This window comes from Dryobates pubescens, chromosome 29 (genome assembly GCF_014839835.1).
Source record: "Dryobates pubescens isolate bDryPub1 chromosome 29, bDryPub1.pri, whole genome shotgun sequence".
NCBI classification, from domain to species: Eukaryota; Metazoa; Chordata; class Aves; order Piciformes; family Picidae; genus Dryobates; species Dryobates pubescens.
The window spans coordinates 5,779,451-5,998,709 of NC_071640.1; the positions used below are offsets into that span (position 1 = coordinate 5,779,451).

The 219,259-nt window shown below is 47.4% G+C and overlaps 6 protein-coding genes across 8 annotated transcripts; 3 read left to right on the forward strand and 3 right to left on the reverse strand.

Moving 5' to 3' along the window:
• Positions 1-6,078: 6,078 nt before the first annotated feature.
• On the forward strand, positions 6,079-35,555 carry ADGRD2 (adhesion G protein-coupled receptor D2). Its single transcript, XM_054174357.1, has 26 exons — positions 6,079-6,279; positions 7,688-7,765; positions 7,853-7,916; positions 8,628-8,858; positions 9,035-9,688; positions 10,584-10,682; positions 11,106-11,191; positions 11,576-11,857; positions 13,123-13,234; positions 13,322-13,456; positions 13,717-13,837; positions 15,106-15,211; positions 15,454-15,509; positions 16,642-16,768; positions 16,881-16,984; positions 17,637-17,739; positions 18,325-18,478; positions 19,361-19,494; positions 20,073-20,188; positions 21,794-21,914; positions 27,222-27,263; positions 27,474-27,527; positions 27,885-28,029; positions 28,583-28,641; positions 31,063-31,093; positions 34,721-35,555. Exons 2-26 carry the CDS (start codon positions 7,718-7,720, stop codon positions 34,726-34,728), a joined length of 3,192 nt encoding a protein of 1,063 aa, XP_054030332.1. The 5' UTR covers positions 6,079-6,279; positions 7,688-7,717; the 3' UTR covers positions 34,729-35,555.
• Positions 35,556-37,827: 2,272 nt separating this feature from the next.
• On the reverse strand, positions 37,828-59,133 carry NR5A1 (nuclear receptor subfamily 5 group A member 1). The gene is made up of 7 exons (XM_009907476.2): positions 59,036-59,133; positions 56,562-56,680; positions 55,769-55,910; positions 51,529-52,169; positions 43,270-43,389; positions 42,583-42,730; positions 37,828-38,398 (listed from the first exon to the last, which is right to left on the reverse strand). The coding sequence occupies exons 2-7, from the start codon at positions 56,661-56,663 to the stop codon at positions 38,151-38,153; spliced, it is 1,401 nt and encodes a 466-aa protein (XP_009905778.1). The 5' UTR covers positions 56,664-56,680; positions 59,036-59,133; the 3' UTR covers positions 37,828-38,150.
• Positions 59,134-70,645: 11,512 nt separating this feature from the next.
• On the reverse strand, positions 70,646-155,200 carry NR6A1 (nuclear receptor subfamily 6 group A member 1). Of its 3 annotated transcripts, XM_054174193.1 has the most exons (11): positions 155,031-155,200; positions 143,289-143,330; positions 136,527-136,583; positions 87,355-87,585; positions 82,735-82,790; positions 80,607-80,764; positions 79,565-79,789; positions 78,585-78,839; positions 74,926-75,047; positions 72,505-72,657; positions 70,646-71,500 (listed from the first exon to the last, which is right to left on the reverse strand). In XM_054174193.1, exons 1-11 carry the CDS (start codon positions 155,095-155,097, stop codon positions 71,412-71,414), a joined length of 1,455 nt encoding a protein of 484 aa, XP_054030168.1. In that variant the 5' UTR covers positions 155,098-155,200; the 3' UTR covers positions 70,646-71,411. The 3 variants fall into 3 exon arrangements, with proteins under 3 accessions (XP_054030168.1, XP_054030169.1, XP_054030170.1); XM_054174194.1 differs by lacking the exon at positions 143,289-143,330 and having other exon boundaries at positions 79,565-79,792; XM_054174195.1 differs by lacking the exons at positions 136,527-136,583; positions 143,289-143,330; positions 155,031-155,200 and adding an exon at positions 93,781-93,879 and having other exon boundaries at positions 79,565-79,792.
• Positions 155,201-155,597: 397 nt separating this feature from the next.
• On the forward strand, positions 155,598-164,060 carry OLFML2A (olfactomedin like 2A). Its single transcript, XM_054174441.1, has 8 exons — positions 155,598-155,959; positions 160,265-160,528; positions 160,741-160,848; positions 160,965-161,150; positions 161,389-161,650; positions 161,763-161,996; positions 162,148-162,333; positions 162,571-164,060. The coding sequence occupies exons 1-8, from the start codon at positions 155,606-155,608 to the stop codon at positions 163,170-163,172; spliced, it is 2,196 nt and encodes a 731-aa protein (XP_054030416.1). The 5' UTR covers positions 155,598-155,605; the 3' UTR covers positions 163,173-164,060.
• Positions 164,061-171,351: 7,291 nt separating this feature from the next.
• Positions 171,352-173,156, reverse strand: RPL35 (ribosomal protein L35). The gene is made up of 4 exons (XM_054174400.1): positions 173,079-173,156; positions 172,693-172,829; positions 172,206-172,287; positions 171,352-171,571 (listed from the first exon to the last, which is right to left on the reverse strand). Exons 1-4 carry the CDS (start codon positions 173,079-173,081, stop codon positions 171,422-171,424), a joined length of 372 nt encoding a protein of 123 aa, XP_054030375.1. The 5' UTR covers positions 173,082-173,156; the 3' UTR covers positions 171,352-171,421.
• Positions 173,157-182,881: 9,725 nt separating this feature from the next.
• SCAI (suppressor of cancer cell invasion) lies at positions 182,882-212,679 on the forward strand (the record flags this gene model as incomplete). Its single annotated transcript, XM_054174180.1, has 16 exons — positions 182,882-182,931; positions 186,186-186,287; positions 187,930-188,061; positions 195,286-195,381; positions 196,011-196,097; positions 196,650-196,748; positions 198,222-198,318; positions 199,735-199,833; positions 200,893-201,045; positions 201,871-201,972; positions 202,653-202,754; positions 203,516-203,594; positions 205,699-205,798; positions 206,273-206,354; positions 211,642-211,714; positions 212,456-212,679. Coding segments are annotated over 16 exons (1,677 nt in total), but the record flags the coding sequence as incomplete, so codon positions are not given.
• Positions 212,680-219,259: the final 6,580 nt, after the last annotated feature.

Below are 219,259 nucleotides of genomic sequence, written 5' to 3' on the forward strand. Positions count from 1 at the left end.
TAAATGCTGTGGGCTACAAACTTAAGAGAGCTCACTGCTGTTCTTAGGTTGTTTTCTAGCATTATGATACTCAGATCGTTATGCTACTGTCTATCACTTGTCAATACAGTTTAAGAGAAGTGCCTGAATTTCTGGTGTTCTGTTGACAATTGCAAAAGTCCTTCTGTTAGTAGTGTTGGAATCAAGTCTTCAGCTTTATTTAGGTTCTGGCAGAAAAAGCTGGGAAAGCTATGCAATTCGGAAGAGGAGGAAGAGAGGTTCAGGTATGAAGAAGTCTCTGTGCTGCTCTCCAATACATTATGGGATGCACATATTGATGTTGCACAGCGTGGGAGAGTGCAGAAATAAGAAAACCTCCTTGCAGATGCCTGTGCTAGTCTGACTGAAACACTGCTCCAAAACTGCAGAGGCACCCAGGGCTCAGCCAGATACCACACACTTCCTCTTTCTCGACAGCTGTATTCCTGCAGGTTGGTGTGGAGCTGCTTACACTGGTTGTTTGTAGACACCCTCCTGTCTTGTGACTGACGTGATTAAATCCAGTAAAGAGATGGTTTCTCTATTGCCAGGTTCCTGCAGCGAAAACTTGGGCCATCTGCTTAATGGTCTGTTGCGTTTCTGGTCGCATGGTGCTGCAGTACTGGCTGGAGCTCTGCTGTTGTGCGACAGTCACGTATGGAAAGCTTTACTCTTTAATGTGAAAAACGGGAAAGACAGATGCAATCTGGGTCTAATATTATTCTTGTACTTTTTCCTCTCATCCTTCAGGGCCTGTCTTGCTGCTGCCTTTCCTCACTAAGTCTGAGCACCAGAGCCCCTCTTCTTGCCTGGCAAAGCAGGCACAGTCACTGTCCCCCAAAGTGAGCTTTCTGCCTCAGGGCTGTTCCTCAGGATCTCCAGAGGATATAAACCATCTCTCCATAACGTTTGTCAGTCTGAGACCATGCATATTGACTAGCCCCACTGCTTCAAAATGAACCTTACAGGAATAGCAGTTTGAAAACTTTTTTGGTAGCTGAGACTGCAAATTAAAGTAGATGTGCAGTGGGTGCCTGGTTGAAACAGCAGAACACCTTTGTCAGAATACTATGGGAAAAAGGGTATCAGGGAGATTTAGTGTTTCAAAGAGGATCAGAACCAAATGCCCTGTCTTGCCCTTGTAGGAGGATGGGAGATTTAGGAGTGGTTAGCAGCCTGAGAAAAAACCCCAAAGGTCCTATTTTTTTCTGTTAAAAGTTTCTAGGCTACACAGATTTGTTATAAATGATGGCACTAAATAACCAGCCATGGCCAAGCTCCCCTGAAAGGCTCTCTAATATCAGCAGCTGATGCCCTCCTGTGCAAGGACACAATCGGGTCTGTTCCTCCAGACAATACACCTGTCAGTGGGAAACAGAGAGCTGGCAATTAGCAGAGGAGGCTCTGTGTTGTGCTTTCATCCTGGACAATAAGAAGGGCCTGGAAGAGTGAGATTAAGGTTGGCACGTCCATAAGAGATTGTTGAAACAAACCACACCATGACTTGGGGGCATTTAAGAAGCAAAAACAACAACATAAAACCCTGGTTAAATCTAACTCTACAAACAAGTCTAGAAAGCAAAATGTCATTGGAATAAGACCATTTGCCTTTAAAATCTAAACCAGGGTTGTGGAGGAAGGATTTTCTTCTCAGCTGAGATTTCTTGTAGTAGTCAGCACTGTATCATAGGAAATAAATACAAAGTGGGGTACTGTGCACCAAAACTGCAGTGAGAGTCCTGCATTGCTTACCCAGGACTAAGACTAAGAACCAGCACCCACAGAACAGATTTTTTTATCCAACTAATGCAAGTACTAAGCCCTAGGTAATACTCCATACTCTATATTCTGAATGTTTAAAAGTCTCCCAAATTACTTAACTCAACAATGGCCCTGAAAGCAGTGCACCAACACAAGGAGCCTCAGCTGCTTCTTGTGACCAATGCTGAAACTGGAAGGAGAGCAGATGATCCCCTCAGCCATGTGGAGAGAACTATTAGAATAAACTAACATACTCAGAAAGTCTCAAACCGTTTTCTGCTGGTGCAGGATTTTTTCCCAACATATAGGCATCAGAAAAGCCACAGAAGTAAACTAGGAAAATATTTTCCTTGCTTACAGTTCCATCAGCCCAGGCACAGAAGTTATGATTGCCATATGCCACAAAGTAATGTCTGCAGCAGGCCTTCAGTGCTCAATTCCACACTGTATTTTCAGCAGCGCACACATCAGGGAGAGGAGACACAGGTACTCACTGCAGAGCTCTGGCACATCCTCCTACTTGCAAGTCTTGTAGGTGACTTGTGCTGAAGGCAGGGCGTGCTGCTATTGACAGGGGCATGGCTGGGTGAGGACTGCAGGGTGAATTGTGCATTTTGCTGTGCAAGGAGGTGACCTGGTACAGACAGGCTCTTGAGATCTACATGCATGGGTCTCTGTCCCCTTGGGGATGTATTGCTCTTCCTGCCTGCGAACTTGTGCCCTCTCCCCTCAGCTTCCTAGAAGACATATCCCTAGCATACCAGACTCTTGATGTGAAGCCTGTAGCATCAGGAAGTTTGGTCAACCCTGATGTGACAGACTTGAAAGGAGAGGGGGAGAGGAAGTTGAGAGAACTAGACAAATAATGGCATTGCCAAACATGCAGGTGTCTGGCCATAAAAGCACATCAGCTTCATGTGCAGAATAAGGATGCTTGTTTGGAAGCCTGAAGAATTAGCGTGAACACATGTCCCCTGTGTCTCTCGCCTGAAGAGCTGTGAATGTGAAATTGCATCCATGATCCAAAGTCCAAAGAGCAAATTGTGCTGCTACCTGGCTGGGCTGGGCTGTGGTTGTCATGTAGCTAAAGACCAGTCTTCCAGTTGATGTGTGCATGGAGGCTTGGAGGTCACTTTGTCCAGAGGAAGTGGAAGATTTGTCTAGGGTTTTCCAGGCACTGCTGCTACTAATAGCTTGATCCATGTGAAAGTGATAACTTTTGTTAACAGCTTGCTTGGAGTGACAGACATGGGACATCCTGGGCTGATGTGTGTCTTTGTCAGCTGGAACAGCAGGAAGTAGTGCCATGACCAGATCACTGCAATGCAGTGTTAATTGCTTCCTGAATACTGATGAATCTTCTTTTAGGAGCGCTGGGGAGGTTCTGCAGGAGGAGAAGCCAGCAGCCTTTTGGCCAGCTAGAAGTCATGAGACAGCAAGCTCTCATTTCTCTTCACATGTGCGAATCTCAGGAGTGTGGGAAGGAAAAGGAGAGGAGCTTTAGCATGGAAGTGTCTGTTCCAGGGCTGTGTAAAATATACAGGCTGTTTCTCAGTATTAAGCCTGCCCCAGACTTACTTGTGGAAGTTACAAACCACTCATTTGCATAAGCAGGACTGGATGGTATTCAATGGAAGGCTTTCTTGGTGCAACTGGAAAGCAGAAGTGTTTTGGTCCTGCAGAAGCACCTTGGAGTTTTAGTTTCTGCATGTGAGAGGCATCTGCGTCTGTCTGCATTCATAAAGAAAGTGCCTGAATTAGAGGCCCCTTTTGAAGTACTTGGCATTAGCCAAGAGAGAAGCAACAACTGCTTCACTCTTCTTTCTGAATAATAAGTAGTTGGACAGTGAAAAATCGTTTATTAGAATGGAGACTGTGCTCTCTTGCTTCCAAATGCTACAACGGAACTGTCCCCTGCAGAAGCAAAGAGAAACATCCACATACAAATAAATAAGGGTACCAGAGAAGCTTTGAACTGCAGAGGCAGTGCTGGTCAGTGTAAGGCATCAGCACCAAACAGCAGCTTGTGAAATTGTAAAATATTTGAGATATGGCAGGCATGGGACATACTTTCACAGCTCCAGTACTAATGGAGGGAGGTAAATCTGAATTACTTCTACCAATGTCTCCTAATTCAAGACTTCACAAGCTGTGCCTCAGCTCAGAACCCAATCTAATTCAGAGAAAGTTCAGATGACATTAAACTTCATGAGCAGGAACTAGGTCATAGAGAGGGTCAGCTTTCCACAGTAGAAAGTAGGAAAAAGCAAATGCTGGTGTGAAATAACATCTACAGCTGGACTAGGGAAATGTTATTTTGAAGGATAACTCTGCAAGGGACAGGCTTGCAACACAACCTAGTGATCTCTGACATGCAGAGCACTTTGTTCCATTTTTCAATGCATCTTGCTTAGACACATGGCTTTCTACTCCACTTGGCAAATATTTGATTTATAAAGATTAACATGTTGCTAGCCCATGTGCTGGGAAGCTCTTCCAAGGGTTGTGTGAAAGATGTGCCTCGAGGGTGGCAGATCAGGGTTTACTGCCTGGTACGGATAAGGCTTCTTAAAATGCACCTGAGCTGATTTTTTAAATTGACTGCATGTAAACAGAATTGCAACCCATTTAAAAACAAGCTAACCCAGAGTGACAGCGTCACCCAAACTGAGCAACACAATTTGCCCTTTGCTCAGCTGCTTATTAGAGAGATTTACAAGCATTACAAGTACATTGGGATTTTACCATCTAGCTGTCCCAAGGTCATATGTCCACTCGCCAAGGTCTTCTTGCACTGGATGGACACCTCTTAACTCTAAGAACTCTGTTATTTCTAATTTATTTGGAGATGTTTGAATGGAGGCTGACTTCAGGAACTGCACTTGCCCTAAGGAGACAGCTGACTGCCTGGAATATTTGCTTTGTGGGAATGAGTGCTGATGAGCTACCATCACTGGTGGCGACAACTGTGCTGCATGGCAAGAAGCAAACAGATGCTAGAGCTGAGAGGTCCAAAAGAAGCATCTAGCAAGGCCAGGCACTGGACCCCACTTTCCGGACTTGCTCAGCAGCCCAGAAGCCTTTTCTGTCTGGGGCCTTTGAGGTGTTATTTTTGAGTGAAAAGATAATGAGTTGCCAATTATTAGTTTCCACTTACTGGCAGTGACCTTTCCTTTAAAACACCAACAAAGCCCTCTCACCAGTACCTCTAGAGCCAACCTTGATGCCAGCCAAAACATCAGGTCTTATTCAAAAGTCCAGCATGTAATTATGGAAGTTAGTTCAAATTTAAATCCAAAGAACTTGTGTAGGTGAGGTTAGAAACCCAGGTGTCATTCCATGAACATGAGGACCTTTTCTTCCCCTCTCTGCATGTGCATAGAGGATGGTTTATTTGTACAGTTATAGAAAAAAGGAGGGGCGCTGGAGCCCGTGGGCTGGATTCTGTTTCTAATGCTACCACTAAACTACATTTAGTGCTGTTGTAAAAGGTGTTTAATTCTGTCTAAGACAGAGGAAATAGTTTACTATCTGCTGGGGAGCCCTAACTCTGACAAACCTAATCCAGCCATAAGTTTGGAGAACACTTTGCACTTTTCCTTCAAAGATTTGTGGTGGAAACTAGGGCTCTGCCTCATGCCCCGTCCTCCCTCCATCACTGAGAGAAGGAGGATGAAGATTTGGCCAAACTGCAGCAAGCAGCAGAGACTCTCCTTGTGCTGCCACACTGCTTCATGAGCCTTTGGCACTCCATACAGTGCTGTCCATGAGTGCCAGGCTGCTTTCCGACTGGCAGTGGTCACTAAGCAGCCTAAAGCAGCTGCCTCCAAGGCCCATTCTTCTGTGAGAGATTTATTGCAGCAAGCAGAGGGGCTGGGATGTGATAATTGCCTTCGTTCCCAGACGAAGACCCTGAAGAACAAAAGCCAGTTGCCTGTGAATCCATGGTGTGATTCAAGCATTCTCTTAGAGGGGACGAGTGGGAACTGTGTGCCTGTTGCAGTAGCAAAAGTGAATGGGCATTGCCCAAAAGAGCATCTCTGTGAGCACTGCTGGCCCATGGAGGTGTCCTGGGCCTTCCAGACTCTACATAGTCCCCCGGGCACCTGCGAGCCAGGGCTTGAGGAAATGCCAGAATGCTGAAGCCACTCTGTGAGGAAATTGCACCAGGGATGTGCTGGGGGTGTCCTGAAGAGTTTCTGCTGGCTTGACTCTGCTTTCCAGCCCTGCCCCTGTTCATTGTATCTGCCTACGTCTGTCGTTTTTTGTCCCCCTAGACGTCTTCTCCAGAACTGACCTTCCTCACCTGCTCTCCTGAATACGCTGTGTTAGATTCCTGCTACTGTGAACATCTCCGGGAAATCCCCCACTGCTTGTTTTTTTTTTTCTGCCAAACCCATGTGCCAGATTTCCTGGGAAGATTTATCGGGGACTCCCATGGAGAAGTGATTGTCTGGGAAGAAGATCCCCCACGCTGCTAACACTGGAGTGGGGACGATTGTGAGTGTTGGGGCGAGGGACGGGAGGAGCTGTCCCGGGTATGGAGTAGGGGGTGCGGTGTGAGGGTACGGAGTCAGGGTGCGGGGAGAAGCACGGGATGGAGGTGCGGAAGGAAATGGCATAGCCTGGACCCCGCGGGGCTGCTGCCCGTCTCCGTACCCTGCCTAGAGGAGTGGCCATGCGGGCATGGTTCGGGGAACGGCAGTTCGCAAGGCCCGGCACAGTGGGGGCTGCGAGGGGCTGCGAGGGGCAAGGCGCCCGGCACCGAGGGGCCGCAGAGCGGTGCGCGATGTGCGGTGCACAGAGCAGAGTGCAGAGAGGAGGGCAGGGTGGGGAGCGGTGCCGCCGCGGGAGCTCGGTGTCCGTCGTCGCCACTCCTGGAGCTGCGCGGTGCAGCCCCGCCAGCGTCCGCTACCAGCCCGGTGCTCGGGCTCGTCCCGCCGGCGGCTGTGCTGGAGGAACCTCCTCCCATGGGCTTCCCGGCGCCTCATTGCTGCTGGCTGGGTTACTGGAAAGACACAAGCTGGGTCATCGGGAAGTCCCCGAGTCTCTATTTTTCCTGCCAAGACCGTGCTCCAGATTTTCTGTGGTAACATCTCCAGGGTCCTTCATGGAGGAGGGAGGACCTGGGGCTGTAGGCACAGGCTGAGGAACAGAAGGCTGGCAGCGCTTGTCATCGGTCAGATGAGCACAGAGCCAAACGTCCTTCTTCCGAGGACTTGGGTCTGTGTTCAGCGTGTATAGCCACTGATAAACTTTGGAAGGCTGATTGTGAACGTATTTAGAGTCTAAGGTCTCCTCAGTCCCTTAGCAGCAAAGTGCTTCAATGTGTGTTTTTACTGTAGGAGAGCCCCATCAAGAGCAAAGAGATTACTCACGGCTGGCAGTGTCAGTGCCCAGAGACAGCTTTAGGACTTGTTTGCGTTGGAGGGCACGTTGCCAGTTTCCATGTTTGCATCTTTACATACCGTGATCTACAACTGCGCTGGGCTTTATAGAGCTCCACACTTCAGCCTTCCCTTCACCGGCACAGAGGTGCTGCGGCGGGGGGCTCACGGCAAAGTTCTGGTGTTGGGACAGCTCCATGTTACTGAGCTGTGTGTCAGAGCACTGCTCATGGATTTACTGGTTCTGTTCTGGATTGAGAAAAGCTGCCAGGGATGCAACACTGTTTAACAGTGCAGTTTATGGCTTTTTTTATTTAGTTAACACAGAGAAAGAGGCTCTGCTCACTTGGCTGTACTAATATCACACATCTGTATATGTTTTATGATGAATTATTCTGTATCCTGGAAACAAACGTTAAAATGATACCTTGAGCTCTTCAAGATCAACTGAGAATTATTTTGGTAGTATTCTACTCAGGATGGTCTGCAATGCACCTCTAGCAATATTTTGTTTATTCTAGCAAAGGGTGAAAGCATTCCAGCTGGTCAGCATGTTTAGGAGAGACTTGAGACCTGATTCTTGGTTCTTCAGCTTTCTGGTGAGTTTTACAGTAATTTTTATAATTTGAGCATTTGAGATAATATTAATGCTTAATGTGAATGTTACAACACCTCCTCTCCAACAGGTCAGTAGTCTGTCCAGGAGTCTCTTTACCTATGCAGCCCTTGCCAAGAATCAGACTTTTAAAGGTTAGTGTTTCCATCAGCACTTCTGTATGTTTTTACAAGCAATATTCAGTGCAGAGAAACAAGGCATTAAAAAAAAAATGTCAAGAGGCAGAAGTAGAGGTAAAGAAACTCTTTCTGGTATCCTATTTTGTGCTTGAAATTATATTTTTATAGCTAAGTATTTGCTTAGCTGACTATGAAATGACTGTCTGAAATCAGGTAAGTGCTGCTCAGCTACTGGTCTTTGTGCTGCTGCAGCTGCAAACAAAACAGATTATTTTGTGCCTGCAAATTGGATCTGCAAATGCAGAGGCTGGTAGAACCTGGGAAGTGGGGATCAATGAGAAAATTTGCTTTCTGTAACTGCTTTGGACAAGCTGTTACCACCCTGAGGGCAATTGCTGGGCATACCACAGCAAGCCTTTCCTTTGGTCAAGCTCACCATGGTTTTGCATATCCCACAGAAGTGTTCGCAGCTCCAGCCCTGGACCAGTGATTCAGTTTGTGAGCACATTCACAGATGTCCAGTGTAGGTCCAAAATAGTCTGGACTTTTCTGTCACCCTGTGTCCACTGAACATCCCAAGGGGTCCTACCCTCAACTCCTCCAATGTGCACCAGGCAGTATGTGTAAATGCTTGAGGGTGCTGCGGGAGTCTGACCCTGAAGTGCATGTGACACAGCAGTGGGCTGGGGTGGATTTCTGTTCTTCACACTGTGTGTGTCTTTCCAGGTTTTGCTCCTGTCACAATTGAGACCTCAAGACATGTGTATGAATATGTGGCCACTGCTTTGGACTGGTGGCACGCAGACAGGTACTGTGAACAACGCTTTGCTCAGTTGTTTTCTGAACCCCAGGACAGTGAGCAAGCTTCCTTCAGTGCACTGCTGCAGTCCTACCACATCAGAGGTTCTGTCTGGCTAAGAGAAAGGGATGGTGTCCTGCACAAGTCAAAATGGAGACGTGAGTATGAGTGGGCTTGGACTACTTGGGGATAGGTTCACTTCTGGATCTTTTTCACTCTGGAAAAAAAAAATTGACTGAAAAAGTTGCCACTTGTCTTTTATTGTCACTGTGGTAACCCCATGGGCTTAGGCTCATGCTTCTTCCTTTATACTGGCTGAAATTTCTTTTTCTAGGGAATCACATTGTGCCAGTATTGGTATTTGGAGACAAAACAGACACAAAATATGCAAAGGTGCTCTCTGACTTCCCAGCACTGCCTGCTGTCACAGCCTGTGCCCACCTCCAATGGGACACCAGGACCCAGGAGATTGCTACCATCTTCTCCTATGCTGTACCAGCTTTCATTAATGAGTTCCAGCTCCGTGGATTTGTTGATGAGGAAGGCTTTGTTCGATTTGCTCTCATAGTCCACGAGCACCATTCCCCATACCTGCCTGTGTTCCGTGCTGATGGAGAGTGGCATCACTTCTGCGTGACCTGGCAGCAGGAAAATGGGACCTGGGCCATCTATGCCGATGGTAAAAGGAGGGCATCTGCCAGTGGTTTGTGTGCTATGGAGCCCTCTGCCCCCCAGGCCATCTATGGCCAGGGGACATTCATAATTGGCCAAGATCAAGATTCCCTGGGGGGCACCTTCAGAGAGAAAGAGTCCTTCAGTGGGAACATCACTGACTTGCACATCTGGCAGAAAGTCCTCAGTGCAGAGCAGATTGAGAAGGTTCGGTCATGCTGGGTGGTAGAGCAAGACCTTGTATTTGAGTGGAGCTCAAACGCTTTGGAGGTTGAAAGTTCCATTCAGGAAGTGACAGCACAGTTTCTCTGCCCAGGTAAGTGTCTGTCCTTGTTGCCCCAGCTCCCTTCTGCAGTGGCAGGTCAGCACACAGGTACAGTGTGGGAAGCCAGTTCCATCTGTAGAGGAACTTTGGTGCAGTTTGAGGAATGATGCTTCTCCTTGGGGAAGCAAAGCAGAAGCACATTCAAGGCTGAGCTGAGCAGTTTATAATTTTACTTAAAGGCCTACTCATCACTGAGTAGGTCTGGTCATTGAAGACCTCTGCCATGACAGGCTCTTCTCAGTTGCACCCTGTGATAGGACAAGGGACAATGGATGTAAACTACAACACAGGAAGTTCCACCTCAACATGAGGAGGAACTTCTTCACTGTGAGGGTCACAGAGCACTGGAACAGGCTCCCCAGAGAGGTTGTGGAGTCTCCTTTTCTGGAGACTTTCAAGACCCTGTGTGATCTGTGCTGGATTCTATGGTCCTGCTCTGGCAGGGAGGTTGGACTTGATGATCTCCGGAGTTCCAACCCCTAACATCCTGTGATCCTGTGAGGACCCCAGCAAAGAGCTGCTCAGATGTCTCTCTTCTACTGAGAGATGTGGTTTACTTGTTGGCAGTGCTGCTCCCCAGGGTTTGCACACCTGGTCCTTCAGTGCTCTGCTCTCAGCCAGACTGCCATGACATTGCCAGTAAATCATGAACTTAGGACTTGGCACTGCCACCTCTTCCAGGTTCCTTCAGGGAAGAATTTACCATGCAGGTCAGGAGCAGTTTCTGAGTTCAATTCCTGTTCTGCTCTGTCTCTAAGGCTGCTCAAGGAGCAGTCCATAACTTCTCCCTTCACAGGGCTTGCAGGTTGCTTGCAGGAGGCATGATACCTGCTGGGGATGTTGTATCTCTGGGGTACCTGGACCTGCTCTTTGTGTGTTTCCACAGGACCTGTTGAGGAATGCCAAGTTTTTGAAGTTGGCAGCAGTGGATTCAGTTACATGTCTTGCTTGCAGTCTTTGCCTTTTATCTGTGGCTACAGAAAGGGTACAGCATCTGTTATTTATTTATTCATTACTCCCACAGCATTCACTCCTGGAGGTCCTGGCTGGGATTATGGCCAGCGATAAGGAGACCTCATGTATGCTCTGAAGAGACCACATGCAAAGCTTGCTGTAGCTGTGACTTTGCTTCAGTCTCATGCACTCTCGTGGGCTGTTTTCCAGTTACGCAGTGTTAGGTAGCTTCTGGATGCAGTGTTGTAGAGTGCCTTCCTACCCAGACTGGTTGGCCAGGGGCACATGATGATGAGGTATAAGAGAAGTGTTAGACAGTTTCTCCAGATGGGATCTTGTAATAGAAATGAAGTACAGCACAGCTGTGAGGTCTCCTTGTCCTGAGTGTATTACAAACCTACCCACCAAGCTGCTAGACACCACAGCAATGGTTGTGATTTTGTTTCATTCTCAGATGCGTACTGGCAATTGCAAAAAGCTCAGCTGGAATCCAGTCACTCACTTGTTGGCCATGTGAACATGCTTGCAGAGAGGACTATGGTGAGTCCTGCAGACCCAGCAGCAGCAGCTAACGCCAGAAGCAGGCAGGAGGTGTTGGGGTGAACTTGTAGCACCTACTGGTGTTTGCGTTCACTTTGCCAGCAGTTATGCCTGTGGCCTTTTTGGAGCTGCTGTTGAGGAATCTGACCAATAGAGCTGTAACTTGTTCTGTGATCAAACAGGCAAAGTGTCTCTTGCTGAGGTTGAGAGACTGGGCAAGAGAATGCAAAATGTCAGGGCATATCTCCCGCTGCTAAGACATGCTTGACTGGCCAGGCAGGTGTCCTCAGACCGGTGAGGGCATGCAGGACACTGCCAAGGCAGAACTGATGATCAAGCAGAATCAGGGCTCTGCACTGAACTCAAATATCTTTTCCACGGCAGATTCCTGAGAATGTTTTCACAAGTGATGTCCAAGACATGAACCTCTCTGTTGCTCTTGGTGCTCTTGATGTATTGGCAACTGTTCTGAGGGAAGGACAGAGACCTGTGCTGGAGTCATCTGACCTCCTTGTGGTGCTTCAAATACTGAAGCAAGCTTCTGATGTGGAAGTCCAGGAGGGAGAGGAGCTGGAGATGTTGGAGCAGTTGGGTCATTATTACATGGAAGTGACTGAGTTAATCTTGGAAGAGCAGAATATTAAAATGTGGTCATCAGTTAGCCAGGTAATGATGTTGCCAGCAGCCTGGATGCCGTGTGCTGCATCTGCTCATCTTGATGTGTGTACATCTCCTGGGACCTGCTGTATAACCACAGGCTGGGGACCTGCAAGCATGGGCATGGGACTTCTTTGCCAGGTCAGATAAGGGCTGGCTGCCTTTACTCTTGCCTCATATGTTGGAGGCGAGAACTAATTCTTCTGCAAACAAGCGCTGCCAAGTGGTGCCTTCATTTGCAAAGCCCTCCAGTGGTTATGTCAGCCCTCATCATGCTTCCCCAGTTTGACAGCCTGGACTTATGGGCTTACCCACAGTTTGCAGATTCCCAGTGCTTTGTCGATTCTTTGCTCCCACATCCTGCTGTCTCTGGCAGGGCAATGCCCTTCACTTTATAGTTTGTTGTATTTTCCATGGGTGGGCTGCCAAGGAGCGATCTGTCATCAGCCCCCATGCTGTTCAAAACACCATCAGGCTTTGTGTGAGGCATTTCCATCATCCCAACCCCTTTACGATTTTCTCCATTAGCTTCTTCCCGTCTCACGTGGGTCTTTTGTGTCTGTTGTATGGCCTACACTCTCCACCTGTCGCTGGGAAATGTGTGACAGTGCCTGGCCTGGCCAGAGCTCCAGGAACCAAGCCAGAGACCCCCAGAGATGAAAGGATGCTGAATAGTTCAGAGTTTACCTCATCACTTAGAGTTGCTTAGGTCTCCATGGCCACAATTACTCATTGCTTCTTGATAGTGGCATAAAACCAGCTCTGGCCCAGCATAGCTGGTGCAGCTCTATCTGCTGAGGGAGAGAGGGTTTCAGTTTGTGTACTACAGGGATGGCACTTGTGCTGCCTGGCATATGCAGGACTTTAAGTAATGGAGCCAGTCACCTGCTACCCTTCCAGCAGTGGACTCTATTTCTGAGTGGAACCTTTTCCAGGAATAGAGGATGGTTGTTCTACAGCTTTGCAAAAATCAAAACTCAGGTCTAGAAGTCTACTTTCTTTCCAGAAGCTTATTTAGTTCTTTATTTCCATTCTGATTTAATGGGTTTATGTAGAGGCCAGCAAGTTCCCCTCATTGCCAGTCTTCTCTTCTTGCTAAAGAAAACAGGAATATCCTTTAGAGAAGAAATCAAAGCAAAGAAAATCAAAAGTCCTGAGTCCCAACTTCTCTTTTTCTCCAAAGGACTAAGTGTTTAAGAGAGCTTTTCTGAACTGTGGGGAGTTTGAGCTGGTGATGAAGGTGCTGATTTCCATTGCTCTCCCTGTGTTTGCAGGTTATTGGCGGGCCCATGGCTGTGGTTGAGCTCTGTGACAGAATGCTGTCACACTTAGCCCCGCTGCTGACTTCAGGGAGGACAAAGATCACAATCCAGCATGGGAATGTTGGTGAGTGGCACTGGCAGAGATGGGGGAGGGCACCTTACTGGGAAGGAGGCAGAACCCTGATTCAGTCCTGATTTTACCTCTCCACAGGGGTAGAGCTCAGGAAGCTAGAGCTGAACACAGAGGAGCTGAGCAGTGAGGCATACCTGGTCCAGAGCCCTGAGAAAGGAATGCATGATGTCATTGAAGTTCCTGCAGAAGAAATGCAAAGACTGAAAGCCAGAGGTAGATTGCTATACCCTGGGTCTCCCCTTGGCACTTCTGCAGCATCTTACTTAATGGCATGAACTCTTTACCCTGCATACATGCAGTCTGGAGAAGTGTGAGGATGAGATGTCTTTGGCAAAAATGAGATGGGCTGTGGGGGACCTCCAGAGGTCCACAGGCTCTCCACAGACACAGCTTAGAGCTGTAGGTGCCCTGGACCCCAAGTTTCACACCAACAGATTAGGGCAGTTATGCTGACATGGATTCTATGCCTCCAGGTCTCCAAAGAGTCATGGTGAAGAACATGTGGTTTGGCTACACCTCCCTGCAGCACTGCCTGTCCAGTGCTGGCATCAGTGCTGACTCCCAGGACATGGCTGCTTCTGACAGTGGACAGAAGTGAGTGAACCCCCCCCCCCCACACAGGTTTGCCCTCTTAGCACCACAGGAAAATTCATTCCCCTGTCTGTATTGAGTTTCTTAGTGCCTCTGTTTTGGGGTCACCTCCACCCTGCTCCATTTCATCCTGTTTGTCCCTGCTTTCTCTAACAGGCATCAAGGAGGTCCCAAGTTAATGTCAGAGCTGTGGCTGCCTGTGTGCCATGTGGCCAACAAGATTTGGGAAGTGAATGGCCCCCTGTACTTGACACTAATGAGTCCACACTTCAAACACTTTGTTCAGTTTTGAGCCCCTCATTACAGGAAGAACATTGAGGTGCTGGAGCGTGTCCAGAGGAGGACCACAGAGCTGGTGAAGGGTCTAGAGCACAAGTCTTCTGAAGATCAGCTGAGGGAACTGGGGTTGTTTAGCCAGGAGAAAAGGAGGCTGAGGGCTCTCTACAGCTCCCTGAAAGAAGGTTGGAGCAAGGTGGGGGGGCAGTCTCTTTTCTCAAGTAACAAGTGATAGGGCAAAAGAAAATGAGCACCAGGGGAGGTTTAGGTGGGATTCTAGAGAAAATTTCTTCCCCCAATGGGTTGTCAAGCCCAGGAACAGACCACCCAGGGAAGTGGAGTTCCTGTCCCTGGAGGGATTAAAAAAACATGTAGATGTGGTGCTGAGGGACATGATTTAGTGGTGGCCTGGCAGTGCTGGCTTGCATGTTGGTACTCGATCATCTGAAAGTACTTTTCCAACCTAAACAATTCTATGGTTCTGTGCACTGATGTGGCTCTTCTATGAGCCTCTGGTTCCCCTGAGGTTATCTGTTCTGCTGGGGTGGGCTGGGGCTGCTGCAGCTTCCCCTCCGGCTGGGACAGAAGCTGCTAGAACTGTATTGCCTCTGCAAATGGGGACTGGCGAGCAGGCAGGAGGCAGAGCCTCGCTGATCTCCCGGGAGGCTTCTGAACGCTAGGTGGGGATGGCAGCCCGCACATCCAGCCCCGCGAACGTGCTGCTCCTTCGCGGGACCCTTGCTTCAGCCTTTGCACAGCTCAGCTGCTTGGGATGTCTTAGTACCTTATCTATCTGGTCACCTCCTGCTGCTGCAGGGCGAGTGGTGGTGGTTTCTATTTGCCAAGTGATCTGAGATACTTTCTGCTCTGTGCCCACACCCTTTGCCGATGACACTGAAACACTGCAGAAGTGCCTCCATATCCCTCCAGCTATCTTCTATAAAGTGAGATCCTGTTTTCTCAGCACCTCTTGTCATTCCTGCCTTCCCTGACAGGTACCTGACCACCGCAGTGGGCACTGCTGTGATCTCATCCTCTCTGCTCAGTGACTACCAGGAGATCAGCACGTCTGTGCGCTACCACCTGGAGCACCGTGTCCAGGTACCCCAAGGAGGGGCTGTGCTTCCCAGCAACATTGCTGTGCCCAGCCTTGGATCAAGGCCCCCAGAGTTCTTTGGCTTAGGGAAGTCCTGTGCCCAAGTCTTTCACCTTGACTCTTGTTTCCCTGTGGAGGTGTTTATCCTGTGCTGATGGACCTTGTTGCAGCCTTATGAGTGAACTGTATTGGTCTGTGTACTGTACATGCAGAGCTGTGTAATCTCTTCTTCTCCCTCTGCCTGCAGGACCTGCCCAATAAGCTGCTGGGGCCCATCTGTGCCTTCTGGAACTTCAGCCTCAGGTGCCTTGACTCATTTCAGGTCCTCAGATTTATGAGCTTTTATTTTCACTGGAAAACCAAACATAGCACTAGGAATGTAATGGTAAGAGCAGGGATCTGTAACTCCTGCCCTGCTTTGCGTGCTGGCATCCTCTCTCTGATGGAGTAGAGCACTCTCTCCAGGGAAAATTTCCTTTGGAAAAGTCACTAACAAGCAAGTGACCTTTAATGAGGTATATACAACTAAAATAGAAAGCCCTAGTTAATTATGATTGCTGCCTGCAACAAAGAAGGGTTAATCCAAGATATATAGCCCAACAGACATGCAGAACTCCCAGCCTCATAAATACTGCTTGGCATTGAGATGTGTTTTTGCTGAATGTCACTGAGGTGAGAGCACTGAGGCTGTGATAAATTATGATTGGTAATTAAGTCATTCAAGTGCATCAAGTGCAAAAAGGCTCCTCAGGGGTGCCTGTTTTTAACAAACATGGACCAGTTTGGGGAGGGCAGAGGGATGGTGATTTTGGAAGCAGAAGATTGCTGCACAAACAGTTCACTAGCCCTGCTCTGAATTTGGTCTTCCCTTGGTGCAGGGGCAGGCTCAAAGGGACTGTGCTGCCCCTGAGGGCAGAGCTGCCCTCCTTAGCCTTGGTTTCTGCACAGGGAATTCAGATCTAGAGCTTTGCTGGCTCCAGACAGTGGAGAGCAACTGGCTGGAAACAGGCTGGCTTGTTCTGAAGACCAAGAGTCTGATGGAGCTGCACCACGTGCATGGCAGGCCAAGCTGACGCAAAGCGTTAGAGATGCCTGGTTCAGTTACGGTACCAGTGAATGTGCTCTTAGAGAAGTTCTACCCAGAGCCATGCAATTACTGAGTTCTGTTTAAAGCAGTGATGGCTGATCTGTGCTTTTTTAATGCACTCACTGATACTAGACCTGTTTCTTGTGTGTGCCTGATGCACACTAAGGCAAATCTGCTGAGACAGGATGAACCAAAGAGAAGTCCATACAGAGACTGATCTATGATGTATTTTTCCTCATTTCAACTCTTCCTCTTCTGGGATAATGAAATTCTCTTAATGCCTTGGCTTTCTGTTGAAATGGGTAATAATTTCCATGTGGTTTCTCTGGGTGTTTTGCTGCATGTTAGCCCAGATGCTGGTGGGATGTGGTCCACAGCTGGCTGCTCTATGGTGACATCTCTCCCAGACTCCACTGCCTGTTTTTGCAACCACACCACAAATTTTGCTGTCCTGCTGCAGGTGTATGAGATGCAGGTAAGTGAGAAGCCTTCCTCAGCTGCTCTGTGGGATGGACACCAGCACTCCAAGAATTCTGTGGTTAATTTGGGGAGATGTTGTTTCTTCATTTGTTTCATGGTTGGAGCAGAGGACTGCCAAGGAGGAGGTCACACTGCAGACTTTGACTTTTATTGGATGTGGAGTTTCCTTCTGTGCCTTGATAGTCACCTTCATTTTATTCTTGACAGTTGGGTAAGAAAATTCCAGACACTTGTAGCCTTCTCTGTGTTTGTTTGTTTGTTTGTTTGACATGTTGTTTCAGACCAAGTAGATAAACAAGGTGTCCTTTGTCAGAGTGGGATGCTGCAGGTGCACTGGGAGAGGCTGGGGAGGTGCCCTTAAGGTTGGTGACAGAGAGGAGGGAGGTCATTGGCTAGGGAGAGGGTGCACTTCTGGTTGTTCCGTGGAGATGCTTGTATGAGCTGAGCACACACACCTGAGTGTCCATGGAAAGATTGTTGTCAATAACAGTGTTTACTATAAAAGTTGCTCTACTAGAACTAATTTTTGTGAAGTAAATAGAGCAAAGACTATTTCTTCAACTGCCATCCATTCTGTGTCACTTGGCAAGCACAGAGGTCTCCCTTGTGAGCATGGTCCTGGCTCCCTCCATCTCCTCCTCACTGCCTGTTCCTTGGAGCACTGGCCAAGGTCAGAGCAGCTGTACCCAAGTGTGTCCCCAGCACCAAGTGCTTGCACAGCAGGGCAGTCAGTCACTGTTGCAGTGAGTAGCAGAGAGATCACAGGTCACCTAAGCAGGTCTGCACACCCCAGCAAGGACTAGTGAGAACATGTGCACTCTTTCAGTCACCTGCAGCTGAGGGCATTCTCTATCTTTCCTCAGTGTCCCCAAGAATGAACGAATCACTGTGCACAAGAACCTGATCTTTGCATTAGCTGCAGCAGAAGCTTTGCTCATGTTCAGTGAATTGGCCAAGACCAACCAGGTAAGCTCACGAGAAAGTGTCCTGTTCAGCCAGCAGGACCAGGCCTGCTCAAGTGTTAGTGTCAGAAACAGAAGTGTGATCCTTTTTATTAATTACCTGTGACTTGCATCTAGGAAAGAATTGTGTCTCTGTGTCTGGAAACATGCACATGTGCACTGTGCAGTCTGTCAGGAAATTCACCTCTTTTTTTCTGACAGTCTGTTTCTGACAAAAAAATCCTTCAAGAAATGTAAGTACTCACAAAACTGCAGCAGGCAGTTCAGTCCCTTTCTGTGTCCTTTTCCACATCCCAGGGCTGGATCAAGCAGCTCTGAGATGAGAGACCTGCAAGGAAAGTCCATGAAATGCAGAAAAAAATGCTGTCAGTTCACTTGTCTGTGGTTTGAGATGGTCACACAGATGAAATGAGTGTGAGCTGCAGCAGCTGTCTATTCATCTTAAGAACACCTGCTTGTGGATGCTTAAATACATTTCTGCAGGTTCTGCAGCACAATCTGCAGGTTGCTCTCTTCCTCCTGACCACGCACACTCAGAAGCTTCCAGAGGACAAATCCTCCTTAAACATGTGATTTCTCTTCTCTCCAGGTGATGTGTTTCATGGTCACTACTTTCCTTCATCTCTTCTTCATGGCAGCCTTTTCATGGATGCTGGTAGAGGGACTTCTCCTGTGGAGCAAAGTGGTAGCAGTTAACATGAGTGAAGATAGGAGAATGAAGTTCTACTATGCAACAGGCTGGGGTATCTACACACTCCCTGTGTCGGGCACTCAGAGAAATGTGTCACTTTTTCCTCTAGTAAATGTTTCAGTAGGAGAGATTCCAGGAGGTTTGGTTTGATTCAGTATGAGAGCCAGGTGGCACTGCTCTGCAGACACTTTATATGTCAAATTGCCAGTCTTAGAACACAAGTTAAAAGCAGCTTCTGTTGGGTTTTTTGGTTTGGTTGGGTTGGGTTGGGTTTGTTGTTGTTGGGATGTTGGTTGTTTTTTTTCCCTAAAATCAGAAGTTCGATAATTTGTTTACTTTTTTAAATAGAGAAGAAAGTTTATGGTAAGTTCTTGTTCTTGGTTTATGTAAGTTTATGTCTTGGTTTATGGTAAGTTCTTGTTCTCAGAGAGCATTACTGTTGCCTGAGAGTGTTCAAAATATAAATATGGGGCAGACTAAGCATCCTTTATTCTGAGTGAACTCTTTAGGGACGTAGAATTCATTTGAATAAGCTGAGGTGTATGTCTGAGAGGAGCCTCTTCAGGTCAGTGCTCCTTGCAAAACACACACCTGGACAACCAGGTCAAATTTTTTGGCTTGGTTTATGTCTTTGATTGTCCATTTTGTTAAAAAGGCAATCTGAGGAGTAAATTGCTTTGATCAGGACTCAGGACTTGAAATGCTTTATACCTAGGAGAGTGATGCTGACAGCATATAAATCTGATCTCACAGAGCTGGGACAGATTTCAGCTGCAGTAAATTGATGTTGCTCGTGGGGTTTCAGAGGCTAAGCTGGCTCCTGCTAGAGCATGTCTGGTCATGGTGGGGTTTGAAGCAATTGTCTAGATCACAGCTGACCTGCCTGGGTCATCCCTGCTTTTCCTGGCATTTAATTTGTGCTTTTTTGATGCAGGCCTTCCAGTTGTTATCGTGGGTGTGACTCTTGCAACTTCCTTTAACAAGTATGTGGCAGACAACCATTGCTGGCTGAATGTTCAGACCAACGTCATCTGGGCCTTTGTTGGTCCTGTGCTCTTCATCCTGGCCGTAAGTGCCAAAACCTGCTTCATGCCTGGGTTTAGGAAACCACAGTCAGGGGTCTCAGCACTTCCCTAAGGTGCTTACTCACAGGGCTCCTTGTGCCTGCCTCTTTCACTGAATTTTTGTTATGCTTTATATACACTTTCCCAACACAGATGCAAAAAAGGTGCTGTAAGGGAACTTTGCTGAACAGTTCTTGTACCAGCTGATAAATTTGGAATGTAGAAAAATGTGTAGGTTGAGTGTGACATTGCCTTAACTAAAGGTCTGCTTTTAATATGGAAACACCTATGTCCCTGAGATACTTAGGAGTATCATTATACTACAGCACAGTAGCAGAAAAGGGTACAGTGTTCAAGGGGGCTCTAGAGTAGACAAGAAACAGGGAAGCTGTTCTGCAGGAGGGGTTTTGAGATAAGTTTTCTAGATTTCACACTTGTGTGGACAGCTCTGTGAGGCACTTTAGTGACTGCCTTCTCAGGAGCCCAAGTTCTGATAGTTATTGAGTACCCAGCAGAAAAGTCTCACCCCACAGGAGCTGAGATTAGAGAAGGTTACTGGGACCAACAGTTTTTCTCTGACAGGTGAACACCTTCGTACTGTGCCGGGTGGTGATGGTGACTGTGTCCAGTGCTCGCAGGAGATCAAAGATGCTGACACCCAACAGCAGCCTGGAGAAACAGATTGGAGTACAGATATGGTGAGCAGGGAAGGGGCAGGTTTTCCCAGCTGTGGCTACTTTGGGTATGAAATGGAGGAATTACTGTTAAGCTGGGAGTCTTTGTCTTGGCAAAGTGAAAGGACATGAGCTGGAGGAGTCAGGGAAGAAAGGATTTTCTCCTCCAGAGTAACTGAGCATCACCCAAAGGCAGTCTGTCTGCTCTGAGAAGCCCAGGCAGTGCTTTCAGCTTGGGGAGCCTGGTGCTGGACTCCCATGTCTGCAACTCACAGTGCTAATTCTCAGCACACTGGGATGGGAGACCCTTGGCAGCATTTGCTGAAATCAAAGCTACCTGGACCCATTGGCATCAGCAGGAACAGCAGTTTGGGTCTGGGAATGGCTGGTGTGTGTATCCCTGTCATCTGTAGTGGTGACAGCATGGATCACACTACCAAGCTGTCTGCCCCTTCCCTAACATCACCCCACTATGATGGCAGGCATGCAGATGTCCTGTAAAACACCACCATGAGGAAGTGAGAAAGCAGTTTGGGAACAACTGGGTGCCCAGTTTCCATGGAATTGTATGGAGCTCTGACCTGCAGAAGCAGCTCCTCTCCACAGAACTTTGCTGTTTGAAGAGGTCATAACTGAATTTGCCCCACACCCATCCCATCCTTAGCACTTCTGTGTGCCCTACAGCAGGATGCCAGCTGTAGGGGGTGCAGGGGTTTGGGCTACTTGCCATTATAACAAGGATTTTCTAGCTGAGTTTGGGATTTGGTGGCTTGAAATTAGCACTGGTGGGGATTACATACATGGGAAAAGAGAGGTGGTGTGGACTTCTGTAATCAGTCAGTATAGAGAGACCTCTAAAAAACTGCTGCTTGAGTCATTACTTTATCATCCTCTGTGAATCTTTATTGTTGTTAGCTGGCGCCAGATACCCCTGCTAGACACGCATTGTTCCCCTGTATCATAAATAAATTTTCCCAAATTTACAGAAGCATGAAGATAGGGCATTGCTGCAGGGCAAGGTGACATCCATGCACTAATAAAACAAATACAGAAGCCCTCCTTGTAGCAGAAATTTGGGGGAAATAGCTGTTTTCTCATGGCTAATGATGTCAAAGAGCCCCCATCTTGCTAACTCAGTGATAAATAAAGAGCAGGGCTGGCACACTGGGGGCTGGGAGGTGAAATGTTGGCTTTTTGCCCTCTTAATTATTTTGTTTACAGAGGAATTTGTTCCATAGCTACCATCTTGGGTGCCTCTTGGTGGACACATTATCTGAAAGGCACTTGCAGGGGGAGGAGAGCTGTCTCCAAGCATGGAGGCAAGGAAAGTTTCTTCTAAACTGTAAGACACAGGCTAGGGTGCTACTAAACCTGTGAAGCTCTGTTCAGGACAGATCCATTCATGTGCTCTGTTACCCAATGCAGATGTCCCAGGCAGATCGTGATGAGACCCTGGGCAGAGTTTGCAGAGCCAGGAAGGACATTTGGCAGGCTGGAGGTCTTTGCCAGGTCACCCTGGGCTCAAGGCCATAGGGCAGGTGGAAGGCAGGTGGCTGGGAGGTGGGTGCCAGTGCACAGTGTTTCAGCTTTGAAATGCACCCAGGTAACACCGAGCTGTTCTTCCTGCAGGGCCACAGCCAAGCCTATCCTGGTGCTGCTGCCAGTGCTGGGGCTGACATGGGTGTGTGGGGTCCTTGTCCACCTCAGCATCTTTTGGGCCTATGTCTTCATCATGCTGAACTCTCTCCAGGTGAGTCCTGTACCAGATGGATCCCCACACCATAGCCAAGCAGGTACCTGCAGGTTCTTGTGCTTCAGTATACTCTACCTGTCCTCATCCTCAGGAACAGTTGTCAGCTCTGAAGGCTAGCCCATCTTTCCTAAGCTGCTGTGCTATTTTGTCTGAGGAAACTAGATTCACACTCCCAAGGTATGAAATACAGCCCTGGAGACCTTGTTTGTCTAATGGCCCTTCAGCATCAATCTTTGTAGGGTCCAATTGGTGCCACAGCTTTCCAGTTCAAATACTTTTTTCTCATGTTAAATTTTCCAACATTAGCATGGTTTCAAAATGACATTTCCAAACTGACATGCTTGTAGGGAACTTCATTAGAGGTTTGATTGGGTTATTTAATGGATAATTTAGATGGTAACTGTCCAGTTTAATGGGACAGACATCCTAGCTGCTATTGCAATCTCCTTCCTACAGGGAAGGGATGTGCTATGTGTGCCAGCATCACTGTCAGAACAGAGCTGTTTGTGGAGAGTGTCTCAAAGGGCACTTCCAGTCATAGTGTGCTTGATTGCTGCTTAGCTGGTGTGTGTTCTGAGATGAGTGTTTTTCATCTGATTCATACTGACAAACACTGTGAGGTTCTTAAACTGTACAGGCAGAACCACCTCTCCTTTGCCTGGAAGTCAACTTTATTGCAGGCAGATGAGAGAAGAATAATTAAGAATTGAGGACTGAAAATCTTTACCCCTGGAATCTGTATTGTCTGCAACAATGCAGCTGCTCCCCAGGGAGGCTCCTAGTACCTGGTGAGAGGTGCACTGGAATCTGATGCGAGGCAGAAGTGTTAGGTAGAACAGATTGTGGCATGGGCTGGTGATAAGAGCCTCACACAAGTAGACTGGGAGTGTGAGTACTGTTTCTAGCTCTGTCTTGCAAGACCTTGGATGAGTCATGTCACCTCTTTCAAACTCTTCCTTTTTAAAATCTGTTTGCTTCTTTTGGTGCCTTTTTGGGCTATGGCTGTGACTCCTGAATGCTACCACTCTTCAGAGCCATATTGTTAATACGTTGGTATTAACAGGGATCTCTACAGGACAGAGAGTAACCCTTCTGTGCACAGCCATACTCAGGATTTGCTTCTAAGTTTACTGGCTTCATTAAAAGATTTTAAAAATGTAACCAGCTTGTACACAGCTAGGAGAGCAAAGCAAATTGCATTAGTCACAGCAGCCAGGAGCACTTCGTTCTGCTCTGAGGTCGGACAGGACCTCAGGATATCTGAAACTCAGGGACACAGGGTGACAAAAAGTCCCGGAACACATGCTTGCCACCTGTGATTCACAGCATCGCCCCCCTTGTTGGCAGAAGCTTTCAAAACCTCGAGAGAAAGCAGCTGTAGATGGAGCTAGAGAAGCACTAACACAGCTTCTTCCGACATGGGCAGGAGAAAGTGGTCCCAAGGCGACGGTGGGATCACTGCGGGCAGCTGGTTACAGCTGTCAGGGAGCCAGCCAGGGAGTTCAGCCCCTGGGCTAAGCCTGTGCCAGCACAGATAGTGCTTGGGGACACCCCCCCCAGGCAGGCCTGTCCCTTTGCAGTGGATACTCACAGACATATTCTTCAGAGTCCCTTGGCCAGTTCTGAGGGGCAAATCTTACTCCAAATCAAGAGAGTGACTGGGTACTACCCTCCAAACCACTGGGATCCAAAGAGTTCTCCACCATCACCTCCCCTTTTCCTTTGGATTCAGCAGAAATTTGCTCCTTTTACTTAGGAGCAGCAGAGTTTGTGGTGCTTCCCTCTGGCATACTTGGCTGGTTTCAGTGTAGCATTGGCCTGGCTCTCCAAGGGTGCCCTGCAGGCATTATCACCACGTGCACTAGAGGGGTGGTTGCTCCAGGGATGTTCTGCCCGGGGCTGGCGCTGCTCCAGCAGCCGGGTGCTGCTCACGCACATCCGTTGGCTCTCAGATGGGGATCTTCCAAGGCCAGACAAGGGCCACCACTGTGTCTCACCACTATTAAGGATATCAGAAGGGTGGCAGGATGCCCTTTTTAAACTATAAATATGGCATCAGTTCTCCATGTCTCCTCATGACATGCTTAGGTTATTGAACAGAGGAGAACTTGCAGCTCAGTGCTGAGATGATGTGAACAGAGCTGCAAGCAGCACCAGCACCTCTTCATTCACAGAAAAAGACCTTTGAACTCCATCAAGAGCAGCCAAGAGGCAGACCAGAGCACAGCATCCCAGCACCATCCTGGCAGCCTTCCTGTGCCTTGCTTCAGTGTACATGCCGTGAAAACATGAGCACACCGGAGAGGTCCTGCTGAGGATCTCAGGTTTGGGCAGCCTTCAGGAGAGCAGCTTTTCAGTAGCACTTGGGGCTGCTCTTCCTTCTGTGATCCAGCACTGGCAAGGGAAATCCCACAAGTTTCCTGGTTCAGTGACTGCTAATACCCCTTGACTGTGACCTGACAACATCAGTGCCCAGCCTCCACCCTCCATGGCTCACTCAGCTGTTGAGTCATTGCTGATGCAGGCAGAGGGGCTGTGGGGTGCTGGCTGTTGTTACATGGGTGGTGGGCATATAAGTTTTTTAAGAGACAAAAATAACACCAGAAATGAATAAATGCATCCTCTGGATGACACATCCTCTGAGGCTCTCTCTCAAAACTCATGACACAGTCCACCGTGGCTGAGATGTTTGCTGCATCAGTATTGGCTTTGTTCCCTTTTGTTCTAAGTTACTGCTGCTTGTGTTTTTCTATCTCTTAAGGCTCAGTAGGAGCCATGGCTGTTGTGTGGGCAGACAGACGAGGGTTTGCCCATGAATATGCTTGTTTGCCTCTGTCCCTTCATCACCAAGTTCAGGTCAGTTTGTAGTTTTACCCCAGAAGAGAAATGCTGATAGAAAGCTATAAGGTGGAGAGAAAGCATGGCCAAAAGCCATCCCATTTCAGCCCCTCTGCTGACTGTCTTATAGATCACCTTGGAGTTTCCTTTAAGGCCAGCCTGCTGCTTCACATGTGAGCCTTGTGCAGGGAAGTTTTGCTGCTGTGGTTGTTTGTTTGTTTGGCTGCTTTCTGTTTATCTGCGGAAACCAAAGCCTGTCTTCAAGGTTACTCTGTGCGTCGACACCAAGCATGACAACTCTTTCTCCAGCCAGGCAGCACAGGAATTCAGCTGAGTGACTGAAAAGCAAGACAATGTGGTGCTGTGCCAGAGGTGGCTGACCCGTGGGTTGGCAAACAGGCAGCAGTGCCTTCCTTCCCTCTGGCCCCACAGGTTGATGAGCAGGCAGCTGTGCCCTCCTGTGCCTCCAGCCCCACAGGTTGGCAAGCAGGCAGCAGTGCCTTCCTTCCCTCCAGCCCCACAGGTTGGCAAGCAGGCAGCAGTGCCTTCCTTCCCTCCAGCCCCACAGGTTGGTGAGCAGGCAGCAGTGCTTTCCTTCCCTCCAGCCCCACAGGTTGGTGAACAGGCAGCAGTGCCTTCCTTCCCTCCAGCCCCACAGGTTGGTGAGCAGGCAGCAGTGCTTTCCTTCCCTCCAGCCCCACAGGTTGGTGAGCAGGCAGCAGTGCTTTCCTTCCCTCCAGCCCCACAGGTTGGTGAGCAGGCAGCAGTGCTTTCCTTCCCTCCAGCCCCACAGGTTGGTGAGCAGGCAGCAGTGCTTTCCTTCCCTCCAGCCCCACAGGTTGGTGAGCAGGCAGCAGTGCTTTCCTTCCCTCCAGCCCCACAATTTGGAGATAGCATCACCAACACCCTGCCAAGCACACAATGCTGGGTGAAGGTGCCTGCTGTTGAGAAGCAGTATAGGTAAAGCTTGCTGGCTCCGTTTGAACTTACAGAGCTGGAGTGATATTCCTGAGGCTGACTCAGGGTCATCACCAGGACTTTCAGAGCCACTCACCCATCTCCAGTGAGAGAGTAGCAGGAGATGCATTGCACCCATCTGAGTGTGTGAAGCACACACCGCAGGACAGAGCATCCATCTTGCTCTGTGGATCTCAGCACGTACCATGCTCTACCCTGCAGCTACCTAGTGCATGTCCCACTGTGAGCAGGGAGACATGGAGGCCAGGGCATTGGGGACCCTGCCAGCAGACAGCATGCATGCAGGGTCATGAGCAGGGATGGGCTATTGCAGAGCCATAGATCCGCTTCCGCCCGCTGCTGCAGCTGGGCCTCCTCTCCTTCCTTGCTCTCCTCCCAGCCGACCTCACCACTCCCCCCTCCCCAGGCTCATCCAGAATGATTATTTCAAGGAAGACCTGCCTTGGCAGCCCAACCAGAAATCTGGTCTGGGGGAGTGACCAGCATTGCTGGCTGAAGGACAGGTCATGGCACGGCGCCAGGGTACTGCTACCATTACGCCTGCCAAGAGCTCGCAGATGAAGAGCAAGGCTCATTGAAGACAAGATGGATTACTTTCCTTGCTGCAGCTGATTTATCTAGCTGCGATAACAAACACCCCACAGATATAACATAAATCTGGTGAGCCAGATAGGGCTGCTTTAAGGCCAAAACTGTTGGTCTGGGCTGTAATTAGCCCCAGGCTGTGGCCTCCAGGCAATGCTCACTCTGGCCCTGCCCTGGGCACTTTCCCCAAGCACATCCCACACTGGCCCTGGACATGTAGCTGTGGCCATGGCAGAGTGTGTCATTGCATGCTAGTCCTCATTGTGTGCACACAACAACACTGGTTTGGTGGCTGAGGCTGTGCTGGCAGAACTCCACTTGAAAGATCATCCATCCTGGGGCTAAGCAAAGCCTCTGGGTCGATGCCAAAATGGATTTGGGTCAGAGGGTCCTGTGGTCTGTCACTGCATGGACAAAGGAAATGTCCCTGGCATCATGATGCACTTGGTCTGCAGGAGGCTAGTAAAAGCCTCTCTGGGGTTGGTGCTGGGTGGGATGGGAGATCTGCTTCCCACACTTCAGTTCCCCTGGCAATTAATTCCTGGTGTTTTCTTCTGAGATCTGAAGGAGGTGTTTCCTGGAGGGTTTTGCATGCATGAGTGAATGGGAGTGTGGGAGAACTTCAGGCTGAGGAAGCTGAGTGCCCAGTGAGACAGCCTGCTCCCCCCAAATGAAATGAGGGGAGAAGAGAAGGAAGAAGGACTAAGACAGGCACTACCTCTCCTTTTGACCCTGTGAAAAGCCTAGTCTCGAGCAACATCTTAAGAAGGTCCTTCCTGCCCAGCTATCCCTGGCTGTGCTGTGCTCATGTCTGTGCCTCTTCCCCCTAGCTCAGTCCTCACCTGTTCTAGTGCCCATTAAACTCATTTCCAGCTGTCCATTTCTGTGCTCTCTCTTTTTCAGGGCCTGTACATATTCCTGGTCTATGCAGTCTGTAACAGTGAGGTAAGAGGTGCCCCTGGCTGAGCCTCAGTCACTCATCACAGAAACCATTTATTAGCAGTCAAGGAGGTAGCTGGGGTTTTAGTAGGTGCAATGGGCAGCATAGCTCTGACTGTACTTCTGGAACAGTGTACATGCTCCATGACTTGCTGGAGGATCTTTTGCTCTTTTAGAGTTGCTGTGGCCCTCTCTAATGCCCTTGCTCTGTCCCAGGTAAGGAATGCCATCCAGAGGATGAAGGACAAGAAGAAAGCACTCTCTTTCACAGTAAGTCACAAGGAAGCCCTGACACCCTCTTTGTTCATCATGTACCCACCAGAGGAGGGCCCTAGATGTGTTTGGACTCCTTTGAAGAGATGATGTTGGAAAGAATATTATATTTTTCAGACTTGTGTAGGGAACATGGCAGAGGCTGTCTCTCTTCTTTGCAGTCCTCTTGGACAATGCAGACCCAAAGATAATCTACACCGATTAAGCAGCAGCCTACTCTGCTAGGGTGGGATTGGGAGTCAAAGTCCCAGGGGCTTCACTGCAGATTAAATTGTTCTTTAAAGCTGGACCTGAATCTAGCAAAGACTTGTGATGCAATTTTCAGTGTCCTGTATCTCTCCCCTCTTATTACAGAACTGCTCACATCCCATCAACTACTTATCAAGTCCAAGAAACACAACCTCCTGGGAGACAGGGAAACTGAGGCCTTCTGCAGCTGAGAGTGCTTTGTCAAGCACTGTGCAGAAAGACCCTCCAGTGAAGAATATCACCAACAGAGGTAAAGAGAGTTGTCATTGCTGTTGGCCCAGGTGTGATGAGACCACAGTGAAATACTATTCTCAAAGCTTGAATTTTAGTTCATGGTCCCTTGGCACTGTGCTGACTCTTGCATGTTCTGCCTGTGTGGGCACTTGGGTCTGGTGCTGCAAATGAAGCATGGGATGAAGGATGTCCAGGGAATGCAGAAACCATGTGCTTGTGGATCTCAGAGGACTCAAATTCATGCCTGCAGGCTGGCTAAGCATGGGTATCTCATCACCATGTTATGCAGCTTTACATTCTCTTGAGGCAAGAATCCATGGATGTGTATTAAAATTAATTATCTGGGGAAGGAGAGGCAAAGGCAGCAGTGGGAGATGGGATTTGCTGCTTCTGGGAAAGAGGTGTTACATGCTCCAGCCAGTCTACGGATGGAATTATGCAGGTAACCTGGTTCATTCCTTGTGCTTCAGTGAGAGATACTTGGGGAACACTAAGCACCAAGTTTTTGGTAAAGCATGTGTGTTTCTACTCTCTGATCTCCACACTCACTGTGCTACTTCATTCCCTAGGAAACTTTGGAGGCAAAATTCCCATGGGGATTTCATCAATTATGTCACCCGAGAGACCGGTATGTAACGTCCTCTGTTCTTCCACCTTCACCCGAGCACAGAGCGTAGTAGTTACGTAGGAATGGTGTCTGGTGGTTCCAGCCAGGGGCTGGGACTCAGGACACCTGGTAGTGTTACCAGCCCTGGTTCAGACTCAGTGATTTTTGTTGAGCAAGCCCCAAAAGCTGCCTGACTCATCCACCCTCACACAAGTAGAGGGGCAATGCTGATCCCTTCTGTCCCAGGGTGTTACAGAAGTTGCTGACAGTCATTGAGCAGCATGTTAGCACAGCATCCTCCTGAGGAATCCAGGCACATAGCCTGTCTACCAAAATCAAGAAGGCTTTGAAACACATCCTGAAGACTCTTAGTTTATTAAAGCATGTGCTTGTTATTAGCAACATATAAATTTAAGTCATTTCAATCATTTGGGGCATGTAGGTTTATACCCATAGCGGCCACTCATGGTAATCAAGTCAGAAGCAACGGGATGTTTGCTGTCTTCTGTAGGAATATAGGATGGAGAGCAAGGTGGTCTGGCAGGCTCCTGGCCAATGAGCTGCCTGGGCTCTTCTGTGAGGACAGGACCTGGCTCAGGAGACAAATTCATGGCTCTGTAGGTAGGAGAGGAGGCAGCCCCAGAACAGCCACTCTCCAAGGCAAGAGCTCACCCCTGAGCCAATGTGGAAACAGGTTCACTGCCAGGCCAGGAAGATGATTGTAGCAGGGCCATGCATAAACTGAAGGATGAGTGAATTGAACCCAGTAAAGCACCAAGGAGAGCCTAGTATGGAGCAAGGCAGGAGACTTCCCCCAGGGACAGCAAATTAAAATTGGGCAGCAGGGGCTTGCTATCCCTGCACACCCTCACCTGCCAGGGAGGGCTGGCTGTGTCACGCTGCCAGCAAGAGTGAGACAGATGTAAAGCTCAGCAAGGCACAGCCTAGATCAGGGAAGAATTTAAATTTGACTACTCTGATACACTTCCAACTCCCACTATTGAAATGATCATCAGTCCTTGTGCACTTGACACACAAGTGCTGTAATTTCCTCAGAATAAAATCCAACACTACTTTCATATGAGTCTCTCACTGAAGGATCTCTCTCTCCCTCTCTAATATTTATCCTTTGAAAACCTGTGTCACATAGACAGCTCTTATTTATCCAATAGATAATACTTCTGTAGCTGGCATATGGTTTTGAAGCCACTCAATAAAATCCATATTTTCATCTCTCATGATTTATATTGTGGTTAATGCTGTTCCTCCCCTCCTGCTGGATGCTGACCAGGATTCATTCGCAGGTGATGCTTTTCTCAGCCAACCAGGTGCTGGCTGTGTAAACTGGGACCAGGGCTAAGCTCCTGGCACCAGATAGGAGGTATGGGCCACATAGATTAGTGCAGGGGCCTGAGTTTCCCAAGGCAGGGAGCATTAGGAGGCAGCAGATCTCCTAAATGCCAAGGCCTTGGCATTTCCTAGTAGTCAAAGACAGAATGCACTTTCCTCTGGGTGAGGGTCACCGAGGTCTTTGCTGCTTAAATGTTGCATTTTCAATTTCCTTTCTAACTAACATCAATGGAGAAAAACATGAGGTTGATGCTAGTGGTGAGGAGAGGGGGCACAGCCCCACTGCCCAGTGCTCCCTCAACATCACTGTGAGCCCACACTGCCAAGTCAGCCAAGGGGGTTTCCATTTGAGCCCCATCTTCACCCCAGAGCTGGTCAGCTCCCTTCCTCTGGGTAGGTGTTGCTTTCTGTGCTTGTTATGTAAGTCAGTGCTGTTTTTTTGCTCCCTGGCTAAATGAGTCATGGCACTCGCTGGAGGAGCTGAGAGTTAAGAATGTTGCTGGCAGATGCACAATGGTTTGGATGAAGAGAAAATGCTACTGAAAACGTTTGAAAACACTTAAACTGACAAAACACTGAGCGAGTGAGGATGCAAACACAGACGAGATGTTCTTTGTGTTTCAGCTTTTTAAAATGTTGTTTGGTGATATTTTCTACTGTTGGGTTGGGAGCAGGAATTTCACACCTCACAGAGCTTTAGCCATCACTTAAGCACAGGGTGCAGGCTTGTGTGTGCTCTCTCCACCACAGCACAGGGGGACAAAGTTCTCTCTCTCATCTTTCTCCTCGATTTTCCTGCGTTCTCCAGCATGGCATCTACCCCACTGGGTGGTTGTGAGGAGCTGGGTGGCAACTCAAGTGCCAGGCACTGCTGAGAGGTGCAGCTGTGTCCAGGGGCCTCTATGGGGTGTCCATCCCTCCAAAACCAGGGTGAAGGCTCCGGTTCCTGGCCTGTACAGTGGCTTGGTGGGAGGGAGAGTGTGGTGGCAGCTGGCTGGTGGGGAGCCCTTTCTGGCCCCAAGGAGTGTGGTGGGGGTTGCCAGCAGCAAAGCCATCAAACCCGCACCTAACAAATGTTCTCCCCTCTTTCAGGCTGTGGAGCTGACAGCATTCAAATCCTCAGGTAACATTTGCCTGCATCATTGTCTTTAATTTTTGTTACTGCTGATACTGGTTTCTGTGGTTGCATGGTGGAGCTGTGCAGAGGGCAGGTGGTTTTTGCTCAGTCTTCAGGGAGTTTTATTTCCAAACTGCTTGGGTGGATGCAGTCGTGGCCAAGCTTTTTGGGGATCCAGGTTTCCCTGAACAGCTGAGGGAGAGGCAAGGTGTGAAGCCCCAGCAGCTCTGCCAGTGTTGTCCCTGCTTCCTCTGGCTGCATCCATCTGGTTTCTCCCCATGTCTCCTCAGCTTTCTTGCTGCCCCTGGGCAGCTTCCTGGGCCCCTCCATGACAGCAAAGCTGCAGGTTGGAGGCAGTGGATACCCACAGGTATATGATGCTGAGGTTTCCAGCTGGGCACTCCAGCACAACTGATCCTGCATTCAGGGGTAGCAGCAGCTCTTTGCTGCCAAAGGGTATTTTGAACCAGCAGCTGCTGCAGAAAGCTCTGGCGGGTGTTAGAAGTGACTGGGAAGCTGGGGAAGGCGGGGTGTTCAGACAAGGCTGGATTTATGAGCTTTAAAGCAGCCATTTAGCTTCTCCTGTTTCAGGTTGTAGAAAGGCCAATGTCACCATGGAGGTGGGTAGAATTAAAACCAGAAATCCCTCCTAAGCCCCAGACCTCTGCTTGGCTGCAGTGATGGGGAGTTGGCCAGCTGCAGCGCCCTGCTGCCTCCCTGACTTCCCTGCCTGGCTTGGGGCAGGTCTCCAGCTCCCCGGTACAGGCCCAGCGTATTTACCTGTGTATTTTTTACCAGCCATCACCGAGTACGCCCAGGGCTCTCAGTGCAGCCTCTGGATGGGGTCACTCAAGCAGACAGTGCAGTGAATAAGCACCAGGGATGGACAGATACCATTTTTTCTGCATTGTTACATTTTCTTTTGTCAAAGGAAGCAGTGCATTAGCAGGTGTCTGATCTTGCTCCACATTAAGTGTCTAAGCAGGGCATGCTTAGACTCTTTTCCAGACGATGCCACCCAGGAGCATTGCAGCTTTCCTCCCCACAGTGGACACATGAGCAAGGCAGAAATGGTGGCATCTGGGACTAAAAGTGCTGCAGCGAGACCTACACCCAGCATGTGCATTTGTGCTCTGCCCCCCATGTTCTTACCCTCACCGGCTCCTGCATATTTGAATCTAGCCACGTGTCATTAAATTCCAGCTCTGTGAAGAGGGGGTTGTTTAGTTTGGTTTTGTTTGCTCAGATAAGCCTTTGGTGTGTTCCTGAAAGCCTGGCTCTGCCCAGAGTACAGTGAGGATAGGGGGTTAGATGCAGCACCTGCTGCTCACATGCTGGCTGGTGCACCACAGCCATGGGAGCAGCCAGTGGGTGCAGGGCAATGCTGTGCATGGCCACCCACTCTGCTAACACCCAGAGTGGCTCCTCACATGACCCAGGGCCAGGCAGCCCTTGGTTGGGCAGTCCTTCAGCCTGGGGTGAATGAGATCTCCTTGAACCACAAGAGCACTTGTGTAAGGGCAAGCCAGCGTTCGACACAGCGCTGGTGCTGGCTGCGCTGCACTGCTCCGAGGCGCCAGGCTGCAAGACAAGAGCTTCCAGCCATTAAAAATAATAGTAGAAAGCAGCAATGCCCAGTGTAGTAGTGCCTGGAAGACCCCAGGGCAGCTCAGCATTGCACAGGCTCCTGTCTTCACAGCTTGCTCAACAGAATAAACTGCTGCATAGCTCCTGGGGATAACAGCTGCCAGGGGAAGCAAACCATAAACCTGTGTGCTGGAGATGAGCAAGAGACAAATCATTTCAACACAGACACCACTTCCCCTTTGCTATTTGTTTTCTTCCAGATAGTGTAATGAAAACACATACTTTGCCCCAGGTACCTTCATTTGAAAATTTCCAGCCAGCTCTAATGAGCATTGTGCTGTACCAGCAGTGGGCTTGCAGGAGCTTGTGCAGAAAGCCAGGAAGAGCCCAACCTGCCCAGCAGCCCAGCAGGGAGAGCTGGTGGCAGGACGAGCATGGGTGGGAGACTCAGGACGTGGATGTCTCATTCACAGTCTCCCAAGAAGGCTGTGCTGGATCTTGTATGAGATCCACCTCTCCTCTGCTCCAGTGCCTCAGCTGTGCTTTTGTGGGTGCTGTGGCCATTGTGCTGGTTTCTAGTGCAGAGGCAGCCAGTGGGCCCAGGGGGGAGGTGGGATGAGCTCCCCATGGTGTGTCAACACCTGTGAGGATGAGGGTGAACAAAACCCAGGTAAATACCAGGTCAGTTTCACAACCACCAGAATGAGGAGTTTTGCAGCATGGCTATGACTGGGAGGCAGGTGTGGTCTCCCTTCCCACCTCCCCACCCCCAGTATTAGGGTTCTCCCTGCAAGGGCTCAATTCACTGGGAGAGGCCACACGTCTCTGCAGTAATGAGCTCCAGCCCAGCTGTACAAAGCTGCAGGCAGCAGCGAGCACACTGCCCGGATTCATTTCACCCTTTATGTAAGCAGGGGATGGCCGGGGGGGCGGGTTTCACATATTTGCACAAACAATAAGTACCGTCTTCCTTGTCTTGGCAAACAAGAGCTCCAAGAGGCCTCCACATCCTCCATCTCTTCAAGTGATGGCTGCTTTGTTTCCCCACGATAATTTCATTATTCTGTTTGAATACGTTTATATGTTGCTAAGCCACACATAGCAACATGGATCTTGTCTCCATGGTCCAGCCTTTCTCTGATCAATATTGAGTAATTCTGCAACTCTCACAGTACCACATTAAACAAGACTGGGTCTAAAATAAGAAGGAAATTATGAGTCTTTGGGATTCAAAGCCAGTAAAGCACCTGAGTGTCATGGGCACATTGAGAAACGCAGACACCCCACCGTGCTGACCCTGCCAGGCTGCCCTGTGGTGGGATTGACACTGTTGTCCATGTCACAGTCCTTCACGGTGGGTACCTTAAGCCCTGGCACAAGGAGGTGCAATCCATGTGGCATCAGTGCCACAGTAGAGCTGGTACTTCAGTAAACCCCGTTTAAACCTCATTCTTCAGCAGCCTCAGTGCACAGGGCACTAATTGCTGAGTAGAGGAAGAAGAGATTTCTCTTTACAGCCACTGCCCTCTGCACAGAGGATCCTTTGGCTCCCTCTCTAAGGATCATCTTTCAGAGACCCCTTCCACCCTTTAGGTGGAGGGGATGGCATGGAATTGCAGTCACACCAGTGATGGGCAGGGATGACTGTGCCAGACCAGCAGCTGCCTGGACAAGAGGAAATGGCCTCAAGTTGTGCTAGGAGAGGTTTAGGTTAGACATTAGGAAAAAATTCTTCCCCAAAGGGGTTGTCCAGCCCTGAAAGAGGCTGCCTGAAAAATGGTGGAGTCACCATCCCTGAAGAGATTTAAAAGCCATGCAGATGTGGTGATAAAGGACATGGTTTAATCGTGACCTGGCAGTGCTGGGTTAATGCTTGACTTGGCGATCTTAAATGTCTCTTCTAAGCAAAATGATCCCATGACTGCACCCACTGCTTTGTCCTACAGCAAATTTGGGCTGTGCTTTCTCCAAACATACCATGAATACTACACCCACTGCTCTCCCCTCCCTGTTGATGGACCTGAGGTTGTGTCTCTTTTGCTTTAGGTTTCTGAGATGTTTCTGGGTGATGGGCCCACAGTGCTGAGTCTTTGGCAACATCTGGGAGGACAACAGGTCAGAGGAGCTGGCTTCCACGCAGAGGGCTATCCCAGTCCAAGCAGAACTGTCTGCCCTGTGCTTCTTCCTAGCAGCATGTGAGGACAAAATCAAGGCAGGACTGGCATAGTATGGGTTTTACAGAAGCAGAAGCCTGCCTGGCTCCTCTCCAGGGCCAGGAAACCAACAGACAGGTACTCCTCATGACTTCTGCCCAGCCTGCATGCTGGCCCAGGGTTCCCAATGGCTCATGCAGCTGGGGCAGCCAAGCTTGGCCTGATGTGGCACTGCCACCAGCCACTCAAGGCACCACCAGCAGCATGCAGTGTGGTTGCTGCCAGTAAAGCTTGTTTGGCTTGGGGCACCTGGAGCAGGTAGCATGGAAGCGAGCCCAGCTCTGCCCATGGCAGCCATGCCCTTCTAAAGCAGCTGATTTTGATAGCATCTTCTTCTCTTTAGGACAAAATTTCTCCCTGTGCTGCTGCCATGGTCCTTTGCCAGCCAGGGTTGTGTTTTCTCTCTCTGTCCTTTGCATCCAATGGGATCTCCTTTTACCTTCCTAGAGTTTAGAGCACATAAACCATGTCAGTTCTTTTGCTGCTGATGACAGTAAATGCTGATTTTAAAGGCAACCTCCTCTCTTTGCTGCAGTGTATCCATGGGAATGGGCATATGTTCAGGCACAGCAGCTGCTGTGGCTTTATGTGGCTGAACATGGAGGGCATTTTGTCCATGGTGCAGAGGACCTGGGTACTGCTGTCTCCTGCACGGGGCTGAGTTCCCTGTTCTTGGCACAGCATGTGCTGGCCAGTGTATATTTATGTGCTGTTGGGAAATGCAGCACTGGAACAGCTCTGTGCTGGTTAAGAGAGTGAGATGTGGTGCAGACCATCACTCTGGTCAGCAGTCAGCCAAGTAGTATCTCCAGCTGGGGTCAGGGAGAGCCAGGGAGTGGGGCACTTCCTAGCACTGAAATACTCACAGATAGATCACCAAACCTATTGCAGAGCTCTGTGCTTTGCTGTGGGTTTGCTCCCTCACACAGTGCACTGCACACTGGGGACTCAGCCACAGTGATCATCAAGGGCTACACGAAACATCCCCAGTCTCAGCTAGTTGCCCACAAACGCTGACATTTGTGAGCTCACTTTCAAACACAGATTTCCTATGGCAATTCCCAGCAGCACCTCAAACCAGATCCTGAGTTGCCAATGCCTTGGATCCCACCATAGCAGCAAGGCCCCTCTGCGTGGTGTCCCAACTTCCCTGTTGTGCCATGGTCCTATCCAAAGCAGGCAGCACTCCAGGAGAGCTGCTCAAGGGCACCCAGTGAGTGCTGGGGCCAAAAATCGCTCTGCTGTGGGGACATCAGGCAGGACATCCCACCTCCCGTGGGGAGCCAGGAGCAGGGGCTGACCTCAACAAGAAGGGTTAGGAAGACAGTCAAAAAAGACAAAGCCTGCCTTTTTAAATGAACTGCAAAATTTATTATAGTGGTTTGCTCCTGACAACAAAGTTGGTAACCTCCTGCCAGGGAAAGAAGGGTGGGGAGTGGGGAAGAGGAGGGATGAGAGAGAAAAGGATGTAGGAGACAGAGAAAGAGAGAGACACTTAAGGACACTTTTCATTTTCTGAAAATAAAACATCTTTTACCTCCCAAACCATTTTCTCCAGTTCTTTAAGTTCACAAAAAGAAGGTGAAACTGAACCACAGATTTTAGGAGGAAAATGCACAAATGTTGAAAAGCAGAGACAAACATGCTCTTCTGCATCTAACAAGCTTCCACAAACCACATGGCTCCAGGCGCAGCGTTTGCAGCTCCTCAAGGCACCAACTCTGAGCAGAGCCATGGTGGTTGAGCCCCCCCTCGAAATGAGAAGCAAACACCCACCTGAACCAGCCCCAGCCATGCTGGAGGAGTCCAAGGGAGGTGGGGGGCCTGGCTGTGGTGGGGAGCTGGGCTGGGCTGCCCATCAGCAGGGCTGGAGGAGAGAAGAGCATGGCTGAGACCGAGAGAAAGCAGCCGCAGTGCTGCCCAGTTTTGTCTGTGAGCCCCTGTCCCGTGGTGGGAGGGGAACTTATGGCTCATTACTTGTGGTTTTGGCAGCACTTGCTGTCATGTGTGGACATATCAGAATATGATGGGATGTCTGGGGACTCAGCCAAGCCTGCCACAAAGAGCAGGACCCATGTGAATGCAGAAGGGGCTGCAAAGCCTCCCCAGCTGACCCAAGTCCCTGGGCACGTGCTGGCACAGAAGCAGCTCGGGGCTGTTTTCAGACTGGATCTGATGGACCCTACAAATCCTTCCTGCCCAGCCATTCTGCCACCATCACCTGTGGGTAGGAGTGTGTCAGGGTCTGTCCCCAGCCCTTGGCTGTTCTCCGGGCACTGTCTGGGCATGGATGACAGCTGGAGTAAGGCAGGACCTGTGCTACCCAAGGACACTGTCCTGTAGCCACCCTGTCCTTGCATTTCAGGAACCAGCTTGACTCATGGTGCCAATTTCTGCAAAGATTTCCAGCCTCAGGGCATGTTGTGCTGGCACTGAGGGCACAGCATCAGGACTATGCCCTAAAGTGTTCTGAAAACAACTCCTGGTACAGAATTTCTTAGAGCCTCTGCAGCAAAGTTTTGACACCCCAGAGATGTACTGGCCATGGATATTTGTGGGCTCTGGACGTGGCTGCTGCCTCCAGAACCAACATGTACTAAGAAGATTAATCTCAGCCAAAGGCTCAGCATCGCCTGTCCCTGCCTGCCCTCACTTGGCCAAGGCATGAGCAGCAGCACAGCTGGTTCCCTCTCCTGGCACTTTGGTGTCCCAGAATGACTGTGTGGGGTTGACCTCCCCAGCCCCAGTCCTGAAGTTCTGCAAGACTCCTGCAGAATCCCCTGCCTCCATGTCAGTGCCTGGGGACACCTCAACCACTGCAAACCCACAACCCAGGGTTTTCACATCTGCTCTCCCCTGCCCTGTGCATGAGAGGCCCTGAGACATGGGGGAGGGTTGAGGGGAAATGGCATCAGTGAAGAAACAGCTGGTAGGGGCAGAGGAGCATAAATAGGAGAAAAGCCAGGACAGGCTTTACCCTTCCTTCGCACTGCAGGTCTGGGTTGGGCAGGTGACAGGTTGGGCACCACATGTGCAGAGGAGCCAGGGGGCAGCTGAGCCCATGGCCCTGCAGCTGTCCACAATCCTTGCTGTGCATTAAAATAAACTATCTGGGACTTTTCCAATAGTACAGGTTAAATAGCATCACTGAGAAAGGCGGAGTGGAGAGGCGGCACCCGCTCGCCAGCCCCAGGCACACGTCCTGCCCTTGCTGCACTGCTGGCAGCACCGGGGCTCTGCCGGCTCCATGCTGGCAGCCACGCTCAAGTCCGCTTGGCGTGCAACATCTCGATGAGGAGGTTGTTGCAAGGCACCTCCCCGCTCAGGTGCTTGTGGTAGAGGTACTCCTCTGCCTGCATGCTCAGCGCCCGGACCTCGGTCAGCCGCAGCAGCAGCTGACGAAACTTGTCTGTGGAGTGTGGGTAGTGGCAGACTGTGTACTCCAGCAGCGCTGCATTGGCCTTCTCCTGAGCGTCCTTAGCCAGCATGTGGTTCTCCAGGTACTTCACATCTGCAGAGGAGGAGGACAATGGTGAAATGGTGCCAAACCCACACCTGCTATGCCATACAAGGTGTGCCAAGAGGGACCCACACTCCTGTGCCAAAACCCCTCGTGCACAAAAACACAGCAGGGGAGGGATCCTGTACCTCCATCCCTGCCTGGTCATGGGCTCCTCATCCCTGCCCTGCCTCCCAGATGCTGAGGTCAGACACCTAAACTCCTTGGCAGCAGAAACGTTGCTGCCCTCCTGCCCTCACTGCCTAGGAAGCTTCAAAGCCAAAACATGTTACCTCTGTGCCCACACAGGGAGCTGTTGCCATCAGCCCCCCTTAATTCCTGAAGGTCGAGGAAGCGGCTGAATTAATTCCCCAATAAACCTGGGCTTTCCAATGTGGCAACCAGGCTCACCAGCCTGGAAACCCTAATCCCCCATGCCTCACCAGGGTCGTGGCAGCTCCCCCCTAATCCCGTGTCAGCTCTGCTGCCTGTGGGGTTGGAAGTGGCATAGAAGGCAGCAGCGCCAATGGGCAGCCATAGTCTGGCAGCCAAGAGGCCACTGCAGCCCCCCATGACTTCACTTCAGGGGTTGGGGCATGCACAGCCTCAGCACAGAGATTGCCCTTGAGGATGCCTGGTCTGTGACTGCCCTGTGGCTGGAGACACGGCCCAAAGGTGACTGCAGAGACAGCTCATATTGATGAGCAGGGTTTCTCCAGGCTTTTGGGCTAGCCTGAGCTGGAGCCTGCCCTCGAAAGATGCTGGAGCTGTCATGGCTGGTCTGTGGAGGAAGCACTGATTTTCAATCTGTGCAACATGTTGTTGAACCAGCCCTGCATACAGGTTTTGGTGGCTTTAGGGAAGCTGTGCTGTGCACTGCCCTGTCAGCTAGCTACAGCTACACACAGCAATGAGACCTCAGTGCCCACCCACAGGAGACTTTACTGCAGGCACTGGCACTGAGCCCATGTGGGGCAAATGAAATTAATAGATTTAATGTACAGCACAGTGGGGCCCAGCAGTGCTGCACTCAGTGCTGGCTCTGCTGGCATTCAGTCTGCATTGGTAGCCTGGACACATCTTGCCGGTGGACTAGGAACGGAGAAATCTAGGCATGGAGTCTGGCCAAGGTAGTTGGGAGTTTGGTCTTTACTTCTGTGTTTTGTCCCCAAAAAGCAAGGAGCCAAACATGGTACCCACAGGAATGAGCAGCTATTGGGAGGGCAAAGTGCAATGCTGGTGGTGGAGGTGCCTGAGTAGGAGGAAGAAAATGGAACCACCCCTGCATAGGGGTGTCCATGGGAGACCCAGCCTCTGGCCATGCCCATGGTTGGGCTGTGTGGCTGGGGGCTGTATGGCACAGGCACGAAGAGCCACAGGTCATGCCCAGAGGCACTCTATCAGATCACCCTTCCCTTTTCACTCCTGCGGCACATTTGCTCCTATTGTGGCTGCCTCCCTTCTGCCTGGGTTGTTGTTATGAAATCTCTTTATCTGCATAAGGTTATTGTGCATGTCATTAAAAAAAAAGAAGTCATATTGATAAATGTCAAATCTATCCTCTGAGTTGGCTCAACAATAGCTAGTTCTACTCGATGAACTCACCTGGTTCTCTGAAAGACCCTATTCACTGTTTAATTGAATATTTGAATAATCTTTTCATTCCTGCAAGGAATAAAGAATGTTGTCCAAATAACATTGACTCACTTCATTTAGAGACACTGCAGCAGTTGCAAAGACTGTCCTGTGACAAAGCCTCCCATCACACATACAGATATGCCTGGGATTATTTCTATGCCCTCAAGTGTTCTTCCTATTCACAGCTCCTTTTGTTTGGGAGAAGCTGCTGATAAATTGCAAACGCTTAAGGGAATGTGGGCTATAAAAGCCTCTCTTCCTCCCCTCCCCAAGAGTAGCTGCTTCATGAATGTAAGTCATGAAATCGAATGATAGGTCAATCCATTAAGGCTCTATTAAGCCCTTCTGTAGAACAAAGCTAACCTGTGCTGTCCTCATAAATATTGCTATTTTGAGAAGCCCTAATTTTAATTAAATCTCTTTACCTGCTCAGGAGAGAAATCTATTTAGAACTCAAATGGCAGCTCTTGTGAGCGGGGCTTGGCTTTGACTGTGCTGTGGCAGAGTGGTAAATGTGGAAATTCTCTTGTTAAAGGCAATTACATCCTGCACATAATACACAATCCCATCCTCTACAGCTGAGCCTGCGAAGGGCAAATTACTCCAAGTGAGCTCTACAATATGGAGAGAAAAAGTTGGATTTGGGGCAACATGATGTATGGGAAAATACAGCTATTTGATTCCACACCCTCGCTGAAAGCCACCGCTCCGGGGAAGTGGAACCGCGGCTGGGATCAGCACGGCAGCCGCCGCTGCCGGGCCGGGCAGGACACTGCTCCTGCTCTCTGCGTCGAGTCATGCTGGGGGGTGGCAGGCGGATGTGGGGCAGCGTTGGGGCACCAGGTGCTGAGCCTGTGGGGCAGCAGCTGGGGAAGGTCCTTGCTTGGGGTACAAGCCTGGGCTTTGTCATTTGCCAGCCCAGGCACTGTTTGTGCCACATCTTATCACTGCTTGAACAGCAAACTATCGAGTCTAATTTTTCTGGATTGCAAAATAGTTCTAGAGGAAAAGAAAGCTGCTGGAGGAGCAGCTGCAGGTGTAGGATGGGATATCAGTGCAGCTCCTGCACCCCCAGACACCCACCCTGCCTGGGGCTCACAAGTGCCCATGACTGCAGGTCCTGGCTGCTCATGGGGACATGTTCACATCAAGACAGAGTCAAACCACTGGACCCTTCAGACCGTACTGGCCATGACCCTGGCCCCTGGGACAGGGTGTGAATTCCAACTGCCTGCAGCATGTCATTGCTCTGGCTTAACTCATTAACCCGGTGTTCCTGGAGCAGCAAGCTGGATCCTCAGCCCCAGTGGCATACAGTGATGCAGATTCTCCCTCAGCCAGAAACAACCAAAACATGTGGCAGTGTCCATATGGCACAGAGTGCAGCCCATGGCCTGCTGAGTTCGTGATGAGGCACGGGGACTCTGTCAGGAGACAGGGCTGCCCCAAGCTGTGCTGACCATCCCAGATGCTGCAGGGACCCAAGTACAAGTGTCCATGGGGAATGCCAGCTCCTGCCCCAACTGGGTGTGTGCAATTAGCAGTGGCCATGAAGGTGTGGGAAGCAAAGCAGCTGAGGTAGAAGAGGTGTGAACAGGGAGCACTACAACCAGCTGAGCACTCACAGCCCTGCCACCATCCTCAAGCTGGGAGGTGAGACCTCTCACTGGGCTGGGGCCAAGGAAAAGGTGTCAGCACCAGTAATGAAGGCAGGTGGGCACTCTGGGGTCCCCGTGGTGCTCAGCACCACCTACAGCTGCACCTCCCCATCAAGGGCTGAGATTGCTCCAGTGGAGCTCTGATGGGCATCCCTGCCTTCAGGCAATGTCTGTGGGGAAAGGAGGTGAATCCACAGCTGTTGTGGATGGGGAGATGCTCCCCACCGGGTTGGCAGCACGGCCAGGATTGAAGCAGGGCAAGATGAGGGCAGGATCAGAGCAGGATGAGGGCATGAGCAGGGTAGAGCTGCTGTGCAACTTCAGCAACATTGCAGGCTCCACCAGCAGCAGCCACAGCTCCCGCGTGTTTTGTCTAGGTGAGGCAGGACTGTGTGAACCTGCCGCCTCGGCCCAACCACAGGCTCTGAGTTGAGCCTAATCAGGAGCTGACACAGCCCTGCCCAGGCAGCAGCACAGGCCCTCTGACGCAAATCCCGGCAGATAGGGCTGCCAGCTCTATCAACAGCTCTGTTTAGTCACAGCCCTATCAGTCCGTTGTTTCCCTGCCCCATGCAATGGGCAAGTGACCAAAACAGGCTCTGCTTGGCCAAAGGGACAGCAACATCCCCCACAGCTGGAGGCAGAGCCCAGCCCCGCAGCAGGACACGTTTCGGACCCTTTGGCGAGGCGGGGGAGCTGGAAGGTCCCAGCCCTTGCTGCTGGCTCCTTATTAAAAGTCCCTTCATCGCCTATTGGCACAGAGCTGGCACAGCTGGACCCTGGGGCTTGTGTCTTCTCCCTTCAGCTGTGCTTCCACCCCCTCAAGACCCCGTGGTAGCCCAGCCATGACACCCAAGCATGACTGCCCCTTGTCTCAATGTCCCCTGCAGTGGCACTCACCAAGGCTGAAGAGGATGAGGAACTTAAGGCAGACAAATTCCTGCCGGTCCACTTGGAGCGAGTGCAAGTGCAGTACGAGCTCCTGTGCCCGCAGCACCAGTGTGTTCAGGATGGAGCCAGCCTGGGATGTGATGGTCGACATGTCCACCTGCAGGGACAGGAACAATGTCAGCCATGGTGGCCCCAGCACCCCCCAAAATCACTGCAGGGGACCCCACACAGGGCAGGAGCTGGGTACCAGTCAAGAGTGCTGATTGAGAGCTAGGGGCGTCAAAGCAAAGGCTGATGATGGGTGACACAGGAACCCCATTTCTCCAGTGCCACTTAAACCAGGGGGTCATTTGCAGGGTCCTGACATCAAAGGCACCTACATCTCCAGAAAGTGCCCCCAGGAAAGGAAAGGGCCTCTTCTTGTGTTCCACCTCTGCAAAGTCAGGAGTAGCTCTAGATCTTTCCTTGAGAAATATTTTTCTCCATGACCAGGAGCTAGATGGCATGGCATGGCATGGGACAGGATCTTCTGCACAAGTCATCTCATAGCACAGCAAAAACTACCCCTCCACTCTGCATGAGGCTGGCCACACTCAGCAAGGAAAAAATCACTAGCATGCCCCTCTCCAGCCCCACTGTCTGGCCCCATCACCCTTTCCACCACAGCCACCATGGTCTCTGTGGGCCAGCACTCACCTCCTGGCCGGTGACGAGCAGCACACTGTGCTCCTTGCCATGCTGCAGCTGCCGGTAGACGTGGTCAAACACCAGCAGCTCGCTCCAGCAGTTTTGCAGCAGCTTCATCTGGTCACCCACCTGAAACACAACCATATCAGCACCACTGACACCCCTCGTGCTGGGACACAGCGTGGAAACAATCGTGCCTCTGTCTGCATCAGGTGTTACAGATGGCAGCAGGGAGACAGCCTGCCCCAGTCTCTGCAGCAACCCCTGGGCCCCCAGCTCTGTGTTCGAGGGTCAGCCCCACACTCCAGCTCTGTGGCAGCAATGGCTCGAACTCGCACCAGCAGCCACTACAGCATGTTGCCACATTAGCAGTGGACCTGGACAGGACTTGCAGCCACCTGTCTCACCCTGAGCACAATAGAAAAAGGTTTTCTAGCAGACTGGTGTCAGTGTCAAAAACCCAACCCATTTTCACTGCTCAAGTACCCAGAAGCAGAGCAGCAAGTCCAGTCATCAGTGCTGTTACATAAAGCAAAGAATGGATGAGGCCTTCTGCAACCAGGATGAGCAAAGCCCTGGCATGGATACAGTGTCAGCATGATGTATTGGAGATGTGACAAACTTCCACTTCCCACTAAGGCCTCCAGGTGACCTGATCTATGGAGAGATGCCCAGCTTTGTGCACACGTTTACTTGCCAGCCCATCACAGAGGGTGCAGAGGGCATCATCTGCCTCTCTAGGAAATCCATCTTCTGCAGGTGGGATCAAGCTTTGTCCTTCAGGACTCTGTCCCTGACCCTTGTACCCTTGTAATGTGGCCAAAAAAAATTAAAAATTAAGAGCCCAAACCCCTCCTCATCCCTGCTGCCTGCAGAGCATTTCACATACACACATTTATACTTGGAAATTCAGCCTGACTGTGAACAAGCTCCTAACAAGGAGATTCTGCTTCTGATTAATGAAACACTAATTGCAAAGCTCTGGTCTGGCTGCTGGTCTACCCCTGCCATTGTGTAACTGGGCTGGACACCTCACTTCATCTGACTGACATTCTGTGACTTGTATACATCACCTCCAGCACACCCTTCGCGGCAGGTAGGAAAAGAGGACACCAAAACTGATGCCTACATAACAGGTTAGGCAACCACCAGTGCCCTGCAGCCAGGTCACACCTGCAGGCTCATACTCCACACATTCCTTGTACTGTGCTCACGCAGCACTGACCTTGTGCCTGGTGGGTGTTCTACAGGAGGCCAACCCAAAAGTGGAGTCTCCTTGGGTGGACAGGGACCTGGACCTGCACCACCATCAAAGGGAGACCTCAGGCTGGAGAGAGGGTATGGGTCAGGTGGCCATGCAACCATCTTTGAAACAGCTCAGCATGTTTCAGTGGTGCTTGCTGGCTCTTATCAGGATGGGTTTTCCCCCACCAGGCACAGCCTCCCCTAACTGTGCACAAATCTTTAACAAAATGACTGCTGGCCGCATCCCTGGCCAGGAGGGAACGTGCAGCTGCTGCACAAAGGCCCTGTGTCTCCAGCCAGCTTCTCTGGATACTTTAAAATGAAAGAAGACAGTGCCCATCTTCACATCCCTGCCTAGTATGGCAAATTGGGAGAGAGTGGGGACACAGAAGTGCCTCAGCACAGTACAGCTGTGGGGCATTGCTGTGTCCTGCAGCTACCAGGCTGGCCCCTGTCCACACAGCAACACCTGTGTGATCAGGGGCACATTTACAAGTGTTGGTGTGTACATGCAGGCACAGCTATAGTTGTCCATGCTTCCAAAGAAATGCCAGCAGTTGCCTCTGGTGACAAGCTCAAGCCAGGGCACAAACCACAAGGACCTCCAGAGGTCTTGCAGAAAAGCCAGTGAGCTGCTGGCAGTGCCAGCAATGAGCAGAGCCAGCTGCTGTGTTTGACAAAGCAAAGAGTCCTGCCAGGCCCTCATGCCTGGAGTCATGGTGGGACATAGAGCACACTGCTGCCCCAGTCTGAAAAGCAGGCAGGAGGCACAACACTCATCTGCCTCCCGTATCAAGAACCACCGCAGGTTACTGTCTTTGTCCCTTTGTCACTGCTTTCCACAGGACCCCAACTTCTTTCTGTGAAGAGCTGAACCCCCATCCCGCCCAGTGACCTACTCTCCTGTGTGACTGGTGTAGGGGAAGGGCTGGGGGTTATCACTAATACCTCCCTGCCGAGCAAATTCAGCAGCATCAGAAGAGCTTTGTAGTGCCATTGTGCGCGCCGCCTTTAATAGAAGGAAGACAGATGCAGTATCACAGGACTGGATAATACCCTCGTTTTGCTGAAGAGGCTGCAATAAACCAGTGCTGGGAGATTGCAAAAGGAATAGGAGTCAGATGAGAAAGAGCTTTATGGTCTCAGAGCCCAGCACTCCCCACGAGCCACTGGGATTTGTTCTCAAGTGCAGTGGGTGGTCATAGCCAGACGCACAGCAGCGCAGGGAGAGAAATGTGGCGCAGAAGGCAGCGATGGTGGCCAGGGCTGTGGCACCCGCTCCTGCCCGATGGCATGAAACCTGCCTGCAGCAAGGTGCAATGGGTGCAGTGGGGCTGCCAAGACCAGGCTAGCTGCAGCATCACCCAAACCAGTGAAGGAACCATGGTGCATGGCCCATCAGCACAGACCATGAGGTTTGTGTTTAGCTGCTGAACAAATAACTGGGGAAAAGCTCATTCTGCATCCAAACAAAATGGAGATTTCCTGCATTCGTGCTGACCTCTGCCTCACAGCAAGTGGCTGGCTGTAACCACAGGCAGCCCTCACAGGGCGCCGGGCTCCCAGCACAGCAGCACGCTGCCAACCCAACCACATGCTCCCGGCTGGTGCAGAGCTCCTCCACTCCAGCTGAGTCTCAGCATTGTTTTGGAAGCTCTTTCCTGTGCCTCATTCCTGAGCAGGATGAGCTCCGGAAGAGACAAACTCAAGATTTTGCCCTGAAAATGGTTTTTAAATACTCAACTTTTCTAAAAAGAAGCATTTCAACAATTTTAAAATCTTCTTTTCTTCCTTTAAAAATTACTAATTGGCTTCTCCCAAACTCTGTAGGTGAGTCCAGCTCGCTGCATCCCACCAACAGTACATTTCACCCTGCAAGGCCGCTGTACGGCTGCTCCCTGCCAGGGTGCTCTGGTGTGCCACAGCCTTTCCTGGGACTATGGGTGGGCACCAGATGCATGTGGCCATGGCGCTGGGGGGATGTGGTTGGGAGTGTCATAGGGAAGGCTGGCAACTCTGGGAACTGGGCTGGGTTTAGGGATATCTCCAGGGACCTGCCTGCACTCCAGCACCGAGAGGAGAATCCTTGCATTGTGGGCTGGGGCAGCAGTGGGATTCCCCCACAGCCCTGCTCCAGCAGTGCAGCTCCATTGCAGGGGGACTCCTGGCTGCAGCTCACCCCACTGCACCCAGCCTGGTCTCCCAGGAGGATAGGAGAGGGCTGCTAATGGATGGCCACTCAGAGTCAATCAATCCTCCCAGTGAGGCAGCGGCACGCACGCACTCTTGCCTTTAAAAGTTAAGCAAAGGATTTTCCTCTTTTAATGTCAAGGCTTTTCAGCAGAGTGCTTTATCAAGGACCTGATGCAAGCTGTCTTTAAGAGGTGAATCTTTTCTTTTAAAGCAAGCATTTAACCCAGGCACAAGACACAGCAGGGAGAGCACTACCCTGCTGCCAGGATGCTGAAAGAACCTCGTCACTGCAGCCCTGTGACCCACAGAAAAATGCATTTCCCTGCAGCAGATGGGCTGGAGAGGAAGCAGGGTGTGCAGAGGCATGGACTATGCTGCCTGAGTGCACAGCTGCAGGATCTGTATGAGGATGTAGTTTTAAACCTCCTGCAATCTTCCCTGTGGCTGTGTAGACACAAGGGGAGGAAGTCTGTAGGAGTTTTGAGGCACCCCAAAATGTGCCCAGGCCACACGAGTGTCTCAGCATCCTGAAGCCAAACCCCCACTGTCCTTATTGTTCCCTGGCTGGTGCCATGGCTGGTGCAGGGCATCAAACATCTCTGTGGTATCGCGAAGCAGAGTGACACGTTTTGCTCAAAAGCCCTGAGTGGGTCCCCAGACATTGATCCTCAGGTGCTTCCCACCCAGCTTCAGCTCACCACAGACACAAGGAATGATCCTGAACTGCCTGCACCCATTTCAGGGGTGTTCTCCAGGCCTTCTTCCACATTGCTGGTGCAGGATCTGCCCCAGCAGCTCCCATTCACGTGCACAATGCAGCCAGTGCCCTGAATTGCAGCCTGGGCAATTACCAATGCAAGCAGGAGCCATTACCTTGGCTACTAAGAAGTGCAGAAGTGGATTACTGTCCCCCAGCCACCTGCAATCAAAGCCCCACACAAGGCTAAAGTGTTAATGGTCAGTGCAGGTCCCCAGCCCCTGTGCAGACACCACTGTGATAGGCACTTTAAAACAAAACACCCACCAAGACCAGTGCATCAGGGCCAGGATCTCATCTGCCTGCTGGAAGAGTGTGCTGCCATGGCCCAGGCTACTGCTTTTTGCTGAGGCTCACAGGCAACCAACTGCAAGGCTACATGGGCATCATGGTTCTGCATGTGCCCAGAGAGTGAGGGCAGACCCGTGCCAGCCAGGATGCCAGCAGGCAGGGACAGCCGTCACATTTCCCCCAGTGCATAGGATACTAAACATTGCTGCAGCATCCATGACCAGAAGGAGATATTAAATCTGCCAAAAATGCTCTGGCTCTTGGCCAGGAGATGGGGTCAAGATGACCCACACATGCTAAAGGCAGAGAAGCAACTGCCTGCAAATCAGCTTTGTCATGGCTCTGAGGTCTCTAACAAGAAGCAAAGGAGAGCAGCAGACAGAGCCACGACACGCAGGAACCCCTTGGTCCATGAGAACAGTGATGCCCTCAGCATCTCCCCAAAACACCAAAGCTGGCCTGCGAATTTGAGGGTCCTGGTCTCATGGTGACGAGGAGTTGAGAAGGAGATCAGCAACACCCCAGTTCCCCACATCTATGTCATGCCCCTCCACCCACAGCAGAGTCTCGCTGCACACCCAGCCCAGCCTGGCCTTCAGGCTGAAACCCTGGCAATTTGTTTAACATTCCTGGCTGCTCATCCCAATCTAAAGGTCACTGCACCCCGCATGCACAATATTTGTATGTACATATAGCAGCAACACCTATATAAAACAGGCTGTGCGAGATATATAAACACAAGGCAAACCGAAGCCAGACACAAGGTGAGTGTGCAAGCGTGCCTGCGCGTGCAAACCTCTCTGTCGGTCTCTGTCCATATATATATTAAAAAATTACATCTGAAAGGACAAAGTTGCCTGAGACTCACGACCCAACAAAATATATTTCACCCCCAGCCCATATTTTTCTTCCTGAAGAGATGCTGCAAATCTTCCCTCAGTCCTGACACATCTCATCTAGACTCAGTTAAAGTTCGTATTTATGGGCGTCAGCGCTGACCTCTTCCACCTCTGCCCGCGCAGCCTCTCGCCGCGGCTGCCTGGCCGGCCCTCGATAAACAAGCCGGCCCCCAAATCCCCCTCAGCCGCGCCGCATTATTAGTCTTGCCTCCGAAGGCCAGCGCAGTCCGTAATTCTCTGCCTGGTGACACGAGATGAGCGCCGCCACATCAGTCTCCCCAGTGGATTGGCATGGGGACCCTCGTTTGTCAGTGGCAGACTGACAGAATTACTGGCCCTTAAATGAAACGATATATCTGGCAAGTTAAATCTGTTTTCAATCTGGCTGCCCCACGCTGGCGGGTGGACGTGGCGTGTGAGCCGATGTCAAGAGGCCATTAGCCCATCTCCCCCCCTCCTTCCCCAGGCTCAGTGGAAATAACCGGGGGGCTCTCCCTAACACCTTCCCACCCTGACCACTCTGCCAAGAGCAGATGGCAAAGCCCCTGGTCTGCCGCTGCCCCTTGCTGGGCTGCTAGTGTGGGAATGGGAATGAGAATGGCCATGGGAATTGTAACAGACCTGCCAGCTCCAGGGAAGACCTGCTCCCACTCTCTGTGGGCAGGGAGCAAAGGCTCGTCCTGGTCAGGCATGAGCCAGCAGGTCCTTGTGCCCCTGAGTTTTTGCTCCCTCCTCTCCAGACTCCTCTTGAGGCCTGAAGGAGAAGCCATCTGTCTGATAAACAGCCCTGCAACAGGAATATGTGGGTGCTTGGAACGGTCAGTCAGGGAACACCATGCATGGGGATATCTGCTTCCTCACCCACCTGCACCTTCTCCCCTCTTGGATCATCCCAGCCCTGAAGCAATGTCCCAGTATGATGGCTCTTCCAGCCTGGATACCCTCACAGCCTTTCCCTGACTGGGAATGGAGAACATCACCTTCACACAGAGGTTCCCAGGGGATGAGAGAGCTGCTGGCATCCCCTGCTTAGGGAGCCCTGAGCACCCTCTGGGGACCTGCTTGCATGACAGCTATTGATCTCCCAGGTCACGATTTTACTCCATACTAGCAGGCTTTAGGGTAAAGCCATAAACTGCGCTAGAAGGAGTTCATTTACCAGCAGCTGTTTGCTTTTACATGCCAGGTAGAAGCCGAAATGGGGTTTGAGGAGCTGCAGAACTACCCATGCTTCCCAATGGCTTACCTCCCCACGCCTAAAGGAAAAACATTGCCCTGTACCAGGAAGGATGTGCAGAGGGTAACCCTGTCACTGTTCCTGAGGAAGACATGCACAGAGGGGCCTGGGCACCACAGCCTCATGCCAGGGACTCAGACCTGCCCAGTTACACTTATTGCTGCCAAGACCGTGCACGGGAAGGAGCCAAGGCCAGAGACAACTGTGCTTTCTCACGCTCCCTCAGGAGTCAGGGCAGGACGTGGTGTCCTGTGGTCCCTGGCCCCTTGAGACACTAGAAGTCTTCCCCATGCTCACCCCATGGATGAGGGCACAGGCAAGAGCCTCCAGTGTGGCAGTGATGGATGGGGATGCCTAAATGTGCTCACATCCCAGGTACTGCACTGCATATCCTGGGCATGGTGAGGGATATGCCCCACTCCCAGCAGGACACTGGTAGCCCAGCCCAAGTGAGATCTCTGGCACTGCTGTCCCCTCCAGAGCCCAACGGGAGGAGGAGCACCCACTGATGTGGATTCACATGGAAACAGCTCATATTGGTGGTTCAATCAGGCTGACAATGGAGCTACAAGGCTACGCAGCAATGCAGCCAGGAGCTGAGTTTACACTGTTTACAATGTCTTCTGCAAAACAACAACCACCCTGTTCCCAAAATCCAGGGTGGACACTGATATGATTGAAACGATCCCGGCCCACCCCCACAATGCCATTTCCTGACACTGTTCTGGCAGCCAGGGACTATTTTGAGCTGTAAGGCTCTCCCTGGCACCCTGCAGGGTGGGCACAGGGAAGTCTGAACCCTGTCCTGGGACACAGCCCCCACAATACTGGGGGAGGAAGGTGATTTTGGCCAGAGCTGGGTAGCACAGCTTCACTCTGGGAGCATAGGAAGGCATACTTCCAGCTGACCTGGGATGCTGCTCTCTGGTTTTGGCCATGTTGGGAAATCTTCTCTCCCATTTTTGCACCAGTTTAGGTCAGCCCAGGAAAAATGGAAAAATGCCTGAAAGCTTGATAAAGTTTGCAGGATATCAGGGGCTGCCTCGACCCTGCTAATCCACCCCTTGGCCCTGGCAAGTATTTGGAGGGATTTGCTAGAGGGAATGGCATGGTGAGGCAGAAGTCAGCTCCATGTCCCTCAGACAGGCATGCTCATGGACTTCCAGCAGCAGAAGTGGCTCCAGAGCAGGCATGTGTCCTCTGCTCTGGCCAGCCCTTCCCCGGCTGCCTGGTGGTAATAGGCACCCACCTGACTGCATCAATTTCCCCCTGAAGGCAGGGGAGAGAATTGTCTCAAGCATAATTCCTCAGCATTACATTTTTCAATTATATCTTGAGCTTGACGCCGCAGTCACTCCGCCAGAGATTGCTTTCACACCTGTCCCAGCCATGAGGAATCTGAAATCATTAGCCCCGTGGTGACAGTGGGAGTCACTCTGGCACTGCAGCCAGGCCCTGGTGCCTCCAGTCCTTCCATATGGGCAGCTGGGAGCAGGACAGGGACACACCAGCAGAACTGCAGAGCTGGTGGTCCTAGGCTCATGCCCACAGACATTGACCTGTCCTCACAGCAATTTACTCCCAATTCTATCTGCCTCCCATTGCCCACTCTGTGCAGTATCCCTCCCTGCTGCCCAGGATCCTACCTCTAGTTCCTTGAAGAAGATGCAGCTTCGTGCCCACTCCACAATGGAAAAGAGGGTCTGGTCAGCCATCTTGCACATGAGGCCAAAGGTGCTGAGCTTCTCGTGACGGCCTTTGCCTTGCTCTTGCTGCAGGCAGGACAGTATCCGTGCCTTCACCTGGGCCTCATCAGGCTCCAGCTGCAGCAGCTTCAGGATGACCTCGGGGATGTCAGGAGGGGAGCTGCTGGGGTAGGTCTCTGGGTACACGTAGACAGGCATGGACTCGTGTGTGTTTGTGTAGTGGTCTGGGTACTCAGACTTGATGGTGCGGTTGGGGAAGGAGGAGTAGTGGTAGCCAGCCAGAGGTGCATGGCTGGGCACAGTCATTCCCAGGGAGGGGGTCCCATAGGGGCTGCGCTCATAGTCGATGGGCGTCAGGGCAGCAGGGTTGGGTGGCAAGGTCTTGGACATGGCATGGATGCTGTGGATGGAGGAGGACAGGCTGTAGTCATTCTGCACTGGGGACACAATCTGAGGCATGGTCTCAAGCTTGAAGCCATTGGCACGGATCAGAGCTTTCTTCTGCTGCTTTAAGGCACGGTCCCGCTTGTACATGGGTCCAAATTTGTTCCTCCCTCCACGCATCCGATCTGCACGAACAGCTGTGGGCAGAGAGAGGGCAGAGGCTGCAGTGAACTGCACAGAGGGAGACCAGTGCTCCACATGGCACAGAGAAAATGGTGGGGAGGGTTTGGTGCCCAAAAAGGGCTGGAGAGCATCAGAAAACTTCCCAGAAAGCCACCGGCAGGCTGTGCCACTCCCAGCCCAGCTGTGCACATCACAAACGTGACATAGCAGGTTCAGGTGCCCAGCCCTGGCTGTTACCCAGAGACTCTGGGAATTGCAGGAAAGGACATTTGGCTTCAACTACAAAATAATCTGGGAGATAAAGCAACTTGAATTCCTTGCAGGTTGAGGGGACTCTGAAACCCAGGCAGATAAAGCAGATCAATACCCACTTTCATTTTTATGACCCCTAACAGGGACCAGCCCTGGCATTTTCTTGTTTCTGCAGAGCCTATGACCCCACGGCCCTCTCAGGACCCTGGTTTGCCTGCATCCGGGCTGCACGGGCATCTTTTCTGCAAATCTCTGCCCCATTTGTGAGCAGCACAGCTGGCAGAGATGTGCCGGCTTCCATGCTGTATGTCCCTGCCAGGCATCAGCTGAAGCATCCCACTGGAGGATTTATTTTCACAGTCCCACCACAGTCTCCTGACTGTAGCAAAGCAAAGGTTTCTTCTGAACCCCAAAAGAAACCAAGAATGTGTCAGAGAGCAAGGGAGCAGGTGCTTCTCTGCAGCAGGGTCTCGTCCCTCCACACCACCCCGCTGAGCTCCCGGGGGATACTGCCCCGGTCCACCCTCGGAAGAGCCTCAGCTTGCTGGAAGCCGGGAGCTGGACGGCTTGAAGAGGGATGAAGGATAGTGAGCCAGTGAGCACATCCCACAGACTGAGCATCAAAGGGAGAAAACCCTTGGCTAGTTTGTGTCCCTGCTGACAGCAGCCGGGTCTTGCTTTTGTGTCTCAGCTGTTCCCTCTGCCTCTCTTTCTCTCTTTCGCCTACTTCTCCTGGAAGCTCGGCCAGCTCCCTCTCCGCCCTCCCCTCCCCCCGTCCCGGGCACCTCCCAAACTCTCCTCAGGCAGGCTGGAAACGCGAGAGCATCTCCGGGAACAGCAGTATTTCCAGGGCGAGCAGGAATGTGCTCCCAGGGGAGCCGCCCTGTGCTTCCTCCTTCATTCTTTATTCATGAAAACAGCATCTCGCTGGAAAGGGGGCAGCCAGAGGATCCTCCGAGGTGAGGGGTGCTGGCCCACCCCCTGCCCCTTGCTTCCAAAAGCCTGCATGCCTCTGGGCAACATCCAGCTGCTTTGAGGCAGTTCCTAACTTCAGGGACAGGATGGAATGGCTGCAGCCAGTGTGGGTGCCCCTGCCAGGATACTCTGTGGGCACAGCCTATCAAGCAGCCTGTGCTGGCATCCAGAGTTGTGGTGTCACTCGCCAACACCCCAGTGATGCCAGGGCACACCAAATGTCCAAATCTCCCACTCCCCCAAACTCATGTGTTCCCACTACTGTTTGAGACCAGGCATGGCAATGCCCAGGGATCACATCCCAGATGGACCCCAGTGACCATGGCAAGGGTGAACAGGCAGAGACCCACTGGTGTGGCCTGCACCTCACCCCAGTGAGAGGTGCTCACAGCCTACTCTCACAAACCCTCCACAGGCAACTGCTAGTCACCTTCTTCCCTCTCCCAGCAAGAACACAAAAAGAGAAGAAGCCCTTTTAATCCGCCCCTGCTTGTCTTTTCCTGCCATTTTGTGCCTCACTTGGGATTGGGAATAACTTGCCATTTGCAATGTCCCAGTTGGCTGCTGGGAAGCAATGAATGTGCCCTGATCTCCAGGGCAAAGGGCCCTGGTCCTGAGCAGAGCCTGCACCTCCAGCATCCCCTGCAAAAGACATCGGCAAGCAGTCCTGGAGCCACACACACGAGGTGTGGGCAGGCCCCCAGGACACCCCATGGCTCCCCTTCATACTCCCTTGCCCCACACAGAGCTCTGGCCAGTGCAAGCTTCCAGACAAGCTCTGCTTCCCTTTGCCAAATTCTCCTTGCCCAGGCAGGGGCCTGAAAGGTAGCTAGAGTGTGCCATGGGTTGCTAGCAGACTTAGACCAGATCTGTGCTTCTCTCTCTGGCCAGGTTTTGCTGTAGCATTGCCAACACACTGTCCCCAGAATCAATCATCTCAGGCTTGCTATGAAGCTGGCAGCTCACCTTCAAAGTATCACCTTAGAGTCCCTGCCCAAAAATACTGAGAACTGAGGAAAAGTGGGCTCTGTTTTTCACCACAAAAGAGACAGTCCAGAGGAGTATCCTGTAGGATATATCCCTACATTGAGTGATCCCCCTGGCTGCCCACCTGCAGGACTTTGCTAAGGAACAAACAGCAAGAAAATACATTTTTTTTTTCAAAAAAGGCTGTTTGAGAGCAGCAGCCTTTGATACCCAGCTTGCCACCCTCCTGGGCCATGGATCTGAGTAGCTCCCCTGCAAGTGAGACAAAAACTGCTGAAAAGGGGTAAACTGAGACCATGTGTGTCCCCTCTGCCCCCATCACTCCAAGTACTGCCCCTGCCTGCCTGCTCTAGGAGCTTCCAGCACCTAAATTCTTCTGCAGCGCTGGTCAGAACTGCCAGAGCATGCATACACTGTTTTAGAGCACCAGTAACTCCAGTCGAGGGAGGAGAGTGAAACTGGTATCTGTTTGGAGACAGGGCTGGAAGCCAGCCCACTCCGGGAGTTTGCAGGGGCTGATTCTGCAGGTCAATGTTGTGTCTTACTCCTGCGCCTCTGCTCGCAGGCTCTCATCCTGCTGCAGGCAGCGAGTGGCGAGCTCACTGCGTGGTACTTTCAGATCAACCACACTCTGCACAGCAAGCCTGGCCCACTGAGGGGGCTCAGCCCAGCCCCTGCATCTGACTGCTTTCATCCACTAAGAAATGTAAACGATTTCAGGGGAGAAGAGGTGGAGGGGGCAGCTGGGTCAGGGGTAGGGGGCTCCTTTCCCTGTCTGCTTTTGCTTTGCAGTCACTTGCCATCAATTGGTACCCCCAAACATGTTTTGTTGGTCCATACTAAGCGCTGCAGAAATCACAGCACACGACTTGGGAATGCTAGGGCCCGACTGATATCTTAGTCAGGATCGACTCCTCTGGCAGGAGCGAGGTGGTGGCTGGAGAGGGTTGTGATTGCATTCCCCGAGATTCAGATGATAAATGTTACAGTAAATACCACCAAGAGGAAAAATACAGTTGGTGGTCTTTCTGTAGCAGTTTTATGGCAAGCCCCATCGTTTTTAACGTTTTCCTTGCATATCAGCTTCTGGAATTATGTGCTTAAGGAAAACAATAATACCTATGCTGTTTCCCAACTGTTCTACCAACAAACAAAATCCTTGAAAGGCGAAGCCACAGCAGCCAAAAAAACCCGGGGAAACAAAACAAAAACACGAAAAGGGAAAGCAGGAGGCGACGCGAAAAACGAATTTTTTTTCTATTTGGAAGGGGAAAACGGAATCGAAGCAGCCGCGGGAATTACCGGCCCGGGGACGCGACGGCGGCAGCAAGGACGGCGCGCCCGGCAGCGGGGTAACTGCGCACCCCCTTCGCAGCCGTGGAGCCCGGCTGTGTCCTACCTTCCAGGCGCATCCCCACGGTCAGGCACTTCTGGAAGCGGCAATAAGGGCAGCGTTTGCGCTGGGTCTTGTCGATCTTGCAGTTCTGGCTCTCGGTGCAGGTGTAGTGCTTGTTGTTCTGCACCGTCCTCTTGAAGAAGCCCTGCGGTGGCGGGCGGCGGCGATGCGGCGGGCACCAGCACCGGCATCCCGGCATCCCGGCATCCCGGCCCCGGCTCACCGGCAACCCAGCATCCCATCCCCTTGCTCCGCTTCCGACGGAGGCTTCCGCCGCCCCCAGCAGCGGTCAGGGCTCCCGTCGCGGCTGCGCTCCCGTCCCGTCGCCGAGAGCGAATCCGCCGCTAACGAAAACGGGCGAGGAGTGGCCCGCGGCAGGTCCCGCTGCCCCGTTCCCTCCAGAGCTCCCTCTCCGCAACCCGCACAGCCCGGGTCCCCTTTCCCCTGTGCAGCGGTTCCTGCACAGCCCTGGCTATAGCTCCCGCATAGCTGCATTCCCCGCACAGACCCTGTTCATGCACAGCCCTTGTCCCCGCACAGCCCCAGACGCGTTTCTCCGGTCCCCGCAGGGCGCCGGTTCCCGCACAACCCCGGCTCCATTTCCCCAACCCATGCACAGTTCCCGTTCCCGCACAGCCCTCGTCCATGCACAACCGCGGTCCCGTTTCCTCGGCTATATCTCCCTCACAGCCCCGGTCCCGTTTCCCCGGCTCCGCACCGCCCCAGTCCCGTTTCCCTGGCTCCGCACGGCCCCGGCCGCGTTTCTGCCGTCCCGCACGTCCCAGCCGGTTCCTACCTTGCAGCTCTCGCAGGTGAGCAGCCCGTAGTGGTACCCGGAGACCTTGTCCCCGCAGACCGGACAGAGCTCGTCCAGGTCCTCATCATAGGAATAGTCCATCCCCTCCAGCGGCCCTGCTGTGGGACAAGCCAGCGGGTCAGCGGGACGGGGCTGGGACCCCCAGCCCCTGCGCTGGGTGTGGAGAGGGAGCGAGGCGCAGCACGACGGAGACCGAGCGGCAGGTGCCAGAGCCGGAGCCCTTTATAGCGCCTGGAAGAGCATCTCCATGTTGGTGCGGGCGAGCGGCCACCCCCCCGGGGGCTGGGGAACCTCCTCTGGGGAGAGCGGGCGGCTCACGGCGCCGGGGACGGGGCGGGGGCAGAGGGACCTGCTAGCCTGCAGACATGGGGACAGGAATATGGGGCTGCGCTCTGCCCCGGCTGGCAGCGGGCACGGCAGCCCAGGCCGGCAACTCCTGGCAACAGCCCCTGAGCTGGCACAGAGGGTAGAAGGGCAGCTGGGGCTGTAGGTCCCAGGGAAGAAGAAGCTCTCGAGGGCAATGCTGGGGCGGCAGCTCCCGACGATGGTCCTAGACTGGGGGAACTGCTCAGCCAGGCCTCAGTGGTGCTGGGCTCCAGCCCTCGGGACCCCAGGGACACCTTGCAGCCCCTCTGGGGCTGATGGAGATGCCCCATGTCATCTGCAGAGAACAAGGAGACTTCCCTGGGCATCTGGCCTGTGAGTGGCAAAGTTAACATGAAAACTGGCATTCCCTGGGGCTGGAGCACAATTAAACATGTCTGAGCAAGAGGAACACCCTGCAGCCTGCACCTCTCAGTGCCCCTGGACGCCCAGGTGCTGATAGAATTGCCCTTCTTATGCTGTACCAGGTGGTCTTGCAGCCAGCTGGCTGACAGGCTGAGCTGGGGAGAGCTGTATGAGGCACACCGGGAGGTGCAGCAGCTCCTGACACATCCTCTGGGTCCACTACTAATGAGGTGATGGTTTGTACCTAGCACTGGCCAACCCATGTGAAGCATCCACTGCCAACAGTGTCCTGTCAGACAGCGGTTGTTTGCTGCTGGGATTTAATTCGTTGCTTCACACTGAGAGATTCGTAATGAAATATTCCGTGACAGCAGCATACCAGCGTAGAAGCACCATGCTCCCAGGAAGGCCCAGGCACTTGGCCATAGGGAGCTTGAAGCTCTGGCTCTGAGATGGGCTTTGGAGCTGAACCCATCAGGGCTGACCTGTTTGGTCAGGAGACCCTTTGTGGCTGGTGCCTGTCCCAGTGTGGGCAGGACCTGCTGCCAGCAGAGACCCCTGAGAGGGAGCTCCCATTCAAGATGGTTTGATCTGAAGAAGCTGCAGGGAAGACCAGCAGTACAGAGGCTGTGAGGCAGCGGGTGACTGGAGCTGCCACACAGCTTGGGGTTGTGCTGTCAGCAGCACTGTGTGAAGAGATGTGACTGCTGGCCCCGCATGGCTCATCCCGCCCAGCTCATCCCATCAGGCTTGTCCTGCACGGCTCATCGCACACAGCTCGTCCCACACAGTCCATCACACAGGGCTCACCCCACAGGTTTCATCCTACACAGCTCGTCCCACCAGGCTCACCCCACAAGCTAGCTGCTGCCCACGGGTGTGGTGGGTAGGAAACGGCACTAGCAGGGAGAGCGGCAAACAGGATACAAGTTCGGCAGAGCATCGTTCCAGAGCCACCAGGAATCGAGCCCAGGCTAAGAATAGCAGCAGAGCAGCCCCTGGTGCAGCTCAGCTGCCGTTTGGCCAGGAAGGAGAGATCCCACCACCGGCAGAGCCCCTCAGCTACGGCCCCCACACTCCTGTGAGCTCCTGAGGGAGCTGCCAGGCAGCCATGGAGCAGGACCTGCCATCCGGGAAGAGGAGCCCAGGAGGGGCCACAGGTCAGGAGAAGAGCCTAGGAGGGGTTATGGATTGGGAAAAGAGCCAAGGAAACACCACAGAGAACAAAAGCAGCTTGGAGTTGTGGGCTGTGGTGCCTGCTAGCACAGGATGAAAAAGAGACACAGCCCTGGGTGCTGAGGGGTCCTGGCTACCTCCCATGTCTACTCCAGGGTGTGGGAGCTTCCCGTGCTCCCATGGGTAACACACAGTGATGGGATCAGCAGGTACCCCCAGACACAACTGGCTGGGCTCCGAGAGTCCGTTGACAGCTGGATCTGTTGTTTCTGGGCAGCAGCATGGCCAAGGGGCCAAGGCTACAGTGAGGCCTCACTCTGCAGCCCGTGGTGTGCAAAGCCTCCATCCCCACTCCCACTGATGGGGACAGGACGGGAAGCGGAGGCCTACGCCTGGCTCCCGCTTCCTCACCAAGTCCTGCCACGTCCCCAGCTCTGGCCTCAGCCGCCACTGTGCTGGGGAATGGCGGCAGTGGCTGGGGAACGGGTGGGATGAGGGGAATGGGTGGGATGAGGAGAATGGGGTTCTCCACACACACACGTACTCACTGTGAGGCAGCTGCACGTAGGGACGGCGTGGTAGGACGCTGGCTCACGTTGCTGGCCAGGAGATGTGACCCACGGAGCCTCTGTAGGGTGGTGGGCACTGACGCCCTCTCTAGAGTGGGTTGGGGGATTTGTGGGACCCGTATCCGCTGGGGAGGTGTCGGACCTCTGACTGCGCACACGCTGGCCTGGGCAGGACACCGGCCAATCTCCTCCCCGTGGGGGCCAGGCTCAGGCGGGATGGACCCACTTCGGTGCCTTATTGGCTTCTGAGGCCACGTGACCGTGCTGAAAAACATCATAATTAAGCTACAAAATGCTGCTCATAAACTAGCATTAGAAAATGACAGCAGAGATAAGTGGGACCCCTGCAGCAGATAACGTGCCACGAGATGGAGACCCTGTGAGGAGGTGGGGGGCACTGGCGGGCAGTGGTGAGAGAGTCAGCACCCACAACTATGCTGATTTACAGCCGAGGGCGGTAGGGAGCAGTCCATGAGTGCAGGGCAGGACACCTCTGGCACGAGTGTGAGCCCATTGCACTCACCCAGCACTGAGACCTGCAGCTGGGGCCTCCCCAGACCTGAGGGGTCTCCTCTGCAGGAGAGGGTGGGAGGAGGCTCCTCCACACATGGGGCCCCCGCGCCTGGGGTTTCTGTGAGCTCCTAGCACCCATGGCCTGAAGCTCTGCATGTACAGTAAGAACACTCAAAGAAAGCCAAGGTCCCTGGGCTGAGAAGGTGGTGGGGCAGCCAAGCCCCCTGCAGTGGAGGTGTGTTTGCTGGGTGTCTTCCCATGCTCCAGTACTGGGAATAGTCCTGAAACATGGGGAGCATGCTGGCCCAAGGGCTTAGGCTTCCACTGGCCCTCTGAAAACATAAGGGTGGCAAGGCCAGGTGCTCAGGTAAGGGGCCAGACACAAAACCCACTAGGGCAGGATTTGCTCTCACCACTGGCTCCACACTCCAGCCTTCCATCACTGTGGCATCGCCCTGCATGTATGTGCACAGGCTCCCGCTCTTTGCTTTGTCCTGTAGTGATGACAGCCCCAACAATGTGCTGGCCAGCATCATGCCAGCATAGCAAGGGCTGTGCCACAGCTCTGTCCCAGACAGGCAGTCATTGGCACCCAGGGCAGCACGGCAGGACCTGTGATCCTGGGCTCAGGTGTCAGGGGAAGGCTCGTCCTCCTGTGGTGCACCCACACCATGTGGAGGGAGCAGAGATCTCCCTGGAGCTGTGGCCGCCGGGAGAGGAGCGGGAGTAGCAAGCTGTGCAGCCTTGCTTGTTTTTTCCTCACTCTGCAGCTGAAGAGAGGAGAAAAACTAATGAAAACAGAGCTCTGGAAGAAGCGCCAGGCCCAGAGCAGCTTCCGCCCCGATCCCCAGCAATTATCAGCCACATGCCAGATGTTCCTATGCGATGCCAATGTCAGAGAAAATAAATCTGTGGCAGGTTCAAGGTCCCTGCCGGGCCGGCACGCAGCGGCTCACGGCTCAGCACCGTGCGAGGCAGGGACAAAGCTGTGGAGTGGCCGCGGCCGCTTCCTCCCACCGGGCATTGTTCCCCCGGGAAGCCCCAGCCTCATGCCGGCCACTTGCTATTTTTGCAGCAAGGTGCTTTCTGGGGTAAATACATCCCTGCTGGCCTTGGGCACTTTCCTTTGGACAGGCTCTTGCCAAGGCCATGGCCCAGCTTCTGCAGAGGGCAAGTGGCCCTGGGTCAGGGCCGATTCATGGGCTGCAGTGCAGCCTGGCAGGTCCCAGCAGGCGGCAGGAGGGAGGATTTGTGAAGGTGCTCTGGAGCAGCCGCACAGGGCCTGAGCAGAGCCAGTTCCTGGCAGAGCGGGTGTGTAGGGCTCTAGAATCAGGGATGCCGAGGCCCATTTGAGTGCAGTCATGAGTTTGATGCCAGCTCCAGCAATGGGATGGTGCAACAGCAGCACCAACATTTTGCTCATGCTCCTGCCCTCCTTCACTTTATACTGGGTTTGCACTAGGACATGGGACCAGCTGTGCCCAAGGAGACCCTGGATGTCCGTGACAGCGTGTGCCCATGCAGGCAGGAGCAGCCACCACATGTGGAGTCTGTGCTGAAGATTGTGTGCAGCCCCAGGGAGGACATGCAGACTGGGGTGACATTTTGATAGTCACATCACCCAGGAGGGAGGAATGGGGTAGCTCTGGACTCTGGGTATGTGCTGGGGAGGGGATGGCTGCTGCTTAGGGCCAGGGATGAGTCCTGACGTTACTGCCCTGCTTTAGCGTTATTGTGGCCAAGGGACCAGCACAGCCTCTGCTTCATGATCCTGATAGGCCCAAGGCATGCCTGTCACAGAAGTGCTGGCTTTTGGTTCATGTCCTCCCAGCTGGGCCGTGGGGCCAGCACAGCCGCAGCGCAGCTGGATTCCATACAGCCACACCACCCGCCACGGGCCGCAGCCGTGCTTTGGCTCCTTGCTGGTGCATAGCCTTGATGCTCAGCAAAGCATATCTCCTTCTGGGATTTTATCTCCATCCACTCAGCTTATCGGCGTCGGGGCAGCCCTCCTGCCTGCGCCACGTTCCTGGAGCGTGCCTGCAGCAGGTGTGGTCAGCACTACTGTTTGCCAGATCTTGCTGCCTGCGCTGCCGGCTGCCCGCAGTCCCTGACTTGGGAACCCGTGCCGATAATGTGTGCGGCGAGGCCTTTGGCAAGAGCATTCCCAATGACATTACCTTGTACCCCACATTCTTCTGATGCCACACACTCCTTCGCTCAGGGGCGCGGGTGGGCCCGGCACATGGCGTCGTATGCAGATGGTGCGCAGGCAGCGCTGGGAAGCACTGGTGGTCTCCTCCCGGGGGGACTCATTGACATATCAGTCACATAGTTCTGCATAATTGGGACTTGGATGCAGCCTCTCTTTATGTTTCCTCTTGGCAGTTGCCAACAACATGAAGCACTCCTGGGTCAAAATGACAGCCTTTTGTTTACTATTCCTGCTTATGTGCTTCATTTTCTTCAAGGATAAGAGCTCTTTATAGGAATCTTTATTGTGATGAGGTTAGCAGAGAGAAAGATTTCTCTTCAGCTTTCTCTCTCTTTCACAGCTGATTAGCAGGGTCAGTCCATAGGGACAGGGACATAGAGCTTGAATCCAGCACCTGCCTTGGGGTCTCCCTGGCTATGAGCTGTGACAGTCCTACCCCACCAGCCCCATGCAGTGTGCCCAGGTTGTCCTATGGCAAGCCTTCTCTGGCTTGCATTGGGCTCAGAGAGGGGACAGCCACCAGCCCAAGCAAAAGTACTGCACAACCCAACTGACTTCAGGAGCTTGGGCATGAGCTTACCAGAAGCACACAACTCTTGAGCACACTGTTACTGCCCCAGCTGTGGTGCCCCCATCCTTCATCTGCCTTCCACAGCAGTGATCAAGCCTATCAGAAATGTCAAGACCAATTCCTGCAACCACACTTGCAAACCAAGATGTGAGAGGCTTGTGATGGTCCAGTAAATGGTGACCTACCAGTTTACAACACACAATGGACTGTTTTTCAGGTTTGAACTCCAGAGGGATGATGACTGGGCAAGAGATGAGGAGAGATGTGAGAATGGTTGGTGACAAGATAGGGAGAAGCTCAGGGAATAGATATGGCCAGTGACGGACACCAATGGAAATCCTTCCCCAGTCCTGGAAGATGCCCCAGCAGATCCTACACCTATTGCTGGGCTGACACCATCACTGCAGTCATGATGACCAAGCCTGCCTGCACAGTCCTGGCCCCAGCCAGTGGCCACGGGTGACACTCCTGAGAACAGCAACTCTTTTTAAGAGAAAAGCAGCTTATCCTTGAAAGTTACTTTCCGAAGGTCAAGAGTGGGACTGTGACAGAGCAGCCTGACAAACGCATCTCCCAAAGTCCTTGGGCCCGATAATGTATGTCCCATGCAATGTTGACACTAGTGATCCACCAAAGATCAGGTTAACAAGTTTGACGTTAGTGACAGCGTGATTTGTTCAGCACTGGCTCTGAATTCATAGAGCGGCTGGCCTTCGGTGATAAACTATTGCACTGTGCGCACGAGGCTGTGGCAGTTGTCACCAGCCAGAGCACCGAGATGAAAAGGAAGCAGAGCTCTAATCAAAATACAGTGGTCAGTAGAGGTTGAGCTGAAAATTAAAATGTGCTGGTACTTTTCCCTCTCCAGCTTTGCTTTCCAGGGTGGGGATAGGGAAGAGGCTGCCTCATCATCTCTCTGCAGCTCCTCTTGCTTGGTTTGAAGGTAAGGACAAACCCATCACCCCACCTGTGTAAAGCATCCTCTGTCACCTTCCATGGAGCCTCGCCACTGCTGACCTTCAGGGCCTTTCCTTACAGGGAATAAATCCAGGGCAATGCAGTATCGAAGCTGCTCCAGCTGCACCACAGAGGAGAAGTGCTGTAAATAAGAAAAACTAACACAATGGAGAGGGCAGGAGCTGTGAGAGCACGGGCCAGAGGAGCCAGGCAGCGCTGGGACTGGAGCAAGGACACCATAAACCCTCTAGGAACAGGTGGGCAGGTGCTGTGTCACGGAGGGCAGCAGGGCCCCCATGAGCTGTGGGGGAGATGGTCAGCTCGTGGTGAACTGCCTGGCAGGGGCACACAAAAACTGCTTGTTGCAGCCCAGCAGCTCCCTGTTCAGACCCAGGAGCTGTCAATGACAAAATCCTTTAGCTCAGGAGAAATACATGGCAGGCTGCATCCCTGCCTGCTAGAAGGCACTAAACTGCTATTTCTTTGCTGCAGACTCTCCCATTATTAAAATCACAGGAAAAAGAAATTCTAAACACTCTTAAGCACAAGAGCTCCTAAACATTTAAAAGAAAGAATTTCCATTTTTATGAGTTTAGCAGCACAGGCAGTGCTGGTGGCCCCGTGGGAGGGAGCAGTGGAGTGCGGGGCCGGCTGCTCACTTGGAGCTGCCTTTGTAGCACACAGCATCCCTGAGTGGGCCTTAATGCACACTCTCTAATACACAGGGAAATGTAAATAGGAAAAGTGCTCCTTAGTCTTTTAACATGCACCCACCTCAGTGACACGTGGGATTGGTAAATGAGTTCTCCAGTTTCTCTCCGGAGAGTGCTGGTCAAGGATTTCTGGTGTGTTTGGATTATTCCTCCTGTTTGCAGCAGCTGTTGCTGCACAGGTCCCTTCCTGCTGTGGGTGCAAACCCTCCTCCCGCTGCACCCCTTGGGGATGGCAACCCATCCAAACCAGTGTGTGTTCTGGCCACCCACAGACCCTCCTGGGTGACAGCAGTGGAACAGCTGTGCCATGGTGGGTACCTCAGGCTGCAATGGTGCAATAACCAGAAGGACAAAACCTATTTGTCTGCCTTTTCCTCTGGGATGGGGAAGGAGACTATCACAGATACACTGCATGGCAGAAGATTGCAAACCTTCACTCTCAGATTGCCCCTGCTCCTGTCCTCCCCCAAAAGTACAAGACCTCCCTTAGCATGCCCTGTTCTTAGCAGAGGCTGCTGCCAGTCCACACTGCCAGCTCCCCAGGGCAGGGTTTGTGCACCCACCTGAAACTCAGTCACACCAACAGCACCAAGGCCTTCCTCAGACCCATGAATGATTCCAGTCCCAGCTGCTCCAACAGCAGACAGCAGCTACCACCTAGACCAGTGGTGGGCTACATCACCCTGATGATGCCTTCCCACTACCAAAGGAGAGCCACCGCTGAAGGGGAAAGGTGGAAGCAAGCAGCAGAGGCCATGAGTGCAGAACAATTCACATTTATTAGTTCATACAGCTAACACTTGCTAAACATGCGTTCAACACTTATTGGTCACATTTCCACAGGTAGTCAAGTCACAGAGCAGAGCAGCGGAGCAGGGGCAGGCCGGGCTGACACGGACCCACGCCGGATCTCCATGCAATGGGGACCGGCTGTGCCACGGCACGCCCGAGACGTGCCAGCAGAAACATTCATTTGGTCATAGTGTTAGTGACAGAAGGGCAGGTCCCAAGTGGTGCAGCATGGTGCCTGCTCCTCCTCGGGTGCTGTGGGGCGAGGGTGGCAGTGGCCACGCACGCTCTCCTGCCCCAGCCCCAGCTCCGAGTGTGCCAACGTTCACCGTGTGTCATGCCGAGGCAACATCCTGCTTCCCTGATTTATGCAAGGGATTGTGGGAAAAATGAAGTGTTTTACTGGGAAAAATCCATCACCTGGAATGTCAGGGAAAGGACCCAAAGACTAGAACCATCTTTAAAATCACTAACAAACCAGTGATGGCCTGACACAAGCACCAGGCAGCAAACTGGACCTGCTTCCTCTTGGAGCTGCCCAGCATGTTTACAGCCAGGACATGGGGATGAGGGCTCTGCAAGGTCGCAGGCTACAAATGCAGCCTCTGCACTGCATCTGCACCAGGGCAGAGCTGGAACCTAGCCCGTGGCTTGATGGGCATCAACAAAAACCAAACTGGCAAGAGCCACATCCTGCCTCACAGCTGCAGGGTGAGGATACAGGAGGGTTACCAGAGCTCAGCCCTGTCCTGCAGCCTCACTGACTTCTGCCTTGCTGTGCTGGGACACAAGGCCACAGCCACAAGATGCTGCCCATACAGTGAACAGGGCTTGGTGAAGCAGCAGCCACAGTGATTACAGCCATGGCACACAGGTGCTGAACCTGGTGCCTGCCCAGTGGGATGCAAAGCCAAAACCATCACCTGCAGGTCGAAATGCTGTGGCAATAACAGGAACCAATTGCAGGCAATAAACACTGGCAGTACTTTGTTTTTCACACAATCCCTTTGAGATGATAAACAGGATGTCACACGAGGTAGTTTTGTTATGGAAATTGAGTCAATAATGTTATCAACTATTACAAGACATTTTATAAATTGAAAGAAAACAACGAATCACAAAAGGCTCTGTAAGGTTGATCTCATCTGGTTTCAATTTCTGTTTCTTTTTGCCCTTGGGGGCACTTCATCCACTGAACCATGTAGCTTCTTTCATAGACTTGTTAAAAGTCAGCTGCACAGGAGCTCTTTCTGAATTATGATTTTTTTCAAGGGGAAGATACTGCCTGGATTGGCCTCACCAGATTTTGTAGGGCTGGTTTAAACTCAGGTTTGCAGACCCTCGCCAGTGAGGCTGCCAGTGAGGGGAGTTGGGGTCACTTCTGCACACTTTTGTTGACTCTTGCTCAGTGCTGGCACTGCCTGTGGCTGCATTGGGCTTGATGGAGCTGTTTGGATGCTCCTGGCAGCTGTAGCTGAATTCATATCACATATCAATACCTTCCTCAAGCAGTTTGAGTCCACACCCTTACTGACCCACAATGAAAAAGTTGTACTGACCAGAAAATAAGAATTCATAAGCAGCAAACCAAGTACAGAACTTTGGGACCAACTGTCAGGGACATACAGAGAAATTCCCATTTCCCCTTTTTCCAAGAACACTCTAAGACATTCAACACCGAAGGCAGAAGGATGAGGTAATAGGGAAATACAGCCCTAGGAGCTGATGTGCCTTCAGTGAAAGTGTGAAGTTACCAAAACCTCCACATCTCTCCACATGACAGCTGCCAGCCTCTGAGGGCAAAGTGAGCTGCAGCTCCTCTTGCCAACACCTTGCAGCAGCCTTGGGACACTTTTGCCATTAAACCACATCTAAGCCTTCAGTAGGCAAACTTCCCAGAAGCCAAATCAAAAGGTTTTCCCCAAAAAATCTCCATATGGGAGATTCAGCTTTGAATGGGTACTCCAAACAAGTCATGAAAGAAGCAATTGTTGCAACATCAAAACTGGGGTTTCTCTGGGTTACATTTTAAATACTTATCCCTGAGCTTCTGTGCATTGCAAACAACACACCATGAACCCAGAGAAACACCACAGCTTGATACTGGCATCCTATGTATTACCCTTGATTTACAGATCATCTACACATTAAAAATTAGTTTCATACTTAAACTAGTTCCCCAAGTTTCCCCCTTTCTCCTGCCTTTTATGTGGCAGGGATGATTGCCGCTTATTATCCTGAGAAATAACAACATTTTCACAGACACCAAGCTTCATAGCTTCAAATCAAATCCAAGAAAGAAGAAAGAATGAACGGGAAATAACACATTCACAGGACAATCTTTTGTTTGTTTGTCTGTTTTTAAAAATGTAGTAAAGATAAAAGAAATTCAAGTTTGCTTGTTTGTTTTAAAAAAAAAAAAAAAAAAAACAAAAAAAAAGGTTGGTTTGAAGGACAAGACTTCAGCTTCTTAACCTGAGGTGGCTATGGGTCTGTGCAGAAGCCTGAAGAGCAAGGGCCATGCCTTCCGTGCATGGCAGAGGAAGGGTCGAGCAGCAAGCGGCACTCAGCTGGAGCCGCTGATTGGGCAAGAGCAGGGTCAGAGCATGACCACCCAGGCCTCCTCCAGTGAATAAGAGCATGTCAAAATGCCCAGATGCTCCCTGCTAAAACACCACAATGCCCAGGAGCCAGGCTTGCTTGCCCATGCAGGCTCATTCAAAGCAACCCCACAGCCCTTGGGAAACGGGTGTTACTGGAGCAGCAGTAACGCTGTACTGGTTTTCCTGTCACTGGCAATCCAACTGACTGCTTTGTACTGTTGATCACCCTGCAAACACGGTCTTCTCCCTTTGGTCTTTGTGGGACAGGGAACAGCAAAAGCTCAAGATTTAAGTATTAAAGAAAAATCCAGAGCTGCAGCCTGGTAACACAAAGCTGTGTCTCTGCTCAGCTCAGTGGGCCAGCAGGCATGAGATGAGAGCCACCAATGCCATGGGCATTACTAATGATTAGAAAGCAGCTTCTATGTGTGCAGAACAGCTGGAGAGTTAGCTCCTGTTGCATCAATTCTGCTGTGCCCACAGCCCACCAGCTCCAAGGCACCTGGCACTCTGCACCTCCTGGTCATCCCTCCAGCACTCTTGAGGGGTCAGGCATGCCAAGGATGAGGACATGCTGCTGACATGTCGTGGGGTCAAGGCTCAGCTCACGGGACAGATGCCTGACCCAAAGGCAGGCAATGGAACAAACCCAGTCACTAACAAAAAGCTTTTGTTCAGGTCCTGGTGTCTTGCCCCTTGAGACCCATCTGCTGGCAGCAGTGATTTCTGCTTGGGGTGACAAGCTTCAAGCTGTAAGATAGCAACTAGAATACCTCAGCAGAGTCCCACTGAATGTGTGAGCCTGAGCGCTTCAAATTTATGTCCCAAATCTCTGTTCAGATTAAAAGTAACTCTTCAGCTTTCCATCTGCACAAATGCTATGAAGGAGAGGAGGGGGTCAGTCAGCCAATTTATCTTTCAAATCGGGGATAAAAATTGACTTGTCATGGCAGAAAATTCTACCAAAGACTATTATTGTTGATTGATTCCTCTATGACAGAAGGTCAGATAAGCAAGAGCAGATAGATACCAAAGATAATGAACTTCCCCCTACTAGCATTAAGCACAAATAAAATATGAGTCCCTGTAAACCGAATGTTACGTGAAGAATGGAACAAAAATTCCAACCTTTCCAGGGTGTCCTTCAAACCAAATTCACAAATACATCTAGTGACTGACCTAACGTCTCTACGTCTCTAGCTACATTCCTACCTTCTCATAATACCTGAGTTTGCAATGCAACACATTCACTTTACCCTGTTTAAAAAATACAAGTCATTAGAGGACTTGGTGCAGAAGATATTAAGAACAACTGTCCAGTGAGTTAGATTCTGGTTTAGTACACGAGCTTCTGCCTCACTTCTCACTTCAGCAAGGCTTTTCTACTCCCTACCACAAAAAGGTCATTTGCTAACAGATTCTGCTGCCAATCAACCTTTGTAAAATTTGCTTTGTACAACAGAAAGCAGCACATTCTTGTTCATTCATCACCACAAATGAATTTAGGTTTTCCTGTGGTTGGTACAGGATCAGTCTTGGGAGTCTATTTTGGATAAACACAGAAGATCGAATAGATTATTTTTGTTGGGTATTTGGCAATAAGATGACTGCTTTTATGTACACTAATTAAAAACAAACTCTTATTCATCAACAGATTATAATCATTCAGTAACTGTAGAATAAAATTACTCCTATGCAATTTTAACAATTCCTTGAGTGTATAAAACAGCGAGCCAGAGGATAACCCGTAATAAAAAGATCATATCAAGCTATTTGGAAATTAAACTTAAAAGCTGAGAAATACTTTCTAACTTACAAACAGACTAAAATCTTCCCATTTACACTTGAGGTATAGGCTGTATGCAGAAGGCTTTCCTGAGAAATACGTGCGTGTCTCATTTGACAGTCATAAAGTAAATGAGATTGACAGAACCACCTTTGGATGGTGAAGCTCTATCAAGCTGAACTGCTGCTGGGCCCAGCAGCTGTTACCCGTAACATCCTATTTAAATAATGAAAAATGAGCAGCTAGTGGACTTTTAGAGAAGGGAAACCGTCGAGCTGGATGATGCCCAAGCAGGACTGCAATGGTGGCAATGCCATCATGGGTCCACGGTCAGCCAGCAGCGAGGCTCCAAGGACAACTCTGACTGCAGTGGTCTGTGCCCAGGACACAGCCCAACTGCTGACCACCAAGAGAGGTGCCAAGCCAAGTCACAGCAATTCCTGGGCTGCAAATGAGGCAACGCCCATTGGGTGAAGTGAAAGGAAAGAAAACTTTGGTGAAAGACATTTTTCTCCTCATCACCATCACATTCATCTCACAGCAGTGTCACTACCCCTCCCTGAGCTGTATGCTTTGTGCCACACAGCTGTCATCAGGACAAGACAAAAAGGCAACACTAGTCCTTCCTACCTTGACAGAATTTGTTTCCCAAAATATTTTCAAAAGAGCATTCAAAAATTTGTTGATGAACCTTCTTCCTACAGAAACATCAGATTCACATCTAAGGACACAGGGAAGGAAATCCAGCCAGAGCAACACAGCTGCCTAGGACATGGATCAAGTCTTTGAATGTTAATTCTTTATGAAGGAGACGAGAATATAAGCATCTCTTCCAACCTCACCACCACCACCACAAGCAGGAAGCCATGAGGTTGCTCATAAGAATACCCAAATTCAAACAAACACTAGGCAATTACTCAACAGCTAACCTGTTATCATTAAACCACTTCTGCATGCAGTAGAATGGTGTGGAGGTTGCAAGATGGAAAACCCAAGCCTTGCAACACCTAGGACAGAACAGTTAAACAGATACTGTATTAATACTATTTTTTGTGACAGCAGCAAAACAGTCCTGGCAGGTTATGACTATAGATCATGCATTACCTGAGTCCAGCAGAGAAAGCCCTGCAAGATGACAATGGAGTCCCTTACCCCATTACAGAGGTCACATTTAACCACAAGGTAAGTTAACTGTTCCCAGAAATGGGTTGCTTGGGATTGCTGCAGTGCAGAAGCCTCCTCAGTAGTCAGATACCACCTTGGAGGTATACACTAAAAGGGGCAATCCTGACTGATCTCTAAGTACGTTTTCCTTGCTTTTGTAAACCTAAAATGGATGTTAAGGAAGTGATAAGAAATTACTTGCAGTTTTCTAGCAACAAAAGTACCTTTGTGTAACACCAGGAGCCTGCTATGAACTGCAGCAACATGCTGCAAATGGAAAGGTGTGCAATGATGGTGAGAGGGCAGCTGGGCAGACTGGGGGCAAAGCCCACTCTGCAGCTCCCAGGAGGGGCCGGGGCAATCAGCTGCCCGCTACAATGCCCTGGGACAGGACTCAGGAAAGCCATAGGAGCTACCAGCTGCAAGTGAAACCTGCCAGAAGAAGGGAAACCTATTGGGTAGACAGACCTTTCCTTCTTCTCCACTCCCTACCTTTTAAAATTGTAATTTAAGAAAAAAGCTTGGCACTTCTCTAACACCCACTTCTCCAAAACTGTCCATTTGGGGCACTAACAGCGCTGCCAATGCGATGAGGCTGTTTGTCCTCCACAACAAATGCTTTTGGATACAAATCACAGAAAGAGCAGTGCATGAACAGCATCTTCTCCTTGAGGTAGTCTTAAGTCATCTCAGTCCCCAGCCCCCAAAAACAAAAGAACTAACCCTAACAAACACTGTAACATTAAACATCTTCACATTCTGTAAACTGCTGGAGAATGCATCTGTTGCATTCAGACAGAACCATGTGCATTGTGTTGAAGATCATACATTCAACTCTGTCGTGAAATAAATATATAGGAAAAAGAGTTTAAAAAAAAAAAACAAACACCAAAACAAAAAACACCAAACAAAAAGGATTCTTGCTACAATGGCAGGGATGCCCACTGCCCCATCTCCTGCCTGGATCGTGCTTGCCCCTCTCCCGGGGTGAGCCAGCTCCCTGCCCGAGACACAGTGTAAGGCACCGGCCGGGGTGAGCTGGGCTCACTCTTTGCTCATGCTCGTCTTGCAGGAATGTAGAACGGCCTTAAAAAGGAGAGGCAGCTGCTCCAGAGGGACATTCACCATTTTTCCTGGAAAGAAAAAAGACAGAATTAGCATCCACTCCTGAATCAGATTTCAGAGACACCTAAGCCAGCAACACCGGAGATGTTTTTACCTTGAACCTCTCAGCAAAACAGTTAATCATCCCACTGCTACATTAGACATTTGATACTCATTTGGACACAACAGGATTTATTATTTACTGAATTGAAAGCAAAATAAATGGGTAAAACCTGATCAAAATTATTTCTCCACAATGAAGCAATATTTATAGAAACTGGGAAAGACTAAATCCTATCTCTCCTCAAACTCCTTGTTGATCTCAATGGGTAAATTATAAGAGCTACTCTGATTATTATCTAGTTCGTTACAGCAGAGCAGGATGAAGCACATGATCCTTGACATAAGGAGCCATGTATCTCCCTCTGCCATAACATTCAGGAATAAAGAATGTTTTAGTAACACCAGACCTTGCAGGTATACTGAGTGACACGACTGCATTTGAAAATTCACCTGCTGATTTCAGAGGTCTGGATGAGCTGAAAGCTGGGGGTTACACTGCAGAACTGCCTGCTGCCCTGCTCCTCATCTGCTCCTTAATTAAGTAATTCAGAGACCTCTATTGCTCATGAGGTAACAACTCATTCCAGGATTACACTCTTCTGACAAAAAAATGCCTCCAAGTCAGGATGGACAGGAAGAAAATAAAACAAGAACCTGACCAAAGCACTTAAAAGGGCAGCAGGTCAGAGCAAGGCACATCTTCCTGGGAGCAAGGGACTCTGCAGTGGGAAACAAGCCACATCCATCAGCATCACAGAGACAAAGTGCAAAGAGCCAGCCTGACTGGGTGAGCTGGGGGTGACATAAGATCAGTTTAGAGGTGGGGGAGCAGCTCTGATAGAAAAGGGTCCCACACAAACATCCTCCACTGAAGTCAACAAGAATCTCACGCTTATAAACTAATTCTTTTTTAAAAGCAAATTTCATAGCTTGCACATGGCCCCAGTGTGGGAAGAGGTCAGTAAGGTACCTGCAATGTATCGTATCTCTGGCAAACACATCATCAAATCCGGAAAACGGTTTGGCTGGTGCGGGTATTTGTACTCCGTGAAGTCCTGGCAGACGTACCAGTACCGCTTATTCAGCTGCTCCAGCTGGGAGGCGTTGGTCAGACCCCTGATGTCTGAAAGTGAATACAGTCAGAGTCATGAAAACATGTAAGAGCAGCAGACTCGCACTCATTGCCATTTATTCTGGAAAGACAAATTGGTTGCTAAAACTCTAAGCTGGGTCCCTGCTTCAGAGATTGGCTTCAGGTGCCCAATAGAACAAATACCAAAACTCTCATCTCCACTCCTGGTGTGCCCACATCATGGATGAGCCTTTACATATGTGTGCAAGTATAGGATTTCAGAATCACACAGAATCACAGAATCACCAAGGTTGGAAGAGACCTCAAAGATCATCAAGTCCAACCCGTCACCACAGACCTCATGACTAAACCATTTCCTTCCATAAAAGGCCAGGAGGAGAACAGCTAATGTCCTAAGCTGCTCAGCTGCAGAGCTCAGTGGATGCTCCTGGAGATAGCAGCTCCAGCGACCTCAAATCCCTGCCTGCCTGGTGTAAAGCAGCTCTGTGTCAAGGTTTAGTCCTCACCAGGGATTCAGCATAATGCTTCCTCAGCCAGAAACACGTTGATTTCAACTACATCATCTCAGGTGAGGAAAGCACTCGACTCTATAATTCAAGGTACCATCATATTTCTCCCCATCTGCTTATGACTTATGTCGTAGGAGCTTTATAAACTTGTCAACTATTTATTTTTAAATTTAACTTTGCCAAAGTCAGGCCACATACACAAATAAAAACCAGACATATCCAAGCTATCAAACTGGCAGGAGGGCCCACTGCCACCACTCAGCATGATCGATGGCATCGGCACGCTGCCGGGGTCCTGGGAAGGATCCAGCATGTGAAGCAAGGAAGCTGCAGGCCTGTGGTGCAGGCTCAGTGCTGTTAGACCATCTGACGGAAGAGGCATTTATCTACTGCCCCAAAGCTGACTTTTAAAAATAATCCTCAGGTATTTCACATAAAAAATTGCAAACTTCAACTAAAAATAAAAGAAGACAGGAAGTTAATGAAAATACATTTTGGAAAACAATGGAGACAGCTCGAGAAGTGCATTATCCAGTGTCAGGAAACTGCCCAGGGAAGCAAACCGGAACCTCAGCCCAGCACAGATTGAAGCGTCAGCACTATCTCCGCCTGGAAATGAGTGGGGGAGGACAGAGCCACAGCACATTTTCACAGACTGCAACTATCTTTCACAGTACAAAAGACGCTGGAGACATTTATTTCCAAAATTACAGCTGAACACTATCCACTCAGCATTTGCTTCTCAACAGTTTTCTTCATTTACAACATGAAGAAATGTCCTGGAGGCACCACAGACGCAGGGCCACAACAAATGAGCATCTACAAGCAGTGGATTGAGACAATGTACAGGAGTGGAGACAAGGACAAGCACGATGGAGGACAAACCCAAGCTATTCCAAAGTATTTCAGCCCACTACAGTTGTTAGGAAACAACCAGGATCTCCTTACATGTTGAAGAACTACTCTGCATGGACTTTGAAATACCCAGAGTCTGGCAGCCAGCTTCAATACACTGGATAATCTACAGGAGGAAACAGCCCCTTCTCAGGCAGAATTCATTGCCTGCATATAAATACTGAGTTTGTGATTACTTTTCACATTGAAGAGTTAGCATTAGGTATAAAATTGAAGATGTAGGAGCCAGCTAGGTGACCTAAGTATACATCCTGAAGTTAAATATTTGAAAGAGTCAGAAGAGCTCTACAAAAAGGGAGGGCTGGTTTTACAAATTCAACCTTTAAAGCAGAAAAATGAACAAATGCATTTTCTAGTTGGGGATCTCTGAAAGGTTGTTATGCAAATAGTCAATGTTTACTTAAAAAGAAAAAAAGGAATGCAAATTATCTGGTTTTAAAGTACTGTTTTGTTAATTGTCTAAAGAGTTACCTAAATCACTAATACTTTTAGATGACACATCTTTGTCTGTTGAAAGATTTCTTAGCAGCTGCTAAGTTACCGTTCACCCAAACCTTACCCAGAAAGGTTTTCACCAGCTTCTCTGCTCTGTTCTTACACTGGAATTGGCACCCTTGGTACATATGCAAAGTGACACACTTGATGCCTGTATTTAAAGGCAATAAAAATTATCTAAGCAAATATAGTATTTCCTCCAGTACCTCACCGCACAGCGTATGGTCTGCACGACGGCAAACGTACTGAGCGGTTTCAGAGCTCAAGGATCTTCATGGCTCTCTGTCCCCATTTCTCATCAGGGAAGCAAAGGCTGCTCAGACTTCTTGTTTCAGATAATTTCTCCAGCAAGGATGATAACTCCTCTTTGTTGACTCACCTTGATTTAGGAAGTTGATGGCTTTCATGCACGCGTACTCCTCGTTGCTGACCTTCAACTGGTTAAATTTGCGAAAGAGGTAGATCAGTCGCTCCATCACCTCCATCCCCTCTTCACTGAATCTGGAGGACAGAGATCACACATCAGCGTATAGAGGGCATATTCTACACAACAAAGACAAGAAGCTTATTAAATAACTTCAGAGATGAAAGCATCTTGCAAGAGAATTAAAAAGAATTGTCATCACAACTGCTTGCAGCCTGCTGGCACTATTAAAGCAGAAGAAGGAAAATGACTCAGTTACAAACTTGACTGCTACAGATACCTCAGCAAAACCCCTTTTTTTGGTGATTCGGTTCGTCACCAGCTCTGACAGAGGGAACAGCTTGATGCAGCCAGGAGCGTGCAAAACCTTCCTGTATATGGACACTGCTTTGGGTCTCTACACTTTTATCTCCTCAAATTTCAATGGGGATTTTATCTTCTACAGAATAAGATGAGATTTCCACTGATACTTGTCTTACAGGACATGAAAACATTCTGCAAGGTACCTGTTGTCCTGCCAGACACACAGGTCAGTCAGTTTCCCCCTTCTGCCTGGTGCATCTGTCTCTACATCTATCCACAACAGCAAGCAGCTCACAGCCACATTATACAGCACTGCACCTTAGTCCCGATGGATGTTTTTTGCACTATAAAAAAGCACCTCTAGCAACCCTTGGAGTACTTCCCCCCAGTTCAGACAAGCATGGACTGTAAGGGATCCTCTGTTGGGTTCCAGACCTGGCAGCGCTGGAGTATTCCACCAGGTATAGCCACCCTCACTGCTGGATCTGTGCTGTTCGCTGAAAACAAGCGGGTTATTTCTCCTGAGCACACACACTCGCCAAGGGAAGCCAGCGCCAGGACGGGCAGGAGAGGGCAATGCTGACGCACAGGGAATGTAAATCTCCCCAAAATGTTCTGGGAAACTGCCTGATAGAAATGTTGTGGGTGCAGAACAAGGTGCTCCTGCTGGGCTACGTATTCATGAGTGGTGCTCCATGTGTGCCCCATGGAAAAGGCAGGCAGAAGCAGAGCTGGAGCGCACAGAGCCTATGGGCATGCTCTGGGACCATCCCACACTTGACAACGGCCTCTCAGAACACCTCTCACAGCAATACCCCCGGTTTCAAAGAAACCTCATATTGCAAAAAAGCTCAGAAGTGGGACAGAAGTGTTTAGGGAAGCTTCAGCTGTGCTCTGGCATTGTACAGCACAAAGAATAAGAGCACAGTCAGAAAGCCATCTCTGAATAGAACAGAAATAGAACCTTTTTCACTGAATAGTACCTTATTTTGGCATATGTGTTTGTTTACTTCAAAGTTATTTGTAAAATGCATGGTGGAGTTTGACCTCAGATGAGTGAAAACAAGCTATCTGAACTCCAGGTCACTTCTTCAAGAAAGTAATATTGTAAGTGATGAAAGCCTTGTCAGCTAATCTAAAGTTGTACAAGTTTTCTTGCTCTCGAGTTGACATTAAAAATCTTGCAGGTGCAAGATTGCAAAGCTCAAGCAGTTAATGAGCACAAAGACCACTCAGTCGTCTGTTTGGTTTAATTGTTTTCAGAGCATGCACATTTTTACCAGCCACTCATCACTTCATAAATCCAGGAGAGCTCTTCTCTCATTCCTGAAGCTGAACTGTCTTACTTTTCTGTGCATACTTTCCTCCCCTTTTCAAACAAAGCTGTTCTGTTTTTCACAGCCCTATTTCTTCTCGAGGACTGACTCCTCCACACACTTTCCCTCACAGTTTACACCAGGCAAGTTTCTGGCTGGGAGTTATCGGGATCAGCTGGGGAGGAGGGGGAGGGAAGCGCTATCAGGAGTGCTGGGAGAGGTCAGGAATCTATTCATTTCATATTCATCGCCAGAAAAACAGCACAATAAAAGAAAACATTTGATCTAGCAGACAAACATAACATTTAGCCAGTGGTTAGAAGCAATTAAAACACAGGGGCTGGGGAGCTCATCCTGTGCCTTCACTCCTCACTTAGGCATTAGCATTGCTCTCATCATTTCTCTAAATAAGAACAGAAGTTAACCCCACAGCACCAGGCTATCACAGCTTAGTGAGATTTCTTCAACCAGCTGTGAGATCTAATGAGCTTTGGTTTGCAATCATTACTGGTCAATGCCAAAGGAAACCTGGGCTCTTTGAGGAAATCCACAAGCCAAACACCTCTCCAAAAGAGCCTCTCTCAAATCTGAAGGGACTACTACTTTTCCACAGGTGCATTGGACAGGGTGACCAACACTCATGAACTATTCCACTGCCACCTGCAGACAGTCGAGCTATGACTGAACTACCATAAAGGCAACTGGGAGGGAGCCATGGAGCCTGAGACCTCTCATCTGTGCAACTTCCCACTAAATGGCTTTTGGGGTGAGCATTTTCCCGTGTTACTAATGACAATTAATGATACTTGAAAAGCTAAATCAGGAGAAGAGACTACAGAAACACTCTGCTCCCAAGAAGACCTATTTTCATCAATCACAGATTTTCTCTGAAGGACTTTGGAGGCGACCAGCTCTGAATTGCTGGTTTCTGAAGGGCGAGGATTCCTCCTTTGTCTTGTTTTCTTACCTCTTGCTCCTATTTATTGCAACCCCAAAATGAAACAAACACTTCTCTTTTGAGGCTCTGACCAGGACAGCAGGAACAAAAGCATGGCTGAATGCAGAACAAGTGCTATTGCAGTTTTCTATGCTCCTCACAGGGAGCAGCACCAGATGCACGATGAATGGCCAGGCAGAGCAGCACCGCAGAGGAACCTGGCCCAGGAAATGAGACACCTGGGTCCAGCTCTCAGCTCCCCCACTCGCCTCCACCATGGTCTCAATCAGCCCCTCTGGTTGTCAAAAAGGACGCACAAAGGAACCTCAAGGAACCATTCCATGTTGCAATTGCCGAGCACCACAGCAGAATTTTACCTCTCTGCTCATCAGACACATCTTGTGGTGACTCCTGCAGAACTGCCCAGCCTAGTGCAGGCAGAGCACAAACAGGGTGGTGCTAGAAGGGAGGCCAAGCAGCACTTTCTGCAAATCCTACCTATTCTGCTATAGTGTTGTTGAGATTGTGAGTCTGCTACCACACAAAGGATCTGTCTGGCACCAAGACTACAAAACAAAACACCCAAACCTAAACACAACACCCTGACCAAGATGATAAATGAAAGGCAGGTTCCTCAGAGCATCAGATAGCATGTACTGCGGAAAAAACAAGAGCTAAGTTGCAACATCTTTAAATTTATGTAATCAAAACAATGAAATGGCAATTAATAATGAACACTTTGATAATACAGACAACCAGCTTTGTGAACAATTTTTCCACTGGCCCAAAGGGTTTTTAAATAAGACCTTCTGTCCTGTATCTCAGGGTTACCCAAAGTGTTGGTTTTACTCTCCTCATAAAAAAAGACAGTTTGCAGGGCTGTGCTGGAGGATGACAGCATTGCTACAAAAAATTCAAACAGCACCATGCACCTTCCTCCGCAAAAGGAACTTCTGAGCCAACGCCGACTACCCATGGTGTACTTCCTAAGATCTAGAGACGGAGAAGCCCTCAAGAAGGCTTATTTCCTTACCCACAGGCTCAGCTCAACATCTCACCTGTGCAGCTCATCATCAGAGGGAGAGTACTTGGAGGTGACATCTGCAAGGTCACCAAAGATCTGCTTGCTGTAAACAGTCAGCGAGGAGAGCAGGATCAGCTCCTGCCATGTAGAGCTGAGCAGGCAGGTATAGTCCTTGATGGAGAGTTCACAGAAGAACGGCAGCTTCTTGATCCAAGCAATCTGCCTGAAAAGCAATTCATCCGCCAGACGACACAACAACGCAAACAGCTCTGCCTGAGTCACTTTATACCTGCAGGCAGAGTTAATATGAAGGCATAAAAGCAATTAACAGCATTGAATGACATGATCTGACAAGGCACGTGAAAAGCAAGGCAAATGCCACAGGAATTTGTGTTCAAGTGCCCAACGTGCAGGTGCCCAGAGCGGCACCAGGCAGCAGGAGTCATGATGGCCAGCACCCAATGCCCAGCTAGCAGCTGTGAGGGAAGCCCCTCTGAAATGTGGGGTCACCCACCCAGTCAGCGCCCAGCCTGCTGGGCATGGGACAGCATGGCCTTAGAGACAGCCCTGAAGCTCTCACCAGTGTATAGACTACCCAGCTTTTACCCACCCTTGTTTATTTTCTCAGCTATTGTACATATTACTAGGCCTTTTTATACAGCTAAGGCAGTCTCAGGACTGAAACCTACTGAAACCACTCCTGCACAAGCTCAGCCTGGTCACATAGCCTGGAACCCCAAGGTCTGTGTGCACCAGCTGCAGCCCCAGGAAAGGGCATAAGCTACCCACAGGACAGTCTCTGGTTTGCTGCCTGCATGATGGCTTCACCTTCCCCAGGGCATATGGCTCTCCGTGCTGATCAGGCTGCGAATGCATACACCCAGCCGCCCCGCTGTCAGCAGCCCCTGCAGCACAAGCTGGAGCCCTGTGTGTGTGCAGGGACAGCCAGACCCAAAGGACAAAGAGGAAGAGGCAGCTCTGGGCAGCTTCAAGCACCACGCCAGGCACACTTACCCGTCCTCGATGAGCATTGGTGTGCCAAGTGGCTCCAGGTCCTCTGCTGACACTAACTGATTGATGAGGCTGTGTGACTGGGGGTCCAAGCTGCGTGCCTGGGGGGGCATCAGAGCCGAGTGAGCAGAGTAGCTAAAAAGGTGCGGGAGGTACTGATAGTGCGTGGACACCGGCGTCCCGATGTACTGATCCCTGAGTGCAGCGAAGCCATTCAGCTCCACGGACCTACTGGAAAAGGAAAAGCTTTTCAATATACCCACTTGACTCATCACAGTGTTGTAGCTAGCTCCATCAGAAATGTTAATAAAAACAGGGAAAGAAAACAGAATGGGCAATGCCTGTATTTAAACCCTACAATGGAAATAAAGGTGAGTGTGCAGAGCAGATACCTTACACCTGCCTCATGCTGAGACTGGCTCAGTGCAAATTCCATTTAACAGAGATCTGGGAACTACTGCTGAGCAGCCACTTGGGTGTAAAACAGAAATCCAACTATCCAGAGCATTTCTACCCCAACTTCCTTAAAGGGTCAGGATTTAAGACTGTAAATTCAGTATTTACACAGCCAGTGAACACAAATGTCTCCCAGCTTCAGATGCAAGTGAAGGCAAATGGAATGCAAATCTGAGATTCTCACCATGTTCACAATCAAAGGCTGCATCAGGAGACCAGCACTAACAGTAACTGACATTAATAAAACACCATCAATTAGCAACCTAATGGAGTCATTCATTTGCAAACAGTGAAAGGTAATCAAGTTCCCATAATCTGCAGAAAAAATATGAATATAAATTAAGAGACATAATTCAAATAGGTTTAACTCAACATTGCCTTCTTTTTCATTTCACCTTCCAGTTCAACTCTTTTGAATCCAGGGGATGTCTTTCTTAAGGCACCACTGAAAATGGAAGAATCTGCAGCCAGCTCAGTTTACACAAAGATGCACTCACAATACTTTCTTCCTGCATTGACGCAAAGTATCATCCAGGGAAAGACAGCCAAGATTACTGTACTACAAAGTTCTTCTAGCAGTCATTCCCACCTTGAAGATGGAGTAGAAACAGGTGAAGGCTGGTTGCTCTCAGACACTCCATTTCCAGGGGAACTATGGTCGCTGTCTCCATTGTTGCTCCATGACATGTTTGCCTCTCCCTCAAATTCTTGCCCAGACATAATTCTCTCAATCTCTTCCTCTGATATCTGTCAAATAGAGGATTGCAATGGTTACTTCAGCTGAGAATATAAATAAAGCAGAGCCTCTGTACCTGAACACCTTGACTGCACCACCACATCCAACAGAACTGAAAGCACCCTGCACCAGGAGAAACATGTTGCTGTTCCTGCAGGTATCACATCTTTCCTTTATGTTTAACAGCAGACCTGAAAAATTCTATTTACAGCTAATAGTGGTGACCTCCAGTGCCTGCAGTATAATTCAAGTGATGATAACACAGCAGACAGGAATGGACATGTGAAAAGATTATGTCAAATACACACAGCAATGAGCCATAAATCAGTGACTGTCACACAGTGAAAAACCTGGGAGTAACTGAGGCCAGTTCATCAGGAATATCACTCAGTACTCAGCAGAGGTAAAGGTGGGGTAGGCTCTAGTTTGATAAAGCAATTGAGAGAGACAAGGTGACACATATAAAATCAGTCAGGAAAACCTTCACAGAGAATCATTGTTCCCTATTTTTCCCCAGATAAGAACCAGATGTCACCCGAAGGAGTAAAAAGCGTCTAATACTTAAAACAAGTGTTGGAGAGTAATACATACATAAAGCTAAAATGGACTTTAAAAAAAATATTAAAAAATTAGTTCAGTGAAGTATGAAGTTTCAAAAAAGAGCTTCTGGAGAAATGTCACATTGGAGGGGAAAATGCAACACAGAAGTTTTGGGGCTTTAAAAAAAATTCTCTGTGTGTCCCTTGATAGGGCTGTGACAGAATATGGGAAGATTTTGAGTTAACATGATGTAAGAAAGTGCAGTGAACTCTGAACAACATTTTCAAGAGCCAAACATAGCTTAGACAGTTTATTCTAGTCTTGCAAAAGCGTCAGAAACACTCTAGATATGAATCTGAAGAGGGCAACAGTGAAATAATCTCACCCTAGGAAACCGAGTTGATGGCATAACCTATGTCCAGTACTGACCCTTCACCAAGTCTCAGCTGAGAAAGATTCACTCTGGCTTGCCAGGCTGCTGTTTAACCACAGCTACACTGCTCACAGAGCCAGTAAAAATTGCTATCTGGCCAGAAATTAAATGTTTGCTCTTCAATAGACCCACACAGGCTTTAAGATTCAGTAACTAATACTGTTATAAACATAATGTTTGCAAACAGCAGAAAATGTTCTATCAGTAGGTAAGAGATTTTTTTATTGCTTGAGCTAGGCTGGTGCTGACCACAGGCATGGCTGCACTGTCCAGTTCTTGCCTCCTCCTCAATTCATCATGGAGAAGCACATTGAGCAGGCAGAACCTTTCATGGCTTCTCATGGTTCAGTTTCAGACTGGGGTGAGCAGTCTCTTCACAGGCACACAGTCACAGAAAATGCTTTGTGTTATTCCTAGTTTATGAAAATAAATAGTAAACTTTTAAAAGACCTCTTCCCTAGAAGCAAACTGGAAATGGCCATCATTCCTCATGTGTGCAGGACAAGCTGTTGTGCTGAATTACCTCGTGCTTTACAAGACATCTCCAGACAAGCTGCGCCATCAATCAGGCAGACATTTACTGGGTGCCCTGCTTGCAACAACTGAAGGAATTGCAGCAGGCAGCCTGTGAGATTTACTGGGAGCTGCAAGGGATGGACGTCCTTGTGCTGCTCACAAAGGACAGAGTGTTATGATGGCCACAGACTGCCCATGTATTCATGCAGACACCCTAGGACTGCGCCATGTCCCCTCTGGGGACAAGCAAGCACCGAGCTTTATTTACAAATCTGCAGTTCGTGACACATGCCCAGCACTTGTGGAGAGTCAAAGCCCTGCTATGCCAGCAGAAGGCACAGGCAGGGCTGAGAAAGGCTCAGTAAGATGAACCCTGGCCCCATCTCACTCTGAGCTGCTGCTATGGTCAAAACAAACCACCTACAAGGTGTGTGCCAAGGCCAAGAGAACAAAACTTGAGGGAACCACAGAGAAAGAACTGGACATGCTCACCTGGACAGGTCCGATGCTTTTGTTTCTGCCTCCTGGCATGCCATCCTCTCTGATTGCTGAAAGAAACCAACCAAACCTTGGTGAGGAAGGCTACCATTGGGTATTCCAGAAACACAGAAGGTAAATCATAAATACATAAAGATAACACATCAGCATTTTGAAAACATATAGCTGTATTTTTCAAAATTCCTTTTGTTCATCAAAGCAGTTTACACAGACACCTCCTGTGCTTCCCAGGGCACCAGAGAGCTCGAGCAGTACACACCATGATCCTCACCCCAAAGGGCATAAACACATCAATGGAGCTACAAGCGTTACTCAAAGTTTAGTATTTCTTTGTGTGATCCTTGGATGAAGGCAATGAAGAAATAGCAATCCTTTATCACAATTCCAGGATAATTTCAGAGATGGCACACAGAAAGCAAAGCTACTTCACCTCTAGAAAAATACACAGTGAATACCCATGACTGCTTGGCAAGAGGTGCCAACACTAGTGTCTCTATCTCCATAGCCTGCAGCCCTGTGAACCACTGTGAGCCAGGCTCCACCTGGAGAGACACCGACCAGTGCTGCCACAGCACTGGTAACCACCAACAGCACTATCACTGCTGAAGGTCTGGTTTCCTACAGCTCTGAGAGATGTTTTATCCAGCTGGCTGCATCCAAAGCAGTTGTTTAAAATTTAAGCTACCAGAGCAAGCTGTGCAGTTTCATTGCAGAAGGGCAGCTGAGTGTCTCACTACAGCAGCTACATTTTTAAGGCTCTTTAAACAATTTCCAGAGAGCGTCAGTGAAGTCCAATAAAGGGCATTATCCTGGAGCTGCTTCTCTACCTTCCTCTTCCCTCTATTTTGCTCTTTATTGGCAGAGCAGCTCTACAGAAGCCAGCAGCAATTGAGGAGGTCCTCATGTGCCTCCCCTCCTGGGCTGGGTCCCTCTCTTTAACAGGTTCCAATCTCTTTCCCACTGTGACCTGGCTGGACTTGGCAGGAGGCTCTTCCCAGCTGCAGAGTGACCTTGCTGCTGCCGGCCAGCATCACCCTGCTGACACAGGGGCTCTTCTGAAGCAGAAAATGACACCAAATTTAAGGAAAAATTTCTGTACCAGGAAACTTTAGATATCCTCAGCTCAAATCATCCTCATCTGCTGCACTTGTAACTCAGGGTTTACTACACACGCTGGGTCAGCTACGGCTTCTGTGGCAAGGCAGAGCGACGCACACCCTGCATGTGGACCGAAACTGCACATCACTGAATCCCAGTCATTGAGTCGAGCAATGCAAATCACCACAGAGCAGTGTCTTGATGATTTACAGCTCCACCAGCCCATGACCTGCAGCACAGTGATGTCTGTGACACTATGTTACGAGGTCAGCAATACCATTCCAATCCTTCTAACACAAATTCCCTATCAGCTCCACAGAACAGCAAGGATTTTTGTTTAAAAAGATGGATAGCATTCCTTCAACCACACAGGAGAAGTCACAAATATGGGATATAAACCAGTTGTGGTAACCTTTTACATCACCAAATCTCTGCAGATATAGCAAGACAACATACTCATTTTAACAAACTATTTCCTATGAAAGCTCTTTCCAAAACTCAGCATTTTCTCATTTGAAAAATGAGACTGATGCAAAACTACAACACTGTGGTTGGCTCTCTCTTCATCCTTTTAGTTACCTCTAACTTCATGGAACTACAATGACAGTTTTCCTAGATAACTGCTAATGGTGATTTTAAAATCTTGTTAGCCATTATGTCCATTGCAAGCCATGGACTTGTCTTGGTCTTTTGAATTCAAACTGCAATTATAGCAGACATTAGATTGATCACAGGATGCTAGGGGTTGGAAGGGACCTCTGGAGATCTGTGTGTCCAACTTATGCCTCCGACATTTCACAGAACACCTTGTAAAGCCTGCCTCTGCAGAGTTCACAACTCTTAGCTAGAGACAATGCTGGTGTCCTCAGGCTGGTATTTGCTCTCTCATAGTCTTCTACCATGCACCATGAGCACAGCTGTAGCTTCTTTTTCTGGCTTCTGTCTTCTCAGGAGAGCTGCCCTCCCTGCTGAACTGGTTTGATGAGCTGCCTTTCAAATAGGCAACACTTTGCTGAGGGCAGTACTTTGGATGAACTCCTGCACTCTGAACTCCAACCTGTAAAACCTTTAAGCCCTGTGTGCTAAGAGGTGTCAGTAGTTTGGCTGTGCAGTGGGTGTCGAGCTCTACCCAAGCATTCCTACCTTAAATGGAAGAAGAAAACCCCACACTTGGGAAGTGCTCAGCACTGCCTCATGTCTGCTGCAATACCTGACTTGGGTATCAGCAGAGACAAGCAGATGTTCTTCTGCAAAGCCTGTGAACCAGCACTGTTCCCTGCTGTCCACAGCTTGATATCTGAACTCCTCCATCTCCCAGATCATTCACAGGTACACTCGAGACGCTTCTCCTAAATGGGACTTCTCAAATTCTTGCTAGCTGCATAACCTAGCCAAGATCTGCAAGAAAATGCAGTCATGTTTTTGCTGGTGTTCTATCAAAAAAGACTTCAAGAGACCAAATGGTTCCAAAACACAGATGCACCTTCCAGAACAGCGCAGGGCATCATGAGCCATAGAATCACAGACCATTTAGGTTGGCAATGACCTGTAAGATCATTGAATCCAACTGTTAAAAGCCACATCATTCTGCCCCCAAATGACAGATAGTCTCCTCTGAGCTGGTTTTAATTCACATGTCGAGCTCTGTGCCTCATCTGAATTGAAAAATAACGGCAACTTTACAACTCAACAACACAATCATGTGAGCACTATGGTAAGATGAACACGCTCCTTAACCCAGCGGAGGCTATTTGTTGAAGAAAGAAGGGCGGGCAGCGAGCGGGCAGTACAGGCAGGCAGGCGGGAGGGCAGCAGGCTGCGAGTCGGCCGGCAGGTGGCGCTCCGGCCCCGCGGGTGAGCCGCGAGTGCTGCCGGCACCAAACGGCGGGCAGCAGGAGGGAGGGCGGCGGGCAGGAGGGCAGCAAGCAGCAAGAGAGAGGGCATCAGGAGAGGCCAGCGGGTAGCACAGCTGTGTGCAGGTAACTAGTTGGTCACTCCAGACAGAATAGTATGTCCCTGGTTCTCTTGACCTGGAGAGCCCAGAACTGGACACAAGCTTCCAGATGTAACCTCACTAGGGCAGAGTAGAAGGGCAGAACCTTCCTCGACCTGCTGGCCACCCTTTCTTAATGCACCCTAGGACACCATTGGCCAGCCACAAGGGCACACTGCTGGCTCATGGGCCAGCAGCACTCCCAGGTCCTTCTCTACAGAGATGCTTTCTAGCAGGTCAACCCCTCACCTCTACTGGTTCCTCTCCACAGGCAAGACCCCACACTTGCTCACCACTCATAAAACACTGAGCAGCACACACTACAGATGCTTAAACGAACCTGGCCAGTACTTCTGGTCACCCAGAACCATGCTTCTCAGGTCAAACATTACCAGGAACTAGCCTGTCTTCCCCAGCAAATAAAACTCCCAAAGATAATTTGTAATCAAAGCAGTCAGGAGATAAGCTTTCCATCTCAGACCCAAGATACATCTTCTAAGGAAGATCCTGGTGGATTTGCAGTAAATTTATGGAAGTTTTAGTGCTTTTGACAGGCGGCTTTTGTATGAATGATGACACTAAAGGCAATAATAGCAACGTTTAAAACACAAGATGACACTTCTGTTTGGTGACTAGGGAGGATCTCCTTGCCATCCCACCTGCATGTCCAGGAGGGAGCACCAGAAGCCTCTGTGCTACAGCAGCACCCACTCCTCCTCAGACTTCTGTCTGTCATCTTTAAACCAAGAAGTCTCTGCTTTTAACAGACAACCACATTTTCAGAGACTAAAAAGGCAAATGACTGGAGTAAAGATTAGAGAGATATGATACTGAAATAAATCCCAGTCTATTTTTAATTATTCATTTCTGTGCTACTTGAGATTTCCCATTCTGAATATGATACTGTAGCATTTCATCATGCACACATCAGGACTAAGGAGTGGCTGTCCCTAACCCAGATGGCACGTCTCCTTAGTGACCTTGAAGCTAACAAAACCTTCTTTGGCATTCCCACGTCACTGTTGGTAGCTACATGTCATTAACCAGAAATGTGTTATGAGTGAAGACCCTCACACCTTATTACTGGGCAGCAACTGCAGGTCTAAACTCCCATGATGATGAGCAGGTAAAGTCTGACTTTGATCTCTTGGGACTTTAAAAGCCTATTTATTCATTTATGCCACATCAGTACATTGAAGCACAGAAATAGTGACCACCTTGCTCACAGTAAATGTGAGAATGGACCCACCAGGAAGGAGAGTAACATGCTTGCAAAAAGGGATCACAATGATCAACTCTCCAAATATTTGTATGAGTCTGCAATTCATACAGGTTCTCCTCCAATACAGTAAGAAAGTAGTTCAGGAAGAATCTTTAATCCTGCATAGTTTTGCTGAAGTTTCAGTTTTTCTTGCCAAGATTTGGAAAGAGAGAATTGCAATACAAAATGGCAGCAGCACACATTGCTAACACTGGTCCCAGTCTGCACCTCGACCAGCAACAAGCTGCCCAGCATTCTTTACCTTTCCGGTTCATCCCCATCTGGAGGCATTTGAGGAGCCGGCAGTACTGGCATCTGTTGCGCTGCTTGCGTGACATGACGCAGTTCTTGTCTCGACTGCATCTGTAAACCCGCTTGTTGCAGATGCTCCTTTTGAAGAACCCCTTGCAGCCCTCACAGGAGATGATCCCATAGTGCAGCCCCGTTGCCCTGTCCCCGCAGATCAGGCAGGTTCGCTGATCCACCCGCTCATCTGCAAGAGAAGAGGAAAGGCTTTCTGGTCAACACAACAGCTTCGCTGAGAGATCAGAAACTCTCCTGAGGGGACTGGAAAAGCCTTGGCATCCCATCTGCCTCCAGTGCCACAACTATGAATAGAATCATTTCAATTCAAAATATTCTTTAGATATTAAATTCTCAGCAGTGGCAGGAAAAATGAAAACAAGTAGGTCCCAAGCTCGCTTTAAAACTAGCCTCTTAGAAATGCCCTTTGTTACACCATTTACCAGAGATCGAGTTAGTTTGGGAAAGGAAGCACTGTGAGGAGTACACATTACAGCTGCAAGAGGCTACATGGCTGCAGTGACTGTCCCTGCCACAAAACAGGGTCTGCTTCTTCCATCACCAAATCACCCAGGGGGCCAAATGAGCCTCCAGGGCGCTTCCCTGGCACTACCTAATGTATTCCCTTAATAAAGAACAGAGCAAAGAAATAGATGATGTTTTTTCACCAGCATGGCACTAGCATGCTACACTACCCCAGAACTTTCTTTCATTCCAGATTTTATGTTGTTTTTTTCCTCCAGTGAATGCAGAACAGTGTCACACTGTGCATACTCCCAGGTGAAGGCATCTCCTCACAGGGGCTGGGCCATTGACTTACACAAGAGCTGGAGCAGGGCACAGCAGCTGCCTGCATCCACCATCCCACACAGGGTGCTGAGGAGAGAGCTCAGACTGGGAGACACACACAGACACTCAAATACACAAACTCACACCGTGCCTAGTGTGCCACCCACACCCTGCTGTTCTCCTTTTGTATCCCCTCGGTGAAATGATACAGACCTCCTGTTCTATTCTATTCTATTCTACTCTAAGCCCCAACCTTTGGGGGTCTTGTGAAGACGAGCTGGTTCAAATTCATTTCAGCATGACAACACCCAGCCTGGCCTTCTTTGCTTAGATTCAACCAGGGAGTTTTCAGAGATAAGGTGTTTTTATCTACAGGACCTTTCAGAGTGGTGGGAGGTAGAAGTAACAGTGAAGTCCTCTCCAACCTTGATGGCCTAAGCAATCTGACAAACCAGTGTGTGGCTTCTCACTACTGGAGAACATGTGAATGCAATAGAAATAAATGAGTCAAATATATGAAGATCAGAAATGAAACCACTTTTCAGTCACCCAAGCCAAGCCAAAATCTAAACCAGCTGCTCCTATTCTCAAGCTGCTTTTTCCACAGTTTAAGCCCAGCAGAAACCATAACCAATCTAATGTTAATCTTTAAAAGGTTTGCTAACGCACAGCACGCAAATTTGCACTTTCCTGTGAATTTCACTACCATTGTTACCAAACCTGAAAACAAAAGGATGAATGAAGGGAACACAAACTTTAACAGAAAAAATGTTCATGATGTCATCACCCCACTAAAACATTCCCAGTTATACAGGACAGACAGCCTCAGGTATGTGCTTAATGGAGACTGCAGAGGAATGCTGGTACAGATCAGGACTGGGGCTATCAGATCATCTCACTGAAAGAAGGCAGCTAAACATGACTTTGTAGTCACCAATTGCATAATCTCTACCCTCGGCTATCTGATCAGTGCCGGGAGGGGGCCAGGGATTAGCCCAGGACAGAAGAGTCCTCTATCTGTAGGGTTTAGCTCAGCCTCAGCTTAACTCCTGGCCCTCCCCCTACTCCCACCAGCAGTGCCATAAATCATGGGTGTCGGGGGATCCTAGGGTCAGCAGCACTGGCCGCTGGGCATGCCATGCCAGGGTCGGGCAGGAATTGGGGAACCATGAAACTACTGGCTTACACACACAGCAAAAGGCAGAGAGGACAGGGTGGGTTGCTGCAGCATTGCCCAAAAGGCAGAGCGGGGTGGGGGGGGATTGCTGCAGCACCACATCCCGTGGTGGATCACAGGGCTCCCTCCTCGACGAAGCAAGCCGACGGCTGTGGATGTAAGCGAGGACGCATTTCCCGGCACAGCTTTTTTGTTGTGGGAAGAATAGGGCTGTCGCCTGGTGAACATGGAAGATTAAAGCGAGGAGGATTCAGAATCCTTCCCTCCATCCCCATCTCACTGCTGGCAGGGTGACGGCGAGGTGGTGTGAATGGCCCCATCGCCACAATAACTGCAGAGGCCTCCCTGCAGAAACTGTTAATTGGGTGCGTTTCCAGATTAAAATTCACTGTAGAGCAGCAGCACACACGATGAACAAAGAGCAGACCTCCAGGGAATGGAGGGGTGCCCGTACACCCTGTAAACTGCTGCTCAAATGAAACTGATAGACAAAAAATAATTACCTACAGAAAGTCTTGGAGTTTCAGAGGTTTAGAAAAATCCTCTAGGAACCATAACCAGGCCCCAGACATTCCTGCCAGGCCCACGGGTTTGCCAGCCCCTGGCCTTTGCTATTTTCCACCCTGCTTAATGCAAGCGTCTTGTGTAGGTGAAGGGCTGGACAGTCAGGGCAAAACCCCAGCAAACTTCACAGAAATGGTCGAGCACGAGCAAATTTAAAGCAGTTTTGTGATGGGGGTGTCCTGAACTGCCTTAATCTTGAAATGTTACTAAAATATCAGAACACATGGTAAGCATGTCATTTTAAAGCAAGTAGCCTGCTCTCTCTCCTCCCTGGCTCGGTTACCTCTCATCTCACCCATTCCTGCAGTTTCAAAAGTCACACAAGACAACATAGATTAGGAAACAAAGCGATTGATAAGAAATCTTTTCAAATACCTTGCACATGTTTTATCTCAGGGCTGATGAAACTTCCTCCTCCCCCCTCAATTTTCTTGATGGGTCTTATATTTAACAAACTCATACACGGGATATTCTGGCTTTGTTCTCGCCACCCATTGTAGCAGGGGCCACTAAATCAAACAGTTGCTGCTACGACAAAAGCACTCACAAAAATCTCAACCTCATCTTGAACCCTGAAGATTTTTATGGCTACTCCCTCACTAACCCCTCCCCAAAGCCACATTAAAGGATGTATTGTTTTCAGAGGTCATGGTGGGTTTCATACCACATTTTAATACAATGTAAATTCTCTGAGAATATTATGATGTTACACAAGAGTCACAAAAGATGGAGTGAGAAAGAGAAGAAATCTCTCCTTGTCTATGTTTTATAAGCAATACTCTTTTTTAAAAGACTTGCTTTTCTTCTCAGCAAAATGAGCAATCTTCATAATTTTTAAAAGAAAATACTCTGGAATGCTGCAGAAGCACACAGCAAAGATGTGTACAGAAAACACTAAAGCACAGAAAAAGCACAGCAGATATACAGCAAATAAAATATTTGAACAAAGGTCCAGCCCTCAACGAGCCTCCATCACTGCTCCCACCTGTGAGCAAACACCCTGAACAGGTTCTGGGGAAGCTCCTTTTGTGCTCTAAGAGCACCTGGAAAGGACCGGGTGCTGGCTTCATCTCGGTAAGAAGAATCACACCCACCCATGCAGATGCACTTTAAATGCATACGGTCCCTACAGCTCCCTCCAAGAGATTCACCTTGGAAATATAACTGTGTGCCTGTGCAGCCAGCTTGTGTGATTTGTAACATCGGTGCTTTATAACAGATCAGAAACAAAAGACTATTTCCTAGAGTGAGGCCAGAAGTGAAGGCACAAACCCCCAAGGCAGACAGTGCTGGGATCTGGTCCTGCTGAAGAGCGAGAGGGGGGATGCAGAAAGCTGCAGTTTGCAAAACTTCCATTTATACTAAGAACATGAGTTACAGCTAGGAAAATCTTTCAAGGCTGAAAAAAAATGCTTACAGACCATGCTCAGCACTGCAGTTCCTTCATGTATTTAACATCTTTTCAACTGTGCATCATTTATTTGCTTCATGGTTAACTCGCCCTATCACACACAGCCTGCAGCAACCTTTAGCTGGATTTAAATATCAAACTGCTAAATGCCAGCTGTTTGGGGAGAGAGAGCAGGAAGGGGAGATCTCACACATGTGTTACTCAAATCCTAACAGAATCTCACTTGCCTCTTGCCTCTGATGATGCCTCAGACACAAACATACATCTTGGAGGTTTCTTTTTCTCTTCATCTTTCCTAACATTTTTTTTGTCATTGTCAATGTTTAGTTTCAAGAAAATCATGTTGCTAAATTCAAGAAACAGACTTGGGGCCATTCCCCCTTCACTGCAGAGTGTGGCATTGTCCAAACAAGTCCACCCCCAAAACCAGGCGCCTTCACTTAAGGGGCTTTTCTTTAACTTATAATCGATGAACACAGGGATTAAGTTTTCTGTTGGGCAGTCTCTCCTCGGGCCAGCAGCCACCTCGGTGGCTGAGCCCACAGCTAGGAACACAATGGGCTAGGGGTCCTATTCCTAACACCCCAATCGTCCCACAGATGGGGGTCCAAGCCCCATGATGGACGTGGGCAAAGGCACCAGCGTCCTGCCTGGCCGGGCCGGGCTCAAAGAGCAGATTGTGCTGCCTGGATCAGGCTGGCCATGGCGAGAGCCTGAATAGAATTAACCCTCTGTGAACTAAAACAAAAACATTTGTGTGCCCAGCTGGGATAAAGGTTAATTTAAATGGACAAGCTTCCTCACGTCCTTTAACAACAAAAAAGTGGAAAGAAAGAGGCTGCCTGCAACCTTACCCTCTGTACTGTAAAAAGATGTTCTGCTCACAGAGACATAGAGAGCAAGGCTGCATTTTAAAAAGAAAAAAGAAACGCTGAGGCAGAGAAATGGCCAACACATCTCAGCTCTGCTCTCCCTTCCCAGCAATTAGATCCCAAAGTCACACTCTTATTCCATGCTGATTTTGTTTTTGCCAAGGAAGTTCGGTCAAACGAAAACCCTCACACAAAACAGAAATTATCAGTGGCTCTGTTTCATGTAGGTATAAATCAAGAGTGTGCAACTAATGAAACCCATCAGCCTTGCCTTCTGCGGGCTGGGACGCAGCCATTTGCATATCAAAAACTCATCCGTGAAATGCAGCTTCTCCAGGGCAGGCTGAGAGCCCCTCTCCTGCTCACCCCAGCACCCAGCCCTATGCCTCACCGTACCCGTGTCCCCAGGATAGGCGGGAGCTGGCCAAGGGACGATGCTGCAAGACTGATGACTTGCTCTATTGTGCAGCACTGGGAGGACAAGCGACAGAGCCTGATCCTTCACTCCAGCCAGTTGTTGCACAAAGAGTTTGGAACAAAAGCCCCTCACACCCAAACGTGCCCGGTTAGCCAGAGCAGCTGTCTGCAGCCGCTGGACCTGGCATGAGGGTCTCCATCACAGTTTAACCGGCGCTTTCCCCAGGCACCAGCTTTCCGTAATCTAACTCCAGGGAAAAAAAGGGTTTTGTGCAGTCCACTGCCCTGTCCCCTACACAGCAACACACTCCTAATTCAAATCCGGTTTGGACTCTTAAAAATGGATACATTGCAAAGCGGTAACATTAGAAGCTGACTTGTCTGCCTAACCATAATTCCCTTGGATGCATTTAAACCGCCTAGATGTACAATGACTGGGAGCAATGCAGAGCTGAGAAAATCTATGATCGAAACAACCACCCCCAGCAGCAGTCCCTGCCTACAAGGAGGCAGGGCCTAGCCACAACCAAAAATAATGACTTTTCAAAATGTGACTCAAACACGCGATGTGCTTCCCTTGAATATTTCACCCTTATTCTGATGAAGAGCTTTGCCACTGCCTTCGCTCACAGGGAAACATCAACAAGAACAACAGCAAAAAAAGCTGTAAAATATCAGTGAACTCCTATTAGTCCCAGGAGAGATGGAGCTGCATTATCAAGTGCCTACATGACCCCGATACTATCAATAATTAACAATACTAAAAAAAGCTCTTCCAGATGGTCACAGGGATTAGGAAGTTTAAAATATAAACAAATTAAGCCTCAAAACAAACTAATACCCCCACTGCCCCCCCTTACCCTTTTTTTTTTTTAATTGCATAATCCAGCTGGCAGCTGAAGGCTGAGCACACCGCGGCTCGGGCCGGCTCCAGAAAGAGGAAAAAAGGGGAATAAAAGCCTTCTCGACTCGTTCACCGGAGCAGCCACTGCGCAGTCCCCGGCCCCAGCGCCGCTCAGCCCTGCCGGCCCCGGGCGCTGGGACGAGGCGGCCCCAGCTCCACCGCGGCGGAGGCTGTCGGGGGTGGAGGGAGGCGGCGTCCCGGGTCCGCGCACCCTCCCGTCCCCTTGAACAAAGGCCCGCGGCCCCGCTCACCTTCCATGCAGGTCGAGTCCCGCTTCATCCCCCCGGCGCGGCTCTCCTAGGGCCGCCTCATGGCGGCGGCGCGGCGGGGAGCGGAGCGGAGCGGAGCGGGGCAGCCCGGCTCGGCCACCGCCGCCGACCGCGGGCCGGGCCTATGCTAACGAGCCGTGATGTCAGCGCCGCCTCCGCCGGGCACCGGGGCGGGGGGGGCTGGGAAGGGGCCGCCGCGATCAGGGTCCCCGCCGAACGCCGGTCCTCGGGTGGGACCCAGTGCCAGGGCAGCGGTCCCAAATCATCACCGGTCCTGAGGGACCGAGGGCAGCCACGGCTTGGTGTTTTTCCACCGGCTTCCCAGCACGGCGAAGACAACCGTCTGTGAGGTGTTAGAATAACACACCCGCGAAAAAAGAACTGGAATTACCAGTATGAAAATTATTTCCTCAGACTGATAACAACTATTGGCCAAAACCACATGTTTAGTTTTAATTGTCACTGAAACACAAGCGCGGGGTGGATGGATGGATCCCACTTCACAGCTAAGCCAACACTGGCAGCCGCCAGCTCCACACGGGCTGCTGTGGGCAATGGAAGGCTCCTCAGCAGGCACCATCCCATGTCCACAGCACAGCCACAGTATGCTAGGAGCATGGTCTGGGAGACAGAGCATTCACATGTGGGTGGTGGGCACTACAGGCAGGAGACGGGAGTCCTCCTTGTGGGGTCTGCACAAGCCAGGTTGTGAGACAAGATGCAGCAGCTGGCATGAGCTTCATAATCTTCATTTACAGAAATGCAGTAGTAGCCTGTTCCAGTATCCCCCTTGGCCATGCCCAACACCACCACTCTGGAGGAAAGCCCAAGAAACTGCCACAGAACCCATTTTCTATCCTGTGAGGTTAGTACAGGCTTGGTTTAGAAAGGTGATTTCATCATCAGTTTGGTTTTGTCATCAGCCTCACAAAAGCTGACTTGATGATCAGCACCCAGACTGAGGCAGGGGAGAAAAAACAAACAAACAAATAGCTCTAGAAAACAATACACTTGGATGGCCACACTGGGAAATGGGGTGTCTCCCTTCTGCTGGCAGGTACATCCTGCACCTAGCTTTGAAGTACCATGGTGGCCTTTTAAAGTTTGGATGGAGTGGGGAAAGCACAAACCACTGCCTGAAAAACAGCAGCAGCTTAGGAAATAAAACTAATTGTGCTATTGGAGGGGACAAGAGCTTTCTGAGTCCCCATGAAAGCATGTCCCACAGCAGAGGTGGTATGGTCGATGCTGATGGGGATGAGGGAGCCATGCTGCCAATTCTGGTCACCTGAACCAAGCAGTGACCACGGGTCAGCAGATGTGCAAGGACAAAAAGGAACAGAGGACTGGTGTGCACGGTGATGGACAAGTGCAAAGGTCAGTCAAAAGTTCAGAACTTAACAGTATGATCCACACTGGCTTGTCAGTGAGCTGGCATTCCCTTTCCTAATGAAAATGGTTCCAGCAGTTGCTCAAATGGAGTTAAAATCACACTGGCCATAGCTCTAAACACAAAATCAGCACTATAATGAAAAACACTACATGAGATACTGAGTATTTTGTCTCTTGCAGTTTCTCTCACATAAGAAAACAGTCCATGCTGCTCTGTCACTAAACTTAGTGGCTCTGCAAACATTTATAACAATAAATCCCTGACTGACTTAGCTGCCGACCTCAAAACTGGTACTGCTGTGGCAGCCCTGGTAAAAGTGAGCTCTCCATCAGATATATCCACACATTTCCCTGCACCAGCTCTTCTGCTCCTTAATCCTCTTCTTGGGATGAACTCAGCCTTGAATGTTATACAGTTCATGTGTCCCTAGTGCTGCAGGCTGACATGCCTGATAACCTGTCTCAGAGGTCAGCTGGGTTTGACCAAGCCCAAACTAATGCTCACCACACCAAGGCATTGGAGGAAATGGCCAAAGACATTTCTGCCAGTGCCCAATTCAACCTGTCCTCCCAGTGTCTACACTGGCTCCATTCAAAAGCCATAGTCAGTTTCTGTTCCTGCTCCTGAGGACTGCATGGCTCAACAATGCACTGAGAAATGGCTGACTTAAAATAAACAAGGTTCAGAGGCAACAAAGGAGGTCATATTTCACTTGATCCCAAGCCTGAAATTTTATTGCTTTCTGGTGACATCCAGCAATCCAAATAACTCGATGTGCACACAAGAGCAGAGCTCTGCAATGTCCTTCTAGCAGCGTGAGCACTCTATTCCAGCTGATCATGTCTTGGGCAAGGGAATCCAATCACTGAGTTCCAGAGATCCCTACCAAGCCCAGGCCTTCTGTGATTCTGACTATTCATAATCCCTTTTTTAAGCCAGCATTTCCACAGGAGCAGGTGTGTACCACAGTAGCAAGCTGTCACAAACCAGTCCTGCACTGGGCCAGGTCTTGGGTTTGCTTATGCTGTAAATCTGTGAAGTTGCTGTGTCGGTTCTTGACATGCTCTTCAGGTTGACCTCTCTTTTTTGACTTTGGAGGTTACCAAAGCAGGGCTGTGCGAGGAGCCGGTGACACGGCCCTCGCAGCACATGGCCAAGGTAAGCCAGGCTCTGGCTGCACTGTTTACACAGCTGTTTGTGATTGTCCCTGCTCCCAAAGCTCCACATTCTTCATCCCGTGCGAGCACTCAGCTTGCTCCCAGCACCCCTCGGAGAGGTGTGACCAGAATGCAGAGGGCTGATTTTGTAACACTGCAGTGTGATGTGGACACAGCAATCTGGAACGGAGCAACTGTGTGATCACACAATTGCTGTTGGGATTCAAAACAGAGATACACCAAAAACCACCCCTGCTAATTTAGAAACAACTGCAAGCACAGACAAAACCCAGCTGGGAAAAAGAATAATTGGCCAAGGAACCCAAATCTTCCAAATTACCCAAAACTCACTTATATTAAATACACAGCTCACAGTTTGTCCATAACAAAACCTTAAGGGCAGAAAATAATTGCAGAGCTCTGGAATGGTTCTCTAAACTGAGAGGCCAAACCAGGAATGGGCAGAAGGCAGAAAAGAGCCCAGAAAGATTAATTCCATTGTCTGAACCAGACAGCCTTAAAGCAAATATGGTAAAAGGAAAAATAAAATTGCTGGTTCTTATTTCAGCCTGAATCAGCCAATTCCCACCCCAAACAGTAAAAGCTGGTGCTACTGTTACAGACATCAAAACTTTTAGAATATTTTTTGTTGTTGTTCATAAGAGCAAAAGCCAAAACACTCCCCAAAAACAGACAAGTGACACTGCTGCCTGCTATGGATTTATTATCTTGACACTATGGCCACAAGGGACGGGCCCAGGAAGCAAGAGGAGCACACAGGAAGATATCCAGGGTGTATTGAGCATTGGCTCATCCCAGTACCACCATGGCACCTTGCCTGCAAGCAAGGACAGGGAAAACGCTGTGTTTTGCTACAAGTTGGCTACAGTGGTGCCAGGCAAACCAGCCAGGAGATGGTGCAGAGAAGCTGACAGGCTATAAATGTGGCAGGAGAAAAGCAAAATATGCACAAGAGCTGTGCAGTGCTTTAAAAGGCATCCTGGACAAATGCAGGTGTGCTTTGAAGGCTTTTCCTTAAAAACATTTTCCCTGTTTCCTTTTGGGAGCATGAGGGCTTCACCCAGGCAGCATGCAGGAAGCAGCTCCATGAGGGAGCCGAGCAAGCAATGCCAGACACTGCTCTCTCTCAGTGCTTCCCAGATTGTGATTCCAGAGGGAAGGAATTCCCAAAAGATGTGACTTTTTCAGAAATGTGGAGCCTAACTGGAGTCATGAAGCAGCACTGAAATGGATCAGGCACTGACAGACCAGGACAGCCGAGGTGTTCCAGGATATGGTCTGTAGACGCCGTCACACGCTACAGCCAACCCCTAAAAACTTTCATGACAAATCCCAAATTTGGGCTGAGCAGGGCTGGCAGAACTGCATGACCCAATGCTGGGGGCAGCCCTTCCTCACCCTCCCACCCACAGCCCCTGTTTCATAATTCTCCGGGCTCCAGCGAGGCTTTGCCCATTTTCATGACAATCAGGGCTCTGTTGTGTCGACGCAGTTTGAGACATTGGTCCCTTTGTGACACGAACAAAGTCCAGGCTGTGGATAACAAAACCAAGCACATCTCAGCTCTGAAGGCAACTAAACCCAGAGCTGCCTCCACACAACCCAGGCTGCCACAGACCAAACTAAAATACTAAAGATTTGATTTTGAGTGAAAAATAGCATGTATGGAAAGACCAGACTCCTGGGCTTGGTTTTACTTTACCAACAAATGATGCAGTCCATGTGGTTTAGCCAGCACAGGAGCCTCAATCAAAGAATGACATCCAGCACCAAGCTGGTTTGCAAATGTAGCTGAATAAATGTTGTAAACTCAGATTAACACATCTCAGCAGCATCAGTACTGCCAGTGTTACACCTCCAGCCACTGCAGCCAAAGAACTGCTCCCAGGTAAACACAGCACATACTTTCCCCCAAAGTCTCTTCCCCTCTCTTCGTGTATACAGACATTTTAGAGAAAATAAAAAGATCAAAATAAAATTTAGAGAAGCTATGTAAGCAACTGCAAGAAATGATAATAAACATCTGCCTGGCTTCTGAGAAGTGCTGTGATAATGGTTTAATGGCAGACGTGGGTAATTCCTCCGCTCTCCAGTGTTAAACACACCGGGAACACAGTGCTAATAATTCTGGTGAAGACATTCACTTGGTGCACATAAAATTAAGCATTTTCCTCCTTCTTACTAGCTGAGTAGGTCATTGTGCAAAATGAATCCTTCTATTGACTTCCAGTTTTGTCTGCTTATTTGTATTTTTATTTGCTTGGCTACTGGATTTGCCACCCCAGTCTGCTGAATGGCTTGCAAGCAGTGTTTCATTGCATCTCGCTTGACGGGTGACAAACAGCGGAGACCAGCTCTGTATAACAGAGGAAAAAGCAGGGGGGAGGTTAAGGGCTCCTTAGAGAGGTCGCCTTCAGAGGAAAAAAGGAAAACAAATGGGATTGTCGGCATGAGAAGTATATGGTTTTACTGCCTTAGTGGGCAAGTACAAGAAAGGAGAATTGCAAAGGGAGAAGCTTTTACATTTCTATGAGGAGGCAATCGAGCTCCTTTCTAAACCTTCTGCAGAAAGCGCTTCCCTTCCTAGGGGATGACTCCATTTCATTCTGGGAGTGCATCTCCTGTAACTCCCAGTAACCCAAGTTGTGTCAGGCAGTGCCAGATCATTCTAGAAAAGACAGGGAAGTCCTTGAGCTGGGTCCCTGTCCCCAGCAATAGCCCCGCAGTGCCCTGAGCACCTGCCTGGCTGGGGTGAAAGCAAGCCCAGGGCTAGATCTGACCCTCACAATCTCCTTGTGTCCTTCCTCAGTCCATTGTTTCTCCCACAGGGCTAACACTCATGCAGAGAACCCACCAAGGGAATATGGGTGCAGCAGTGGAGTTTCATCCCAGCGTATCACACCTACAAAACCAGCACACCTCATCAATATCAGAAAAAATCTCATCACCCAAACCTGAAATGGGCCTGTGCCTGGGCAGAAAATGCAGGTGTTCAGTGGCACATAGGAACAGAGAAGAGGTATGTAGATCACAAGACAGAGGCAGGAAAAGTTTTGTGCATTCAAATGGTATTCTGAAATGCCAAAAAATTATTTTAGGCCTGACTTACAGAAACTGCAGTCATACCAACTACGCTGCTGCAGTTGATCGTATTTTTAATATTATTAACAACAACAGACCTACAGTTTCTTATTACAACTGTTGTTATCATTCTGACCATTATTTCCAAACAGGCAGCAACAACTGCTGATATTCCCAGGAAAAACAAACAAACAACTAAACAAAAAACATGAGAGGAGATTTCCTCAAATTTCATGTCAGACAGCAAAACAAAGAGGGAAGCAACTTCAGAGAAACAACTGCAGACTCTGTACCTGCATCAACCACACTGATCTGACTGCAAGTGCTAATTAGCTGGTTTAGATCATTAGGAGTAGGGGGCAAATCCTGTTTGTGAACTAATGGACTGATTCGTGCCCCTTGTACATCAGTGGGACTTGGCTGGGGGAACGGGAGAGGACACGTCACGGCAGAGAGGCTGAAGGCTAGCTAGGGTACCATGGAAGCAGAGCTGAGCAAAGGCAGCAGCATCACCTGCTGTGAGCAGGGCTATCTCCCACCAAAGGTAAGTGCAAATACACTGAAGAAAGAGAGAAAACATCAACAGCTGCCAATCCTTGGGATTGACAGCGAGTTAAAAAACTGCCCTCCCCTGCAGCAGCACTGTGCACTCCAGCGACATGGGATATCAGCACCCCGCAGGGCATGTTTCGAGGGGCTGAGCCTGCTCCCCGCCAGCCCTGCAGAACTGTCTAACACTGCTTCGGCACTTTAGGGCCAGGTTTTCCTGCCATAACTCGCCCCAAACGGGTGGCCTGAGCAGGGCTGAAGCTGGACAGGAGAGGGCAGCATCCGACAGACGGACGCAGCTGCCATGGGGGAGGGTACCCCAAGGCGTACAACCCCCCCATTTCGCAATCCAGAGAGAGATACAGCAAATACAGAACGTGCTGTGTGCCACCTTAATCACATCCCAAAGCTGAGCACTAAATAGATAATAAACCAAGATTTTAAAATCAGCTCTTACTGACCTAAGGAGCAGAAACACAGCAGCTCTGGTTCAGGCTGTCGTGGAAAGCCGCTGCTGTCACCAGACCAGGGCTCGGCGATGCTCTCACCTTTCCCAGATGCTCCAGAAGTGATCGAGACAGAAATGAGTCCAGCTCACAGGCTGGTTGGCCTTTTGATTTTATTTTCACTGCAACTAGCTTTTCTGTTATTAGGAGTAGTGATTTTAAATGCCTTTACAGATGAACAGAAATGCCCTTCCAGGATTTATAAGAATGGGAACAAAAGTATGGAGGAACTGTCTGTCATAGCCTGACAATACCCACAGGCTTTCCATTTTCCCCAAGTAACAGCCACTCAAAAACCAGCATATTCCAATGAAAAAAAGAACATCACCAGAACTCCCAGTTTCTGTAAGAACCTCTGCCAACACCTCCTCAGCTTGAAGATTGATTTACTACCTTTAACATACCTCACCTTAACCATCTATAAATTACTTCTTGAGATGATGTCAGGTTTAAATGAAATTGAAAAATGCCAATATCTGGGGAAAATATGTTTATTATAAATGCAAGAACAATTAAGGGAAGAGAAGATGACACTGGACAGTGGGGCTGGAAAATTCCCATACTCAGAAACCCCCTTGTGTAAAATTAACTTCCTTTCTGGAGGTACTCAAAGCTATCAGGAAAGACACCAAGTACAGCAGCTGTGGCCCAGCTGATATACCTAGCACTGTTGTACAGGGTGAGGGGTCAATGCCAAGCCCAGCTGCCTATGAGCATGATTTTTCATGGGGTCTGAACTTCGCTTCATTGTCCAGCCATAATGTGAAGCATCCAGCTCAAAGCTGCATCAGTGGCTCCTTAAGAAAGATGCTTTCATCAGTTAAAGTTTTTGCAGCTGCAGATGTTAGGAAAATGTTCCCATAAAGAACACAGGTTGTTCTTTCTGCTGCAAAGGTGAATGCTTTCTTGTACAGCAGGCAGTGTGATTTCAATGTGAAACCACAGTGGAGGACAGTGCTCAGGAAATTAAATCTCTCTATTCTGTCCAGTCCTTTGGAGCAGCCCAGAAATCCAGGGCACCTCTGCACTGCCACCCCCCTCCTATGATACTGCTCTCACTTCTGAACAGGGCAAGAGCTGAGTCCTGAAAAAAATAACAAGATACCTCCTTGTCTTCTTTCTGCTAAATCTGATCCTAGTCCTTGCTTTCCCATAAACTAGACTCTCAATGTTCACATCACTGCTACCAGCAGCTTCTAAACCCCAGATACCACCCACCCTAGAGAGCATGCGGTCCCAAATTAAGATGTAAGTGACTGCAAATAAGAGCCATTTTTACTAGACTAACACTAGGGGAAAAAAACTCTTCCACCCTCCTCTCCATTTGTGAAGCTACACAGGGCAAACTACTCACAGGCTTATTACTGACAGCGCAGGCTGCCGCAGAGCTGGGACTGCTCCTTTGGGTGTAGTGCCTGAATCGAACATGCAGTATTTAAGACAATTAGGTTTTCAAAGAAACTACACTAAACATTTCTTTCATGTGTAATCAAATTATGTTAAAGCAAACCTCATAATTTAAACCATTCCATTGGTCAGCTCCTATTTGTTTTCCCTGCACCCTCATTTTTGCTCCAGATCTGTCACATTACATTAACACCTTTCCTACTCACTGCCTACAGAAATAACAGCCTTCGACATGCCTGCACAATCCATTTGTCCTGCTCTAATTACTTTTTGACATAGCCTCTTTTGCTGTTATCTTGCCTTTTCTGACCTCTCCCTGTATTAAAGCCATTTAAAACAATCCTCAAATTCGGTTTCTACTGTGTTGTGTCTTACATGATACTACTGGAGTATCAAGCAGGAGCAGTTTGTAAATCAAATATTTAAATCTAAGGTAATCAGATAATGTACTTGAGGAGGAAAGCTACTGCAGCTGGCATAATGTACTTGAGAAGAAAAGCTACCACTGCTGGCTGTTCCTAACCTGAGTCCCCAGGATTCCAACACATTTTCAAGATGAAATTCCTATAGTCAGAAAACTGCTCTATGTAGCTAGGAAGCTCAGAGAGAAACTGAACCTTTTGTGAACTAAGGAATTCCCCGTTGTTTCAGAAATGGAGAGGAAAGCAGGTGAAACTGAGAAACATGGCCATCTTGCACAAAAAGAACCCCAACAACCACCACACAAATTGAGCAGACAAGAAGAGGATCAAGCAGGAGCCATTCAGAAGGAAGCACGACAAACCACACCCTTCTCCAAACCCAGAGAAGAAACCGAGTATCTCTAATCCCAATATTGCTCTGTTTTCATCAAGACCATTCAAAAAATATGTCCTCCTTTTGTTTTGTGGCTGATTCACAGAAGATGAGCCTCTAATTACCAGCTACTTCCCCAGCTGAAGCAGCAGAGATCTGCTCTGTGCCAAGTGTCTGCTTTGGAGTCAAGAACTTATGCCACATGGTGGAACTAATTTTTTTTTATCAAGTCAATCCCTATGTATATATGTCTCATGATACGGTCTAACTGCATCTTCACATGCTATTTTGCACATGATCCAGCCTCATGCTAGCTTAATTGGTAGCTAGTCAATATTTTACTCACATTAGAGGATACTTCACAAACCTACATTTGCTCTGGTTCATTTACAGGGTAATTATCCAGCTCACACAAAGTCTGGTCTTCTAGATACTAGCAGTGCAGCTACAAGCACAGCTCTGCTGGGAAAGCACAGCTCTATATTTTGTTTTCCAGATGACAGCACTATAAAACTGACGAGGGACAAAACTAGAGTCAATTAAAATACATTAAATGTAATGTAACAATGCTATGATTTGTCAGAGCCATCCAAGAGATGTTATTTCTTTGAATTCTTCTAACTTTGTCCTCAGGACATTAAGAACTCATGAATGTTGTGGAAAGCTCTTCCCATGACACTTCCCTACATACATTTTTATTTTCCCCTTTTCCTTTCCTGTCAGCAGCTCTGACCACAAAAGCCTGTCTCAATAAAGCATCTAAAGACAGAAGAGACCCACAGATGCAGGGCCAGACCAGTCTGCCACTACTGGTCTGCCCTTAACATCCCTCTTTGTAGAGCTCTTGAATCCCCACATGCTGCTGAATGACACCATCAGGGGAAATGGCAGGAAGGAGCTGGAAAGAATCAACAGCTCTGCTTTGGTGTGCTCATGGTGACAGGAGGGCAGAGGGTGGGCACAGACTGGGGCCTCCAGGCTTTATTGCTGCAAGATTCAGAAACACAATTTTCACTAGAACCATTTCTTGGGTTTTAAAGTGTTTATTATTTTCCTTCCTCGTTTTTTCACATCTGTTTCTCAGCTTTTTAGGGTTGGCTTGTTTGTTGTTTTGTTGTGGTGGTGTTTGGGGTTTTTTTTAATGCAGCTGTTTGAGCAGACCTGGAATGTCCATTATCCAAACAATAATAAGCAATTATCATGACCTTGCTCACATTTGTGTTAATGATGTATCTAAAATCAGTGTCCTGTTCCCGTGGTGCTTCCACACAGAAGACAACCTAAAGATGAACAGGGTTGTGCTGGGTCAGACCACACCAGCCCCCTGCAAGGCCTAACATGGTCTCAGGCAGTGGCCAGGGCAGATGCAGAGTAAACAACAAATTACAAATACTAAAATTAACTCTTCTTGCTTTTAATGATTTTTTTTTTTTGTTTAATTTTTGTTTTCCTTAAGTAAAATTCATATTTATTTTAGAGAAAGACATGTAATTCTCTGTTTAAAATAAAGCTCCAACTCCAAATCCCTTTGGAGCACCACCGGCACTTTCCCACATCCTCTGAAATGCAGTGCTGGCAGTAAAGCCAAATGACTTTGTTTCACACAGTTTGTCATCATCAGGAGGGTTTCTTGGCCTTTACATTTCGTCTCAAAACAATCATAGATATTTTCAGGGCATTTGTGAACTCAGGGCGTGTAAAACTGGTTTACATTTGTAATTTGTCCCTTTTAGCCATAATCCTTCACCACACCCTGAATTTCCCAGCAGGTTCCTCTACTGACAGCATCCTTCCATTATCATCTGCTTCTTCTTGTTGTTGTTGTTTAGTTTTGATATTATTTTTTTTTCTGAAGACAGATGCACTATCATTACTGCACCACAGCATTCAGTATTATGGCCTGGAAGCTCTAATCAGGTCTGCCAAGGTAGAAGCTACAGGAGCAGAAGAAATTAGTGGCAGCTACAGCTTGAAGGCAACATAAAATGTGCTTGAACAAATTCACGTACTTGCAACTTGTAAATACAAGTTATCCAGCAAATCCTGTAGAGAGTATCCCTGGTTAACTGTCTGATTTCTTACAGTCTAGGCAGAAGTTTATTTTGAGATGAGAGCTCAACACATTTTAAGCCTCACTAGTTTATAGACCCCTGGATTCTTCTAGAAACAGATGGATAGATTACCTGAGAAATAGATTCCAGATGTAAGAAATAAAATCATCCTAACCAAAGGACCCCCCAAAAGAAGTGATGCTCACACAGAGCTGTAGCTGCTTTGCCATTGACTTCAAACAGAAAGAAACCAGCCCAAGACCAGCATTTGCGATCAGGTTCTGTAGGATTCAGGACAAGGCCCATAAAGGCTTTTCCAAGTCCTATGTTTCCTTCTGCCAGATCCCAAAATTATGTGGAAGCCATCATGAACTGGAAAAGCAGGAGTCTGAGATAATGCTGTGTTGGCTTTCCAGTAATATTGATCTTGCATGATATCTAGTGGCAGGAGCAGGTTAATGCCTATGTTAATTACTGGAACACTGTGTATATACAAGAACAAAATCAAGAGATCAACAGAGCCAGAACCAAGATCCTAGAGATTTCCAACTGTGCCCTGCAAGTGAAGAAGCTCCAATTTCCTCTGTACTGCCAGCAAAGAGCAGCATCTTTTCCAGCAGCTGGCTCAAAAGCAGCTGTCTGACAGAATTCATGGACCTTAATTCCTTGTACGGGAACCTTGTGCTCAGAGGACACCCATGGTAGGACCATGATTACTTCTTAACAGATGCTTCCAAATGACCTACCAAAGGAATCCTCCTTTCTCCATGTGACTGCCTGGGGACGCCCACCCCTGAATTAGGGGGGGTTGATTTCCCTTCATTAAGTGAGTCCTGAGCTGCACTCTGCTGGAATGACTAACACTAAACCTCCATGGAACCCCCCGCCAGCACCCTGGTTTAATGGCTTTGCTGTGTTAGGAACATGAAAAGGGCACAGTACTTAAACCAGACAAACTCTCCCCATTCCTCCAGGAGTGGGTGCACTCGAGGCACAGCCACAGCAGCACGTCTGTGTGTGTTGCCGCTGGACAGACAGACAGAACTGCCCTGCCACAGCTGCCTCCTGCTTTGCCAGCTGAAATCCAGCCGGCCTCGCTGCCATAAATCCTCCCACAATGCAGCGCACCCGGGTTTAGCCGGAGGGATCCTCTCCAATGCGAGGTGCTGTCAGAAAAGTGAGATGATTTTAGAGGAGACATGTAAGATCCAGATTTGAAATTAAAATGATCTGCCTCAACAACAGTTCCCAGATTTCAGCATTAAATTTTTGGCATTCCAGTCATACTATATTTTCATGTGGCCTATTTAAGATAAGCCTACTCATTTGTATTTTTTTTTAAGTTAAAAATTAAAATCTGCATTAGTGGGTTTATCCTATATCTTGAAAACAAAGCAAATAGAAAACTCCCAGTGCTTACCAGCAGCATCTTATCAGCAGAAACTGTGGGGCTATTTGTGCTGCGTTGTGATGACTTTGCAGCGCACGTACTACAGAAAACAGCCTTTGCTACTCACAGGAGACACTCTCTGTGTTCAGATTCATGTAGCCAAGCGCAGCGAAGGTGGCATACTGTGTGCTAGAACAGGCTACATCGCATCTAGCAAGTCTCTACCCCAAATTTAGCAAACTCTGGTGCACTATATTTGTATGAGCAAATGCCAGACATTAGATAAAGGCCACATCGGAATTAAAACAGTCAATATTTGGTTAAATCAAGAGTTAGGCTTATACGGTTCCATAGATAGGAATTCCACTAAACAAAACAGAATATAAATACCCAAAGGGCAGCGACTCTGTTATTTAAAGCAAAGACGACATCCATCTTTTCCTGTGTGAATTGTCATCCTGGATGTAAGTTTTGCCGAAACCTAATTGGGTTATTGTTTATTATTTATAACAAAATATAAACGTTTTCCTTATGCCCTCAGACAGCAATCTCAGAGGAATCCCTACACCCACACCTTAATATATACTATCGTGCAGACCATAAACTACTCAGATCTAGTCTTAGCCACCCACCACTAAATTGCTCCAAACTTTTCCTTGCACATATTATCTGGAAGTCCAGGGAGAAGCTGCTTTATGCAATGGCAATACAGAGAGAGCAGGGTGACAGTCTAACATGGTGTCCTGCTGAGATCCAAGAATAGCAATGCCTTAAAAGGCAGCGATGTTGAGATCACAAGGAAAAGAGAATTAGGGCACAGCTGTGGAGTTCTGTAGGCTAAAACATAGACTCAATATGTCAGAGAAAATTAAATCACAGAGCTACATGTAATTTCTAGTCTCGTTTATAAGTTAGCCGTAGCTGTGCAGAATTTGTACTTGGGTCATACATGTGAGTCGCTGTGCTTCTGTAACAGACATTTTAAAAATCAATTAATTTAAAAGGAAAAACCAAAGGAGTTACATGCAAACAACAGTATGAACACCTATGCTTCACGTGATGTTTACATGCTATTGCAGCTCGAACACAATTGTATAGCCCTTCTCTTGAGGACAAACAGAAAAGCCACATCACGGCTGGTGAAACAAGCAGAGCTCCCAGCTTTACTTACAGTGCAAAACACAGAAAAACTAACCCAACAGGTCAGCAAGCTAAACTTAGGTGAAAAATGCCTGTTTTCCTGTGGTAGTAAGAGACCCTTCCTCAAAAATGAAGGTACCAAAACTGCTAACAAACTTTTGCAGAGTGGTTTTTTCCCCCCGAAGAGATTATGTTCGTACGTTTTTCAGAACAGTATCTACATATAAATTTGCTCATATTCCTTTATGCTTGAAGCTCTCTACTAGCTTCTCCTCTAAAAGCATTCAATAACCAGAGAACACAGTCCATTATCCTCTGCCCGTATCTACTGTTGCAATCTGTGTCCAGCTAATTAACTTTGTGGGATGGTAGGGTCTGTAACTGTCAGTGTGAGAGCTGTGCTCTGTGCCGGGGGGTTGCATGCCTTCTCCAGTGCTTTCTCCAGCTCTGGATAAAGCTTTGGAAAGCAGCACGACAGAGAGAACTACACAGAGCTGTTAGATGGCAAGAAATGTGGGTTCAGTGGGACTCTGTGGATGAAAAGACAACCCCTAGGCTGAGCAGGACAGCCTCTCCCAGCTGAACTCCATCATCACAGGGAGTAGCTGAGCAGGGCCTCGCCCAGCACAAGTGGTGGGCTTTACCTGACAAGAACACTTAAATTAGCTCTTGAAAAAGCTTTGAAGGCCAGGGACAGATAAGAGAAGTTGGAGGAGAATAAGAAGCTGGTAACAAGAGAGCAAGAGGCTGATTGGGGTGAGGCATTTATGGGGAGCTTTCCTAAATAATTGGCACTTGAGCACTAACAGTGATACAGAACAGCAAGAAAACAGAGGTAGGAAGCTGCACGTAATTATGACTTTGTTTAGCTAACTGTATTTCCTGTGGAGCTTACAAAGCATGACTGCATGCAAAGCATGCAGATTTGTTGATATCAGCCATCCTTTGTCTCTAAAGAGGTAAATTATACATCTGATTTGTATACAAAGTTGTATACACACTAGACCAACAACCTACAGGAGCCAGTTCCTATGAAGTGATACTATATGGAGAGATCCTACAAAGGGTAGAACTCCAAAGCTGACAGGGGGAAACTTAAGCCAGAGAGGGACCCGTATAGGCAGCCCAGCATGTGTCCAGCTGGTGTTCAGGGGATGGGACCTGTCGACTCATCTCCCACCGCTGGAGTTTCGGAGCAGTGCACACGTGGCATGGCTTGGGAAAAGGAGGAACGTGCCATTATAGCCATCACATGAGGAAAGAGACAATCAGGAGTGCTAAGAATGGGCAGGAGCAGTGTGCGAGTTGAGATTGCGGTGCAGGACGTGAGAAGGCTGCTCTATAAACTGCTGATATCAGGAAGGGTTAATAAGGCAGCCCTCTAGCACAGCTACTGCACACAGGGGTACACGTGCACACTGCAATTTAATTAACAGAGAAAACGCCAAGTGTTTGAGACGAGTTGTTTTTCCTAAGCAGAACTATGTATGTGCCTACTGTAAAGCACAGCCTAGTTCATACATATGCAACGCTTTCCACAAATACCGCACGTGGTGCAGAAAACAATCCCGTAAATGAGGATGCAAAATGAGGTCACTAATTCTCTCAGACTATCTTTTGAACGAAGGCTCATCGCAGCCACACACCCGGGTCCTTTTGGTGCCCTCCTGGTGCGGCGGGAGCCGTCAGCCCGCTGCGGTGGATTTGCAGCCAGGCTGCTCCCAGCGCCGCTCGCCCTGACCCACTTTCCTGCAGTATTTCTGCATAGCGACAGAGGTCCCAGCAGGACAAGCGTCACCTCCCAGCCCACGGGATTCTCCACTTCCTACTGCTTCCACTGGAAGAATGTGTTCAGCGTTTACATGCAGACACACACAAGCATGGCATTACACATAAATGTAGGTAAACCGCGTAAATCTCAGGAAAAGAGGGAATTAGAACAACAAACAATCCTGTTCTTATTTACAGAATACTCCTCTGAAGCAGACCAGGGTTGTGAGAACAGCTGAAGGAATATCCATCCGACAGAGCCTCCTGACTGCTCCAAGGAAGCCTGGCCATTCCCTTCTGGCTAAAGCTCTTTTAAAGGGACTTTGCCTGTTTCTCTCCAGCTGGTCTGAGCATTCCTGTTACCTCAAATCAACCCTGCCCTTTGACTCTGACCAGAGGAAATAATAATACACCGAGCAGACCAGAAAGTCATTATTCCTTCAATACACCTAGCCAAAGCTCTGACACCGCGGGGAAATGCACTTTCCCACCCTGAGCCCTGCCCACCTCACTCAGTGTCCTATTCCCTGTTCACTCAGTTCCTCCAGAATTACAGTGTACTGACTGCAGAGCCACTTGGAGTTCTGATGTCATCTCCAGGCTTTTTCTTTTGGTTTTGTTGTGGTTTCCCCTTCCCCCCACCCAGGTGAAGTATCTATACTTCCACTGTTCTGAAATTTTGTGCTGAAACTACAGCCAGCCAAAAATCTCTTCAATGGGAAATTTCACAAACAGAGGATTATGACTTCAGCTCAGAATAAGCAGCAGGAGCAGATGGAACTCTTCAGAAACAATGATTCCATTTTCATGCAAATTTCCTTAGTAGTCAAAAAAAAAAAAAAGAGGAAAAAAAAAAAACACCAAGATATCAGAACGGTTTCTAAATGGAAGGTTTTTGAATGATGCAAGGGCTGGTAGCTCTCCACAATCCCAAGCATTCTAGCAGCAGCCAGGGGGAAAAAAAAAAAAGGCATCACAAACTAAACCCAGACTCTGTACCTCCTCAGTGAGAAGAGAAATGGAAAATGGAGTGAAAGTATATTTTCGTTTTTATGATTTTCAACATCATCATTGGCTTTGTGATAATGCACACTTCAGAGCTAATTTTTATGCTCTTTAAGAGCACAGACTTCATTCATGAAGCAGCATGACAAAAATTCTTTATCCACTTGATGACTACAGAAGGTGACAGCCACCGAGAAAAAGACAGCCACAGGGACACTGTCAGAGTGCTAACCTGCAGCGTGTCTCTCTCTCTCCGAGTACAAGTGCTCCCCTGATTACAAGAATACAGACATGCATTTTTCATAGCTGAACTGTGGAAACTGAGCCAATTCTTTTGTTATTAATACTGGCAGCATACCCTAAAACACAAATACGTGCAGGGAGTTAGCAGACCCCATTTATGGCTCTTCCACTGACTTGTTACTTACTTTTGGTCTTAAACCTTCATTGCTCCCTCTTCTTTACTTCTTGAGTGAGAGAATTCAAACTACTCCCTGACTCTCAGTGTTGTGAGGATGACTGACTTTGCACAACATGCAGTGTAACTGTCTCTGTGCCACACTATAGTATAAAACATGATGGTGTTTCACATACAGAGTACATTTTAATGGGAATAAATGGGAATACTTTGGAAGGCCCATGTAATTCCATTTTTAGAGGACACTTTAATAGCTAAGGTTTTAAAGCCGAGTGGAAACTGTGTGTGCAGAAAAGCCAAAACAAAAACCATTGTTGTTTGTCACCATTCCCCCCTGCATGATGTAGCAGGGGAAATGCTGTAGCCAGGTCTCCTCTGCACTGTGTCCATGTCCTCATGCCGACACAGAGCTGCTGCCACCAGACTGCTGGGCAGCTCTGGTCCCAGGGAGCAGCCAGCTGCAACCAAGGCTAGCAGGGAAAATTCCTTCAGATCACCTACTCCACATCCAAGAGTCCCTCCTGACGTGGCCTTTCCCTAATGCTGCTCCTGAAGTTTTGTAGTGAGACTTCATACATTTCTGACAATTCTGTCAATTTCTGTCTCCCTCACTTTCACCTTGATTTTTTTTTAAATAACTTTTCCCTTTTTTTCCACACAAAAGAAAACAAAAGTTAGCTCTGAACATGACTGCAAAGAGCGTTAAACTAGAGGCCTCTAAACCATGTGGTCAATACCAAGAATACTTCCATTTAATCTCATTCTGCCTGCACTTATCCCTTTCATCATGCCACTGGCCAAATCTCTTCGCTTTAAGTTTGCTCTCTAACTGAATCTCTTTCCTTCCTCATCAAGTTAGATGGATTTAAGTAATGACAGCTATCGAAAGGACACAGCACATACAAAATAACAAAGAAAAAAAAAAGGGCTCAACAAGGTTTATTTTCAAGCTTTTCTTTCCTTACTTCTTAGCAGAAGGATGTACCAGTTGAACCATTTTTCTCATTTAATCCTACTTTGACCCAAATCAACTTTTTCCAAACTATTTTCTTAAATAATTTGTCTGAAAGAATGTGACAATAGACACGTTTCGTTTACCCAAGGAAAGGAAAAGGAACAGCAATGGGGAGGGATGGAACGATAACCTGGCTGGTCTGATCAGCACAGTGCCATGTCACAGGGCAGTGGAAGAAGCAAAGTTTTGCTGCGCATTACTCCAGACTCCTCTGTTAGAGCCAGGATCTGATCACTTGGTCACAATAGTTTCTGGTTTTGCATGACATAATTCACACTCTTCGGAAATGAGGGTCAAGGAGAAAAATAGCCAGGACCCGGTACCACACCACTGAAAGGACACTTCCACTCTGAAGCAGCATTGATTCCAGCTAAGCACAGCCCTTTATAGTGAAAAGCAGCGCTGGCTTCCACACTGCCGGCTGCTTAACATTGCAATGAAACGCAATCAGTCAGTGAATGGATGGTAAAACACCGAGTGATTAGGACTTTGAAGGTGTCTCTAACAGTTAAGCCCCTTTGCTTCCTCTTCACCCCACCATCAAACGTCATGTCTGCCGAGAGCTGACTTTCTGGTTTCTAAATACTCCTGCTGCGTTTCTCACCTAAGCTTCACCCATTAGCCGAGTTAACATCGATGGGAATGAGCACCGCCGTCAATCCTGCATTCCTCCTGATGCTGTGGTTGCGGGACAGCCAAAGCTGATCCAGGCACAAACAGGAAAATTAATATTTTCCAAACAGTGCAGTGTCCCAAACTGTCATAAACCCTGCATTCTGACTAACACTCTACATTTCTCTGTAGCTACAGAAAAGACAATACAGGAGAAGAAAGGGACAAGTAGCTATCATTTAAGCCCTCACTTCTTAGCTTGCTGGACTTTAATGTGTGAAGAAAACCGAAACACGTTTGACCCAGATGCTGGCCTGTCTGGGTCAAGTATATGAGATCTGAGCAAAATTACTGGAAGGTTCTTCCTTCCCCTGCCTTGTCACAGCCTTTCTCCAGGACAGCAACTGCCACAAAGACTCAAAAATAATTGGGAGACACACAAGGGAGCACCGGCATTGCCTCTCTGTTAGATGCCTCAATAGATCTCCATTGCTTTTTCCTTTTGATTTGGGTAAATTTTATGCAGCGAAATATAACACAAAGTTGATTACAGCACTGTAGAATGGCTTAAGGGTCGACAACTGGGTCAACCCCCACCTCCTCCTCTCAGCCCTATCAAAACTGACAGGGTCCTGCAGGGCCCAGCTCCTGCTCGCAGGAACAGCCACAGCAGAACATCCTTGGCTGTGGTGCCCTTGCCTGGGGAGCTCGTTCTCCACCACTGCTCCAGCAGCTCATTTCCCAACAGGAAATGATGTTTTCCATAGATTTAGTGAAACTCAGTTCTAATATAGTAATTGTGATGTATGTCAACGAAACAGGACCTGGTATTTTGAGAACGAAAGCAATATAATTAGGACAAGTCTCAAAATATTCAAGCAACTTAACCATTTGAATATCCCCTCTGACATAGGAAACAGGAAGAGGTATATGGAGACTGGGATATGATTAGGCTTATACACTCTGCAAAAACTGTTCCTTTTCCAATTTTGTATTATTTCTGCAAATCTTAAAATTGGTTTACCAGAGGACTTTTGACTCATTGCTGTTTTACAGTTATCACAATCCTGTACTGGACAAACAGTACCAAGTAACTACTAGTTCAGGATTTCTAAAGTACCAAGAACACTAGGCTGGAATCCAGGCTACAGACCTAAATGCTTTTCAATACATTTTGCCCCACTTGTTTGATTATTTTAAGGCATTAGCAGAAAGTACAAGGGTGTTGTGTTAAAAGCTCTCATTACCTGCACACCCTACGGGGGCTGGAAAGTACCACAGGTCTCTGAGGCCATGCACAGGAGTCTGTAAAAGCTCCTGGAGTTCAGTAGCCATTCAGATGGCTTGTAAAGACCATACTAGCCTCCAAGGCACTCTCACAGTTCAACTTCTTATTTTTCATAAATAGGATCAAAGGCATCGTATGTTTTTTCAGACAGTGTGACCCATAACTGGCTGCTCAGAAGCTCATTCATACCGCAGCCAGCACAAGAACACATATTTTAACAATAGCATCAAGTACATTTTAGAAGTGACTCAAGAAGCGAAAGATAATCTGTGAAAGAGGAGACAGAAAGGAAGCTGTCTGGGAACTGGAGAAGTTACGAGAATGGTTATTGTGGGCAAAACGGAGAGCAGATATGAGCTATCTCCTTCACACTCATGACAAGGAGGTGGGAACCTCTTCATCCACATCAATAGCAGCTGTGTGACACTGATAGGAGTCTGGGTCACCATTAAAGCAGCGTATTAACCTTTCATTTTGTTTCAGATTGCTTCCTTTTGGATGAGTTCCATGTAGCTGTCATTTGTTTTTTCATTTCATCTTCATTTTTCATTTATGCATTCATCCAGCCCTTGAGGGTGAGTTCTATAGAAATCCATGTCAAGAATGCCAAAAGGGACCTCTGACCCACCCCTCCCATCCTCTGTGTCCCAGGAGGGGCCCCTAATGCCAGCATCATGACATATCTGAAAATGCTCAACAAATCCAAGTTCTGCTAGACCAGTGAAAGGGCATGAACCATTTTACTGCTGCAGCACCTCCCTTTCAACCAGTCACCTGTGGATTCACCAGCGCATGGTCACTGCCTTAGGGAGCTGGGGCTATTAAACTCCAGAGAAATCCAGCATCAGCAGCAGGTTCCTGTCATCGTTATTAAAGGTGTTTTAACAGTAGCAAAACACAAACAGAAAGAGAATAGCCATGAAGTGTTACAGAACCTTTCCTACGATGCATGTTTCACCTATTGAATCATAGGATGTAAGGCACCTTAGGAATACTCTAGTAAACCTCCACTCCAATGAGGCTGTCTTTAGTCTCCCTGTGTAAAAATGTCCTCAGAGAAGAAAAAAAGGTCAATGACTGAAAACAAGCAGAGAAAGAAGGCTGAAAATACTGGAAAAGAAGGAGAATAAGAAGACAAAACAGAAGTGCGTTAACTTCTCCTCACTTAGCCCCACAGACTTGTGTTCCTACTGAAAACACTTTACAAAACCAAAGTTAGTGCAGCCTTGTTATGCAATTCCATATTCCAGAGATATCCCAGTGTCTCGCTTTTACTGTTCCAACACAGGGAGAGGTTACACACAAGTACCTGGAAGCAGCTTTGATTTCTTTTTAGTCTAAAAGCAGTGAAACTAGCAAGTTAGTGAAATTCCTTTATCATCAGGTTGTCTCACTGGAGAATGGATTTGAAGGCATTTTCTGTACTGCAGTACAAATGGCAGTGGTTGTTCTCACCACACTTTGACAGCAGTGCTGGTACTAACTGGGACACTTGCAGAGCAGACAGAAAGTCGCTTTGACGTTACTCATGCTTCAGAGGTGGCTTTACCAAGGCAATGGGGTGGGAGTCATCCAACTGCTCTGGACGGGACAATCCCTGAGAGGTCTTCCAGCACTCTGCTGTGTACTTTATAAACACTGTGGCACCTTACGATGACACATTACTGCCTCCAGTACAAGTATGAAGTGGACTCACATTAAATAAATGGGATCTATGTTCACGTGCCAACTGGAGATGCCGCACTGGGCTACGCTGCCCAGTGACCCAGTTTCCCAGTAGCCCAGGGATAGACGCCCTGGTCGGCTGGCTCAGGGAAATTGAGGAGAGCAGAACCCGGCTGCCTGGCCTGGTACAGGCCCCAGTCACAGCCCACTGGGAACAGCACCCACCCAGGCTCCGGATTGAGGTGACAGCCTCGCAACGGGAGACACAGTAGGGCCGGCAATCCCAGCACACAACGTGTTGCTTTGGCCCGCGGTAGTTGCGGTGTGGCGAGCCGGGGATGGCGTGGGGGCTCGTTTTGGGGTGCTTTGGTCCCATTGTGCGATAGAGCGAGAACATAAATCCCTCATCGCTGCTGCGGCAGAGGAGGGAGCCGGTACCGGCGCCGCGAGGGCTGCGGGCCGCGCTCCGCCCGCCCGCGGGAGGAGGCAGGTGTCGGTGTGGGGGAGGAGGCGGTGCCGAGCCCCTCAGACGGCCCCGCCGCCTCCCGGCACCCAAACAAGCGGCCCCGCGCCCCGGCCTGCGCCCGCCGGCGGCGGGAGGGGCGGCACAACCCTCCGGTGCGCGGGCACGGCCCAATGAGGAGACTACCCCACGACTAGACAACCAATCGGCGTCGCCGCACCGCGCACATGACCGGCTGCGCCCCTGCCCGTCATCTGGGCCCTATATAGCGGGGCGGGGGGCGGCGGACGGGGCTGCGCGGCCAGCGGGCGGGGGCAGCGGCGGGCGCCCCGGCGGCCAACTCCGTCGCCTTCCCCGGGCTGTAGGGCCGCGCCTGCAGCGGGCGGGGAGTTTTCTCTCTGCCTGCACCGGCAACAACTTTTATTTTTTTTAATGTGGGGGGAGAGAGGGAACCCAAGCGCGGAGCCTTCCCGCGCCGCCCCGCCAGGTAAGGCGTTAATTGCGATTAATCACCGGGTAAAGGCTAACGGAGGGGGCTCGGGGGGTGGGGGCCGGGGCCGCCCTGCGTCCCTATGTCCTGTCAGGATTTTTTATTATTATTTATTTTTTCCCAGTCTCATTTCTGCACGTGTTCCTTTGTTCTCAGAACAGCTTTTTATAGATATTTTTATATATATATTTATATACATTTACTAACGTAACACAGCTGGAGGGAGCTGCTGCCCCGGTGGGGGTGGGAAGTACAAACAAACTGCCCCGAAGGTTTTTTTTTTTTGGGGGGGGGGGGGAAGGGGGGGGCGGGTTTGAGCAGACGGCAATATGTTTGTGTCCTGTGTCCCCCCCACCCTCCCACCCTGAAGAAGGAGCGATTCCCCAGCGCTGGAAGTTGCTCCCGGGTCTCTAGGTCCGGTAACCAGACACGCGTGTAGCCCCCGAGGGCTGGCGGGGAGGAACTGAACCAGACGGGGACACAAAGGAGGAGGGGGGGTGGTTAAAAAACCCCAGACGAAGCGTCCCCGCCCCGCGGCAGCAGCGCCCGGCACCGCCGAGCCCCGCGGGACCGCGGGGCTCGGCGGTGCCGGGCGCTGCTGCCGCGGGGCGGGGACGTGGATACCCCCCCGCCGGGTCCCCCCCCCGCCTTGCTTTTGTCTGGCTCCGGTGGCACCTGCGGGACGCGGTCTAGCCGCCTGCCTGCGAACCATATCGCGATCGGCGACTGCTTAGCCATAGTTGTTGCGGGGTAGGAGAGGGCCAAGCCTGTGGGCTTGAGTTCTTTGGTTGTTGTAGGCAGCTTTGCAAAGGGGTCTTTGCTTCCTCGAAGTGCTTTATCAGACTTAATTTTCTGAATATTAATTAGCAAAACCACTAGATACAAAAGAAAAGAAAAACCACCACCAAAAGGTGGCAAAATGATCCTGGGTTTGTAGCATTGCTCGAATTCCTGCTCAAACTATTGCAGCAGAAATTTTTCTTCTTGTAACTCCATCATAACTCTTTCTTATCGTAAGTCTCAAAGAAATTTCATGTATTTGCTCCCTAAACCATCTGCAGTTATTAATGGTGATGCTCGCACTGAGCTCCCTGTACAATAAAAGACTCCCTCAACATACGAAACCTGGCATGTTCTAAGAAAATTTCCATGAACTTTTCCTATCACTTCCTTAGCAAAACCAACTCGTTCTTAAACCTCTAAGTAGAATTCCTCAGCAAGTTTAGAAAGTTGAGAAGGGGATGATATAGCCTCCTTGTTTTGGCCAGGAATGCGAGATAGCATATTTTTAAAGTTAATAAGTATTAAAAGCCACGAGGAGCATTAAAAGTGCCTTTCAAACCCTTGTGCTTTCGGCAGCCGAGGCGCTGGGGCAGGGACCCGCCAGCCAGTTCAGCCTTCGCAGCCTCCACACAGAGCAGAGGTTATTCACATGGCGGTTCGAGAAACTCCATTCATATCTCTGACTACCTGGATTTGAATAGAAACCAGACAGCAATTCTTTGGTCCCAGCCACTATTCGCCCGGCTGGACAATAGAGATTTGTTAGCACACAGGCACAAGCCCTGGGACACAAAGCTGGAGGCAGCAGAGATGGGGGCTTCAGTGCACAGGAAATTACGGCTTTTGATGCACTGTTGGCAGGTCTGCCGGTTCAGAAAAGCAACATGACTGTGCCATGTTTAAGAGCTCCTTACTGCCATTTTTAACCACCTAGAATGTCATAAAACCTTTATTGTCACAGTACATAAAATCATGAAGTCCATATGGTTACTTTTCAGCTGTGGTTGCTGCCCCATGTCTGGAAGGCAGAAGCATGATCTGGCTGGAGATTTTAATTCATGGGGTGTGTGTGTTGGGAGAAATTAAAAGGATTTGAGGATGGAAAACCTCAAAGTGTTTATAAAAAGCAGAGGTTTGTTACTGAGGCAGCTGATGTCTAGCCCGAGCTGTGGTGGTGTTGTAGTGGACTTTAATAGTGGCTATAAGGGGACAAGTCTGGACAGCCAACTTCATCATAAAAGGGTCAGTAAAATTACTCTGTGCATCCCCAGTTGTGTGGGAGGACATTACTCAGTTGTGTCAACTTGGCAAATACCAAAATAAATAAGAAAAACAAACCCAAACCATTCAGTGTCTGGTACCTCCCATTTCCCCTACTTTCTCCCCAGTCTGCAGTTAAAATGTGAACTCCTCAGAGACTGGGCTTTAATCCACTGATTTGAGCCAATGAGCAGAAATTATCAAGATCAGAAAACCAACCAGCAGGTTTTAGTCAATGAAAAGCCAGCCCCTTGCTGTGCATGGTCCTGCAGTGAGGGATGGAAGCCAGTTCAATCTTCATACAAATAGCAGGAAGATTTCATCCATTCCTCCTCATTTTCCATATTTTACCATGAATCTTACCTACCCTACCCCCTGGCACTGGATAAAATACCCAGTCCAACAGGATCTTAAATTTGCACAGGCATAGAGCATTAGCGAGCAGCCAGGAGTAGCTCTACCTTTGAGCAGTGACTTGACTCTTTTCACTCAGAGTGAAGTGAAACTGAGAGTTGTATTGCAGTCCTGAAATGTAGGTTTTTATTAGGAGCTACAGAGATACAAAGTATCATAAAATAAAAGGAACAAAGGTTGGGTTGTTTGCTGCTCTTCAACCTCAACCCAATCCTTGTGACCCCAGAAAAAGGGGAAGAACTTCCAAGTGAGGAAGATAGGTCCAGCTTTCAGGAAGCCTGGGCAATACCTGGGGAAGGCATGTGCTGATGCTCTGCACCAGCCCATTAGGCAGGAAATGGACTTGCTCCCATTGCTCCCTTGAGCAATACTGGGCAAAAAAAATACCAGATGACTAAACCACCACCAGTTTTGAAAAACGTGAAATCCTCTCTGAGGTGTTACTCATGAGATTAACAAAACATCTGATATGTGAGGGGCCAGCTTGTAATTGTCAGCTGCTATTCCAGAACATGAGAAATACAAATGTGAATGTAAATACTTTTCACAGGAGTTAGTTTTGTCTGAATAATTATACAATTTCCTTGAATTCTCTTCATGATGTAGTACAATGGCTTGGGTGTATTACTTCAGTAAAACCTGAGTGATAAGAATCAGGCTAGATTACAATCAAACTGCTTTTTATTTTTTTACCTTCCAAACCCACAAGGACCTATCTAAAATAAGCCTTTGAACAAATATATTATGGATTATTTTTAATAAAGGTTAAGGATATTGATGGTTCTATCTATAAAGCACTTTCAGATTAAATACCATGCTATTGTTAAAATACAGCAACCTTTTCCATAACCTGTAAGACTTGGTATGCATCTGGAGGCTGATTTTAAAGCCTACCCCTTTAAAGTGCTGCCTAAGAAAAATATATGCTGGAAAGTTAAATTCTGGCCTTGCAGCTGGGTCTTAAAGGTGAATACCTGTTAAGCCTATCACTTTGAATGGAAAACAGACAGTGAGAGATTGGCAAAAAGAGCTTCTACCTAATCAAAATAGCCATAAAAGGAATGTCTGGGCATAACCTGCCCCTGCAAACATCTGCAGGCTCAGCCTGGACATGGCACTAATCCTGTCATGCACATAAGTAAAGGATGCTGATGGCTGTTTGTGTGTGGTTGAGGTTTTTTTAAACTGCCCATAAATAACAGATAAGTTGCAAGCCAGTTTTTCCAACTCCCAAGCAGCTACTCTAATAGAAATCCTATAAAGACTCACAAAAAAGAAGAAAGCTGTTAACCACTGACAGATTTGGAAGCTGCATCTGATGCAAGAGATCAGCGGGTATATAATCTGACTGTTCATTAATGCAGTACTGCGTTACAGGGTTAGTTGCCAATGAAAATGCATCAGGCATGCTGAAAGCTAGCAAGAACCTCAGCAATTGGGGAAAAAAAAATGCAGAATCCTAGGAATTTCTTTTTGTCTTAACAGCCAGCAGATGCTGTAATCACTTCAGACCCACAGTATTAATATCACTCAAAAGTTTCACACATTAAGAACTCCAAAGACAACAATGGGGTATTTTTCTGCAAAGGAGAATGTGAAAGCATGAGGATGTTTTGAAAAGCAGCAACATGGCCATACAGACTGATGACATCACCTTGTTAAAGAGACTTCAGTCATTCTTACTTTCCCTGCACTGCCTGGAAATAGTGGGAACTATTAGCAGCTGTCCCAAACCATAATCCAAAGAAATCAACAGAGTCACCATGAATGACCACTGAATAAAACTGCAAATTCTGGTGCACCCCAGTACCAAACAGCTTCTGCATTAACAATTGTGCCACCTGAATACCACACACGTGAATACCGCAGTGAGCTGGAGAGCAGGAGTTCTCTTGCTTGGTAGCAGGTTGCTCGCAGTTGTACACCATTTGGGCTTGCAACACCACATCACTCAGACCCGCCATTAACCCGTGTTTGACCAAAAAAGGCTAGACTGTCTGAGGTGAGATGCCAAAATGTGATTAAGGACAGGAGACTGCTCGAGGCAGGCATGCTGAGGTGGCTGGCACACAGAGCAGCAGGCATCTCTCCCCACTGGACACCACTATTGCCTCACCAGGGGCTCCCTCCACCGCACACACAGCTGCTGTAGTGCACCACGGACATTGCCTGTGTTCTGATGGCAGCTCCAGCACCAGGCACGAGGAACCACAGGAGTGACGCAGTTACTTCTTGCTGGATATGGGCACAGGGAAACACTTGATGAGGTCCAGAAACCAGAGCTTATCAATCCAAACCACTCCTGTAATATGTTTACCCATTTGTAATTTGGTAACCTAAAGCACCTCGTCACATGTGCATTCAAGACTTTGCTACTTGATTTCTTTTGGGTTTACTGCAGACCATCCATTTACTGAAGTGCAGAAGTACATGCCCATTCTTTCTTGTGTCAAGAGCCCTTAGTGCCTGTATCTCCAGTGTGATGTCATGAATAAAAATCCAGTCTCATCTCTAAACAGTGGTGGTCATGGTTTAACCATACCTCCTGTAATCTTCAGTCTCCCACATTTACTTAACTCTACAGCTGCATGCGTGCCAGCACCCTGTCTCAGCAGCTCCATTTACATAATCACACTGCCTGAAATCTGGGTACCATTAGGCCTGTGCATCAAGCTGAACTGACTAGTCCAAGGGACTGAGAGAGCTCTCACCTGGTTGGAGAACATTGTGTGCTCATGACAAGGTCTGAGGAGGGCTGACAGGGCAGCTGTATTACAAAATGCAGTTACACAAGGGACATGAAAGCTGTCCCCTGGCTGGGATGTTACGAAGGGCTATTTGTATTCAGATTTACCTCTTGAGGTGGAGTCTCAAATTCAGATTTTTAAGATTATCAACACTTTTGCAGACAAGGTTCAGTTACAAAACAGAATGCATTCAAGTTCACCATATATTTTTTCTTCTAAAGATTTAAATATCATGTGGCTTTAGCTTTCTTTCTGTTCACTGAATATCAAGGTCAATTAGGAATGATGTCTGGCTAGTACTCTCAGAGCAGATTAGACAGTTGCATCAAAAACTAGGACCATGTATAGGTCATCTGTTACTGTGACCTAGATTTCTGAGAATCTGTTCAATTTGTTTTATTGAAAATGTGGTACTCTCTCAGTTCTGTTTCTCACAGCAGCCTCTCTATAATAGCAGAAAATAGCTTTATTAGATACTGACAGACATTGCTTACTACTTCTGCTAAGACACAAAGAAAAATCAAATCCATGCAGCAGACCTGTGCCTGTCATCCATTTAATTTTAAAATAACTTAAGGTTCTGAAAGGCTTATGTCTTATAATCTAAAGCATTTGGTCCACAAGCCAAATACTAAGCAATCTGAAATACATAATAGCTTAGCTTCAGCTTTGTTTGCCCTATTTAATTCATTTTCTTCCTTCGGTAACCAGTGGATAGATGCAATATTTCTGCAGTCTACATTGGAAATGAAGAACATACTGAAATATTAAAGTGAGGCTGTTTTCATTTGTATCATCTGTGTGAGCTCTGTGGTGCCCTCAAAGGATAGTTGGATGGGATTGCTCAGCCTGAGAGCAGAACCAGACTTCCCCCCTCAGCCCTGGTGTTTACTTACTGAGGATAAAGATTTTTTCTATCCAAATTTTGACACTATTGCAGTATATCCCCTTATGCTTTCTGGGTTATCTTTCTGAAGCCCTAGAAAAGCAGATTTCCATTTGGAACATTTTATGACAGATTTCCTCTCCTCTCACAACTCTTAACTGTTCCAGTTAGAAAGCGATTATTGAACCATAGATCTTGCAAACACCCATTTGTTGGTGTAAGCATCCAGGAGAGGGAGGGAAAGAAGGTGCATCTGAAAACAGCAGACAATATTTTCTAAACACCAATGAATTCAGTGTAAAAGGAAAACTATAAAAATAAAGAAGTGATTGCAGAATCTGCAGTTCAAAGAACAGAACAACCACCGAGTTACAGAATTATCAGTGGCTGTGGCTTCTCATGCTGTGGTACAAAACACATCTAGAACAGTTGTGCTGCCATCACACCCCAGGAGAAAAGGTGGGTGATGCAATCACAAAGCAGTAGAAAGGGCACCCAAAAAAAGCGGGAATGTTGCCAATAGATTGAGATTCACAGACAAAAATCTCCAGTATGTTACTCCTCATAAATTGTACTTAGCAAACCCATTCAATTTTTTTTCCCAGAATTCTAAAACCAGATCTGCCAAGGCATCTGAATTTTATACTACTTTAATATTCCAACTTTTATGTGCATCTCACAGCACACTGGGACCAATTTATTTTATAGGCAAGATAAAAACCTGGCAATATTTGGGTGACGTTATCCAAAGCTCGTTCTTCTAAATGAACAGGAGTACGCTTTCTCCTTTTAGTTTCACATGATGGCTGCATTTAAATAGGCTAAATGTATCATTCCAAAAAGAGTGGCTGAGTCCTGCTCACTGGGGTCACTGCCACATTCATGCAATATTTACAAGCATACAACTATGGAAAATAAATATATAAGAAGGGGGAGGAAGAGATCTTTCTTCCAAGAGGATATTTGTCTGGTAACCGGACATGAGAGAGTGCCCTTTTTTTCCCACCCCAAAAAAAAATCATACTTAGTTCTACAAGAGTTTTTCAAGATACTTCTATTTTAAATTTTATCACCTGAGGAACAGTTACAGAGCTGCTGCCCCTCCATGGCTGAGCAACATACCCAAGCAGCAGAGAGAAAATTCTCACAAACATGGCTGACGTTCTCTAGAGAGTGTGCATGTGCTGGAGTTCAGAGCATTTGTAAGCAAGGCTAAAGGAATGTGGTGTGAAAATGTCAACAAGCAGCAATGAAACCAGGTGGAAATTGGTCCATGGTGTGGATATGGGTGCAATAATGTTTTCTGCCTGCCAGCAAGGAGCACTGTACCTCGAGGTCTTGTGGTATCTGCTGGGACTAAATGGGAGAAACCCAGAAAATGGGAAGCCAGCATCTTACAGAAGTTCAGTGAGATCAGAGCACTTGCTCTGTGTAGCACCCATTCAGCTCACAAGGAAGACACTCCTGAAGCAGAGAACAATGCGTTTCCAGCTAAGCCAGGTACTGACAAGTGATAAAAATCTTACAGCAGTTTGGAAAATGAGAATGGAGATGATGACAGGATAGACCCTCACCTGTCTTCTCCCTGATCATTACAATGTCATTTTCTTTGCTTCAGTTATTTACAGTTATTGGAAGTTTAATCTTTCTTCTACCGGGTGTATCGCGAAATGGAGTCTTACAAGATGGCAGCATAGAACTGACCCAGAGGTGCCAAGCTGCCAAAACCGAACCAAAAGGTGTTTCCAGATCTCAAAATCTTATCAGATGAGAATTGCTGGGTTATAATGCTGAACAACAGAGACTAATTACCTTCAAATGGACAGTTACCAATGAACTGCAAAGAGACATTATGGTTATGAAAAGCAAATCCCTTCATTTGATCCCTTCTCCATCCAAGCAGATCTTCCCAAGCAGATAACCTGAACTTTATCCAGGTGGAGCTGCTAATATTCTAAGCTATGTAAAAAAAAGTCCCAATTAGCATATGGGGGGGTAGGGGGGTAGGAAATATCCTGGGCCGGAGTCACAGGAAGCCACCTGTGAAATATCCTGCTCTCAGGGACAAACCTTCCCTCTGGAGCAGGGATCATGTTTTAGTATGGTCTTTAGAGTGAGCCATAGAAATGAAGCAAATGCCTCAAATTTGTCTCCCGACTGCTCTGCAGGATATTTTCTTCCCATGTTTGCCAATTGCACATGCAGGTCCTGGGCATTTCTTCAGTAACTTAAATTTGAAAACTAAATAATTACTCCCTGTGAAACACACACACCAGGGCAGGCATCATGTTTAGGAGCCCACACAGTGCAGGCTGTGCAGTGTGCACTCTCTCATCAAAAGCAAAGGAGACCCTAATTCCAAAAAATAGGATTGTCTTTATACATTTCAGAAGCAGTAGCAAGGGAATCTCAACCTGAGTGTTAAGAGCAACATGAGAACAGAAGGCATTTTCTGTCCTCCCCACCCTGAAAATGACTGGCCAAGTTGAACCAGTTCCAATCTCAGAGCAAAAAAAAAAAAGCAATTCTCTGCAACAGAAGAACTAATTTTTGAAGCCTGTCATCCTGATGACTGTGCCAGCAATTTCTGAAATGCTAAAAGGCAGAAAACAATTGCAGTAACAGAATCATTTGCAGTTAGGATCATCTCTCTCCTTCCCGAAACCAAGGCACAGGAACTATGCCTAAATTCACAGCTGATGGGAAATCTTTCTGATCTTCACAGACACAGTTGCCAGCCAAGAAAAGCAGTCAGCACAGGAGTGCCTTCTGAAGGAGCATCTATCCGAAATTCACTACCATAATAAATATCAAGTGTTACAGGTCTAGAGCAACCCTGTTATTTCAGTGATGAACTGTTTAGCATGCTTAATCTACCAAAAGAGACAACATTATTTATATCTACAGAAGCTGTTTGCTCAGCATTAGATGGGTCAGGGCACAGTACAACTGCAGGAATTTCTTGAGAGAACAGAGTTTACTCTCTATTAAAAATTATTAATCTAATACAGACAATAATCTTCGTGGCCACAAATGTTATCTTGAAAAAATGAGGATCAAGTTTCATAGGGAAGCTGTGAAAATTCATGAGAAGAAAAATGTGTTCATGGTTACTGGATGCACAGAAGCCTGTCTCCAGAAGTCTGGGTGTGTTGAAAAATGTCTGGAAGACAGCACATGATGAGTAGGAAATATGCAAGTTTCTCCTCTTTGTATCCTTTTCTAAACATCTGTCAGCCACTGTTTGATTTTATTTTAGAGTCAGAACTCCTTCATTGATTGCAGCCAACAGCTACAATTCAATAGTGGTCCAAAACATCAAGGTAGCTTTTCTGAAGCTCTGTAAAATGAGATGAAGATACACTACTATTGAGACATCCTGGGCTGAGGTCATTTCTGTTCCATGTACACTGCAGGAACAAATAGCTTGTAAATGCAGCTTGCTCCAAAAACCACTGCTGCTGGGTCTACTCAGAAAAACATCCCTTAGGCCACCCTTGGGGTGCTGGAAAGTTTTTATGGTCCTGAAGAAGCTCCTTATCTTCTCCCCAGTTTGCCTGGGAGAAATTGTACTTAGTCCTTTGGAAAATCTGGTGAAGAGGGAGTCAGGTCTTGTGACATTGTGCATCTGATCCCTTCATCTTACACAAACACAACTTTAGAGACAGGACAGTGAGCTGGAGTCTAATCCAGAACGATTGGTCCTGTGTAAGTAGGTCAGTGAGGAAGCTTCTGACCATGACAGTGTCTTCCAGCCCTGGCAGCCCTTATCAATACAAGCAAATATGATAAATACTTCCTTGAGCAGACAACAGGAGATGAAGGGTCTGATTGAGAGAGCTTGTGTGTTTGTTCTAGAAAGGTAAAACAAGTTTTGTTTTAAAAATACAACTATTTCACTATTCCAGTTGTTTGGAAAGAGCTCAGTAAAGTGCTTTAAAAACCCAGAGGGCATCCAATCACTCAGCCTGGGCTGTCAGATTGCAGGAACATCTGCATTAGCTCATTCATAAATGCTTTATTTTACATGTACTACCATTTTATGGCAAAAAGAATCAAAACCAAAGTAAATCCACTCTTCCCCTAAAAATTCATTTATTCTCCAATGAGTATATAATACATAATAGTTGTTGGTTCTTTCCTCAAAATCACCTTCTTCCAGTTCAAAAATACCTTTGCACTTTTACTGATGCTCCTGAAACAAAAGTTCCCACAATAAGTTTCTGAAGAGCAAGTTAAATTGTTTTTCCCTGTTAACACCCATCTTCAGGGTACTCCTTCCTGTCTGCACAACCAGACCCATTATTAAGCCCAAGGCAGCTCTGCTGTCCTCTAACTTGCTCAGTTTGTGCAGGGGAACATGTTAACAGATAGGACAAAACTCCCTAACCTTCACTGGTTTACTTCAAAGAACTTCAATGAACTGGTGACAGTCTGACTGTTTAATTGCCCTCCACTGATCTCAGAAACCTTTTCAGCTTAGCAGTGTCTTTAGGGCAGCCTGTACCAGAACTGGACAAAGTATTTCAGCAGTTACAGGAGAACCTAAATGCAGATGGAACAGCCTCTGCTTCTATTCAATATTTCATTGTGTGCACAGTAGTAAAAGTCAGATTGTGCACGCACATGCAGTTAATTATCTACCACAGCAAGTACTGCTTCATGCAGTGGGGTCCTTTCTGTTCACACATGGTCTGTATTCCTTGTTCCCAAACGTGAAACTTCACATTTCTCTACAATGAAGCATTCATTTGTGCTTGGTTTATCTAGAGATCCAGATTTGTGCCACTTCTGTCTAAAAAGCTCAGTCTGATACTATGTTTTAAGACATGGCAAACAGTCACTCCAAGACTGTACCAACTTCATCAAGTCCCCACTCAGAATTACATCCAGACCTACCCGGTTTTTAATCCTTTTAACATTTGCCACAGCAAATTTGTATCACTGCTGTTTAAGTTGTCATACAGTATTAAGTCAAACACCTTACAAAAGTCGAGGGTATGCTGCATCCACAAGCAAACCTATCAACTTAAAGTGACATAAAAATAACTTGATAGGTCCTCCATAAATAGCTGGAAACTGGTATTAACAGTGTTTCTCTAAGGTCCTATGAGAGCTCTGCATTTCTTTTCTCTAGGATCCCATCACATGCTCAAAGGCAAATGGAACAGACTAGTAACTTTGTCCCCGATTTCATGCAGTCCCAAGACTTGTCAGGTAGTAGTCCAAGGAGCTTTTGGACAGGTAAAAAAAAAAAAATCTCAAGTGGTAATTGTAGGAAAACTGATGAACCAAATGTTTGGCCATGGCCTTGCCTGGGAAGAGGCACTCACCCAAATTTCAATGAAACAACAGCAATAACTAACTAAAAATACTGCCAGTGATTACATCCTTGTCTCCCCATTGTTATGTCAAGGTGTATTTGCAGGCTTACACCACTGAGGTCATTCACATCTCCAAAGAAAACACGATTTTCTAGTACAAGGGAAGCTTGTTACAGGCCACATGCAAGAGTCTCTGCTGTGTCATTTCCGTGGATGCTTCATGGCAGGTACTAGGACACTGTCATGTGCAGAGCACAGTCTTTGCCCGGATGTCATAAGGTGGAGCTGCACATAACCCCCAAGAGTCACAGCCGTAGCAGGGGGAGTGGAAGGGAAAGCAGAGCTGCTGTTCTATCATCAGATCACAGGATGTAAGGGGTTGAAAGGGATCTAGGGAGATCAAGTACAACCCCCCAGCCAAAGCAGGACCGTATCATCTAGTGCAGGTCACACAGGAACACATCCAGAATGGTCTTGAAAGTCTCCTGAGAATGCATGTTAAATTTATTCAGTGTCACTCTAGGGCAGTGCCATTAGTATTCCTGCCCTGCTATAAATAAAAGCCTTATTGTGAGAAATTAATAGAATGATTCAATTAGGGTGTAAGAATTTTTCAGGTACCATAAATAGAGCACCACAAACATCCACAAAAACTAAATCATGTCCCCACACTTCAAATAACTACCAGGTTAACCTCTCTGTTCCAGGGTTTATGTGCATACTTTGAGGAAGCCATTTTCTTCATACACAAACCCATTCTCTCCACCTTAAGTTGAAAGAAAACCCCATGTGCTCCCAAGTCCACATCATTTTCATTGTGAAGCTCTACTTCAGCAATTCACTACCTCCCTGATTCACAGTATTACACTGACAGCCTCATGGGCTGCCAGTTGATAAAGCACACCATGTGCAGAGCTAACAGAGTCAGGGTTTCTGAGCCCCATGTCCCACAGCTGACTGGCTTTTAACTTCTGGGGAAAGTGTTGGGTCCATTTAATGTTGTTTTTTCCACAACAGAAAATAATTAAGCAATAACAATAGAGGTGGCTTCCTAGACTTAGGGTTGCAGTGCTTCCCAGGCAAAAACAATACAAAATTAAGCTATGTTGAAGGACATACACCTTTATTCTTGTGTCAGACTAAAAGCCACAGAACAACCTCAGTAGCATCTTGTCAGCTTCACCATACAAACTGAAGGGGAGAGGGGGAGGAGAACCCAACCAAACCACCATACAATAAAACACACACACCAAAATAAAACCAACACCCAAACAACCCCAAACCAATAAACCCCCCAAAAAATCATGGCACAGTAAGCTCAGTTAGCAATCAAGTACAGGCTTTTCTAACTGCCCTCTGCTCACCCAACTCAAAGCTGTTGCAGGTGCTTTGCCTCCCACTATTGAGGCTTCCATTAAGAATAAAGACACTTCAGTAGGGAAATAGTGACATGAGCTGTTTTGTTGTAAGACATGGGCAATCACTTAATGTTGCTCAAGAAGAGGAAGTGCTATTGGAAGAGAACTCTATCTCTGTGCCAGTACCACTCACTACTGTGGTTTTCAGATGGCTTTTCCTGTTAACAGTAACCCTGCAAGTTTCCTTACACTATATAGATACATGTACACACACACCCCCATCTCCCAAGAGAAGGGACTTGGAAAGTGAAAAGGGAACGTGGATTTTGTATGCAGTTCTAGGGGTAAAACTTTTACCAAGAGAAGAGTTATGAAGAATCAATCTTTGTCTCTCTGTATCTGTATGTCTGTCTGTGCCTTGCACACACTGGCCAGTTACTTTTCCAGAGAATTTTTATCATTTTGGAATCTGTCCAAACATCTAGCTGATGGAGAGCTTTGAACTTTGTGAAAGGGAAGGAGCATGCAGCTAGGATATAGAAGTAACACATGCAGTTTGGTTTTATTCAGAAGAAATTCAAGTGCTTACACTGTGAAATGAGAACATGAAAGCTGGAGTGAAAGGCCAGGGGAGGTACAAAAGAAGGAAGAGGTAGTGAACTGAGGAAAACACCCTCTCACAATGTAGTTTGAAGATAAACATTGTTTTGGTTTATTAAAACTGAAATTTCATGCTTGACTTGAGCTTAGTTTCCTTGATTTATGTTCTACCTACCACATGTAGTTACCCTTCACACTGGTACCCTCATGAGGGCTCAAGGCTGAGCAATGCTTGTTACTAATTGAAATTTTCTTTGTTCTTTCCACCAGCTCTACTTGAAAAAGATGGCAAGAAAGAGGTGAGACTTAATTTTCAGAGAATTCTTTTGATTTTCAGTATCTGTTGATGTTTAATGATACCATTGAAATCATTCTATTTAAGTGCAGACTACAGACTGTATTGTGAGCAAGCTTATCTGTCAGACAGCTTGCTCAGTATAGTAGATTGTTTCAAACAATACACTCACTGTTAAATTACATGTATCAGATCAGGATAGTCAGAGAGACACTTAATAGTCCCTATAATGAGAAAATATGCTGAATGAAAGCAGGTCTCCAGAATTTTAAAGCAATAGATTACACACACCCCCTTAACTCTACAGGCTCCACTTCACTCACAGCAGAGTTAGTTTACATACAGCAGCAGAATTTTTAACAAAAAGCTGCAAATAACTTCTCTCTCTCAAACCATGCAAGCCAGGGAGAAGATAATTAGAGAGATGCAATAGAGATTTAAAGAGAGCAAATCCTTTTCCACTTTTCAGGGGAAAGAATACAATTAGTCTAACAGTATAGTCTGAGGCAGACATTTACATATTCAGTTAAAAACATGCAGTTAACCTGCTCCAGTTATATTCTAGATCATACTAAAAATCATGTGAGGATTGGGACTTCTTGTGCAGTGGTTCCCTTGGGTCAGGATTTCCCACACCCCTGAAAGTCAGCTAGGCTCCTCCATCTCCAAACAGAGGAATCTGACCAAACAGGATGCCTCTGTGAACTTGCTCACATACAAACTCACTGGTGATTCAGTGATGCCCCTTCCTGCTTTCTGCAGCTCGTAGGGCCACAGCAGCTCAGCATATCAGGCAAGTGAGTAAGCAGAGACAGCAGAGGGAAGTTTGTCCCAATAGACAGGTTTGGAGAATCATTCCAGCTACAGCCCATAAGAAACAAACGTTCTAGGGTCAAGTTGATTCAGTTAAGAGTCAAGTGACCAAAGAAGCTCATGAGCAGGGCCCATTCCACTCTCCAGCAGCTCTGCCTAGTAAGATGTTCCTGCCATTGAAGAGTCACTTTTGTTCAGTCCTGCAGTGGCTGAGAATCTGCATGCCTTAAAGCAATGGCACAGATAAAGCCTTTTAAAGCCCACAGGCAAGAAGGGCATAAGAGCTACTGAAATACAGACACTGGGTACTCAAGTAAGAAGGGGATCCCCTTGCCCTCACTTCTGTTGGTCTACAGTTAGAGGTATCCCCTTGCTTTGTTTAACTGAACTTCATAAGGAAATCTGAAACATTATAAACACCCTTAGCAAAACTATTTAGAATATGTATATCCACAGGAGGAAGGGCTTTTTCACAAGTGCAGTTCAGATCTGTTCAAAGCTCTTCTAAGAAACTCTTAAGTCAACTTAGCATCCATAACTGTAGTTACACTTCTGCAATCCATTAGTCCTCACGGTTCCATTTCATAATTAAAATACTTGCAATTTAAGACTTTACAATAAAGAATGTGCAGTCCTCAGCAGTGTTTCCACTGCTAGTCTATGGAAAACATATGCATGGAAAATACATACAGTGCTTGTATACAGCCATCTTTGGATAGCTTCAGTGAACATTCAACGCTGTCGGTGAGTTTGAGAACTAGAAAAAACCATCGACCGTTGACTGTACCTTGAGGTTTATCACAAACCCTCTGGTAAATGGAAAGCTTTTTCACATATGGTTGCCATTAACAGGTCATGATTTACAGATTATATTAAGAGCTGCAGAGGTTGAGTTTTTCCAGTTCTTCCACTTTCTCCAAAACTGGGGTATAAGAAACGTTTGTTTTTCCTCTTTAACAAAAGTCAAACTTTATCCTAGAGCAGAATTTCTGCAAGACAGTATCTGAGAGCAATGCAAGGTTTGTGTATGGGCAGCACAAAAGCAGCAACATATCCATACCATATGGTATACTTGGAAACAAATCTGAGCATGGTATAAATTTGAAAATAGCAGAATATAGGCCAGACCAGGAGGGAAACCTCCTTTCCATTTGGGCTGGCAACTTGAGCTCCACTGGAAAAAGCTTTGGAATGTCAGTTCATTTGCTTACAGGAACCTGCACTCGATTTCGGCAGCTGCTCACCAAAAACTGGCTGAGGACTGGATCCCTCCCAGCAAGGTCCAGCTGCTCCTGTGACTCACACTGTTGCTTTACAACTAGGAAAGCAAAAACGTCTCCTTCCTTTCAAAGGGACAGAAAACCAAAAGGACAGGCACCTCTGCAGTACCTGCATGGGATTCTTTCAGTCCTGCTTGGGTGCTTAGATGCAGGACTGCTCAGCGGGCTCTAGTAGGCCCATGCCTTCACAGGAGTGCAGACAGCTGTTTTGTCCCCCAGGGACTGCAGAATCCCTAAAAGAAGAATCAAAACATGTGCCAAGGAATATTGTCTTGGGCTGCTCTAGAAGAGATTTTGCAACATGTATAATTTTACTTCTGGATATGGTCACAGATGGGCAGCACTTTCAATAGATACCTGTCTGAGGATCAGAGGAAACTCAGGCTCTTAAGAAGCTAAGGCCATTCCCTTCAAGTGTGCCTTGCACCTTTATATGTTTGCATCATATGTCCTAGTGGCACTAAGGTATCAGAACAAGTCTTTGTCAAAACATGTCAGTAGAGCACAACTCAGCTGAGTTACCAACATCAGAGCCTTCTTGACATAAGGTATGAAAAGTCTTAACCCATGCACAAGTTCAGCATGTCAAACATTCAAACCACCTAGTAGTGGATACAGATACCTCAGTAACATGATGGCATGGTGGTGGTTCTGATAGCCAAGTAGACAACTCAGTGAAGACATGAATGCTTTTAAGCAAAGTGGGTCTCATGATACTGGTCTGATGTGAATACTTCTGGGATGAGGCCTCAGAGGGCAATGTGCTTCTTGGGAACTTTTGAAAAGTAATTTAATGCAAGAATGGGGAAAGTTCAGTGAATGTACTGCTTTCAAGCCCTTGGGGTAACAAGAGAGTCAAGAACCATATAAACTACAAAACATTCTTGACCACAAGAATTTGTAGCATAAAGTGGAATAACCAAGCAAAACAAAACACCTTTACTGAAGGAAAAAAGGCATTTTCTAATGTAGCTTTTAAGTGGAAGACTTTCTACTACTGTGCCTGTGAAAGCATACTTTGCAGAAGTCACCAGGATTTTGTAAAGCCCTGAAACAGTTGTGTGTCCTGAGGTCAGGAAGACTGTAACACCAACTAATCCACCTGAAAACAGTAACACTGGAGTGGTGTGAAGGAACAGCACAGCACATCTTTGGCATCTAATGGCTGCAATCAACATTCATTGCTGTCGGTGGGTTTTTATTTCTATCAACTCACTGATCAATGAATGCAAACTGCGGACCAGCTAGCTAAGAGACTGCTCTCATACAGCTTGGGGCATCTTTCTGGCAAGAAAAGCAACTTACACTTTTTGTTGAACTGTTAAAGAAGTTCTGCCTACCAATAACAGGGTAAGGCAGGTCTGTGGCTCTGCCAGTATCTTACTCAAATTCAGTGTCCTTCACAAGCATTGGTGCTCTGCCACCTGACAGCCACAGTGAAGTTAAACATCTCTCAAAGCATTAAATTCTGGATAAAATAAAGGCTCTTTGTAGAAAATTAGACACTAACAGGGCACAAACCTTTAAGGCATGCTAACTGTACAAAGCATTTTGGGTAACTTGTTTTGAAAGAACAAGCACTTCTTCAATTTGATACTCTAATGAGTTGCTGCAGCAAGACAAGACCCTACCCTCCAGCCCCCCAGACACTCATTCCATGCATTGGATCCTCATGAATCTATTTGTCTGGTGAGGTGGTGGTGGTCTAAAATATATTAAAACATCACAATCCATCCTCAGCACAGACTTAGTCCTTCCTGTCACTTAAGCAGCATCAAGAGATGGTGCTTCCATGGTGTATATTTTACAAGCAGCTTTGTCTAAACATAGAAACCTGATGACCAACTGTCAGGTGCATTTCTGTACAAGTCTGCAAGTACATTAAAAACAGTATCTTTCTCAGTATTTTTGAAGTGTTGTTTAAAAGAATTCTACTTGTGCAAAGTCATTTTCTCATTTATACTACACATCTGAACATGGTGTAGCTTCCACCACAGCTTTACAGCACAAATGAAGGTTTCACTTGAATTCCGTAGTTGGAGCATTGATATATTTATGCTGTAAAGCTGTAGCTTTAGCTTTTTAAATACCTTTCTCCCTTTCCTCTTCCTAGCCCTGAAAATCACCCTCTAGCCACACAGCAAAAGGGTTTATTGATTTTCTCCACGTACACCTGTATGGGAATTCAAAATACAGAAGCCCCAACAGAGATGTTCATCTTTGCAAGGAACTGTGAACATAATTCACTGCAATTACTCTGAATAGTTCATTTCAAACAGGAAAACTACAGTAAAGGGGTCATCTCCCTGGCTGCTAATGCATGACAAGCAAAAGGATTAAGCAAGACACTGTACAGATCTGAAATGCTTGGGATGTACAAACAAGCCTAAGAATGCAGTTTTCTATTCTGTTGTGGAAATCCTCAATTTTTTTTGCTTTAATCCTGTTTGGTAATGACAGCAAGGGGTAAAAAAACAACTGAGGCAGGCAGGTTAGCAGACATGTTCAGAATTTTTCAAAATCCATGCTTGGGAAGTTTTAGATATTTCTGGCACCAACTGTTCAGTCCCTACCGGAGATCACCACCCCACAGAACTGCCTGCCTCAGATACTAGCCAAACCCAACAGATCAGGACAATGCTGAGCACCAGCATGTTCAGTGCTGCTACTACAGAAGCTGGACAGCTGGGGTTGGAGAGGTCTCAGATCTGTCCCAGCAGGAATCACCCAGGCTCATCTATCAACCCCCGGAGCTCTGGCAGACCAGTGACAGCTCAGCTCTCTGCTGCGCTATGAGGACACTGCTGCCCAGCTGTCCACCCAGCAGCCCACCAGCATGTCCATAGCCCAGCTGCTGCAGCTCAGCCTGCCCACCAGCAGTGACAGGTTGATCAAAAGACAGGAAGACATCAGAACAACTCAAGGAGTTCAGTTTATTTAGTTTATCAAAAGTTGATATAAATATCTTCATAGGGAACAGAACTTCAACAAGCATTTTTCAGTTTAGGAAAAGGTAACAGATGAAAACTGTAGCTAGAAAAATTCAGACTAGCAATAATACACAGTTATTTAATGGGGGGAAAAGGTCATTCAGTTCATGCCAGCCAGCCTTGCTTTTAGCATTTGGCAAATACATTCCCATGTGAGAACACTGGAAAATTTAGTTTTCATTTAGCATCTTTTAATGCACAAGAGGCCTGAATAAAGTAAAATCAGAGCTATGCCAGGCTACGAAGGTTCAACATATTAGCCAGTATAGCTTCATAACCTGTACATGCATCTAAACAGAAAATTCAGTTATTCCACATATGCAAGTGAAATTACCTGTTTCCACATAAAAGTGATCAGCTATATGAAAACCTAGCTAGCTGCCTACAAAAGTGTTCCATTAATCAACACAAACTGTGTCCAGTTCTGGGCCCCTCAATTTAAGAAGGACATTGAGACTCTCGAACGTGTCCAGAGAAGGGCAGTGAGGCTGGGGAGAGGGCCTTGAGCACAAGCCCTACGAGGAGAGGCTGAGGGAGCTGGGACTGTTTAGCCTGGAGAAGAGGAGGCTCAGGGGAGACCTTATTGCTGTCTACAACTGCCTGAAGGGTGGCTGTAGCCAGGAGGGGGGTGATCTCTTCTCCCAGGCAACCAGCACCAGAACAAGAGGACACAGTCTCAAGCTGCACCAGGGGAAGTTTAGGCTGGAGGCCAGGAGAAAGTTCTTCCCAGAAAGAGTTGTTACCCATTGGAACAGGCTGCCCAGGAAGCTGGTGGAGTCACTGTCCCTGGAGGTGTTCAAGAGGGGATTGGATGTGGCACTTGGTGCCATGGTTTAGTACTCATGAGGTCTTGGGTGACAGGTTGGACTTGATGATCTTTGAGGTCTTTTCCAACCTTATTGATTCTATGATTCACAACTCCAATTACACAACTTCTCATTATAAAAAGGAACTACATTGCTCATTAGAGAGGAATTACAGTTCAGAGTTTTCCAATGAAAGTGTAAGTCCATCAGCAACATCACAGGTGGAAAGGAGACTGTCCTGACTCTGGAAGGGTTTTGGCAAGTCTGAATATCTGAGTGTTAATTTTAACATCAGCTGGCAGTTAGTCTGCCACATTTTTTAAAATCCAGAAACTTCCCCCCTCAAAAGACAAAAATTTGCAGGGAGCTCAGCCCTCTGAGCACAATAGTTAGGGACCTAGGCCTGCTCCTTCCACCACTGCCAGGGCCTCATTGCCATCTAGTGGATTGTAATGGACAAAAGGCATTTGGTCCCTCGGCACAGCAAATACCACTAGATGGAGTGCTGAGAGAGTCTGGCGTTCAGTAGCTCGGATTTTCAAAGTCTCAAAAAGTTACATGCCCAGAACTGCAGTGAAATTGAAGTGGACTTCCACATGCATTCAGTTTCATGAAAAATCCCAGGCTAGAGATACTGAAACACTTCAAACAGACACTTTTGTCAATGTAATTTACCAGCAGCTCAGGTTTTGATCACTAACAGAAGCATCTACTTCACAGCTTTCACCGATAAATCTCTGATGGCAGCAGTTCTTATGCAGCCCACACAGTGCTGATGTAAATGGTGATGTACACACCTGGTCTATGCTACTTCTGTAAGAAAGAGATGATATGGAAATCCCCATCTCCATGAGCTTTCTCACAGTCTCTACCATGAAGCATAAATTCATATCTTTGGATTATCTCAGAATGAGAAATTCCACCTCATAACATGTGGCAAGAAAAGGAGTACTTACTGCCCATGGAGTTCATAGGAAGGACAGGAGAAGAACTCATCTGCTCCACATCTGTAGCTAATGGGAAAGCAAAAATGAGGAAAAAGTTGTCATGTGCATGTTACCAAGAAGGCTTTAATTTTGAAAGCTTTAATTTACATTCCAATTGAATTTGCATGTCTTTGATCACCTGAGGAAGCTGCTTTGAGAAGCAGTTAAAAATTAACAGTGTTATCCTTCCCTCTTAAGATATTTCTCTCTCATGCATATTACCTGTGGATCTGCTTTTCTGAGCAGTCACTTGTAACCTGTAGCTTGCAGTGGTTTGAGGATATCTATGCAGAACAATTTCTAGCACAAATAAATCTGGAATTATACCAGCTTCATATTGTGTCTAATGAGTTGGTAAGCAGAGCATTACTGCAGAATGAAAGGACATGAAAGTTTCCCCAATACAAAGACAGATCCCCTTCCAAAGACATGCAAATTCATTTCATTTGATCTGGAGCAGTATCAGAAACTAATATCTTTAAGTAAGAGACACTCCAAAAGGCCAACGACAAAACATAGTCAGAAATGACCTGAACCAAATGCCAGATGCTCTCTGCATTTTGGGAGGGGTTCATCTTAACCAGGACCCGAACTAGGCCAGAACCGTGTTTCAGTGACAGGGTCAGCTTTAACTTAAGATTAGGTAAAACAAAGGAATTCTCTGTGGCTTGATCTCTCAAAACAAACAAACAAACAACAGCAAAACCCCCACACCAAATAAACCCCACCCCACACAAAACCCAACACCCCACCAAAAAAAAACCCCACAAAACCCAGCCACAAAACCAAAACCATTCACTCTTAGCACATCACCACAAACACCCAAGTGAAACAAATCCATCTCCATCATTTTGACACTAGTGGATACCACAATTATATATTCTGTAATTTTCCTTTAGATTTAAGACCCAATAAATGCATACTACAAGTTTATGCTCCTAACCACAGAATGCAGTCCCAGAAGCATAACTTCAGCCCACAGCCAGGGTTTGCTGTCAGCCCAAATCCTGTTTCACATTCTTCCAGCTCCCATTTATTCAGACAGTTCCCTGAAGACCACTGTTTACACTGAAAAGTGCAAAGTTCTGCTCTAATAAGGCAAACCACAAACAAATGTAAACACTTCAGCAGACCATTTTTACAGAATGTGAGGGGCAGACAGCAGCAGCTCACAGTCACTTAATCCTCCTGCCATGCTTTCTTGCCACACCTAGCAGGCGCTTCACTTAGAAGCCCACTCAGTGTTGCCACACAAACTGGGCAGCTTGAATTTAACACTTTAAATACCAGCCACCATCAAAAGCAGCCACAAACACAACAGTACATTTATTCAGAAATGCTGCCCTGTTCATTGAATTACCAAGACATTCACTGCCTGGAACATCAATTTATAATCTCGCTTGGCTCTTCCTCGCAGATCTTGAGCCAATGTTCAGAAGACTGCAGGCTACATGCTCGCTGCAGCATTTCCAGCAGTCACACTTGACTGCACCTTACAGGTCTTTGCTATGCTTAAAGAAAAAAAAAAAATCACTCTGCATCTTCTTAATTCCCACCTTCATACTACAGTCTCCCTAAAATGGAAATTGCTAACCCTCTGAAAGAGCCAGCAGGTCACACTAAGTTAAAAAACCACACTCTTCATCTGCAGTATAGTAGTTTTGGACACCTGGAAAGAGTTTTGGGTTTTTTCCTATTTAAAGCTACATTTGCTTTCACATATAGCCAAAATAACCCCAGAAGTGCAGCATTAAAGTTACTTTTATTCCTCCGAGAGCGGTAAGATTCAGCTCATGTAAATACTGGTATTGAGCACAACTGAGCTTTCAGAAAGGTTGAAGTAACAGATTAGCAGATGGTCATTTAAAGGTTACCTGCTGCTCTCTGGCAAAAAAAGAGGTCAACTGCCCAACACACCAGCCAGATGGCACAGAGCAGCTCAGAGCAAGCGGCCAGCAGCGGTCTGTACCACTTGAGAAGCCATTGTGTAAGTAACAGTCACTCAGAGTAGTAAGCTACACCTGCAAACATCTGCAATAGTTTATCAAGTATCATTCAAAAAGCAACCCAATAATGCATGTGCCTTCTGAAGAGAAACTTCCAAGTGGTAAGCATTTGGAGATAGCCAGGGTATTAAATCCCATAGTTCAGATTGCTCACTGTAACACCCTGTTAAAGGCTGTAAACAAGACAAGTGTAACAGTATTTCCAGGCTATGCTTGGAAAAGGTAAAATAATTTCAAACATGACCTGAAGTTAATTACTAAGATGTTCACCAGGCTCTACGGTCACAGCTGTCTGGTTGGTCAAGTTTGAAGTTACTCAGATTGCCTCAGTGTCCTGTCAAGTGCTGCTGTAACCCACACAATGCTGCACCCAGCAGCTGGCTGAGGGCTCACAAACTGTGTGGATATGGAGTGTAGCAAGGTTATGGTGTCATAATAGTAGCAACACCTCAACACTTCTGTTCTTGTGCTACTAGCAGATGGGTATTTTTAACCTCTTAGTCTCAAAATTGTACTTCAGAAATGTGTATGAAGTATAACAAGTACTCATCCTACAGCTTCCTTTGGGTCAGTGGATTTTGAACTCTCATCCATGTAAATCAGTATTAAACATTTCAGACAGCTCTTTACGCAACACAGCAACGTCGGTTTTGTTCTCTTATCCCTAGCCTCTCATGCCGCCCTGCAGCCCTTTGTCTTCACAATTTTATGCAATACAAAGCTAAAAACAATTCAGCTAAGAGAGGAGATATGGATTAACAACCAGCTAAGATTTTGGAAACTCTAAAGATGAAAAGGACAAAAGTCTGCTCCGCTATGAAGAACAGCTGCTGCCAATACAACTATTTACCCTCTGACCTCTCCTCTGCCCAGTGAGTGAACAGTGCCAATTGTTTTCTTGTATTATATACTGTTTACAAGCCCTGAGTGGCATGAAAGGAATTAATAATTTAGCTCATGGAGCTGATGACCTTTATTGGGGTACCCCTACTTGCTGAGCAGAAATCAGAGCAAAAAGCTCTCTTGAAGCCACAGGGTTTCTTTAAGAGTTTTTCACTTTACAACCTAATTGGCCACCATAACATAAATCAATTATTTCTCCTGTTTTAAGCAACAATGCTACCTATTCTCAGCCCCTCAATTTCTAACTTCCCTTGCATCAAGCCAGGCCTTGTTCTTTGACTTTTACAATTGTCTGGTAAAAACCACAGCAAGGACCGCTCGGAGAACTTTCCAGGATTAGGAACATTTGGGAACACCACCAAAAAGAGGTTATACTATTTTGAACTTCTCTTGACCTCTGACTGCCCTTGTCCCTGTTTATGCTAATTGAAGGGGTATACAGGCTACTCCTAGAAATGAACTTAGCCTGAACCTGTGACATAGCATTGGACTTTGAAGGTATCAGTGCATGAGTTTTGGTGCCTCTTCCCCAAAGGTCATCATCTTACATACAGGAAGAGTACAGCAGGTAAAACATGGTACCCTGAACAAACAGAGGCATACCCAAGATCAGAATAAGCAGAACATGGTGATTCAATGAGTTGCATCTTCCACTGCTTCTGACCAGCTGCTAGCCTGCTGAAGATCAATCACACACATGGATCTGTTTGGTAGTGCTTCTGGGGTTGCAACAGAAGGACATTTGCATAGTAAAATCTCAGTAAGTTGGAAAATGACTTTTGTATAAAGTCTCTGAAATGCATATGCTAAAAATGGGAATTCTAACCTTAAAAAAATGCAGACAATGTAACAGGATTATAGCTTTCTCCCTCCAAAAGATGAATCTGAGGCATCAGAACTTCCCAGGTAAGAGATGACAATAATATCCCTAGGAACTTGCAGTAGAATTACACTTCTGTTACCACTGAATAATTCAGGTTGGAAGGCATTTCTGGACCTTGTGTAGTTCAATCTTGCACTGGAAGCAGACCTAGTTTCAAGGTTGGATCAGCTTGGTCAGGGGTCTGTTCACTCAAGCATGTTCCCAAGCAGAGAGACTCCACGGCCTCTCTGGACACCTGTTCCAGTGCTGCATCACTTTTACTAAGCTTTTATCTTCCTCCCCAAAATGCCTAGTAGGAATTTCCTTTGTTGGAACTCATTGCCACTGTATTGGCCTTTTGCCATGTACCTTTGAAGAGCCTGGCTCCATTTTCTTCCTACAGCCACTTTTAAACAACTGGGAGACTGCCACTTAATCCCCACTTAGCCTCTTCTCCAAGCTAAACAAATGCAATCCCCTCAGCCTGCCCACACTTGTCACGCCTTCCAGCCCCCAACCATCTCAGCAATCCTCCAGTGGGCTTGCTCACCACCAGCACACCCTCCTCATTCATGAGGTTCACCAGGACTCCAGGTCCTTTTTGCAGAGCTGCTCTCCAGCCTGTAGTGTTTTATGTGGTGATTACATTCCAGATGCAGGATTTGACAGTTGTCTGTTTAACTTTGAAGTTTCAATCAACCCTTCAGGTTATTGAGGTCCTTCTGAAGAGCAGCTGTGTCCTCCAAAGTATCAATCTGGTATCATCTGCAAGTCTGATGAGTGCACTCTAAACTCTATCCCATCATCCAGATGGTTGATGGAACTGCTAAATAGTACTGGTCCCAATATTGACTCCCAAGGACAGAGTAACTGGCCACCAGTTAGTATGTGAACTTTTAACTGCTACCCTTTGAACCAGATAGCACAGCTAAGTTTTTCACCTACATTTGCCTTATAGCCGTGAAAAAAGCCTTGCTTGAGGTAAAAAAGGTTAATGACAGAATTGTTCTCTCCTCATTCAGGGATCCAGTCACTTTATCACAGAAGGAATAAGGTTGGCCAGGCAGGACCTCCCCTTGGCAAATCCACAGTTAATGTTCCCAATTACCCTCCTGTCCTTCAAATGCCTGGAAATATCATTCGAGAGGATTTGCTCAATGCTCTTCCCAGGGAGAGATGAGCCTGACTAGCTTGCAGCTCCCCAGATCAACTGCTACTCAGCAGAGCAGAGTTAAAGGTGATTCATTATCCCTTATCAGCTAAATTTTACTATACAGAGACATTCCTCCCCTTTCCCCTACATCGAGTAGAGCTGCTTGGCTCACCTCAATACTCAAAGCACTGTTTGGAGAGAGGAGTGGAGAGTAAGGTCATTTCATGATAAATATTTAATTATTTTCATTAACATGGAAAACAATCACAGAGCCTGCTTACCAACAGAACTGAAACATTCACAGCTTCATGTTCCATGCAAAGGCTGTACCTGCACCTTATTCCTCAGTAAACACTATACAGACTGGGATTTTAAATGCCTGTTTACATTCCAGTAAAATTCTGTCAGCATGGTATCTGATTTATTGATGCCATCAAAAGTCACAGGATTCCTGAAATGCCTCCTGAGACACAAAAATCAAAGCAGAAAGGAGATGCATGTTGCTGTGGTATCAGCTTTACCCCACATTCTGGGCTGGATTTCCAGAAACTGCCTGCATTTTCTGAAGCAGAGCACAGTGCCCTTCTGGCCAGCTGAGCGCTGCTGCTGCTTTGGGACATTCAGCAGGCTCTTCTCCTGTAAACCAGGGCCAGCAGCTGGAAGTGCTCCCAGAGCCACCACTTGGTAACAGCCTGGTTCATCAGGGCTCCTCCTGGCCAACTTGTTCCTCTGAGGGAGGGTTCATACAAATTCAGAATCTCATTTTAGACTTCTAGGCTACAGAAAAGGAAGACTTGGTACACTGCCAAGAAGCAAAGCTTTTTTAGAAAGGTAATTACGATGAAGAAAGCCTCCAGGCATGCCCTAAATGGAAAGTGACATTCACTTATTGTGAGCCATCAGAAGAGCTCCAGAGGTGCCCTGGGTATTTATTCACAGGGAACTGAAACTACCATAATCAAGCCTAAAAACCATCTCTTAAAGCAGCTTCTTCACCTGTGAGTTGAGATTTGTATTAATCTTTCTCCACAGGTCAATAATGAAATGTTTTACAACCTCTTGGTGACATTTCCTTGTCAAGCAGTTTATTTGGAACCAAAATTAGTGTTTTTAAATAAATAACTCAATTCCCAAGAGAAGCTGGACTTCAAAGCATTGAGACAGAGCATCAGTACCACAGTATGTCCACATTCAGTTATGACAGACAAATGAAGAGTCCAGAAAACAGCATTTGCCTTCTTCACAAGGCTTATCCACTTCTAAAAGCACATTTGACTTGAGAAAAAGAAAATCCTACAAAATAAAGGTAAGGACTCACTGGATAATAGAATTAACTTGGATCACACAAGATTAGAGATGCCACTGGTACTTTAAATGTTAACATCAATCCAGATTAATACTCATCTACTAATAACAGCATGCAGAGTATGCCAGAAATCATGCTGCAAATCAGGCAGTGTTTCCAGAGGTGACTGCTTCCAGACACCAACCAGTCAGGCTAGAAACAGTACTGTAAACGAGCCTCTTCACCAGACAGCAGGTAACATGGCTCTTAATTCAGCAGCCAGTGCATGAATAGCACTGACAAACTGGGATCCTGGAGAAGCACTGACATGTGAGGAGTCTGAAAACAGCTTTTCCCCTAACCTCAAGGTTAATTAATTTAGGAGCATTTATCTTCAAATTTTAATTAGTGGAGATAATGTTACAGCTTCTAACTCTAATGGACTTAGATGCACACTGCCAATGCCTGCTAGGGCTTGGCTTGCTGCACTAGCCTGGAGAGGAAAAGACTAACTAGTACTTACTAGTGGATGAATCGTGCTCTGTGGGAGGATCTCGACAGAATCCTAGAATGTGAAAAATAGGTGTAAGCACTACATGTTGAAACAAGTTTCCTCATTGTTACCACACATACACAGAAAGACTGAATCATCCACATCGACCACTTGAATGTATAATCAACATTAAAACAGCATTAGAGAAAGCTTTATAACTGCCTGGGTACAGCACATTTCTGTAGTGCTCAATTATGAAATGAGATGGTTGGGTTGCAGCAAATATGCTACCAGGGAAATGTTGGCATTCTGCATTTCAACCTACAAGCCAACCTACAAGCCTTACAGTTCAGCACATGGAGGTTACATGGTTTAGAAGTGTGATACATTCTGTATTGTATAAATCAGCCACCAGCTGTAGCTCTCACTGCGCATCACACAAGGACCAAATCAATGAATGAGCTTAACATTGGGAGGGGGGAGCCATGGCTGTTGCTCTTTCGTTTTTGCAAGGTCTTATTTCCTACAGGCCATCTCAAAGCTTTTTGTGGCTCATGATGCAATAAATATCCTGCCCATCAGTGGCAGCAGGATCAACCCAGGGTGTCCCATGCCTGTGGGACACCGAGTGACCAGGGTGAGGCTGCGGAGAGAGCAGGCATCTGCTCTGTGGCAGATAGAGGACAGCACCACACACCACAACTCATCTGAGGTCCTGTCAGGGACCAGCACACATCCTAAGCTGCCCCCAGATAGAGAAGTGGCTGATAAACTGCAGCTTTTCAGTACCCTGGAACCAGACAGTCACAGCTCACCACGACCACCATGCTTGCTATGGAATACGTTACAGGCATCTCACTTGTGAAATTCAATGACCTACAGCCTTCCAGTCTCATTGACTACTTCTTTCAGCCCTGCCAATACCAGGATCTTGGGGTTTGTTGGAGTGAAAAGCTTACATTAAGCATTTGGCCTCCCAGGGATGGGGATTACATACAGGCAAGAATCAAAGGAAATTCGATTCTCCCCCCACCTACCTCTCTGCCCACTGTCTACAGTGTTTGCAAACCGCATTAGCTCCTGCTGCTTCCAATTCCAGAAACCCTTCCCTTTCTCTTTGGGGCTCATTCCAGCCACATCTGTCTACTGCTATAATCTCATTTTGCAGTATGGCACATCTCTTAACTTCTAATTGTGGTAGCACATCTAAGCATCTTGAAATGCACATCAGAAGCTGTTTGACAGCTAGAGAATATTCTTTGGGATAGACGCAGCCTTCCTAACATTTGGATATTTGTGGATGTTTGTCTCTACTTGCACTAGGAAATTACTTCAAGTGCAGGAAAAATATCTGCATTTTTTATGAATGCTCCCATTCCTCTCAATGAAAAAATAGTTTGAGTGCATTTAATAGACACTGTTGTTCTAAGGAGCACTCTGAAACTGTAGTTTAACTTGATAAAATAATGCAGGAGTTCATGGGTTGCTTTTTCAATTTCAGGCTAACATAAGAGTACAAGTTTTATAACTCTAAAATTGTTACACACATTGCTAAGGGAAATCTGTTCTTCCTTTTGAAGCTGAGTGATCCACTAGGTGAGCAAACAAAACTGTTCAAAGATCACCATTTTATACATTTTTTCCAAAACCAGGGTAAATAATCAGTAGCTGTGATTTACCATTCATTGTTTTTAATGCAGTTCAAAGAAATCAACTCATCAGTAAACAATCTCCCATTGTACTAACAGCTGGAGATGTGGAGTGTATCAGTGTCTCTTGTACATGCACAGAATTTGTCCCCTATTCACTTCAGGAAAGTAAGATCCTGCTCACAAGCAGGCTGACTGTTGCCTCTGCCCACCCCTCCCCACACACTCTGTGCTGCCACCCTTCAGCCATCTCCCCCCGTCTGCCTGACATCCAAAGCCCCACTGGGCAGCATGGCCACAGCTGCCACCCACCAGCAAGCAGCAGCCTGTGCTCACACCAAAAGATCACAGCCAGGCCCATAGCTGGGGTGTGTGCACTTCAGTGAGCCACTTAAACACAAATCATCACTGAAGCCAAGGAGATACCACTTGTGACAAGGTGCCTGCACTCTCCTGAAAGCCTTGATGTGCTAAAGCAAAACAAGCACCACAGAAAGCCAATGACTTCAATGGGCAGTGAGTCTAATTACAAGAAATCAAGCAAAATTTCAGGGGCAATTCAGGCTGATGTTGGTCTTGTGTGGGGGCGAGAGAGGAGATTCAGTACTTCACTGCATCTGCTGGGAATCCACATGAGCCTTCCAGCTACCTGAGCTATATCATGCTCATCTGCAAAACCTCAGTGCAGGGAAAGTGCACTTCAAATGATTAGAGCCACAAGAAGTCTTCAAATGCTTTAAAGTTGTAGCTTAATTTTTAATCCCTGTGACAAGAGCTGTGAAGGGCTTGTATTCCCGGTGTTCTGCAGGTGGGTGCTGCAGCATCCATATGGCACAGCCATCCTTGAGAAGGCATCACTCAGTGCTACCATTAGGGCTGTTCCCTTTCTACAAGGCCATCGACCAAACAGCCGAGGGAGGACAAAACACAGGCATGGCAGTTAGCTGCTAAGCATCCACCCTCCACGAACCTCAGAAGTAATTCTTGCTTTCTTGACAGCATTCTCAGCTTTAAACAAGGGACAGAGTGCTGTAGACAACTGGCATAGTTTCAGTTCAGACATCTCTGTATTAATAAAATGATAAAAGCCAAAGTGGTGGGTAAGCACCCAGCAGCTCTGCCAGCTTCCAGCAGTGATTGAGCCTCCCCTCACTTGCCAAGCTCAGAGTGGACAACTGCTGCACTCCCTTTGCGAGGCTCTGAAGGGCTAAAGTCCACCACAGCCCACAACTGTTCTGAAATTATTTTTCTGTTAACTGTCTCAACAGTGCTTGACATCTTCATACTTACAAACCAGAGACTCTTGAGTTCTCACTTCATATGTTAATTAGAAATTAATTAGTCTAAAAATCAGAATAAGAGCCCCCCCTCTGAGGCACTCCCTGCTGTTCATCACTGTCATGTTTCACAGATGGTCATGTTCTGCTTGGCCAGCAGTGTGGGGTAAGGTTTGTCATTTGAGCACAAGCCTTCTGCACTCCCACCACAACCACACACCGTGTCCAAGCCTGAGAACATCTTACTCTACTGAAGAAAAAAAAATCAGCCCAGTTTTACCAGACCTGTGGTGGTCTGAGTAAGATGAGGAGGACTCTAGCATGGTCCTGATGCTGTGGAGAGGGCCCAGCTACACAAGAACAGCTGCAGCAGGAGCTACCAGCACGCTCAAGTCAGTTTCACTCCAGATTCACATGAACTGAAGTTCAAGCAAACTGTTTTTAAACTATACACACTTAAGTGGATATAAACCTAAATATAAGAGAAAGACTAGTATGTACATTATGGCTTACTCCTAGCATGTTGTGAGCTTCAGGGGGTTATCCTCCTTACTAACCAATACAACAATTTCATAACAACAAGTTTCAAAATTACTATGCAAGGCTAGTACCCTAGAAGCTCAAAAAGTCGAAGGGAGAAGGCTTCAATATCATTTGACATCAGACTAGTGCTGAACTACAAAAAAAAACCCCACCAACTCAGACATCACCAGCTCCATAAGAAAGCTGCAGAGCTAGAACAGAGCCACAGCCCTCAGGATTTTCCTGTAACAGTAGAACTGAAACTGTTTAGAACAAGTGAATCTGTATCTTCACTGACTATGAAAAAAGGGAGCTTTTTAAAAAGCTATTAATGAGAAACCCAGATGGGTAGTTCAGTGGGTAAGCCATTACAGTAAGCCCTCAATTAAAAAAAAGGGGAATAAATTTCCAAGCAGTTAGGAGTGAGCAGTTCTATTCTCTGGTTGTTTCTGCATATAGACCATTTCTCTTTCTCAGAGAAGTACTTGGCAGCCATTCCACACAGCCACTCTGTGCCTCCTGCACATTCCGATTCTTGATTTTTCAGTGTTCACCCACTGAAACATTTACCAAACAGCACAGTACCTCACTGTCACTAACCTCTTTTGCCAAGGAGAATGGTCATAAAATTTTACTTCAAGACAGCTTTAGATTCAAGGTCATTTCAAAGCTTTTAATAACCAGGGTTTTAGGATTGTCCTCAGCATTTGGGAGCAGCTGAATCTTACTCAGTGGCTCATTCAGTCTTACTCTGTATCAGCTGTTACACACATGCACCATTTTAAATACCTGAGGCAACCACAGGAGGACTTGCCAGCTCACCTCTGGCATCAGCCAGCTACATCCACACACTCCAAGACTTGCAACACCCAATAAACCACTCCATGGTGTCACTTAGAGTTGTGTATTAAACACTGAGATTTGACAAACTTAGGAGTATTTGTGATGCAGCATTTCTCAAGTTTTAAGGGTTAGAAATGCTCCTTCTCAGCAGGTATAGGATGTACTGAACACTGTTACTCCTAAGGTAGTTTACAGAAAATATGCCAGGAAATTGACTTAGTGTTTGACATAAATCTTGATTCATCTTTTCCACAAAGGCAGCACAGAGACAGCTGGTCATTCCCCTCAGCCCCACAGGCAGTGTCTATCAGAATAGCCTATCCATGGTTCAAGTCAGGCTTGGGGTCCTGCTCATCTGTCCTCAGGCTCTGGGGACCCAGAGAAACCTCTGCCCCTCCAGTCACCCTCTAGCCATGCCTGGAGGAGCAGCAGGCACAGCCCAGCTCTCCCAGACAGAGGCAAAGCCCCACGTGGAAGCTGGTGCACAAAAGGCTCTTGCCATGGAGGCTTTTGGCTTCCCACCATGGCAAAGCACTAGCACTTTGAGTGCATTTGTAAAGCAGTGAAGTGCTAAATGTGTTAAAGGTACAACATTTGTTTCAGGTTTCTGTAGTTACTGAACTAGAAAATAGGCACCTCAGACCACACAGCCAAACTTGTGTCATGACAGTCCCACCACTAATAACACACACTGAAGAACAAAGCAGCACCGGAACCACCTCCACAAGCCAGCAGCTAAGCCAGGGCTAGCACAGCCCCTGCAACTACCCACAGCCACCCAAGCCCATGTGTATACCAGGCATCAGCAGAGCCACACGGAGCCAGAGCTCATTAGGTGCATCAGCTCAATGCAAGAAATGTTTTCCTGATGAAGGAACTCCAGCAATCTGCTTGCCAACTATTTTTCCATAAATACTATAGCAATTCTTATGTAACTGCTGTTGCACAAGTCTCCACAGAAAGAACAAAGTTATAAACAACTCTTGCTCCAGTTTACAGCATCTTCCTAGAAAAGATTTCAAAAAATCCCTCTCCACTTGCTACAATAAAATATCCTACCAGTGCTGACTGCTTCTGTTTACTTATTGAGCAACCTAAATAAATGTAGATCTTTAAAAGCTAAAAAGGACAACCACCACCCAGGGGTACATTTCTTCCCTAGCATCAGTCTGAAATAAGAGTCACTTCCACATAAAGTTGTTTCACAAAGAAAGTGCAAAACTTTAACATTCTGATCCCCTAGATAAAACCATCATGCTGCTGTATTTGCTGCTTACAGAACACACAGGTTTGGGGACAGGAGATAAAACATTCACCTATCAGCTACAGAAAGGTAAAGAAAGAAAAAAACCACTCAAAACATGGCTCACTAGCACTGGAAACAAAACCTTTAGTTCAAGCTTAAGTTGCCCAATCAACATTAAACTGTTTTCTTCACAAATTGCCTTTTACAAAAGACTGGTTTCTCTATACCAAGGGTGTAAGTTACAACTTGTGAATAAGCAACACAACACTTTTTTCCTCTGTCAACATGAAGGGACATTTTTGGTAGGCCAGCAATCCTCGTTTCCCACATTGTGTGATTGATTACGCTCTACCCCTTAGAAGAGTTGATTGGTTTCCTGGTGCCAGGAAAATGATTGATGAATATTTCAAGCCATGGGCCTCTCTTCCTGCTGGGTGTCCTTTTCACATGGCTCCAATGGGCCTGGGGATTTTTTCCAAGACTAGGAAGTGTCATTTTTATGGATATCATCCTGTGATAGGGACAGTTCACTCAGTGGAGGCCCTATGTAAATCAAAGTGAAATACTAAAGGTCAACTCAAGTGTTAAGATGACAGACCCATACAGCATGTCTCAGGTAAGCAGGAAAACAGCAGTGGGCAAATAAAAGCTTTAAAGACAGCAGGGAAGGCAAGAGGCACTGAGTAGCTGTGCTGTCAGCTGCAAACTGGTAGTAGCAAGCTAGCACACAACACTGGCACTGAACACATTTCCTTCATTTTCTTCCACTTTGTGACACAACAACAGTCTCATCAGACCCAGTCTGGTGGGAGCTTGGTTCCTTCCTTCAAGAAAAGAAAAAAAAAATACTTTAAAGCCCAGATGAGCATTCTGCCTGGCAAGCACCAACTACAAATTTCCAATGAGGCAACAACAATCACTGTTACCAACATAAAACCACCAGAGTTTTATGAATCTTCAAACCCATTCCCAAGCATCTCAGCTAGCACTGACTTTTCATTTTAAAATAATGTAATTAATATATCTTCATTTTTATAGGTGTTCAAGTAAGCTGGTTACTCTGACACCACACAAGTTACCCAAATCAGTCTTTCATCACAAGACTGCACTACAGACAGGATCACAAAATCCCAGAGCTCTACCACAACTGCTCTAATTTGAACTAGTTCATGCAATACCACCAGAAAAAGCTCTTCCTGCTACCAGTTCTAGCTTTGCTGCTGTGTAGAAACTCAAGCCTTCATGACTACTGCTATATATATACTGGTATGGAACTGTAGTGGCAAAACATTGCTCAGTTGTACTAATCAGCCATGCCAAAGAATACCATCTTCACAGAGCCTGCTTGGAAGGAGCTGGATGATTCTGTGCTCAGTATTAATCTACCCAAAAAAAACCCTTTGGTGTATATAAGCAAACAAACCCTCTCAACAAATCTGGAACACTCCTGTGAGTGAGGTATAGTCATATGTAGAGATCCAAACCAAGTTCTTGTCGTACCCAAACCACTCAAAGTGGGCTGAGCAAAGCAATCCCAGCCCCTGCTAAGCTGATACCCTGATTTAGCCCCAGGAAAAGCCTACCTTAAAAATCAAACCCTGAGCTTACGTGCTACTGCAAAATAAGCCAAGATCTCAGCTGCACTGTTACCCACTTTAAACAAAAGCCCCAGTAACAAAGAACTCTATATTCCACTAAGTTATTTGTGAGTAAGAACAATCACTGCTCATGATCTCCAGAATGGGTTTTTTTTCCTTACAGCTGTTGATAGAACAGACAAAATAGAGTCTCCTGGTGAAAGTGTACACAAGATCTAACAATAGACTTAGGAATAACTCTTTGTATGCATTGCCTAAGAAGGTTGCAGCTGTGAGAATGAAGGGAAAAAAAAACCCAGGCACAAACTGGAAGACAAGTGGGTGCTTAGCAGAACTTCCAGAGACCTTAAGTTCTTTTATTTTTTTAACTACAACCACAACTTCCATCCTTTAATCACTTGGCTTCAGGATCTGAGGGCTCCAAAACAGTTCTTACAGATAAAGCCCATGCTTCTCAGCAGTGCCAGCGTCAGCCAATTAAAATAAACCCTAACGTTTATAGGAGCACCGTGTTCATTCAGTTTCAAACAGCGTACACCTGCTCATGGGCTCACCTGCAGAGAATCCACCACACTGATAGGAGGACCGTGGAACCTTTAGAACCATGCACCGTTGTTGCAATTCCTGTTGGAATAGCTGATGGGGTTTCATATGACAAGAGAATTCTGTGACTGAGTCTCAAGGACTTGAAAATTTCAGATTTCCATGAAAAATATTTAAGGTTTCCATCAAGTTTTTGCTGAGAGATCTCCAGTCAAGGACATCACAGCAGTCTGTAGTCAGCCCAGCATTAGAGCCTCAGCAATTTTTTAATCAGTTCTTCCTGATACATCCACAAAGGGGAAAAAAAAGGCTTAAAAAAAGTAGTCCCTTGCACCAACCAGACATTTCTAAGTTTAAATTTCACCACTGGTACAAGCCTATAGCTGGGATGATTAGGCAAACAAAGACATGCAATTTGTGCTCTCTGAAGGACATGGGGTCCACCTTTTGTAAATGAAGCTTCCTTATCAAAGAGCTGGAGTAGAATTCAGATACCCCAGACATATACTGCTTGTCAGATAATTTATTGCTAATCATTTACCAATAAAGAACTTCACTGAAGCTAGCCCATCAGTGCTGTGTTTCTTCTTTCCAACAAAGCCTGCACAGAATTATTTTAATCAACATACAAAAATCTGAAAGTCTAATTAGGTAATTACAACTGTAATAATTAAGACTAAAGCTAAACCTTGAAGGGTCCTCTTGTCCCCCAACTTCCCTTTCTCAATTAACTCTGCAAAGTGATAACTACTCTGGCTTAAAGGCTAAAAAACTGAAAAGGATCAAAAGGCTAGTTTAATACAGCTGGAGGGAAAGAATGCATTTCAGCTCACCAGCAGCCATCTGATGAAACCCTGGGCCAATTCTTTATGTAAATGACTTAATTAGAATTACCAGATTACGCTGCTGAAGGCTTTATTTAAATAGGCAGTTTATCAACAGGATAAACTGTGCTCTCATTCGCAGAGAATGCTAGTGTAAATGCATCTGTTCAAAGCTACCACCGTGCAGGAGCTCAACAGGAATTTAACAAACTGCTTGCACATTCCCCACATCAAAAAAAAAATATCCCACAAACGACTTGCCAGAGACAGGACAGAAAGATGACTATTGCTTCCCATCAAGACAGTCTCAAAGATAGAAAAACTCCTTCATTTTCCATAACAGTATTTATACTGTTTTGTATCAAAGCAGGGGGGAAATTCCTCTTGTTTCATTGTCCCTTCACACACTGCATCTGCTGAACATACATTGCTAGTCCTGGTTTTAGTACAAAAAGGCATGCATAAACCCATTTTCCTGATTAATGATCTACAGAAGTCATCAATACCAAATTCCAGCTTTACACCAAGAGGTATTTTTCCATCTTACCGTCAAATCAAATGAAGGAATTAAGTTTTTTCTAAATTGCAAGGCTTCTACTTCTCATCACAGACCCAAGCTCAGATCCTGTAATTTATTATTGTCTTAGTATTTATAAAAGCAAGAACCATCCAGCTTCAACAAGCCAATGCTGAGTCAAAATAACACTGTAGCTTCTTGTTTATTCAGAGACATTTGACTTTAGCAGCATTGCCATTCCACAACTCAATTTGTTTTTCTTCCTAAATCTTCAAAGTAATGTTTATAGCAAGTAAACTAAAACCTAACTATATCAATGAAATAGTCTTTGTTAAGCAAAGGCTTATCTCATCAGATGCAAAGCAATCAAGCATAAAGAACCACTAAAAATGTCAGTGTGTGCCAGTAAAGTTTGAGAGCACTGTAGAAAGGGGAAGGGATGCAAGCAATGAGATTTTTTTCTTTGAAAACCTTACATTCTTTGTGCTCTTACAGCTTCCCCCTTCTCTGGTATGAAGTTCATCCAGATTAGTGATCTATCTCAAACCGATAATTTAAGGGAACACAAAATTCAAGTAGTTTGCTGATACTTAAATCTGTTTTCCAAGACCATATCACACAGCAAAGTGTCCACAGTTACCTCAGTTCTAGATAACCTGCTTTATTGCTAGTTTAGTGAAAACTAAAATAATTAAAACTGTATAAACCATCATGTTGCATTCACAGAGGAAAAATGTCAGCTGAAGCTCTAAGGAAAACTAAGTCTTAAATGGGATCCTGTTGAGAAGTTATTGCTGGTGGTAAAGGATAAAATGATTGCCCCGATTATTTTTTTAACAAAATAATTCTTTTCACTCATTGCTGCTGATTGGCTCAATGACAACTTAGGTTTCTTACATGGCAGGGAACTTACTCCAATTGGTAAGGGGAAACCATCATCTTACAGCCTAAGAATGTCAAATGCCCTCTCAAATAATGAGGCTGCAATTGCCCTAACCGCTGAAACAAAATCATGGAACTGCATTTCAAAGTTACTCTAAAGCTTCTTTTACTGAAGACACCAATAAACTTGCAGGCAGTTTACTCGGGGTTAACACAGGAGCCACGCGCAGAGCTTAAGTTCATTAATGATTTTAACACAGCCATCAAGAATATAATCCTACTGATACATGTAACTCCTGAGTACTTATGTCACAATTTTGACTATTTTGTTAAGAGTGAAGATGCTGTAACTCAACGTATCAAAAGCTCTATGAATCTTCCTTAAGAGAAAGAAATGTTAGGAGTCTTAATTTGCCATTACCACTCGCAGATACTTTATAAGCCAACAAACTAAGATGCCAGTCTTTTCACCTCCTCCCCTGGCTGCTGTAAGCTTTAGAAAGACTGAAGGTCAAGCAGTGTCTCAACACCATACCGGTATTTCACATTTATGAAGGCAAAGTAGTAAAAAGGTTGTTACATCATTCATTCAAAAGACAAACTGCAGCCACAGGTAAAACATCTGTCCCATGAAACAGCTACACAAGACAAGCAGATAACTCTTAAAACTAATTTGAGGAATCCAAAGAGATTCCCTCAAAACCGCATAGTTCTGTGGGAAAACAGTAAATGCAGATAAAGGACTACTGTTGCATTACTCATTACACCAAAGTAACACTTCACAAATTTATTATTTTTTGAACTTTCTGACTCAAAGATGAAAAAGTATCTCTCACTCAACTGGACAACTAATTAAGAAAGGAGTAAAGCATTTCTAGGACCCTCACAAAGAGTCACAATTCAAAATTACACTTCAGGCTATCTACAGAAATATTCATTTCTCTAACCGCCAGCACTGCGCATGTTTTGTTGATGCTTCTATCTAGCAAACGCCAGTGATGATCCTGATAAGAGCGTCTTTTGTGTGAGCAAATCCTTTGTAGAAAAGAGTACCTTAAGATGGTAAAATGCAATTGTAAACCATAAAAATTGGCAAGGACATTCAAGTGCAGATGCGGGATCTGCATACTGGAAGTGTAAAACCGTCCCAAATGGTGCCCATAAACAGCCGGAGCAGCAGCAGCACCCCCTGACCAAACAAACATTGTTCCCGGGGTCAGCGGGAGAGAACGGGCAGCACAGGGCGAGCCAAGGCCGAGGAGGGCAAGTCATGGAGCAAAGCTGCACCGTGATGCAGAACGGAGCCCGAAACACGGCAAAACGAGGAGAGCTTCAGCAGCACTGCAGCCAATCCGCCTCGCCCCGGCACCGAGCGAGCTTTAGCTGGCCGCGGCAGTAAACGGAAGATTTAGATTAAAACCCCCGCAGTTTTGGAGAACCCTGATAAATTATCACGAAACCTCTCGGTTTCGAAGGGCACCCAATACAGGTGGAGGAGAACCCCCGCACACTCCATGCACGGCCCCGCTGTTCCCCGCGAAGGTGCCGGCGGCGGAGCGGCGCAGCGGCGCGTCCCGCCGAGGCGCAGCCCGGGCGGCGGAGCCGCTGTCAGCGGGGAGCCGCGGCGGGCAGGGCAGGCAACACGCGCGGCCCGCCGCAGCCCTTTGTTGTGCCCCACCACCGCGGAAAGTTGCGGCCGCCCGGAGCCCCCCGCCCCACGGGCCCCGCCGCCGCAGCTGGTGAGGCGGGCAGGAGAAACCCCATTATCGTGCTCCGGCCCCTTACCGGCCGGGCCCGTATCCCGCGGCTCTCGCCCCCCGGCCCCGAGGGGCGCCCGTGGCCGGGCCGGACCCCACTCTCCACTCACTCACCGTTGCGGGGCGGCCCCTTGGCGGCGACGCGGGGCTCAGGGAGCTCTGCGGGCGGCTCCAGCTCCATGGCGGCGGCGCCGGGGCCGCGCCGGAGCCTGGCCGGGGCACGGCGGGTCTCAGGGGCCCCGGCGGCCGCGCTGCCCCATGGCCGCTCCGGGCGCTGCTGACAGCCAGAGCCGCCGCTGCAGGCGCCGCGCTCGGGCCGGGCCGCCCCGCCCTCCCGCGGGGCACGACGGGAAGCGTAGTCCTTCCTCACCTCCCGGATGTACCCGTGGGGGCCGCCACGCCCCAGGCCCGCCTCCGGCTCCGCCCCGGGAGCTAGGGCAGTGCCCGGCGCCCCTTTGGCTCGCCCGGGCTGGCGCACCAGGAACACTAGGGCGCTAGGGGGCGCCAGCTGCCTGAGCCGGGAGCGGTGCCCACGACTCCGGGTGGTCACAGCGCTACACCGGGCACCAGAAGAGAAACTGGGCAGCCCCGGGGAGGGTCCGGGCGACACCCGCTCTGACAGAGGAGGGGACTGGCTAGACCGGGAAAAGCGCACCGAGAAGACCGGGGTGGGCTCAGGCAGCCCCGGCATGGAGCACCGGGCAGCTCGAGGTTCCGGACAGCGCTGTCAGGTCCGGCAGCCAACCCCAGTAAAGGAGAAGCCTGGACCGCCCCGGAGTGGGCATCGGACAGCTCCGCTCGGGCAGGACCGCGCCGCCCTCGTCGTTGCGGCGCCGCTCCTGGGGACGGTGCCGCCGCCGGGCCGGGATGGGACGGGGCGGGGCGGAACGGGCAGGCGGGCAAGCGGCTCCTCCCCGCCGCCGGGCCGGGCCGGGCAAGGCGGGCGCTCGGTGCGGGCGCTCGGCGCCTCTCTCGCCATGCGGGTGCTGCTGTTCCCGGCGCTGCTTCTCCCAGCACTGGCCGCCGCTCGCGGGGCCGCCACGGTAAGCACCGGCCTGATCTGGACCAGCACCGATACTGGAGACCGGGGCTGGAATCGGAGCTGGGGGTGTGCCGCCGTGCTTCCGCGGGTGCCCAGGAGCAGGCGAGGGTAGCCCCCGCTCCCCTGCGGGGCGGGTGCCGTCGGGGTGGGTGCCATCGGGGCGGTCAGTGGTGGTCCGAAGGCCTCGGTGGTGGCGGCGATCCCTGCTGTGCCGGGGCAGGCTCCGGTAGAGTCCCAGGGCAATGCTTCCTACCCCGCCCCGCCGCCTCCAGGCGCACCGGCACGGGCAACGAGAGGAGCAGACAAGGGTGCCCGAGCATTCCCGCAACCTGCGCCGGGGATCGAGGACCGTGTCCCCGGACCGGGGCTCTCACCTCTGAGGGGCAGAGAACAGACTTTGGGGCTCCCCTCGGACAGTCGCTCTGTGCTGGTGCTCGTCAGGACGCCCCGGGGCAGGGAAAGGGGGGAAGTAGGTGCAGTTCCAAGCACCGAACACGGGCCATCCGCCAGGACCAGGACGTGGGATGCTCCCCGCGAAGGGCTGATGCTTTTTTGGTGCTGGTTTCGCTGCGGGGGGGTGGGCGGGGGAGGATGTTTGGGGTTGCGAGTGCGCTTGGTGGGTCGGATGGTTCCCAGAGCCCGGCACTGTGGTGATGGTCTCCGCACAGACCACCTCTGGGCCAGAAGGAACAGCCTGGACAAGATTCCTCCGTGGAGGTGATAGAAGCACAAGAGCAGGACATGGCAGCATGTGGGAGCTGGTGTTCTGTGTGGATCTGAGAGTCCTTGGTCCCAAGCCCTCCCTATGGCTGCTCGCCCACAGGGTCGTTGTTTGTAGCCCAGATAGAGCTGGGACATCAGCCAGGTGATGGGAACAGTTCTCTGGTGATGCCAGGATCAGCAGAGTGTTAAAAGTCCAGCTTTTTCCGAGTCAGTTGGTGGAAGAAGATGAAAACCCTAGTGTTGTTTGCAGTGTCTGGCTTGTGAGCGGTGTCCAGGGAGCTTGGCACTGGTTTCCCATCAGGGTGTCAGAGGTGATGCTATCTGAAGAATCTGGGATCCACAGCCCATGGATCTGTACAGTGCTGTCACCTCCACCATCCCTCCTTCCATGCAGGTGCTGCCTGCTGTGTTTGCCGCTGTTTTTCAGTTCTTCCATTTAGAGGAGATCTCGTTGGTGGGCGTTCATGTGCCACCTAAGTGTTTCTCATGGCTGTGTCCCTGTTACCAGGGCCTGGCACCATCAGCCATGGTTCAGCTCCGTCAACCATTCTGCCTCAGCTCCCTGCACTACAGAACGTGTTTAACGTGTTGTGCCAGGGCAGGAAGGAGGTGGAAGAGGAGGGTGACATGGTTTCTCTCCCGTGACGGAGACAGATTCCAGCAGCTGTGCATGGGGTGCACAGTGCAGCAGCATGCTTATCAACACAGCATGTTTTCCTCCTAGACAAGTCCTCTGGCAGCAATTAAAGGACAGCTTAAAGCTGGCCAAGGTTCATTGTCAAAGGTCCTGCTTTCTCCAAATAATGGCACAGACTCGGTGCTCGCATGGACGTTCCTGCAAGAGGTCCCAGAAACTAGACAGTGCTGGAAAAACTACCCAGCTGATAAAACTGGGAGTGAGAAAACCCTCAGCAAAGTGCAGGAATGGTCTCCCGTGCCACCCGTGGATGCACAGCTGCCCAATGGAGCTGGGACCTGGCTCTGGAGGATTGTCAGCACCCACCTGCTGCCCCCTGGGGTGGGGTCTGCAGTGAGTGGGAGGGATTCAGGGAAAGAACCCCTTGGAGACCCTGCAGGGCTGCAGCATCCCCCACAAAGTTTCCCACCCCGAGCAAGCTTTGTGCCCCCATTTCCTGACCTACCTGCATGCTGGCACAGCCAGGCGCAGTCTGATGAAGGATGCCCAGCCAATGCACTGAGGCGGGGTGACTCTCCCAGAATGGACTGTGCAGGTTCTTTTTTTTTTTTAAGACTTCCTTGTTTATAGCCTTTTCCGTATGAATAGACCATACGGTTCCTGTTTAAGGAAGCCGTTTAAAAGGCAGAACGAGGTTTAATGTTACTACCCCCCGCGAAGGCAGACGGCTGCTCTGGCTGTTGTGCAGGGAGGCTCACACAGCACCCGGGAAGGGGCAGCAGGACTCCCTGGTCCCCAGCACCTGCTCACACCTTTACCTGAGGTGTGCAGATTTTTTCGTTGCTGTGCAGTCATGAGACAAAGGCGGCTGCCTGGCCCCTGGGCCACCGGCTGCTCACCCTCCCGGCTGCCTGCCCAGCCAGCAGCCCAAGAGGCTGCACCCTGCCCCAGCCAGGGGCCGTTTACTGAGATGCGGGAGAGAAATGGCTTGAACCAGGAGGTCTTTGGTCAAGAGGTTGCCCCTTCTGTCTTGAACCGAGAGGTCTCTGCCCCTTCGTGTGGCGGGGGCAGCCTCCGTTTGCTGGGCCGCCCATGCACTGCGCAGAGTAAACAGCCACTGATAGGGCTGCTCCCAGCGTATTCGCTGCGCACGGCTTCAGCCACTCGCGCCCCACCTCAGCGGGACACGCGGGGCCTCCACGCCGGCCGTGCCTCCCACCGATGCGCTGCCAAGAGCAGTGGGAGGGAATGCGCGTCCCGTGGCCGCCTGCTCCCGCCGGAGCGAGCTTCCAGCACAGGCAGCTGCAGCCCTTCCCTGCGGAAGGGCTGGAGCGTGTCCCTGAGGTTTGGGCTGCGCAGCAGTGGTGGTAGTTTCACCCGTGGCTGCTGCTTGGGGTGTTGGCAGGAATGGGGTAACCTGATTGGGAACTCAAGAGAGGCTCTCATGGAGCACGCTGGGACTTCGTGCAGGGCTCCTGTCGGTGGGTGTGTGCTACTTGGGACCCCATGCAGCACTGCGCTCATGGAGGGACAGAGTTTGTGGCAAGGCTAGCAGCGCAGCACAGGGGTCGGGGAACTGCCCGGGTTCATGTGGAGGGGCCAGCAGCTCGTGGCCAGGCTGTGAATTGTCCTGTTTGTTTGCACAAGTGCTGGCATTGCCATGGGGAGGTCAAGAGGCCCCATGGAGGTGTGAGAGCCTGAATAGGTGGTGTTTGGGAAGGGGGTCCCGCTCTGTGCCCCACTGCTCCCTGCCGAGAGCTTGATTAGATCCTCTTCAATTTACAACCCTCTCAGCCGCCTGGCGTGGGACTTTCTTTTCCCTTTGAAAGAGAGAAGCTTTTTTGAAATGCAAAATTCAGAAGGTTTTGCTCCTGCTTGAGGAAGGGAACCCTGTGGCCCCAGCTGTGGGGCTGTGGATAGACAGGGGTCCTTGCCAGGTGAGCAGTGCCCAGGGAAAGCTACTGCTTGAGTGCCACCATCGGATCAGCCTTGTTGGGCATGGGTGCTGCCTGTGGGCAGGACATCAGCCCTGTGGGCCTCTGCCCTTTCCCACGCTGTGCTGGGAAAGGAAAGGAAAGGAAAGGGAAAGGATGGAGAGCCAGAGCTAAGTTCATTTCACTGCTCTGACACCATTCGGCTTCCCAGGGTGAGTCAGAGTCCCTGCGGGCAGAGCACTCTCCCTCCGGGGTCACCATGCTGCCTCTCCCCTCTTCCCACCCTTCTGGGTGGCGCATCCCCAAATGAAGCACCCAATGCAGCCCAGCCATGCTCCCCACCACCCAAATGGGTGGATAGCTGATGGCAAGGGGTCACAAGGACCCAGCTCCCTGTCCTGGTGGGCAGGCAGCATCAAAGCCTTGTTCCCAAGTGCAGCAGGGAAAGAACAGTTCCTTATCTGCAGCGATCAGCCGAAAAGCACCCTGGGCTCCGTAGCGTGAGTCAGGGCCATGTGCTGAAACAAGAGAGTCCTTGAGTGTGTGCCTCTGGCCACTGCAGGGTCCAGAGGGGCCAAGCTCACCCTGAGGTGGCTGCATGTCACTACGAACAAGGGACCCTGTGTCGGCTCAGGGCTGTGGGTGCAGAGGAATGGAGGCATTTCTGGCTCTCCCTGTGTACTCAGGTCTTGCTGAAGGCTTGGAAACAGCTACAGAAATGGGACCAATGTACCCAGGGCACAAAATGTTCTGGTGGCCATAGGGGCAAGCAGTTGTCTGGGTTTCATCACCATCATCCAGGTGCAGTGAAGTAGGACAGGGTGCTTTGGGCCAAACAATGTCCTATGCTCTTTTGGGCACATCTGAGAGCCCTAGAGGTAGTGGGAGACCTCTGGGCATGCAGCAGAGAGGAGGCTGGCTGTGATGGCTTGCTGGGGTTGGCAGAACCCTATGGGACATCTAAACAGGACCCCAGGCTCACCATTTGCCCCAATGCTGCATGTGTCTGCAGGCACTGGGTGAGGCAGACCAGGTCCGGATGACCTCAGAGGGCTCTGACTGCCGCTGCAAGTGCATCCTGCGGCCACTCAGCAAGGATGCCTGCAGCCGCGTCAGGAATGGCAGCATGCGAGTGGAGGACTTCTACACGGTGGAGACGGTGAGCTCGGGCTCCGACTGCAAGTGCTCCTGCACTGCACCTCCCTCCTCACTCAATCCCTGCGAGAACGAGTGGAAGATGGAGAAGCTGAAGAAGCAAGCACCAGAGCTCTTCAAGGTATCTGCAGGCATGGCAGAACCACAGGCTGGGGGCTGGAAAATCCCCTCTCCATGCTCAGAACCCATGATCCCCATCCCTGCCCTGGCATAGGGCAATGGAGCAGTGTGGTACCTATGCTCCAGCTGTAGGTGGGAACAAATGGGGACATCCACAGTGGCTGTGCAGCCCTGTCGGATTCCCTGGGCTCCAGCCCTGCTTTCCCTCTGCAGCTGCAGTCCATGGTAGACCTGCTGGAGGGAACGCTTTACAGCATGGACCTTATGAAAGTGCACTCCTACATCAGCAAGGTGGTGGCCCAGATGAACACACTGGAAGAAGTGAGTGAGCTCTGGCAGGCACTGTCCCCACAGCATGCCCCATCTGGCTGCTCAGGACCATCTGAGTATGCCATGGACTCCCTGAGCAGGTCTCTAACCTCTCCTTTCTCTGCCAGACCATAAAGACAAACCTGAGCAGGGAGAATGACTTCATGAAGGAAAGTGTTCTGCACCTCACCAATCAGATGAAACGCTATGAGAACTACTCTGACATCATGATCAGCATCAAAAAGGAGATCTCCAACTTGGGCTACCAGCTGCTGCAGAAGGACGCTGCTGCTGTCCCTGAGAGCAAGGCACAGGTACCCCCCCAGGGACCCAGCCCCTCGCAGGCATGGCCAGGGCCACTGGGCTGCTTCTGCCTCAGAGCTGACCTGGCCCAGGCTTGAGGCTTTTGCTGGCAGCTGCTGTGGGTGCATCAGGGTGCACCATGCCATCAGCCAGGAGCTAGCTCCTGTGCCCCACTGCCTGGCATGGTGTCTAGAGGGAAGGAGGGTCTGAGGGTCTGTCTAGAGGTTCTGACCAGCCTGTGCTCCCCAGGACACAGCAGGTGGCCGAGAGAAGGAGGCGGGACGGTACCCCAGCACCCGCAAGGCATTGAGTGACAAGGCACCTCCCCGAGCACCCAAGGAGAAGCAGTTGAAGCCTGAAAAGCCCAAAAAAGATAATGTGAAGGTGAAGGGGGTGTCACAGCCTACACCTAAACCCAAGCCATCAGCACACCAGCAAACAGTGGTCAGGGGCATCACTTACTACAAGTCCGGGCAGGTGGGAATGGTGGAAGGGCCAGCCGGCAGCCGTGGTGAGTACATGGGATAGGGCCTGGGGATGGGGCCTGGGGGTACCATCTTGCCAAGGCACAGGGTCAGGGGCTGTCTTGCCAGTTTACAGACCTCCAGCTTGTCCCCTTGCAGAGAGCTCTGCGAAGGTGGTAGCTATTCCAGAGCGGCAGGAGGAGAGGGGCCGCCTGCCTGCCCTAATTGAGGGGACATCAGCCCAAGCCATTGCATGGGTAGAGACCACTGTGTCCAGCACCACATCTGAGCCCAGCACCGTCCTGGCTCCCCAAACCACCATCCACAGCCCCTCTGCCACCATCCTCAGGCAAGAGGGTGACAGCACCGGGAGCCCTGAAACACCAAACAGAGGTGGGTGAGTGGGGGTGCTGGGGAGTGGTTTCAGTGCCTGTGGCCAGGCTGGGCCAGCAGTAACCCTGTCATGACAAAGGGCTTCCTGGACCACGTGGAGGCAGGCTGCCTGGCACAAGGGTAAGCCTTCCTCCTCCTCCTTGGTACCCAGTGAAGGAGGTGGAGTGTGAAGGCACCATCGAGTCAGTTGAGTCCCCCATGGAACACCACAGCTACGGGCGCAATGAGGGGGCCTGGATGAAGGACCCAGCAGCCAAGGATGATCGCATCTACGTCACCAACTATTACTATGGCAACAGTCTGGTGGAGTTCAGGAGCCTTGACAACTTCAAGCAGGGTGAGGGCTGGTGGCCAAATGGGTGCAAGGTCCTTGGCTTCTCCTGGGTGGGTGCCATGCGATGCCAACTGTGCTGGGTCCTAGGGTGGTGAGCAGCTGATGGGGACCTACATTGGGGAACACCCATGCAGCAATGATGGGGACACAAGTTCCCTACCAGTACCAGCATGCTCAGGCCATCATGCATGGGACCCCAGTGCTGCAAGGTGTCCTTATGCCTCTTCCACCCTCTTGCAGGCCGCTGGAGCAACCTCTACAAGCTGCCCTACAACTGGATTGGCACTGGGCATGTGGTGTACCGAGGGGCCTTTTACTACAACCGTGCCTTCACCAAGAACATCATCAAATATGACCTGAAGGAGCGGTACGTGGCAGGCTGGGCACTGCTCCATGATGTGGTGTATGAGGACACAACACCCTGGAAGTGGAGGGGCCACTCAGACATCGACTTCGCTGTGGACGAGAGCGGGCTGTGGGTCATCTACCCCTCCGTAGACTATGACTACTCGCAGCAGGAGGTGATCGTCCTGAGCCGCCTTGACCCCGGGGACCTCTCAGTGCGCAAGGAGACCACCTGGAAGACAGGGCTGAAACGCAACACCTACGGGAACTGCTTCATCATCTGTGGCATCCTCTACGCTGTGGATACTTACAACCAGAAGGAAGGGCAGATCTCCTACGCCTTTGACACGCACACAGGCACGGAGGCAGAGCTCCGGCTGCCCTTCCTCAACCAGTATGCCTTCACCACACAGGTTGATTACAACCCCAAGGAGAAAGTGCTCTATGCCTGGGACAATGGCCATCAGATGACATATGGGCTCCACTTCGTGGTCTGAGTGCTCAGCCAGGTGCCAGTAGCACCCCTATGCCCACCCACTGCTGTGCCTGGTTGGGGTGCCCCAACACAACCTGGCCCTGACACCCCAGCTAGGCAAGGGCTGTAACAAGAGCTAACCTCCCACCCCAAAACCCTCCCCATCTGCTGTGCCCCAGGCACCTGCACTGTGCCTGCTACATGGCAGGGCAGAGGGTGCAGGTAAGCACAGTCCCCAGCAGACACCCCCATGACAACGTGGCCTCTGAGGCCGTGGGGCTGCCCTGTAGTTGGCAGCTTGGCCAGCATTGCCTTCCTCAGCACGCAGGAGAGGAGCTCAGCCCTGTATTCCTGCAGCACTGGGAGGCAGCTAGGTCTGTGCCACTGACAACATGGCAGCACCTGCCCCACACCACCGCACTGAGCACCCACCCATGCTGCACCCAGCCTGAGCACTGCTCCCTGCACCCCCTGTGTGACCACACGCTTACTGTAACCACCAGCTGCCAGCGGTGTGAGTGCCTTAACCACCTGGTGCCAACTGCCTGGGCACCGTGCCCTTGCTGCCCTGAGCTGCCATGGGACAAGCAGGGCCCCCTTGCTGCTGGGGCAGGAAGAGCAGCTGCCAATTGCTATTTTAGGAGACGTGATTAAGACGCCATTGCTTTTGCCTCTCATTAGCTTGTTATTTAATGCATTCACCAGAGCCGTGCGGAGTCCCCTCTCCTGGCAGTGGGTGCTGAGCAGCCCACCCACAGTGTCCTGTTTGCATCCCTGCCTGCACCCAGCACCAGGCAGGGAAAAGGCTGGGGAGCTGTCCTGCTCTCTGCCAAAGGCAGGGTGAGGGTCCAGGAGCGCTTGGCTTGGTTTTGGTCATTTTAGACATGAGCAGTATTAAAAAAATAACGATGTGAAATCAGGCTCTGTGTGCTATCATTTCTCCAGAATCCAGGCAAGGCAAGCACTCACTGTCCCACCCCTTGGCCAGGTGTGCCCAAAGGTTGCTGGCACATATGGTTGCTGTTCATGGCACATCTGGCTGGTACAGCTCCAAGCATTGCTCCCCATGCCCAGTCTGAGGATGAGACCCTACATGTCCCTGGCAGCACTGGTTGTGATTCCACAGCTGCACCCACAGGCCCCAGGGCTCAGCACCACAGGGGCAGGTAAGTCCCAAGCACAGACCTGAGGGAACTGGCTCTGTGGGGGTCTGGGGAAAAAGGGAATTTGACATTTTCAGGTCAGAGCTGGAGCAGCCAGGACCTGAGCTCTGCTCCCAGGGAGAGTGGGAAAGGGAGAAAAGAGCAGCTGAGCGTGGGCATGGTGAGAGCAGCTGCCCTGACTCTGCTGCAAAATTTGGCAAGCATGGAGCTGCTGGGGGGCCCCGAGGGGTGAGAACAGCCCCAGGATCTCAACTCCTGCCTGTTCCTGCCCGTATGTGCTGGGGCAGCTGTCCTTTGGCACCAGCCAGTCCCACACTTGCTGGATATCCCACTGGGTTCCTCATGCCATAGAGGCATCTCTGGACAGCTGAGCCCAGTGTCCCAGGATGTTGGCATGGCTAAAATGTTTCCCACTGGAAAGCCCCGAGGCTGATGCTGGGCACAAGACAGCCTGGCATAACCTGGGGAGCCACAGGACTCCCTTCTCCAGCCCCACACTATGCCCAAGGCTGAGTCCTACTCCAGCTGCCAAAGGCACCGACCATCCCTGCCCGTCTGTGCCTTGGCCCCAAACTCCCTATGCCTGTGGTGCAGTGCCCCCCTCGCTCAGCTGCTCCGCCACAGGAAAGGAGCTGGCTGACTTTTTTTCCCCCCAGCTGGGTCCCTGCCAGGCTTTTATCTAGCGATCCCCAGCAAATCCCTGTCCAAACAATACGGATTTTTGTCATTTTTTTTGCGGTAAAGTAAACTCCCAGCACATCTCTAATTCCAGGGCTTTGTTGTTCTTCAGCGGGGGCTGCCCTGGCTCTGTGCTGCCTTGCTGTGCTGGGCTGGCTGCTTCCACTGCCCTAGGGAAGAAAACACGGGGAAAGGAGTGACTAAACCCGTGTGGCTGGTGGGCACTGTCCTCTAATTGCAGCTGTGGGACCTCCTGCAAAGGTGCCCCTCTGAGAACATATCCCTCACTGCCGCTAACACCCTGATAATGAGAAGTTTAATTATCCCCACGTGACAGAGATTTCATGACACACGTTCTGCCCCCGACAGCTGCCTGGCCTTGCCCCCAAAAACTGCAGCTGCGTGCACTGGCTCAGCTGGGTTCTGCAGCCCCAGACTGGAGACAACTGGGAAGGAGGAGGCACAGGGCAATGTGGGGTGGTGTAGGGTGACGTGGGTGATGTGGGACACTGCTGGGTGATGCAGAGCAGCAAGCTGACAGTAGTGTGCAGCCCCACAAGGATTTCTCAGAACTCAGGGCTGTACGGCAGCAGCTCAGGCTGTAAAAGCACCAGGACTGTCAAAGCTGGGGTGCAGGCACTGTGAAAGCAGCCCCCAGCATGCAAGGCTCTGTCTTAGGGCTCAGCACCAGCAGCAGCCTCCATGGGCTCCTCATTGACAGAAGATCAGCAGTGAACAAAACAAAGGAGCTTTTGTTTCCTAGTGGGGTTATTGTGTTGGATCCTTCTGGCTTCCTGGACCCACCACTGCTCCATGGATATTTCTCAGTCTAAAGTTAGCCTGATCCCCTTTCTCTGCTATTGTAAGTCAGGGAATCACACATCAGATCCATGGAAAAGCCTCTAAGTGCCTTCTCCTGTGCCCCTTGTGTATGGCCTCACTGAACCATCCACACAAAATGCTACTACACTGGTGGCTGGACTCTGGGGCACACAGAAACCTCTGTCACTCCTGATGCTGCCCACAGGTGTGTGTGTCATGCCAGATGTGCCTGTGGTGAGGCAGCTCCAGCCCCAGCCGCCCTTTGCCAGCTGGTCCTGGTTCTGGTCCCAGGCAGAACAAGGCAGGCTGGGGAGGACAGGGGTCTCTGAGCAGAGGACATGGTGGGGATGTGTGGATGGGGGCAGGATGGGCTCCCGCCGCGCCGGGCGCTGGCTGCTGACTTCCAGACATTCCTCCTGTGCGTGGCCGGCACCACCTCAGCTCATAACGTGATTAAAAGATTAAAATCTCTCAGTTCAGCAGCAAGCAGCAAATGAAGCTTGAGACAGGGATGATGAGGGTCTGCAGTGCCTGAGGCCCGCGTGACAGCAACGTGGCACCCTGGGAAGGGCAGCCGAGGCCGCTGGTGCAGGTGGCTGCTGATGCCACAGTCTTCCCTCCAAAAACACCCTCCTGTGGGCATGGCTGGCCAGCAGCAAAGCCCTAACCCTCTTCTCCACCTTCTTCTCAGTTACTATCAGGGGTTGGTTTGTTTGTGATGGTTTTGCCTCATTCCTGGCCTTGCTGACCCAGCTGGCCATCTCACTTGCCCCACTGCTGAGATGGCTCTCCAAATCATGCCATGGTGCTGGCACAGTGCAGAGCCATCTTGGGGCTGCAGGTTAGCCCCAGGTGGTGGCTAGCCTTCCATCAGGCAGGATGTAGAGTGGCACCAGCTCAGCAAGGGTGTACTAAAAATCTCAGTCTTTGTTCCACCCCAGGAGCACTCTGGCTGCAATTTACTCCCATGGAAAAGATCCTGTGCCTGCCCCTTCCCTGGGCATAAGATACTGACAACTCACCCTGTCCATGCAACCATTTCCTGGCCACAGAGAGCTAGGAGCTGTTGGCTCAGGGATTACAGGACTGAGACCATCTGTGCTTGGAGTATCTGACAGGAGAATTGGATCCTTCCATGTATTCTTATCTGTCTCGTGGGCCACTAACCTGGAAATGGGGTGATGTGCATCCGGCAGCAGGTGGAAGCAAGTCCTGAGGCTGTGCCCACATTACAAACACACTTCAAAGCAGCATCAAGCGTCACAGGGATCTATTTTTATTGCCCTCTCTGCCCTTTCCCTCTGCACGGTGCCTGCCGCCAGCATGCCTGGGTGCAGCCCTGGCAGCACAGCAGGGGAAGCATTTTGGGCTGTGCCTCTTCCTTCCACTTCCAGGAGACATGCCCTGGCTCCCCAGCACAACTGGCATTGCTCTGCCAGCGCATCCCTGCCCTCTGCATAATTAAGTTGTGACTTGCAGGGCAGCACTTCACGGGGACAGGCACATCCCTGCTGAGACCCAGCTGCTCATTGTACCCAAGGCGAGCAGGGAGCTGTGGAGGACATGGCAGGCAAGGTTCCACCTGGAGGTTGTATGGGTGCCCAGCATCAAATCTGCTTGAGTGCTTCCCTTTGGCCAGGGCTGTGCTTGCAGCAGGGAGCTATTTATCTTGCAATCGTGATGAAGCTGTGGCTGGAAGTGCAGCTGCTGCACAGGATGTGAGCGTCGACCAGCTCAAACAGTGCTGGCTGGGCTCTGCACACACCTTCCTGGGACTGTGGTAGGCTGCAAGAAATGATGGTGCAAAGGAAACTGACCCATGGGACCAGGGGCCTCTGCAGCTCTTCACATCCCTCTCTCATAGTGCCCAGTCATGCCAACAGCATTTCAGCAGAGCCTGGTGGTCTCCAGATCCTCCCTGGGGAGGAGGAAGCTCAGTGCCAGTGCAACAGAGCTTGTGCTGTGCCCCTATCCCATCGGCCACCCATATTGTTTGATGGGAGAAAGTTAGTACTGCCCAGGGCCCTGGCTGGTCTCTGGAGAGCCATGGAGCCAAGGGGGGCTGCAGGTCAACACAAGACCACGGATGCCAAGGCTGTTGACCCTGAGCAGTGGTGGGAAATGGCTGGAAGGCAGCAGAGGCTGGAGGGAAGGGAGGGGAGCTCTGGGCTTTGGCGGTGCTGCCACTGACTCACTCACCAGTGGAAACAGAGATCTGTTCCCAGGCTTGCTGCCACCACTTCCAGCCCACCCCAATCCCTCTGGCAGAGCATGGTGCAGCAGACCTTTGGGGTGGTGAGGTGCACCCTGCAAACACACTTTCCCCAGCAGTACCTTATGGCACAGTGGAGGGGGAAGGAGAGGGCTGCCTGTGGGCTGCTCTCATGGCTGGGCTCTTCTCACCGCTATGCTGGGACTTTCTCCATCACCCTGTGGATGTGCAGCCAGGCTGGCAGGGAGCCAGGAGCCCTGGCACGCAGTGGCCTCTGTCTCCTGGGAGCCCAAGGGCCACCTTTGTCTGGCAACCCCCAGAATGGTGGGAGCAGGGCCCCACAGGGCAGCGCCTGCATCCAGACACTGTCTGTATTCATGGGAGCAGCAGGCCCAGGGCAGCAAGGGGACCAGTCCTCCCCCAGCCTGGCCAACAAAACGAGCATTCAGGGCAGGGAGCGGGCAGCTGCCCCAGGCAGACTGGGGTCGCCCACGTGGCCGGTGGGACTTGGCATTTCCCCACTGGGCTGGACGCTCACAGCGCCAGGCTTGTTGTCAGCCCAGTGTGCCAGACACACTACTCACACACATCCATGTTGGGCAGCCTCTGCCCTGGCAGGCAGAGGGGAGTGGGTAGTACAGCATGGCCAAGAGCACCTGGACGTATCCAGGGTGGTCATTCCCTTCCTGAAATGTGTAGCACATGCCCTCCCAGGTGTCTACCAGCCCCTGCACAGCCTGCTGCATGCAGAAACCCAGGTCAGCCCTGCCAGTACTCAGGAGAGCTGCTAAGGAACCATCCCAGATGAGGGAGGTAACAGAAGAAATGCCACGAGCATTAGAAGAGTTGTGGTTTGTGTCTATCACCTGAGCAAAATGGAGCCTGGACATTTCCACTCAGATCTTGCACAACTTGCATGTGCTCTGCCCTCCCTGCAGCTCTCCCCTTTCCTGATCTCCCTGCCACTGCCCAAGCAGCTGAATTAGGTCCAGAGGCAGGTCCTACCAGTTCCCAGAGACACGATCCGCACTTGGCCAGCGCCTGCTGTGCTGAGGAGTTGGGGAGAGAAACATCTGGACCTGCTGGATGCTATCCAGGGCATGCAGCCAAGGCTCCCTGTGCAGTGGCATCAGCCCTGGGCCGTGCCCTGCAGTCAGCCAGCTGCTGTTCTTCCTTCTCATCCCCGCCCTGGAAATTATTTATTTGCTGAAGAACAGCTTTCCCTGGGAACTCTGCTTGAATGTTGAGGGACATCTTCAGTTACAAGAGAAAAATAAACAGTTTGAGCCTTGGAGGCCCTGATGCTCTGCAGACACTGGTGCTAAACCCAGGGTGATGTTGGCAACTGTGCAGGGTCAGCACAGGAGTGCAACGAGGTCCCCCAGAAAAGGGGCTCCAAAAGAAAATCCCAAACGCAGCCAGGCATGATCAGACAGAAGCAGCCTGCCCCAGCCTGCCCAATTCCCAGCAAAGGGAATCAGCCTGCTCTCTCCTGCCTGTTTCAGGTATCAGACTCCTGGGACAGAAGCAGACCTGGGATTTCACAGTGGTGTGCTCTGCTTCTTTCTCGAGGGCCCCATGTGCTGGGTGAAAAGCCTGGGCTTCTCCAGGAGTGGCTTTTGCTGCTGGCCACTCTAGGATGATCAGAAACAGTAAAGCAAAGCATTTTATAACCCTGCCTGCCTTCATGGTAACATGAACATGAGCCAAAGAAACAGTTCTCACACGCAAAGCTCCATCTTACGTCACGCTTCAGCAGCCTGGATGCATGCAGGGCCTGTGCCCAGAGCTGTGCCAGGTCGTCTCCTTTGCTGCCAAACGCATCATGTTCAGGTCCACACTAAGCTCCTAACAAAGCCATCACACAGCCAGCTTCAGCATCACTGTAAAGCTATCCCTCCTAACAGCTCAATATATGGGAAACTCATTTTACCACATATAATTAGGCCTCTTTCTGGTTAAAACTTGTTTGAGGCTTAAAAATTCTTCACATCTATGCAAAGTACAGCAAGCAGAATTACAATCCTGTTCCTAAGCAGAATCTGGATCCAATCTAAGGGCTCCCTAATGGGCAGAGAATTTTTTCATGTTGGATTAGCTGCACTAACACACACTATAACTGCTACATCACTAGCATTTGAGCAGCACTGTGGAACTTTTCCTTACATTAGAACCAAAAAAGGCCTTTGGAATCGCAACTCCCAAGAACTCCATAGGGACAGAGTCAAATTGTTTTAACTAGTTCAGTGCTCCACATGTGGAAGTGTGGAACCATGACACCAGGGAGTGCCTCAAAACTTCAGGTAACAACCTCCTAGTTCCTGGTTTTATTGGACCTCAGGCAGGCTTCATGTGCACACAAAGAGAATACTTGGTCTGAAACCACTGTACACTCTATGCTTTTGTAACACTTAACAGAAGTGGAACTTTCTTCCAAGCCCCTGTGTGCAATGCTGTATGGGAAGACAGCCTTGTCAGATGTTTATTCACAAGGAACACCTGCATGCCACTGGAACCTCCTTTATATCACTAACTCCCAGGCCAGCAGCACTGCAGCTTGTGCAGATTGCTGCCTGGAAGCACTCCTGCAACCCTGCTGCAAGCCTCTGCACAGCTGAATACCCACAAACCCACGCCCTTGCACCTGAAATGTACCTCTGCCGGCAGATTTTGGGGAGCCTTCATCTTCACTCCCAGAGCACCCTCTCACTTTCAGGAGCTGTCTGGCAAGATTAAATCAGCTGCAAGGGAGAACAAATCTGGAGGATAATGCCAGAACTCGGCTTCCTGGTGAAATCAGATACCTTTCCTGGGACAGAGGCAAGAGTGGTCAGGCTGGTGGCCAGGCACCAGTGAGATGCTTGCCTGACGCAGTCTGCTGGCACACCTGTGGCACCCACCCAAACCAGAGCCAAAGATTCTTCGGCACTACAACTAGTTCTGCAGAGACCCAAAACAGATGCTGATAGAAATCCTCAACATCTTAGCACATTAGTTAATTTAACACCTGGGCACGGGCACAGGACAGAAAACACTAACCATTTATAGTCTTGCTACTGGAGCGATGCACACCAGCTCAAATCCGTGTGAAGCTCCTACCTTAAATCAATCCCTAGTTAAACACTTTCTACGTGAAAGGCTAAACCAGCCTCAGATAGCTGTACTCATATGTACCTGATTCTCAAAGAGGAAATGATCTTAGAAGTTATGTTACTATTTCCATAAGCAGTAGAAGTGGAAATAACTTTCTGCGACTCCTCCAATTTCTCTTCACAAAGCTAAAGACTTCTTTATCCGACCACTACCAAAAAACCACCAGTGACAGGTTCCAAACAAAGTTCTATTTAATGAGACATACTCAGCCAACACAAGCAAGAACTCTGAGCACGCTGTGGTTTATGCCTTGATGGCGTATTTCCGGAGAGGGTACAAACGTTCTTTCCGCTGCTGTTTTTTGGTCTTCAGGTTTTCCTCGTGCTTATTTAACCTGCGCCGCATGGCACGAGTCTTCTTCGGCCGCAGATCAAGAGGCTTGTACTTCTTGCCCTGTTGGCAAAAATAAAGGAGTTTGAGAACCTGCAAGGTGGCCATTAGCTCACAAGACCACAGGCTGCCTACAAGAACATGACCAGCAAGCTTCTTTTTATTGGGACTGTCACTACAGTCTCAAACTTTAAGAGGACTAAGCAGATTCCAACTTTTGCCCTGGCTTTGACTCAGGTTTAAGCAAAGCTGAACCTTACAAGTTCCAGTTATCCAACACCTCTTGAAACTTCCCCCGCTCTGCTAATCTTAATAATTAAAACCCCACAAAGAAATAATCCTAAAAATTACAGGAACTTACTAACATAAAGAATTCAGGGGTCACCTACAACACAATTACAATTTAGGAGCACTTCTGGAAACTGCATCTTCTACAAAGTGTTCCATACTCCAGAGAAGTGATGCTGCCCAGAAGACTTTTCTGACAGGCAGATTCACACCAGCTGCACAGAACCCAAGGTATCTTACAGCAATACTTAAAAAGGAACAGCAACTAAATAACTTTAAAACTCAAAAGATTTTTTTTCCCCTTGAATTTTAAGCTTTTTTGTAACAACCTACAAAATTAGTTCTTACAAACTACATGTTTGAAAATAATAAAAGAAACAAGATCACTATGGAAGACATTTGGACTTACCTTGTAAAACTTCCTCAAGTTCTCCTTCTGGGTCTGATTGATAACAGTTAAGACTCTGGCAATGGACTTGCGAACCACACGTCTGCAGGGAAGGAAAAAAGCATATCTCAGGACACACTGAAAGACGAGGACAACAGAATTAAAACTCAGTCTACAGAAATTGTGGCCGAGATAATACCAAGTAACTTCCACTCTGCTGTGTCGTAGCAAAACATTAACAACTTCCGGCACGTCTCAGCTCAACATCTCCCAGCAGAGATGCACAAACCGCTTTTCAAACCTACAAGCACCAGTTTTCCTATCACAATTTTTTTTTTAGTTTTACAGTCCAAAGTAATCGTACGGGTATGAAAGCACCTCTTAAAACACAGAGCGCCCTGGTCCACGGAACGCAAACGCCAAGAGTTCCGGACGGTACCGGCGTTAAGGCCGCCGCCGGTCTTCCCCGAGGCCCCTCAAGCTGCCGGCTGGCCTGGACCCCACTTACATCTTGGAGAGCTTGGAGGCGGCCCCACCAGTCACCTTGGCCACGCGAAGCTGCGACAGCTCCACCTTAAGATCATCCAACTGCTTCAGCAGTTCCTCCTTCTTCTTCCCCCGCAGGTCTCGGGCCTTGATCTTGGCCTGCAGACAACAGACAGACCGTCAGACCCGCTCCCGGCACCTCTCTGCCCTGCTCGGCCGAGAACGGCCTTTCCCGGCCCGCCGCCTCTCAGGCCCCACATCGGCGCCTGCCCTCATCCCCCCTCCCGGCGATAGCGGGGCCAGGATAGCAGCATGTAGCAGCGGCGCGGCGGACTCGGCAGGATAGCCAGCGGCCGGTGGTGGCACGGATGCCGCCGGATTGCAGCAGGTAAGCAGAGAACCACTCACCATGATGGCAATACCACAGCTGCTCAGGGAGGAAAGGACGGAAGCCGCGCAGGGACAGGAGGCGGAGGGCGCAGCAGGGCGGAGCCTACCAATGAGCGACAGGGTGTGGGGGGAACCTATGCACTGCACATCCCCCCTGGCAGCGTTGTGGTATCGGCCGAGGGAGCTGACACAGAAGGCGGGAGCGAGGCGGTGGGGCAGCGCCACTGGCCCCGGGGCACGGGGGCTGCTGGGCGCCGCTCCGCCGCGGCAGCGCGAAGCTGCCGCTGCCGCCTCCGCTTCTCTTTCAGCCGCTGGAGCTGTGTCAGAGCGAAATCGGTGTTCTGGTGCTGGCCGAGGTGCGGCAGCCTTAGCCCGGCAGTGGTGGGGACGTGACGGCGGGTGGGGTTGGTGACCAGGTGGGACGAACGGACTGACAGAGAAGGAACGAGCGGAGCGGGCTCGGTGCAGCGCCGCGGACAGGCCTCCCCGCACGGTGGCGCCGCCGCCCGCCGCCTCCCACCGTATCCAAGCAGCCGTGTCGAGCCTCTCGGGCCCCGAGCGGCCGGGCAGGGGGCTCCCGACTGACGGGCCACTTCGCCAATCAGAAGGTGGCTTCGCCGTTAGCCCGGGCGCTCCCCCAATAGACGTGGGCAGGGGCGGGGCGCGGCTGGCCCAGACTAGCGCGAGGCGGCAGCCGCGCTCCGCGCAGCCGGAGCCTTCGCGGCGGCGGCGGCGGCGGCGCTGGCGGCTTCGTCCGGGAGCTGGCGGCGGCAGCGCGGATGGTGAGAGGAGCCGCCCGGCAGCGCCTGCCCCGCACCGGCTCAGTCTTCAGGTGTGGGGGGCGGAGCGGCGGCGCGGGCGGGCGCGGGGCACGGGCGGGGCGGCGGCGGCGCGGGCGGGCGGGAGCGGCGGCTGCGGGCGCCTCGGGGCAGGCCCGGCGGCGGCGCGCCCCTCACCGCTGTCTCGCCCCCGCAGAGCTGCAGGCCCAGCAGAGAAGCCCTGCCGCAAGCGGAAGACCAGGTAAGGCGGGAGCTGGCGGCGCGGCAGGTGCGGGCGGGGGCGGCTGGGGCTGTAGCGGAGCATCCCCCGGCGGCGGGCAGCTCCTGGCGCCGTCTGCAACAAGACGCACTTCGCTGGGGGGGTCTGCGCCCTGTCCTGGGCCCGGGGTACAGCGATGATGATGGAGACTACCAAGGCCCTGTGCTGGGGTGCACGGAGCCACGGTCACCGCTGCCTTTGGAGAAGAAAGATGCGATGTGACACGTCTGCTGCTTAGGCCGTGATTCGCAACGTAGGTGCAATCGTTACGAAAACGGCTCCCTCTTTATTAACTTCTCCATTCTTTATGTTATTTTTCCTCTCAACACCCCGCCTCTCCCAGCTGGCGAGGCTGTAGGTGTTCAGCGTGGCTTTCACAGGTAGCTCATTCCTGCCTCAGTGAATGAATCCTTTCAGATGCAATGTTGCTGGATTTTACAAGAGCTGTCAGTCATTGTCCAAACAGTGAGTTCCACTGAATCACTTTGGGTTTGTTCTGATTTTGAAGTTTTATGTCAACACCTCCCTCTTCACCAAATTCTTATTTTGTACTGAGAAATGTGATGTGAATGCCTTAGGGGATGAAAGCTGGATGACTGTTATCTTGTGTCATCCCCAAGATACCCTTTTACAAGCTGTAAAAATGTCAGGACAGCAGAGTCTGGGACTAGTCTCTCACCACAGAATAGGACCTGTTTTTGTCAAAGTCAGAGTTGCACTTCTGTAATTTGATAACCAGGCTCCAAGCGTCTATGCTTGAGCCATATCTTGGCTAAGCAGTTCTAGACCTTCAACCTGCAAAATGGATCCCTTCACATGAAAAAAGGCTAGATTTTGCAAGAGCTGTCCAAAGGCAATCTAAAACTCACAGCTTCTTGTTTAAGCTAACGCAGAGCAGCACAGTTAGACCATATGATGACTAAAATGCCAGTATCAGTGAGTCTCCCAGCATGCATATGCTCCCCTGCCATTCCTGCAAGCTGCAGAACTGCAGTGTTGGTGGCAGCCTTTGGAAATTGTAGATCATCCTGGTGTGGATCTTGCTGTGGAAGTTTGCAGATGCGGTCACTGCTGGGTGCATTTTACCTTGGGTGAACCCTGTGGTGTAACAGTTGTAATGTGCCTTGCTAAGGCTGTTGAGGGAGCAATTAAGAGGCATGGAACTTAACTGTAGGTCCTATTTGGTGGAAAAAAAGATGCTCTGTTTTCAAACCAGATGAGCTAGTATCTTTTAAAATGTTTGATAAACTAGATCATAATCTATGTTAAATGAAAGGACAATGAATCACCTAAGTAGAAACAGAATATAATTCTCCAGTCATTCTGGCCTGCCAAAATATTATTGATAGCATACATAAATGTGCTAGCCAGGTTTTATTTCTCCAGAAGATAAACCTCCCATTCTTAGAAACTCTATGTAGAGGAGAAACATTTTTGCTGTGCTACAAAGGAGATTGCAGTCATTGTTTTATTTTCAAACACAGGCGCATTACGGCATCGAAATTCAACTGGCAATCCACGACCCTACAAACAGTGGAAGATCCTATCACATGTGCCTAGCTGGGCTAAGCTCTGCATGTAAGAGTGATACAGAGAGCAGCACCATGTTCTGTGTTCACTGTGTTCAGTTGAAAAAACTAGATCCACAGGTTATAAAATGCTGAAAAGTGCTAGGCAGCAGGAGGAACATGCAGCCTGCCTGTGTTACTGTTCAGTGTGGTGGAGGGAAGCAATAAAAATGGAGAATAACAGCTCAAAGCATTGAGAAGCTGATAACCTGAGTCAGTTCTGTTCTGAAATTCAGTTGCATTGTCCATAGTCTTGCATTGTAGGCACAGATTTAGGAAGGTAGGAGGATGGGGGCTGTAGCTCTCCTCTGCTGCCAGTGCCGCTGCTGTCACATGATGCGGCTGCACAGCCCTCTGCTCGCGCTGCAGCTGCGCTCACCCTGGCACATGCCAGGCAGATTTTGCCTCTTTTTGCATCACTCCCATTCTGATTTAGCTCTGTTGGTTTTAAATAGAGTTCTTGATAAACTGCCTTGGTATAAACAGATAATGGGAATTCATTTGAGCATCTGGATGCGTTACTTCGTTAGTTTATCTTTTATTCTGCACGCTATGCTTTGGGCAAGGAAGAGTTCTGGTGCAAAAGTCTATTCTGAGGTGATGTTACTGCCCAAATAGCTAAAACTGAACTGTATTTTAAATGGAAAAAAACCCAACACCCCACCCCAAAGCATGATACAGCTATGAGAGTCGTATCACAGAAATCTGTGTTGATGTCTTTTTTTCACAGAACCTTTCATAGTTCTTTTTCACATTAATACTTATTTGGAGCAACCTTTGTAGAAGGAAAACCAGGACCTGTACATGGAAGCTGTACAATATTTTTCTTTGGTATTCTTGCGTAAGAATATTCTGTAGGCTTGGCTTTTGTGGCCAGGTTGCTCTCTTCAAGCACAAAAGCTCGATTCTGGATATGTAGTTTTTACACAGAGTAAAAAAAGAGGTATGGAGTGTGTGTGGGGGGGTGTTGCAGCAAAAGGAAACAGTTTAAAGTGGACCAAACGCTGTGTGGGAGCTGCATAGAGGGTCAAATGGAGGTCTGCTTCTATAAAGTATGTAAGTTAGTTGCCAACACAAATATTACCTAGCAGTTTACATGTGCTGAGAGAATGCAGTACAGCCCTGCAACAGGAATAGCACAGAATAACCATGAATCTGGTTCCCTGAGGATGTCAGTCAAGAAAGGAAGTGAACGATGCCAAAAAGCCTGGATGGAACAGCAGGTTTAGAGGACTCGTCGTTTGAAGTATTTTTAATTATTGCTATTATTATAATGGAACACAGACTAGAAGCTGAATTTTTAAAGTATAATTAAAGCAGAAGTGAGCAGAGGGATTTCTCTGCTGTGTGGCAGAGGAACAGTCCAGGAGCAGTTCCTGCTCAGGAGGATGAATTCCCAGAGCGATGATGCTCTCTGTGCAATTCCCGAGTGTGCTGGCAGCTTACCACCACACACCAGTTTGGAGGGCAGAAGTGAGCTCAATGGATCAAAAAAGCTTTTCATAGCTTGTGCTATGTACTCTTCTGTCAGAGCAAGGTTCCAGTTGGAAGGCAGCCATTGATACCTTGGCTGAGAATGCTGACAAGATGCAGAGTGTGATGGTAACTGCCCTCCAGATCGGACACTGGCCTGAACTGCCATTTGGTCCATCTCATAAATAATTGGACTTGCTAGAAAGAAGTCTCCATCACATTAACACCAGGCTACACTGTATGGCAACCATTCAGTTTTGAGTCAATGTACATCAAAGAGTTAAAACTTCAATCGTTTTCTGAGTAAAGAAATAAAGAAAAAAAATCTCATGTAACTCAGATGCTTTTCAGGAACTTGGCTGCTCTAGATGTGAGAGGCATGTGCTTTTTCCACCCTGCTTTAGGTGATGGCTTAGTTCAAGGGGGCCCAGATTTGGCTCAGTCAACAGTTGTGTTGGCATCTTGCCATCAAATGTGCATAAAATGGAGCTGACTGCAATTCCCTCCTCACTCTAACATGGAGGGGCACTCTGAAGAGACCTGAGGCCTCAGTATGCTTTGCTGTAGGTTGACTTGGCTATGAGAGGTATACTGGGATGTGCAATCCCTGCAGCATGAGATGTTGTATTGTGCTTTGATTGTTGCTTTTGGGTCCCTGGGTTGTATTTCGGTGGCTTGTCATAACAAATGCATTTCAACCTGTGTTGTGCTTGTGCTTCCAAAATCTTTTTCCCTTCTCAGAGCAGCCTATGTGCTTTTCCAGATGTATAAGGTTCATATCTCATTTGCAGGCACTTCTGATGATTTTGTGGCTTATGTGCACTGCCATAAAATCAGGATAAAACACAACTGGCATTTTAGTTGCTCCAAGAACATTGTGTGTAAATAAACCACTAAATAGTTTAGCTTGTGAAATGTAAATACACACGGCTCAGCCCTCCGCAGCTGATGGTGTTTTTCTATCTCCCTTCTTCCCCTCCCACCCCTGCCAAGAGTAGGCTAGCCTGATGTTCTTTTTGCTAGTGCTCTTTCATACAATGCAAATGACTACTGAGCACCATGTAGGTGGTATGCAGGCACCACTACAGATTCATAATTTGAATTTGGATAAAAGGAAACACTTGCATCCTCTTCCACGTTTCTTCTGAACTGTCTTCTGGGGATTGCTGGTCTCTGATGACCCAGAAACTCTGCCTTGCTCTGGCTTTGAGCTTGGGCTTGTTTTCAGTAGCAAACTAGTTAAGTCAGCAGAAGAGCAGAAGCCCAACTGTGATGACATTTTTAGCCTTTGCCCTTTGTTCATCCTATACACAAAAGGTCATGAACTGCAGTGAAAGAGGGATCACAGAGGGCGCAGAATGGACAAAGGTGGAACAAATTGCCGGTGGCAGAAACATAAAGAAGAGAAGCACAAGTTTTGTGTTACAAAGGTAATTGAAAAATGCCACGTGCATCCTGTGGTGATATCATGTCTCTTGTATTTAAAGTGAGTCTGTCTGTAGTGGATTTAGATGAGGCTGCTGGTAAGGTGTGGCATAGATGAGCTCAGTGTAAAGGCAGGACGGGACAAGGCTTTGTTTCCATGGTACGATGTTAATGAGCAGCTTGGGTTGTTATGGGAGGAAAGGTGCCAAAGCTGCAGGTCTGGGTACAAGACAGGTGTGCTTAAAGCAATATGAGCATTTTTAAAGACATGTGAAAGAAATTAAAAGCCTGATTCTATAGACCAAGCACTTGAAGCTAAAAAAGTAGGATTAACACTGAATGCTGGATATTCAAACTCCTTTGACTTGGAATGGAGTTGAATTTATGGTGCTGCTTCCCTACAGGAAGCTGAGACTCGTCCTGCTGAGGTGTCACAGGTAATGCCAAGGTGGCAGGTCATGTTAACTGAGGGCTTAATATGAGAGAGTGTTTGTAAGTGTTCTGTACTTCTGATATGCTGAGGAATGAGCTACACATTCATGTGAAAGTCTTAAACTTCCAGTTTGCAGCACTGACACAAAATTCTGTTTCTGCTGTCTGTCCCCTCCACTTGCTATAGCAATGTGCATCTGGGGACTTGTGTGTATGTGCTTTTTATCTTGTTGTCTTACCTTTCCTTCCTTCTTTTTAGGAAACAAAGTTTATGCAATTGCACAGTCAGACTTCCTCTTTTTTGCTGCTTCTCCAAGCAGCTTTTAAAATCACTTGTCTGATGTTGCCAGTGTTGCTGTAGGAAGAAAGGTTCTGAAGGTTATCTAGCAAGTAATGTTCACAAAAACCCAAGGAATCTGAGGGAGAATGACATGTTTAGTTGTCCTGGTTTTGACACATTACCTATTCAAGGGAAGGATAGAGGGAAGAGAGTTGTTATATTTTGTAGGAGGCATCTGGCTGGCCACTGGAGCCTCAGGGCAGTCGAAGTGATTCCTTTTGTTGGAGGCAACTGCCGGGGTTATTGGGATAGGCAGGGGCGGACCAACAGAGCCACATCCAGGGTGATGTGGGACCGGCTTCCTCTCTATGTAAAAGAGGATCACTGTCCATGCACAAATGTGTGGGCTGGTGTCACAGGCTCAGCTGAGTTTGTACATTTGGTTTTTGTTTGTGTGGGTTTTGTTGTGGTGTTGGGGTTTTTTTTAATGTTTTTCCTCTTGCTTCATCTCCAAACATGGTACTACTACTTTCTTTTCCAATAGGACTAGAACAAGTAGCATTTGCAGGTGATTTTCAGTCAGCCACATTGTAATTTGTTTACAAAACAAGTTTCTCACCTTCCTAGTTCATTGTTCCTCGGTGCCCTTTTGAAACAAGCATCCAGACATAGAGAACATGATTTGACCAGCATTATCAGCTAAATAGAATAGCTAATTGTTTCTTCTTCTTAAGTTACATTTTAAGCTGCTTTTTGTTGTGTTCAAACAAAAAATCCTTCAAATCCTAGGTTCTGCCCAAGTCCTTTTCATTGTGTATTCTGTGTGCATGTTTATACTGCAGTGAGCATAGATGGTACAGAAACACTCCAGTTGTTCTTTAGACTAGACCTGGGTGTTGCTGTCCTTCTGAACCGCAAACCCTGCCAGGAGCCCAGCTGTGGGCTCAGCCTGCTTGCCTCATGAGTGTCCAAGTGAAAGGAGCTAGATGAGCTGCATCCACTGCAGTGCAGACATGCCCTGAGGTGAGCAGTGGTTGGGGATGAAAAATGTCTTTGTTTGATTGCAGCTTTTACTACAAACCTTGGAATAATAAAGAAATCCTTTCCCCCACCCCTGTATATTTTATAAAGGGATGGTCTGATGTACATCTAATCTTTGCCATTCCTTCTGAAGGACTGACTCCAGCAGTCTGAGAAGCTTTCAGTGTGTGTGCACTTGTGTGGATGGGAACTGCTACTTACTTGTTTCAGTGTTTCTTGAGTAGACCTGAGTGGTATCTTGGGAACTTTGGGACAGTGGCTCTCAAGGGAGAATTAGGTGATCTGGCAAGAGGAATGAATTTGGGTTCTTATTAATCTTGTGTTGTCTGAGGCTCTGTCAGGACTAGCACTTTGAGCAGATTACATGGAAACACACAGATGGTTTTCCCAAAACGTGCAGTATAGCTTTGAAAGAAAACATGAGAGGCAAGTGTGCCAGTCTGGAGAAGGAAAGGAGAGTCAGAGAGAAAACAAAGGTAGACATCTTGCTTGATGGAGAAAAGATCGAATGTGTTGTGGTAGACATTTGATATATGATGGTTCCAGGCTTCAGGTGTGAATGAACTGGAGCTTAGTTTTTTCTGTTACTAATTTGCAGTTAAGAAATAGATACTGTCTGAACATCTGGTTTTATATCACTTCCCCTTGAGGCAGTGATGCTGTGGAAGATGTGTCAGGAAAGAAAGTGAAAAGAGAGTTGGTCTCTGACTCAAAATTTCAGACCTTTGAAATTCCGATAGATTTGGATGCATTTTCCACCATTGGTTTGTGTGGAGAACGGTTATAATCATGTCTTAGTTTGGGGAAGATCATGTGTCAAGAAGACAGAAAGTGTTTGCCTTGGTTTTTTTGGTTATCACTTGAATGTCTCAGGAGTGGTGGGAAGCATTTGAAAAGCAGTTTATGTTTCTGTGCTGTGGTTTCCTGATTAAAATGGTAAAACAATCCATGGAGCTGTGAAGCAGGATGCAGCCATAACTTATATTGGTTCACTTGTCTAAGCACATACTTCCTGCTCAACTCTAGATGTTTAATACCAATGAGAGCCTCAACTGTAAGCCCCAAGGCAATTGTGTTTTATGCAAACAGTGAAACTGCAGATGAGTGAGAGTTTAGGACTTGTAGTTGATAGGGCAATTTACTGTTCTGTATTACATCTGTCACAGGAAGTTCTGATTTGCAGGGTAAGGACTGTGCTGTGCAGTCAACCCACCCTAATTCACTGCTTGGTTTGCAGTTTGCTGTTTTCAGGTGGATGGGTGAAAGAAACAAGACCATTTCTTAAAAAAAAAACAACACCCAGAACTGGAATGCTTTCCCTTCTATCTGCTGTCTCCCCAGCATTTAACCACCATGGTCTATGCTGTTAGGTCTGCTGTCCTGTTCGAAGGTTGTGTATGAATTATTTAAGGGACAGTACTCAGTAATCAAAATGACTGTTGCCTGAAACAAAATACAGAATCTCATTCTAATTTTAGCCAGGAGGCTTCAGTGGGTCACATTGATCAGTTCTCTTCATTGTCAGAAATTTGTTCCTGTGCATAGTGTGAATGTTTAACATCCAAACTCCATCCATTTGTCAGGTGCATGAAGTCACCTCTTAACATCATATCATTTGTGATTTGTGGAAGAATGGCTTCAGAAAGATGCACTTGTGCTAATACTTACAAAATCAGAGAGTTTATTCTGAAAATGTAGTTTAAAGTATAAATCTCTAAAAAATTTATTACTAAACTTTATCTGGTTTTGAAGTAAGACAGGTCATATATCATGTATATGAAGTATCTGTATTCCATGCTGTTTGTGTTCTGTAGTACAGGCTCTTGATTTCCTTGGTGAAATACCAGACAGAACAATTGTGTGTTGAAGTCTTTGTAATGAGATTGTTTGCTTCTAGTAGTACAAGATGAGAGTTCTGAGTCTAATGCTGATGTTCTATGTGAGAAGAGAGCTGTTCTTTCAATGGACCATTTAGGTGAAGTAGATAAAACACTGTTAATAGGTACTCATAGCTTTTATCCTCTAAATACTCCTGAGGAGGCTGAGACACTCTTGATTCCACAACTGAGCAGAAGCAGTGGCTTAAGAAAAGACAGATTGGTTGTACAAGTGCTCCGTCAGGAGTTCAAGGTCCCATGTCCATCCAACTCTGCTATGCAGCTTGAGGATGCTGCCCCTGACTCTCCTTGTCCTTACTCAGCAGAGTTCATACCCTCCTGCCTGCTGCCTGCACAGTGTGCCATACATTGACACTATGGTGAGATTATCTGTGGAATGAGGTTTTATTTGCTCACAAGTGCCATGAGTGAAGCTGTGACCCTCCTTCACGTGCTGAATAGCAGGTTAGAGTGATTCTGGCTAAGGAGATGTGTGTAATGCAGTTAGTTAACGTATCTGTGCTTGACTTCCATTGTCAGCTGGATTTCTCTTAACCAGAGTTGTCTTTTACTGCTCATAAAATGTGCCTTGTTGTGCAGGCCTAGGTCCCAGTACAGGGCCAGTATGGAGAGCATACCATTGACTTAAGCACTTTGTTTTTTTTTCCCTTCCAGCTGAGCCTGTAAACCTTTAGCCAAAAGTTGGCAAACCCCAGGGAAGTGGAAACGTGTGTGATGTAAGTGACACATAACTTCAAAAATACTGGCTAGCATCATGAAACTGCCATCCGCTTCCCATACCCTCCTCCTCCTGCTGCCATTCAGCTCCAGCTGCTTTGCATAGTCTTGCCATCCTCTGGGATGCCTGTAAGCTCTGCTACCCTGGGTGCTGCAACGGGATGAATCTGTAAAATCTAGTGATGTATTGTACTGAGCAAACCTGAAATTGTGGGTTCTGAGAGTGCTGGAAAGAACCTGGCACATGAAGTACAATGCTTGGCTAGCACAATTTTTCCTGCCTTGTACAGCCTGAGGAGTTGGCAAAATCTTTGAGAGAATAAGAAGTTCTGCTGGAAGCCACCATTTTCTGACTTATTTTAGCTGTCTTTTAAAACAATGTTTCAATGTCTCCTTTTGCAGGCTCTGGACATCATTTTTTTAACATTTGCTGCTTAAGAGAAAAAGACAAATTGTCATGCAAACCAGCCCAACAGTTTCATCTGCATGAAAGGAAACAAAAAGCAGCAAACCCAAGAACAAAACATCAAGTAGGGATATTTGTCCTGGTCTGTTTTTTTGCAGAAGAGGAGCACTGATCTGTGGTATTACCTCTAGTAGCAAAGAGGAGAGGTCCACATTGGGGATGTAGTGCTGGTTGCATTTTATTTATATGTCTCATTTGGAGCTCAGCAGTCAGTCCCTGAGGAAGGGCGATGTCAGTAGCTATATTCCTCCCTTTGCTGTGCCCACTTGCTGTTTCTAATAATAAGTCTTTCTCCTGTCTGTAATGCTGCTATGTTACAACACAGTCTTCTGTACAGGGAAGACCTCCTCCTCTCCTGGGCTGCTCATGATAGTAGCTCTTCCTTTGTACAGCTCCAAATCCTACCCCCTCCGGAGCATGATAAGCCAAAACCAGTGGATGAGAGAACTGATTTTATTTTCCTTCTGTGTCAGCTGCAAAAGCCAGCTTCACCTAACATTTAAGAGCTCCACTGTCCCTTTTGCTTTCCATCTTCCCTTCCCATCTTTCCTTCACATTCAGGCATGTGCTGTGGCTGAGTGAAACCTGGCTTTAAATTGCAGCAGTGGCTGTCTCATGTCCATAACCAAAATGCTTGAGTCTGAGATCTGTAGGAAAAATTCACTTCTGTTGGCTTTTCTGATATGAGCTTTTCCCTCATAGAGGGAAATTGTCCTGCTTATTACTGCTCTGCTTAATTCCTCACTGCTTTTATTTCTTTATTGATTGAAACCCTTATTTCTTTTCCTGATTATTTTTTTCCCCTAGAAGGCTCTGCCCATGGTGTTACTCAGTCTGACTATTTTTATAATGTATTTCCTGTTTGGTGTTAGTTTGTAATCATCATGAAGATAAATTTGACATGTAGTGGGTAATAACAGGCCCAGAATAGGCCTCTAATTACCCTGCAAGAGAGTGAAACTTGATCTTATCTGTTGTCACTGTCCAAAGTTGATTATTTGAAACATACTCGTTCTGTCATCCCAGTGGTGCTGTGTCTGTTGTGTCTGTGCTATCCCTCAGGTAATTAATTGTGCTTGCATCTTTAGGTCATTAAGAACAGAGATATTTTCATAATTGTGTGGGTAGCTAAGCTTTCATTTCATTCTACTTTTAACTCTGGCTTTGCTATTTTATTATAAAATAAGCCAAAGCTGAAGAGAGCACACACAGGCTTCTGTGTTTGTTGTGTACTAATGGAATAGCTTATTATAAGCACTCAGCGTCTTCTGCATTCATTGTAATGTCTTAGATCAAGAGTCTTCTGGTCACCTCCCTCCCTTTAAAAGCCTCAGTAGAAAATGAGATATATTTATCCCTCTGTCTTACTGTTTAGATGCTGAAGGTTGAGTAGAAGGAATCCCACCAAAGGGTGGACAGTCAGTGAAGCAAGGCTAAGCATGTGTGGGAAGCTGGCAGATCAAATTCTTAGAGACCATGGTACAGGGCAGAGTTTTAAGAGTTTCTCTGTTCTGTTCCCAGCCCTTTCTAGAGTAAGCATAGCACGTGTCATTCAATGCATGCTGATGAAATATGCTTTGAATACTTTATTCCAGCTCTAACTTGCAAGTCTTCCTTTTACATAGTATGAAATACCTATGGTATTTACCTAAGTACCAGACCAGGTAGAATGGAATGCTGGATGGTGGGGATGCTTTCATGGCAGCAGCTATCGTGATGAGGTTTTTTTAGTTTACTACTACTAGCTGGATTCCAGTCTGGTTTTTGTGCCAGCAGGGATTCTTCTCAGGAGATAAGTTTGAATGATTAAGACTTAACTTCCTCTCTTTGACAAAGTAAATCCCGGACTGTTCTTGTAAATGTGCTCCTTTTGTACACTCCCTTATGTAAGTCTCTGCTTAATACTCCTCACCTGAGCTATATAATACCACATTAGCCAACTGGTTGCCTTAATTCCATCTGTGTGGCTTGATTGCAAAAATATTTTTTTCATTTCTAAACCTGTAAATAAAGGGAAAACTGAATGTCCCAGTGATGCATCTCCAGGGTATACTAATATTTCAGGTCTCTGTGCAATGTCAGAATGTGCACAGATGAGGTTTGTTTCCTAGGTTCCTTCAGCAGCAGTCCCTGATAAAAAGACAGGCTGTTTGCCCTGCTTTTGGCAGTTTCTTTCCATAAGCAGAGGGCTTTTGCCCCCTGCTTCAGTAATAGGTTCCAACCAATGTGCCAACAGCTGTATCAGGAGGCTGAGCACACAGAATCTCTCCAATGTTCTGTTTTCAGTTTGATATGATCTCTCTCTCTCCTCCTCTTTTTTTATTTATTTTTTTTCCTCTCAGTTCTAACTTTCCACAAGCTAATATTGTGGTAAAGATTTAGGAACTGGCTACACTTGAAGCAGGCTTTCGAAACATATCTTAATTGTTTGGAATATGCAAGAAGGTGGGGTATTTTTCTCCTTCTTCTTCAACAAGTATTCTTCCTGTCTTCTGATGCTTTTCAGATAGGCAGGCAGTGAATTTTCTAGCATATGTTTCATTGCATAAATGACCCTCTTTGCAGGGTTTAGTGGACTCCCTCCAGGTGAGATCTGTGGCTTGCCTGCGCCAGGGATAATGCAGATTCAGTTGGCCAATGTGAGCAGGGGTTGGAGTAGTTGGATAGTATAGCTTAAGGGTAGTGTAAAACAGAATTAGCTTTACTATCAACTAATGATGCACAGACTGTATGAAATACACTTTGCAATTTAAGCAAGCTCCTCAATTTTTGACCATGTCTGTGAAGCTGCTCTGGAGTGCCTGATCTATCACAGTGGAGTGCTGCAGAATCCCAGGGCCTCGCTGCAGAATTGAGGTCACCCTTGCTGCAGAGAACACAGTACCTGGGGTATTGTCCCTCCTCCTGAAATTCCTGAATCATCTCCTGGCTACTTCTAATGTCTTGTTTTGTAGCTCTTGCTGTTTATTGCAATTTCATACATTAGTGCTTTAAGTAGTTGATGTTGTTTGTTTCCTGCTGTGTGAATGTAGATGTTTAGAGGCTGGTGCTTCACAATATTCATGCCCTGCTTGCTAAGCTCATGCCAGCAGCTTCTGGTATGTTTTGAACTCTCTTACGCTGTCTGGCACCCATATTGCAGTTACCTGAGAACACACAGATACTTCCTACCTTCTTCTCTCTTCAACAAGCAGTTTGTGCAGTGTCCCCCACATCTGCACCGGGGCCCTAGTGCGCTGTCACATGGGTGTGTAAAAGACAACAACGTGATTCTGTGTGCTGCATCTTGTCTAGCCTGGGAAATTCTGAAACTGCTTGGCTGGCAGGATATGCTCACTAACTTATCTCCAGAAATTGGGAGGGCAACTGCCAATTTCTTCTGCATGTGGTAGGCATGAAGAATTTGTTCAGGGAAATATTTTTAAAGTCTGTTGGGTTATTGTGAAGGTTCTTTTGTGACAGTTGATGAAAATGCTTTTGGATACTTTCCAATGACTTCAAGCAGTTAGCTTTGCCATTTGCTTTCTTGAATTGAGACTTGTAGTAATTATTTGTGTGAATAGGATACAAAAAGTGCTTCTGCACAAATGGAAACTTGTTGCTTGGCAGAAGTAAGTACCAGAACTAGCAGAGAAATTGCTGAAAGTAAAAGCTCTACATTTGCCCTGTTAGAGGTGTGTTTATCTTGCACTAAAATTCTTAGAGAGTACAGAAGAGCTAAAGACCTGGTAGCCATTTCCAGAGGAGTGTGTTTTGTTGTTGCTGCTGAGAAATCTGTAGCTCTCCTTTGGGTGATCAAAAGGATAATTTTATGTCCATGTATGTTTGAATTAAGATTTTAAAAGCCTCTTTGCCTTCATAGGCTTTTATTTTCCCTTACTCCCTCAACACTAGGTTTCTCTACCCTATATCTTAATTTTTTTTGTTCAGGTGATTACTGTATGAGTTTACTTAGGTGAACAGTAAAAATAGATCTGCAGGTATAATGGTGGGCAGTACAAGCCAAGGAATTAAACAGTCTTGAGGAAGTAGAGAGGAAGCAGGGTATTTTTTAGCATTCTGTCTAAGATTGCTATGTTGTAGCAATAGGAACTGGTGAGCTGCAGTTTTCAGCAGTTGCAGAAGAAAATAAAATCTAAACAGAGCTGAGGCCAGTTTCTCTAAGTACAGTTGCAAGATAAACACTTCTGCAGAAAAGCAAATTTAGAGAGGATTTCTTTGTTCATGTACTGAACCCGAGCATTGTTTGTCTTACAGTCCTTTGTTGGCAGTTTTGTGCTTGTGAATACAGTCCTCAGAGTTATTTTGAGTCTTGTACTACTTTTAATTTTGCTCTGTTAACTGCACTGCAATAATTAGTCCCATCCTTTGATTCTCAGCTGTTATTTTTAATGAGTCTTGAGCAGAGTAACCTGTGGGAGAATCACATGCTCTTTGTTGCCATCCCCATGGAACCGTTCTTGCATCTAATCTGGATGAGTTCACAGTAGCCCTCAATTTTTGAGTAATATGGCTATTTTCTTCTTCATAGGACTGAGTTTGCCCTAAAAGAAATCATGTCATCAGGAGGAGCTGAAGATGATATTCCTCAAGCTGAGAGAAAAACAGTTACAGACTTTTGCTACTTATTGGATAAATCTAAACAGCTATTCAATGGCTTAAGGTTAGTGCACTTTTGACAGTATTCCTTCAGGAAGGCATTGAAACACACACAAGTGGTGTTGTCATCAGTTCTGCAATGAACAGTTCAAATGCAAACCCAGTAAATTTGTTCAGGAGAGCACAATGTACACCTGTGTATGGGTACAGAAGTGTTGTGTATGAGGAACACAGTTAAGGACTATCTGTGGCTGTATAGAGTCAACAGAATGTGAGTCCAAAACCCCAGTCTCTGTACCAAAAACCTAAGGGGTAAAAAGGATTGGCCTAGGTGAGGCAAAAGAGGGAACAAATATTTTGGGGGAAGAAATATAGAAAGTGATAAAGAGAAACATCCAAACCATAGCCTGTATATGTCTGGTGAAACAAATACTTCATCTGAACTGCAGAGAAAGGCAAAATCTGTGGTTGTCTACAAAAATATCTGCAACAATGTCTAGAAAGTCAAGCTGTTTTGTCAACACCAATAAGAAGGGGAGGAAGAGTAATGGGAGTTCAAGGAAAATAATCCACATTTGGACAGTGGTATGGGCATGCTGTGTGTATCAATATATGCTGAGTGAAAGATTAAAGGGCAGTTTTATTTCAGAGCTTTGCTGTAGAGCCTTTTAAGCAACATGATTTTTAGCTGATATTTTGTTGGCAGTTCAGCCTCTTGCTGGTCTCTGAGTAATACTGTATGTTTGGGGCCATATAACTTGCTGTTATTCAAACACAGATGGTTAGCAAAGATGCTTTTTATTTTCTGTGTCGTGTCCCCCCCCCCCGCTATTGATAATCCTTTTGTGTGCTTTAGAGGTTGATTACTAAATGCCAAACAAACAGTTTGTGCTCCAAAATCTGAATGGTAAAAGGGCAGTAGAGACAAAGAGTTCTTGGTGATTGCCTTCAGTGTAGTCTAATGCAAAGGACTGGAACCCAAGGCCAGGATTTCCAGGCCCATACATGCCATTCATTGCATTGGCTTTTTGATGTAGCTTGCTTGAAATTTTGGCCTGAGTTACTGAAGAGTACAAATTAATACAGTTTGTGTCTGGATGCATCCTGCTCCAGTTCAGATGGCAGGGTACCTTCAGCCATTCTGTCTTTTCCCCTGGGCATGGAGGGAGTTGGTACTTGATGAAAGCTGTAGTTTCCCTGTATATCCATGGTACTTGGCCAGAAAGTAAACCTTATCCAACTAGATTGAAAGAAAATGGGAGCACTGTTGTATGAAATCTAAGGAATAGAAATAGAGAGATGGGCATCAGCAGCCAGCTCTGCTGTGTGAACATAAGAACATAGCAGAACAGGAGCCTGCCTCTGTCCTTACAGTAACTTGACACAAGGAAGTGCTTCTTGCACTGAACTTGACCATCATTTCACCTATAGAACCTGTGATTCCTGTAGACAGTATGACTGCATAGAGCAGCGTTATAATGTTCAGGTATCTCCTCTGTTAGTGCTTGTACTCTTCTGGGTAGTTCACCTGGAAATAACTTGACAATTATCCTAATTCTTAGTCCAGTTGCTTACTCTTCCCTGTAGCATAATAAATGCATTTGATGCATGCCTGTTGCCTTCTTATTTGAAGATGATGATGGCCTTTGCTGCTGTGTTTTATGCCATTATCTTCTCCCTGGAAAAGAAGTGATGGGGGAGAGAGGAGAGCAATGATTCCTTCCTGAAACCTCCTCTGGGCACTTCAGCTACAGGGATCTGAGCCTATAGCTGTGTTGGCAGCTGCTTAGCTGTTGCTGCTGCCAAAAATGCAAGAGCTCAGCCTGCCACGTCTTTGTTTCAGTAGCATTTCCTTCCTCTCTTCCCAATACAGATGCCAAATACAGCATTTGAGGAAAACATAGGATGATCTGCCAAGGTTGCTGCTCCAAAGTATACTTCACACTTGTGCTACCAGTGACACCATCCTCTTGTGGCCATGTGTGCTAGAATACCTCAGAGGGGAGGTTGTCTTTCTTGTCTCTGTACTCCCTTCTTGAACATCCTGAACTATGAGTTAGATACAACTGTTAATGAATTATGTTCCAGTTGCTCTCTTCTCTCTTTTCCCACTTACTTTTTTTTGGCTGGAAGGAGCATGTTAGGAAGCAGATTTTCATGATGTCCTGTGACCAGTTATTATTTTCTTTTTAATGTTAAAAAGTGCTTGAATGTGTTCAATATCACAGAGAAGCTTGAGATTTTAAGAAATGAAAAGACTTTCCAGGTATACTTTCCCAGATGATAAGGTCTTTTTGCTCCTTATGTTGGTTGCAAGTATCACCACTGCTGTCCTGCCATGGAAAGAAGTGACACTGTTTAACCATTTATAGAATCATGAAATGGTCTGGGTTGGAAGGGACCTCTGTAGGTCATCTAGTCTAACCCCATCTATGGTAAGCAGGGGTATCCTCAACTAGATCAGGTTGCCTCACCTTGAATATCTCCAGGGATCTCTATTCTATAGACTTCAGTAAGATGCAAGTTGAACCTCTTAGTTTTGTTCTGTGTTGCTGACATGACCCTGTTAGCTTCAGGTAGAGCTGCAGGCTGTATCCTGTGGTACTGGGAGGGGGCTTGTTTCTCACACCAGTTGCATTACTGAGGCAAGTTACTGTGAATGGTACTGGTGTGCTTACTGTCTGTGGGTTATTAGAGGTGATGGGAGAAGCTACACCACAACACCATTATCCCACTGCTGCTTAGTTCTGGGAATAAGAGCCTGTAATTACTACAAGCCTATGAACATAAAAGGAAATTGTCTTTTTTATCACCTGTCAAAGCTGTGAATGTATTTAAAGCTCTGAATTTTAAGCTTGCAGTTACTGTAACCTGTCTTTTTTAAGTGTACTGCTGAGTCTCTAGGACTTTCTCAGCATCTTGACATCTCTGGAAGTTGTCCATGTGTGACAACTTGCATGTGGTGCTGGCCAAGCAAACCTCAGCACCTTTAATTGGTTTTCAGCCAGTATTAGCTGGCTTCTGCCAACAGCATGGCTGAGGGGAGCTACTGACAGAAAATTAATTACGAGCACGTAAGTAGTGCTGGTCTTTGCTGAGACTATACAGCAAGAATTGGATGAAGTTCTGGACTGTGTATGGAATTTATCCACCAGCCAGTCTATGGTGGGAAGGGAGTAAGTCTTCTGTGCCCAGTGTGAAAAACCCAGCCTTTTAGAACATCTGGGTCTGTGATTTCATGTCCAGTTTGGAATGTTTTAAGAGCCAATAAATTTGAGAACAGTTTCCACTTGTTGTTGCAGGCTGTTGTAATAAAGTGTGTCACTGTCTTCCTTGTCTGCATAGAACTGTCCTAAAGCAGACCATCTCCATTACCTACTCTGCACCTTTCTTGCTGTCCCTTCCTGTCTTCTGTAAAGCTGATTGCTGTCTGTAAGAGCATGAGGGAATACCCCTGGTAGTGCCTCTTCTGTACCCTATATCCTCAGTCAGGCAAACCTCAGAGGAAATGGAGGCTGCTGCCTTTTTCTCTCCAGAGTGCTCTAGTATCCTGCAGATCTGGAAGCAGCAAAATGTCTTGCTATAACATAGGTCTTTTGCTCTCAAGTTGGGTGTGTAATTGATTCTGGATTGTATATTCCCTGTCTCCTTCGGTGGGAGGAGCTGCATTAATCATCCACTCTGCAAGCAACCAAGTCTCTGGTATTCTTTTGGGCTATTTCTTGCCAAATAATGCAGATCCTCTGGATTGATTAAAATAACTGCACTAAATATCCTCTTGAGCTTATGCACCCACTTTGTCACAGCCAAATGTTGTGATACACGGGGAGCAACACGTGATGTTCAGTAAATGGATGGCAGCGGTGGCAGCTCTTGTCTGCAAAAATCTGTGGTGGAAGCAGGGTAATGTATTGTCATAAATGAAGTTTTATTACAGCCATGTCAGAATACTATCAAAAGAACAAGTGCTACTGTCTGTTTCCATGGAGATCTTTCCTGTTCCCTGGGGAGGCGAGGAATCGCGTGGTACTGTGCAGCTATGCCAGCTGCAATTAGGCGAGCACGCTGCTGGAGAGAGATGCATGTGGACACCCAGCAGTGACCGAGGACATCAGCAGCCAAACACATGCACCCTGCACTCACACAGGCTCCTCAGACACCACCAACTTCCATGTATTCAGAACCAGTGCAACACAGGGAGTAGAATTAGCCTTTATAGCAGTGCTTCGACTCATACAGAGGAGGGTACAGAATCGAAGGGATAACAGAATGAGCAAAGGAAGGTACCAGGTGAGGTATGGTGAGCAGCAGTCTGCTCTTGTGGCCAAGAAGGCCAGTGGCATCCTGGGGTGCATTAAGAGGAGTGTCACCAGCTGGTTGAGGGGAGTTCTTCTCCCCCTCTGCTCAGCCCTAGTGAGGCCACATCTGAAGGATTGTGTCCAGTTCTGAGCTTCCGAGTTCAAGAGAGACTAGAGAGAGTCCAGCAGAGGTTACAAAGATGCTGAGGGGACTGAAGCATTTCTCTGATGATGAAAGGCTGAGACCTGGGCTGTTTAGCCTGGAGAAGAGTGAAAGGAGATCAATGATTATCAATATCTAAAGGGCAAGGGTTAAGCAGATGAGGCCGATCTCTTCAGTGGTGCCCAGCGACAGGTAAAGGGGCAGTGGGCACAAACTGGAACACAGGAAGTCCCACCTAGGCATAAGGAAAAGCTTCTTTACTTTGAGGGTGACAGACATCTGTGCATGTACCTACTGCTCAGCATTTGAGAGAAGAAAGGTGTATTTTGGGTGTGTTTTCTTGTTCCCTTACTGGGCCTTTGCCCTAATGACCTAAGCAACTGGGGCTAGAAAGCCTACTTTAGTACAGTAGGGTTCTTTGAGTCAGCTTGCTAGTTAAGTCATTCTTTAATTAATGCCAGGGAGCTTTGATTTTTATTATTATTTTAATGATCAATGTTAACATTGGGGTTTTATTTGTATTTGCTTTTATATTATTGTTCTTTTTAACATTGAAACTAGTGTCTCTGCTCATTAAATGTAACACTACCTCTTGCTATTTCAAAGCCTGCAGTGTATCTTTGGCATGTGTTTGGATGGTGCCTTAACTTCTTTTGTTTAGCTGAAGTGTTTATATCTGTTACAATGGAAAGTAGTAAATCATTCCTTGCAGTAAATGCTTTAAATTTGCATGTGTTTGTATCAAGTTATATTTGGATGAAGGTGTTGGTGCCCTAAAGTACATGTTTTTACTCCTGCTTACCCCTCACTTCATGAAGGAATGTTCCAAGATGTTGAGCAGCCAATTGCAAGTTCAAGGAATTTATTTTTAATTATTTTTTTTGTAAACTCTTGCCCAGATTCTTGGCATTTTCATAGCAGCAGCAAGTACTGGAATGGTTCTCCAGGCTGGTAAGAGTCATAGCTGATAGCAGATTCATTTTACATGTAGTAACTAAGCTAGGTCCCTTCAAGCTGTGTGGGAAGTACAGTTGGCTGGTGAGCAAAGGAATATTAATTTCTTTTTCTACCTAGGGTGCTGTTAAAGCAATTACACTCAGCAGAAACCTGCCAGTATGCTGCTCTGGAAATCCTAGTGCACTGCTTTGCTTGTCTTACTCCTCCAGAGGATATGCCGTGGTTTCAAAAGGTGGCATATCCCTCAGTCTCAACCTCCCAGGCTTGGAAATAGAATATGCTGCTGTACTGTACTTGTCTGCTGAAGGCTGAGGTGTTGGATGGTACCTTAACCAGCACAGTGATTTTAGAGAGCATTCCCTGAAGAAGTTATTCTTGATCCAAGTGAAAGGTGGTGCTGTCTTGAAAAAGCTGTTCCCCTTCCACTTGCAGAATTACCTCCTTTCAGTCAGCTTCAGTACAGCCTTGTAGGCATCATGTGTTCAGTGAGACTGAGGGGATTTGGTGTTCTCTGCTGCATTTGTTCCAAGTTTCAAGTAACTCCCAGGTGATGGCCTTTTGTTAGGACTGAGAACATGCACCCTAAACCCTAAAATCCTTAGGACTGCATCGTAGTTGGTGGGGTGCAAGTGACATTATCACAGTGTGGAAATTGAGTGAAGATACGAAAACAGAACTGAACTGGTTTGACTAACTTGTCTTGAAGCACTAGAGTCTGGTGAGGGAAAATCATGTCTCAGGTTCTGACATACCACTAACTATGAGTTAGAGGGTGACAAATGTGGTGGTGATGTAACCTGACCCAGTGAATGTTAGCTGTGAGCATCCACAGGCTTGCTTGACCTGATGGCATTTGCACAGCTGATTTATGTATAATGTTATAGGATCTGTTTCTGAAACAGAGTGAACAGCCTGATCCATTTAAATAAGATTATTTCCTTAATGAGTAGCAAGAAATATTACCAGTCTAAATGAGCTAATTTTCATTAGATTATTTGGCTTGCTCTTGGGTAGGGTCTGTTTTGTTTTGTTCTTCTTTGCTATGATATTTTAAGAGTCCAGTTTAGTCCTCTGTGCATATAAGCATAAAATTACTTCTGTTTTAGCAAACTAGTGAGGTGTTTTCAATCACCTGCTGGAAACTGCATGTAGGAACATGGTCTTTTGCTATTTGGAGTGGTTATTTGTAGGCTTCCTCTGATGCTGTTGAGAACCTGTTAATATTGAGGAGCCTCGGTAAAGGTGTGTTTACAGGGATTAGAGAGCGTGGATTCCCTTTTGCCCTTTAGGCTGTGTTTGTCCATAAATACCAACGGTTTTGCATGTATTTGATCACTTGACTCAGGCTAGCTTGCTCATGGAGAGCACTGCTTCTATCTGCTGCTGCTCTACATGTTGGAGTAGCCATTCCAGAATCCCAGACACAGCTGGAGAGAACAGGATCGTGTGTATAGGGTATCTGATGTTCATTATAAATACCATAGAAATACACTGTAAATATACTCTGTTTCATAACTAGCTTAGAAGTTAAAGTCTAGATCTGTAAGTGCTGGGAGCTGTTGGACAGAACCCATCTTGTGGAATCTTTTAGGAGACCATGTTTTCAGGGATACTATGGTCAGATCTTTGTGGGATGTTATGGTCAGATCTTCATGTATGCAACACCTACAAAGTAAAGATGATTCCTTCAAGGTTCCAGTAACAACAGGCTTTTAGAACCTACAGGAATCATGGTTCTGGGTGCCAGCAGAATTCTAAATTCTCAAGTCAATTCTGAACAAAATCATTCTGACAGTGATAAATATGTTGCTGTCACACTGGGCTGACTGGATTCTTCTCCCTAACTGTGCTTGTCACTTGTCTGTTGCAGGGATTTACCTCAATATGGTCAAAAGCAGTGGCAGTCTTATTTTGGGCGAACATTTGATGTTTACACCAAACTCTGGAAGTTTCAACAGCAGCATCGGTAAGAGGATGTTGTAGGCAGACATTTCTTTGGATTTAAGTGCAAGTTTAATCCCTGGTATTCCTGGAGCCTGTTAAGGTTAAGATTTTGCTGTGTTACTGAAGCATGAAGTGTAGGGGGGGCGAGTCACTTCCTGTAGTGCTCCCAGCCTAATGAGTTAATATGTTGCAGAGTTTTCAGTGGGACTTTCTTAACAAAACCTTTTGCCCTACTTGAATGTGCTTTGCTTTCACCTATTGCCAAGGAGAAGCTGGGATGATGGCTTCTGCAGCGCAGAACCCATCTGGAATGGTGTGAAGTGCCTTGCTGCAGCGTGGGCTCTGATCTTTCACACCTTACATTGGCTGCCTAGCCTAAGTGTTCTCCTGGGGAGCTGTGACCTTTTGTTGTGTGTATTTTGTGCAGCAAACCTGTGTCTGCTTCTTGCAAGCATATGCAAGAGGAGTGGTCTTCGTCCTGGTGTGCGTACACAGTGCTGTGAGCTCTGTGAGGGACTGCTGCTGGGATTGCCACCGCACCAGTAATGAAAACTCAATTCGGCCCTACAGTGGCTCTTTGTCTTGTCTGGGGTGATGTTCTGAGAAATTCTGGAATGCCTTTTCATCTGTCTTTTCTCTCTTGCCAAACAGACAAGTGTTGGACAATCGGTATGGGTTGAAGCGGTGGCAAATTGGGGAAATTGCTTCCAAGATTGGGCAGCTCTATTACCATTATTAGTAAGTATGCACAGAAGAGGATTTAGTAGGGGAATGCAGTGTTAGTGGCAGCTCCATGCCAAACATCTGGACATTTATCAGTGTTATCAGTTGAGGTCTGTTTCTGAATGAGAAGGCCCTGGGGACTATATGGGGATGCTGCAGAGGAAGGTGCCCATGAGCCAAACACCACATTGCTAGTCACACTGATACTGCCTAAGGACTTAGCTCCTACCTCAGAAAGGTCCCTATCTTCCATGCATGCTGCATTTGACTCTTGTGCAAAAGTGTGGTTTACAAGTTTGGCAGTTTCGTGCTCCTTTAAACTTTCCAATTAACCTGTCACCTGTACATATGGATACAAGATGGGCAGATTTGATTGTTATCCAGAATGGAATCCAAGCCCTGAAATCTGTTTTCCCAGCAGGCACAAAGAATGAGAGTCTGGTTTTCATATGATGTCACTTTAGGAGGGAGTTTTGCCATGCACAAGATGGTTGAGGGGGCAGGAAGGGAGGGTTTGGCACCAATTTCCATCTGAAGCAGTGAGCTAATCTGATTCTTCCCCTGCAGCTTGCGCACTTCAGAAACAAGCTATCTCAATGAAGCTTTCTCCTTCTATTCAGCCATTAGGCAGAGGTCATACTACTCCCAAGTCAACAAAGAAGACAGGTATGTCTGAATGAATACCCCTGTTTTTTCAAGATTAGAACAATGTCTGAAAGCAGCAATAACTACAAACTGTAGGAGTATAACTGGGATAAAATCGGTGTTGTTGAGGGAAGTTTCTTTCAATCCTTCTGCCATGACTTAAAAACCTCAGTGTGGGAGCTTGTGACTGAAGGAATAGTCTATTATCTGGTCCTGGATAGGAAGCTATTGGCTCCAAAGATTTATCATTTTGAGTCCTGAGCAGTATACTCTATCTGGAAGATAAGCTAGTTGGGTTGAAGTGGAGGAACTCTAACCAGGCTTTTCAGGGGAACATCAGTTAGTACTGCAATACAACAGCCTTCTGTAACTGACTGGGACAAGGTCCAAGAGCTTCAGGAGGCAGAACGTCTTCCTTTTAAGATGCTATACTGAGCAAGGTACACTCAAAGTAGGGCTGTCCTGTGGCAGTGCAGAAAACGTGTTGCCTGGCAAGAAGAGAGACAGATAAAAATAAGAATATCACAGAATAGGTGGGGAACTTACTTCTGGATTCTGGTCATAGAATCAATAAGGTTGGAAAAGACCTCAAAGATCAGCAAGTCCAACCTGTCAGCCAAGACCTCATGACTACTAAATCATGGCACTAAGTGCCACGTCCAGTCCCCTCTTGAACACCTCCAGGGATGGTGACTCCACCACCTCCCTGGGCAACACGTTCCAATGGCTAACAGCTTGCTCTGTGAAGAACTTTCTCCTACATTCTAGCCAGTAAATCTGGGTTTCCTCATTAGAGTAAAATTAAAGAAGGAATTCTCTGAAGTCATTATCAAGATAAATGCAGAAGGTTAGTTATGGATTCTGTTGCCAAGCATTTGAGGATCTCTGGACTTAAACTAATTGCATGTCTCTAGTCTTGCTGATGTCCAAATGCTTCTGTGCGCCACAAAAAGATGAAAGCTTCCCTGCTCTGATCTGTTAGCTGTTGATCCTATTGTTTTCTCTCTTGAAAATTTCTCAGTTTCAGTGTGGGTGTTTGAGCTGTTTTAGACAAGGAAGGATTGACCAATCATGTTTCTAGATGCTGTCAGAAGGTTTTAGAAATGGATGAGTAATTACGGGCAATGCTGACTTGCAGTTCCCTAGGCTGTCCTAGGTGGGTGAGCCTCGAGCCGGTTGTGATGATCAAGTGATACAGTGGGGTCAGATAGTGCCCATGACCTGTCTAAAGAGCCAGCAATTGTATCTTACTTTGGGGAAGGGGGAGGCTGTGACTTCTGTGATGTATATTTTATGTCCTTGTAATCAATTTTAAATAAACCTCTTAAGTAGGCAGGTAACTATTGATCTCCACATGAATTCAGGTAGAACTCTCAATCTGTGGAGTGTTCAGCCTTGCTCTGGTTTTAAACTCATCTTCTCTCTTACCCCTCTTGCCTGCCTGTGTTCTATTTTAATCTCAAATTTGGCTGTGGTGTTTTTTGTTGTGTTTAGGCCTGAACTAGTGGTTAAGAAGCTGCGTTACTATGCAAGGTTTATAGTGGTTTGTCTCTTGCTCAACAAAATGGATGTTGTAAAGGACCTTGTAAAGGTATGTTAAAAAGATAAAGGTGCTTAAGGGGTGGGAGGTTGCTGCTTATTTAGGGCTTTTTTTCCTAATTAAGGAATCCATAATATAGTCTATTTTAGTTGAAATGTCACTCATTTGATCTGTGATGTTGGTTGCTGCTGCAGCATAGCTTTGTATTTTATTTTTCTCATTTAACTGATTATGCTGTTGGATGCCACAGAAGGCTCAACATGTCTAGAGCTACAGAAAGATACAGTATGATGTGAACATTTGGCTAGAGGGAAACTTTACAAATGTATGTAGTTAGCTATGAATAAATTGTATTATTTGATGTATGTTATTAATCTGAAAATGTGGGGATCATCTGGTAACTCTTGAGTATATCTTCATTCCTGAGTGCATTTAAGACCTCAATGGAATCTCCCCCTGCAAGCCTTCATGACACACTTGCTTGGAAAGCCAGTGTTTTCCAGCTTAATGCTAAGCTCATTTCTCTCCCATTCCAAACTGCTATCCCTCTGTCTCATGTCTAGAACATATTCTGCATACATTTTACACCTTCCAGAGATCTATCAAAATTAAACATTGATAAATGAGGTAGCTATAGCTATGAAATTGGAGAGGGTGGATCTGCATATGCCTCTGCTGTGGGAGTAAAGCACCGAATGCCTATAAACACAAGTCTTTGGGTACAACAAATAGAGAACAGGCCAATGTTGATCCTTCCTTTTCTACTGTCTGACATCCAACATAGTGAATATCTTCTGTGCATCAGACATTTAATAATGACGCTTTAAGCTCAACTGATTTGCTAGCATTGTTTGAACACCAAGTGAAAACATTCCAAGAGCTGCAGCCTAGATAGGGAGGTACCCTTCAACTACCACAAAGGAACAGCATGCTGCTCCTGACAGCATATGCTTCCCAAACCCCTCAACAACCTTGCTGCAAGCAGCTTCTGCTATTGACAGTTTTGTGTAGGTTGCATTACTGTCTCTGTGTCTAAGCTTCCTTGAACTGCTAGCTTAGCTTAGTAGCAGCTAAAAAAACCATACCATTCACTTTCTCAGGGTATTTAAAGTTACTTGTGAGCTGAAATTTGAGTCCTTGGTATCCAGAGCTTATGGTAATAACCAGTGACATAGCTGTATGTGAGTGGGATTGTTAACTCCACATATTCTTTGCATTTGGACCTACTTAAAAGACACTTTGCATTGCCAAAACTCAGTGTAACATTGGCATTCTGTCTCCTGAAAGAGTGCGTTTTGGCTGGCGTGTTAGTCAGAAGTCTGCTGCATATGTTCTCAAGGAATTCTTTTTTTTTAAATTATTATTCTTAAAGGCCAGCACAGCTAACCAAATTGTAAAGTTACTGAATGCCTGTTAAGCTCTGAGTTTAAGAAGTGACTGTGTCTATCTCTGAACTTTTTACATCAGGAGCTGTCTGACGAAATTGAAGACTACACTCATCGTTTTAATACTGAAGATCAGGTGGAGTGGAACCTGGTTCTTCAGGAAGTGGCAGCATTTATTGAGGTGAGAATACCATTCCCTTTGAGTTTTTAGTTTAAAATCTTTGAGTTCTTCACTGAAGAGTTCTTTGATCACCACCTCTGTGTGGAAAGCAGGCATGCCACATACAGGGACAGTATTCCTGTCCCATTTAGTCACTGAAGAGCCAATAGCATAACACTGATAGCCATTCAAGTGTCTGAAGAGTCAAACCTGAGCATGTCACATATTGAGGACAGAAGCATAAAGCTGAGATGCACTTGGTCACCTTACTGGTTTTGCTCTTGGTGTTCAGAAAATGGTGGAATTGAAAGCACAGCAGTTACCACAGCCAATATTGTGGAGAGACTGCCAGCTGTAGTTGAGTGGCTGGAGAAGCCAATCCAATTTGCTGATGTTTTGGGTGTGTTTCAAAGTGTAATGGTCTGTCACACTGACTGTGCGTAAGCAGTTAATAACAAGAGACCACAGGACAAGCCTGGCAGCTAATTCATGGGCTCTTAGTGTAGTTGTAATGAGACCAACTTCTGAAGTTTGTTAAAAGGAAAATATTTTTTTATTCCTCTGTCAAATGAGACAGTGTTCAGCTCTCCTCCTTTTGTACAAGATGTCACTGTGGAACACGACTATTTGGTGGCATGATCATTCGCTCATCTTCTTTGCTATTTATCTCTAGGAAGGGAAGGCAAGCCAAAATAATGCAGGGTTCTTCTCTGTTGTAGGAATGGTTAGTTTACTCTGCATGAATTTGTAAGGTTGGTGGATGACATTTGGTCCCTTGGGTATAGAAAAGCCGAAGCTGAGTTTGTGTCATTTTAGGAAGTCTGGGTTTTCTATTTGCTGTACTTTCCTGGCTTGTACCATGTATTTGCTTGTAGTCTCTGAGAGCTGTTGCTTTTCCAGTGGTAAGGCATTACTCTGTAGCCTGCATACAAACACAAATATATGCGTGGCAAATGAATTGGAAAAATCTGCCTCTGTTACGGAAAGATTACTTTCAGTGGCAAGACCTTTGGACTTCTCTCTGACTGCAGATCTGTACGTTTGCTTGAATTCCTGATTTATTGTGGTTGCTTTTTTTAGGCAGACCCTGTCATGGTTTTAAATGATGACAACACCATTGTAATCACCTCTAACAGGCTTTCTGAAACAGGAGCTCCGATGCTAGAGCAGGGAATGATAGTGGGACAGCTTGCTCTTGCTGATGCGCTGATTATTGGGAACTGCAACAACCAGGTAACAGAAATTCCAGGGACCTGGATTTGTGTCTATGGAGTTCAGAGTCCTTTCCCCTGTGATGCCCCTTCTGATCGTATAAGAGATTCCAACAGAGGTGAACATAGCAGTATTTTGAGGGTGATGTTTGCCGTGGCAGCAAGTTCACAGAAATAAGAGCTAGAAATGAAATGTTAGCTGTTAGACCTGTGATACTGATGTCTTAGTACTTATATTCATCATGTGAAGTGATTTTCATCTATTGAATTGTTCTTAATAACATTCAGGCAGAGAAGCCTCTGGGATACATCTAGGAAAAGCTTTACTTAGGCTTTCACTTGTCACAGTCCAGCTTGTTGCAACCTCAGTTGCAACAGGAAGGGGTTTTCAAAAGTCATTCAAGATCTTGTTTTTTTAGATGATGATGATCGTGAAGTTGTACAGACTTCATGACTTCTCTCTGAGCTCTTTTTTCAGGTAAGCAAGGGAGTTGTAGCTAAACTACAGCTTATGTGTCTCAGATTTTGTATAAATTCATAGTACTTAGAGGGTTTAACACCTCATTTATAAGCACCCCAGAAAAGTCCACAATTTGCAAAGCAGGGGGCTGAACTCACCAGTAGTAAATAGACTGTATTTAGTAGTAAATACTACTAGACCAGTAGTAAATAGACTGTCCTCTCTAAGGTCTTCAAGAAGGCATTTACAGGTCTTTAGAGATTTAAACGTGACACTGACAGAGCCTTGAGAGATAGAAGATGGTCTGTTTGACATGCAGCTGGATAATTTCAAAGAAATTCTTTTGGGTCTGTATCTGGCAGAATAAACTGTTTGACTGTTTTGCAGGTGAAGTTCAGTGAATTGACAATTGATATGTTCCGAATGCTGCAAGCACTTGAAAGGGAACCAATGAATTTAGCATCACAAATGAACAAACCTGGAATGCAGGTAAGGTCTATTTCAGTGATAAGTCTGGCAGGATATATATTAACTGGGGGGTTGTTTGGTTAAGGGGGTGTATTCTTTCAGTATTAGCGCTGTGCTGAGCAGGTTAGCAAACATTCAGTAGTGGAAAAACCATCAGAAAGATAGTTGGGCATCATTTCATGAATGATTTACATTGGTCTAGCTGAGGTACTTCTGAAAGGGTGCCATCCCTCTCCTTGCTGGTATATACTCACCCCTTCTTTTGTTTTCCCTCTAGCAGTCATGCAGCCAGATAAGTTCATTGGCTTGCTAAGTCATCTGAACATTAAATATCCCCTTCAGAGAAAGGAATAGGAAAAAATACATTATCTGGAGACAAAAGGAAATACATAGTTTTTCATTTATTGAGATCAGAGGTGAATTTTTTGTACTGTATTCTTGGCTTTAGAGGGTAAGAAAGATCTTTAGGTGACAGATTTAAAGGAGGGATAAAAAGAAGTTGTGGCTCAAATACTGTGCCTCTTGCCTCACTGTGTAAGTATGCAATGCAGAAGTAGCGGGCCATTTGTGTGGGAAGTATATTGAAGATGAACATTTTCATAGGCATTTAAAGGGTTATGAAACTGCTTTGGTAATACATGATTGTTGTTTTTGTGTGTGTTGTATTTTGTTTGTTGGTTTTGGTTTGTTTGTTTGAACAGGAGTCTACAGAGAAACCAACCAGACGAGAAAATCCCCATAAATACCTGCTTTATAAACCAACTTTTAGCCAGCTATATACATTTTTAGCAGCATCATTTAAGGTTTGTGAAATTGGTTAATCTGTAAATTATTTTTCTTAATACAGTTGCTGTGCTTATTTTAATGTAATAAAGTTGCTGTGCTCTTTATGCCTAATTATGACTGTACTAGTCAGCAACTTCAGATTTAATAGTAAAACCAGAATATGAATCCTAGAAAGAAACAAGTTTCAGTTTGTTTCAAGAAGCAACTGTACAAAAGCAGCTGGTGCATCCTTAGTACTGAGAATTTTGGGTGCCTGCATGGTCAGCCTTTTCTAGAAATTAAAAGCATCTGTTTCCTCATGCAGACAGCTCATTAGAAAGGTGAAAAATAGTTTTCTTTCACAGGTCTATATGAAAACCTGGATGTGTTGTGTTTGTTGTCCAGTTGAGAAGGGTCCAAGGGAAGAGGCAGGTGTTGCAGACTCTGGGGTATTTGGAAACAAAGAACTTCCTTTAGGATTCTGAATTGTTTGTGAGTTAGTGTCTGCATGGATCCTGGCAGCATTTGGTTTCCACATCTTGGAAACCCTCAGATCTGGCTAGATAATAAAAGAGTATGTGAAAGCAGATGCTTTTTTAGTGGTTCTTGAACCTCTGACACCAGCCTAGAGGTCTGTGTACTCGCCTCTCTGAAAGGGTGTATGTGATGGGCTAGGGTGTATACATACCTGAAGAACAGAGTGAGGGGAAGAAGTAGGAGTAGCACAGGTGATGATTGAGTATTCAAATAAGCTTACACATTTCTTCCCTTGCCACTCTTCTCTTTATCTGAATTTCAGGAGCTGCCTGCAAACAGTGTACTGCTGATTTACTTGTCTGCCACGGGCGTGTTTCCATCAGGTCGTTCGGATAGTGAAGGTACAATAAAGGAATGCTCCCTGTCATGAACAGGGCTTGAATTCTCTTTATGTTCCAGGACGAGTGACCAAGAAAGATGTCACAAAGCTCCTTTTAAAAGACAAGTCAATTTTATTCTCCTGTCTGCTTAGTAAGATAACATTTTTCTTCCACAAACAATAGTTAATTCCCTGTGTTTTAATTAGTGTGCATTAACCTGGGATCTTTTCTAAGGACATATCCACTTCTTGATGCATCTGAAGCATTAAAAGCTTCATCAATTTTGAAGACCACGTCTCAGTTGATGCATCAGTGCAAAGTTAATAAAATGGCTAAATGGCACTTTGTGATTCTTTCCAATCTCTAGCACTATCAGAACACATGGTTGGGAGATGGGTGGTAAAAGGGCTGAAGCAACTACAGGGACTGTTCTATTTGCACGCTTGTTAGCCTGACAATTCAAGCCCTTCTCATGATTTTTGACAATATTCCTCACCTCATCCTCCTGTTCTTTACAACCTAGCAGAATATTTGGATGCAACTGCAATCTAAAAGCTGAAAACTGGTTGGCTGAAGTAAAAACAGTCAAAAGCTCTATTTATATAATTTAAGGGGGGGGGGGAAGTTTCTAACATCCTAAATATTGTACACAACTCATTTGAGACTTGCATTCCTTTATAAGATGCATGCCTTCCTTGTCCATCCCAGTGCATGACTTATATGTTAAAGGGAAAATGTTAAAAGGCCAAAAAAAAAGAAAATCCCTGTCAGCTTGGGATTGTGGCAGTGATTTTTTTTTTTTTAACTTTTTTTTGTAAATGCTTTTAACATTTTACTTCTTGCTGCAACATGGTGATAGGTTCTAACTAAACTGTGTTCTTGAAGCCTGTGATATGTCCAGTTCACTGCATGTGTTGTTTCAGCTTAATTTCCTACCCGTAGAGCCATCCAGGTGCTGTCACCTGAAGAGCTGCACAGTCAGACTTCAGTTGTCATTAAGTGATTCCCATTGCCACTGCATTCTTTTAATAAGGTAGTTTAGTCTGCAGAAAGTTCTACCTTATTAAAAGGGAGAGCAGCTGCAAGTTGCACTGTTTATCACCTGTAAGCCATTGGTGTTTGACAGATCACATGAGACATTTGTGACAGTGCCGAATTAATGTATGTTCTGTTCCTAATATTGCATTCCCAAAGCTTCCCTTAAAATGGAAAGGTGTCTTCTGTATCCAAGCTGAAAAAAGTTGCATTTGGTAGCCAAATGTGGGCAACCAACTCTGCAAATGTGTAACAGAATGAGGAAATTCTAATACTTCATTTTACTAATGTTAGTGACATTTCATACCCATATCAATAGCAGAAACATTTCCTAATATCTTTAGAACTGGGTTTGGGGTGTTTTTCTGGCAGCATTGGATATTTTTTTTATAGTCATTCCTTTCATCTTTGCTCTCCATCAGGTGGGCAGCAGAGTTGTGCAAGCTTGGCAGAATATTTCTTTAGCTTACCTTTAGTCCACAGCCAGGCTGTGTGCACATAAAAATTATGAATTCTGTGCTTGAACCTTTGTTTTGTCCTTTCTAGGGAAACTGAAAGCATATTCATGCTCCAAGCTCTCTTTTCTCCCCTTTGCAGTGTTGTAACTGTAGATCATGGTGCTATATCTATTCTGAGAGGCTACAGGGGTTTGGATTGATTTAGCCTTACTTTTTGATCAAATTCTGAGCCTAGAATATGTAAGTTCATATCATAGTTTTACAAAGATATTGATTTTCCTGTATGAAATGTATAATGGATTTTAAAGTTTTTGCTGTGTAGTGTAACAAAAGCCACTATTTGGATCTCTTGGATTATGCTTATGGGTAAATTAGGAATAAACAAATCAAGTTATGAAGCTTCATTGCTTGCTTCTATTTGATAGATGCTGAGACTACTAAAAGTGCATAAAATTGAATATGTTATTAGTGAAGTCTCCACATTCCTCTAGCCCCTCCTTCCAACCGCAGCTGTTCAGGTTCACTTAGTTGTCTGGGATTTGTGGTTGCTTCTTTCTTTACATATAATCATGAGATCTGTGATAGAGGTGAGTTGCCTCTGCTCATTTTAGCTTTCTTCTTGCCACGTGTAGGTCCATATGATTTTGGTGGTGTTCTGACAAACAGTAACCGGGACATTATAAATGGGGACGCTATCCACAAGCGAAACCAGTCTTACAAGGAGATGCACTGGTGAGTTTCCTCAGTGTGACAACTGCAGATGCAGAAGCATGTGTCTTTAATTCAGGGGGAAAAAAAAATGCATCAAAGCCTCTCAAATTCAAACTTTTCAGTGCAGGACATCATAACATAGATTAGCTTGAAGCTGAGCAATTAGAAATGAATGTGCAGCGCTAAATGATAGACACTCAAAAAAGACTTCTGTGACTTAAGGGAAATTCTTTATTAGTAGACTGTGTCACAGTAATAGTGGCTGACTTCATAAGAAGATAAACATCTGTTGGGAAAGAACTAACAAGAATTCCAATAACCCACCATATAGAGAATACCAAGTGAGCTTTGTGGTTACTTGACTGAGGACAGGGCCATAGGCAATCTGATTGTTTTTATCTGGATATGGGCAGCTGTGTGTCTGAGAAACTTGTGCACTGTCACAGCTTTGCAGCAATTCTAGGGCTCTGTGAAGTGTCCCTTTTTTTGTTGCAGTCTTCACCCTGGAGATCTCTACCCTTTCACAAGAAAACCCCTGTTCATCATTGTGGACTCTTCAAACAGTGTTGCCTATAAGGTAAGGCTCTTGAAAGCAGCTACTCGTATGGTAGGATACAGTGTCAACCCCTAGTTAGCTTACACTTTTAACAGGCTATTTTTTTTAAACAGTTTGTATTCAGTCTTTCTTTTCTTTTGAGGTTGTGCATGCTAGTCAGGATCTGATCCTATGAATAGGAACAAGAAGGAGAAGCACATGAACAGCCGCTCATTGGAAAGTAATAAATCCTCCTGGAGGGAAAAAAGGTTCAAGATATCCAAGGTCTCTGGTGGGAGGTTTATTTTTGTTATATACCAAAGACAAATCTTGGTGTGTTTGCATGGGGGAGGGAGATAAACTAATCTGCTCTTTTTTTTTCCAGTCATCCAACACTCAGTTGCTTTTAAGCAACAGAAAGAAGTCAAAGCATTGAGCCTGATCTTATAAAACACAGGGTGTCTGTGTCTGAAAAGTATCTGAACCAAGGAAATAACAAGACTCAAATTAGCATCCAGTGTTACTGTAGAGTGGTATATGCTTGGACAATGAGCCTCCTTCCTAGGGTGCTGTGGATTTACAGTAGAATTACTCCATGCCAAATCACCTTTGGGAATCTGCAATTCGGGTAATACAGAAGCAGGCATTTTCAGTCTCGGTTGCCAGTTGAATCTGGATAGCATTACAACATCCATTTCATTCATGAATGGGATATTAAGAATATGCTGGATCTGGGGAAAGTGCCACTTCCTTATGTCTTCCTTTTTATAGCTCCATTATGTTCAGTGAGGGGAAGTGAATGTTCACAGCTGCATTTCAGAGGAGGAATAGGGACGTCTAGTGGCCAGAAGAACTTGTTCATTATCCTCAGTCTCTGCCAGTTTCTTTTAAAGGCATTTGTTGGCCAACGAGAGGTTCTAAATCAGTGATGAGTATAATACAGAACAGCTCTATGTTGAGCCAGGGAACTTTTACCTGGCAGTCTGAATAATGACCTGGCCTCTCTACTGGGTTTTTGGTTTGTTGTACTGTAATGCATTACAAAGGCTTTTCAAATACTATTGCATTTCATTTTACCACACTAAATTTCAGTGCAATTCTACTTTTTATTAAATTCCTTTCTCTATTTAATAGGATGGAAACACTCTTAGAATTATTTACTTGTCTTTCTGAGAAGGTGAGGATTTGATAGGGATTATTTTCTTCTCTATCCTGACATTCATTCTGGTACAACAACAGGGGTGTTTGGTTTGTTTCAGAGGGAAGGGTGGAGCATGGGTCTGCTTTGTTGTGTTTTGTTTGTATTTTTTACTCCCTCTCTAGTAGAAGTGCTGAAATATGTGAAGAGGACCAACTCTGTAAGAGAGAGTAAGGAATCTCAGCTTAGGGCAAAGGATCTGTTTTGAGGTGATGGATTCCCACATGTAGATTTGTAGCTCTTGGGAGAATAACTATCAAGTGTTTACAGTAGGATTCACTTCCTCTCTTACATTTAGAGAGCAAAACCTGCAATCTCCATTTAGTTTCTTTTCCTTGTTCAGCAGAGAACTGACCATTAGCAGTGTAAAATACACCAGTGCTTGCTCTGGTAAGTGTGCAGCACAGCTGATGTGAGAGAAGTCCAACTCTGCATATATGTAAGGACTATAGAAGTGAGAGGTTTGGGATTATTTCAGGACAGGATTACAGAAGTGACTACTAGGAGCTCTGAACTAGATCAGAATCATGTGGGGACAATTGTGAGAAACCTAAAAAGAGAAGGAAGAAAAAAAAAATACAGCATGGACCCCTGTTTAAAGAAATATGTTCAGCCTCAGAATTCACCTTCATAATCTGTTGCCATTGAACCAAGGCAGACAGATGTGTAGGGATGGGGTCTGTTTTCAGCTAAAGGTAGATGGCAGAGCTCTCAAGTTCAGTATTTTCTAGCCCTTGCAAATTCCTGTTGACATTCTGTGCATGATTGCATGCTCAGGTCCTTGTCACCAGAGTATACTGATAGGGCTGTCCTGTGACTGTCCTCTGAGTGTATTGCGAGAGGCTTTGTAGACTCAAGCACTGGCACAAACAAAGAGGTTCTATGCAACTGTGTGAGAAGTGAAGTCAGTGTACTGACTTCTTTCTGCAGGGCTTCTCTGATCATTTCTGTTAGGACAGTAGCTATCCTGACATTTAAATGTCAGTGCTAGCAATACTGGCAGTAACAGCAACTGCTCACACATCTTTTTCTACAGCCCGTTTCTGCTTTCCTGCATGCGTTCCCCTCCTCTCCCCCTCTGGAGGGCTTAAATGGTGATGACTGAAAGCAAGTCCTGCCAGGAAGCGAGCTGCCAGTTTGTCAAATCAGCAGCACTTGAACAGCTTCCTCCTCTATATATTTAGCTGAAAGTGGAAGCTAGCTGTAATTCCAGCATCTCTACTTAAAGCCATGAATTTATTTTTTTTAACACTTCCATTTAAATATAGATGGCTGTGTTCTTGAAGGTTACCACTGTATATGTGGATGAAATTGTATTTTTAAATCCATATCTTCTTGTAGCTGTGCTTGTCTTAAGATTGTGGTCAGATGTTAGGAAGAAGTTCTTCACAGAAAGAGAGATTGGCTGTTGGAATAGGCTGCCCAGGGAGGTGGTGGAGTTGCCATCGCTGGAGGTGTTTAAGAGGAGACTGGATGGAGCACTTGGTGCCATGGTTTAGCTGATTAGATGGTGTTGGGTGATGGGTTGGACTTGATTTTCTTGAAAGGTCTTTTCCAACCTGGTCTCTTCTATTCTCAAAACAAACAAACAAAAAACCCAACCAAAAAAACCAAACCAGAACAAAAACTCTAGCCAGTGAGAATGCAAGACCTTTGTCAGTGATGTGGTATAAATATTCAGCTTAGCAAAACTTCTATGTGAGGTAACCTCTGTAAATGATGGGTAGTTTTGGTTTGCTTTGCTTTGTTTTTTTAATATTTACATGACACACATTCTTAAAAGCAGCAATGCTTTTGTTGGAAAACTTGAATACTGAAGTGGAAAAACAGAGGCAATTCTGAAACAAAAATGTGTTCTACCTCTTTTGGAGTAATCCATGCACTGAAAAGTAGGGCATCCCTTATCCAACATCTAAACTGCCGGGCAGGTTTTCCTGGTCCTCTGCTCCAAGCCATGGCTGTAGCAAGCTTCTGTCCCTTTGTTGCCTGTATGCCCACAGCACTTTTCTGTGGAAATGTGGGCTATGGCAGGAAATTGTGTCTGGGCAATAGCTGAGACAAGTCTAGGAGCTTGAGAGTCTTATCCTCCTGGATATATAGTTTAGATGCAGCAACTGACATAAGCAACCATTCTGTTTTAAACTGTCTAGTTTCTCCCTGTGCAGGATTTCCCAGCTATGTTAACTTACTGTCTGCTGGGAGAGAGTCCAAAACGATCTCAGATACTGTCAGTGAGTAATGTCCTTTCCTGAGATATATGAGTGACCCTTGGGCTTGCTTTAGAGCTGTAGGCAGTGTTTAATTGCATTGTCATTTTTACTGCTTTGGTCTCTGACTGGGTGATGCAAGGTAGAATTCAACACTTGAGTCTGCTCATGAGTACTGAACATGCACACTACCTGAGACCATGTAACCTGACAGTGTCTTATCAGCTCAATCTGTCTGTGTCTGGGGTGACTCCTGGAGTTCTGAAGGTTTATATATAGTGTAGTTTTAGTAATTACTGAGTTGGCTTCAGCTCCTGTCTTCATGGTAACGGTCTTTGTTTCTTTGTTAGAGACTAAACCGTAGTATCTAGTGTTATAAATCTCCCTTGGGCTCTTAAGGAAATAGGTTAGGCCTAGTCAGCACTCTATCAGATATGGGAAATGTTTGATTTTGATTAGACCAGATGACTGTCTATAGTCTTTAGCAGACATATATTAAATTAATTCAGGGAAGCTAATTTAATTGAAATACACTGTCTGGAAGGGAAAGTTCCATGTTAATTAAGCACAAGTCAGAAGGCATATCAAAAAGCTATTTTTTTAGATTGTGGACAAGCAGATTCTTTTACTGATGTGTACCTTGCACTGTGAACCTGCCAAGTGAAAGAATATAATCTGCCGATGTGTGTTGCACTTGTGTTCTGGATGCATGGTTCGAATGTGTGCTGTGATGGGATGCAAGCAGCATCCTTTACATGTTCTATGGCTTTGCAAGGTTTCAGTTGTAAGAAAGTTGTTTTGGTGAGATGTGGCAGACAGTGAGGTGGTATAAGTTAATTTTTAATTACTTTCTTTTTATGATGATGATTACCAGTCAGTGTACTTGCCAGACAGACAAACAGTAGGACTGTTATCAGATAAATACTGGTGAAACTGGACAATGGTGTCAGTTGAGGTTTCTGGAGAAATTCTTGTGCAACAGAATGCTTAGGCAGTGTTTAAGGTGCTGGTGGAAGGTACATGAAAGAAGAATTCAGTATTCAGAAATGAGTATTTAGTATAGCAGATGTTAAGGTTATGACACACTTAAAAGGAAACTTACTTTAAAGCTTTTCCCCACTGGGCTCTTCTGTTTCATCAGAAATAGTTCCTCCTGCTAGGAAAGAAAAAGGGAAAGAAGTTACTTTGACTCAATAGTTCAGTTGGTATTGAGGAAAGGTGCAAGATCTCTTTTGAGCTGAAAGCCAGTGGCTTTCCCTTTTACTGCAGAACATTATTATTAATATTATATTAATACTAAAAGCCATATTTCTATGAAACTAGTATCTGCTGTCAGTAGCAGTGAAAGGAAGGAATTATAACTGCTTCTTAAATGTAATGGGTTATATTAGGTTGTATTAGGGTTACAAAGGCTCTGGGGAGACCTAATAGTGACCTTCTAGTACCTGAAGGTGGCCTAGAAGGCGGCTGCAGAGGGACTGTTTACAAAGGCCCGTAGCAACAGGACGAGGGGCGATGGTTTGAAATTAGAGGAGATTTAGATTGGATGTTAGGAACAAGTTCTGCATCATGAGGGTGCTGGAACAGATTGCCCAGGGAGGTAAATGAGGCCCCATCCCTGGAAATATTCAAGGTCAGGCTCAACAAGGCTCCGAGCAACCTGATCTAGTGGAGAATGTCCCTGCTGAGTGCAGGGGGGTTGGACTGCATGACCTTTGGAGGTCCCTTCCAACCCAAACCATTCTGTGATACTGGTGCTGTGCTGCCATCTGAGTGAGTCAACGTGTCGGGCTCACTGCTAATGCTGAACTGTGTGATGGGCAGTAGTAATGTGTTCTCTAAGAGTCTTTGTACCTTTAACCTGCTGAATATTCTAAAGCAAGCAAAGTGACCATCAACACTTCCAAATTTTTATCTGTTACAGAATTTCACAAACTTATTTGGACAACCATTGGTGTGCTTGCTTTCTCCAACAGCATATCCAAAAGCATTACAAGGTATGTGTAGTATTGCATGTCTAACAAGCTGCATCTATCCCAAAGAAATACAATCTATATTCTTCAGGAAAAGATAACTTTTCCTCACTGTGTAATCCCTAAATCAGGTTAATGTTTCCTTAAGAACTAAAATAAACTTCAGTTAACAATTTATGGTAAATAATTTACTCCAACAATGACATTTATACCAACAATTATATTTATTACTCATAGCTTGAATGGGTGCTAGGAGGCAAAGTCTCTCCTACATGGAGACTCAGAAAATTGCCAGCCCACTGCTGGGATGATGATTATTGGCTCTTTGGGTTGCTTTAATAGTCCCAGAAAATGAGTAGTCAGATTTCAGGAGGGGCTGGCATGATGCCCATTTTTTTTTTGACTGGAATGAAAATGTCCATGTTTAATACTTTAGGATTTATAGTTAGTATCTTCTATCAGTCGTTTCTGTTCTAACTCTTGTGTGCCAGTTATGAGCTCAAAATGAAGAAATAAGCCTCCCACAACTCATGAGATCATCTCATTTCTTGGTGTTAGTGCACATCTGCAGTAAGCCTTTATTGCTAGTCACTGCATCATTTGGAGAACAGATCTGCCACATGAGGAGAGTTCCTCTGTTGCAGACGGTAGTGGATAAGCGACTTCCTTCTGTGGCAGGAACAGCTTTTCTGGCTTGTGTGCCAAATGGATCTCTCTCTGTTGGTTCATCGAGTTTGATGATTTCTTTTTTTTAATGTTTTTTAGATCAGTCTCAGCGGGGTAGCCTCTTCACACTCTTCCTGAACAATCCTTTAATGGCATTCCTATTTGTCTCTGGATTATCAAGCATGCGCAGAGGGCTGTGGGAGAAGTGTCAAGATTACCTTAGAAAAATCAACCGAGATATTGCGCAGCTGCTGACCCACTCCCGGTCCATAGGTACGAGCCCGAAGATGCACAACTCAGCCTTCAGCAGATGCTGGTTTTAATTGCTCAGCCTTCCTGAGGGACAGAGTAATTGCCCCAGCAGCTTTTGGGTTGGTTTTTTTTTTATTTATTTATTTTTAAAGCCTTTCTAAACGGAGTTTCCTTTGCCTTCTCCACAGATCAGTCATTTCTTCAGTTTTTTGGGGATGAATTTCTGCGCTTGCTTCTAACAAGGTTTATCTTCTGTTCGGCTACTATGAGGATGCACAAGATTTTCCGGGTATGCAGGGCTGTCTGTCCCTTTGTGAGAACAACAATCTAGTGCACCGCCTCAGGATGGAAGGGTCTTAGGGCTAAGCATATCGCCACGATTTCAGAAAGGAAACTGATGCTTACGTCCTAATGCCTGCAGCTCACATGAATCTGTGCCGTTGTATCTCTCCAAAGGCAAGAAGGCTTTGACTTGCTGAAGCCTTATTCCTCTACATAAGTAGCAGACACACTGTAATTTATTTATATCATTCTGAACAGCCCTGACTGCTCAAAAAATTCCTCTTTATAATTCAAGATTATTATTTCTACAGGGCTAAGAAGGTGTAGAACAAGAATATAATAGGAAGTGGGGAGGATTAGGACATTGATGGAATGTATTCTAGTGTGACTGGATTTTGAAAGGTCTTTGAAGTGTAAATGAATAAGCTAGGGAGGAGGATGGTATTTTCCCTCTCTTAGTTAATTCTGTGCCAACAGTGAAGTCTGCTTCTAGACCAACACTATTTTATATATGTAAGTGTTGGCTTACAAACAGCCTTCTCCATTTTATACACTGCAGGAAGAAATGGAAGTTGAGCACAGAAAGGCACAGCATTCATCTGGTCTCACTGCAGATATCTGGTAGCTTTCCAAGCTGAAGTAGCTACCTGAACTGCTTTGGTGTCAGGGAAAAGCAGCAGGTCCTCTGTTAGTGGGGACAGATTTACGTCCATTGTCTTAGGTATTTGTTTTTAGATTAGTCTCCCACTAGAGATGCTTGCATGCTATAATGTCAAGAAATGAACTCCAGCCTAGCAGGTAAGTATATGTGAAGTCTTTCTGTCCCTTTTTTTTTTTTGGGGGGGGTGGGGGTGGGGTGGTTTTTTCCTTTTTCTGCAAGGCTTCTGTGAGCATAGCAACTATCTCAGATGAGTGGAGATTGTATTGCCACTATGACCATCTCTGAGTCGATCAAAAGAGAAAACTAAAAACGCTGGAATGTTTTTTTCTCTGTGGCATTCTAAACAGATTAGGAACCTCCTAGGTGAAGCTGGCCTTTTGCAATCTGCTGTTTAAAGGGTGTAAAGATAAATGAATGTCTGATTCTTTGTTTTCACTGTCATCTAGCAGGAGACTCGAAATTATCCAGAATCTTATCCTCAGCTGCCAAGAGATGAAACGGTGGAGAACCCTCACCTCCAAAAGCACATTTTGGAGCTGGCTTCCATACTGGATGTCAGGAATGTTTTCCTGGAAAACACTCTGGATGACTATTAAAAGAAACTGTCTTACTGCAAAGGGATTTCCCTGGCCACAGATTTTGAATGGTGCAGTTTTATAATGTGAAAATCATAAAAGGAAGTACTTGATTTTATTTTTAAATTTAGGACCATTATTTTAAAAAGTAATAATCAACAGCTGTTAGTTTAGCTGTTCCATTCTGTATGGGGTCAATTTTATAAGCAGAAGTTTTCATGTCTTTTAAATGTTAAAGAATCACTAGAGGTTTATTTCTGGTCTTGTGGCTATCGACCACATTTCCGACAGCTGATCCTAAGCATAGAAGTATTGTTGGTTACCTTTAGCCCACGTTTGTGGAAATCCTTTATTTTTATACAATTTTAAGAAATTGGGAAGAAAATTAAAAAAAAATCAATAGAAAAAGCAGTATTTTATCCCCAAAGAGTCTGGATTTGAAATGGTAAAGAGGGAACCACACAGTGCAAACCAGCAATAGCAATAAAAGAGAGTCCTTCATAACAAATATATTTTTTCAGTCTTAGGCAAGTAAGTAGACAAAACTGTGGACAATTAAGTTGCATTTGGAGCGGTGGGTTTGAAGATACAAAGATGCTATTTAATGCTCCCTATAAATTTGACAGAGCAATTTTATACATGAACTTTGTACTGCTGGCCAAGGACATGATTTCCACTCTGCCTGACTTGGCAGATGGTCAGCAGATGACCAAATTGCAGAACCAAGGAAGCTAGCCCCCATCTCTCACTGTAACATGGGCCATCTTGCTATTTGTATTGCTGCCACAGCTTTCCAGGAGGAGGAGGCACTCTTCATTTTGAGGTACTAGCTAGAAATTCTTACATTTCCAGCAGGTGTTATCCCTCCTTTCCATGTGTGGATGGAATGTGTGCCTCCCACAGTGTTACCAGTCCCTGACAGGAGCTGAAAGAATGTCCCATGCAGTGCTGCATATGAGCCCTTCCTGCCACTCCTTTGTCTGACCCATTCATGCTGGATCCCTGTACCCTAGGAGAGATGCTGATGCTCCTCTTGCAGCTTAAACAAAATGGGTGCTGCCCTAAAGCTCTGTTAATGTTTTGCATGCTCACCATTGCATTTCAGTCCTACAGCACTACAGGCTCACTCAGCCCATGAGGCTCAGTCTGGGTATGTTAAGGAGTTCAGTGGCTTAAAAATGAGTAAAGGCACTTGCTGGAAAAGGCTGTTGTGATTGCTGGGAAAAGTGCTTGCTGCCTCCTTTGGACTGGACTGCCTTCCTTGCCGAGCTAGGAGACCTCTTGCAACTCCTGACAGTGAAGGTGTGAGCAAGGAGAAGATGATGAAAATATTACAAACTTTTAAATGAAAAAGTCCTTTGCCATTATTCCATGGGCTGCTAGAAGCGATAGGACAAGTCTGATCCGTGCTTTTATGTCTCTTTTTAGGTGAAAAAATGCAGAACTTGGTGACTACCATAGATTCATGGTAGGCCTGTTTGCAGTGCCATCATACAAGGTATGATCTAGTCAGCTGGAATAGCAAAAGGCAGCAGGTCAGCACTGGTGGACCCCATTCAGCTGAGGAGAACACAGTATGGAACAGCAAGGATGGTTTGGAGTGTAGCTGGGAAGTTTGCATGAAGGTTCTTTGTAGCTGGGCTGAAGTTTATGCCAACCATTCTTTAATCTCCCAAGTGTAAAAACTTCTGTGAATGCTAGTGTTTGTTCTGAGCAATCTTGAAGCTGGTATATTGAGCCCCCCCCACCCCCTCCACTTGGTGCTGCTCCTCTTTGGACTTTGGCAGGACTTCACTACCTGGGTTGTGGAGTTTCTTTTAAAGTGTGTGCGTGTGTGCATGTGTGTTCTCGGCGTCTGTGTGTATATGTACAATACTCCTACATCTACTGGCTGGTGTAAATTGTAAATATGTATATATGTATAGGTACTTGTATATGTATTAAAAAGAATGAAACAGTACAGTGTCTATATACAAAATTTATATATACACACACACGCCACTTTGGGTGCATTCCACAAGGAGCTGAAGATCGTTTGTGGTTGTAGTAAAGGTTATGGCTCCTCTGCCATTATGATTTGCTGTTTCCAGGGACTTCACACTTGGACCTTGAAGTCATTCCTAACTGGTTGCAGACAAGGAGGCCTTAGTCAGGGGAAGGAGAACTCCTGTATGTATTACAGTCATAAGATTTGTGTCGTCTTAACTGTGAAGCTGATATCTGCCTTTCTTTTTGCTAGGAGGTCCCTGGTTATTAAGACATGAGAATATAGAAGGTAAAGATGCAGAAAGCTTTTAATGCAGCAGCAAGTGAGGGATGGGTTATCTGTTGCCCTGCCTGCTGTTCTTCCACCAGCAGTGTTCAACTTGCACGGAAAAGGGGAATTTAGTCTTCCCTGCCTTCCAACCAAATGTTTTTGCTTTGCTTTAGCTTTTGCTTTGATGAAGCTCTTCTCATTTTGGTACCATATATCTGGAAAAGATATTTCTAAGCACAAGAGCCATGATGATTCCATTAGTGTGGGCTGGTGAACCTCTGTGGAATGGGGCTTGTTAACAGACTGGGAAAGCTTTGTCAGACCCAGTCTTCATTTTAGCCGGGCTGAAGTGTGGAGTCCTTGCTTGTGATCTGAGAGGCTTCTAAACCACTTTGCAGCCTTAAGAAGAGGTTCTGTTTGCTGGTTACCAAGGTAGATCAATCAGAGAAGAATGCACTTTAAAAAAAAAAAAAAATTAAATCCTGAAGCAGCCAGAATGTAGGAGGAGAATGTAAGGCCTTGAAATTAGTTCAGAAATTGAACTTATCATTGATGACTGTTCAAATCAGAAATCCATTTCTGAGGTCCCTCGTTCTCTTCTTACCTACTGACCCTCTCTTCAGAAGGTGTACTGCTAGTGGGGATATTCAGATAAAGATTTCAGCCCTGTTGTGTCAGTTGGATTACGGAATTGTACTTTGTAAGCAAAAGGATGATACTCTCTGTCTGCTCTAACTGTGGATAGGATGAGTATCTGCTCTTGGATTTGAGCCAGGCCCCTCCCTCCCCACTCAGCAACTGCATTCAAGATGAAAATACTGGTATTTTCCTCTCTGAGTAAAAGCTTGTCTTGTTTGAACTTACTAAGTCATTCTAAACTTGTGCTACTGTGTGCTGTGTGCTATGGTCGTAGCTACCTTCTCAATGTATGCTTGTATGTACTGAAGAAAACTTTGGTTTCTGTACCTAGCAGTCCTCAGTGTGGAAGTGGAGCAAAGACTGAGTCATTTTTAAGTGAGAACAAATCCTTTTCTTCTCAGGCTTAATGCCTTCCCTCTTGGTTTGCTCTCCCTTTCTCCATATATCTTTATTGCTTATGTTAGCAGATTAGATTTGCCACCACGAGGCAATACTGAATTAAAGGGGTAAATTCTGTATGTAACAACACATTGAGAGAATGAGAATGTGAACTGGACTGAACATGTCCATACTGGACTGCTTCCTGCCTAGCTCCCTGCTTACTGCATGTGGTGTGTTCAAATGAATCCTGCTCTCACAGCAGGCACCTCTGTCTGTGTCCTGTTCAAACTGGCTTTAGAACATCGAGCCAAAGTTACTGCTGTTGCCTTTTGTTTCTTCCCTTTTGACTTCTCAAAGTAACAGAGGGAAATACAGAGCTAGGAGTCTTTAATGCCCTGTTTTTTAATTACTCTTGGGATGTGTCATTTTGCTTTGTGTGCAAGCTAAATGGAGCACTAACTTCTATGCAAACTGGCCTTTCTCCCTGGAGCACTTTCTTGAGAAGTTTCAGGACAGTTGGTGTGGGTAGCTCATCAAAATCATTTTCGTCAAGTCATAACTTTCCAAACCCCTCAAGACTCTCCCCCAAGAAGCAGCTCAGAGGAAATAGATGGAGGAGAGAGGAAATTAGGTTTCAAATAATCATCTTCAAAAGCTCCAACTTCAGTAGCTCTGGTCAGACTTCTGTAAGGACAGGATGAAAGTGCTGCTCCAAAATCTGTCCCTGGCATGCTGTTGTGAAGCAACTCCCCTGCCCGCCCCACTGCCTTGCCTTGTGCTGTAACTCCATGCTGTGCTGCAAGTCTGCTTTTTCCTGACAGTTAAAAAACTTGGAATCTGTCTGAACAACTTTTTTTTTGTCTTGAGCCTTCTTTTGTAAAAGTTTTATCTATTAGATTCTTCAGTAACTGTTCTGACCACAGATCACTAACAATAGCAGTGCCAGAGCCTTCTTTCAGTTCTGCCTGGTGCATGATAATGGCTGCTTGGTGTCGGTCACTGATCTGTGGTGGCAGCTTCTGCTGCTGCTGCTCCTGGCACTGAGGGAGCTCTGCAGGCAGTAGCAGCACAAGTAGTCTTACAAGCAAGGGGGAAAATCAAATTTACAGAGCTTAAAGCTGCCCTGTGCAACTCTTAACTGTAGATGAGCTGCAGTCAGCCTTCATGGGAGCAATACTGATATAGTGAACAGGGGCAGAATTCTCCAGAGCAGAGTGAGGATACTCTTACATTTTTAATGTCTTTGACTTTTAGAGCAGTACTGTTTCTGTGACCAAACATACTGCAGGTGCTTCGAAGATCTGGATGCCCACAGAGCAGGGGAGGAACACATCAGATACACATCTGCTTTATGCACAGTGACAGCGTGCTTGTGGTTGTTTTTTTCCTCTCCAAACCATTACTCTGCCAAGACAGAGGAGACTTATTTCGAGATTTCTGACTTTGACAAATCTTTTGGGGGATAAAGGAGTGTTTCTGAATTTTATTGATGTATTCATGTGCCAGCTGCCCAGATGCACACATGGATGTTTTGCTGTTAGAGATGCTGGTTTCATTCACATCAAAAGCAGAGTTCAGTACAATTTGCTGGCCCAAAGCAGTTCCCTGAGCAGTGCAGCTCATACCAGATCCAGTAACAGCAGCTGGTCCTTCAAGAATAAAGGCCTGGTGTGAGTATCTGCCCTACTGACTGCAGGTTTTATTTTTTTTTTTGGCATGTGTTTATCACTTTTCAGTGACTTGTTGGGGGCAAGATTCTGCCCTATGCAGGCTGAAAAGCACAGGCTGCTTCCACTCTGGCCAAGGCTTGGTGAAAAGGATGAGGGGACCACAAGTAGGAGAGGGAGGGAGCATTC

Bases quoted from the DNA above. Each gene is read 5' to 3' on its own strand.
- ADGRD2 (XM_054174357.1), top strand. From the start codon at position 7,718: ATGTTTAGGAGAGACTTGAGACCTGATTCTTGGTTCTTCAGCTTTCTG. The intron at 8,859-9,034 runs GTGAGTATGAGT...TTCTTTTTCTAG, and splicing joins GCACAAGTCAAAATGGAGAC to GGAATCACATTGTGCCAGTA. The intron at 15,212-15,453 runs GTACCCCAAGGA...CTCTGCCTGCAG, and splicing joins ACCTGGAGCACCGTGTCCAG to GACCTGCCCAATAAGCTGCT.
- NR5A1 (XM_009907476.2), bottom strand. From the start codon at position 56,663: ATGGACTATTCCTATGATGAGGACCTGGACGAGCTCTGTCCGGTCTGC. The intron at 55,911-56,561 runs GTAGGAACCGGC...CCGCCACCGCAG, and splicing joins TCACCTGCGAGAGCTGCAAG to GGCTTCTTCAAGAGGACGGT. The intron at 52,170-55,768 runs GTAGGACACAGC...CTCTGCCCACAG, and splicing joins CGTGGGGATGCGCCTGGAAG to CTGTTCGTGCAGATCGGATG.
- NR6A1 (XM_054174193.1), bottom strand. From the start codon at position 155,097: ATGGAGCTGGAGCCGCCCGCAGAGCTCCCTGAGCCCCGCGTCGCCGCC. The intron at 80,765-82,734 runs GTGAGCATGTCC...TCTATTTGACAG, and splicing joins AAAGCATCGGACCTGTCCAG to ATATCAGAGGAAGAGATTGA. The intron at 79,790-80,606 runs GTGGGAATGACT...CTTTTCCAGTAG, and splicing joins GTTTCTACTCCATCTTCAAG to GTCCGTGGAGCTGAATGGCT.
- OLFML2A (XM_054174441.1), top strand. From the start codon at position 155,606: ATGGAGCACCGGGCAGCTCGAGGTTCCGGACAGCGCTGTCAGGTCCGG. The intron at 161,151-161,388 runs GTACCCCCCCAG...TGTGCTCCCCAG, and splicing joins TCCCTGAGAGCAAGGCACAG to GACACAGCAGGTGGCCGAGA. The intron at 161,997-162,147 runs GTGGGTGAGTGG...CTTGGTACCCAG, and splicing joins CCCTGAAACACCAAACAGAG to TGAAGGAGGTGGAGTGTGAA.
- RPL35 (XM_054174400.1), bottom strand. The intron at 172,288-172,692 runs GTAAGTGGGGTC...CCTTCCCTGCAG, and splicing joins GCCTCCAAGCTCTCCAAGAT to ACGTGTGGTTCGCAAGTCCA. The intron at 171,572-172,205 runs GTAAGTCCAAAT...TTTTGCCAACAG, and splicing joins ACTTGAGGAAGTTTTACAAG to GGCAAGAAGTACAAGCCTCT.